Raw genomic sequence first — 288,358 nt, 5'->3', positions numbered from 1 at the left:
TCAAGATCATGATCTAACTATCTAATAAATCAGGTTTTTTAAGATTATATTTGTATCAAAATATACTGTTGCTTTTCTGTAGGTTTGTAAATTCTAATTAATAAGCTTAATGTGGATTTATATTTTGATGTTTATCTCCTTTCTCATATTAGAGTATAAATTCCTTTTGGACGTAGGTAATATACGCATATGTATACATAGTAGGTACTTTGGAAAAACTGTGGGCCAATACTGGTTCTAAAGTTCCAGGGATTTATCTTTTAACATTTCTGCTATTTAACTTGAAATTCATTAAATGGTGATAAATGGAGATGTTAAAAATGATGTATTTTAAAATTTTGACATGGTTCCAGAATTTGTTTCTTACGTTTCCTTTCTTTTTCCTTCTTGCTGCCCAATTTTGTGTGTGTGCATGTGTGCGTGCGTGTGTGTGTGTGTGTGTGTGTGTGTGTGTGTGTGTAGTGATGTGATGGAAAACATGGCAAGAGTAAAATATAAATTTATTCTATAAAGACAATAAGTGCATCATCTGTGTTAATGTATTCAAAGCATTTGGCTAGTTTACACTATATAGTGAGAGTAGAGGGAAACATAGGAATATATTAATAACAAAAATGCATCAATAACACTTCAATGATATAAAACAGGTAATATTAAAACAGTTCATAACTACTATAGGAGTGGAAAGAAAAGAAAGCAGTATAGGCATTCAGAGGAAAGAAACTTCAATGGAGATAGGTGAAGGCTTTTAGTTGGGTTTTGGTGTATGGTTATGAGAACAAACATAGAAGAACAGAGAAGGCCTTCTATAAAGAGAATTATGACGCAGATGCTAATACAAGAGAAAAACAATATGCCCGTTATTTGTTTCCCTTTTATTCTATTCTCCATTATCTACATCATAGTCAACCAGGGGTACTTGTTCAAAATGCATATTCCTAGGTCCCACTGCCAACCTACTAAATGAGACTTTTTGGAGCTTGTGCTTAACTTTTTAATTTCATCCTCCAGTAATTTTATGAGAATCTTTGATCTTCTAATTTTTTTATGAATATCAAGTTTGATAACCATTGAGTTAAAAATTTTTGAGATTAGTATACGCTGAGAAAAGTATACATCTTTCACAGATGCCATTTCTCCGTGAAAAATGTGACTTGATTTTAAATTAATTCATACTCCACTGTCTTCCAACATTGTCACATTTCTTTTGAAACAAGTTCTCTGGGTTCTGCTCAGAGGCCACATGCCACCAGGTCAGCATTCAGTATGTACACAGGGGGCTGTTGTGGGCAGGGATCTTCTATCTCTTCTGTAGACAGCTTCATTACTGATTACACTGATTTCAGCTCCACAGCTCATGGTTACTCTACAAATCTGCTGACCACAAGGTTGGCACCTCTCTAGGGCAATGACAGAAATGGTTGCTTTCACCTTTGATGAAGTCTTTTCATGTGCAAAATCTGAGCCTTTGTTTTCTCTATTATGGCATATCTTTAAAATGAAGCCATCTGCAATTCATCCTCTAGATGTTGCCAATCTCTTACCTACTTATGATACTCTCCTTGCTATTGCCATTATATATCCACGTGTATGTCTCAACTACAATTTCAGTGAGATTTTGGCTAAGAGGATAGACAAATGTATGCACTCAATTAATCTTGAAACTGAAAATCATTTGTTCTTTTAAACAATCTAAACTTTAACTAACTTGTTGTATACCAAATGGAATCTCATTATTGCTTAAATTTACATGGCTTTGATTACTAGGAAGGCTGAACGTTTTTTAAAAAATTATTTTAGTCTATAGACATTGAGAGAGAAAGATTAGCTTCATGGCTGATTCAGGCAAGCAGCTGTTCACAGCTACACAAAAATATGTGTTGCCAAGCTCAGGTTTAACAAAGCCTTTCTTTAAGAATTTCTATTCAGACAAAAATCTTCCTAGGTAAGGGGGTACTTCTAAAAAACAGAAAGAGTTTATTTTCTGAGCTAATTTAATATTCCCCTCTACCTTTCCTTAAATTTTATAAGCAGTATTAATATTCTTTGAAAACCTTTCCTTTATAAAGGATATAAAAAAAGTCTCTGTCCAGGCTAATCATGGTAGGTCATCATAAATTATAAATTAGATGAGCCTGGATCAATAGATTTTTAATGAATAGACCCAGAGAAATACAGTTTTTCTATGTATTAAACTTGTTTTTGTCATGTAGATACTGAAAGCAAATCTTCCTGAAAAAAGTAAATGTCAACTACATCTTTTCAATGTGCAAAGACAAAGGCTTGATATCATCCTTAAATCATTTCCCCAACACCTCCTATTCAATCTATCAGAAATATTCTCCCATCTAAATATATCCACCCACTCACTTTTATCACCTTTCCACTGAATCTACCTTCTTTTAAGCTCCCACTACCTTTTATCCAGATTAGAGTAATTGTTTTCTAAATAGCCTTCTCGCTTTTACACAATTCTCCAAATAGCAGACAGAGTGAAACATTTAAAATGTAACTCAGATCATGTCACTCTTCTTCTAATACACTGCCAACTTCCTCATTCCGTTTAGAATACAATGGCCATAAGATTCTACAGGATCTTGTACCCCATTCTCTCTTTTCTTTTCCTGCTGTGTCCCCCCTCCTTCAATGTACTTTAGCTACTCTTTACTGTCCCTTGAATATGCTAGGCACATTCCTTTTATAAGAATTTTACACTGGCTGTTTACTCTACCTTCCTCACCATCTTTAAGTCAATACCCAATAATAACCTTCTCAAGGTGGTCAGACCTTACAACTCTCTTTTTAAAAAGTTCCCAATGCCCCTTTCCCAGGACATTCAATTCCCTAACCCTTTTCTATTCTCCACCTCCACCTTGGACCTTTATCATCTTCAAATGAGGATAGGGATTTCAGGTTAATTTATTCATAGATATATTTCCATTGCTTGGACAAGGGTCTGGTATATAAGTATCTCATAATACTTGTTTAAGTCTGGAACCAGACCATCGTTGTATAGCTCACAATAACAACAAATACCTTTGCTAGATGAGATGTATAGTAGAGACTTTTATTTCTTGCAAAGAAAAAAGATGTACAATTATTTTATGGAAGTCGGCAGAACTTCCACTTCTCAGTAAATTAAAGTATTTATTTGGCCAATGTTGATTTATAACATTGAAAATGTCTTTCGGTTGAAAAATGCTAAGAAATAGAGGGTGGAATTTTTAAAACTTTTTTTTACCAGAATTATAAAATTCCATGTAAAAATAGTATTTTTGAGTAAATGCAAAATTGAGTTAACTTTATTCTCACACATGTAAAATATATATTGTAAAGCCTTATACAAATGGTTTTCATTATCTTGTATGTACTATTATTTAGAATATAGTAATAGAAGAAAAGCAAGATTGTTACTTATGATCAAAGCAGAGAAAGAATTTATTTCCATGTTTCTACTCATATTATTTGATTCAAACAAAGAGGTTAGTGTAAAAAATGTAAAGAAGTGAGTATGTCTTTTACATCTGGATAGACAGCTTCTTGAAGTCAGAATTATATTTAGTAATTGCATGCCCTCGATTTGTATTCAAGTAGACTAAATGGCAATTAAGTACTTGGATTTCAAGATTCAGTTTATAGTTTTGCTGAAATATCTCTCTGTGTGTGTGTTCCTTCCTTATTTCTGTAAATTCTCTTTCTACTAGTCCATCAAAACCTTTTTAAATTAATAAATAGAACTAACTTTCTAAAATAACAGACCATCTCTTCCACAGAACATGTAAATGACAATGATGACACTTATAAATTTGATAAGATCACATGTCAGAATAGATTATTGCTTTCTGTCAGTTTTCAGTTCTCTCCTCTCTCTCTCTTTCTCTCTGCCTCCTCACCCCCAAAATTTACTTCCCAGGATAACCCTACCTGATCATGTCATGCATTTATAAATATAATTTACTTTTTAAAAATTTAATTAATGTGGCTGAGTTTGAAGAAAATTAATACAGGATAAACCAGAATAAATGATATGTACATATAAAGATAGCTTTGTTAAAATGTAATGTTTACCAGACTCAAGTGAACACTTCTTTTTTAGGTACTAACCTTCAAAAAGAATATTTAGAGCGCACAGCTGTTAGAAATGATTACACTCTACCAAAAAATATTCTTGTGACATGCAATCTCAGGACAGCACAATAAGTGTGGCTGGGCCCAGAAAACACATCTTTGTTCGGCGTGAAAAGGTCTTTCATGACCATAATACAGTCTGGGTGTCATGCTCATGAGATTCCATAGAGATTAGCTTTTTATTCCATGATTTCATTGAAAACTTCCATTTTCAGTTTAAAAATCTTGCCAGAGGAAAATGAATATGGCTGAATTGAGGGATTGGTTCTGCCGTTCATGTACTGTGGGCTTACATTCAGAACTTAAAAAGCAAGGGGGCGAAGAGGAAGCGGATGGTTGAGCATAATTCCCTTTGATGGAGTTGGGAGGCACCCTTATCTGCAGGCAATTATTTAACTCTAGATTAAGGCTTATGGTACCTTAGCAAGAAGTGCAAAGAAATGGCAGTCGATTCTGAATAGCTTTATTTTTATTCTATTTCTGGGTCGATACTATACCCTTCATATATCATATGTTCAATCATATATTGCATTTTGCTTTCTTTTTTTTTCCAATTTTTTCTTGTTGCCAGCCTGTCTCTTAACCTTTCTAAACTCTTTTATCCTCTGCAATCACCTTCTCTAACTTATTTCTGTACTCTCTATCTTCTAGTTTTAACTCTCCACATTTCTTCTCCAGTTCTATATTCTACCTTTATTTTCTACTATTCACTACAATAGCTTGAGATGAGCTTTGGTGTCTCTGTCTCCCATTCCCGACATCCGATTATTTGCTGAGTCTAGTACAATCTATCTCTGTAATGTTTCTCACATCTGTTCCCTTCTTGACTTTTCTTTTGGCTGCTCTAATTTATATTTTCATTACCAGTTGCTGAGAATGATGACATAGCTTCCCAGATGGCCTTTCTGTCTCTTATTGTCTTTGCCCCAAATAAATTGAAATAAAACAAAAACAAAAACAAATCCTTTCACTTGATTACTGAATAACCAATTGAACTGAGTACATAAACTTCAGACTTCATTCAGCCACTCTACAAGGGACAAATAACTTATCTTTCAATTTTTCTACTCCTTTTTTCTCAGTTTAAATTTCTTACTGTTTTGCCAAAATGAGTACATTTGAAATTCCACACCATAATATTTTGTCTTCCTTTTTTTTTTTTAAGTCAAAATTATACACTTCCTCCTAAGTCCTAGCTCAAGTGATACATTTTCATGACCTGCCGTAAATATGGACTCCCTTCTTCACTCTTTAATGGTATTTGTGAGGCATCTCTGAAGGCATAGGTAAAGTTTTGCTTGGTAAACAGGTTGAAGTCAGGCATTGCATTTGTCAACTGTTTTGTTTTTTTTTTTAAATCTTCTTTAGCTTAGCACAGTGCCTTGCGCAGAGAGCTCCTAATGTCTCACAATACTGAAACTGCAAAACGGAGGTGACCACTCAGGCTCTCCTTTGGATAGGTCTCACTGCTGGGGAATTTTAAGTCCTAGCAGGATGCTATGTTCCACTGTAGGTTCGATCTATTCTGCTAGACCCAGGAACCTCCTAGGTTCTGCGGGGTGACGAGAGTGACTATAAGAGTTTAGTGACATTCGTTGGTACACAGGATTATTATGGGTTTTAGTAGTAAATGTTAAATAATAAAATTTTGTGTTTTCTTTTGAGGTTCAATTTTTGTCGATGTTATTCTTTGAGGTAATCTGTGAAGCACTATCTTTTTCATTAAAAAATTAGCTTGATATAACTGTATGTCTACTGATATTTGACCTTTTAATTAATACTATGTAATCACCAACATATGTAGATTACATATATCTACACAGCAATAAAAGTAAGAAAAATGGCACAAAAAATTAAATATAATTATGGCACAGGAATTGCAGTAAAAGTGAAATGTTACAAATTGAACTAATGATGAATGAATGAAAAACTAAGAACTGTCTTATTCAAAAGGGAAAAGGAAAACAAAGGACAATTTATTTTCTCACATTTGACTAATTGGTTGTCAATCTTATATCTTATTATACTTAAATTTGATGTCAGACCTGTGTATAACAAGACATTTGATTGACAAGGCAGTTTTTTACACATGGATGTGATGTTATACTTATGTTTAACTACGTATTTGATTGACATAAAAAAAGATCAATATATCCTTATATTTCCATCTAAAAGTTGATTATCCCAAAATACAGTGAAAGATAGTCAGCAGGTATTTGATTATGAATTAATATCTTGTTTCTTTTTTGGTTTATGCATAATAGTCATGAAATTAATTTTACTTTAGAATTTATTTTAGAGCATCTTCTTATAGTATCATGTATAAAAATTACACTTAACCAGTGAAATATATACACTACAAACCCTGACTCCAATCTCATTCTTAGATATACTATAGAATTCCATCAAAATACAGCTTTCTACTATATAGATTCAGATGCGGTAAAAACAAAACTCCATTCTGAAGGATAGTAGTCAATAAAATGAAAAACAACAGTATTAGACTGAGACGTTCTAATAATAGTGTTCTTCAAGGTTACCATTATATTTCTTTCTTGTTTCAATTATTTTAAATTGTATTTCGAATGCTAGTCACTAAGTCATATAAATTATGATTGAGTAAAATTTTGAGTGTGTTTTCATTTAAACCAGTATTTTCAAATTATTTTCTAAAGCAGCAAAGGGTGTTCTAAAGCATGTCAATAGATATTATATCAAACAGTGTGCCCTGGCTAATACATGTCGACTTAAACAAAATTAAACATGTTCCTCTAGTGCTGAGTTTTCATAGTCTTTGGAATGCTAATCTGGGCTGTGATTATCAAAGCATGGGAAATAATATCATGTTCCCCAAAGTTCTTTGAACCAAACTCTCCCTGGGCAGCATCAAGTGAAGAGAGAAGAGATTTCTCTAATATCCTTCAGAAACTACTGCTTTGAGCAATTGCTCCTTTGTTATGATGAGTACAGGATTGGATAATTCTATAAATATTACTAGAAAGATAGTGCAGTTTGGAAAAATGTATTATAAGCCTTAAAAACATGACACATTTTTTTAAAACCAGGATTTTACTTTTATTAATAAGCAGGAAAAATGCATAATGCTTGTTTTTGATAGTAAAATATTGACTATAGCTAGATTTCAAAAAAATAAGGAACAGTTCAGTAAAGTAAGGCTTATTCATAATATGCAGCATGAAATAGCATGTAGCAACTTAAATCAATATGGTAGAGTTGTATTTATTTATATGAAAAGAGTTCTGTTAGGTAGTTAGTCAGACATGAGCAACAGGGGAACAAAAGAATGGAAGCCCAGCCCAGAGACAGACCAAAGACGACCCAAAGAACATCCCATTGGTAGTTAAAGGATCACTCCTGCATCCTGAAAGATAAAGGAGTGGAGGGCCATAAACCTATAGCTGGTTTAATCTGGCCACAGATGCTTGTGCAAAAGGTACTACTCTAACCCACCCACAACCTCAGTCTCATTATATCATCATTATAATATTTCCCTATGCCTGGAAGTTCATGAACTTAATTAAAACAGCTTGAATTCTGGGTAAGCACATGCACAGTAGTCAAAGAGTTATATAGCAGCCAAGTGTCAATCAAAATCATCTCACATGCCAATCACCTAGGAATGCCTTTGTAACTACCCATCACAGCTGTAATATAATAGAGACCTTCCCACTTCTGCTCTGTTACAGACCTCTTCACTGAAAACCCGATTCTTCCTTGGAGAGTACTCTATCTTTCATCTTTTCACTGCCCGAATTCCACAGGGCTATAGCCTTCCTTAGCATGGCCCATTTCCTTTTAACATATACTTTCAATAAATCTTACCTCTCATGAATCTTGCTAAGTTGGAATTCTTTGTTGGCGAAAAAAACTGAGAATCTCCAGTGTTACCAGGGCAGTGCAGGAGTTCAGATTACCCCAAAGGTAACAGTACCAAAATATTTATGACACAGGGAAGTTTCAAAATAGTGTCTACAAAATCATTTTTTTTGTAAAAGTATATCTAAAAATGCATAGAAAAATAAGAAAACATATATCGAATTGATCATAATAGCTTCTCTGGAAAGTGTGTTTTAACTGTGACTTTAAATTTTTCTTTTCTGTTTGTATTTTATAATTCATTTGAAATAACATATATAGCATCAAATAGAGGAGAAATATAAATTTTAAGAAATTATTCTGAACTTTAAGCTTCCTGAGGACAGAGAATTTCGAATTCTTATGATCACCCCCAGAGCCTGCCTGACGATGATTAGAGTGTTTAACAGTGAATGTTAGGTTTCTCTGACTCCATCTTTTCAAGCCTGCTTGTTCCCAGGGCCTTTAGGCTAATAGCTCCTGCTTTGTCTTTCCCACAGACATGCTAATCACTAAAGGAATTCTTATGGCCCGATTTTTACAAAAACAACCTCTCCCACTTCCACTTCCCCAAACATAAAAGAAGTCTGAACTCTGCACTTTCTTAAGATAAATTTGAGGAACCACTTGAGCTCCCATCTTCTCCGCTGGCAGCTTCTTGGTCAAAGAGCCTTTCCTCACTCCAAACTCTGACGTTTTGAGTTTTGAATTTTCAAATATAAAATAAATAGAAAAACAAATGTTTCTATGGATTTTGAAATTTATCCAAACATTTAGAAAGACTATTGAACATTTATTATGTTTGGCCAGCCATGGTTTCCTCACTTCCTTACATTCTGATGAGTCTATGACATTTGGAAAGGAAGAAGAAAGAAGCAAATGCATGAATAATAGAGAAAAATTTACAAAGTAGTTTGCGTGGGTCTATTAGAATTTTTAAAAACAGATTTGTTGAGGTATAATTGATATGCCAAAAAACTACTTGTTTCATGTGTACAATTTGCTCAGTTTGGATATATATTCCCCCATAATACTATCACCACTGTTAAAGAAAAAAACCACAGGCCCAAAATGGTGTCAGCTGTATTAAAGCTTATGATATTAAACCTGACTTAATACTTGACTTAATTGCTGATCCTTTCTTAGAAATATAAACTTAATCAACCACTCTGAAATTTTCTGGTCAAGCACTAGTAAGGTAATCTGTCACCTGGACTTTTTCCAGCTTCTCCTCCCACAGAAAGAAAAGGCAGGGATTCTGGAAAACATGCGGAGTGAGAGGCATCCTCAGACCTCTCCCCTTGAAACAACAATAAGCTGAACATCTAAAACTGAACAATAATCACCCAAACTGCATGCCAGCACGTCTGAGCATGGGATCTGCGCTACCACAGATCAGAACTCCAGGTGTCAGGGAGTGGACTGGGAGAAAGAAAGAAGCTGCCTTTTGCAGCCCACAGAGCTCCTTACAGGAGGAAGGGGAGGAATAAAGGTGCGGAGACTTCCCTGAACAACCCTGCTTGGAAGTGCCGGTACTTCTACGCAGCCAGCAGCAGGGCCCAATCATCAGGGCAGGAAGCAAAGAAGCAGGAATAACAGTTGACTTTTATTGACCCTGGTTGCAAAACTGAGGCTGAGCTGCAGCCCTCAAACCCCAACCCCCAATACAGAGGAACCCCAGGAGAATCTGAAATTTCCAAACACTGCTGAAATTGTTGGCTAACACTGACAGAGACTGAAACTGAGAGTAGCAAGTATGATTAAATTTCTACAAGAAAATAATATATATATATTATATATATATTATATATATATATATATAAAATGTTATTCAGGCTTAATATAAAGCAGGGATCCAAGAAGCTTAAACGCCACCTACTGGAAATCAAGAGAAAAGTGCCTTCTTTGTAGCGGGCTAGAGAGACCTTTATATAATAAATCTTTCCATTACTGCCCAGGTAGAGAAATAGTCCATTAAACACCATGAACAGCCAAGGTGACAAGGCATCTCAGAAAGAAAGAGTAAAATCTCCAGAAAATAAGCTTACCGACATAGAAATATGCCACTTAAACGACAGAGAATTCAGGATGGTACTTCTGAAGAAACTCAATGAATTCCGAAACAGGTCATATCATAATTTCAGGAATTGAAAAAACAACTAGATGAGCAGAGCAAGGAGACTGAAACCTTCAAGAAGAACAGAATAGATATTCTGGAGAGAAAAAAAAAAAACATGGCAAGAGTTGAAAAATGAAATAGCAAGCTTGGGAAATAGAGTCAATCAAATAAAGGAAAGGATCAGTCATCCTGAAGACAGAAATCTAGAAATAAATCAGAAGGAAGAAGAGAGAAACCAAAGAATGAAATATAACGAAAAGGAAATACAAGAATTAGCTGATACCATTAAGAGAGGAAATATAAGAATAATGGGCATTACCAAAAGCGAGGAAAAGAAGCGGAGACTAGAAAGCATTTTCAAATAGCTGATGAGAATTTCCCAAGTCTAAGGAATGAGCTGGAGCTTGGAATTCAAGAAGTCAACAGAACACCCAATTATCTCAACCCAAAAAGGCCTTCACCAAGACACATTATAATAAAGTTATCAAAAATCGACAAAGATAGAATTCTCAGGGCAGCCAGGGAGAAGAAAACAATAATGTATAAAGGAAAACTCATTAGATTATCCTCGGAATTCTCAGCATAGACCTTACAAGATAGAAAGGAATGGAATCAAATATTTAAATTATTAAGTAAAAGGAACTACCAGTCAAGAATAATGTATCCAGCTAAGCTTGCTAAGCTCTCCTTTAGATACGAAGAAGAAATTAAGACCTTTCCAGACATACAAAAATTGAGAGAAGGAATTCTCCTCTACGAGGCCTGCACTACAGGAAATACTGAAAGGAGTCAGCTCACCTAAAACAAAATGACCAAAAAAAAGTACATAATTAGAAGTAAGGTGACTAGCAGGCAAATAGAAGCAGAGGAGTGCAATCCTTACTAGGAATAGGGCATTATAAGCTTAAATAATAACAAGAGAATTGCTGTTAGCAAGATAGTAATGAACGTTCAGCATACATAGGGACAAATTGAGATAACAATGACTAAAAAGGGGAGGATTCAAAGATCCAAATTCACTAAGGGGAATGTAGATAAAGCACACACAGAAGAAAATGGATGACTATATATATATATATATATATATATAACTATAACTATCCTTTTCATATTCATAATGGCAACCACACACCAAAGATTCAGTACTGGTTTATAATATAAAACAAAAACTAGAGATAAACCCACAATACCCAATCAAAATAAAGAAAACAGAAACCCAAGGACAAGGAAGCAATAGAAACACTGAGCTACCAGAAAGCAAAAGATAAAATGGCTATAAGAAAATCTCACATTTCAATAATCACCTAAATGTAAATGGACTGAACTCACCAATAAAAAGGCACAGAGTTGCAGAATGGATCAAAAAACAAAACCCAACCATATGCTGCCTCCGGGAGACACATCTCAGCTTCGAAGACAAATTTACACTCAAAGTAAAGGGATGGAAAATGATATTTCAAGTAAATGGCATTCAGAGAAAAGCGGGAGTAGTGGTACTAATATCAGACAAAACGGACTTCAAAATAAAAAAGACAAAGAAAGATACTGAGGGACACTTCATAATGATAAAGGGAATCATGCACCAAGAAGACATAACACTTATTAATATCTATGCTCCCAATCAGAAACCCCCAAAATATGTAAAGCAATTACTAACAGAACTAAAGGGAGAAACAAACCAAAGCACTATCATAGGAGGGAACCTAAATACCCCACTGTTGGATATGGCCAGATTATCCAAACAAAAAAAAACAATAAGGAAATGATATCCTTAAATGACAAGAATTGACCACATAGTGGGACACAAAAATAACCTCGACAAATATAAGAGGGTTGAAATCATACCAACCATATTCTCTTATCATAATGCTTTGAAACTAGAGATCAATTGCAAAAAGAAATCAGGAAGAACCGTAAATACCTGGAGATTAAACAACATGCTGAAGAATATACTGAAGAATAACTGGGTCAGGGAAAAAATAAAAATGAGATCAAGAGATACAAAGAAAAGAATGATAATGATAGTACACATATCAAAACTTTAGGGACATGGCAAAAGTGGTCATAAGAGGAAAGTTCATATCATTACAGGCCTATCTCCAAAGACAAGAACGAGTACAAATAAACAACTTAATACTTTATCTTAAAAAACTAGTAAAGGAAAAAAAAATGAGGCCTACAGTTAGCAGAAGGAAAGAAATAATTAGAGCATTTTAAATGAAATTGAAAACAAAAAAAGAGAGAAAAAATAAATGCAACAAAGTGTTGGTTCTTTGAGAAGGTTAATAAAATTGATAAACTGGCTAGACTCACTAAAGAAAAAAGAGAAAGGACACAAATAAATAAAATCAGGGATTAAAGGGAAATTATGACTGACATCACAGAAATACAAAGGATCATACAAGAATACTATGAAAAGGTATATAATAACAAATTTAATAATGTAGATGAAATGGACCAGTACTTAGAAAAGTAAAATCTTCCCATACTGAATAAAGAAGATCTGGAAAATCTAAATAGACCGATCAGCAGTATGGAAATTGAAACAATTATCAAAAACCTACCAAAAAGTAAAAGTCCTGGACCAGATGAGTTTAACAATGAATTCTACCAAACATTCAAAGAAAATTTAATACCTGTTGTCCTCAAACTCTTCCAAAAAATCAAAGAGGAGGCAATATTTACCAACTCATTTTATGAGGCATATATTACCCTGATAACAGAAACGTGGTAAAGATAACACGAAAAGAGAATACTACAGACCAATATCTCTCATGAACACCGATGCAAAACCTAAATAAGATACTAGTGAACCGAACACAGCAACATATTAAAAAGATTATACCCCATGATCAAGTGAGCTTCATCCCAGGAGCACAGGAATGGTTCAACATACGCAAATCGATTAATGTGATACACCACATAAACAAAAATAAGAATCATATGATCCTATCAATAGATGTAGAAGCCTTTGACAAGAAACAGCTTCCATTTCTGATCAAAATACTTACTTAACAAAATCAGTATAGAAAGGAAGTACCTTAACATAATAAAGGCCATATATGACAAATCCTCAGCCAACATTATACTTAATGGGGAAAAACTAAAAAACTCTAAGATCAGGAACAAGGCAAGGCCATCCAGTATTGCCGCTGTTATTCAATATAATATTAGAGGTCTTAGCAAGTGCAATCAGGCAAGAGAAAGATATAAAGGGCATCCAAATAGGAAACGAAGAAGTCAAACTGTCACCATTTACACATGACATAATTCTCTATGTAGAAAATCCTAAAGACTCCACAAGAACACTACTAGAAACAATAAGCAAATATAGTAAAGTTTCTGATACAAAATCTATGTTCAAAAATCCATAGCATTCCTATACTCTAATAATGAAGCATCAGAAAAAGAAGTGGAAAAAATAATTCTTTTTGCAATTCCACCAAAAAGAATAAAATACCTATGAATAAATTTAACAAAATATGTGAATAACCTATGTAATGAAAACTACAAGACCCTATTAAAATAAATCGAAGAAGATATAAAAAAAGAAAAGATATTTCGTGTTCTTGGATTGGAAGGATCAACATATTTAAAATTACCATATTATCTAAAGCATTGTACAGATTTAATGCAATCCCCATCAAAATCTCATTGACATTTTTTAAAGAAATAGAACAACAACAACAAAAATCGGATTTGTATAGAAGCACAAAAGACCCCAAACTGCCAAAGCCATCCTGAGAAAAAAGAACAAGGCTGGAGGCATCACTCTGCCCAACTTCAAATTATACTACAAAATGGTTTGGCATTGGCAGCAAAACAGACACATGGACCAGTGGAACAGAACTGAGAGTCCAAAAGTAAACCTATATTCATATGGCCAAATAATTTTTGACAAAAATGCCAAAAACATACAGTGAAGAAAGGAAAGTCTTTTCAATAAATGGTGTTGGGAAAACTGGAAAGCCACCTGCGGAAGAATGAAACTAGACTGTTGTCCTTCACCACACACCAAAATTAACTCAGAATGGATTAAGGACCTGAATATAAGACCTGAAACAATAAAATGCATCAAAAAAACATAGGAACTAAACTCAAGGACCTTGGACTTAAAGATTTTATGAATTTTACCTCAAAAGCAAGAGAAGTAAAAGCAAAAATAAAAATAAATGAATGGGACTACATCAAACTAAAAAGCTTCTGCTAAGCAATAGAAACCAATGACAAGGTAAAGAGACAACCATCCGAATGGGAAAGCAACGCCTCTAATAAAGGCCTAATATCCAAAGTATACAAAGAACTCATACAACTCAATAACAACAACAACAACAACAAAAATGATCCAATCAAAAAGTGGGCAGGGACCTGAACAGACTCTTCTTCCTAGAGAACATACAAATGACCAGCAAATATATAAAAAGATGCTCAACATCATTAACTATTAGGGAAATACAAATGAAAACCACAATGAGATACCATCTTACACCTGTTAGAATAGCTATAATCTACAAGACAAGTAATAACAACTGCTGGAGAAGATGCGAAGAAAAAGAACCCTCATACACTGCTGGTGGGACTGCAAATTGGTACAGCCAGTATGGAAAACAGTATGGAGGTTCCTCAAGAAAACTAAGAATTGAACTACCATATGATCCAGCAATTCCTCTACTGGGTATTTAACCCAAAGTCTTAAAAACCCATATCCAAAAAGACAGTTGCACATCAATGTTTATAGCAGCGTTATTCACAGTGGCCAGGACATGGAAGCAACTAAAGTGTCCTATGATAGATGATTGGCTAAAGAAGCTATGCTACATATATACAATGGAATATTACTCAGCCATAAGAAGAGGTGAAATACTGCCATTTGCAACAACATGGATAAACCTCGAGATAATCATGCTAAGCAAAATAAACCTGAATGAAAAAGTTGAAAACTTACATGTGCAATATAAACCTAAAACGATAGATGAACAGGAGAAACAAACAGAGATTCAGGGACATGGGAAAGTGACTAGTGGTTATCAGAGGATAGGGTTTGGGGGAGGATGGGACAGGTAGACAGGGTAAAGGGAGTCAAATATAGGGGGGTAGGAGCAGGTTGAAGACAGTAAAGTTGATCAAATATACGGTAGCTGAGGGAAAATGGACTTTGGGTGGTAATCACACAATAGAATACACAGATGTCAAATTATAATGTACACCTGAAAATTATATAACTGTATTAACCAATGTTACCTGAATAAACTTAATTAAAAAATAGACTGATATATATATATATATATATATATATATATATATATATATATATATAAAGAAAAAAAGGCAATCTGCATGATTAAAAACTTTTGTCATTCCCTTTCCCCCAAAAGAAGATGTTCTGGTTTAATAGCTGCCTTGCCGCACCCTTTTTTCTGTAAAAGTCTTTCATTTTGTACAGCCCCTCAGACTGCCCTTCTAGTTGCCTGATTCATGAATCCTTAATAAAGCCAATTAGAGCTTCAAATTACTCAGTTAAATTTTGGTTTTTAATGCCACAATGAAGGTAATAAACGCATACTTTACCTCCAAAAGTTTTCTTTTATCTCTTAGATGTTTTTAACCTACATGCAAGGTTATGTTACAAAATTAATTTTCAAGGATTTGAGTATTTAAATATTCACAACTCCAATGAATACTATATTTTTAAACACTAGTGCATTTGAAATTGATTGGTAAAATTTTATATCAATCTGAAGTATGGCCTTTTAAGTCATACACAAATTTTTTTTCAAAGTTTCTTTCTCTTTTAGATCAAAGAATTGGAATAGATTCATAGAATTCTTGCCTTCAAGTAGGATTATGTTAAATCATTCCTTACAGAAATGAACCTAACCTTTATTCTTGATTGATTTTACTCCCCTAAGTGAATTATTCTTTCTTCATGATCATCCCTGATGAAATCAATTCTGTGTATTTCTGATCACTTTTTTCAAAACCTCATGACCAGATTATGGTGTCAAGTTGCTGATGACAAGTGCATTTTGCAAAGGGGAGTGATGTGAATAGTTGGGGACTTAGAAGTAAATCACTAACTCAGCCCACTCTCAAGGGGAGAGGATACACGAGGAAGTGAGAGTACCCTGAGATCCAACCAAAGAACATTTCCCAGATGGACATGGAATTGATACAAGACCCTATTAGTGACTCCTTTTGGATTACCATTTCTCCCCTTCTGAACAGACATGTATCTATAGAAGTTGTAGTGAACAGACTCTAAGGTCTTTCTGTGATCTCTAGCTCATAAATATTTATACCTTTTTATAAATTTCACCTTACAATGTGAGAAGAACCTGTGACTAGCTTCTAACTAGTAGAATATAGAAAATTATATAGGATGTCATTCTCATGATTATGCTACATTTTAAAGCTTTATATTGTTAGTAGATTATCTCTTGCTCTTTAACTGGCTTAGAAGAAGCAACCTGTCATGTTGTAAGCTGCCTATGTAGAGGGTCATATGGTATGGAACAGCAGTCAGCCTCTAGGAGCTAAGAGTGGCCTCCTGCAGATAACCAACAAGAAGTAAGTCCTAAGGTCATATTCTGCAAGGCAATGAATTTTGCCAATAGCTAAGTAAGGTTACTAGCAGATTCTTCCCTAGTTGAGCTTCCAGATGAGAACTGAGCCCTGGTCAATGCCTTGTTTGCAGCACTGCAGAGAGCCCCAGTAAGCCATGCCTGGACTCTTCACCTACATAAGCTAATATAATACATGTGTGTTTATTTTAAGCTGCTAAATTGTGGCAATTCATTACACAGCAATGGAGAGCTAACATAGTGGTTATGCTTTGCCTGTCTTACCATTGTAAGGTGGGTGGGTGTGTGGGGGGCAGGTGACTTGTCTTTTTAGTTTCATGGGTCCACATATCAAGAGAAACTGTACTTTGGCTACCTCATTTGCACCTGGATCCAATTTAGATGAAAAGATTCTGGACTCTGACCTGACAATCTGAGATGAGACTTTTAGGGGGCTCAGAAGAAGAGAATTTTACAAATGGGAGTGATGTGAATCATTGGGGACTTAGAATTAAATCGCTAAATCAGCTCACTCTCAAGGGGAGAGGATACACTAGGGTGTGAGAGTACCAGAAACAAGAATGAATGGGGCCCTCTTGAAGATGAGCTACCACACATTCTAAACTTTTAATAAGACAAAGATGCCCACTCTTGTCATGTCTGTACATAGTGATGAAAATCCTAACCAGGACAGTTAGGCAAGAAAAAGAAATAAAATAAACTGAAGTAGGAAAGAAAGAAGTAAAATTGACTGTTTGCAGATCACGTGACCATATATATACAAAATTCTAAAGGCTTCTCCAAGGAACTGTTAGAACTAATGAGCATGGGTCACCATTTTTCTAGAGTCATATGATAGTTTCATTACTATTTTTTCTTTTATTCACTGCCCAATGTCATATTATAAAATAATGTTTTAGGAATTTGTTATCTATTGCTATCCAACAAGCCCCACAAATAGTGCCTTAAAATAGCAATTATTTATTTGTGCTCATATGTCTGTGAGTTGACTGGGGATTAGCTGATTTAGGCTATGCTGAGTTGGACAGCTCTGCTTTAAGCTCTGAGTCGGAATGTCTGGGTGGGCTTGATTTAATAATATGAGTTGGGTTTGGGTCCATTTCACATGTATTCGTTCTTTTGTTTAGACTGAAATGGCAGCAGCAACATAGAGAAAACTTTTCTCAAGGTGATGGCAGAATAAGCCCCTTTGGATAATAACATTTCAAGTCCCTGCTGTACTTATGTTGGTTTTTCCCATTGGAAAAGCAAATCTTATGGCAAAGGCAAGTATACTTTGCTATGGAGGTGGGGAAGGGAAGTGGTGAATATTTTTGAACAATAATCTAATCTATGCCAAATATGAGCATTCTGCCAGCTGCCAAGTATATCGATCTTGACTCATGGACCAGGGAAATAACAAGTGGGTTCAGAGACCAACTCCTTCCATTGTAAGATAAATCTGGACAAGAGCTTCATTTAATTTTCCACTTGGCTTCTGTATACCCCTATTCTAACAAGGATGGGCGATTTGAATTTGTCGGTATCGCTTTTAGCTCATGCACTATATCTCATATCTCTCAAATGATTTGAATATTCTTTTCTCTGTAGTTATTCTGATAAATGGCCATAGTCCTCTGGGGAAAAATTAGGGCAATCATTACTGTCTACTTCTAGTGGCATTCCAAAATCTTTCCTCAAGTGGCGATATCCTCTTTTGGTTGATGGACTTTGGGTCTGAGAACAGGAGCAAGACTGAAAATTGACCAGGGATCATGATTCTCTACTTCTAAACTGACATCCGCTTTCTGCTCACCCACTTTTGATCTTTATCTGTTACATATATTTAACAATGTCCTCATTGGCTTCAAACCACAGACAGAGCTCGAGCAAAGAGATGTAGATAATGGCAGTTAGAATTTGGATGGCATAGAGTAAAATATAAAATCCAGGGAATACGGGCAGTGTACTGGTGTTATTTGCCATACCCTTTAATGCTAGCATGGCTCTCACTATATTCTTGTAATTGCTTCCTATCTGGTGTTCTCAGCTTCCACTTTTATCTCTTTTCAAAATACTCTCTGCACAATAGTGAGAAAGATGCTGATAAAACTCAAATCGGATGTGCCATTCCTCTGCTCAAAACTCTCTGTTGGTTTCCTATCTTACACAAGGTAAAAGCAAAGTCCTTATCATGAGATTGGAGGTCTCACAAGATCCATCCCAACCTCCCTGACTTCCTCTCCTACCATTTCCTCTCCTCTCCATTTTGATACAAAAAAACTGGTCTCCTCACTCTTTAGATACCTTAGGTGTTTGCAACTGCTACCCCCTCCCTCTATCTGGAAAATTACTCCCTCAGGTAGTAGCATGCCTCCTTCCCTCACCTCTCTCTGTTCTTGACTCCAGCATTCTCTCAGTGTGTCTTTATATTCATAACTACCTTCCCAATCTCTAATTCTATCCCTTTTTATTTTTATTCCTCATCCTTATCACATTCTAACATTCTATATATTTTCTTATTAGTTTGCTTAGTCTCTGTCTTCCTTCTAGAATGTAAGATTCACCAAGACAGTTTTTTTTTTATCCACCTCAAATCTCCGGTACATGAAAGTCACTCAATGAATATTTGCAGAATGATTGAAAGAAGCAATTTTAGAACCTAGTTACTGAACCTGGCTCAGTTTAAAAGTTTGCCTTTTAATTTCTTAAGAGACAAGGTAACATTTTTCTAAGGAAACTTTAAAGCCTAATTTAGTAAAAGGATGTTTTTCTTTTAACATTGTTTATAGTATCCACAAAATCATAGTTGAATTTGTAGCATTAATTCCTATATGGTTCAGTAAGGCTGTCAAAGTAGATGAATATGACATTTGTTATAAAATAACATATACTTTGAAAGCCATAACTATTTTTTTATTTTGATTTTTTCCATGGATCCTTTTATAAACTATAGGCTTAATTATTTTCTAAATTAAATAGAAGACTTTGAAGGTGTTCTCTTTGACATTTCTATTGCTCCAATTTTACAGAAGCTTAATTATACTAAATATATTTAATTTTTTTATTTAACATGTCTTCTATTTTGTAATTATTTTTGGCATTGCATTAATCTGGATCAAATTCACAAATGGGAATTTGCTATGATGTCTACTAATATTATTATTGCATATTTGTTTTATTCTACATATTTCCAACTTTTTTCTTGTAATAGTTTTTCTCCTGTTTTTCAAAACAATTCACGCCTGTTATGAAACACAAACAATATAGAAATGCATAAATTAAAAAGTAAAAATGCTCTTTTCCCTATTCCACAAAGAAAATGGTTAACCATTTAGTATATATGTTTTATTTATATATTTATATAATTTTCTTTGACACATAGAAATATATGCTATCGATGTTATTTTATATCTTCATATAGGTATATATCTTGATAGATACAGTACTATTTATTCAACATGTTTTGAAGTGTACAATACAGCAGTGTTAACTATATACACAGTTCTCTACACAGAACTCTACAACTTATTCATCTCATAAAATTGAAATGAAGTTTACAACCATGTCACCCTGAATGTGCCCAATCCCATCTGATCTCGGAAGCTAAGCAGGGTCGGGCCTGGTTAGTACTTGGATGGGAGACCACTTGGGAGACTAGGTGCTGTGTGTGTGTGTGTGTTTTTTTTAGAAAACTGAAATGAAAGTAATGTATAATTTACAAATAATAATAAATATCACGTTGAAGTTTTCTTTTACACAGTAATTATCATTAGACCTAGATGCTATTTTTAATTTTATAGGTATTTATTTTTATTTGTATATGATTTTGTATATAGAATATTAAACTATGTTATACTTCCATTCAGGGATAAGTCCTAAATACTAGCAGATATGTTGAAGGGCGCTGTGATAACTGTGAAAAAAATAAGTTGTCCCATAGTATTTGAAACTTGACAACTATGAAAACTGTGAAGACTGAAGAGAGATAGCTGGTATAAAATCTCTAACATCTCTAACAAGTGTCTTTATAAGATGAGTGAGAAGAAATAACTTAAAAATAATATAGCCATGAGCAAGTTACCCATTTTTTTCTTTCATAAAGATAAATGTCATAATAGATCAGTGCTCTGCCTCTATTTTATATATTCAAAGTATACTTTTTTCCTTCTCTATTCTTTGGGACTGAAATTACTTTAGAGAGTAGTTAGAGAAAATTGAAAGTGTTTTGGAACGTGTAGGAATAAAAAGTTCAGACTGCAGTGAAACCTTTAATAACTCCTGAATTATGTCATCTATGAAGTAACAATAGATGACAAACTCAGCTGTAAGCAGAATAAAAGCATCCTTTTCTTAAAAAAGGAAAAAAGCCAGTTTCTCTCTAGAGTTATGATCGGCTTTAGATTTTCAATGTTCTTTGTGCAAAGTTTTAATGCACCATGAAGTATACCTTAGTTTCAATAAAGATATTATCGTTAATAGAGTCTGGGGTTCAAGTACCAGTTTCTAAATTGTTAAGCCTACTAGGGTGGTCTCATGCTGGGAAGGAATTCAGTTTGTATATACCTATATTGTTTTCCTAAGCAGCTGATTACCTTTGCCATAAGTAGATTAGATTTTCTGATAAGCAGGTTTCTTATCAGAAATTCACCATCTATTATTGCTAATACTGTCCACTTGATATTTAATTATTTCTTGTATGTCTAAAAAACATCTCATACTTGAAATCTCCAACGCAGATCTCTACATCCCAAATTACAATGGCAACAGAATTCAGTGTATCTTTAACATTTTGTTTTCAGAAATGTTTTCCCTTGTATCAAATAGGCAGTTTAACTTTTAAAAGTCATGTACATGGAAAATTCTTTGCTGAGAGATTCTCATCTTTTTTTAGATGTTAATTATCATAAACTATAACTGCTTAAACATATCTATTTCATTGGTTTATAGGTCTGTGTTCAGTCTGGCAGTCAGATTGCAGATATCTGTTAGTAATACCCAGAGAATAAAATGTCTCAATGAAATAGCAGGTTAGAAGCAATCCAACTGCATCATGGAATATAGTATAAAATTAAACTGATATGTAGCAGAATTTAGAATTCGTTTGTTAAACATTCATCACAAACCCGCGCGAGCTTAATTTTTTTTTTTTTCAAATTTCAACACAAATACTCTAGTCTCTGTTTTGAATCCTACTTATTTTCTTTTTGGGAAAAATGACCCTTTTTATTTTTTCTCCCATGAAACATAAGTGTTTAATAGGATGTAATTCAAGTTATGGCTTCCGCTCTATGATTTTATAATTAGTTTTCCAAATTCAGTATTTGCTTCTTTGTACCTTCAACTAGTCATCCAAAAAATCTTAAAGAATAGATCATTAAGAGTTATGTTATTTAGAAAATAGAGAAATTCATCGATATTACCAATTAATCAAATTTATATAACTACATTTATTTTTGCATGTTCCCTTTTGTCTTTTTCAAAATGAATCTATTTTTATATTATCACATTGGTATCCTAAATTTTCACTTGGCAATATTTAATAAGCATTATACTATAATCTTTATAATGACCATTTAAAAATGTAATAACCTCCTTTTGACTCAGCATTATCTAACAAGCCTAAACTTTACAATAATCACTTTAAACATTTTAAATCCTTATTTAAGAGTCCATATAGTGGGCGTGCCATAATTTAAGGAACTATTTCCCTGGTGCTTGTCTTTGATATTTCTTCCAGTTTTCTTCATTATGAATTATGCTTTAATGAATAACTCAATATTTTGGAGACAGACAGACACAGACAGAGAATTACAATGTCATAAAATGTTAACATTTGAATAACTTGGGTCAAGGATACACAGGAATTCTTTGAACTATTTATGCAACATTCCTATAGCTCTAAAATTACCTCAAAATAATTCAAAAGAGGACATTTGAATAAATGGAATTATTAAATCAAATATTATGCATGTTTTGAAAGCTTTTTTTTATATTGTCATTTTATACCAATGAGTGGTACAGCAATATGTGAATATCTGTTTCATTGCTCAATTAGCAAGTGATCTCTGAATAATCCATTTAGAGAAGAGATTTTTGTGCTTTGCTAAATTCATAAGCAGGTTCTGAACTGGAGATGGAAGGCTGTGTAAATGTGAATAGTATAGAGGTATTATGGGAGAAAAGGAAGAGATACTGCATTTAAAGGAATATAAATGTCAAAATTTTTTCCAGTTATGTTTGGAAGTACTCACACAACAGAACAAGAGTGGAAGTGACAAGAGATTGTTGTTTCCGTGGATTTTTTTTCCCCTCATTTGTGAGTTTGTAACTGACATATATGCTCTGTAGAGTAACTCCATCACTGTTAGTAAGATTTTAACATTGGTAATTTTCTCCACTATTCCAAAATAGAACGTTCCTGTGAAATCTTTTGTAAGTTGAAATGGCGTAAAGCTAAGAAGTAATTTATATGGACAGTTGTTTTGAGCATTCCCAGTCCCCCAAAATAACCTACCAAAACGTGCCAAATAACACAAAACCTAAAATAACACTTACATATAGTAAAAGCAGTGCCTCTCTTGCTGCGCTGGGTGGATGGTGCCTCTCTAACCACTTGCTGCAAAACAAACACCGAATGCAGTTTCAGCTCTTCACCTTTTGTCCTAAAAGCAAAAATATTCTTTGGATTTCTTTTGGTTAGTGATAACCAGTGCTAATGTAGGCCTTTCTTAAAAGCCAAGTGGAATAACGTGAACTTTCAAAAAGTGGGGATACCTGTATATGTAAAGTCAGAGAAGCAAATATTTCAAAGCTGGAAGGAAATTTAGAGATTTTTCAACTTAAAGCCTGCAATTTTACAAATAAAAATATAAAAACCCAAGATTAAAGAGTATGGTTGTTTATGGTCATGCCACCCTGAACAAGCTAGATCCCATTTGATCTTGGAAACCAAGGAGTGTCGGGTGTGGTTAGTACCTGGATGGGAGACCACCTAGGAAGACCGGGTGCTGAAGGTGTAAAAAATAAAAAAAAAAAATAAGGGATTATATAAACTGACAAGATCCTTGCAATCTTTGAGGCCAACCAAGGATTGTCTTGCCTAAAAAAAAAAAAAAAAGTGTAGTTAATTTACAAAACTGATCAGTAATTGAGCCATTTATACAACAAAGTTGTCTTTTTAAATATTCTTGGGCTTTTTCCATAAGCATTGTAATCTCAGTAAGTCTATAGAATGAAAACAGATCCTACTATTTTCATGTAAAATTGACTGCCAGTTACTTGATCTTCTAGTTTTCAGTAGTTCTTAAACCTCTTTAAATCAGTGGACTAACCAAATTATCCAAGGTTCTTAAGATAAATATATGAAAATGTACAAAGGCCAGTGTGCATTCTGGACCAAAAATTATGCTTTTATTGTTGTTATTTATTATTATTATTTTGAAGAACAATGTAGTTCATATCAGAAATATTTATATTTGAAGACCTCCATCAGAGGTACTTTACGAATTTTTCACCAAATAAATATTGACTTATTCTTTTGTCTAGCTGCTTGAAATTGTCACTTATTCTTTTGTCTAGCTGCTTGAAATTGGGGATATGACATTAAACAAAACAAAATCTAGCTTTCATGGAACTTACAATTTTTTGAAAAATTTATATTCAAGTGAATATCAGTTTAATGGGAACTAAGTAAGTTGCTTTTATATGTAGGTAAAATTAATTGTAAAGATAATTTCCATGATCTTTTTCCTGAAGAAAAAACTATAAATCTATAGGGATCACAGTACTTGGGATCAGCATTTGTGAAAATATAAGCATGAGAAGGAGAGATAGAAATAGTCTTTCACAGTAAGCCAGCTGTTATGCATTTTATAGCTTTCCTTTTTTTTTTTAACAGTTCAGCACTAAAGAAGTGTTAATTAATTCATTAATTCATTCATTTTTATCATTTTGAATTTTCTCTTCTATCAGTTGTTAGGATGTAGCTTACTGTCTTTAAACATTTGTAAATCATTAATTTAATGAATAGTGTCAAAATGTCCTCCAAAGCAGTTACAGCAGTTTATATACTAGCCAAAAATACTGTACATGCCAAATCCTTGTCCTTATAATTGAAAGTGATTTTGTAATATTGTTTGACTTTTTATTTACATAATTCTCAGTAAAGATAAATGTTTTCACTTGAGATTTGAAGAGATCTAGATTTTATACTTCTGGATAGTTGAGGAGGTTCTGAAAAAAAGTAATGTTTTTAGCTTCTAAATTTGGAGACTGCATTTCCACTTATATCTAGCAAAAAAAAAATTGTCAAATTTAAAAAAAATACAAAGTTATTCAATGTTAAGAATACTTTCAGCACATCTCTCCTCTCTTTGACAATAATCCTTATTTTAGATTTGTGACTATTTCTATTGACTTTGGTTTCATAGAACTGTGTAGGTGTTTTCCTTCTATGAATAAGAATGAGATAAGTTTATTTAAAAGTATTGAAAGATGGTGTCTTCCATACACATAACCAATCTTTTAATTTTCTTACTATCTTATGCTGAATCAATGCACCGAGGCTATGGAACAATATGTTAAATTTATCCCCTTGGTATTTCCTGGAAGTGATTATTTTCTGAGAGACTTGTATCCTACTTGGCATGTGCCTTATTTTGGGGGAGATGGACTTAGAATTCTTTTGACTTTCTGTGAGTTAGATAGTTGCCTTACTTTTGCAAAATCCAAAGCCTCATCTATAAGCAATGACATCTGCTTAATTCTACCATATGTTATTTTGGTGGCAGACAGCAAGCTACCTAGAGAATAAGCTAAAATGCACAGGATACAGATATCATATTGGTTAAATTGTAAATTTTTTAACAAAACAGCAATTATAATTTAATAAAGTTCATCATATCATCCTTAAAGGTAAACATTTATATCTAAAATGTACTAATTAGATTTCATGTCATTATTTATGGATTTTATGAATTAATATAAAATATATATTACAGTATTTATTAGCTTTAGATGACAACTCTATTATGAATAGTGCTTTTTAATAAAATTTAATGGGGTTCATATCAAAATTCAATGACAGAAAGTATTAAGATTAAAGGTAGCATGATGATTGACAGCTAGAAATCAGACTCCAGAACCTCACTGTTGCCTACCCTGATATTTTGAAGTGCCATATGGATGACATAGCATTCTGTTGTAATGTCAGTGATAGCAGAAAAAAACATTTTCTTTGAACCAGGTGGCTTTGGAATTCTTTACCATTTGCTGATTCATGTTTATCTAATTAATACCTTTATTCTTTTCTGGTCAATGCTTTCTGGTTAATGTTCTTTTTTTTTTTCTGATTATTAGGAACTTTCAAAATCTGCCCATCAGGTGATATTTTTTCCTTTGTAAAAAGAAACATTGGAGAAAACAACATCTATTGCATTCTTACAACATACGATACAAAGCATTGTCCTCGGCACTTAACTCATTCTGTAGATGAGAAAACTGGGCCTCAAAAAGTATAGGTAGCTTGTAAATGACTCAACCATTAAGTGGTAGAACGTAATTAGAACCATAGACTTTAAAAACCAATCTCTTTAGACTATACTATATTACTCCAAACAGGCCATCTAACGTGGAAAACAGGGCCAATTGCCAGCTGTTTGAACAGACAAATGCAGTTGCCTAAAGTTACTGCATGTTAAAATCCATTTCAGGAACCGACTGCTTCATAATAGATGCTAAGAATCATAGTTATTTGTTCTTTTATTAATCTTCCAAATGATGATGTCCTGAAATTTTTCCACAAAGTGAAAAGAAATTTGCATTTGTTGAGATTCTTCTAAATTATGATTGTGATATTTATAACCATATTTTAATACTCATTTTTAAATCTGTGAAGTAAAGATGAAGAGATTGAGGTTATTAGTTTGACCAAAGGTGACAAGTGGTGTAAGTGCAACTCTAATATTCAGAGGTTCCCATCATGCTGATGGATAATGTAAGGTGAACCAAAATACAACCATTTTGTCCTACGAGAAAAACATTATAAAAGAGTTTAACTGTTTTTGTGATTGCCCCAAATCTAAAACATAGTAAAGTTTTTAAGTGCTTACCTTATATGCAAAAAACAAAACTTTCACTTATCTTTTATTTTTGAAGACATTTTAACTTGAGTTCTCAAATGTGAAAAATGTGGCGTTTTTTTTCTGGTACCTTAAGATTTTAGGAAATAGAGAAGCAATGATCTTATGACTCTGTCTTTTCCCACCAGAGTGGACCTACTTTTCACAACCAAAATATCATTATTTTACCAATGGGAGATTTGGGGAAATGTTTTAGGTAACAGAATAGCCTATTTTGACACATGTCTCCATTATTTTATTTCAGATATGCCTCAGGTCAAACACATTCTTGAAACACTTTCTCTCAAATAAAAGCCCTTTGTAGAATACCCAAAGAAGGATTTAATGTCATGTTTCCCTAAACCTAATACCAAGGAGAAATTATATTCTGCTTAGAATATGTGTTCTTAAGCTGAAATGGGCAGAAATCAGGTCTGAGGTTGAATATTGACCATGTTTTTTTTTCTTTCTTTTTTTTTTTTTTTAAATTATTTAGAACTACAGGCAAAGGAATTAAAAATTCTCAGGTGATTAGTGTGAGCTTAATTTAGTTTTATAAATTTAAAAGCAAGAGTTATTTGGAGATTAATTTTTGTAACTATGTTATTCACATGAAAATAATTAAACAATCCAATTCAAACATGGTAGGCCTTGGAGATGAGAATCATGACCTTTAAGTCACTTAGTACTTAAATATCTAGAATAAACACAGCTTTCTCTGTACAGCCTGAATCTATTTCCTTCAACAAGAATTAATTGCTCTGTACTTATTTGGCCATGTCGGTTATTCAGATTTGTTTGGAAAGAGTGCTTAATTTATACCATTTTTTACACATTGTCTCAGAGATGGGACAACCATTTAGAAATATCTTTCTACCATTAAATTTATAAATTTTAAGGACTCCATATTGCTTTCTTAAAAAAAGAAGATATGGTACATGGAGAAATAAAAACTAGGAAGTAATAACTGTGAGATGTAGATTTAACATATCTTATATAGGTAAGAATTTTATTGAGGATTTTAGTATTGAATGGTTTTCCTTACCCAGAATAACCAAATTAGAAAACTCCTGTTCTCTCCTTTTTGATAAAAGAATGAAACAGGTCCTTCAATAAGCACTTTATGTGACTTATTTATTTCTTCATTAAACAATACTATGAGATGGGAACTATTATCCCCAGTTTACGAATGAGTAAACTGAGGCTTAGGGAAGTTCAGTAACTTGCTCAAGGTCATAAATAAGTAACAATTAGAATTCCAAAATACCGAGTAATTTCTCAGTGAAATAAATGATAAACAAAAAGTTGGGTCATGCTTATACTATAATCAAATCTAAGACAAAATTTTCTATTTTGAAATGATGGTATAATTTGTATCCTTAAGACCTTCATTCAGTGTAAGAATATAAAACTAACAGGGTAGAGACAAATCTGATGACTCTAAAGGGTCAGTCTTCATTTACTTATGGTAGTTTAGTAAAGACCAGGCTTAGCTGATTTGGGTTAGTTTAATGGAATGAGCTGATACCAGAAGCTTAGCTCTGAAGGTCTTCTCCAGTATCCCTGACCATTTCTGTTCTAGACAAGGGAGCTTTCATTATTGCATAGTTGCATAAGTTCTCCTTGCCTCCTTGCTCCTATAAATATGTGAAGTTCTCAAAGAGCAGGGCTCCTCAACAGGAAAGCATTCAGCCCAGCTATGCTCATTTTAGCATATATCTCTATGGTATAGTGAGGAATTGGGGTACCAAGTGTGGTCTGCTATTTCTCTAAATTTTTACCCAATAAACATTATTTAATATTTATACCAGATAGCACTTATATCCATGTTCTCTTTGCCCAATACCAGACTATACTGTACTGTTAAAAACAAAGTTAATGGTGAGTAAATCCTTGTTAACTTCATATGCGATCACTTCAGATGAGAATGCCTTGAAGCTGAACTGTTTAAAGCACATTCCATTATCATTCATTCTCATCTTAGCATTTTGTTTTCTGCTGGCTTACACCTGATAATCCCTGAAATGTAAACCCAGTCTACTCAGAGATCAGCTTCATCCAAAACAAACCAAAATTCAGAAGAAAATGTTATACACTGGGATTATTCAGCATGAAACTTCTATGTCAGAAAGAAATATCTTTCTGTAAGTAACAGGAATCCCACAAGGAAATAAAAATAGGTCATTTCACACCAGTGTATCTCTCTTTCTCTCCCTCCCTTTTCTTCACTCTACTGACATCTTTCCCTCTTCCTCTCCCTCCCATGACCCTTATTTCTCCTTGACACTTCCTTCTCCAGTGAATACGCTGTCCAAAAGAGAGTGCAAATGTACAATAAAATTTATTTCCAAAAATCAATATAATAAAAGTTCATCTCAATGAAATATATCCTACCCTATGATAAATGTATTTCTTATTTGTAAATTCATTGACATATCCTTAATGATCATGTCATTTTTCCTAAGACAAATATTCAATTTTCCAAAAATTCAATATTTTGGGTTCTTATATTATTCCATGTTGATTTGTTAAGAGAGATGTGAAAAATATACAATTAATAATAGGAGGAAAGCCTATTTTCTTTTATTTAATTTCAAAGGACTCCCAGGCAATTTTTTTCTTTCACATTTCAAATACCCCAGTATCATATTGGGAGATGAAAATGATCACAATTAATCCATGAAACAGAACTATAATTTATAATTAATGAAAAAAAAAAAACTGGCATACTCATCTGTTACTACATTTTAACTATATTAAAAGCCTCTGCCATTTATTATCAATATTATTTATTATCACATAGTAATGTTTTAATTAGTTAACAAGAGGTTTAAAGGTTTATAATATCAGTTCTGGAGAGGAGAGAAGGCCTGCCATACACTGTGAAACTGAAACCTGATACAACCTATTCTCAAATGAAATATGGCAATACTTACCAATTTGAAATATATACAATAAAGTGCGCCAAGATATAAGAACACTAATGTGATTATAGCTCTTTGTAAGAACAAACATAGTCACAATAAGTTATTGTAAATAAGGCACTTCTTAAGTGCATTATTGTACTTCTACGTGATATAGACCTGCTGAAATGATGTAGATTTGTATATGTTGATTTGAATAAAAACTTTTAAGATACATTATTAAGTGAAAAGTATAATATAGGAAAGTGAGTATAGTATGATCACATTTTATATTTTAAAATGTGTAAATATGTATAGCTATACACATGGAAACTTTCTGGACTTGCAGACTGCTGTGAATAGTAGTTCCCTTTGAGAAGAGGAACTCAAAGATATGGGGTTGTGGGAGGCTTTATCTTCTCATTATACACTTCTCTTAGCATTTATCATATCTAATTATGTATATGTATATTATATTTATCATTTTTTAAATATCAAGAAGCTAGTAAAATTATAGGCCTTTTTGACATTAAATACACCAATAAATATAATTTGTAATATATTAATTTCTGACTGACACTAGTAAAACATTGCAGTATAAATCCAGAATTTACTATATATTCTCTATAAAAAATAATTCTGATTTTAAACTAGATGCTCAGGATTCCTGGAGCAACTTTTTAAATGACTGACAAGAATTGTCTATGTGGAGTTCAGAAAAATTGCTTGGTGACAGGAAAAAATAAACAATTACTAATGTGTGTCTGCTCAGACCACAGCAGCCAGGGCAATTCAATCAGGTATAAGGGATAATGGAAAGAAGCAATCTCCTGTTGCCCAAGCCTTCATTGCTATAGATTTCAAGCTTCTCCTCCTCTGGGTCTCTCGGCAGGCCCTTATGAACTCTTGCCCAGGCACAGTAATCAATGGTCTCTTGATCATATAGTGGTGTCTACTCTCCCTCTTTTGATGCTTTGGTGCTCACTTTATGGATGTATAGATCCATTGTCACTGCACTGTGGGCTCTGGTCCTAGTCAGATTTGCAGCGCCCATGCCAATATGTTTCACCTATAATCTATTTCTTGATAAGGATTTGGATTATTACCAGATTTTTCAGTCATTACAAATTAAACTGCTATGAACATTCATGAGAAATCTTGATATGAATATATACTTTTATTTGTCTTGTGTTAATATTTAAGAGTGAAATGGCTGAATTGGATGACAGGCGAATTTAATTTTTGAAGAAACTGTCAAACTCTTTTCAAACTGGTTGTACCATTTTAGATCCATATGAGCAGTGGATAAGGGTTTCAGTTCCTTCACAACCTTACTAACAAGATGAGGTATGGCCATACTGATATGGTCAATTTTTTAAAATTTCAGCCTTCTTATAAGTGTATAGTGGCAACTTCTTATTTTAATTTAAAAATAAATACAAGAGATCTATTATTCTGAACAACTAATGAATTTCCACACAATTCAGGATAACTAAACGGAGAGCAAAATTACAACAGATACATGCAGAACATTTACACATTTGAAAAATATTTTTATTTTCTTTAGAGCCAGTTATAGGGGAAGAATTATATGCTTATTTTTTTAAAGTAATTTTTAAAGGTTACAATAAATGACATATTCACTTAGAATCCAAGCGTTATAGCAAACCAACCATTTTACTTGTGTTTTCTAGTGAGCACAGAACCAAACCAAACAAAAACAAAAACTGCCCATAGTAGCATGAAATTATCCAAAGTCTTGCAGAAAATTAGTGACTGATTTAGTACTAAAATTCACATTTCTTAGTTTATACACTAGTATCTTGCTACTTCTCATATATCGGTGTATTGTACAAACTATTTTGAATTTAATATGCAGTTAGGAAATTTTGATTCTATAAAAAAATACACATATCTGCTGTCTAAATGGTAATAAAAAGTGCTTATGCATATCAATACAACATGCAGCATAGGGGACAAATCACTCGAGCTTGTAATCTGCATTTGTATGATTGGAGTAGACTATCTGTTAGGGGAAAAAAAGGATGAAGGAGAGCACTTTAGGAAGAATCGTGGAAAATAAGATAGCAAGTTGTATAGGAAGACGAGGTAGAAGGAAAAGTAAGAATCAGCAAGAATTGCAACAATACTGTGGAAGGATAGGTCTTGCAGAGGGAAAGCAATTAACAGCCATATGATCAGAGAATTACCGTTAGTCCACAAAAGTACAGAAATCAGAGCCACAGAGATCATTCCAGATGCATGAATAGAACAAAATGTAAAAATAATTGTAAGAATAAGAAACTCCAAATTGAAGAATCTGTCACTCATTACCTGTTGAAATACCAGAGGGTGATGGTATAAAACATGGGAAAAGGGAAAATATAAAACTTGAGATGCCAAAGTATAGCGGTATATGAAGAATAGTTCAAAGAAAATCTATGAAGGACTAAACAAGATAACAAATCCAGATTCCTAGAAGTAGAATTACATGGTACAAGAGGAAAATCTGTAGGGAAATTGATTATTCATGGACTGTTTGCATTTATAGCTTCTAATAATAGAAAATAAAAAAATAGGGTGGATTTGTTTAATTTACAAAATATTATAAAATACATGAAATTTATATGAGAGGATATATTGTCATAAGTATTGACTTTGGGAAGGAATACAATGGTTTTTTAATATTCTACCCTCAGAGTGGTGGTACCAAATTAATGAGCACCAATTGATGATGATTCATTGATGTTATTTAAAATAATAAGCGGAATTTTATGAAAACAAAACAAATTAATAGAAATAAACATAAGAGCCTACAAATCAAAGGACCAAATATTGATATACAGGACAATAAAAAAGGCTTGATAGCAATCTACATGAAAAGGACGTTAGCGTTGAAATGAAGGGACTTTAAGAGATATTGACATATGCCATAGCATGGATTGTTTTTATAATCACTTCTACTTAGGATCCAAATTCAAATTAACGGGAAGCAAGAAAATTGAAAAAAAAGTATTGACCTTCTTATATCACTGATTTTCAGGCTTTCCATTTATATGGAAACTTATTTCTAACAATGGCTTAGTTTAGATTCAAGTTGGGTCATGCTTTCTTGGTAATAGCTGGAGTGGCATGGGTGTTTTTCTAATATCAATCCAAATATTGCCTTAAAAGTTCACATATATCACTAAATCATGAAGATTTAGTTTTAGCCAGTGACTCAAATATATTGGCATAGCTATTAATTTAGTCCTTGGAATTGTCAGGAATGTTGATAGTATGTTCAGCTTTGATGCATTGTGGCTCTTACCATGCAGAGGAGAGCTGAGTTTGCTGCTGATTGGTGCTGGTCCATCTCCATCACAAAGCACAGCTTCTCTCATTCCCTTTTGACTTTGACTCTCATCCTTGTAATTAAGACTCCTTTGATTTTGTTTGGCAACTCACCATCTGCAGAGAGGGAGGGCAAGACCAGAAAACTGGCATCCTCACAATTTCACAGGGTCCTTGATTAAACTCTGTTTAATTCTGAGAATCTTAATCAAGGTAATTATCTGACTCTGGGTGTCTGCGTCGGCCCTCACCCCTCTCTTGGGTTCTTCCAACAGCTGGAAGGTGTTTGGATGTGGCAGCTCTCCACAATGGCCCCACTGTGGAGGAACAGTGCACACATATCAGCAGCTCTATTTAGCATGGTCCTGAGTGTTGGCTATATTGATTTGTTTTTTAAACCTTCCAAATGTGTACAAAGCAGGCTTCTTATTTTGTGCCAAAAGTCTAGATTAGCTAATTTGCGATAATGCTGAATTCAATCCTTAAATATATTTCTCCATAATTCTCATAATTCTCACACTGAAATGCACTAATTACTTATCTAGTGCACTCACTACCTTCCCCAAAATACAATAGGAAGTTCAATCCAGAGAAAGCCAGTGGGCATACTCAAGTCGTTTCATTCATCAGTCATTTTTTTGCCATTTCGGGTTTACAAATGCTAAACATTTTAACTTCGTTAATTAACCAACACTGAAGAAAATATAAAGAAAAATAAATTATAATATTAGAAATGTTGCTCTCTGGAAAATATAAAGTTCTGTTAGTCTAATAATTTCGAGAAGTAGTTAACTTCTGAACTTAGCATTTTGGTTTTATAGTGTTTTGTACAAGAAAGTTCATCTGGGGTTGGGGGTACATAGATTTTCTTAAAAACAATGCGGACTTTTCTCTTTGATTTATACCTCATGAGTGAATCGATCCCCTAGAGCTATTATATATCTTCCTTTCCATTTCTTTCCGTCAAGGCCTTCCATTAGTGGGTGGAGGAAAGATGAGAATCTTCTAGTCATGACATTTTAGAATAGAAAGGCCTTGGAGAGCCTCCAATCCAGTATTTCTCACCTTCTGTTTTTTTTTCTTTTTCTTTTTCTTTTTTTTTTTTAACTTGCTACAGTCTTTCATAACAACATAAAGTCTAGTGAACAACTGTAGAAATTTCTTACTAACTTAAACTTTTGGTATCTATCACAGAGCTTGTAAGCCAAATATTTTATTTCACAAATCAGTATAGTATTTAATTCTATGAAGTTAATTTAATACAATGTTCAACATATTCGAAACATACAAAATTTATTGTCTCTTCCATTCATTAATTTACATTAAACGAGTATGTAAATAAAAGCATTTTTGATGACAAAGAAATGTAAAAGGCTGTATATTTTGTGTGCCCAGACTAAACATGTTTTTATCAAAATAGATAGATAAAAACTGCTTTCATGTCTTTACATTTCAAATTCTTCAACAATTAAAAAGATATAACAGCCATATGTTATCTTAGATAATTAATAATAGAAACCATGGGAGGTACTTTTTGCAAGCACTTTTTCTTTAGTAATATATTGCCAATGGGAATCACTTTCAAATCTAATTTAAAATTTTATTTCTAAAGTATTTATTTCTTATAAATAAAAACCACCAGAATAGAAAAGTAGCTATGCATTTTTATAAACATTAAAGTCATCTTTAATGTCCTATATAGAAATTTGCTAAGATTAATTTAATTTATGGATCTGGCAAAGATTATCTTGACATGGATTTTGAACAGTATATCTCTCCTACATTCTTCTCTGCTTGCTTTTCAATATCAGAGTTTCTTATGCTACCTTCTTTAAAATGGTTATCCATTTCCATTATAAAAATATGTAACTAAACAATTTCAAAATTATGTGGATTTAAAAAACAAAGTGGAAAAATTGAAGATATTCACAATAGCAGTAATTTCTGTGAATAGGAAGATAAGAAAGTAGCTGAGGTTAAGGGGATTTATTAATGAAATAAATTTATTTCAAATTTTTAAAGAAAGTCAAGCAAATATTACAAAATCTTAGCTATTGTCGATTCTGAGTGATATGTGAAAATTTCTAAAAAACTTTTCCGATTCAGTTTGCTTCGAAAAATCTACTTGATCGCTTTTTGTCACAACTAAGTATAAGAAAATGGTCATGTTACTTAACATCTCTGTGTTTCAATGTATTGCTTTGCTTTATAGGATGGTCGTAAGTATTAAATGAGGTTTGGAAGTGCCTAGCATAGTGCCTGGCCCAACTAGCAAATCAAAACATTAGTTCTTTATCTTATTCCTGTTCTTATCTCCTTTCACTAGTAAGTTTACAGAATTTTCTAAATCTCTATGGCTTTTTTATTTTCCAATTTCTTCACATGGCTTTTGATCTCCTTATTACTAATCCACAGCTCATTCCAGGTGGGTACTAAGTATCTTCCACCCAGCACCTCTACCATCTCTTCCCCCTGAGCAGTCCCAACAGTGACTACAAAACTCACTTCTCCACATATAGTCCAGTGAACCAGAACACTTTGAAAGAACCAGTGTGGTCTTTTTTTTTTTTTGGTCTGATAATAAAAAAGAAACTACAATTCAGAGGTTAATTTTTATGTGTTCTAAACAAACAATTTTTCAAATGTCCAACCATTTAAGGTGGCTATTTTCCTTTTCCATAATAAAGATTATTGATAATTCTTTGAGAACTGAAACAGGAAAATATAAGAATGTTAATGAAATAAGGGGAACTTTAATCAGAAAGTCACTGTAACATCAGGATGATTTTTTTTTTTTACTGTTAAAAGGCATGTATTATGTAATTACTTAAAAATAAACCAGTGTACTCTAATCTGTATATATTTTTATTAAAATTATATTTAAAATATACCAAAAAATCTGTTTATATTACAGACTACTAGAAAGATTCTTATGTTTCATTGATGGTCTCAAAGAACATATTTTTTCTTCTCTCATATATGTGAATTTTAATATTTTCTATAACTGAGCCTATGTTACTTTGTATAAGAAAAATTTGGTGAATATTTACAATAAGAAAATGGGTAGTATCTTAGATGACTTGTACTTATGCACATTTCTGCACACTATAAGATGGGGTGTCACTCTTTAAAAATAGGGGGGTGGGAAGTTAGTATGTTGAATAGTGATGAACTTTTATGCCACTGGCAGCCGTTTTTGGTAGAGACTCCCTGGAAATCTATGAGGCATGCAGTGATGATTCTTAGAACAAGCAATCAAGGTTATTTCAGCAAGCAGCTATCTCACAAACACCCCCAGGATTATTTGAAGTTTGAAGAATGTTGATCAAAACAAAGTCTCTTGAGAGACTTCAGAGATATTTCAGCAGGACATTAAAACAAAACAATGGAAGTGGTATCAACTTAACTTCCCATCCGGATGTGGTATGTCCTGTTGTCACCAAGCCTCTGATATTATGTATGCACAAAGATTTAGAGAATAATGTATTGTTGTTACCATAGCAAAAACAGTATATCTTTTAGTGTACGTTCCATGTTCTACAAATGTTTTGGAAAGAAAGCGCCATGTTTATTAAGATTAACTTATCTTTTATGGGCAAAATGAAGTTTTTAATTACTTAGATGGGTGCCTTTTAAACTTAGCCTTTTCCCAAGGAAGGGCTAAGAACAGGTCATATAGTGTCATTACAGAATTAATTCTTCTCTGCATCAGTTTTCTACACAGGGACAAACAAAAGGCCCCCAATTGTTCATCCCTGCCTTGGCCTCCTGAAGAAAAATAGATCACTCTGTGTTAACTGGTTAGACTCAACAAAGCTGAAAGATATTGATTTTAGAAGACAAAGTCTTAAAACTCTCGAATGAACAGATTTGCAAGGGTAAAAAACATTTTCTAATCCATATTCCATTGAAATAGTTAAAGTATTAAGAAATTCTATAAACAGAGTCTAGTATAGACATATACTACAAAGTTCTATTAAAGTCATAGCATTCCAAAGCAGTCAAGAACATGGAATATATTTGAAGAATGAACAATCAGAAACTTTAATGACTTATTTCAAAACTCATATAATAAAATGTTTAGTTTTAAAATTTAAATTTCTGTTATCTCTTCCTTCACTATGTAATTGTTTCCCCGAACAAATAGATTAAATCACATCTTCACTAAAAGATGAAAATATTGGTTAACCTACTTTTATGAACATACATAGTACTTACATAAGATAGGAGACAGGGGAAACCATATCCATATGCTCTCTCTGTCTCTCTCTGTCTCTGTCTCTCTCTGTCTCTGCCTGTCTCTCTGTCTGTCTGTCTGTCTCTCTCTCTCACACACACACACACACACACACACACACACACACACACACACACTGCACCGGAATGCTCACCTGTACCAGAGAACTCTTTGATCTAGCCCTACTTCCTTTTTCTTCCTTTTTATTTTCGGATATATGAGAATAGAATCAGGCCAAAAAGAGCTTGGATGCAGTTCTTTTTTACATAATCTTCAAGGAAAATTGGACATTGTCTCAATAACCAATATGATAAACTAAAGCTTGAACCCGAGGGGAGTATAAGAGTTTAGTTGTAGCTTTATACCTCATAACCTAGAATTATGTTGGATTGTCCATGTGATTTAGTGAAATCCAGTCTATGTTAACCAGATAGAGGAAAGAAGATACACAAAGTAGAAGAAATTAGCAAAACCTGGATGGTTAGTAGACAGTGTACACATTAATCTAAGAAACTGAATTAATGTTTGAGTTTTCTTTAGTGTTCATATTGGGTAACTACTACACATTGACGTTTTCTCATTGTGATTATAAAATCCAAGACACTTCTTGATTTGGCCTCTCCCTAAGCAAGCATCACAGTCAACTTGTTATGCTTCTCATATAGTGAACTATAGGCCGTCCTTCTACTTTTTTGCTTCTGATCCTTTGCCTATCACTTATTGTTTACTCTACCTAGAATACCATGAGAATTTCATCTCTGCTTGAAAATTTTGGGACAGTCTCCAAAGCTTACAGTGAAAAGTGTAAAATGTGGAAATTATTTCAATCTGTCTTGCTAATTGAACTTCATCATGTTATTATTATTATTACATTTAACTTATTACGCTGATTTCTCTTAAACTAAATTCAATACATCTCTAAACTCTATACTTCTTGAGAGTCAGGATCATTTATTACTAGAAGTATTAAGAGAATGAATCATGGAGTTGCATAAACTAGAGATGATACATAGTCTTTGCAACCTAGAGGCTATTTGGAGAAAAATTCTTAAATGTCTCTGAGCCTCAGATTCCTAATTTGTATCTCAGGGATATCTGATATGGTTGTAGTGAGGGTTACATATGATGGATTTAAAGCCCTTAGCACAGTGACCGGCATGTATCAAGTAATAAATACTCTTATTACTATCTCACCCCAAAGTATCTAGCATAGAGTTAAGCTCATATTAAATCCTCAGTTAAAACATATTCATTGCTTAATGAATGAATGATTTAAAATGTCTTCTTTTAAAAGTAATTGGAGTTTCTTACTCTTTTTAAAATTTGAGAAAACTAAGGAGAAGTAACCAAAAAAGTTATGTGTTCAACAAATAAGTCTGCTGAAACATGCACAAACCAATTGGGGAGCACAGCAATTGGTGAACTGGGTGAATTTTCTCCTTGAGGCAGTTCCTTGGAAGAATAAGGAAATGCAAAGATATGCAAAGAGCCTCATCCAGCTGAGACAAACTTATTAGTGTTCTCATTGACCCTACCAGGAAGCCCACCTGCTAAAGCTGTCTAGAAATCCTCAGGGACTCAGGTGGCCTCAGATGTGCAATAACAGCCAGTGCACACAGTAAACCAGGTCATCAGCATGGGGATGGCTCCCCTTCAACCATCTTGTCCTTGTTTGGGCTGTGATGCCATCCATATATATGAGAAAGGAAAATCTTAGCTTTATATACCAAGAAAATAGATTTACTTATGCCCTGTAGAAATACATATTTACAATAATTCAAGGAAAGTGGAACAGGAATTGTCTATCTAAAGTAAATGAACTTGCCGCAGATAAAGGAAAATGTTTGAAAGTATTCTTGTTTATTACTCTTACCTTAACTTTAAAAATATTCATGTAGTTTTCTACTGTAACTAAAATAAGTACCCATGGCATTTCCCAAGCTGGACATTGTGCTCCATTGTTAAAATTGGATAATATAATCCTCCACTCCCCTCCCCAACTTATAATTGAGAAAATAAAAATAATTTTAACTCAAAATGCAAATGCCAATTGGGAACTCTCTTCCTCTTGAGATTTAGAAAAGATTATTTGAACCACAATTCTATAGCACAGAAGTCCAAAGCCTTATCCAAGATTTCTGCAATTACCTGAGGTTATGATCTGCTGATCACTTCTATTTATAGGCTCTTGCTTTTTGCATTTTTTTTTGCCCCTGTGAAATTTTTGCTATGTGCATTAACCTAGATATGAAACTCTACTCCCTTGCTTTTACATTTAGACTTTTGATTTTAGACTTACTGTCAATTTGAGATCAACAATATGCACTGATCAGAAAAGAACGTAACATTGCGAACTGAACATTTTTTTCTCCTTAAAAACACTTTCAGTCATACTACCACCAAAAGTGGAGCCCATACGTCATTATCCTCTAGTTCCCTTCTCTTTCTGCTTCATTTCCCACCCCACCCCCCTATTTTCCTCTTTGTTTTTCCTAGAAAAAAACAACAAACAACTACAACAACAAACACCTAAAAATTCTTCTTTATCAGATAAAGTCAACATTCTATACTGGTTGAAGCATGGGCTGTGGATTGACGCTTTGATCATTCAAATACCAGCACTACTATTTGCCTTGGCATGACTTTGGTTAAGTCCTCTATATGAATTCATGCCTCATAGAAATAATTATGATGATTAAATAAGTTAATATGTATAAGCAATTAGTTCTTGAAGCAGAGTAAACAACACAGATATTTATTTAAAAAGTACTCTTTTGTTGTTGCTTAGACTCCCTCAGCACCTTATCTTTAATCTCCAGTGACTTATCAAGACAGTTTCTAGCAAAACACCTTTTTTTTTCCCTAAAAGGAATGCTGGTGCCAGATGTTCAGAGAACACTGATTTCATGTTATTAGAAATTTTTGCATTCTAGAAATTATTTGTAAAATATTGGTGTTTGCTATTATTTTATTTTATCAATGCTAAAATACTACGAAGAACAGATAGTTATTGATAAGCTGTTAACCAACCTAGGAACTGTAATCTTAAATCTATAGAGCATGATCCCATATGTCTGATAATGATTATAAATTTGATATTTTACCATCTCTTTTATTGACAGAACAAAGATTTTTCAAGTTCAAAGGCAACACCAAAAAAAAATTTTTGACTCATAGCACATAAAGATTATCACCCAAAGCAAAAAGTTTTTCTTGTGATACTGCAATAAATCTGTGTATGATTTCAGCAATGTGTGGGGCAATGACCAAGACCCATAGGCCATTTAAACTTGTCTCTATAATAGAGTGTTTCCTTCAATGAAATGATAAGCAGAACTATTTAAGGTTGCCTTCTGGGTAAAGGAATATCGATGTGAACTGTAGCTCCCAGGACATTTTAAAATAAAAACTGAAGTAAAATGGGCAGAGGACCTGAATAGACAATTCTCTTTAGAGGACAAACAAATGGCCAACAAATATTTGCAAAGATGCTCAACATCGCTAGCTATTAGGGAAATGCAAATGAAAACCACAATGAAATACCATCTCACACCTGTTAGAATAGCTATAATCAACAGGACAAGTAATAACAAATGCTGGAGAGAATGCAGAGAAAAAGGAACCCTCATACACTGCTAGTGGGACTGCAAATTGGTTCAGCCACTATGGAAAACAGTATGGAGGTTCCTCAAAAAGCTAAGAATTTATCTACCATGATCCAGCAATCCCTCTACTGGGTATTCAACCCAAAGACTTGAAAACCCATATCCAAAAAGACAGTTGCACATTGATGTTCATAGCAGCATTATTCACAATGGCCAGGACATGGAAGCAACCGAAGTGTCCTATGATAGACGAATGGATAAAGAAGTGGTGGTACATGTATGCAATAGAATATTACTCAGCCATAGGAAGAGGTGAAATATTGCCATTTGCGACAACATGGATGGACTTCGAGATAATCACGCTAAGCAAATTAAGACAGACAGAAAAAGTTGAAAATTACATGAGATCACTTATATGTGGTATGTAAACCTAAAAGCAACAAATAAACAGGACAAATAGAGAATCATGGACGTGGACTATAAATTAGTGGTTACCAGAGGGTAGAGGATGGGGAGAGAGGGAAGGTAGATGGAGTAAAAGGGGTTAAATATAGAGGGATAGGGGGAGGGTGAAGTGGGATCAAATATATGGTAGCTGATGGAAACTGGACTTTGAGTGGTAAACACAGAATAGAATATACAAATGTCAAAATATAATGTACACCTGAAAATTATATAATTGTATTAACCAATGTTACCCCAATAAACTTAATTTTTAAAAAGTTAAAAAAAAAAAAGTAAAGGAGAGTCATGGGATGGAAGAAAACCGATTAACCAAGATTAGTGCCAAGTTGTCTAAAGACTAAGACAAATTAAACTGGGAATGCAGACTTATAGGTGCTCCTATCAGCTGGCCATCAACATCACCTGAGACCTTGTTAGAAATGCAAATTATAGACCCCCTCCCCTGTGTACTCAATCACACTTGGAATCTGTGTTTTAACAAGCTCTCCTGCTGATTCTTACCCATGTTCAAGATTGAGAAGCACTGAGGAATATGCATTTTTGATTTGCCCACATTGTCTAATATAAATAAAAATCTGAGAGAGAGAGAGAGAGAGAGAGAGAGAGAGAGAGAGAGAGAGAGAGAGAGAGAGAGAATTTAATTTGTCATTTTATTTTATTTGAAAGTCACTATTTAAGCTAAGCATTTTCTTGGTCAAGCTAAGTGTTTCCGTTAGTTTACCTGCTTGGGGTGTAAGTTGGTCACATAAAAGTAATTTTATGTAGAATTGTAGGATTATTTGAGTAAAATATTAAGTGGACTGAATACATTTAATACATATGGCAAGAAGCCCTGAGCAACTGGACATCAATTTTTCTAAAATGATGCTACTACTTCATTATTTATCTGTGACATTTTGGGAAATCTAGTGGTATCAAGATGTATAAGAGGACAGAGAGTTGTTTACCAAGGCTTCTGTAGACGCTGGTCTTATCCAGGTAGATAGTAATGGTTGTTTTATTAAATCAATGGCAGTCAATCAATAATTTAAAAGTTTATTTTTCTCTTTCTTATTTGGAAAAGCATGTAATTTAAAAAGAATAATCTACATTGTTAATATAACTTTAGACAATGTAAGGTAAATCTCTCAAATTACACACACACACAAATATATGCAAGGATCAAAAGATAGATGACATTATCAAAGAACTACTAATATTAGAATTTAACAGAAAAAACAAATTAGAAATCATCCAAAAATATTTGTTTTCTCATTAGAAGTAGTAGCTCTTTAAAAAAATGTTATATTAAAACCCGACTTAATTTTTTGTCAGTTTTTTTTTTTTTAATTCTAAAATTGTCTTATCTTTGGCTAGCGGTAATCTTTCAGTTGGCTCTTCTGTTCTTTTGACATGATCCTACTAGTCTTTGATAAACTCATTTGTTTCTGATAGAAGATTTCCGACTCTAGACTTGTAGTTAGTCATTTTTTTCCCCTCAGTCGTCCTGATATTTTTATAATGGTGAATTATTTTGAGAGACTAAAACTGTGTTCAGGAATTGCTACAAACAACTTTTTTTGGCAAATATTTATTTAAACGTTCAAAAAAGATTTTTTTTTTTTTTTTAGTTTATTAGAATTGTTACCAATTTGGTCTTCCTTGCTCACATCCAAACTGGTTATTGTCATTTTAAAATTCCAATTTTATAAGGAAAAAAATCATATTTGCATTGTTTTTATGAACATATTTATTAGCAAGATTGAATGTTTGTTAGGGTTTATCAATTTCAATTCTTTTGTGAATTGCCCATTCACGCTCTGTTTGTTTCTTGTATTCTTTCTGCATATAGCAAGGATGAAACTCCTAGTCAATCATAAATGTTTTTAAAATGAAGCCTTATATATTGGATCAGCATCTGTCTTCCTAAGATTCCTGTTTCTATTGAAGATTATTTATCAAATAAATATTTATGGAATACCTATTCTGTGCCACATAAGAAATATTTATTGAGCACCTATCAGTTTCCTGGTGATACAGAGGTGAATAAAACAGAAAGTGATTCATGCTCCTCTAGGGATACAATTCTAATGAGCATATTAAAAGTTTTATTATCTCAAAACTACTTGTATAAGAAGACAATTGTTGCATGCAATGTTTAAAATAAATAAGGAAAGAATCTGTTTGATTAATGTCTGCTTCTTATCATTATTTCATAAGAGCTTATACCTAAATCACATGATGTGATTTGGGATCCTTAATATCTTTAAGGGGTTGCAACTAGTTCCTGAAATCTAACTATTAGAATATCATTCCTTTGATTAAAATATTCCTTCTCATTATAAAATCACAGATTATATAGGTTTCGCTATTATAATTAAAATATTATACAGTTGTTATGGTGACATAATATGAATATAATATTACTGTGCATTGCTGTATATATATACATGATATTCTATTTTGTAAATAATATTTAATATATTTTAAATATTATTATGTTAGTTAACACTGGCAGAACTATAACATATGATGAAGTAACATTTATTGTGAAAAAAGCTTTGCTTAACTAACCTAAAAATTTAAGAAACAAAAATTAGAAATGTATTTGCAGATTTATACCAAATAATCAAATATGTACCTTGGATTTTCTTGGTTAGTCATGATTTTGATATCCTATTGCATTGTTTCTAAAATTATATTCGGAATTGTCAAAAGTCATGAATTCAATTTTTAGTTATAAAATGTTAGCATTATTAATATTTAGGAATCATTATAGAGCTACTTTGGAAATCATGAATCATTTTATTGCAATAGATGCTTTCACTAAAAAATAAAAATTAGCTGAATATACTTCAAGATTAAATATATTAATGGTAGAAATATATATATACATATATATGTGTATATATATATATTTTTTAAAGAAAGCCATGTAATTGTTGTAAAGAGAACCTGAACTAGAAGAGAATGCTGATAAATTTTACAAAAAATGATTTGTCAAACCCCATTTTTATAAGCTGACCACCATGAAGTATACGCTGAGAGATATGTGTTACAGAGGCATTTTTACTTCCAGTGAGTTTTAAGCTGTGTAAATTAGCAGCGAATTGATATCTGTGTCTGATAAAGCTAGGCACATATTAAAAGCATATAAAATGATCCCCATCATATAGGTATTAGCAGATTATTATTTTTATTTGTTTTTACTATTTGATTTAGTAATACATGATATGAATTTATGCTTGGGCCAAAAACATCTTTAAATCCTAGTAGTGGTATAAAACACTAAATATGATTCACTGCCATGTAAAAATATACAATGCTATAAACTAAAATGACAGAATGGGATTATCTTAAAAATTGAGCTTTTACTACTTTCTCTGCAGTCATCGATTAAGATCTACTCTCATGCGTGAGAGTGTGAGAGTGCAGAAATCCACTGTTTACAGTGAAATATAAGTGATGCTTTGTTTTCCAAATCATCAGGGCAATCAATAATGTGTTTTTAAAGGTGTCTTCCTAATGCTATGCAGTTAGTTCAGGAACTTTGCTGCTTTCGGTATTGCTTTCATTACTATCCCCTACTCCCAGTCCCACAAAGTATATCTCTGTTATATTAAAAAATAAAGATATACAAATGTTACTTATTATTTGAAAGTTCTCTAAAATAGTAAAGGCCTACACCATCATATGCCTAAAAGAGACAGTAAAGTATCAAAAGAGAAAAAATACAAATAAATTGAGTATTAACTATTTTTATAATGCCTCAGTAATGGTGGTAGTATCAAAAGTATAGCAAGCAAAAATACTAACAGGCAAGATTCAAATTATCACTAACTAGAGCAGAGCTATGAAGACAGGAATTGGAGATCTGGATTGCAATTAGTAGAATGTCATGATAGCCCAGGTAAATCATGATAAGGAGTAGAGAAACAAATTATATTGTGAATAGAAAGAAGGGAACATGTTCGCACATATAGTGTAGGAAGGACATGACATTACTGCATATCAGGAGGCTCCTACTACTTGTAAAAATATTGAAATCCTTCCATACTCTTTGGTAAATAGCTACTGGCCTAAGCCCCTAACTCTTGTACTCTGCCCATTTCTCCGAAATCTCCAGGTTTCCCTATGAACCAAAAACTAGTTTCTAGGACCTTTAGCAGGGGGCATCCTGAGTCCTGCTTTAGCACTAAGTCTAAAGCAAACATCCCTCTCATGTATTCATGCTTGTGTCACCTGGACTGTTAGATATTTTTAGTTTCACGTCTGTCTTTAAGCAATATAGATTCATATTCTATTTATCCTGGTCAGCACTTGATATGTACTTTCAATGAGGATGCATGCCTCTCTTCAGGAAGGTTCTTAGCTAATATCTTTTTGATGATTTTTTTCCTCTCTATTTCTTTATTTTCTTCTTCTGCAACTCCTACTGAACTACTTTTAAACCTATGAATCTGGTCTATGTGTCTCTCAGCAGGATTTTCCTATTTTTAATACAACCTCATTTTATATTGTTAATATAACACTATATATCTTTAATAATATAACATATTAATATACAAATTTAATAGTCATTTTCGATTATGGTATTATGTTCATTTTTTTTCTAGAAAAGATCTATCTTCTGGTTGATTTCAGTGACTGCTCCACTATGAGTTTTAGTCATGTGTTTTGAATTGTTCATCAAAAAAGAAATGACCTTTTTTTCTTCCTTTCTCTTCTTATCCTTCTTCCCTCTTTTCTCAAACTCTACAATGTCTAACAGTTTTGTAAAATGCTTCTTCTTGTCCTCCTGGGAGTGTCAGTACAGATCGGTCATATATTAATAGCTCAGAGATCTTGATGATGTGATAATGTGGAATGTCGCAGCCACTGCAAGTTAGTAGCTTGTCTTATGTGATAACCTACCATATGTCCAATCATTTCTCCCCTTGGTTTTCAGCTTTATATGGGCAGCTATAATTCAGGGTAAGATTAAGAGGTTAGTTTTCTGTTTCTTTCTGTAGGTAGAGAAGAGAAGCCGCAAGCCACACTTTTTAGGTAAGGAGTCTAGGTCCCATTTGCTTTACTTTTCTCACAGGTAACCTTTAACCTCCATTATCTTTTAGGAATAGAACTCCCTAGATTCTATAGATCTGTTTTTCAGGACAGATTACTCTTTGTGTCCCTCTTTTATTATGTGATCAGAGAAGTACTTATCTTCCTGTTTGACATCAATATTTCATTTTACTTTTACTTTATAGTTTATCATTTCTATGAGCTTAAAAGAAGGGAAGATGGTGCTTTTATCAGTCACGGTTCCAGCAGGAAACAGATGGTGCACTCAAATTAGGATAATTCAAGGCAAGTTTTAAAAAGAGACCACTGAAAAAGATGTTGTTAGGGTGTAAGGAAGCAAAATCGATACTGTCATATTCCAGAGCTGGTATGTGGTAAGACCTGAAGACATGAGGGAATGGAATGGTTAATGGAGGCAGAAGAAGAGACGACAAGATTGCCCTTTGTACAGGCAAAGAAAAAAAATCCAATCGTATCGTCTCTCCTTCACACATATACCCAAATTTATGAAACACTCATTTGAAGTGATTTTTCGCAATTTGCATCTTACGTTATCCCTAACTTCACATTCATAACTTTGGCTTATGAATAAGTCACATGTATGGATCCTTTATGTGATCCTTTATTTCATAAGTGTGTATGTGTGTGTGTGTATGTGTGTGTGTGTGTGTTTGTATGCGCATGTGGGTGGGTGTGTGTAGGAAATGGGGTGCATTGGATTTATTTTTTTTAGTGATAATAATGTAATATCCATTTCTGAATGACAACACAATGGGTACTGCTTTTCACCCCAATTTTTTTGTATCATCTTCTCTCCCATCTTTCCCTGATTTCTATTATTTTCTGTTCTTTCCTTCATCCATCTTTAGTAATAGAAAATCTAGCCTACAGATATTTGCCTGTTAAACTCCCTTATCTCTTTCCAGTCTTTGCTCAAAAATCATCTCAATAAAGTTTATACTGATCACCTCATTTGATATTGCAACCTATAGTCCCCAGTGCTCCTAATCTTCTTTTTTCTGCATTCATTTTTTTCCATAATACTTACCCCATTCTAAAATACTATATAATTTACTTGTTAATTATATCTTTTTTTTCCTGTTGTTTGATAACACCTCATCATCTCTATTGCAGCCACGATAAGATGCAAGCTCTATGTTGACAAGTGTTTCTGTCTGTCTGTTCATGGGTGTATCTCAAGTACATAGGTTAGTACTTGGGACATAGAATGCACTTGATAAATATTTACTGAATGAACAGAAGTGTCACTCTAATAATTTGAAGCAACCATACCCAGATTTCCTTGGTCATCAGCTGAAGAATGGCATATATCATGATGAGAAGATTAGTTGGAGTCTGACTATAGGGCTTCTAAGACTTCAGTGACTGAGAACGAAGTTAGAAAAAAAAAAAGTAACAAATTCTAGATGTTACTTTTCTATATATTTTTCCTTATAACCCACCATCTAGGCAATTATACACATTGGCTGAGTATACTGTGGAGAGGTTCTCATAAAGAACTATCATTTTGGGTGAGCAATAAGATCATGTTCCCTGAGGAAGACAAACACAGATAATTTTACATTTCATTTGACAATAGACTTATTTATTGTTTTATCCTGTTTATGCTATTCTGAGTTCTCACAATGATAAAGTTGTATAAATTACACAGTTGTCTCCCTGATTTTTCATCACATAAATGATCCATACATGAAACTTTTCGTTAGCCAGTATTACGGTATGCTGTATGTGAGCTATTATTTAGCATGCTAAAATTAGTTAAAAGTATGTAATGTTAAATATTTTCAAGTTAAGATGTCAATTGCAAAAAAAAACCCCACATATATTTTGTGTGTGTGGGGGGGGAGAGGAGTATAGAGATAGCCATTAAACCACTTTGCATTAAAGCCTTAAATGAGAAATAAGGCAAAGTATTGAGACAATAGAAAAAAATTTCTCCAAATTCAAATAAGCTTCCTTGAGCAACACATGCAAGACCCCAGCTGAAGCCGCAATAATAAAGCCATAGAGGAAGAACTCCGAAGCCTGAGAAGGTCCCAATAGTGTCAGAGAAATAGAAGAAGTTCGCAATTCCAAGTCAGGATGTGTTTGACTTTGGACTCCTTTAGTGCATTTGGACACACTTCAAATAACAAGTTATTTTTCCAGGTTCACAAGAACCCCTCCTTTTCAAAGGAAGAAATAAATTTAGGCTTCTACTACAGAAATGTGGACATTTGTAGATGTCATAAGGTATGAAGCTATACTCTCCATCCCTCCAGAGGGCACCATACACTTAGACTTGGATGTGGGGGAAAAAAAAAAAAAAAAAAAGAAAGGTCCCTATGGCGCAGTGCAGTCTGCATAATGATACAGTGAAGGTATCTGGTTCTTCTGAAAAACCTTGACTTCATCCCTGGGTTCTAAAATATGTTTTCTTATGTCTAGTGACTGCCTTTACTAATTAATGAGGAATATGGCTTCTTACCTTTCCTTTCCACTCCTGAACTACAGTGCTTATAATCATCATTTAATCTAAATTATCACCTTTTAATTAAAAGCTGTATATTTTGTTTTTAAATATGTATTTCTGCCTCATCTTAATTAATTCTTTTGTGACTACAGTTGTGGTGGACATGTGGGCCAAAGACATGCAAAAAGCTGTCTATCATGGTCTGTTTGGAAATTCACAATTGTGGCTTGAGTGACATAAGTGAGGAAGCTGACATTTTTTCAAGCAAGATATTTGGTTTCCAAATTTTAATGGACCACATAGAAAGAGCTGTAATCTATTAGTTTGCTACTTCTGGCTTGTGAGTCATTTAATGTCAGTTATACTGAGGCAAAGACATGGACCTTGGAACAAATTATCCTGATTATTAGATCTGTTTAGTAGCTGTGAGCATCAAGTGATCTAATATTCCAGAGTATACATGTATTGTAAAAAGGGGATTTTTATAAAGGTTATGAAAGGCTAGGCAGTTAAATCCTTTTATTTGCTTTAAGAGTCATGAGGAAAAATGAAATTTCCTTTTCCATACCATATTGCTTCAGGCATTCAAATTTGTTATGAGTAATATCACACTAAAATTAGTCAGAGATCTTTTTAAAATATTATATTCTTCATAAAAATTCTTCTCTATAGTTTTTCCTCTTTCCAACTTACTTGTGCTTTGTTCAATGTGTTATTAAATTCTATTTTCCTAAGAGCTTTTTTTCATATTTTTTCTGTAGTAAATAATTTCATAATTTAGTTTATTTTTCTTTTTGCCTTTTAAAATTAAATCTTTCTTTCAAAAATATGTATAATATATACACACATATATTTACATATACATGTTTATAAGCACATGCTCGCATATATGTGTATGCATATATATTTGTGTGTATATGTGCTTACATACATATATACATATATATAGCCAAGATTGATCCTAAATAAATGGAGTTCTCTTGTCCTCTTTCCCATCTCTTCAACCTCCAATCACTCTGATACCAGTATCATCACTTCTAGATAATTTTTCTTGTACTTAATTGTTCAATTCTAAGTAATGTTATTAGACTGCTATCTTTTGATTTTCCAGTATTAGACATGACACATCTTATGGATACCTTATTATGAAAAATTAGGATTTATTCACTTATGATACTACATTCTTTCTTTCTACCTTCCTTTCTCCAAATCTCTCAAAATAATGATATCTAAAATTTTGGCTAAGTCAATATTTATTATAGTTATTATTATGACTACATAATAATAAATGCTAAACTATATAGTAAACTATGAATACATTTATTTCTTGCAAAATTTTATTTCCCTGTAAGTAAAAAATGGTCTTTTTTATCTCTTGTGAAAATTATCTATGAATATATCATACAATATTATTCAAATTCTTTGACAGAGTAAACAAACTCTTCTCATTGGAGTTGCCTTTATTTACTGTTAGATGCTCTGTTTTTATGGATCTGTTTTTAGGAAATTACATTTCCTTCTCTTTCTAGATTTACTCTTTTACTTTATGGAGCACATGCTCCAGTAGTTAACACAGAATGTGTAAAAAGAAGGTAAAATTTTTGATGCTTTGCATGAATAAAAATATTTTTATTCAACTTTTGATTCAATGTTTGATTACATACAGAATTCTATGTTGAAAACAATTTTCCTAAATGATCTTGAAGTCTTATTCTCCATTATTTTTTTTGACTCCTAGTATTGCTTTTGAGAACTAGATGTAATTTTCAAAGCTTTGTATCTATTTTATCTCTGGGAATTTTAGGATCCCTGCTTTTTCCATGATGTTATGAAAATTTACATTGATGTGTCTTGCGGTGAGTCTTTCTCCATTCAGTATTCTGGCCCTTGACAGGGTCCTTTAAATTTGGAGATACATGTCTTTCAGTTATAAAATAAAATCTTATATAGTTTCTTTAATATTTTTCTTTCACCCATATTCTCTGTATTATTTCTTTTTAAGAATCTACAGTTGGGGGTTGGACTTTCTAAGTTGTTCCTTTAATTTAAAAAAAAAAATTTCATAATTTCTCTCTGAAATCTGGATTCATTTTCTGTGAGATTTCAACTCCACTTTTCAACCATTCTGTAAATAACATTTGTTTCTGTTATCATATTTTGAACATTTGAGAGCTATAAATTTTTATGCTCTGAAGGTTTATTTTTTATATATAGCATCTTGTTCTTGTTCTTATTCTCTATTTCTGAAGATATTAAAGTTTTTTGCACTTTTGTTTCTATTTTCTTGTCTCTATTTCCTCTGAGTTTTTTTGAGGGGATTACAGGGTAGTTGGCTATTAACCTTCATTTTTAAGAGTTGTAGAATGTCTAGTGATGTTTGGCTATTTACCAATGATTTTATCAATAAAGCATAAATGAGAATGTTTATTAATATAAAAATTAATAACAGATTCTTTATCAAAAAACCATGACACATAGATTGGAAACCTGAAGCAGATGGGTGGCACAAGGTGAATAATAAAGAATTTATTCTTGGGTAATAAGGTAGGAACATGGCTTTTTCATTAGGTTATTCACATATTCATAGATATTTTCTCTCAAGCTAGCCAGTTTCTTGGGAGAGATAATGACACTCGTCTGTTTGGTTTGGAGGAAGGTAGAAGCCTGTCTGTTGGTAGGAGCTGAGATAGGAAGATGAGATAGAGTGGCATTGGTAGGTCTCAAGAGTAAGTAGGTAGAATTTTACTAAATCTCTATTGTTAGTATGGTGATTCATTTCTGCTTTCTGTTCTTACTAGTTCCCTGTGCTTTATATTTTAGCAAATGAATACATATACTTTATATATCTCAATAAAGCTGAAAAAAATTTGAAAGTTGTGGAGGATGAGAGGGCTCTTAGAGACATGGGCAGGACATGCTATCTTATACCCTTGGCAGAGAAAACCGAGGGGTTGCGTATGTGGGTTCAGCTTTGAGCTCTTCAGTCTTCTCAGACCTCAAGACTCCATTAAGACGCCTAAATTAGTATATTAACTCCTATTTATAAGTGTTCAGTGGGCCCTTTACTTTCTATATTGATAAAACCTGTTCATTTTGGAAAAAGAAAAGACCTATATTTCTATCTTCTAAGAACATTATCTGCTCTTGGTAAACTCTGGTGTTCTAAACTATTCTTTACTGCCAGATTAAGTAGAAAATCTGTCAGTAATAAAGAAGTTAATTTTTCTGTTTTACATAAACATGTGAATAAAGAGTTTAGTATTATCAGCTAAGAGAAAATAAAGAGCTATAGATAAAAGAGGTTCAAAGTAAAAATAATTCTACTTGCCAAGTCACCTCATTCAGTTACTTTGATGGAGACTTTAAGTTATTTTATTTTGGAGTTTTCACTATAAACGAGAATTGCTCAAAATTTAGGCATTCTATAAGGGCTTTTTTTTTGGCATGGTTCAGACAGGCATCTTGGTATAGCTACCTTTAAACTTCTCTAGACTTAAAGTGTTGGAAATATGCTTATGACATAAACATTTAGACATCAGTTATATATATAAAATAATTGTATTTATTTAACTATTGGGGTAACATTGGTTAATACTATTATATAATTTTCAGTGTACGTTATAATTTGACATCTATATATTCTATTGTGTGTTTACCACCCAAAGTCCATTTTCCATTAGTTGCCATATGTTTGATCCCCTTTACGCCGTCTATCTCCCCTCTCCTCTTGCACCCACTACCCTCTGGTAGCCACTAGTCCATTCTCCCTGTCCATGAGTCTCTGTTTGTTTGTCCTTTTCCTTTGTTGCTTTTAGGCTTACATCCCACATATAAGAGATATCATGTGGTTTTCAACTTTTTCTATCTGGCTTATTTCGCTTGGCATGATTTTCTCAAGGTCCATCCATGTTGTTACAAATGGCAGTATTTCATCTCTTATTATAGTTGAGTAATATTCCATTGTATATATGTACCACAGCTTCTTTATCCATTCATCTATCATAGGACACTTAGGTTGCTTCTATGTCTTGGCCATTGTGAATAATGCTGCTATAAACATTGATGTGCAAATATCTTTTTGGATATGGGTTTTTAAGTCCTTGGGGTAAATACCCTGTAGAGAGATTGCTGGATTATTTGGTAGACCAATTCTTAGTTTTTTGAGGAAACCCCATACTGTTTCCCATAGTGGCTGTACCAATTTATAGTTCCACCAGCAGTGTATGAGGGTTCTTTTTTCTCGGCATTCTCTCCAGCATTTGTTATTACTTGTCCTGTTGATTATAGCTATTCTAACAGGTGTGAGATGGTATTTCATTGTGGTTTTCATTTGCATTTCCCTAATAGCTAACAATGTTGAGCATCTTTTCAAATACTTGTTGGCCATTTGTATGTCCTCTAGAGAAAAGTGTCCATTCAGGCCCTGCTCATTTTCTGATTGGATCATTCATTTTTGTTGTTGTTGTTGTTGTTGTTATTGAGTCGTATGAGTTCTTTGTATATTTTGGATATTAGGCCCTTAATGGAGGCATTGCTTGCAAATATATTTTCCCATTCAGATGATTCTCTCTTTACATTGTTGATGGTTTCTGTTTCTGAGCAGAGCTTTTTAGTTTAATGTAGTCCCATTTATTTATTTTTGCTTTTACTACTCTTGCTTTTGAGGTCAAATTCATAAAGTCCTCTTTAAGTCCAAGGTCCTTGAGTTTAGTTCCTATGTTTTCTTCTATGCATTTTATTTTTTCAGGTCTTATATTCAGGTCCTTAATCCATTTAGAGTTAATTTTGGTGTGTGGTGATAGATAACAGTCTAGTTTCTTTCTTTTGCAGGTGGCTTTCCAGTTTTCCCAGCAACATTTATTGAAGAGGCTTTCCTTTCTCCACTGTATGTTTTTAGCGAAAATTATTTGGCCATATGAATATGGGTTTACTTCCCGACTCTTGATTCTGTTCCACTCATCCATGTGTCTGTTTTACTGCTAATACTATGCCGTTTTAATTACTATCACTTTGTAGCATAGTTTGAAGTCGGGCAGAGTGATGCCTCCAGCCTCTTTTTTCTCAGGATGGCTTTGGCAATTTAGGGTCTTTTGTGCTTCCATATATGATGATTTTTTGTTCTATTTCTATAAGAAAATGCTGATGGGATTTTGATGGGGATTGCATTAAATCTGTATAATCCTTTAGGTAATATGGTCATTTTGACTACGTTGATTCTTCTAATCCAAGAACACAGATTATCTTTCCATTTCTTTGTATTTTCTTCGATTTCTTTTAATAGGGTCTTGTAGTTTTCATTATATATTTCCTTCACATGTTTCATTAAATTTATTCCTAGATATTTTATTCTGTTTGTTGCAATTGCAAAAGAAATTATTTTTCTAATTCTTTTTCTGACACTTCATTATTAGAGTATAGGAACGCTGTGGATTTTTGAATGTTGATTTTGTATTCAGATAATTTTCTGTATTTGCTTATTGTTTCTAATAGTGTTCTTGTGGAGTCTTTAGGATTATCTATGTAGAGAATCATGTCATTCACAAATAGTGACAGTTCGACTTCTTCATTTCCTATTTGGATGCCTTTTACGTCTTTCTCTTGCCTGATTTCACTTGCTAGGACCTCCAATGTTATATTAAATAACAGTGGCAATAGTGGACAGCCTTGCCTTGTTCCTGATCTTAGAGGGAAGTTTTTTAGTTTTTCCCCATTAAGTAAAATGTTGGCTGAGTGTTTGTCATAGATGGCTTATTATGTTAAGGTAATTTCCTTCTATACGGATTTTGTTAAATGTTTTGATCATGAATGGATGCTGTTTCTTGTTAAAGGCTTTTTCTGCATATGTTGATATGATCATATGACTCTTATTTTTTAATTTGTTTATGTGATGAATCACATTAATCGATTTGCATATGTTGAACCATCCCTGTGCCACTGGGATGATGTCCACTTGATCATGGAGTATAATCTTTTTAATATGTTGCTGTATTCGGTTCGTTAGTATCTTATTCAGGATTTTTGCATCTGTGTTCATGAGAGATATTGGTCTGTAGTTTTCTTTTTTTGTGTTATCTTTACCAGGTTTTGGGTTATCAGGGTAATATAGGCCTCATAAAATGAGTTGGGATGTATTGCCTCCTTTTCGATTTCTTGGAAAAGTGTGAGGAGAATAGGTATTAAATCTTCTTTGAATGTTTCCTACAATTCATTGGTGAAGCCATCTGGTCCTGGACTTTTATCTTTTGGTAGGTTTTGATGATTGTTTCAATTTCCATGCTGCTGATCAGTCTATTTAGATGTTCCAGTTCTTCTTTATTTAGTCTAGGAAGATTTATTTTTCTAAGTACTGGTCCATTTCTTCTAGGTTATTAAATTTGGTAATTATGTACTTTTTCATACTATTCTTGCATGATCCTTTGTATTTCTATGATTGCAGTCATCATTTCTCCTTTTTCATCCTCGATTTTGTTTATTTGTGTTCTCTCTCTTTTTTCATTAATGAGTCTAGCCAGTGGTTTGTCAATTTTCTTAACCTTCTCAAAGAAACAGCTCTTTGTTGCATTTATTTTTTCTATTGTTTTTTATTTGTTTGTTTGTTTTCAATTTCATTTATTTCCACTCAATTTTGATCATTTCTTAACTTTGGCTGACTTTAGGCTTCATTTGTTCTTCCTTTTCTAGTTTTTTTATGATGAAGCATTAAGTTGTTTATTTGGGCTCATTCTTGTTTTTGGAGATAGGCTTATACTGATATGAACTTTCCTCTTATTACCACTTTTGCTACGTCCCAAAATTTTTCATATGTTGTACTATCGTTATCATTCATTTCTATGTATCTCTTGATCTCTTTTTATTTCTTCTTGGAATCAGTCATTCTTCAGTAGCATGGTGTTTAATCTCCATGTATTTGTGGTTCTTCCTGCTTTATTTTTACAGTTGATCTCTAGTTTCAAAGCATTATGATCTGAGAATATTATTGATATGATTTCAACCCTCTTATATTTGTTGAGGCTATCTCTGTGTCCTAGTATGTCATCACTTCTTGAGAATGTTCTATGTGCATTAGAGAAGAATATATAAGCAACTGTTTGGGGATGGAAAGCTCTGTATATGTCAATTATGTCCAGCTGTAGAGTGAAATTTTTATTTAAAGTATATATGGTTATTTTTTCTTTTCTAGGTAATGAACTCTACTAGCAAATTATCATAGAAAGAATGGCTGCTATTCTAAATCCAGTATTACTTTGGGTATATCTGAAGGTTTATAGTCCCTGGATATATGGAATCTGTGTAGAATCTATAGGAAAATGACCAAGGCTGATATACAAGAGATTTTGGAAAGTTGAACTAGATTTGAGGAGAGTGGTTATGAAATTATAGGCCAGGTAGGTGCACCCAGTACTATCTTGGTGATTTGCTAGAAAGATCCACAGAACTCAACATACAGTTGCATTCATTGCTAAAGTTTATTACAATGAAAGCAAAATCATTAAAGGGAAAAGATGGATGGGGCAAAATCTGGAAGGAACCAGGTGCACTCTTCCGAGAGTCCTTTCCCTGTGGAGTCAAATAGGATGTATGTAATTACTCTAGCATTAAATCGTGACATGTTGTCTATCAGCAAAATTCATTAGAGACTCAGCACCCAAGGTTTTTATTGAGGGATGGTCAGATAAGCACCCTTTGCCTAACATGTATGAAAATTTAAGACTCCCAGAAGAAAAGCATTGTTTCAGCATTAATTGTATAGTTTACAGAGTTTAGACACAGTTAGTCACTATTATCAGTTAGGAAATGATAGAAACCTTCATGAAATCCAAATTCCCAGATGCCAACTAAGGACCAACCTTGCAGGCATGCCTTTCTAAATACAGCAGTCTTAGGCTTGCCCTCTTAACAATTTTCTAAAACAAATGAACAAAAACAAAACAAAACAAAAAGACCAAACCAAATGCTAAGTTATTCAATATCTCTGTTATAATATTTGATTGTAGTTTTTTAATATATAGTATCTCATTTAATTTTCATGACATCTCCATTATGTAAGGCTGGGAGCTAGGGCTCAGAGGTGAGAAGATGTAATAAGAGGCTTTCTTTGTTTCAGCCCTTGATTCCTTAAATTCTGTTTTCTATATCATGGTAATTACAAATAGTTAGAATTGCCACTCATTCCCACCCAGTGGGTTTCAGGATTCATATACTAATTTGCAGATTTGTAGACAGCACTGGGCCACATCAATTTTTTCTTGAAAATTTAAAGTTGGTTTCTGCATTGTCTCCTTCAAGTACAGAGAGTGCTTGCACTCAGGGAGGCATTTCTAAACTGTGTTCTTTCTTTACTTTAGGGATTCCCAGAGAGAATATGTAAGCACACAGAGATTTGTTTTATATTTCTCCATGGAATGGGTACAGTTGGAAAATGTTAGAGAAATTAAGCACACGTGAGTGTTTAATTTGATGAATTTTCTCCCTAAGAGTCACAATCTGTCCACAGCACAGCAAGATGTAGCCACTTCCCAGCCTTCTTCTGATAACTACACTCCTTCTCACTATTTCTTCCCCAAACAGCTTCTTTTAGGGAACTCTTTCTCCTTAACTTGTTGCATGTGGTTCAAGGAGAGTCTGACAATTATATCACCTCAATAACCATAGAGTTGAGCCTGTGTTCAAACTAAGCCAATCAGAATCCATATCTGTCCCCTGCAAATCTGCCGAAAATGGAGTTGGTTGGGAAGGGAGCTTTCTCTTCTGGAGGGTTTGTGGGAGAAAGTGAGCTTAGAAACTGTTGGTGACACATAGAAGAAAAAGAAGACAACTAGTGGAGAAAAGTAGGGGCAAGAAATAGCATGCTTTTCTTGGTCTGCCACATCCCTCCCATGTTCATGAGCCTTTTTTATTGGCCTACTTCAAGCTGAGTTTCTACCTCTATAGATCACAATGGCCACAACCACTAGAAGTGTCAGTTATATCTAAAGAGCATTCTTTGGGAGAAGAAAATTAAATTTGGTGTTCAGGCTCTCTAAATGAAGTAATAGGGAAGGTAAAGGGAAGGTTATTCTAAGAATACATATTCATTATAAAGCTAAATGTTATTTAATAAAGAAAGAATGAATAATAATGCTTCTTTTCTAAACTTAAGGCCTGAATAGATTTGACACGGTGAGAATGAAAATAAATTGAGATCACAGATCAGGCCTACTCAATCAAAAATATCTCGGCACAAATTTCCTATCTACGCACACTTCATTGCAAGCCTGCCTGAACAGTCCTGGTGTTGAGGAGAGGGTTAAATGGGAGCCAGTCCCAGACTATCTCTCACCCTGGCATGGGAATGAGGCCCAGGCTTGACTATGAGAAGTCTGCATCCTTGGTAGGAGCTTCTGAGCACATGCCTTAAAAATCATAAGGATACTTCTTAAACAAAATGAAGGTCTATCTTATTTTAATTACATTATTTTTCTGATTTTTTAAAATTATTTATCTCTGTAATAAATCTAGAATTTGTTTTGTTGCTTGGGATAGGAATCTATCTATTAAGAGATAAGAAATTTAGATGTATAGTATATAGAAAAAGTATTCTGAATATTCGCTTTTAAAAGCATTTTTAAAAATGACTATATATTCTCTCCAAATAACCTGAAAAAGTATTTTGTGCAACTATCTTTTCTAAGTAATAGGAAGAAATTACTATCTTTTCATGTCTGTGTATTTGGAACATATCACACAACAATGTATACCTACTTCTTGGGAACACATTGAGGATGATTATTTCTAAATAATACTTGTTTGTGCCAAAGTAAAAAAAATATTTTTGCTCTATTTTTTTTTTTTAATAAGGAGAGTTGGTAAATGCAAACTGTGTTGCAGACATCAATATTATAGGCATCAATATTTTACTGGGATAAATACTGGAAGATTGAATTCTTCTTGGAAAATGGCAATCATATGACATTTCAAACTGATTAAATAGACATTTGGTTATTTAGCAAGATTAACTAAAAACAACAACAACAACAACAACAACAACAACAAAACACCTTTAATTTCACGCATTTTGGTGAGGAGTTACCTAGTTCCCATGCCAGGTAATGGAATTTTCTCATCTGAATGACAAATCTAAAAAGAGATCTCACAATATAGTCAGAATGGTCTAAGTAGTTTTCTGTTCACAAACCCAGATTTCTAGGTGGTTGTGCTGAATTCTAAAGCTACTTTCAATAAGTAGATGTAATCATAACTAGTTGTTAATTTGGCTTTTGCTTTTATTTTGATACGTTAGTTTTTTCCCAATTTTCTGACCCAAATTATCTTTCTTCTTGTTAGTTTCTTTGGGCATAATTGGTCACTATCTGGCAATTTGTAAATGATTTAAAATAATGAAATGATATTATGTGCTATAAGAGTTTATTTCCAAATTTTTTTGATATCTATATCATCCTGTATGCTACTTTGTGGTTGTACCTTTTCCTAAGTAACTTGGAGAGCTGCCCTCTTTCTTACTGATGTTCAGGAAAGCAATTTTCCCTCTAATGTGCTACTGCAAAGTAGCTGGAGCAGGTTGCTCTGGGATGTTTGTGTGTTTGCAAGGCGCATATTTTCCCCCTGACGACTGCTGTCATATCGACTCATTTTGATAGTCAAAATAAGTCTTTTAAAACATTTCTCTATATACTCCAGACTAATCCAAACCTAAAACAATCAGGCTGATTTTGTTTGCCTCCTTCAGCACCAGCAACGTCAAGATAGCAGACAACACTTCCAGCTTCAAGAAGGATTACCGTTGCCGATGATGTAAGAGCCTGATAGAAGGAAGCTTGACTTTCATAAAAGAAATTGTCTCTGGAGGGCTTAGAGTGGCTCAGAAAAAGCTTGTCTGGGAAATTAGGAAAACGCTATCAATGAATGGCATAGACAGTCGCGAGGTGCCATTTCACAAAGAGCTTCCTTTTCTCTCTCTCTCTTTTTTTTTTCTCTCTCCACCCCTGCCAATGTTGGCAAAAATTCTTGCAAAGTTATAGAATGAAGGTGAAAAGGACAAAATTAGTAGATTTCTGTGAGTCGTGACAGTTTCAACACAACCCCTAGCTGTTCTTCATGTTAAATTATAGTGCAGGGCATTTCAGCATGTATCGGAATGATTAACCACAGGGCAGGCTCACCACCAAAGGTGGTACTTTATGTCATTGTGCAGCATAAATTGAGAGAGAAGTAGAGATGAGGTTGGGGGGGTGGGTAAATGGTTTGAATTTATACCGTTTTCATCTCATCATCTTAATGTATGGTACAGGCAGCTGACTTACTAACTTCAAACGTTTCCATTAACAGAAGGGATCTATAATGAGACCTAGGCTTCATAACTGGTGCTTGAATAGGCCAAGAGACTGTTTTTAAAAGCTGATATTAACTATCAGAATCTAGATATGGCATTTAAAAAGAAAAAAGAAAAAAGAAAGAAAAAAAAAGAAAAAGAAAAAAAGAAAAAAATGTAAAAGCATCTTTCCGGAACGAAGAATCAAAATGATCTCTAACAATCACTGAATTTTAAAAATAAGGCATAAACTGAACCTCATAATACCTTTACTCTTTGAGATAGAGCTGCTGTCAGACAGGAAGGAAGGGTTTTTGTTTTAGTTGCCTTAAAGTAGAGTGGGATGACTTTGCAATGGCAATGGCAATGGCTAATAGTTACTGAGCTCTTACTGCGTTCCAGATGCTGTGCTAATTGTTCATGCTAATACACAATAGAGTCACATTCAGTCTATAAATTAAGCATGTACTTATTATGTCCATTTTTAAGTTTTTAAAAATTTTTATTTTAAATTTTAAGAAGTTAGACATTTATGCAAACCATGAAGTGATCCCTTCGATTACTCTACTACCCATCTGGCACTACACACAGCCATTACAATAATATTGACAACATATTCTATACTATACTCTAAATCTCCAAGACTGTTTTGTAACTACTAATTTGTACTTCTTTATCCCTTCACTTTTTCCCCATTATTATGTCCATTTCATAGATCGAGAAACTGAGGCCTAACAAAATCAATTTCTTTGCCTAATGTCACATTGCTAGTCAGTGTTGAGACTATAGGCTTTTTTCTCTCTTACTGGGAGAAGAAAGCGAGATCTGTGCTGACCTTGGAAATGTGGAACGGCTATAACTGGGAGGCAGAACTCATTGGTTTATCTTGTTGCATTTGGTGTGCTAACTAAAATGGGGCCCTGGTTTTCTATGGCAAGCTCAGCCAGTATCAAACACCATTTTTGTTTGGCTGCATAGTAGAAATATGAATGCATTTGTTTCTGTTTGCACTCTTTTCCAGCTGAAAACCTTTCTTGTTAGCTGTCGACAATGTCACTTCCACATTTTCATGTGATGGGTTTCTACTGCTGCTTATTTTGAAACAGAGGTGATAATTAATCTTCCCACATTCAAGCACTGCAAACATATTTCAATTTCAAATGAGATAAGACCCAAGCGAAACACCCACACTTATATTTTAGAAAGCTTTATACCATGTATTGTAACTGGCCTGAATTTTCTCTGTGGCAGACACATTATCGATGATGAGTGTAGAACTATTATTTCTAACGGACAGTCTCAGCAGAATAGGGAGCTGACATATTAGCAAAAGTTGGATGCAAAAAAGGAAGTGGGAATCGGGTTAATGCTAGTCTTTTTGCTAAACCTGAATGTATACTTCCTCTGATTCATCCACTTGTCTTTCAACAGCAGAGTAATTCTGAAACTTAGCCATAGTACCAAGTAAATACATCACTTCCTGTATTCACTGTCACTGATTTTGGAAGGTTGGGTCTGGTCATAGCACATTAGAATCAGAACTATAAGAGATCTATATGTCTACAAATAGTTTCTATTTACTCATATTTATTTGAATACTGATTTCTTGACTAGGATTTTAGTAAATGTTTTTTTGTAGGTGACCTGTTATTACTTGTTCGGACAATTTCATCTCAGGTCATAAGAGTAGACAATAAAATCTTAAAGGAATTACATTCTAATATCTTCTATGTATGTACAGTATACACAGTTCAATTTTTTCATGGAGTATCTCTTGAAGAGATTGCAAATTTCTTAGAACCTTAAATAATGTGAATGTTATTCACTTAGAACCCTAATTAATATGAATATTATTATAGGTATTCTTAACTAGGCCAGCCCAGGGGCCTTGCAGTACATAACACAATTCTTTCAGGCACACATTATGGGTACTCACTATTTCACAGGGCAACCATAAAAAAATCTGTTTTTCTTTTTCTTGCTTCTTTTCATTTCCATTGATCTCTTATGTGCTAGAAGTGGCTTCCAGGATATTTGCAGCCACTCACAAGTCCTGCAGGCTGCTTGGTGATGGTTCTGGTTCAGCAACTTCATAGCACCTATACCAGGAAGTGTACCATTTTCTCACTCTGAATTATTAATACTTTCTAGTATTAATAACCAGATTTTCTGGTTATTGAAATGTTTTCTTCATTTTATAGGCATATACACATCTATTTATGAATATTTCTTTACAAAAACAAAGATGTTCATTTACTTTAGCAACCATAACTGAGTGAAACAAAACAGAAATATACATCAATGGAAAAGGGGAAAAAAGGCAAAGTAAAAGTAGTGTACCACCTTTCCTTACTTGTCCTATGACCCAACATTTCATCTGTCTTGTCTTGCTTGTAGATTTGGTTTTAAGATATTCATTTTAATATAAAACATATTAAAGTTGTTTATTTAGGTATTAAAAAAAGAGATAAGGCAATTCTAAAGGAAAGAAGTTCTCATTTGGGAGTGTTTTTCTTTGCATATGCTAACTTAGACATTTTTTCCTATACCTAGAAAATAGTATAAGAAAAAGAATGATATGATGAGACAGAAAACAAGAAGGCAGTGATTGGGAGGGGGATAAATAGTGAGGTTTGGTACATGGTAATTTGTGGTAGTAAGTTTGGATCTAGGAAGACACTCTCAATATAAATTTGGAAATATAAAGATAAATCTCAGAAGAAAGTTGAGATCTTGAGATATTAATTTAATAGTCTAGTAGTTACCAGAGGGTAGAGGTTGAAGGAGGAGGGGCAGGGTGAAGTGGGTAAAGGGGATCAAATATATATGATAGCTGAAGGAAATTGGACTTTGAGTGGTAAACACATAATAGAATATACAGATGTCAAATTAAAATGTACACTTGAAAATTATATAATTGTATTAGCCAATGGTACCCCAATAAACTTAATTAATAAATAAATAAATAAATAAAATTCTATAATCTATAAGAGGTGACATTTAAGAACTAATAATAATGGCTAACACACATTGAGCATATCTTGTATGCCAGAGATTGTCCTAAATACTTTGCATGAATTAACTCATTTAACACACACAACAACTCTGGAAGTTCAATATTATTATTGTGCCTATTTGACTGACAAGGGAAGACAGGAACAAAGGTTAAGAAAATTCCACAAAAATCACTCAGCTTAAATGTGCCAGAGTTAGAATTTCAAACCCAGGCAATCTAATCACAAAATCTAAGTTTCAGCTGATAAAGGGTATGGCAGAGAAAGAAGACAAGTAGACCACAGAATATTCTGAGATAATTTACATCGATGAGCCAAATGAAGTCAGAAAATTTGTGAAGAAGAGAAAGAGAGAATGGCTTCGAGAAAATCTGAATTGCATAGTTTCCCAATATCCAAGATCAAAAAAGCATTTCATAAAAAGCAAAGACAACAGTAATGGGGAGATCAAGGAGATCTTCCCATTAGTAAGGACCATTAGCTCAGGTGAGTAGGAAGTGTGGAGTTTGTAGAAGACCTACTTCTGGAGCATCTTGGATTGAAGAAAGGTGGCCTTTTCAATGACCACTCTGTCAATGATACAAAGTCTGCATTAGTTTCACAGAATTAAAAAATTCTAATAGTTGTAAGCAATCAAAAATGTAGCCAGGTTTGGTGGGAAAGCACTGAAAAGGAGTGAGGAGATAAGTACATGGCCCACTCTTCACTTTCAGTTTCTACCTAAATGTTAGTAGAGGCTTGCCTGAAGACACTATATAAAATAACAACTTTCCCCTATCTACTTATCACCCTATTCTCTATTCTCCACTTTATTTTTCTTCATTGCTATGATCTCTTTCACATATACTCTACATTTACTTGGGGATTTGTTTGTCCCTTCTTCCCAATCAAAAGCAAGCCCAACTGGGGAAAGATGTTGTTTTGCTTACTAGTTTATCCCCAGAACCTAGAATAAAGCCTGGCATGAAGCAGATAGATACTTACTACATATTTACCAAATGAATGAATCAGATTCTAATTACCCTGACTTGATGGTGTGGCTCAGATCACATTACTTATTGATTTGCAGTCTACTTTTTATAATCTATAAGATAAAAGGAGATATCCAAGATTATTTTAAAACTTCTTCACTCAATATATTCATAATTCTAAAATGCTCCATTCTCTTTTTCTCCACCTTATATTATTTCAGATATGTAAAGTTGTATTCTATTTTGTAAAACTTGAGAACCCAAAGGTTAAATTTTAATCTCCTTTGGATGTCGAAATGCTGGGATATGATCTTATGCACCTGTTGTTGGTCCTGAGTCCACTATGAATCATTCCACACAACAGGAAGAGCTCTCTTTGGCCACAGTTGCTTGGTTTGTTTCCTTCAAGCACAATTTCATCAAGCTCAATTCTTCGAAGCTAGAGATATGATTCCTCCTCATTTGTTCACAGTGGTATTTCTAGAGTATAATTTTATTTTTGAAGCAGAATTGTCATTATTAGGTGACAAATCCCTAACTCAAAGTGTAAGAGTGCTTCTAAGATCCAAAGTTCCACAACCCAAGACAGCAAATCCCATAAAGTGTATACAAGATTAAGATGCTTTATTTTCTTGGATAAATGCACTGGGTGCCAAAGAAGCCACTTTTTGGTCTCAACGTATGGTAGATAATTATATCATGAATGATTCCCAGGCTTTCTTAAACAAATATAACCTCTGAGGAAACAAAGTTTTAATTTCCAGTGCTTTCTGGATACTGTCTGGAAATCCCTTCTCTCACTCTACTATGTGATTGAACTTTAAACAGCTGGGGTTGCTTTCTAGGGAAGGAGCACAAAAGGGAGGGAGGTAGTAAGGAAACTGAATTCCATTAAAGATAGTAATGCATCTACAATCATTCTTTTGCATATGAAAGGCAAAGAACGTTGATGACTGTGATATCACCAGACACTTTTATGTTTGTTGTGGAGAACAGAGGGACTTGGGTTGTAGTCTTGGTGTTCTGGATATGGAGAAAGGTTAATCATCTTTTTTGACCCATTGCTATATCATGAATTTTGCATGAAACATTTTACTGGTTTCTTAAGGACAAAGCACAAAAGTGTGGACTAAGGATTATGGTAATTAGGAGGGTCTGCTATATGTTTAAAAAATGTCATCCAAAGACTGTTTTTTGAATTATTAAGTCACTCAAATTCAAAAGCAAGGTATAAACAAATAGAGAAAATAAAAATGTCTTTTTGGAGGAGGTTTTCAGCATTATACTCCTTAAAACAATTTTATTTAATTTTATTTTTGTACTTAAAACCATGAATAAAGACCTAGAGAATTATGTTATAATTATCTCTCCTACTAGGTAGAGTTTTTCAGTAGATGACACTATTTCTTCTTCTCGTTAAAGTGCCTAGTACTTAATATGAATGATTTTCACTAAACTACTCATATGTAGTCTGTAAAGAATGTGAGGCTGGGTAGTCATAGATCATTCTTCATTTGCAATACATTGAGAGCGACACTTAACTATTGTTCATGACATCAGGAATATCTTCATATTCAATATATCCCTTTATAAACTCCCAGCAGTTTCTGAAATGTCATTTGTTAATCTCTGTGTAAAAATGAGAATAAGCAGGAATATAGCAAAGGAGAGAGGGAAAGTAAAGAACAGATAATTCAATTTCTCACTTTAATTTTTATGAGAATATTGGGAAAATGACTATATTTATTTGTAAAAGTCAGAAAAATAATATGGTTCACTAGCTTAACCTTTTTCCCTGTAATAAAATGTTTTCTCCTTGTATTTGTGTTTATCTTAAACCAGAGGAAATTAATTTGAATGTCAAAATACAATGAAACATCTTGGACTAAAGAGCATTGGTTATCAATAACATATCTTCAAGAGTGTGCTCTAAAAGGTGTTTTATTGCCACTACATACTACTTAGAAAGATTTTCTGATGATCAAATACCTCATTTGGACCTTGTCTCTGCCTTTCTGTAAACAAAATTGGAAAATGAAGGAATAGAATGTGGAAGATTACCATGAGAACAAGGAGAAATAACATTAAGCAAAGTAGAAGGGAAAAGTCTAAATCAATTATTGGAGAGATATAGATGATTTATACTTAGAATATGGTTCATTAATTTGCCTGAGAGTCCTGTTTGAATTCTGACTATTACAAATAATAAATAACTTCTGGCCTTAAATACTTTTAATATATAGACAAAGCAGCTGAGAACGAATGATATTTTCCTTCACACGCAGTTACTCTCACTTGCTCCAAAAAAGTCCTCAGGGTAACACCTATAAGCTTCCTAAAATCATAACTCTTCCTTAAAGAGAACCACAAAGAATGTAAATTGCATTTTTAGATTTTTAAATGGTCATAAGTAATTAATTCAATTTATGTTTAGTTGGCTTTGGATTTTTGGTATTACGTTTTATGGGTAGATACAAGCAATATCACTATATATATAATGAAAGAGAAATAATATTTTTGGTAGTGTTAATTATAGAGCTTAAATGAGTTACAAAAATTGTACCTGGAAAAAAAAAAGGCTGCTGCTTTTGCTTTTTTGGAAGCTTTTTGGCAATCAATTTTGGATCAATTCTGAAACCTTTTCAAAACATTAAAGACGGGAAAGAAAAAACACTGGTAAGATGGTAAAGGGTATCATAGTTCCTTTAATTTGATTGTTCATATGTTAATTTGCTACTAGATTTCCTAAAGATCATTCTGAAATTCTTAATTTATAGTATTTGTTTACAAATACATAGGAAAACAATAAATGTTTCAAACACCATCTGCTTGTATTTTCCCTGAAGGGCTTTGCATATTTTCAGTGAGAAACAAGTCTCAATATCTTGTAATTTTCTCAAAAATGTTTTATAATTTCACAGCACCCCTGCTAATGAAGTACAATGTGAGCTTTTATAATAAGCCAAAATAATTCCAAATTGCAGACAGTGCCTCCTAATATCATAAAAACATAGTGAGAACTACTGGAGAGGAGGAGAGTTGTTTTCTGCTTAGGGCAGTGAAGAAGGCTGAAAGGAAATTTCATTTTGAAAGGAGAATGAGAAGGGCTGATATGTGTATCTACCTTAGATGAAGTTCAAGGAACTCAGAAACTTGGGAAATGAGCTGAGAGGACTCTTAATATTAGCTGTGAGCACTGAGATATAGCAACAATTTTGGAGATAGATACTAGATCATTTCCTCATATGTGGTATATGAACATTGATGTAGAAAATCAACATTTAGATACCTGAAAAAAGGAATGCTGGAGATTGCAAAATTGGATCTGAAATTAATTTCCTGCTTTGCCACAGTCATAAATCTGAGCTTTCAACACAGACGGGAGATAGGACAGAATCTTATTAATCTAGGCTTATTAAGACTGGATTCATGGCATCAATATTAACTGAAAATTCCTCTGACCAAGTGGAAACATAAACACAAAGACATTAATAGTTATGACAGCTGGTAGCTCTAACTTATTCAGTGCCTTACTATGTGCCTAACACTGAGGTAGTACCCTGCGTAGTGTCAAATTCTCACAACTCTCTTTCAGAATAAGTATTACCATCTCCACTTTGCAGTGAAATCTGAGGGTCAGAAAATGGGAATGATTTGTGCAATGACTTAAAGCTAATACATGACAGAAGTAAGAGAAAAATCTCAGATTCATCTAATGTTCATTGTACACACCTGTGTCTGTGATTATCAAGCCAAATGAGCATTTAGTATTAATTATTCCAAGTACAGAATGGAGTATATGTATGGGGAGTGAATGCAGAAGATTTTAAATGGCATTGGCTGTAAATTATATTATTTTAATAGTTATGGGTTTGTCTTAATATGTATTATACAGATGTCAATAGCATACTATAATTTGTATCCAGCTATATTATTTCTTTAGGACAAAGTAAAATATAAGGTAGGGTCATAGTAATCCAGTGTACATAGAACACACAAATTACTGGTGTGGACAATGAATGTTTCAAGCATTCACTAAATAAATTTTAGCTGAAAGTCTTCTGAGAAAGTGGTAATCTAGATCTCCCTATCTATTCATCCATAAAACCATCCATCCACCCATCCATCAATTATATCTATCTACTGTTTACCTAGTTTGGGTTTTCACTTTCTGAATTTCCAAGTCCTTCACTGTGTCCTTTTCAGTAGTGCATTAAAATTACCTTTAATTATTGTCAAATACAGCAAAATTCATGAAATATTATGTGAGGGACTGAAGTTTGAGCAAAACCCATCTAATCCAGTAGATTCCAGACTCTCTTGAGTATGTATCAATTAAGAAAATTAAATGATTAAAAACCTAGATAAATATATTATGTGTAATATAAGACATAGTCAACTTAATATGATAATAAAAAGTAAATGTGAAAATTTCAATTTTTTTCCCTAACCTAATGTAACTTCTTTTCACCCTCCCTCCCTCAAAGGTATGCATATAACACTTTTGATCTCATCTTTTATATTTAAGGATAGCAGATCCTAATATTTCTTAGTAGCATTTTTAATTAATTTTATATGTATATTTTTAACTTTATATACTTTATTATTTTAAAATACAACAAATTTATTGTCAAATCTTTGTCACAATTAAAGAAAAAAATTAAGTACCTTATTCTGTGTTGAATACTATAAGTTCTCATAGGTGGTGGGTTAGGGGTGATAATTATTCTTCAAACTGAACAAAGAGACATTACAGTCGAAGTTAAAAAAAACATTGATTAGCACGAGATGCTATAGTTTATATTACTATAGAAGGAAGCATACAGTAACAAGGACTGTATAGGAACTGTATACATTTTACACAAAATCATGAAAATGGAACAGCTTGAAATAGCGAGTAGAGCATTTAAATCGAGCTCTTGAGAGGAAACTCCTTTGCCCAAATTGTAGCAAAACCTGCCAATCCTATATTGTTTGAATTAGTAATTTAATAACAAATAAAACAATCATGGAATAATACTACCATCATCTTCAAAGAATTGCTGATCATCATCTCTAAATATAGATAAACATGTGCTTCTAAAACCAGGAAAATTCAATAAGTTTCAAACATGTGAACATGAGAGCTAACCAGTATTCCATTAAATCTTGCTACCAAATCAGAATAATTTAAAAATTCAATGTGATTTTATAACATGCAAAATTTTTCTTGGAGTTTTAAATAGAAAATTCTCAGAGCTAAATGACTTAATTTTGCACAGGAAAAAGTTAGTAAAATGTGTTGCCTGAGCCTGTGATGGAAATTTGTCCATGCCATTCCCCCAAATCATTGCAAACTCCAAATAAAAGATTAAGAACATGCCAGCTGCAGACCAAAGTAGTGAAAGAGTCAAAAGCCCAAAAGAAGGGAAAATGTTTGATTTGAAATGAATATAGAAAAACATCCCTGCAATAAATAAAAAAAAGATAGTAGGCAGCAAGAAGCAGAGAGTTCAATTGTAATTACGTTAAGGGAAATTAAATCTCATCTTTTACTAATGCAGACTTCACTTCTCGCATTCAACATCCTAGTTTCTTAATAGTAATGGTGATGAAAATAATGGTATTGTATCTAAGAAATAAAATTCAATCAATAATGATGCCTGAAAGGATAAATCTAGTCCTATTGTTAATGAAGATGAGCATAGACTACAGTCTAAGGAAGGATTTCTAGAATATATTGCAGAGTGTCAAATTAGATATATATCCATAAGTTATACCTTATTGATTAAATTGTTCAAGTCTTCTATCTATATCCTCACTATTTTTTTAGGGGAGGGTGGTCCTACTTGACCTGTTTCAAGCAAGGAGCTCTGTGTCAAAGTCTCCTACTATAAGTAAGTATCTGTATATTTCTTGTTGCATGATCTTCAGTGTTACCTTTGTAAAGTTTGCTGCTGTGTTGATTGGTGCATAGATATTTGTAATTGTTCTATCTTCATTTTGAATTGTAGATTTTGTGTTATGAAGCATTAATGCTTCTTGCCTGATTATTAACATTGTCAGATAGCAACATTGCAACCTCTGCATTCCTTTGCTCAAAATTTCCCAATATTCCTCTGCTTATGTCTTTTATTTTGCTTGTATTCAGCAGGGAGTCTTTTGAGATATAGCTGGTGAGCCAATTAAAAACATTTTTAATAGGTCATTTAAGCCTATTTATATTTGTTAATGTGACTAATATTCTTGGTTTTGCATGACATTACTTTAAATTAAAATTACTAAATGCATTGTTATATTTACCATGTTTTTCTCAATATGTGATCTGCTTTCTTTTAAGGTTTTTTGTTTTTTATTTTGATTTTATATTTCTTTTGGTATTTATGAAATTTTGTATTTTTTTCTAATGTTAATTTCATATTGATAACTTTATAAAATGAACATAGTCCTTTTTTCTTTACTTATGTTTCTACTATTTGTTTGTGGGGTAGACTGTTATTAGCTATGTTATCCAACTGTCCATGTATCCATATCCATTGCTATGTAATTTTATGGTACCTTAATATTATGCTGGGGCACATGTGCATTCTTCCATACATTTTTACTTTGAGTTGGACTATGTGACTTTATTTGACAAATAGAATGACATTTTTAAGCCTATGTGTCAAGAGAACTTGCATGTTTACATGGGTTCTATTGCACCACTCCCATTGACATGAGAAGAACATGGCTGGCTAGCTAGAAAGTCCCAGGATGCAGATGTGAGACATGTGAAGCAAAGCCAAACTGCCTTAGTCGAGTCCCTAGTTTAGATTTCCCCAATTAACACCTACATGTGAGAATAAGAAAAGCTGAGATCAATAGCCCAGCAGAGTTTAGCCCATTCATAAGAACATGATTATTGATTTAAGACACTGAGTTAGTGGGAGTTTTACATAATGTACTATTATGCAGTTTAATGATACAATTTGTTAGTTTTAAGTGATATCCTTTGACTAGTCTGTATGTGGCAATTAATGAGCTTATTCTGTTTTTCTTTTTCTCTTTCCATTAAAAAAACTTGTGGTATTTCCATATTATCATATAGCATTTATATACTATTCTTCCACTTTTATCCTCACATTTTATTTAGATTTACTATTAAAAATTTTTTTTTCACTACCAGTCATTTTGTTATAGTTTCTTCAGTTCTATCTTGGTTGAGTGAAACTCTCTAAGGTATTTCTCAGGAAGAGTTCATGAGTCCAAAGTTCTCAGAGTTTTTCCTGAATATTAGTTATTTTGCCGATTCTTTGATTTTCTTAAAAAAACATTGCTCTACTCTTTCCTGCATTATATGTTTCTGTTGAAAAGTTAGATACCAACACTTCTTTTGCTTGGTAATTACTTAATATTTGACTGTGGTTTGAAAGGTTCTTTCTTTATGTATATTAATTTACTTCGATATGTCTAATAATTGAGGCACTGAATTAATTTTTCCCACATACTGGATGAGAACTTTCAATATGCGATTCAAATCTTTTATTTCATCAATGCTTACTTACTTTTTAAATTTTCTTAAGTTATAATTTTTTATATTAAAAATCTCAGCTATTTTGTTTTTTATCTTTGGAGACTCCACTTAGATCATTAAAAGCTTTTTTTACTTGTCTCATATCTATTGATTTCTTTCCAATTCCTTTGGTCATATGTATTCTCTCTTAGAGATTGTAATTTATTCTTCCTTTTTGAAATGATTGTCTTATTCTTTAACTTCTTTCTTTGGTTTGGTCAGCTCTGATTTCACAGCCTTTAGTGTTTTTCCATTAGTATTCTGAGTTTTTAAATTTTGGATTTGCGATATTCTTTTATGTCTATAACTCCTTGTTCAATGTTACTTGATTCATATTGGAACATAATAGTTTTCCTTTGTTCCTATTTTTAGTGGTTTTATCTGTAGAAATTTTTAAAATTCTATTTTCTATTTTCTTCACATATTGACTTTCATAGATACTGGATTTGATTGTATTTATCTGTTTATGTTACATTTTTTTAGAAGGCAATAACTGGTAATTCATTGGGGGTGTCATAAGGACTTCATGTGGTCTCTTTGGTACTTAGCACTCTCTTCTGAGCCTCAATGAAATTAATTTTTAAAAATAAATGGTATGTTTCTTACCTGCTTTTTCTAATTTGATACTATCTTTTATTTCAACATCTTTATAATATCTTTAGTCATATCTTTTTTTCTCTTCACCAACAAGCCTATAAAGAGGTTGCTTCTATTTTCCCTCAATATTCTGCCTTTCTAAGACTGCCACCAAGATCCTTGCTTTTAGTTCCTAGTGGCCAGTGATCTAAACTACTAAGTCTCAGTATTCTCTTCAATATTTCCCCACTAAAGATAGAATCCAATCTTTCCAAGAGTGATACTTATGAGCTGTTATTTTTGATGAGCCACAACCATGACCTCACTTCTCCCTGTGAAAAATTTCCTGGTTCTCACTGCTAGTGTGGGCTCTGGATCCAGTTCTTTTGGTTTCAGGTGTTCATGAAGTCACGTGCAATGTCATCTCCTAGACCTGGTTAGGCATGGGTCTTACCTGGTTTTTTGTTTTCCTTCTAGTTTTATAGTATTTTTGGAGAATTTATGGCAGGATTAAAATATAGGTAGTCACTTTTGTCTTACAGAGACTTGGAAGACACCCCTCCACTTTAATTATAATTAAACTCATGGTTAACTTCAAAATTCGATATAGTTTTTGCATCTGACCTTAGTAAACTATAAAATATTACTTGTACCACAGATACTATTCAATTGTGCCCTAAAAATATATTTTAAATATGGTGGAAATGTATTTGTTTGGGGGTTTTTTAAAAATATGATATTTTCTAGTTGGTATACTATACTATATCATACTGAAAACTTTTGAAGGTTCATTCTATATGTCGCTTGTGGTACTTTAGTTTATACAGAGTGAGCTTCATAATTATATAGCAGTGAAGAAAATATTAGTATTTTCTTTAAAAAATTTGTCGAGTAACATTCTGTGGGGCAAGTCTTAAATATTATTATAAAATTATCATCACAAAACTATTTTAAACATCGCTAGTTTGTTAGTGATCGAAATTTTATTCAGAAGTGCATCACTGACTTCTGTTCTCTATGTTAAATATTCCAGACCTTCTCTGAGAGCAAAGGGCAAACTAAAGTTGTTAGAATGTCACATTTATTTTTTTCTTTTTTAGCATGTCCAAGGAAACATATATGGTACTTAATTGTCTGTACTAGTTCTCATTCAGTTCACCTTTTCACACAGAGAAAAATTTGAACCTTGCTACACACTTTGGCTGATTCAAGAATTATATTTTTATTACTGCCATTTTGTGTGACAATGGGATCTAGGGTAGAAACTAAAACAAGTGGAAAACTATGATGGCTCCTTTAAATTTTGTAATAATACACTGAGATGTCTTTAAGAGTTCTATGATGCTAATATATTCTACACAGTGTCCCTTCCATCAAGGTGCTAATTTTCTTGCCTTCAGGAAAAAGAAAAAAGAGAATAAATAAATGTGACATTCTCTTACATCCAACTGTTAGACTATCAAAGGAAGCAAAACAAAAGGAAGGAATAAAGTACAGTATGCAAAGAGAAAAACACACAAAGTGATAATGAAATGAAATCTTATATCCAACTTGGAAATTAGTAAGGAGAAAAAAAATGACAGCTAAAATTCATGTGACCTTTGTGAGTTTCTGTCAGTGTACAATAAACAATGATCATGGTTGGAGAAATGTTAACGATTAAGCCCAGTACTATCGAGAAATACAGATAAAACATCAAAGCTACGGTATGATAGAGATCTCCTAGTACTCAATGGCACCTAGAAGTAAGTGCTCAATACATTTTTTCCCCACTATAATATTTGTAAAACCAGATATTCCACCCAAAGTGTAAAACTAAATTTCTCAATGATATTTTATGGTAAGTATCATAAGCTATAAAATTCAGAATAATAAAAACTAGACATTATTCAATCAACCCACTTTTAAATATAGAGTTAAAAAAAGTAGAACAAATATACTAACATAAAAAAATTAAAAATCAAATGATTAGCGATCATCATTAGATTTTTATAAAACCAAGATATATGAGTTATTTTGAAAATATTTATCCATTTTTATAGTCAGTTATTTATTCTATGCAATAAATATATACTGAGTGCCTATTATGTTTTAGGGAACTAACTGATCAATAGAAACACATTAACAGCCTAAATAGACTTGCTTCTTAGGCTGACTCAGTGGAAAATTTACAGAAAATTTACAAACCAAGAATATATAAACCATATGAGGATCCTGGAGTAAGTAGAGTGTAGTATTAATGAAAAACCATCAATAAAACTCTATTACATTAATGGAGAGCAATTTTAGGATTATAGATGATTTTAATTCCTTATTTTATTGTCTAGTTCTAAGATCTTTTTCTTAGGATGAAATTTAAAGTCTGTGAATTTTGAAATCAGATAGACTTTCATTCAAATTGTGATTCTGCTACATTTGCTAATTATTTTATTTTTAGAAATTTGTTCAGTTATATTGTATCACATTTTCCCCATTGTATAAAATTTATTATGTTTTGATTATTTAATTTCTAGTAGGATAAAATGCACTAACATATGTAAAGAGCCTAATAGAAAAATTAATTCTTAGTATTTATTGTTAGCTCTGTTCCCGTTGTTATTGAAGACAAAAATATATGATATTCAAGCAAAACACCATGTTCTATTTATTCCACCCAAATTTATTTCATCCACAAAAGTAAATTGTTTTTTATGATGAATAAGATGTATTTAATTAATTACCTTTTGAAAGATCAGGGTAGTGGAACTTTATCAAGTAAATTTGGAGTTCCAACAGTAGAGGTACTATATAGTACGTCAAGTTCAAAAGCCTCAATATTCTATGCAAATAATCCTAATTCCCCAAATTCCATGTAAGTCATACTATCCCTTTAAGTCATGAATTACTAAAGGTCAGAGATCACATTTTCTTTTTCTATATCAGAAACTGACACCTAGAATACATCCAAGATAATTGAATAAAATATTATTGTATTTTCTATCATATTATATATACACATCTAGAGTTAGAAACCATTTGATTACATTGCCTTTTTTTCATATGCTCCAGCAACATGTCCATGGATTTTAATAATTACCTATAAAGAAACTTTAGGAGAGTGAGAAAAAACTTACAGTTTTACAGTAAACCAGACACCTGAATTCAGCCCCATTTTGACAGTATATGTTAGTAGAATCTAGCAACAGGGCTGGAAAGTTAGCTTAGAGAACATGTAATTATTCTAGATTTGTTACTCTAGCACATGTGTTTTGTTGAGAAGACCTTTAAGCACTTCAGATAGCTTAGGAAGGGGCAGTGAGCTGAACCAAGCTGACCGAAATAGCCCACCATGTCCAAAATATCAGACACTGAGATAAGAGTGAGTTAAAAGCCAGGCAAGCAGATAAGAACAAAAGTAGTCAAGAATCTGGATGGAGGACATTTGTAGACACTACACATCCAGTGGACGTCATGCAAAGTACACAAAAAGCAATGGTCATGCAGGCCTTGGTATAGAGGAAACATGCTATCTTAACCAAAAGAATTCCTGCTAGAGCAGGAAAAAGTAGCTGTCAACTTGGCAATTTAATTCTATAGGAGGAGGCTTTGTGGGGCCTATATCTTGTTAGGAAAGCCAAATGTTCAGATACAACTGGGATGTTTTGAGCTGAGCAGCTAGCTTTAGAAACAAAGTAATTATAAAACCCATCTAAGTTCTCTTACCTTTATTATCTGAGACAGAAATGCTTGGAGTGAAAAGAATTGTCTGTAAGATTATAGTTCCATTTCTAGGATCTTGAGTACCTTCCTCTACTGTCTTTATCTTCCTTGTTATAGGAAGTTCACTTGACTGAAACATCCATGATGGCATAGGCTGAATGGACTAGAATATTCATTTTCACTTTTTATTATGAGTATCTTGTACAATGATGCCTAATGTAGTCTTGCACAAAAATATTAAAGAGAATAATTGTTTTTGACAGGGAAAATCTCCTCTCATTTCTTGCATTTGTGACACCACAGGGCTCCTTACTAACAGTTCTGTTCTTTATTCTACTCTGCCTTAAAAAATACTAAGATTAAAACTCCTCGGGATCAATATTATACCTTAAAGCCACAAATAAAGGGACTAAATTCAATGTAAGACATTTCTTCCTATATAGTTTTGCCTAAACCTTAGCAAAAAATGTTTTCCAAACCTTTGATTTCAGATGGGAATCCTAAGACTCAGGAAGTTCCATATTTTACCCATTTTATAGCTAGCTCGTGGCAGAACAAAAGTAATAACTAAAAATCTCTTGACATCCACCCACTCAAATAATTTGTTACCAAACTACCCAGGAGCTTACAAATACCATCATCATCATCATTATCACAATTATTATACTCTTGGAGAGTTTACCATGTGTTATCACTGTTCCCTTTCAACTTTTAACTCTTCAATTAATTTCAGACCAGTTTTTGAATTAATTTCTTATGCTTTAACTCATTTCATTCTCATAAAGTATTTTGAAGTAAATTCTATCATTAAACCTCTTCTTAGAGATAAGGAAACTGAGCTACAGAGAGGTATACACTAAAGTTTAAGAATCCTTATTCTGCTCACTTTTCTGAATGTATTCATATATGCATATATCCATAACCCTATAATTTCCTTCATGCCTTTTCTCAGTGTTTACTATTTCAATAATAATAATAATAATACCTTATCCATTTCTTGAGCAGAATAAGACATCTTTTCTGAGCTCAAAGAACTCAGTCTACTGGCTGACACTTTTTTAAACCAATAATTACCACATTGTGATATGTTTTGTAATTCATTTTTTATGTGCATATATTAAACGCAATATATGAATCAACTGACAAGCTGGGGAAGTAGGGAAAGTGTCCTTGAATTGTGAGTTGAAGGAAATATTTACTGGTTGAAAAGTCAGGAGGAGCATTCCAGGCCCTAAGAATTGTGAAGATGTGGCCAAAATTAGCTCAACTGGGCAAGATGAGCATTGTAAGAAATTTGGAGAAAGAGGTGACTCAGGAAACAATTTTTGGTGTTTATTTTTCTCCTTTAAATTCCTGTGACTTCATTTACTCATGTACCCCAAAAAGCACATAGGAAAATATATATGTTGTGTAAATAATTGCTGAATTAAATGGTGAATCAATTGTGACAATTTCTGCACTTTTCCCTCAGATATTATACAAGGTTATGTGTGGATATATTTCAGTCTAGCAAACAAGGAAAAAACTTGGAATCCTTAAACTCACTTATGCATATTAGCAATAAATTATGCATTTCCACTTGGCATCTGTTTATTAAATAATTCACTTACTTTAAATTTTGTCTAAATATTTCCCCCCAATAATTTATGAAATCTCCAGACAATCAATAAAATGAAAGGCACCTAATTCATTTTCTCTTTGTCTCTCTTTCTTTCTATTCCTCTCTCCTTTTCTTTTACCCACCTCTTTGCACTCTAAGAAATAATAATAGGAGGGGTGTGAGATATACCAAAGATGTTATTAGCTTATTGTGTCATATAGCAATGTCAGAATAGGTAGAACATTTTAAATGAGGGAAATACATGATTCATATGTTTAAGAGCCCAGGGAAGTTATATAGATAGATAGATAGATAGATAGATAGATAGATAGATAGATAGATAGATAGATATAAAACTCACCTTCCTTCCTGTCTTAGCCATCTGCTCCCCAATCCATTCTACTGATAATGCTACAAAAATTGAGGAAAACACTCTCACTGAGATCAAGCTGAGCTCTCTTGAAATTCGCTTTTATTGTCTTGATAACACTACTCCAGAATATAACATGTGTTTTTGATTTTCACTTGTTTGAGGAGAGGTACACCTGGTGAATTGGCCATCAAGTAGTTTCATAAGGAGCCACTGCTTGTGTCCTGATAGAAATGAGAATGCAGGATTCAAATGGTAAATATTTAACAATGAAGAATTTGCCTTCCCTGGCCTGTATTCTGGCACAGATTTGTAATACTAATAATCAGCTTTAATTAATAGGTAGCTATGCCTGAAGTTACAGCCCTCCGAACAACAACAAATTATACGCACATCTTAATAAATCTTTTACTGCTGATTCTTCTTTTGCCGCAATAATGCACTCATTCTTTGGTATGAGTACCAAAAACTATGCATAAAACATGGCCTGATCCATCATAGATCCTAAAAAAGAGTATTTGTTGAGTGAATAAATGCATAAATAAATAAAAGCTGAATTCTTTTATATCTTTCTGTGTGATTATATTTCATCATATATGTAATAATAATATCACCAGGTTTGACAAAGATGAAGACAATAATAACAAAGCAAATCAATCCCCTGTGTTTCAGAGTGCTTTGCAATTTGTAAAATATTTTCTCATATATTGACTCAACCAATATAGAGAAAGGAAAGAAGAGTTGAATTTACTTATATTTTTATAGGTGGTTAGTACTGATACTTCCCATTCAGCTATATCTCATTGTCACTAATACTAGTGCTTCTTTAATTATACTGAACTGTGACCATAATGGGTCATCTTAAACTGCAAGATATTTAGGAGCAAGGAGGGTTTATGAAGTTAAACATGCAAAGTTTTATTTAAAGCAAGCATTAAAGGGAAAAGACGGCATCATTATAAAAATTATTAACTGTCTACTTCTATGATGCTTTGTAAAACTATGTCAAGCAAATATACTCCTTGAATAACTTATTTTATATTGCCAGGAACATACCATCAAGGATGGACACAAAAGAATACAAGAAAAATTATATTTGAAAGCAATAGTCATATACTTCAGTGTTCTGTCTTTGGCAGTTTAGTTAATATTTGATTTCAGAGAAAACATGTTTGCTCTTAAAAATTCAGAGCATCATTTTCTAAAGTTTATTTTGCAGAATGGAAACAGGTGTAACCAATGTGATCAACATGGAAGGCTGTTACTCAGTTACAGGAAATGTGGAGGGCAGACTATGGTCATCAGACTGCCTCCAGCTCTCAGCTCCTTTAGGCTGGGCTTCAGCTGCTGGGAACCACATTCTTGTTATTAAGCAATCTGTGACTGAGGTAGGATGTGGCATAAAGATTTGGCCAAGCAGAACCACTATGATGGGCATTAAATAAATACTCATCCTCCTTACTTCCTCTGACACCCCAAACTCCATCTCAATGTGTATGTCAGAGAGCACAATCCGTGACACCAGAAAATGACTCTTCATTAAATGTTTGGGAAATTACCCAGGTTTTTACTTCTAAAATGCTTGGAGCCCTATAAGTTGCCTCTATGCATTGTGAACCTCTGAGATCAGACCTGGCTGTGCAGTTTCCAAAATTGACAGTCTTTTTTTCCTCCATAAGAGAATTTCACCAGACTATTGGACTGCAGAAAAGTAGGTAAGGGAATCAGCACAGCAATTCTCACAGTCCACTGTAGGTTGATTTCTCAGCCATGAACTCAGATAATTATTTTCGAACATATTACATTTCACGGTAACACCTGTTGAAAAATAAGTATCTAAAGTTTTTGCTTCTGCCTGTTAAAAAATAAAATTGTATCTGATTCTTTTTTTTCTGTATCTATCTTTACAATTCACAAGAGAGACCTTCTTCATCTTATACCTATTTTTTCCCCTGGAATGAATTCAGATTCCAAGCATCCCCTGACTCTTTTACCCACTGCTCAGTTTCAGCACTGCTGAACTGCAGCTATATTTACACTGTTTGTCTTTACTACTATATTATTTAAATTTTTAATTATGTTTTAATTTCACACTCATGGAAAAGTTACAGAAAAATTTATATGCCCTTTGCCCAGACTCACCTGTTCTTAATATTTTGCCCCTTTTGCTTGCCACATGCCCTCTCCAGTTTTATAGATGTATTTATGTAAGTAAATATACTTATTTGTGTGTATAGATTTTTCCTGAACCATTTGAGATTAAACTATTTACATTATGGTCCTTTGCCTTAAATATATCAATGTATATTTCCTAAGAATAAATATATTCTCTTACATACACATAGTATAGTTCCTAACCTCAGTAAATTTAACATTAATCTAACAACTTTACCTAATTTACTGTCTGTATTCCAATTTTGTCAGTTGATCCTGTAATGTCCCTTATAGAATGTTTTATGAGTGAGAAGGCTCTTCTTGATCATGGTAATAATTCCATATTAACTGTGTTGATTTTTTTAAACATTGAATCTGGAGTGAAATCATCACTGACTAATCTGCCTTAAATGGTTAGCAAGTAACAGGCATTTTTACCTCAATAATCTTATTTAATCCTCTCAAGAAGGCTATAAAGTAACAGTCTCCCCATTCAATAAATGGTAGAACTGGAAATCATGGAGTTTAAATGACTTCATTAGGTTCAGAGAACAAATTAGAGGTGACTAATCCATTAAACCAGCTTACAGGGACTTAGTCTTTCCTTCTTTGCCTATGGCACAGGCTTTACATATATAAAAATATATGAAATTATTTGTTAAATCAACTGACTGATTAGATAGCTGGATGAAGAGACAGTACCTAGCTTAGGCAATAGATGCTCTAACTCCAAATTCAGCAATGGCGTACAGTTAGAGGAGGTTTCTAAGCCAGCTTTTGTGTATGATGCTGTGTTGTGGATTATAATAGTGATTATTTGCTGAAAAAAAGAAAATTATTTTATGGGCCCAGCATGCTTTCACTGCACTACTCTGCTATCTCAAGGAAATTATTTTACTCAAAAATGTCTCTACCAAATTGTGTTACCTCGAGATGCCTTTATATTTTATGAAGAATTATACTTCTTGGCCATTGGATTTACTTAATATAATTGTGATGTTCATGCTTAAATATGCTTCAGCCCAATGGAAAATGAAAGCCTACTAAAGAACCCAAGAAATAAAAAATAATAATAAAATAAATTGGAGTAGGCATCAAGAGGGAACAAATTAACGAGACTCTTACAGGATATATATAACTCCTTGAAATGGAGAGCCATTTATTTTTGCAAAGAGGCATCATTAAATATGTTAGTCATGTGTAATTTAAAAAAGGATGTCCAAGAACATTTTAAAAGAGTGTTCAAGCAAGTTTATGTATTATTTTTTCCTAAAGAATCTAGAATATCACATATTAGCAGTCCTTAACTGTGTGTATGAGCATGCATTAGGGTAGTTTGTACAAAGCACCATCATTATTGACAAGGTGACAATGTTATTTTGGCTTGGCAAGAGATTAGTTTATCAATGGGAACTATCTGAATTTCTAGAAATTCCCCTTGTGCTGCTGGATCCAATCTGGTTCTGTATTTGCTTAAATGAGTCAAATCCTTTGAATTCTTTTCTTTCTATTCTAACCCAGAGTTCTGTAAAAGAGAGCAGAACTACATTCATTTCTCTTCCACTTCTCCGGATTCAAGTAAATTGAATTTATAAACCCCCACTGTTGTACACCTCTGTGGCCTTGCCCCTTAGAAATAGCCCTCAGGAGCTCTTGTTTTTGAGACTGTTTGTCCCACATTCAGATTTAGGTGCAGCAGGGGATGGAAGAAGCAATTTTCATATTCCACGGTGAGCTGGATTAAATTACTCCACAGGCCATATGTCTCACAGTCCTACTAGAATGGATTAAGTGTTTTATTTCCTCGTTGCATTTAAATGTTTTTTTTTTTTTTTATAAAAGAAAGAAAATGTTAATTCTGACCTAGTAGTGAAGAAAGAGACAAACAAACAAACAAATTCAGTTAGCGAAAAAAGCATCCTGGATATTTTCTGTTGGTGCATATCAGTCAGAACTTGATGGATTTGAAGATGAAAAGGTTAAAGCCGGCCGTTCTGGTTTGATTTCATTAACTATTAATGTATATTCTATCAATAACCAAAAGTTACAAGAATTTATTTTTAGTTTCTTATTTATTTGTTTGTTTGTTTATAATTCCTTTCTAGGTTTGATGACCTAGCTTAGTGGACCTTAAAAAAAAAAAAAAACTAATCTATCTATAATTGCATATGGATGAAAAATACACTATGGAGTTAAAAAGACATAGATTTGTCATTTTGCAACCATTTGAACTCTGACATTGTATTTAATATTTGGAATCTATACTTTTCCATAGTAAATTGAGAATAATAATTACTATGTCATAGTGAACTTCTGTAGATAATAGTAGCGTAAGATTTATTGTGTAATCACTATATACCTGGTACTTTGCTTGTCATTTCACCCTCAAACAGCACTCTGAGACTTGTTATATTATTTTAGAAACAAAGAAATCGAGGTTAAATATTGCATCCAGAGTTACACAGTGAGGCTGGGATTTTAACACTGGTTTGTTAACTCTTGAACATAGGTACTCAATCACAATCCTATACCTCCACTTCTGTGGAGAATAAAAATAGAGCCTTAGGATCTTTGATGTTAGCTTCCTTCCTTCTATCAAATTTAAAATGGTAGGATGCTGTGGAGGGAGTAAGGGGAAGGAAAGTGAATAAAACTGAGGAAGATTTTGAGATTTCTAGATATTTCTGTTATCTTTTTTTAACCCCAAGAAAAGTCATTAAAGATAGGTTCATCATTTATGAAGTAAGAAATCTCAAACAGCAATAATGCATTTTCTCTGTGGCCTTCCTGGCTGTGGAAGGTAATTGAGAATAAAGAGAAAAGCAGAAGTATATTATAAATACAACAAATATACTAAATACAAATAGAGTTTAGGTTGTTTTTGAAGAAGAACAGAGTGATAACATAATTAAACATGATGATGAACACATTAAAGGATTCTCTAGTGTGGGCTCCTCCAAAATTATCAGTTTGTAGCATATCAAATAAACTCGATGGTGTCATTCAGACATACCCTTCCTATGGCCAGCAGGCTCTTTGGTGGGACAAATATTAGGATCAAAAAAATAAGAGATCTTCTTTGGATTACATAAATAGATATGGATATGTGTACCTCCTGAATGCCCTGTCTGAGGCTTCTGCCTGCCATACTAGCTTTCACTCAGAGAGTAGTATGGCAAACAATGCAACACTTCTCTTCAGGTTCCTCTGAAGAGATTAGCAAGGTCAAATGCACACACCTAATTAGTAGAATGTAAAATAAACACTCTTCAAGGTTTCTTAGCCCTGTAATGGGGTAAGCTGCCAGCCAGAGTAGTGCACAACTGAAGACACAACTAAGTAGAGTATCTTAGAGAAGCATGTGCATTAGGTTTTGCTTAACAGCAAAGGAAATGCTAAATGAATTAAATTTTAAGCCATCTGCCGATTAGACCATTAGTCAAAGAGGCAGCTCAGTGGGCAGAGACACTCTTTGCATTATAATGATTTTTACTTTATGACCAAATATCTTAAATTTTCTTTCTTTGCTTTAAATTCTCGTAATCGGGTTGAATTTAGATGATAACAAAATGGTATTCGGTTAACTCATTGCTTCCCAATCTTTTTAATGTTACAGCAAACGCAAATATTGGGGATTAAAAATAGCACATATTGTTCTAGATGTCACTCATGAAGCAAGTTTGGTGCCACTGAAACAGTTCATCAGCAGCAAAATAAAGTGCAAATTTTATGTGTGAAGACTGGTGCTTGGCACAGTGCATGCTGAGAGCCCTCACCTGCGTCTTTCTGTCTTCTACACTTGAACACAACTTCCCACACCTCAGGTTGAGCAAAGTGCTCCTTAGATTTGAACACAACATCCTTTAGCAAAGTCCTGACTGCCTTGATGAAAGATGGCTCACCTTCTGCATTGAGCTGCTGAAGTAGGGTCATGCTGTGTACACCCCTCAAAGAACAGCAAGTGCTGAACTTCATTTACTAGGCCTGCTTGTCAATGAGGACTTCAGGGTGATGCATCCTTCAGCTCTCTAAGAATTCCTTGATGAGGCTTTTTTTAAGGGGTGTTTACCAACCTAAGGTTCCTATCTGCTCCAGACCCTGCCTGTCAGTTCCAGAGATATTCTGGCTCAATATCATGTGCCACACCTATGAGGCATTTGCAAAGCACCAAAATGAGCATGGATCACTATCTTCAAACATCTGTTTTTCATCCTTCTAATGCCACCTTAAACCCAGAGTAACAATGTCGAGAATTAGCAAGCAAAATCAGCTCTCAAATATCTGTCCTGTCCAATAAGGATCCCTTGTACTAAACATTCTGGGAGGAACAAGAACAATCAGAGCTGCAAAGCCACAGAACTTGAAACTGGTTCGGGTGAAGACATATTTTATGAATTGCTTCTATTATATTATAGTAGGCAGTGTGTCACCAGAACCTGACAAGGTTAGGAATAATCTAATAATTTATACTCCAGGAGAATTCACAAAAGCATTTTGAGGTTGAGAGTTCACTGGAACAGAAAAATAGTTTCACTTATAGTGATCCAAGTTAGAGGTTTATAAATTGCTATAGAATCTAGTAGATTATTTTTCAGAGTATGTTAGTTCACTCAGATATTTGTTGATAATATTTTTCTTAATTACAAGAATTGTGTAAATGAAACTAAAGATAATTAGATATCACTCATAATCCAATGACCAGAAGCACTTATCATAAATATATTGAGCATATCTTTCCATTTTTCTATAAATGTATATGTATATAAAACACTAAGATACAGTATTTGTAAGTAAAGTTTCTAGTCACCAATTCTAACATGTGGTGAGTGGAGTTTCCACACCACCAACCAATTCTCTATTCTGGCCCTGTATACCTGAATATAACATCAGATTCTGTAAGTTAAGAGCTCAGTCCCGAAAGACTGTCTGTCTCCCTCCACTCTTACTTCAGATGCCAGTCACAAGCCCAGGCTGTCACTTGTGCAGAACTGGCTAGCTATAAGTTGGAGAGTCCAATGATCCCAATCTAGTATGCTAGAGCTGTTCATAGAACTCAGAGGAACATTTTATTTAATTGATTATTAGTTTATTATAAAAGGATATAACTCAGCCACAGTCAGCTAGAAGAGACACATAGGGAGAGATAAGAGAAAGCATGTGGAGTTTCCACACTCTCTCTCCCTGTCGCTCTTCCAGAATCTTCACATGTTCACCAACCCAGAAGCTCTCTGAAACAAGTCTTTGTTTGTTTGTTTGTTTGTTTTTTATGGAGGCTTCATCACATCAGCAAGACTGATTGAAATATTGGCCACTGGCAATTTAACTCAATCTCTAGCTCCTCTCCCCTCCCAGAGGTCAAGAGTAGGACTAAGTTACACCCTGCAGTTATATGGTTAGTTCTCTGGCAAACAGACCCTACCCTTAGGTGACCTAGGGGCTTTCCAAAAGTAATTAACTTAACAAAAGACACCTTAGGAAATACCAAGGAGTTTAGGAGCTCTGAGCAGGAACAGCGGGCAAAGACCAAATGTATATTTATTATAAGACACAGTATTACAGGAAGCTGTCTATTTACTCTAATACACATTGTGGATATTTCCCTTCCTTATTACTTAATAATAGTACTATGAAATAAATTGTACTCTACCACAATTTATATGTTGAAGCCCCAACATATGTATCTGGAGATAGACAGGGTCTTTAGGAGGTAATTAACATTAAATTAGGTCACAAGGGTGGAACTCTAATTTGATAAGACTGTGGCCTTATAGGTAGAACAGATCTCTCTCTCTCTCTCTCTCTCTCTCTCTCTCTCTCTCTCTCTGCCATGTGAAGATGTGTAATTTTCTTAACAGATTACTTTCCTATTTGTATTTCAAATATTGAAATAAGTTTATTTTCTTCAATTTACATTAAACGGCATTGAGGGGAGTAATTTCCAAAGTGTTCTGAGAGATTGGGCAATAGAAAATCATGCTAAGATTTTAAAACACTCCAAAAGGCACAAAGTAAAACTTCTCCTTAGGATAATAGGTACATTAGCAATAACATATTGAAGGATTTGTTCTTAATGGCGGTGTCTGTTTCTCAGACTCATGTCATGAAAAATAGAGAATGAACTTTGAAGGAAGCATGGAGAAAAAAATCAACTGTCTATAGGTCATAGCTTACAAGGAGTCCCTGCGCTGGAACTGAAGCCAGCCACCAAGGCAGATATCAAGCTAGAGTCTGCAGTCCTCAAACGCTGAAATGGAGGAAACAGAATCCCAGTTTGTTAAATGACATTTCTAAGATCACCCAACTAGCAATGAATCCAGAAACAGAATTACTTCCCAGATGCCCGAATTTAGTTTTCTTTCCATTTCACACAATGACAACCATAATGATCCATATTGCAAGTATGACACTTTTCATTTGTAAGATTTCAAGTCAACACTTATAGAATACAACTAATCCTTAAATCAAAATAGGAAAAAAAATCTAAAAATAAAGCTGACATTTTTAATTTCTACTCTTCCCCCTCCCCCATTTTTATGCTAAGGCATTTACAGAGAATGTTACTTTCTGGGGAAAAATATTATACCTCCAAATCCCTGAATGAATATTGGTTTAATTCTTCATCAATTAATTTGGTTTCATAAGCACTCCAGAAGGAATACAAATAGCACCTGTATTTAGAATTGATTTATTTTTTTTTTCTGCAGTTCCTTCAAAGGAGGGGGGAGTTGAAGGAGTAGGACTATTTGGTAAAACTCTTTGCCCTTTTCTTTTTGTAAATGTTGTCTTTTTAGTAAATGTCAAGTCCAAATTATAGGTGAGTATTGGCAGAGTTGCACAGACTATCTGAGACCCATTACAGCCTCTGGCATTTGTGCTGCTAAATTTGTAATGAGTTGCAGGTGTTTGTGATTGTATTTTGTGTTGCCTTTGTGATTGGCTCACTTCTTCACAGTCCATTAAGGCTACACGTTTTATGTGTGTGTGTGTGTGGTTGTTAAAATTGTGGTGATGCAAAAACTCCAGTGAAAAGATAAGGTAAATGGCATAATGTTAACATAGAGTGAAAGGTCTGTATGTTTTAGATCATTGTCGATTTTTACGTTAATCCAGAGGGGCAGTCACCTGGATTAAATCAAATATGATGGTAATAGTTGACATATTGACGATTAAAGTTGAAACACTCCATTTCTATGCCAACAGTTTTCAGCACTTAAGTGCAGATGAGAATTACCTGTGATCCTTGTTTTAAAATTAGATAGTTCTGTAGCCTCTTCTTTTTCCAAAAGCATTTCTCTCAAACTCAGTGGGTATGAGCATAGAGACCAGTAATCTGTATATTAAAAAAAGAAGATCCTAGGTCATTCCTAAACAAATGGTTCATGTACAAATCTCTGAAAAGCATGCTATCAGGTTCACTCCCTTTGCTTTATAGTTGTGGGACGAAGACCTGAGTTCATAGAAAAGAGATCTACTCATGTTTCCTGATGATTTCCTGAAGAGGCTGATTTACTCAGATAGCTTCATTCCCACTTTAGCATTATTGTTGTTTTTCTACAACTTTAGATTATCCACACGCTTGAATGAAGGCTGTAGAGTTTATTTAATTACACTGGATTAGCACAGGTGTAGCATATACTATGCTTGGTCAATCAAGTCCCTATATATAATCTCAAAGATATATTTATATATTTTATAGGCATGGGGGTACATTGTGTGTGTATGTAGTCAATGAGGAAAATAAAATGATGATAAAGTTATGGAATCATATGTTACTGTGAATGTGGAGACTTTACAACTATAAGATATCTGAATCTCTTTAAGTATCTTACCTAACCTCAAGATCATCACTACTATCACACTAGTAGCAACTACTGTATGACCATTTACCATGCTATTTCAATGAGTAACATTATTATTTCAGTTTATACTCATAACAGCCTTATTAACATATACCTACTTTTGATAGGTGAGAAAAATTGAGATTAGGAGAGTTTAAGAAACTTGTCTAAGGTCAAGAGCTAGTAAGATATAAAGCCAGGATTTGACCCCAAGAACTCTGATCTCAAAGTCAGAACCTTTAAGAATCATGTCCCTCAACTGTGGCCATGACATCCTCAATGTGCCTGACCACATCTGATCTCAAAAGCTAAGTGGGGTCAGGTCTGGTTACTACTTGGATGGGAGACCACCTAGGAAGACCAAGTGCTATGTAGTTTTTTTTTCTTTTTCTTTTTTAAAAAAAAAGAAGAAAGAAAGAATTAATGCCCCAGTGCAGTCCTGCCATGGATACATAGGAACACCACTGCAGATAGCTGATTACCAGAGAGTTCTGCTTGATAAAATGAAAAATTAAATAAACACTTATTGTAGTTGCCACACCTGATCAGAACTGCATTCGTAGATCATACCAGTGCATATATAACTGTATGTATGTAGACTCATACCTGCAGTTTGATAAACTGCAGCTGTAAGTGAGGATCAAGCATAAAACAACCTGTTAACATATGTATATGTATCTATTTTCTTTTTCTAGGGAACGTGCGTAAAATCAACAGAAATACTAACAGCAAGAGCAACGGCAATACAGCAGAATATGAATTTTTTGCTGCATTTTCTTAACCCATATCTTAATTAAGTGGTGCTTTATTTTGAATTTTTATTTTGCATAAACATCTAAATGACTCTTATGTACATATATGTCAGATACAAGGTGGTGTTGACTGCCCACTTAGTGCCTAGTACTCAATAAATATTTTTGAAAGTATATGTTAGGCAGTATAGAAAGTGCCCACATACAATATCTGTGTCAATCATGATCTTGGCAGGAAACAAATGCTCACCCGAAGGGCTTAGCTAACATTAATTAAGGAAAGAACTATTTACAAAGTTTTGGGCAGTGAAGCATCCAAACACTAACAAGACCAAGAAGATGTTATTACCTCTGAAAGGTCAGGAAGAAGGAATGATGTTTCCAGTGCCTGGTAAGAGGTGGGGCCTGGAAGAGAAGAGGAGTGTCTAGGCAGAAGCTTTACCATAATCAGCTGGTGAAGAAACCATAGCCCAAGAGCAAGAGGATGGGGGCCTGACTGGAAGAAAAAGTTTCTCCTATTGTTGAACCTCAGAGAAGAGCTTAAAGAACAATGAATTTAGGTGATTCATGGGTGCCAGCCACAGGGAAGAGCAAGGTGGGGAAGGGAAGGGAATGACTCTGGAATAGGGGCAAATGGAGTCTAAGGTTTCTATCACTTCATGCCATCTTCCCAACAATACCGTATCTTAGTAATTATCTCCATTTAAAAGACAGAGAAAATGATTCAGAAATAAAATGAGTAACTAAAGTTCATTTACATGGGTGGAGCTATGATTAGGATAAAATCTTTGATCTATAAGGACAGTGGTCAACACGTCCCTATTTAATAATATTTTTATTTATCTAACTATTATCACAATCAATATTATATCAGCTAATATCTATACATTGAAGAAAAGTTTATTTAATAGGAAAGTCAAAGTCTCTGCTCTCATTGAGATTACTGTCTAGAAAAACAGAAGACGGAAATGAAAACAAATGAATGCAAAAGATCATTTCAAGCAGTGATAAATGCTAGAAAGATAGTGTAGTATGGTTTTCCTATAGAGGAGCTTGAGTATTTTAGATTGGGTGACCAGAAAAGTATTTTCAAGGAGATACTATTCAATCAGAGACCTATAGGATGTGTAGAAACTATAAAGAGGACAGCCTTTTAAAATCTGACAGAAAAGATCACCAGGCAGAGAGAACAGCAAGCACACCAGGAACAAGCCTAGTGTGGTTATGTGAAGAACAGCATAACAATAGCAAAGAGTCATGTGTTTGGAGAGCAGTGAATAAATTGGGGAATAGTAACACAGGAGGAGGTGAACGGTGAGCTAACACAGGGCTGTAGGATGAATCTGGATTGCATTCAGAGAACAATATAACTCCTCTAAAGGACTTTAAGCAGGTAAATGATGCTATCTGATTTATGTTTTTCAAAGATCACTCAAGTTGCTGCATTGAGAATGGATTAAAAATGTCAAGAAAACAGACATGGAGATCAGTAGAGTCATAGCAGTGAATATGGTTAAGAGTGAATAGAATAGAGATGTATTATTTTTTTAGCACCAACATTCTTATGTGAAGAGGAGAGACGGGGAGGGAGGGAGAGGGAGAAGAAGAGAGAGAGAAAAGGAGAGAAAAGTCACTACAATTTTGATTTGAGTTACTTAGTGAATGGCAGTGTCATTTACTGAGATGGAGAAGAATGAGATAGTCTTAGGTGAGAAAATGAGGAATGAATTTTATGTTTAAAATGCTTATTAGATATCCATGTGGATATTTTTTGCTGTCCCAGAGGTCGCTGCCGGAGACAACATCTGGAATCATGGGTTTATCGGTGGAGTTTAAAGAAAATGGTGCTGGGGCTGACCTGGATTACCTATAGAGAGGAAATGTAGACAAAGAAGACAAAGTTGATACATGATCGACTCTGAATTAAAGTGCTTTTTATAAATGGCCTTCTTATTGGTGCCTTAATTCAAATTGATGACTAAGAATTTTTTTTCTTATTTGCTAGAAATGCATTTAGCCCAAGGGTCAGTGGTTTTCAAATTCATTTTTTTAGAATCAGATCTTTTCAAGTCAAATATTGTCAAGAAAAACATCATATAAAATACATCGAAAAGTTAATTATATGAAGGTGGGTGACGGGTACTTGGGAGTTCTTTATAATGTTCTCACTACATTTGAATTTTTCTAACATATATATTTTTAACATATATATATATAAATACATATATATTTACATATATATACACTGAGTGTTCACCTCCCATAGTTAGATCTCTTTCTGTCACCATATATTTGACTTGCTTTACCCTGTCTACCTCCCCTCTCCCCTCAACCCTCTACCCTCTGGTAACCACTAACCTATAGTCCATGTCCATGAGTCTCTGTTTGTCCTGTTCATTTGTTGCTTTTAGGTTTATATCTCACATATAAGTGATATCATGTGATTTTCAACTTTTTCTGTCTGGCTTATTTCACTTAGCATGATTATCTCAAGGTCCATCAATGTTGTCACAAATGGCTAAGTATTCATCTCTTCTTATGGCTGAGTATCACAGCTTCTTTAGCCAGTAATCTATTGTGGGACACTTCTGTCATTTCCATGTCCTGGCCAATGTGAATAATGCTGCTGTGAAAATCAGTGTGCAAATATCTTTTCAGATATGGGTTTTCAAGTCTTTGGGGTAAATACCCAGTAGAGAGATTGCTGGATCATATGGTAGATCAATTCTTAGTTTTTTAAGAAACTCCATACTGTTTTCTACAGTGGCTGTACCAATTTGCAGAAGGGAATGACTCTGGAATGGAGGTAAATGGAGTCTGAGGTTTCCTATTTTCTGTATCCTCTTCCGCATTTGTTATCACTTGTCCTGTTGATTATAGCTTTTCTAAGAGGTGTGAGATGGTATCTCATTGTGGTTTTCACTTGCATTTTTCTGATAGGTAGCCATGCTAAGTATCTTTTTATATATGTGTTGACCATTGCACATCCTTGTTGTAGCCACCAGCCCGCAATAGACACGTGGACCACCAGAAATCAGTGAATTATAGGAAACACACTTTTTATTCAGCCAGCTAGGTCTGCCAAGGGGTACACAGACCCCAAATTAAAAAGCCCTGAAATGTAGAGGTACAGGGTTTTTAAGCCCATTCTTCATCCTGTTTGAACACACAAGTCTATTTTTCTTTTTTTTACTAACTGCCAACCCACAGGTCGGTTGTGCAACCGGGGGGTACAGAAGCAGAAAGCTTATTGTTAGAGCATTATGTTCCCATGGGCGATAGCCAAACAGTAATTTTCTAGCCAGCACATCCTCTAGGGAGAAGTGTCTATTCAAATCTTCTGCCCATTTTTTCATAGGATCATTTGCTTTTTTGTTATTATTGAGTTGTATGAGTTCTTTGTATACTTTGGATATTAGGTCCTTAATGGAGGCATTGTTTGCAAATGTATTTTCCCATTCAAATGGTTTTCTTTTTACCTTGTTGATACTTTCTCTTCCTGAGTAGAAGCTTTTTAGTTTGATGTAGTCCCATTCCTTTATTTTAGCATTTACTTCCCTTGCTTTTGAGGTCAAATTCATAAAGTCCTCTTTAAGTCCAAGGACCTTGAGTTTAGTTCTTGTTTTCTTCTATGCATTTTATTTTTTCAGGTCTTATATTCAGGCCCTTAATCCATTTTGAGTTAATTTTGGTGTGTGGTGATAGATAACAGTTTAGTTTCATTCTTTTGCAGATGGCTTTCCAGTTTCCCCAGTACCATTCATTGAAGAGGCTTTCCTTTCTCCACTGTATGTTTTGGCTTTTTTATCAAAAATTATTTGCCCAAATAAATATAGGTTTATTTCTGGACTCTCGATTCTGTTCCACTGGTCCATGTATCTATTTGCTGCCAATACCATGCCGTTTTAATTACTGTCACTTTGTAGTATAATTTGAAGTCGAGCAGAGTAATGCCTCCAGCCTCGTTTTTTTTTTTTTCTCAAGATAGCTTTGGGAATTCGGGGTCTTTTGTGCTTCCATACAAATCTGATGATTTTTTTGTTCTATTTCTTTTAAAAAAATGCCTATGGGATTTTGATGGGGATTGCATTAAATCTGTATAATGCTTTAGGTAATATGGTCATTTTAAATATGTTGATTCTTCCAATTCAAGAACACGGAATATCTTTCCATTTCTTTGTATCTTTTTCAATTTCTTTTAATAAGGTCTCATAGTTTTCATTATATAAGTCCTTCACATGTTTTTTAAAATTTATTCCTAAGTATTTTATTCTTCTTGGTGGAATTGCAAAAGGCATTATTTTTTCTACTTCTTTTTCTGATGCTTCATTTTAGAGTATAGGAATGCAATGGATTTTTGAACATTAATTTTGTATCCAGACACTTTACTGTATTTGCTTATTGTTTCTAGTAGTGTTCTTGTGGAATCTTTAGGGTTTTCTATATAGAGAATCATGTCATGTACAAATAATGTCAATATGACTTCTTCATTTCCTATTTGGATGCCTTTTATAGTTTTCTCTTGCCTGATTACACTCGCTAGGACCTCCGATGTTATATTAAATAAAGTGTGAATAGTGGACAGCCTTGCCTTGTTCCTGATCTTAGAGAGATTTTTTTTTTCACCATTAAGTATAATGTTGGCTGAGTGTTTGTCATATATGGCCTTTATTATGTTAAGGTACTTTCCTTCTATGCCGATTTTGTTAAGTGTTTTGATCATAAATGGATGCTGTTTCTTGTTAAAGGCTTTTTCTGCATCTATTAATATGATCATATGATTCTTATTTTTTAATTTGTTTATGCGGTGAATCACATTAATCGATTTGCATATGTTGAACCATCCCTTTGCCCACTTGATGAAGCCCACTTGATCATGGTGTATAATCTTTTTAATATGTTGCTGTATTCGGTTCGCTAGTATCTTATTTAGGATTTCTGCATCTGTGTTCGTGAGAGATATTGGTCTGTAGTATTCTTTTTTTGTGTTATCTTTAGTAGGTTTTGGTATCAGGGTAATAAAGTCAGTTGGGAAATATTGCCTCCTCTTTGATTTTTTGGAAGAATTTAAGGAGAATAGGTATTAAATCTTCTTTGGATGTTTGGTAGAATTCACTGGTGAAGCCATCTGGTCATGGACTTTTCCTTTTGGTAGGTTTTTGATGATTGTTTCGATTTCCATACCGCCGATTAGTATATTTAGATCTTCCAGTTCTTATTGATTCAGTCTAGGAAGGTTCCAAGTACTAGTACATTTCTTTCAGGTTATTAAATTTGGTGTCATATAATTTTTCACGATATTCTTGTATTTCTTTGCATTTCTGTGGTGTCTGTCATAATTTCCTCTCTTTCATCCCTGATTTTGTTTATTTGTGTCCTTCCTCTTTTTTCTTTATTGAGTCTAGCCAGGGGGTTTTCAATTTTTTTAACCTTTTCAAAAAACCAGCTTTTTGTTGCATTGATTTTTTCTATTGTTTTTGTATTCGATTTCATTTGTTTCTGCTCTAATTTTGATCATTTCTTTCCTTCTGCTAATTTTAGGCACCATTTGTTCTTCCTTTTCTATTTTTTTAAGATGAAGTATTAGATTGTTTATTTGGGTTCATTCTTGTTTTTGGAGATAGGCTTGTACCAATATGAACTTTCCTCTTATGACTGCTTTTGCTGTGTCCTAGTAGTTTTGATATGTCATACTATCATTATCATTCATTTCTATGTATCTCTTAATCTCTCTTTATTTTTCCCCTGACCCAGTATTCTTCAGTAGCATGCTGTTTAATCTCCATGTATTTGTGGTTCTTCCTGCTTTCTCTTTGCTGTTGATCTCTAGTTTCAAAGCATTATGATCAGAGAATATGGTTGGTATACTATCAAGCCTCTTTTATCTGTTGAGGCTATGTCTCTGTCCCAGTATGTTGTTGTTTCTTGGGACTGTTTCATGTGCACTAGAGAAGAATGTATAAGCAGCTGTTTTGGGATAGAAGGCTCTGTAAATATCAATTATGTGCATTTGGTCTAATGTGTTATTTAAGGATATTATTTCCTTATTGCTTTTCTGTTTGGATGATCTGTCCATATCTGACAATGGGGTATTTAGGTCCCTTACTACAATAGTGTTTTGATCTGTTTCTCCCTTTAGTTCTGTTAGTAATTGCTTTACATATTTTGGGGCTTCCTGATTGGGAGCATAGATATTAAGTGTGATGTCTTCTTGGTGCATGATTCCCTTTATAATTTTGAAGTGTCCCTCAGTATCTTTCTTTACCATTTTTATTTCAAAGTCTATTTCGTCTGATATTAGTACCACTACTCCCGCTTTTCTCTGAATGTCATTTGCTTGAAATATCATTTCCCATTCTTTCGCTTTGAGTCTATATTTGTCTATGGAGCTGAGATGTGTCTCTTGGAGGCAGCATATGATTGGTTTTCTTTTTTGATCCATTCTGTAACTCCGTGCCTTTTTATTGGTGAGTTCAGTCCATTTACATTTAGGTGATTTTTGAAATATGAGGTCTTCTTATAGCCATTTTACCTTTTGCTTTCTGGTAGCTCGATGTTTCTGTTGCTTTCTTGTCCTTGTGTTTCTGTTTTCTTTATTTTGGTTGGCTTTTGTGGGTTTTCCCTGTGGTTCTTGTTTTATGTTATATACTTCAGCTCAGAATCTTTGGTGTTTGGTTACCATTATGGATATGTAAAGGATAGTTTTATATATATTTTATATATATATACGTATATATACGTAAATATATATATATGTGTGTGTGTGTGTGTCTGTCTATATATATATATATATATATATATATATAGTCACCCATTTTTTTCTGAGTGTGCCTTATCTCCATTTTTTTTGTGAATTTGGATCTTTTAATCCTTCCCTTTTTAGTCATTGTTGTCTTAATTTGTCTTTATGTGTGCTTAACATTTACTACTATCTTGATATAGCAATTCTCTTCTTATTGTTTAAGCTTGTAATGCCCTGATCTTAGTAAGGGTTGCACTCCTCTGCTTCTACTTGCCTGATAGTCATTTTACTCCTAATTATGTGTATGTATGTATGTGTGTATATACATACACATAATTAGGAGTAAAATGGCATATATATATATATATATTAGGAGTAAAATGGCATATATATATGTGTGTATATATATATATATATACCATTTTGTTTTAGTTGAGCTGACCCCCTTCAGTATTTCCTGTAGTGCAGGTTTTGTAGTGGAGAATTCCCTCAATTTTTACACATCTGGAAAGGTCTTTATTTCTCCTTCATATCTAAAGGAGGGCTTAGCTGTATACATTATTCCTTTCACTTAATATTTTGAATATTTGATTCCACTCCTGTCTGGCTTGTAAGGTTTGTGCTGAGAAGTCTGATGATAATCTAATGGGTTTTCCTTTATAAATTACTGTTTTCTTCTTCCTGGCTGCCCTGAGAATTCTGTCTTTGTCCTTGATTTTTGATCATTTTAATACAATGTATCTTGCTGAAGGCCTTTTGGGTTGAGGTAATTGAGTGTTCTGTTGACTTCTTGAATTCCAACCTCCAGCTCATTCCTTAGATTTGGGAAATTCTCATCAACTATTAGTCTGAAAATGTTTTCTAGTCCCTGCTTCTTTTCCTTGCCTTCCAAAATGGCCATTATTCTTATGTTTCCTCTCCTGATGATATTAGCTAGTTCTTGTGTTTCTCTTTCATTATTTTTCATTCTTTGGTTTCTCTCTTCTTCCTTCTGATATATTTCTAGATTTCTGTCCTTTATATCATTGACCCTTTTCTCCATTTGATTCTCTCTACTACCCAAGCTTGCTATTTTATTTTTCAACTCTTGCATTTTTTTTTTTTTTATCTCCGGAAGATCTATTCTGTTCTTTTCAAGAGTTTTGATCTCCTTGCTAAAGAACTCATTTAGCTCATCTAGTTGTTTTTTCAATTCCTGAAATTGTTAATATGAATCATTTCGGAACTCACTGAGTTTTTTCAGAAGTACCATCCTGAATTCCCTGTCATTTAAGTTTCATATTTCTATGTCTGTAAGCTTATTTTCTGGAGATTTTTCTCTTTCTTTCTGAGATGCCTTGTCACCTTAGTTGTTACTAGTGTTTAATGGACTATTTCTCCACCTGAGCATTGATGGAAGGATATTTTGCCTTTTTCTAGAAAGAAGATTTATTATATAAATGTCTCTCTTTAGCGTGTTGTAAAGAAGATGCTTTTCTTTTGGTTTTAAGTAGGTGGTATCTAAGCCTCTTTGACCCATGCTTCATATAAAGCCTTAATAATGCCCCCTTTTTTTTCTTGTAGATGTTTAATTGCTACCCTCAGTCTCAGGCCCTGTTTGTGTTAGCAACAGTTTCAGTAGCGTTTAGTCAGATTCCCTTGGGGCTCCACAGTGTTCCGTCTCAGAGAATATGGGGAAAAGGCCCTCTGGGTTGGGGGTTGGGGGCTGCGACTTAGCCTGTTTTGCATCTGCATCTGGTAAAAATCAACTGTTGTTTCTCGCTATCCTGCTTCTCTGCTTTCTGCCCTGATGACTAGGCTCTGCTGTTTGCCACGTGGAACTCACAGCACTCCCATACTGGGCTGTTCAAGGAATTAGCCACCCCTTCTCCCCTCCCTCTCCTCCTACAGGGAGTTTGGGCAGCTGTGAGAGGCAGCTTCTTTATTTCTCCAAGTCTACCATCCGACAACCAGGGTTCTGACCTATGGTAGCTCTTATGGGCAGATCCCACACTCAGATGTGCTGGTGTGCGGTTTGGGTGTTTTTCGTTGAGTTTTAGTTGTTCAGCTTATTGTTGTTTCAAGGGGAGAGATCTGGAGATATCTCTCACTCCACTATGTTTCTCCTAACCTACTTTTGAATATTTTTAAAACTCTCCATTAAAGAAAAAAAAAAAAAAGAAGAGTAGAATTGTCTTATTTGAAGCAGGAGATGGAGAATCTCAGGTTAGTCTAGCTCCTTACCTTCTTCTATAGAATCCCTATATTTCCTCAGAACAAACTAACATTCCTTCTGTTGATGAATACCTTTGAAATCTCTTGATACAATAATTAATTATGAGTATGAAATATTGCACAATTTTCATAAAATATTTTACAATTTTTTTACAAAAAAAATTGGGGGAACTATTTACATCCCCACTTTTCAAATGAAGCAACTGTGGCTTAGAGCGGTCATATAAGTGGCTCAAGTTCAAGTTGCTGGTAATTTGAGGAGCTGCGATTTAAGCTCAGACTGCCAAACTTCACATTAATAAGTACATTAATTACAGCAGTTGACACTCAAATTAACTTCAACAACCACAAAAAATAACCAGAAGAAATTGTCACTCCTTTATTTAGGATAAGAGTTTTCCCATTAATAATAGTAAACATGTTAAATTGTGTCTGCAAATTTCTTCACATCATGAACTTTGTCTGCATTGTGTTTCTCAGAGTCACAATTTTTCTCTTTTCTTTTTATTTATAAAATATTAGAACAAAAAATGAATGTCAAACTGAGTAGCAGTGACTGACATTTACTCTTAACCTAGTGACAGCAGAATATGGAAGTTCAAAGAAATGATTAATTAACCCAGTAGTGCACCAACCACATATGTAACACCAAATCAAAGGCATTTGTACCAGGTTGCTTCCTCCTGACTAGACTATTATCATTTTACTGTATCTGAGATTTATGTCTAAATCAGGGAAAACTTTGATCCTGGATTTTTTTTTTTTTTTGACATCAAAGTTTTACACGTAACACTGTGTTTTACAAAGTCTCAATGCAATGCATACTGTGATAAAGTATTAAATAAATGTAAAGGAATAATTTGCATTGGTGCTGGGAAATGCAACTTAGATATGCAGGTTTCTCAACACTCGGTTGTAAACAATAACCTAACCAAAATATGGAAAGAAAAGTGAATCTGCTATGACATTACTCTTTAATTCACTCTGGTGCTGATGTCTGGTTTGGGTGTTTTAGCCTTTTTGTTAGCCTTTTGTTCCTAGATTTTAAGAGATGAGTTTACATGGTGTGTATTTGTGTGTGTGTGTGTGTGTGTGTAAATCAATTTGTGCATATCATTTTTTTTTCTCCTAGCTTTCTTGGGGATAAAGGGAATATCGATGTTAAATGCTATATTCATAGTCTTTCTTCTTCTTTTGATTGCTAAATGTTGCAAAATATATATTAACATAGGCTCAATCCATGTGTAAAACATCCAAGCAGGTACTAGAAATATCCGATAACTTCTAACTTCATAGTTTCAGCCAGCAGAATGACTTTTAATCAAGATGATCCCAGCAGAACTTTGGTTCTTCAGTTGTAAAATGAGATAGAGCAGAGCTTCCCATTTAAAATAATTGCATTGTTACTCTATCTGAACATTGATTTTGAAATAAAATTGTATATAAAATGACATCTTTCAAGTCTAAATGATTATGTAGCCTCTCTTTCTTCTCTTCTCTCTTCCCCTTTTCCCCTGCCTATTTCTCTCTCCCTTTCTCCTGTATTTTCCCTCTCTATCTCTCTTCCCTTTACTGTGGTATAAAGCATTGGAGAAGGATAGATTTAATTAGTCATGATGATTTAGTAATGATTCAAAATTACTCAAAGATAAAATTGTTTTTGTTATTCATTTTGAATAACAGTTTTAATGTGGTCTGGTTATATGACTGTTATTTACTAGGTCTATGCTTGGAAAAATATTACATTAAATTAATTAATAAATAATGTTAAATTTCAGCATTTATACTTTTAGATGTGAACTACATCAAAGCAGCAGATCTAAACTACTTTTTCTCATCTGGTGGTCTAAAGTAAATTAGGACCAACAAAGAATGTCAGTACTTATCAAACAAAAGGTAGGTTACAAATTTACCCCAAAATCTTAAAAAAAAAATTTACTTGAAAAAGAAAAAGAAATTTTTGTGTAGTTTGGTGAGAATACTCTTCATGTTTCAAAGACATAGTCAGATGAAGAATGATATGTCCACTAAATCCAGGAAAATCAAACCAAACTCCTTCAACTTGGAGAGAGTGAGATATAGAGAATGACTAGAATGGGTATCTTTTATTTAATTAGGAGAAATTTGGAAATGATTGCTTGGGGGAGGTATGAGAAATGAACATTAACATACAATGAGCAATCTTTCTGTCAGACACAGAGCATGTAGTCTATTCTGGATGACATGAAATTCAAAGCTTAAAGAAACCTCACAGTATTAGAGTGCCCCATAAATCAATAGGATAGTAGGAAAATAAAAGGTGGTCTCGAGCACCTTGTTTGTTCTATTTTAAAAAGAATCATTCAAAATTTTCAACTAAATATGTGTTATAGATTTTGGGGTACATTTCATAGTACATACTATAAATATTTTTTGTAGATTTTTAAACCCTTAATAAAAAGTTCCTTTCTATTCTTAATTTTGTATGTATTTTTTTTTCTAAAAAAATAATAAATTTTGGGAGTTTCGGTCAAAGTTATGGAGTAGGTAAATGCTGTGCTTGCCTTTTCTCACAACTACATTAAAATTACAACTAAACCACAAAATAGCCATCATTGGGAATTGCCTGAAGTCTTACTGAAAAAAAAGTTCTACAACTAGGGACACACAGAAGGGGCCATCTTGAGACTGGATGGAAGGGTGAAGACACCACATGGGCTAGTCCTACTCCTGCATGTGGTGATTGAGAATCGGGAGAAATATCTTGGCTGTGGAGGTCTCCCCAGAGGAGTGAGGGGTCCCGGCCCCACACCATGGTCCCCACCCCAGAGTTCTAGTGCCAGGAGAGAAGTTCCCAAATTTCTAGCTCTGAAAACTAGTGGAGATTATGGCCGAGAGAGATGGAGGGCTAAGGGAGTCCCAGGCATTCCTCTTACAGGGCCCCACATGAACTTACTGAGTGACAACTCACTTGCTCTGAGCTCTAGCACTGGGGCAACAGCTCAAAAGGTGCCAGGGACATATGAAGAAGAACTGAATTGTTTGGCTTCAGTGGAAGGACTGGAGGGGAAGCTTTCTCCCAGACAGAAGTGTGTCCTAGCAAAGGACACTTTGTTGAGCTCTCTCTTGCTTGGCTTGCAGACTAAGGTGGCTGCTATATCTGAGCCTCTGGCAACATAGCTAACACAAGTCCCCCCACCTTGGTAACTCCCTGAGACCCTACGTCTTCCAACTTGCAGGCCCGCCCAAGCCGCTTCTAGTTGATCTTCCATACAAATGACCTGTCTTGGCTCATGCTGCAGACTTTCCAAAATTCTCTCAACATTCCACAAAACCTAAACAAGCTGCATCTGGTCTCGACATGCCCCATACCTCTTGCTGAACAGCCACAAGGCCAGTATTGGTGGCAGGTGGCCTCTGTTTGCAACTTGGCCTCTTAAGGTACTTCTAAGCCCAGCATGGGTAATGGCCATCTGTGGATTGCTTGGTGGCTCATGCCAAGTGGCCTGGGCAGGGCACAGGCTGAAGCTGAACTTGGCCTGGGGCAGGGACCCTCCCAGGAGTCCCCACCTGCATGGTGGCCAGCTTCCATCTGATCTGGAGTGCCATCCAGGGTCAAATCCGAGGACAACACATCCAAAGAGCAGACAAAATAGGCACCAGAGCCCTGCTAAATAGAATCCTGCTCTGTAGTGTCAGCCTCTGCACAGCAGCTCCTCCACTGGTCACAGCCAGTCATCACAACTAATCAGCCCAAGTTTGCTCTCACTAATGAGTAAACAGCAACCAAGGCTCAACTACAAGACAGCATACACAATCCATACAAGGGACATATGTGGAGCACCCAGCTCAGGTGACCAGGAAAGACCCTGCCACTGTGCCCCACAGCATACCTGCTACATAAGGTCACTCTACTAAGACCGGGAGACAGCAGCCCTACCTACCACTTAGAAAAAACACAAGTAAACAACCAAAATGGGAAGACAAAGAAACGTGTCTCAAACAAAAGAACAGAACAAAGCTCCAGAAAAAGAACTCAACAAAATGGAGACAAGCAATCTACCAGATGCAGAATTCAAAACATTTGTTATAAGGATGCTCAATGAACTTAGGGGAATAGTAGAGGAACTCATAGGGAGCTTTAACAAAGAAATAGAAGACATAAAAGTATAGATAAAAAACATAAGAAAATAGCCAATCAGAAATGAATAACACAATAACTGAAATGAAAAATAACTTAAGAGGAATTAATAGTAGATTAGATAAAACAGAGGATTAAAACAGTGATTTAGAAAATAAGGTAGCAGAAAACACCATTCAGAACAGCAACAAGAAAAAAAGAATCCAAAAATAAGGATAATTTAAGGGGTTCTGTGATAGCATTGAGCATACCAATATTCGCATCATAGTGATACCAGAAAGAGACATAGCAAGGAATTTAAAATCTATTTCAAGAGATAATGATTGAAAACTTTCCTAAGCTAGCAAAAGAAATAGACATACAAGCCCAGGAAATGCAGAATCCCAAACAAGATAAACTCCAGGCCTACACCAAACCACATCATTATTAAAATGCCGAAGGTTAAAGACGAAGAGAGAATCTTAAATGCAGCAGGAGAAAAGCAGTTAGTTACCTACAACAGAGCTTCCATAAGACTGTCAGCTGATTTCTCACAGAAACTTTGCAGGCAAGAAGGATTGGCAGGAAATTTAAAAGTGGTGAAAACCCAGATCTACAATCAAGATTATTTTATCTAGCAAAATTATCATTCAGAATTGAAGGACAGATAAAGAGCTTCTCAGACAAGAAAAAGCTAAAGGAGTTCATCACCACCAAGCCAGTACTACAGGAAATGATAGAGGAACTTCTTTAAGAAGGAGAAGGAAAAAGAAGAAAAAGATACAAAAAAAATATGAATAATAAAATGGCAGTAACTACATATCTAGCAACAATTACTTTAAATGTAAATGGATTAAATATTTCAATCAAAAGATAGGGTGGCTGAATGGATGAGAAATCAAGACCCTTACATATGCTGCCTACAAGAGACTCACTTCATAACAAGAGAAATACATAGACTGAAAGTAAAGGGATGAAAAAAGATGTTTCATGAAAATGGAATCAAGCACAAAAATCTGGGATAGCAATACATACACGAGACAAAATAGACTTTAAAATAAAGGATATAACAAGAGACAAAGAAGGACCCAGTAATCCCACTTCTGGGTATTTATTTGAAGAAACTCAAAACACTACTTTGAAGGGACATATGAATCCATGTTTATTGCAGCATTATTTACAAAAGGTATGGAGGCCACCTAGGTGTCTATCAATAGATGAATGGATAAAAAAGAGAAGTAAGTCAGACAGAGAAAGAAAAAGGCCATATGAAAAATCTAGAGAACAGAAACAAACTCAGAGATACAGAGATTATTTTGTCAGATTGGGGCATAGGGAGATGGGTGAAGGGGGGATTAAGAAATACAAATCAGTAGTTACAAAATAGTCATGGGAATATAGATTATAATGTGGAATATAGTCTGTGGTATTGTAATGACTTAGTATGGTGTCAGACGGGTACTGGATTTATCGAGATGATCACTTCATGAATTATATAAATGTCTAATCATGCACGTATACCTGAAATTCATATAATATTGTATATTGTATATCAACCATAATTGAAAAAATAAAAATGTAAAAATTAAAGAAAAAAAAAGAATAATCAACAGTGTCAGGCAGAGAAGTCAAAAGCCATTGGGTTCTCTCTCTTTCTCTCTCTCCCTCAACACCTCCCTACATTTTTTCCTTATATAAATTTTGGAATAAACAGAATGGTAATATTGAAGATAAAAAGAGAGAGTTGGAAGATATGAGATTGGAGTCATAGTCTAGCTTTGATAAGAAGGGTACCTTTTCTTCTAAGACTAAAATCCAAGAAATAGAATGGATAAAAACAGACCAATTTAGTAGAGTAAACAGTATTTGGAGGCACATGTAGAGGTTTAATATCAAGGTTTAGGTACCAGTTAGCAATGAAAAAAATAATGAATTTTAGCAAATGTTTTATCAAGCATCAGAATTGGATACAGATATGGCAGAGATTTTAATGTTATGAGATTAAGAATTTAAAATCCTGCAGAAATTCCTACAGTAACCATCTGTGCTGCAACTTTCTTTTTATGTGTAAATATTTTAAGTTAAATAAAAATTTTCTTTAACTGTTGTAAGACTGTAAAGAGTCGCTATATCTTCTAGTGTCAGTTTTGTTCATTTTCATTCTTAGGAATATATTTTGCAAATATTAATATTTAAAAATTGATTTCTATTGTTATTTATAGTATCATTATACTAGTTTTAATAACTATAATATTTTTAATAATGTTCTTTCTAAATTCCCAATATCAGTAATTTGTCCTTTCTTTTTATTTTTGATGATCAGTATTCTTTGGAGGACATATATTTTATTAGTCTTCTCTAATACTCGACATTTGTATTTGTTGATTCTTTCCTTATATACTTATTTTCTTTTATCGATGTTTTTATTTTTATTGTTTCCTTCTTCCTAATTACTTTGTATTTAATTTGCTTTATATATTCTTAATTTAGAAACTTAGCTTATTTATTCTGTCTTTTCTATAATTTATAGATTTAAGACTATAATTTCCTTCTAAACAGATTTATATGCATCTTGCTTAGCATTTAGTAAAAGGTATTTTCTAATTTTCATTTTGATTATCAATCTTACCTTAGATTATTTATATATATTGCTTCCAATTTATGACACATGAGCATCTTTTTGCTTATCTATTCATATTGATTTTAACTTATTATATTTTGGTTAAAGAATATTTTTCATATGACTTCAATTCATTGGAATTTTCCACTGGAAGTTTTGACTCAGCATATTGTAAACATCTGGAAATGTTTCGTATGTACTTGAAAATTATACATATTCTGAAATTGTGTGCATATAACTAAATAAATACTAATTGTAATAATCCAATCATCAAGATCAGAAAAAAGAGATTTAAAAGGTGGTCTCTGCCCTTTACTCTATCATTAGAAAACAATGAAGAACTGGTCCAAGTCAGTTGAACTCTACTTGTAACACTAAGCCAAAGACCATATAGGAGCATGTTGGATCCAAGATAAATGCTATATACTAACTGAACACCTGAAATTTATTGTTGAATTAATATATTGAGAAATTTATAATTGATAACTGGCAGATGTTAATGTAATATAATTGACTCTGGGGAGTTCACATTAAATTAGTTTTTATTTTGCTTAAGTACATTCATTACTAATTCTTCAGAAATTCTTCATAAGAAAAAAACCATCTCTCAGGGCATTGCCTTGCTTCTTAGGTATAACTGCCCATACTTAGAGGTAAATGTTTCTGCTTCTCGTTCCTTGAGAGGCCAAACTTCTAGGCCATTCTAACTAGACATTTCCCCAGGAATTCTAAGTATATCTTTTATCTTATTCTTGAGTTTATAATATTTATGGAAAAGGCCCCACTTCTCCAGAACTACTTGAGTATGTACTGTGTGAACCTATATCAGCTATAAGTACTTTCATAAATCTGATCCATGTTTTTCTTTTGGGAATTTCTAACATTCTAGGCACATATGTAGTATTCTCTATGTCTCAGCACTAAGTATTCATTTTAAATATATATTCTTAATGTTAAGAATTTTGGATATAGGTATAGATCTGTGTACTCAGGCATACATCTTGACCATTTCCTGGCCTTTCTCTTCCTTTGAGTCTTTCCCAGTATCTCTTTTGAGGAGAACTGGATAATTTTCCATACTTACAAAGACTCACTCTCCAGGGTAAACTGCAGAATGAATATGCTACCACAGTTATTCAAAGTGGCGAAGGGACTCAAAATATGCCACCCCCAAAAATACTACTTTCACTTATGAGTTATTTTAAGTTAAAGGCCATTGAGAATCAACAGATGCAGAAAGAAGTATCCTCAGAGCTTCCTTTATCTGACTCAGAGTAAAAATTTCAGAGAAATGAGGGGTGCCAAAATCCCATTTCCCAGAGAAAATGGAAAGTCAGCACTGAAATGGGCCTGCACAAATAAACTTTACTAAATAACTCTTGTTTTCTTCATATATTTGCCTTTCCAACAGTAACTACTTCTTGAAGCTCAAAACTCTTTTCCTTTGTCTTGTCACTTCTCTACAAATTTGTTGTTCTTTGTTAAAATGTTATATAAGCCTCTGGACCTGATTGTCTCTCTAGAGTTTTTCATTTCATTTCTGTGAGGCCGCCATATACGCAGGACATAATCCATCCCCCCCCCCCCGCCCCCGTTATTCTGTCTACTGTTAGTTCAATTTGCAGGGCCCAGGCACTGAACCTAAGAAAATAAAGGAATAAAAGTAATTTTCTTCCCTGTCAGTAGTATATCCATAATATGTGAAAATATAATTGTGCTCAGTATTTCATTTCTAACCTTGCAGAGTAGTAAGCATGGTTATATTTCCAAATAGAGGGTATTGGTCAAGAAGCGTGAGTAATTTTAGGCAAAGAAAATGATGGAGGCAATAGAAACAAGATAGGAAATTAAATAATATATTTAAGAATTAGTAGGTGAATCATTTCATCTAAAACAAAGGTACAAGAAACAAAGGATTGGAAGATTAGGCTAGTAAATTTAGACCGAGCTGTAAAAATTGAACCACGTCATTCTCTTACATAAAACACTTATCTTTGTGTAAGCAACAAAATCTTTAGCCTGTCCTTAAAAGGATCTGTATAATCTGGTTTCTGTCAACAGCACAAGGCTGAACTTCCAATCCTCCCCCGCCCCTTTATTATATAAGCTTTAACTCACTGGCCCCATTTAGGTTCCTAAAGCAGGTTTGCCCCTTCGAATGTTCTCATGACTTTGCATATGCTGTATTCTTGGCCAAACCCAAATCTTAAGTCCGTCCTTCCTTCCCTCCTTCCTTCCTTCCCTCCCTCCCTCCCTCCCTCCCTCCCTCCCTCCTTCTTTCCACCTTCCTTCTTTCCTTCCTTCCTTCCTTCCTTCCTTCCTTCCTTCCTTCCTTCCTTCCTTCCTTCCTTCCTTTCCTTCTTTATTTTTACAAAGTTAATTAATTACTCAGATCTCAGCTAAATTCTTATATTCCTAAACAATAGTTCCTGATCCCTCCCTTCAATAATCCCAAGAACCCCTATTATGACCTCTGATAATACCCTGTAACTCTATTTCATAGTACTTAACACAGAAATTATTGAATAATTGCTTCTGTAATAGTTCCTTGAGGCATTTCCTGATAGCACAGAGGCTTTACCAAGGCAGGAACTGTTTTAGCCAGTGAATGGAGATTATAAAGAAGATTTTATTCCAATTGAAAGAAATTTTTTGAAATATCAAACTCGAGCCAAAGACATACTGATAACTATGTCTTTAAGACAATAAAAGTAAACATAAAGTCTATGGCCATGCCACCCTCTGATCTCATTTGATCTCGGAACCAAGAAGGGTTGGGCCTGGTTAGTACTTGGATAGGAGGCCACCCAGAAATACCAGGTGCTGTAGGCATTTTTTTTTTTTAAAAAAAGTAAACATAAAGATTTGAAAAATCAACCTCTTACTTATATATTTACCTTTCATGTAAAATTTTAAAGTGTATTGATAGTGATTTTTATTTCATTTTAAGTTATAACACTAAAAACCTACAATAAATTTTTACAAATATGTTGCAACTTTGTATGGTAAAAGACATTGAATCAAGTAGAAAATCTGTATTCTAATACCTATCATTAATTAGATGACTTAGTTTTTCTTATTCATGCACCTGTGTCATCGTAAGGATGCAAGATTTGAACAAAATCATCTATGTGTTGTTTCGATATTAAAACCTATTTTATATTTTAGCCATTGTTATTATCTCAATGTTTCAAAGTATTTAATACATTTTCATCATCATATTAAAAATTGGAGTTTTGTTATCAGAAATTTATTTAAACATTTCTGATTTGCAAATACTGTCTGAGGGCCAATCTAACAGGGTTAATACATTGATGGCCTTTTATATTATTATGTTTAATATATTCTTAATTGTTAATTTAAAAATGTCTTCATTCATCTTGACACTTTCCAAAAAATGCTACTATGTTGCTATTTCTGTTTGGGGGTTAGTTTTGGAATCTTAACCATTACTTTGTTGGATCATGCATACTCCGTGATAAATGTGAATCAGATCAATCCTAGACATCCTTCTACCAGAATCCTCTTTTATAGCAGCAGGTGCTATTGAGATATTTATTCTACCTCTAGATTGTACTTTTGGTAAAGATTCTGATTTTTAATAAGGGGATCCTGATAATGGTATCTGTTGACATGGGTCTACAATATTATTTTCAGCTAATTTTTTTTCAGCTATTTGCACAAGACAAGGAGTGTGTCTGCACACATCAACAATAGCCAGAAGGAAAAAAGACACATTCTGCTTCTCACTAAAGTCTCGTCAATGAGATGTCAATCAAAGTATGTTAGCTGAGTTGTCAGTACTGCATTAATATTGAAATAAGCATTAAGCTATATAAAAACAATAAAGACAAGCTGGAGAGTCACCAATAAGTCATTGATTTTAATCTTAGATTAAATATTCATTTGACAAATTGAAAAAAAAATCTTTAAAAACAAAAAAGAATAAAACATCTCTTGCTTTTCTGGTCATTCCTCTAAAAAATCAAGGGAGGTGGGACTGGCAACTGTTCTCCTTAAATGCTACCTTAGTGTTGGTAGTTTGCAAATATGGAGCATTTATTGTTTATTTTTTGCCTTCCTTACAACCTAAATTTGGCAGAAATCCTACAACATATTCTCAGGAAAAAAGAAAAAAAACTTAGACATTTCAACCATCTGCCAGATACACCTATCAAATTATTCATTTCTCAGGCTGCTTAAGGTTATTTAAATTCATAGCTTTTCAAACTACTGACAAGGTTTGCACACTGTGAAGAAAATGAATATTGTTAAGGGTTAAATGGACAGCTTCACACTTCAAATGCATTATAAATTCACCCCAGGCACTCTCCTACTGATTTTGCTCTGTATTATTTTATTTTACAATCAGGGACTCTTCATAATTGTGGGCCATGCTGATAATCTGCATGACAAGGGAAAGATTCAAACAAACTGACCCAGGTATAAGGCAACCGTTGCATTGTACCTCCAAGGAAACAAGCTTTCACATACATTTTAGATATATAAACAGTGCTTCCAGAGAGAAAGATACACAAAGTTGAATCCACACTCTGCCTTGCTGGGCATATATATGCAACTCTACACAATTTGCATGATTTGACATGAAGACAGGCAAGATCACCTTTAGAGGTGGTCATCATTAAAATGCAGGCTGTTTATCAAGAGAAATTGTCTCCCAGAAATCAGTAACTTAAAAAACTCTTGTGGCTAACTGTTCTGTCAGACACTTTCAGATTTTTATAATGCTTAAAATATTGTTGAGAAAGTAGAGATTCCATTTCTTTGATTTTTTTTTTCTTTTTTCAAAAAATTTTTTTAAAACTTTTTTATCTTTAATCTTTTTATCACAGTCTGTCAGTCCTGGATCAAATTTCATAACTCAAAGACATACATTTACCACCAGGTGCAGTTGAAAGCGATGTTGACCTTTGATTTATGAAAGCCCCTTAGATTTACTCTAGGCTTCTCCTGAGAGGTTTTCCCTTTCCATATACACAACCAGATTAATACAAACAAGAAAAGGCCTGCTGAGTTCACGGCATGAGCCGAATGGCTCTGGATTTTGCTCCCCCTGGTGGCCAAGGGGCCATACTTCATGATTCTTTTTTTCTGTCGATTGGTTTGCAAAATTAGTTTGGTGATTGTGACGTACTCTGATGCAAAGGGGCAATCATCCCTAAGTATCTCACAAGTATCACATGTTTGTAAATAATTATGTTTCGACCACAGGATTTGGATTCTAGGACTCCTCTAATAAAACCTTACTCTCTCCTATTAGATACACTTAGCAAAAGACAGCCTCAGAACTAAATGACCAGTTACTTAATTTTTCTAAGCTTTGATTTTTCTCACCGGTAAAGTTGTGCTAATAATTTCATCTCGGTCATTGGGTTCTTGGGGAAAATAAATGAAACGATGTATTGCTAGAGCTTAGATCCATGATTTTTTAGTGTTGAAAAAATGTTGAAAATGAAAGTTATGATATGGTAGTTGATATGATGATATCATTATATCAGCATAATTGATATAATGATAGCTGATAGTTGTAAGAATAGTTCTGATCAGTTTTATGTAAAATGGAGTTAGATTCTTAGTTCATGAATTATAAATATTGTTCTTTTATTTGTTGGTAGCACTTAAATCCAGATATATAAAAGTGGAAATTCTTTATATTTTTCCCTCTGTCCATAGGAACAAGATCACAATTATGAAGAGCTGAGTCTAGGCAAACTCACAGGAGTCTGAAACTAAAATATATATCCCCGGTGCACTGAAAACAATACAAAATTGTATGGCTATAATGGCAGTCATTAAATCAAAATACTCAAATTTCACACAAAATTTGTAGCATTACATTAGATATTGTTTCATGAAAATTTTGATTACTTAGAAAATGATAAATAAACAAAAGAGACTGCTACAAAGATTGGGGACATTTGGCTCTTTGCAAAGCCCTGGGAATTTAAAGGCAGTAGAGCATGCATAGGTTCCAATGATAGATATCTCAAGTTTGGAATCTGGCTCATTCCTTGAAGGTGGTCGTGATCATAAGAAGATTCCTAAATAACTGTGTGCCTCAGTTTCCACATCTGTACAAGAGGGGTAATAATATTTTCCATCTCATAAGGGTTTTCAGAGGACTACATAAATTCATATGCATAGGTGGATGCAAGATTACTGACAACCAATAATAATAATAATATTAGCTAACCTTGTGTGTACTTCCCCATATGCATTGCCTGGTGAATGTTTGGTGACATTGAAAACTTAAAAACATATTAGTTGAATATTCTTAAAATGTTTAGACCTAGGATTATTGTGAATGATCATCCTTGACATAATGATAAGAGAACAGATTTTCTTTTCTACCCTTGAGCCTTAACGACACGCTTAATGTAAAGCAACAAGACTGGTTAGATACAAATAGAATTTTCTACACCTGGAATACCTTGTACATTGAAATGGATTATTAAAGGAGGTAGTAGAATTTCCTTCTTTGAAGAACTTTAAAAATAAAATTGTTAAAAGAGAGAAGGATGCTATTGAAGCTGATTATATCTGAAGGCCTGGGGATGAAAGATTAGACTATTCTACTTTGATTTTTACGAGTCATCTTTAGCAACAGAGAACACACTGAAAAGACTCAGATTCCAGAACCACTCTCTACATATCCTAGAGCAGATACTGAGGATGCAGACCCACATGTAGATTCTGAGAACCAGCAGTCAGAGCAGAATGTCAGGACAGCGTGAAGTAGAGAGCTTCCCCCTAAAGTAAATGGCATTCCATAACTGCAGGTGAAACAGGAAACAGTGTTTCTGCAGCACTTACCCATTTTATCCCTCTTATATCCTCTCCAAATGTATAAACAGCTTATAAAAAATATACTTGATTCGGCAAAATAAAAGCAAACTAAAAGTAATTCAGTGAGCTTTTCTGGACTTTGGGGAGATGAATTTGGTGGAGAGAGTCAGGGATGAAATTACTGCAAATAAATAGCAGCTGGATGGTTCTGCATAATTGACAGAGGTGGATGTTGAATTTTTCTAGCCGCCATCAAAAGGTGGAAAAGAGTCAGTTACAGAATTCAAGTGTTCAAAAATTAAAATAAACATGCCAATTAACAAAAGATAATGAGTTTCAGATAAAGTATAATGATTCTTGTTTCTCTGTTCAAAGAGAAAGTATTCCTATGGATCCAAATAAACAATTCACTAAAAAGGTGGTAAGAAACAGCCTCAAAGCAGCATTCTAGTGAACATGAAATCGATTTCACAGAGCTGGTTGATTCTTATAATGTCCTTCAGTATTGGCTAATGCTGGACAAAACAAGCCAGTATAACATGATAACAACAGCATAAGCCACCAGATAAAGATTGGTCTTTCAGTGAGTGCCAGATTTCTTCTCTGGTTAGAAGAGTATCATGAACAAAGCAGGATCATAGTCCCAATGGCATCAGGGAATTTTTCAGATGATGAAAATAGGGATTAAGGTAGAGGAAAGAAGACAGAGAGAAACACAGTTATCCAAGCTGGGACACACATGAAGCTGGTGTCTCCGGAACATTGCCTTAAGTCCAGTTATAACCTTGAGAGACAAGGTCAGAGTCAAATATGGAGAAAGAGAATCTGAATGTGTTCTAAAATAGTTGGGAAAGATCAATTAAGTCCATTCTGACTCAAGTGAGAGTAGAGATAGAATAAACTTAGAGGCTCAGGTTGAGCAACAAGCTAGAAGAAGTCATGGCACATTACCGTATGGTGTTACGAGACTACTTGCTATGTCTTTCTCTCAAAACATACCTAAAATCTCAGCAGACTCAAACAAAGAATGTTTTAAATGGACATGAACATGTGAAAATTTTTCAGGAAGCACTTTGAAGATTCTCTGTTAAGCTATTTTTGACTACTTCTTTGAATCTCTGAAAGCTTTGCTATAACTCCAAGATGTGCTTCTATTTCAGAAATCCTATAACTTCCTCATCTCTATATTTCCATTGTGATTTCAATTTGACTTTTAAAACCCTTTAGTCCTTCTTTTTGTTACTTCATTGTTTCCCTTTCATATCAGTTATTTCATAAATTGTTTTTCAAATTTCGACCATAGTATTCTTGTTTACAATACAGGACAAAGAAATTTATTTATTTAACCAAGATGAATATATTACTTTATCTGTTTCTATCATATTCTATATAGTCATCTTTAATATTTTAATTATCCCCAGGTGCTTTAGTGTATTGTGGCTGGCTGTGCAGAAATTAAGTAATATGACCCAACAGGAACAATAATAAAAAATAAATTTATCTAACATATTGAAAAACTATTTATCTCTCCTGAAGAATGATTTAACAAAAGCAAAATGGAAAACTCAAATACCTTTTTTTTTTTGAAATTGTTGTCATTACATAGGTGACACCGGTAGCAAGGGAAATCATTTTGTGCTTTAGAAAACAATTCTCTGCTGCTACTTTTTCTTCTTTGTGCAAGAAAATTCCCCTGAAGGTATACATATGAGGGTGAAGTTCAATAACATTTGGAGTTGCCTGACTTGGTGTCAGTTTGAAACTTTCGATTTCTAAATAAAATTGACAAAGTCATTTATAGAAACTTCACATTTTTATCCTTGGGACTAATAGCAGCAGGGAATAGAAGCATCTAACCAGCAAAACAGAAAAAAAAAAAAGTCCCCTGATGCTTTGTGATTTTTAAATGAAAATAATGGAAGATGAAAGCAAATCTTCATTTTATTTTGTTTGTGATGCTGAATAATTATGCTTGAGGAGATAAAATGATCATTGAAAAAAACATTTAAAAACTCCATAGGCTAAGCCAAGCCAGTGCAGTCTTGACTATATTTCTTTATTAATCCTTTTAGAAAAGGACTTTCTCTCAGATGTCTCTGAAAATGGCTTGAGACTTGGTTACTTTTTTCTGATAATTCATTTATTCAACATTGAATAATATTTTACAATTACTGTATTACAGGAAAGCACTGTGGAAGATAATGAGAAAAAGATATGGTATATATTTTGTCTGTAAATAAGGAACAATGTATTCTTATCTTTGTATCCTAAGTACTTTGCCTACTACTTGTCATAAAGTAAGCACACAAATTTTGTTGTTTTAATAAAAAAAATACCTCAGTCTAGTAATGGACAGGAATAGTTATAATGTGTTAAGAAAAATCTATAATAGTATGCATGAAACACAATGGAAATACAGAAAAAAAATACTCACTCTCCTATCCAGAGAAGCCAAGGAAGGTAGCCCAGAAAAGAATGATTGAGCTGAGTTTTACAGGAGGTGTAGGTGTTTATCCATGAGGGAAGGGAAGGGAAAAGCAGACCAGGAGGGGGTCATTGATATGCAAGGCAGTTGTATTGAAAACCCATCTTGTGTTGCACATATCCTTGATTTTTAAAATTTAGAAAGATATCTTCCAGAGTAAAATGAAAAATATGAGTCATTATTTTTGAAAAAAAGATAAAAGATGTTTAGAAAGAACAAATGTGCGTAGCAAGTAATACAATATTCAAAGTAGCAGGAAAAACATTAACCAAAACAAATGAGATGGCATTCGTAAGTATTGACAAGAATATTTAAATTACAAATCCAAAATTGGTTGGAAAAGGCAATAAAATGATAAATTTTCTGAAAGACATTTTGTCAAACTAACTTACAAATCTTGTACAAATTTGACCTAGCAATTCTACTTCTAGAGATTTAGCTTAAGAGTATAACCTAGGGATGTACCAATATTTATGTAGCAACAGAATCAATAATTATTCATTAAAAAAATAAAAGGAAACAAAATATTCATCGTCAATGACAGTGGTCAAGAAATTTAAATAGTTCATCTAAAGAAATACTATCCGGCACGGAAACATTATGTTTTTAAAAATATTTGATGACATAGATTTCCCCAAATCTAACATTAAGTGAATATAAAATGATAGAGGTCAGCATATACATGATGACATCAATGTATTAAAAGTAAATCTATCTATGGTAACCCTCACTTTATTCAGCTAGTAGCAATGGTCTTGGTTTTAGATTGGCAACCAAATTCGAGGCAAGATTTGGTTCCCTCAATAACAATTTTATACTGTGTTAAGAAATGATACAAAACAGATAACTACATGGAAAGTTACATGTGGTGAATCAAAATACTAATGCCACTTGGAGCAGATATGTGCTTTCTTCTTTTCATGTCCAGGTAGCAAATAAATGGTGCTAATTTAAACCACTGAGTTTTGTTACACAACATAGAAAACCAAAGGACAACTATGCTGTGGAGATGAGATCCAAATATTCCTTGGTATGAATTCTCAATGTCCTGTCCACTTCATCATTTTGCACTTAGGATCTTCATGGACACAAAATTCTACACTGGTTGGATACAGACGACCTCAGTTCAGGGATGTTAATAGAGCCGTAGTGCCTTCAGCTTTTATTCCTTATAGCTATATAGTCTCTCAAGGAATACATGATTAATTTCCATTCTCCAGTCACCACATCTCATAAATATCATTACTTGATGGACAATCTGGGCAACAAGCTTCAGGTGCTTGATACTGTACATGCTACCTTGCTTGGTTAGATTCTCATTTTTCTAAGATATTGTTATAATCTAATAAGTTTCTTGAATTACCACTAGAGGAAGATTCAACCAAAGGATAAATTCTCAACTGTCTTGAGGTAATGGAAGGCCACATACCTACTACTTATCCTTTTCTTTCCATTTATCTAAGTGCATCAATATTGAAAAAAGACCAGAAGTGTGGATACAAAAATATATATGTCATAGTCATTGGATTATTGGTGATTTTTATTTTTTATTTGTTTCCAAATTTCCCATATCTTTAATATAATAATATAACAAAAACTTAGGTCACATTGGAAAATGCAATGGGAGCTAATGTTTGGCTTCTTCAGGCTTTTACTGAGTGAACTCTTCAAGACAGAAAGCTGAATTCATCTTTTTTTTCAGAAGAAAGTCATTCCTTTCCCCGACCTTATGTTTGTAGAGTGATTAGCATCTAATAGTAAAACATTCTTGCACACTTGCCTTGGCTCCAATTCTGACCTATAAATAGTATATGAGTTACCAAGTTGGTAGATTAGGTTAATTTGACATCCACAAATGAATTAAGTGATACTCCACATAAACAAAATGAAGGTTAAAAATCACATAATAATAATAGATGCAGAAAAAGCATTTGACCCAATCTAGCATTTGACCAAATCCAGTTTTTATGATAAAAACAGCACAGTGGGAATAGAGGAAACATATCTCAACATACTAAAGACGATATATGGCAAGCCCACAGTTAACATCATATTTAATGGTGAAAAACTGAAAGCTTTTTCAGATCAGGGAGATGGCAAAGATGTCAACTTTCACCACTTTTACTTAACAGAGTATTGGAAGTCCTAGCCATACAATCAGGCAAGAAAAAGTAATACAAGACATCCAAATTGGAAAGGAAGAAGTAAAACTGTCATTATTTGCAGATGACATGGTACTATATAGAGAGAACCCTAAAGAGTCTCCGTGCACCCCCCCCCCAAAAAAAAACTATTAGGACTAATCAATGAATTCAGTAAACTTGCAGGATAAAAATTAATATTCAGAAAATAGTTGAATTTTTATATACCAATAACAAATTATCAGAAAGAGAAATTATGAAAATGATCCCTTTTAGAACTGCATCAAAACTGATAAAATATCTAGGAATAAATTTAAAGGAGATAAAAGACTTGTATTTGGAAAACCAAAGATGCTGAAGAAAGAAACCAAACAAGGTGCAAGCAAATGGAAGAATATACTATGTCCATATACAGAAAAAGTTAACACTATTAAAATGTCCTTACTACTCAATGCAATCTATAGATTCAATAAAATCCCCATCAAAATACCAATAGCATTTTTCACAGAACTAGAACAAATAACTTTAAAATCTATCTGGAACCACAAATGACCCTGTAAAATCAAAGCAATCTTGAGAAAGAAGGATGGAGATGGAGGTATCAAAAAAACTAATATCAAACTATACTGCAAGCCTATAGTAATCAAAACTGCATGGTACTGGCATTGAAAAAGATCCATATATCAATGGAACAGAATAGAGAGTCCAGAAAGAAATCCACATCTAAATGGTCATTTAATCTATGACAAAGAAGGCAAGAATATAAAATGGGGTAAAGTCAGTTTATTGAATAATAGTGCTGGGAAAACTGGATAGATACATGCAAAAAAATGAAACTAGACCACCTTCTTACACCATATACAAAGCTGAGTTCAAAATAGAGTGATGACTTAAATATGAGTGGAAACCACATAAATTCTAGAAGAAAATATAGGCAGTAAACTCTGACACTGCTCTTAGTAAATTTTTTTCTGATATATCTTTCCATGCAAGTGAAACAAAAGAAAACATAATCAAGTAGGACTACATGAAAACAAACTAAAAAGGTTTTGCACAGCCAAGGAAACCACTAACAAAACAAAAAGACAACCTATCAATTGTGAGAAGATATTCACCTAGAATAAATCTGATAAGTGGTTAATACATACAACTTAACCACACATGAAAAAAAATCTAATTAAAAATGTGCAGATGACGTGAATAGACATTTCTCCGAAAAGGACATACGGTTAGCCAATAGACATATGAAAAGATGTTTGATGTCACTGATCATCAGGAAAATGTAAATTAAACCACAATAATATCACTTCATACCTGTCAGAATGGCTATTATCAATAAATTACAACTGTTGGTGAGGATGTAGAGAAAAAGAAACCCTCATAAACTGATGGTGGGATTGCAAATTGATGCAGCCACCATGAAAAACAATATGGAGGTTTCCCAAAAAATGAAAAATAGAACTACAATATGAACTAGCAATCCCATTTCTGAGTATTCATATGAAGAAACCCAAAACACTAATTCAAAAAGACATATGCACCCTTATGTTCACTGCAGCATTATTTACAATAACAAAGATGTAGAAGCAACCTAAGTGTCCATCGATAGATGATGAGATAAGGAAGAGGTGATACATATATACAATGGAATATTGCTCAGTCTTTAAGAAGAATGAAATCTTACCATCTGGGGTAACACGGATGGAACTAGAGGGTATTATGCTAAGTGAAATAAGTCAAAGAGAGAAAGACAAATACCATATGATTTCATTTATATGTGGAATCTAAAACAAAACAAAACAGAAACTAACTCATTGATACGGAGAATAATTTCATGGTCATCAGATAGGAGCAGTGTGAGGGGGCTGAGTGAAAAAGGTGAAGAGATTATGAAGTACAACTTGACAGTCATAAAATTAGTAATGGGGATGTAAAGAGAATAGCATAGGGAATGTAGTTAATGCTGTTGTAACAATGATATATGGGTCAAATGGGTACTAGACTTATTGGGGTGATCTCTTCATAAGATACGTAAATGTCTAATCACTATATTCTACACCTGAAACTAATATAATATTGCATGTCAACTGTGATTGAAAAATAAACAAAAAAAACCCCAGTAACACAAATGCTGCCTATTGGTAGGAGAGCATTTGGGAGGCCTTTCTACTTATCTACTGAAATTCCTTCTTAATCGATATATACTTTAATTTTCTACATTATAAAGTAAAGATGATAATAAAGAATTCAAACCATAGTAAAACTCTGAAGGAAGCTCAGTTGTTTGAATGATCTTATAATTATATGTAGCACAAATCCTCGTGAATATACACAGTCATCCATTTTTGAAACAAATAATAAAATAGTCATCCAAATATTGCAGTCCCTTTAATTTGACTAGTAGGTTTATGTATGGCCAATTATTAGACATGAAAAAAAAACAAATTTCTACTAGTGATTACGACTAGCAAATTTTGAAATATTATTTTTCTTTAAGAGGCGGCTTATTAATTCAGTAAACACATTCAATGCATACCTTTGTTGTGTACTAGTGTGGAAGACAGAATACAGAGAGTTATTCCTTACCCATAGGAATTCATAGTTCATTATCTTGTGTATATCTTGGGTATAAGCATAATCTTGTCAGGGAGAAGTGGATTTCTTATGAATGAAAACTGCTTAGATTTCTCTAAAAACTGAAATGCCTTCCTTTTTATGATTTGGCTACTTTAGAAAAATTGATATAGGGTTTTCCTCATGTACGATTCCCATTAACAAAGAAATGAAATTTTATATTCAGTATAAAATATCATACATTAAAGTAGTGAAAGTTGATGTAGTATTAAACAATTAGAGGTTTACAAAAATTTTGGCACTATGAGCTAGGTAATAGATGGCTCGCAGTAAGTGGTTGATATGTTTTTCTCCCCCATACTCAAATAACATTGGTGTTTTGTTTTGTTTTTTTTAGAATTTTTTAAAATATGATGAAAAAATAAAAGCATTCCCTTTCCCAGAGCATTTTTATATTAGTCTTAGATCTCAACTTTAAACAAGAACCTTGACATAAAAATTGCATTAATAATTCATGGACTATATTAATGGCTGAGTTAAAACTTTAACAAGTCGGTGTTACAAAACTGTCAAAAACATAACAGCCCTGCCTTCTTTAATTTCAACTGCTTCTGATGAAGCGTAGGGAAATGCCTTATTGGTGTGCAGTGTTACCAATTATCTGACAGAGCCAGAGTGTATTTCCAGCTAATCAGAAATAAGAGTGCGGAATTAAATCTCCCGTGTGAAACTCATCATTTACATATTTATGATCCTGAAATTATAATAAGGCTAATGAGAAACTCACATACTGCCTTTAAAAGTCAAGTCAATCTTACAGTTAATTTTTAACAGATAAAGCTCCTGATACATGGTTGTTGACAGATGATGTCTGTTGATAACAATTTATTTTAATTAAACATTACACATTATTTGTGTGGACTTATCCATACATTCTATAAGGGGGTTTGTTTTTAAATTGTCACCTTTGAGCTAAGAGTGAGATATAAGTTTAATGGAAATCGGTGTAACACAAGGAATTTATACAAATGTAATGCTTTGAGGGAAACGGTGATAATATATGCATGCATGCACAGCTAACCCCAGCACTACTTTAATGTGTCTGGGAGGATCAGAGACGAGGTGACCAGTTGTAGTTTATGAGGGGGTCTTTAAAGCTGTTAAGCGCTCAGAGATGTGTGTTGCATATACATTTCTGAGTTGAGGCAATATGCTGTGTGCTATGATTATGCTCATTAAGTGGCACTATCTTCAGAGCCAAGGCATTTGAATATGTTCACTGCTGCAATATCATTAACTAAAAAGGTGACATGCTCTCACCACCACATCCACTCTTACTAAGAAATGCCTTATACGAGTCATCAATTTGCTGATGTTGGCAGATGACCCTCTATGTATAATATGGGTTTTAGTTCCTGTGGGCATTCTTATTTGTACAAAGATTTTGGGCACACTTGTGTATTCTAGCATTGTCATAGACCTCATTTTTAAAGTTTAATTTTTTTTCCTAAGGTGGCTTTAGAATAAACTTGTAAAGTTTTAGTATCATAAAGTATATTTATTTCTATTGTGTTTTCTTTTTAACTCCTTTCCTAAGAATAATTTTTGCATTGAATAACATATTGCCCTGTAGAAAAAAAAAAAAAATAGAGACTTGGTATTTTTAAGCTCTGTTAAAATGTTGGTTAATGCCTTACTGTTATTGACATCTATTGATAATATTAGTGTAACAATGACAATCAAAAATAACAAAAACAATAAAATAGCCTATATGGTCACAGGAACAAGAGAGATCAAATGCAGATCTAGAAACAGAATATATCTTCATGGCTTACACAGACTTTCATATCTACATTGCTGTATCAGGTTTCTATTGCCGCATAAGAAATTACAACAAATAGTGAAGTGTCTTATATAATGCATGTAATCATGGGAGTGACATTCCATCTTTTGCCATATTCTATTGGTTAAAAGCCAGTCACAGGTCTTGCTCTTACTCAAGGAGATTATGCAAGTTTGTAATCATTATGGATGACCTTACAATGTGTCCTCTAGTTCACCAGAATCACTAAAAGGCAGCATAGACTATTAGTTAAGAATATAGGCCCCAGCTCACACAGGCTTAAATATCAGTTCTATCATATACCTAATATAGCTGTGAGGCTTAAAAGTACTAATTCATTTTAAACACTTAGAATACTTTCTGCCACATAATAAGTTCTTGACAAATATTACTGTTGATGACTACTATGGTAAAATAAGTAATTATCATTTCTACATTCTTTAGAGAAGAGGTAACACTAAGATATAGATAGATAGCTGATAGTTAGATGATAGATAGATGATAGATAGATAGATAGATAGATAGATAGATAGATAGATAGATAGATAGATAGATGATAGATAGATAGATGGATAGAGGATAGAAAGAAGATGGTGACCTTTTAGTGAAATGAAAAAAGTCATACTTGGCCACTAGATCATTTCCCCTGTGCTTACCAAAATATCTTTAACTCTAATCATTGAAATTAATTATATGATTCCCTTGTATCTTGACTTTTGGAGGTGACCCAATGAGTAAAGTGTATACCTTAAAAACTTATTTTGCTCTAACCAATAATGCTAGATAACATTTTTTAAATAAATAAACCAAAATGATCCACATACAATGAGAAAAAACTCATGCCTATGACCAAGAAACAAACAAACACACACACACACAAACAAAAACTGAAATAGTAAGCAGCTGTCAAGGAGGAAATGACTTACAACTAGAAGCAGGGAGGAATATCTAGAATTTGGCTAATAAGGGCTAAACATGACTGAAAGCATTATATGTAAAACAGAGGGCTAAAGCCAGACTAACATTTTGAAACTACAGAGTGCATTTGGACTTCTCCTGAAACCCTCAACTATTATAGCAGGTGAGGAAAAACAAAATTTATCTTTTTCTGTGTGGAAAATGAACTACACACACACACACACACACACACACACACTCACTCCATGAGCTAGAGAGGCAGAAGGAAATATAGAGGGCCCCTTTCCATAAGAATTTGAAAATGCTTTGATGGCTCTGTGCTTGGATCTGCACCCTTCCCAGTAATACCATAAAGCAACAGGAAACCTGAACTGGAATGATTAGATCTTATTATGAATAATTTGTCTGGAGGGACAGTAGAAACAATTGAAGAATCACCTGGACATGTGGAATAAGCACAGAGAGAGAGAAAAATATATAAATAAAATCAAAAGTAAATAACCTCCACTTAGAATAAGGTTGTAAAAAAAAGCTAAAATACATGAAGAACTATAATGGCAAAAATGACAGGAACATGAATTCGCTGTAGCACAGTGAAAATTAATTTTATGCAAACATCTTTTTTAAAGTACTAAATAAGTTATTTTTATCATGGCCGGTGACATAAAATCAAGACATGACTTCTATAAAAAGTACAAAATTTTTAAACAAATACAGACAAAAATTACACTGGAAAAGGTTAATAAGATGCATATTAATTTAAAATATCTGAAAATAAAATTACTTATTTACATAAGAATTTAAAAGAATAAAATTTAGAGTGAACACAGTAACACAGAAATGAGTGAACTGAAAGGTATTACTAAATATTTCAAAAACAAACCATAAACATATTTTTTAAAGCATGAAAATATTTTTAAAACACACAAATACATTTAAGAGACATAAAGAATAGACTAGAGAAACAGCAGAATTTGTCTAATGGAATATTTGTAAATAATAAATGGCAGAAATAATGACAGCATATATTGGAAGAAATAATTGCTGAGAGTTTCCTAGTCTTAAAGGGAGACATTAATTTCCAGTTTAAAAGTTCAACCACCGAGTTGCATTTTTTTAAAAGTAAATCAATACCAAGAAACATTGTAGTAAAATTAGAGAAAATGAAGACAAAAGAGACAATCTTAAAATCTACTGGAAAGGATAAAATAAAAATAGATGCATGTGAACAAATAGGTATCATTAGTAACAATATTTTCCAAAAGAAAATAATAAAGTTGCTTCAAATAATAATGATAATTAATTGTTACATTGGATTTACTCTGTGTTGTAAATCCAATCGGTATATCTGATAAGATAGGCCCTGATAAGTAAAGAGACTTTCCTAAATATATGCATTCATTAAAAGATAAAGCTATTTATCTTATGTTTTTATATCCAGTTTAGTTTATATTATGTTATTACATTATGAATTATATTAAATTAATTCTGTTATATTATACTGTATTATATAGTTCAACATACAAACCAGTAAATGGATAAAAGAAGGATAGAGGTTGTAGAAAATAGCATTAATTTAATAGTAGCAGAAGAGAAAAAAGAGGATAAACAAAATTTAATAAAAAGAAAAAAAAGCTGGGAAAAATTAAACTATTCATTACAAGAAATGTGAATGGATAATATAATTTATTAAAGCATATAGTTTTTGATATATAAAGTTGCCTAGCTATTGATTCTTTTAAAAGATACATCACAAATAATATCACATTGAAATGTTCCAAATTAAAAAAATGGGCAAAAGATATATTGAACAAAAACTGTTCAGAAGAATGGTATTAAACCAATGTAATAGACAAAATTAAAATTAAGATGAAAATATTAACATAGATAAATAGGTATATGCAATAATAATCAAAAGAAAATGTACCCAGAATATATAAAATTATGAAACTTTATATTTATAACAATAGTCAAGAAATTAATAAAGTAAAAATTGCAAGTATTATAATTTCACTAGACACAGATAAACCAAATAAAGAAATCCTTAAACACAACATATTTGTATACAAACTATAATTTCAAAAAATTATTACCCACGGAACACATTTTTAATCATAAAGCAACTATAATGGGAACTAACACTTAAAAGATTGGTTTAAAAAATAAAATATGATTCTAAACTTTGAAAGCTTTTAGAGATGACTTATAGGTTTTTTGAAAGTTTACTAATTTGATTTTTAAAAAATTGAAATGCACTATTTTATATTCATTCCTTTTCAATTTTATCTTATTAAACATGTGGCCCTTTGTTTCATCCTGACAAGATCCTCTTAGGTATTAACTCTATAACCATTGTAATTTTTATTCTTCCATGATTGGTGTCAGTTTTATATTAATAAACATGTCTTCGATACATTCCTTAGAGTCATTTATAAAAACGGTAAATCTGTTAACATGTAGGACAGAGACTTAAACTCCTAATATATCTAATTAACAATGGAATAATGCATTAAATCTTTCAGATTATAGAGATCTGTTTTTTAATTATCTCCTTTTTGTTCTCTGATACTGTATAAGATGGTAGCAATACTGCTTCTCTTTTAAGCCCATGTCCAATTATGTAACAAAACTCTTTTTTACTTATTCATAACAAGATTGAGAAAAAAACTTAAAAATTAAAGGAAACACTTTTCTAAAGGCTTAATGGAGCAAAGAAGAAATAAATGATAATACATGAATCATCTGACTTGCAGGTATAACATGTTTTGAGGCATAAGATTTTTCTTTATTGACATAAGATATAAGAAAGAAAAAAAATTTCTTACAACACTGACTTTCCAGGTTTTCATCTCCCTACTTATAAGAAAAATACTAACCATAAACTTCACCTCTAAGGAGTATACTCAGACAGCTAGATCCATTAGTAAAGGCCATGAAAGAGGATAATTTTATCCCACATACAATTTTGTGGCTGATCTTTCCAATGCTGTATACTTCATTAAGATAGCTATACCTTAAGGGACAAAAATGATAATAATATTCATACCAAAGGAGTTCCATTCCTATAATAATAGAGGGAATTGTTTGAGAAGTGCATTGCATTATTTAGGTGTTAAGTGGCTTGGGTACCGACACCACCATAGTCAACACTGGAGTGTGAGAGCAAGATTTTCCCCTCTCTGGGTCTCATTTTTCTCATCTGCAAAATGATGGGGCTGAACAAATTTAGGTATAAAGTTTCTTCTCGCTCTAATCTTTTGCTGGTCTATGATCTGCCCAACCCACTCCAACTGTTCAAAACTTGGTTCCCCATAAAACTATTTTTTCTATAATCAGCCATCTAGAAAAAATTCTCTTCCTATTTAAAAAAAAAATACCATTTGGCAGAATATCTCATTTATTTCTGGTTAAAACTCATGCTCTTCTTCCTTTAGCTGGCTTAAGTCTCTCTTTTCATGGATGTCCAATTGTGTATCTGGTGTCTGTGTAGCAATGTTTTAGCCAGCTGGGTTTTTTTTCTTTCTTGACAAAGAATTAATTCCTCTTTAGCCTCTCAGTGCTTATGAGGCACATGAAGATTTCCTTTTATTGCTTGGATCTTCTTTATGTAGAATGTTTTCTAGTGTTTTTCTAAGTCTTTTGAAGGTAAGTCTTTAGCCAAATGCAAATATTTCCCAGTGCAATTGGCTACATGACCTCAATCTTCTTCAAGCATATCCTTAGCCTACAGTGCTCTGCTGACCCTGCAAAGCTGTTTATAATCCCTTCTCTTAAATATTCATTTCCAGAGTACAGTCATTAACTTTCCTCTCAAATGGCTGTATAAACAACTTTTGTTTGTAGATATTAAAGGACACCAACTATCTGACATAAGTGTTCAGGTCCCTTGTTGTGGTAAGGTGCTATCCTATGACACATCAAGGAATTTTCTGCCCTGTCATATCACTCCTCAATACACTATAAATTGTTGGGAAACATAATGAAAAGAAAGTCAACCTGTCATTTGGGAGATTTGTAGATTCCAATGGATTCTAAGTTAACATATTTATCAGCAGCAGCTAATTTTTATTTGCTAGTGAAATGTATAAATTGTCTTAGAGGATTAGTGACATTTTTAACTCAATGTTTAAGGCTAAGTAGTAATTCACACAGGAGAGAAAAAAATGTCAGGATATAATATGGAAGTAAGATAAATATGTGCTTGGAATGAGAAAATTTTTCTTATAGATATGGTTAGAGCATAAAGGATATTTGGATATTATATGATGAAGTTAAAACAATAGGCTGGTAAACATCAAACATATAATCTTAAGGAGTTTTTCTTAATACTATAGTGAAAGTCAAGCTTTTAAAAGGTACATTTGATGAGAGTAACATAAGCAGATTTGTGCTCTAGCATTATCGTGAAGAGGATGAATTGGAAAGAAACTGTGAGTGAGATAAAGTTAGGTAATGAGAACTTAGAGAGTGACAAAGGAGAGGAGAAAATGACTCTTTAGGATTTGATAACCACCTGACATGGAGATAACAAAGAGATGGAAGGAGGAATAGAGAGGGTGAGGCCATGGCTTATAGTTTAGTAAATGAGTAGATGGTGATGTTATTAGCATAATTAGAAAACTGAAAATCGGTGCAAGCTTGGGGAACCAAAGGCAGACATGGTTTCAACTTGAGTTTAAAGCTGCAAATTTGAATATTCGAGGAAAGCTGAGAAGGAGAGATATGGAGTTTGAAAGGTGGTTAAAAAACAATGACAGCTCTTGTTGATAATTATGTCTATATAATAAAGTACAGTTTTGATGGGTACAGAGTTTAGACTTTGCTCTTATTATAAGCAATTTCACCTACATTTACTTCTTAGTACAAACACAACTAAATCTGTAAATGCCATGATTTCATGTTCATTTAACTCTTAGAATATGAACTTTTTTCTTTAAGGTCCATATTATTAAAGTGTCCTCAGCATGCTCTAAAAACATATTTGCCCAGTTACTTTTAACCACATGGCTTAAAATAAATTAATGAGTGAGGATAACTTATATGTTAAAACTATCAGACTAAAGTATTCTTAGTTCTTATTATATTTTAACCAAGACATTCTGTCTTTGGAAATTTTGATTAAATTTGACTAAAATTTCTTAAGTAAAAAATTTAGTGTTTCTTTTAATATCTAAAGATTTATTTATTTACTTTTAAATTAGCAGGGTATTTCTATTTTTCAAGGGTACCTCTCTGCTCCAGATCCCTGTACTCAGTCTCCATGATTCCTTTCAACCTGTGCCTATTCTATTTTTTTCACATTTCCTCCTCCTATTAGATCCCAACCCTTTTCCCTTCAATATCTTGGAGTGAGGTAACTACTGATGTTTTGACCTAAGAAATGACATCATGTTGCTACATACATAGCACATTAATATTATTAATATCATTAACTCACATTCTTAAAAATTTCTTTGCAATGTCTTTCCTCGGAAGCTTTATACAACTCATTCCTACATGTAGAATCCTGGCCTACCTGCATACTTTTGGCCCTCTTCTACCATCTCAAGCTTGCCAAACCACAACCACTTACCCAAAATCATATTCAACATGTTTATTTATTAACAGAAATACATGTTTTTACAACTACTATTTTGGGTTTCATCTCAATCCTTCAGGATAGCCTCAACGTCATACCAAATAAGCACATTAAAATAGCCTCAACTTTATACCAAATAAGCACATTAAAATATGTCCAAAAATAGATAAATTTTCTCTCAGAAAAACTCTTGGGGTGAGCTCTTGAAATAATATTTTCCCTCTTAGTTTTAACATTATAAATTATTCATCAGTCTCATCATGTGGCAAATTATAATGAATAAAAAATTCTTTCAATCTATGAAATTCTATTAGGTGGTTTTCCCCTTAAATATGCTTAAAACTAAAAAAAAATTATCACATGGCTCACTATTTTATTCTGTGGGAATGAGGTATATTGAAAGAAATATTCTCTAAGCATCGATAACAAAAATATAAAAGTGGTTATTAACTTCTAACATGAAATATTGTTTCTAAAAAATTGTGATAAAAGATAAAATATCTCGGAGTTGTGACAGAGACATTCATTTGGGGAATAATACATAAACAGAAATTGTCTCTCAGTAAATAAAGAGTCTACGAATAGAACAGATGTGAGAAATGGCACAGAAGAATGCACTGAAGACTAAACAATCCTGTCTAAAATCAATAATACTATTGCACATTAAAAGTATTGTGGCTTTGTATTGTCCCATCCACTTGAAGTATTAGTGTTAAGAAGGAGTCAGGATTCTACCCTGGCATTAGGACTATCATATCTAAGAAAGATGGGGATATCATGAAAGAACTTTCTCAAGAAAGAAGGTTCTGCACCTTGTAGAATCTTATCAATCCATTCAAGAAAACAAACGAGCAAAATCTATGAAAATCAAAAGCTCTAGGGATAAATGTATTTTCACAAATCCACAGGACAAATACTCTAAAAAGAAAATAACCAATTTTTAAAGGAGAGATAGTGTTAAAGAATAACCCTGGAGCTCTAAAAATTAAAGCTCAGAAAGAAATGGAATGTCTGAAAACTATTTTCTCACAAAAAGTTATCCATGATACTCTCCACTCAATGCCAAAAACTTTTAGGATTAGAGATCTTAACTTCTCCTAGAAAACTTTCTATAATGTTCATTCTGCATAGACTTGATTAACTTAAAAGCCATTTTGTTTACTTAAGGCTTATTTTAATAATAAACTTATCTATTAAGCTCCTATTTTGTCCTATGTACTTCAGGATTAATTTTAATTCTTATTGATAATATTAGTGGAACTGATATTATGATTTAATTGGCATAGTTTATAAACATTATACAAATACTAACTGTGTGCATCAAGATTTAAATCACGTGGTCTTTCTTACATGGTTATAAATTGCTTAGCCTTGGTAGAATAGAAGGCTAGATATAAAAGAAAGGAAAAAAATGTGTTAAAGCTAGTCATGAATTTTAAGGTCAATTAAAACTTTCCATTATATAATATTTCTTTTTTTCTTTTTTTCTTTTTGCTATACAAGGACTGAAAAATTCCAGTCCTAAGTCATTGGGACCATAGATAAGTATCACAGAGTGATACTCTGGGCAGAAATTTATACGTATATTTAAGGTTACACTGAGTTCTTGTTTTATTTGGCATTTAAATGAAAGAATCCAGTGAAGAACAGAGAAAGGAAAGAACTTTGTGAAGTGAGGGTGAGTTCAAATGAATATGAAAATGAAACACTACAGATTTGATGATATCAGCAGTACCAGACACTTCTGAACTAGAAAACTAATGGTTTGCTCACTTATTTTTGACATACTTGTGCCACCTGGGGACATTTTCAATGGAACTTTCACTATGATCCACACTTTATACTTGCAGTGGCTAAAGAGTATATAAGATTTGCCCAACAATCTTCATATGTAAATCCAGTGAAAACTTGTACATTGTCATGATTACAACACTCGTGATCAAAATCAACATAACTTGGAATATTTTATTAAATTAAATATCAAATTATAAACAACATAATTTGAGTGATGTGTATTTTTCTGCATTAATATTCTCTAAGATGTATGAATGGTAACAACCAAATATATATCATAAAACAAAACACTTTATTATTTATCAGCAGAATAGAAAAATTTGTTAAGTTTTAAAAGACTTTTTTTTTCAGGCAATTGAGAGGTATTCAGAGCAATAAGTTTTGAAGCATATTTTAACTTTATGGTTTAGATGCATATGTAAATTATTCCGTATCTAAAAAATTCTTTAAAACATTAATGACAAAAATATCTAGTTTTTATTCTCAATCTTAAATATTGGAGGTATATTATCCTAGTTTGGAAAAGTATCATTTTTAGAATATAATATGTATTTGTGAACTTTGGGTACTTGTTAAAAATAAGGTGTATCTAAAATCCTTAAGGTAAGGACAAGAAGCTTTATTTATATTAGAGATTTTTATAATAATTTGACATCATATTTCACCCTTTAGTACTATGCAGGTCATCACTGTTTATAAATATTTAACATAATGGGGTAATTTAAACTATATTAGAATAACTGATTCTTTTTCTTATTGTTATTATTTTATTAAGTTAAATCTGTATGCTATGGTAAAGTGGAAAATATATTTTTGATCTAGAAATAAGTATCATGTTATTTTCCCTTGAGGCAAATTAATTCAAACTATTATTTTTCTCCTTTAGCTTTAATGCTATGATAATAAGCAACCCAATGTCTACAGCAAGACATTATTGTTACTATTTGTTTTTATTTATTCACCAAGTGTAGGCTAGCCAGATAAAGAGATCCAAAAATCTTCATAGGGGTCCCATTGAATCTTTATCCAGCTTGGTTGAATAAGAATAATTTATGAGGAAAGAACAATTACCATGTTGCTGCATGGAAACTATTCCAATAGTAAACATAGATCTGGCAATCATTTGTTTCTCCCATTCAAGAGGGGAGAAATCTCACTGACTATACAGGAAATTAAGTAGAGACCATACGAAGAAGTGGAAAAGAGTTAGTTCTAAGATGAAGACTACATCTGATCTTCCTAAAACATTTTAAAATTTGTGAAATATAGCTAAAGAAATGTTTAGAGGGAAATTTATAGCACTTAAACTTAATTTAAAAGAATGATGTGAAAACCACTAATCTAAATTTCATCTTAACAAATTAATAAAATATTTAAGCACAAAAAAATCAAGGAAATAAAACACATAATTCAACAGGAAGATGACCAATGACATCAAAAGCTAATTCTCAGGAAAGATAAATAAAATTGATAAATCTCTAGTTAGACAAATCTAGAAGAAATAAAATCACAAATTTAAAAAATCAGAAATGGAAAAAAAAATCACTATAGATTCTATAGACATTGAAATGAATAGGGGAGGGTGGAACTTCAAAAGAGCATAAGGAAATTTTTTGGGATAATGCATATGTTCTCTTACTGTATTTCATACATATATACCTGTGCTAAAACTTACCAAATTGTACACTTTAAATATGTACAGCTCATTGTATATTAATTACATCCCAACAAAGTTGTTAACAATTATAGTTATTCCTATTTATAAAAAAGTATTAGTGGACATATGTTGTGATGTGTGTGTATGCATGCATACATGTAGGTCAATGTTGTGTATATTAATAAATATTCAATGTGGTTTTACTAAGAGTTCCTTGTAGCATTTACTGAATGATCCTTTCCTAACATTAACAAGAATACATGCTTTCTCCTTAATTACCTTTTTTTTTATATTACAATGCTCTGGCATAGCATAGATTTCAAGATTTTTGACCTTACAATCATCAACTTAATTAATATTCTAGCATATATGTAATTAAAACATTACATTTTATTCATTAAATAGATATTTCAATACTACATGTGGCTTGTTACAGTAAATAATTTATGTTTATTATGTATTTAGATGACATATACAGTGATAATTTAATCTATGAAACACCCTATAAGGTAGCTATTTTTATTATCCAATTTTATAACTAAGGATACTAAAACTTAGGGAAGTAAAGTAATTGCATAAGCAATTGCACATAGCTGGTAAATGTTATCAATTAAGTCTGGTTGACTCAAGGCTAGCATCTTTATCTACCTTCCTACTGTTGTTGCTGCCACAACAGAAGCCTGTAGTTGGGTATTTTAGCTGGACTGCAATAAGTGGAAGAAATTAAAATTCTGGAATGTTAATAGAAATTGATCACATTCAAGAAACAGATCGAGCGTCTTATGTTCCATATATTTTGCTAGAACTGAGCACCTAAAAGTACTTTTCATTTGGTTAGGCATAGAATGAACAATAAGCACTCAGGATACATATACACAAAATCTTTGCTATTATTTGTAAATAGAATTAGAAGTCCACATTTGGACTCAACAGCACGAGGTAGTATAATATAACCTTTCCAGGTCGCTGTTTTTTTCAGTTGCCCATTTTCACTGCATATATTTTATTTAATTAGTTGATATAAATGAACTTATATTAGAAATTATTTCATCTTTTATTTTTTTAATTTTCATCTTTTGATACTTATAAATACCACAATAGTTGTGATTGTCATTTTTTTATGAATATAGTTTCTATAGTGTCCTCTGATTTCTACTGGTTCTTCTCATTCATACAGAGAACTTACCAAATTAGAGGCTAAAAGCATTCTCCAGGAAATGAGTCAAAGGAACCATATCTCAATGTCTCTGAAGCGGCTGCATAAACGAGTCTTATAATGCACACTAAAATAGAGATTCCTGGCTAACCTGAAACTGACTGAATCTCTGTTTGCAATGGCCAAGGTACCTGCATTTTACAATCCTCTCCCAAGTAATGGTAGAATCAGCGAGGAACCAGTTAGAAAAACTGACTTCAGGAATCAAAATCTATTGACCTCAAATACATTATCAACAACTCCCTTATCCTTTCATAAAATCTGCCTCTAAGATAGTAGCTTTTTACATTATATTTCCAGGAATGTCTTCTTGCTTTCTCTTTTAATATTTATGTCATCTAGATGCAACCACTACTCTACAGAATGCTTGCCCAGTCTACTGGCTTTTGTCACTTCCCAGAAATCAAAAAGCGTTGCCGTTCAGTTATAGATTACTTTTAAAGGCCAAGAGAAAACAAACAGGTTAATCCTCCAAAATTGGGCACTCAAATTTCCCTTCATTACCTAGACTCTCCCCTCTAAAGGGACTTTTCTTTGTGAAAAATCACGACCATGACAGAGAGCCATGAGATCTCAGATTTGCTTTGAACAAGAAACTTTTCTTACAGCTCTAATTAAAAGGAAGTTTCAAACCTACAAATTAACAGTTTTAATATGCGGTTCCTGGTGATTAACTGCTTCATTTTAACAGGCATTCACTGTTAACACCGCAACTGTTAATTTTAACGGCTTGATTTTTAAATTCCAAGAGGAGTAAAACTGGTTCAAAATGATTCCTATAATTTTTACCATTGCCTAACAATCTTTATTTAGAATATCTTTTTGAATAACATTATTCCCCTCTCAAGAATTTTAGCTCTTTTACATAGAATAGAATAGACACTTAGAAGAAATCTCTTCTTTATTTTTTATTTTTTTATTTTATTTTTTCAGTCTACATCTCATACTGCTTTTGCATGTTACTATGCCTCTGGAGATTGGGTGACGAGAAAAGTGTTTTAATGAAAATCTTTTTTAATCAAACACTTACATATTATTTTTTGGAAAACATACTGTAGTTTTAAAAATTAAATAAATTTTAAAATTTAAGTAAATTTAAAAAATTAAGCTACAATATAACCAATTTATAACAGAAGGCATAACAATAGATAATAAATTAAATCTCTCAGAGTATGTAAAATAAATACTTAAAGCCAGATTTACAGAAGCTGACTTCAGACTTAGAGTTTCGCTTGTTCATTTGTGTCCATGAGGACTCGGATTTTCTGATTATCGAGCATATCGATCCCACAGATAATCCAAAAAAATTCCTTTCAGCTTCTAGCTTTAAATCTTTTTCTTAAAGAAATTCCTCTTCTAAGCTGTTCATAATTATTAAATGTCACTTTCTTGTATTCATTCTCTCCTATTTTAGTCTCTCCATCATTTTCAACCTATTTCTACCCACCTCCTGCACAAAAGCAATCTCATTCATTTCTAGTTCTTCTTCCTATTTATTTCTGTTTACATTCTCTGTTCATTTTTTGTATACAAATGAATAAATATGTATGTATATATTTACATATTTATACCATATAGTAATATACATATATGTATTATATATATTATTTAATGCAATATACTTATATTTTCTATATGATTCATACATATATTCTTATTTCTTTCTTACAGAAAATGTAAAGCTATAAATATTCTTTTCTCTTTTGCATTTTCTCCTTAAGAATATATATCTTGAATTTTTCTTAAATAAAAAGAGAGATGACAAAATCTAACCATATTGTTCATCTCAAAGTTACCCCAGGAAAGGGTCCCCTTTCCTGACTTCACCAAATAAATATAAATCTTTATAGAAAAAAAATCTTGAAAACTGCTCATTATCAATTCACAAATACCTTATACTTTTATGCAGCTGCATTGTACTTTGTTATGTATACTACAGTTTATTCAAACAATCTTCTATGTATGGCTATTCATTCTATTTTCAATATAATTGAAAGGAATATTACATAGTCCTTATGAGGTAGAGAAAAGACTACCATAGAAATAATATTATGAATCACAAGTAAATTTTAATAACATCAGATTTTGACTCTCAGACAATAAAACCTGAAAGATTAAATTATAAGGCAGTATGCCAATATGAAAAGGGAGCTATAAAATTTACAGACATATGGGTGTATTTTGTATGTATGTATGCATCTATGCAGAGTTGTTAAAATCTTTTTCCTCATCCTTTATATTAGAAAATACTTGATTAAGGTATTTTTCCCCCTCAAACCTCAAGGGTTTATTGATAAATTTTTGTAGTGAAAATTGTTTTGTGTTGATTTTAAAAACAAAACTATAGCATGTACTTGGTGCCTGGGAAGCTATGTCTGAGTGAAAGTAATTTAAAATTAAGAGTCTAGCAAACCACTTTGGAGAATTCACTAAAGAATATTACTTCATATGTCTGATAACGTATGATGAAGTAATTCTAAAGCATGAGTATTGCATTGGCCAAGTAACATTGTTTAAGGCAGCTTCATAACTCTACCACTAAATCATAAGTTTATTATTTTAGGTATTTTCCCTTTGAATTAAGAGCAATTTAAAAAATCAATCAGAAAGTATGAGTAAAACTAATTGAAACTGTATAGGCAATAAAATATAAGATGGTTTATTCAATGAAAAAACCATGACTATATTTTGTTTTGAGGTTTTCTCTGTGACAATTGTCCATCACTCTTGTGAAATAATTCAAGTACTTCATTCATATTCAAAGTCAAGAAAGAGATCAAGAAAGTATGATCAAGAAACTATGTAGGTCTGATTCAATGTAACATCTATTATTCTGAAGCCTGGTAAAATTGATTCCTAGTAAAGAAAGAGCAAGATAATTAGAGTTGGTATAATACATTTACCAATTAAATTCTCTTTAAGATAAAATTATTCCTCTCCATTATCATTTTTTTTAAATCATAAATACAAATTATTTAAATTCAAACAAATATTCACTGAGTATGTTTACCACATTCAGGTATGTTCTTGTCACTGGTGATATATTAGTGAAGCAAACAGATAAAAGATTTCAGCCCTTGTGAAGTTCTGTATTTTCACAAAAGGAGGCAAACAATTTATATATTGATCATGGTGAGATTGGGAGTGTCAATGGCTTGATGGTTAATTGAATCTACTTGTAAACAGAGAGATATGGGGAAGCATTCTACCACATTGTTATATTCACTTATTGGTCCTAGTAGATTTTTAAAAAGATTTATTAAGATTTTCTATATAAACAATATTGTTATATGAGAATGAAGGTGATTTTACTTCTTTCTTGTCAATATTTATGCCTTTTATTTCATTTCCGTGTTACTTATTACACCGGCTAGCACTTTGAATACGATTGCCAATTAGAAATGAAAGTGGATAGCCTTGCCCTGTTCCTCTAAGAAACAAAATTTCAACATTTCACCATTAAATAAGATGTTGCCTCTATGTTTCGAAAGAGGAAGTTCCCTTCTATATTTGAAAAACAATCATGCCATTTTCTGAACTTTACTACATCATTTTTATGCATCTATCATGTTGATTTTTTAATGCTAACCAACCTTTAATTCCTAGGGTAAATGCACTTAGTTATTATGTTTAAAATTTTTTGTGTTTCTGGGTTATATTTGTTAATATATTATTTACAATTTTTGTATGCATGTACATGAGGGATGTTGGTCTCCAATTTCCTTATTTTGTAATATCTTTGCCAGACTTTGGTCATGGTTTTATTGGTTTCACAACATACAGGTTAAAAATTACCTTTTCCTTTATATTTTGTAAGAGGTTTTGTGAAATTGGTACTATTTCTTAGAAGTTTTATAGAATTCACCAATAATATATACCCTTGGAAAATTCTTTCTTGAAAGTTTTTATAATAAATTCGATGTTTAAAATAGATTTAGGAACATATTTTTTTTACTGCTTTTTATTTTCCCTCCTCTCTAGGGCTTAGCCTTTAGCTAAGTTTCCAGAGTCCTCAATTAGATTGTGAGAAAAGGAAAGGGAAAAAAGAGAGAAATAAAAATTATCTTGTTAGTTAGGGGGTATACTCTGTGGTAACCTTCACCTTGAATCTATTTCCCACTGGCAACTGGCAATAATGTTTAGAAGAACAAGTTCTACAATCCAAGGAAATGTGTCTGCTTATTCCAGTATGACTTTACAAGTGTCATTCTAGACTTTATAAAAATTAGTAATTTTAATTGCTGGGATTTAACAATATTTGGATTATTCAAGATATAAAGAAGACTAGCTAATATATTTGCCCTCTATAAAGAAACAACTCAAGGGAGCTACCACTGGTAAGACAGAACCTGATACAGATTTTAATATTTTCAAAAACAATATTAAAAAACTTAGCATTTTTAAAACACTGAACCAAGGAAAACAAGCAACTTAAATGGAGATTTAGGTCAGAATAGCTGAGAAACTAATTCATTGAAAATAATCAAACAGGGTTGATCCACAACACGTGCTGTGTGCCTTGCCACTTGGGTTTTATTCGAAGCTGGCAGTGCAATTTTTCTCTTCCAAACTTGACCCACTTGTGCATGGTGCTGATAATTACTTCAGTTTAAATTCAGTATTTTAAAAATCCTCCATAGTTTTGCATAGTGTTGCATAAGACAATCATTAAAAAAGGTACCAGTTTAAATACAAACTTTTTATGGAAAACAAAATAACTTAGATGATGAAATATCTGTGTTTAAAGCCTGCACTTAAGAAAGTCTGAGGTGTCTGTCAGTTGAGGTTTATGGAGTCCATTTACTTTTCTTGGATTAGCTACTAAACCAGAAAAAAATTATATACTATATTGACTTTTCTTATAAAACCAGTACATTTTTTTTGTCTTATAGTAGATCATTTATTTTTTAAATGGAGCAGAACGTTTGTTACAAAAAGGCAAAAGTTGACTTTGGGAAACTAATAAGTGAAAGAAAAATAATTAAAACTTCCAAAACCACAGAACTTAAGCTATAATTGAGAGACTAAGTTTTCCAAAAGCCTATATGTTAATAGTTAAAAACATATCTATATAGTCTCTCAAGCCTTTTAAAATCAATACACACATTAATTTAACAGAATAATGTAATTATTAAAAAGGCTAATTTTGAGCTATTCAAAATTATTTTGTCTGTAATGCAATAATTATAAACATTACATAAGAATATAAAGCTGTAGAATAAAATCCAGTGAAAAAAGACATAATGCCCATTAGTGAGGTAGCAACATAGTGAGTCATGTAACGCATATTAAGATTGATCATTGGTTACTGGGTGAAAGTTTAACAGTTTTGTTAATTTTAATTCTTTTGTGTTAAGAAAAACTATGCTAAATATTTTTAAATATTCCAGACTAAGGAAGTAATATATTTAACTCAAAAGTTATCCACATGATGATTACTTAGAAAAAACTTACTTTATGAATACTAAGACATTTAGTTAAATCCTTTGAAAAACAGAAATGAGATATATAAGTAATTTAATAACAGGTAGATGAATTAAGATAAAGGCAATGAACAGAAACTATAGATGTTAAGAGTTATATCCTTAATAGACAGGAACGGTAAATGCTGATTTGTACTTTTATAGTTAATAGGACATATTCCTTATTGAGACTCATAAAGGGATATAAATGCATCTTTTATTGTTCATTATTACATAAGATTATCATTTCAGAGAAAATAATTATATAGATAGATATAGATATATACATGCATATGTAGGATACATAAAATAAAATATCAGGAATCTAATTTCGAAACATTAAGATATACTTCAAGCAAAAATAAACATCTCCAACTAGCCTACAAAAATTCTTTGAAATATTTTCTAGGATAATACCTAATAAAATAATTTTAGCAGTTACGACTCTAAAACTTTCAAGAAACCCATAATTTCTATGACATCATATTATTGCAGGTCATAATAGTGAAAATTTCACTCAAATTAGTATAAATTGTGAAATTAAAACTAGGCAAAATGATACATATTTGTGAATAAAAATTATTCTAATTGTTTATCTTATAAACATGTCTAATGTAAAAATAAATAAATAAATAAAATTAACAATAAATTAACATTATACTGCACCATGACCAAGAATTTTATTAAATTAAAAAAAAAAATTTTATTAAGAAAGATAATAATATAATCAATGTACCTACTTTTTATAAGAGATACAATGCCAATCTTTATAGAGACTAGATAAATTTCCTAATTAAAAAAAACAAAAACAAACAAACAAAAGAAACAAGTGATATAAATTGCATTGAACCAGAAATAGGAAGATCTTAAACGAAATAAAGAATAGCTCAAATGTATGCAACTTAGTACTTGATAGGGAATCATTAGAGATTTCCCCAGTTAACCAGGATGAAGAAAACATTAAATCCGTCTCATAAAAAAATAAAAGTTTTGTGTACTATAGGAAAAAATACAATATTATTAATATGCAAATAATATAATTGCTTAGAAAACTTGAGAGGTTCAACTCAAGAAATTAGAGAATTAAATGATTTTTACAGAGGTAAAATTTATAAAAACAAAAATGCTGAAAAAGAACATTTTATGTGCAGATATTATTTTACTTAACCATAAAATTTTAAGGACTAGATCGTTGATGTAAGAATAGGCATATAGATAACTGTAATAGGAAAGAATATCCTTCCCAAATGCATGGTATGTTATAATGTAGTGAATATTAAAGATAACATTTCAAATAACATTTCAAAGTTAATAAGTCTGGACTATATTTTCAACTTATGGTTAAGAAAATGAATTAATAATTAGGTAAAAGAAAGTGATAATTTTTTCCACGGCTCATAATGCATTTTCTGTGTTTACCAATTAATTTCTTAAATGTGGAAATATAAAACATTTATCCATAACATATATAAAAGAGGTATGGTTTTTGTTCATTTAATATCAAAGTAGTTAAGGAGTTTTTTGAGGATTAAAAGAAAGAAATCATAAATAAAATATTTTATAGATTTTAGTACACACAATTTAAAAAATTGTGTCCAAATTCTAAAATCAATTAGATATGAGTGAAAAGTGGGCATTTTTCTTACATATTAATGAATACTAGCCTTATAAAATGTTGCTAAGGCTATGTTTACCAGTTTGAAAAATAAATTTAGTAACTGCCAATTATTTGCTAAATAAACAAAATATGTCAGCATTGCAAAGATAAAAATCAATAAAAGCCAATGTTTTCAAGGTGTGTGAGACCAATACTCTCATATTCTGTTTTATCAGAGACCATGTTAATTTATACACTTATATATTTGTCTCGTAAATTTTACCTCTAAAATAGATAGTAACATCATCATTTTAGATGAAGAGAAACTGAGTTTGGTAGAGTTTAAATGACCTGCTCATGGTCACACAGCAAATTGCAGAACAACATTAGGGGCCATATCTAACCCCAAAGACCTTACTTTTCCATATGCTTCTGTCAATCCCTGTATCCGTTCTCTTAATGAAAGCACAAAGGAAGCAACGACAAAGTAGTAGGGGTTTCTGATTTGAACTGCAAACTGTAAACCCTTTCATTTTTCTTTATTCTAAAATCTTGTTTAGAACAATAAAAATGAAATAAGAGAGCAAATTCATAATGTGGAAAAGTCGTGAAAGATGCATCAGCTGATCAGAACCCCATGAGAAATTCTTGGAATCTTTGATGGTTAATTAGACTTAATCAGAAACCTATGGAACTGAGATTTCTGCAACATGATGGAAATAAAAGTGGGAATTGAAGTAAAGTAAGATAGTGAATCTTTTCAGAAGAAAAACAGAATATCCTAAGGATTAATGGTAGCAGGGAATGGGAGAGAAAACATGGACATATAGAATCATCGGTTTAAGAAATTAAAGAGCTATGCATCTAAATTAATTAATCCTCAGTGTAGCTAGATGTTAAAATATTTGTTGCAGTTTTTCAAATAAAAGAGGAAATCCTGACCTAATCACTTTCTGAGGATATGTGGATGCAGAGAAGTGTGAGGTCAAGAGTTAAATAACAGCCACCATGAGAGGTTGAGAACTGCTTCATTCCCAAACCAGTTAATCTGGTACCATGGAGACTAGGCCTTTAGCCTCATATGTACTTGCCTCCCAACATTGCAACCACAAGAATGGAGACAAGTATACCTGTAACAGAAGTAACCATCTCTGACACTGAACCAGGGACTTTCATATGAATTTGGGAAATATGCTCAAACTACTAATATTGAACAACATAGGCCTTTACTTTTAAACATGGTACCACAACAAAGAACATCAAGTATCTGAGAAAATCAGCATCCTGAAAGAGTGAGAGAATCAACCATAAAGAGAAAAATTAATATAAAGACTAAGAGTGTATATCAAAGACATAAAAAATAAATGTGTAATTCAAATCCATTGAGATTATTGAGAGGTTATCATATCCACAAAATTGTTACAGTTATACAAAAATGAAATTAGAGTACTGATAATTAAAGATTTGATGGGTAAAATTTTTAAAGCAAATAAATAATAAACAAAAAAATTTGAACAGGCTGAATATTAGGGTAAACACAGCTGGAGATTGAATCTTTGATTAGGTACATGGAGTCAATAGATTATCTCATAATAAACTTTGAAAAGATAAAGAGATGAGAACATTATGACAGTACTAGAAGTTGGACAATCTAACAAGAGTTGTAGAAAAGTTGAATAATGAAAACAGAGAAGAGGAAATGCAGAATAAATAATTTTCTTGAGCTGAATAATACCTCAAATTTGGGTGATAGTATTATCAGTGAAGGACCTATAGACCTATTACAGAGATCAAAGAATTCCAAAGTTAAAAAGCTTAATAATAGCTTTCTAAAAAAGAAAGCAGGCAAATGAAAGGTGATTATTGTCAAAAAGATTGTCTTCAGATTTATGCTTTGTATCTCAAGATGGTTGAAAAAAATGGGAAAAAATTTTAAATTACAAAAGAAAACTGTAAATATAAAACTTTATATACTTTTAAAATATCATTTTTGAGTGCAAGTTAATGACATTTTCCAACTTGCGGGATGGTCGAAAAGTCTTTCAGAAATGATTTACTATGACAAAAATAAAAAAAATTGAAGTCAGGAACTATTGAACACATAAAATATGAAAAAACAGGGTTGAGCAAAGAAGCCATCAAAATTTAGGGTAGAACATCCGTAATAATTAAGAGTGTTTTTGTAAACCTTAAGACAATCAATAAAATTTACATCTATAAAAGTAGAAGCATATTGAAAATATAATAAAATCAGAAATTAAAACTCCAGAAGATTTCAACAAAATATGCGATATTGGAAGGAAAAGAAGGAAGTGACAGCTTGCAAAAAGTATTTATATTTGGAAAGAAATGTTATAGCTACTGATTAGTTCTCTATGTTGATAAGAAAGATGTATAAATATTAAACAAATATTTAATATAAATAGTTTGTAAATAATGTTTGGAGTCACCATAATAACATTGGATCACCTACTTCAAAACTATTTTTTTATATAAGAAAAATAAGGCTCCGCTTTTTAACATTACTTATTGCTATATGTAGTGGAACTTAGTTCTAACTCATATATCTTTTCTTTTTGGTGAAAAAAATAAGTTCATCATGATTTTTTTAAATCATTTTAGATTTTAGATTCAGCCTTCTATTTATTTTTATAATTACCATTAGATGTAATAATAGGACATTTTTCCCTTCTGATTTTTTTTTTTTTGTATTCCATTTCCTATCAGATATATTTTTCTTGCTAAAATACATCCCTAAGTAATTAAATGTCTGCTGTTTCTGCAGTTCTGAAAAAGATTCAAATTTTCCACTTCACTATTAATAATAGTTTAGTTACCATTATATCTATAAATGTGCAAAATTTTAAGTTAAATTTTTTAGAACAGTATTTTGAAGACAATGTCTTCTTACATTCAATGGAACAAATAGGCAAGTTGGGGTTAATATGATTTCTGTTATTTAAATAGTTTGTTACTTCTCATTAGGAAGCTTTTATAGTTTTTCTCTTTTACTGCACCTTTCTAAATTTTTGCTATGGTATTTCTAAGAATGATTTTTGTTGTACTTATCCTACTTGGGACTTGGTATGCCCTTTTTATTCAAAGGTTATGCCTTTCAAACAGTACATTCGTTGTTTTTTTTTTTTATCTTTTTAAATAAGAACATTTAAGTTCTCCTAGCAATTTTTTCATTATATAGTGTTATCAGTTATAATTGATAACAATAAACAATAGATTTTTTAAAATGGGATTTATGTTTGGGTGGAGGAAAAATCAATTGGCCTAATCTTTGTTCTTGAACTGGAAGTGGATCATCTATATTTTCAGTAAGTGGAGCTGTGTGGTGAAACCTCCACCTGAAAAATGCTTCAGGTTGACTTTGGTCCCTAAGGTAACCTGAGTGGCTATGGCAAGAGAGAACAACAGACACAAATATAGAAATTCTGGATAAAATATTAATTTTCAGAAGATATTACTTCCATAAAGTGATATTTCAAGTGCTAGAAACAAAAAGCAAAATTAAAACCAATTCAGAAAGTGAAAGCCGGTAATGTCAGTGGCCTTCAGGGGGTTTGGATTTATATATGGACCCCAGTACCTGGATGCTGAAGTTTTGCCTTGGATCTCTAGAAAGCAAGAGACCTGAAAGGGAATCCCTAACATAAAACTTGTAGCTCCGTAGAGCTGCAGGACCTGTGAATCCAGGTTAGAAATTTTCCTTCTCCTTAATGAATCAACACAAAAGCTTATGTCTTTGGGCTACAAAAGTCACCTGTGAGGAGCCAAGTAGAATCAGCAATATATATAAGGAACTGGAAGGTTAAAAAGTAAAATATAAGTGAATTCAGGTTCATTGCATCAGAGCCAAGGTAATCAGAGGAAGTGCTCTGTAAAGGTACTTTCAATTCCAGGGCAACATTCACTTGTATTAAAGGAAAAATAAAGATGACCTCAGAATAACAACATTATAGTTTACACAGGCAAATCAATCAATAGGAGAAAGATTTAGTAAATACAACAAACAGAAAATGAGCATCTCAGGAATGGACTATCAGAAAGTTCTGAAGAAATATTGAAAGACATAGTGATCATTGATAGCTAATGATATAGTTATCGGTGTCTTATATTGTTTGATGTTCAACATTATAGATCTTGCCCATGACAAAATTAAGTTTAGTTTTGATCTATCTGAAGAAAACAAATTTTCAAAATTATTATTTTTTTAGATTATAAAAATTATAAAATATTTTAAAAATCAATGTAAAGCTGTGGTTCAAAAATTTGAAAAAAACGAATCAAAGTAAATACAGAACTACAAAAAATTATCTTCATGCTTTTTATCACAAGGAGGTCAAAACTATTTTTTTCCTAAAAACCTTAACAGAATAGCTTTGATTTTTAAATTTATTAGCTGATAATACACCTTATTTTTAAACAATTTTTGCTTTATTTAGAATTATAGAAATCTTTTCTTTATAGATTGTTTTTGCAAATATTCTTTTTCATCATCAGACTTAATAAAATCTTAACTATTTTAATAAATTTTAAGGGAACAAGATTTAATTTTCTTAATTTTCTTGATTATTTTGTTATATTTGTTCCTTATTACATTGCTTTTGCAATTATATTTATTATTGATTTCCTAATTGTGCTCTTAGGTTTGTCTATTTTTCTTTTCTTTCCGACTTTTGATTTGAATATTTAGATCACTTTCCCCAATATTTCTTATTTTCCAATAAATGACAAAATCATCTCAAGTAAATATTTATAGATTCTCTACAAAATTTGCTATAGTGTTTAATTTTCATTCAAGGCTATATATTTTGTAATTACCCTTATGCTTTTCTCTGTAACTCACTTTTTATCTAATAGAATAGTTGTTTCAGGAACTTAGTTTCCTTTTAAGCTATGTTTCTGATTTCTAATTTTATTCCATTAGAATCATAGAACTTCTATATAAAGTTGGTTATGTTTTCTGTTTTTAAATCTGATATACTAAGTAATATGTAATAAAATATAACATTTATAAAGGTTGATGATAAAACCAACATTCAGCTAAAGACTTAAAATACTATTCTTTCCAGAGACTGCTTCTATTTCTTACATCCATTTCTCCTCATTCTATGGTAAGAGAAGTTCTTCTCCCCACATAATGTACAGATGAATTCTAGAATTTCAAATCTACCTCAAAGCTGATGTGACAATAAGATTAGGCTCTTGGCAAAGTGATAATAGTGGAAGTGACCTAAGAATCCTCCAAACTTTAACTTTAAAGGTGAAATAACTTCTGTTCCTCTTTTCTTTTTTCCCATTTCTTTGGGCTGGTAGAATGATGTAGTTCTCCATTGTCTTTTAATCTAATTTTGCGAATTAGATTAAAAGAGTCTTGTTCATTGATGCTGTCCAGCTCCCATATCAGCACAGGACTTTGTCATTTACATTGGAGAGAGGGGAGTAGGGGAAAGAAAAATAATAACGTAGGAGGAGGAGGGGGAGGAAAGGAAGGAGGAAGGAAGGGTGAAGAGGGAAAAGGAGGAGAAGGGGAAAGAAGATAAATGGGACCAAAGTATTGCCACCCTTTTGGGATATTGATTTTAAGCTGGTTATTAATAAACAAGATTCAGAAAGAGACTCTGACCCTTCCCCTTTCCTGCCTTCTTAGGATGGACAGACCTGTTTCAGGAAGGAAATCTTAACATATTCACCTTAGTATGGTAGATAAAAAGGTTTCGAGCAGAAGCTTGTTAACTAGATCATCCTGTATCCCATTGTTTCTAGACTGCTGAGCAAGAATTTGCCTTATATGCAAGTCCTGCTTTTCCTCAACTACAGGTAAATTGTCTATTTCCTTTAAAATCTCAGCGCCCTGTGTCCCCTTTCTCATTTGCCCACAACGGCGTATAAACCTCAACTGCCCTTCTTGTTTCAGGCGTTATTTTTATATGGCACCCCTGAATGTGCATTCGAATGATAAACTTTGTACATTTTTATCCTGTTAATATGTCTCTTAATTTGACTATTAGCCCAGCCAAAAGAACTTAAAAGGTGGGAGGAAAAGGTTTTTTGTTTTTGTGTTTGTTTTTTTTTCTGCCCCACAAAGAGGAGAAGGTGGAAAAGATAATAATTATTTCTGTCTTATTTAGGCCACTATATTTTGGAGTTTCTTTTCACAGCAGTATAATATGAGTGCTAAATAACAGCATTACTATTATTGATAGACTTCCTTGTGTGTTCTCTCATGATCATTTCTAATGCTTCTCCCTTGAGAGAGAAACACCATCTTGAAATTTTTGTTTATTATGTCCATGCTTTTAAACTATAAATTTTATTTTTAGTGTGGGTGAGCACCTGGCAAATTTATTAAATAGAGTGAAAGAAGAAATATTTTTTAATTTTATATTTAAATGAAAAACTTCATTATCCCTTTGATAAGTACAAAGTGTGCTGTCTGTTTGACCCATGACTGTCTCTCATTAGTCTGTGCTTGTGATTTTAGTCAGCTTGTAGTTACTGACAGAAATGACTAAACTATCATCCTGTGAAATCCAGAAGAGTCAGCTTTAATTGTGTAATTTTGTAATAAGTAAGAACTGTATTTATGTCATTATTAATAAATATGTGTACTTTTATAATGAGTATAAAATACACTTTTCCCTTGTTTAATAAAAAAGGAAAGAAAAGTGGTGAGTTGGCCCTAGCTTGGGTTTCCTGACCTACATACAATCTCTGACTCATCAATTCAATGAGACTGCCATTCTAGGCATTAAATTGGTATAATCATAAGGCTTAGTTTATTTCACTTTTCTTAAGGATCACAGTGTTGCATTGTTTATCAGATGACTTAAAATATTTTCGTGTGTATTTTAGTTGTTTACTTGTTTCATATAGCTGAGGACTTTATATTTGTTCAGAAATATATAAATATATTATTTCATATATTTCTAATTGTTAAAGGCAAGAAAGTAAATCTTTTCCTGATATTCGATCTTGGTGGAAAACAGAAATCCATGAATTTTCATTATATTATATCTTTTTCTCATTGATTTGTAGAATATCTTTATGTATTCTATATAGCAGTATATCATATATGGATTACAAGTACCTTTTTCTCATCTCTGATTTGCCTTTTCACTTTTCAGTAGATTTAAGGGATTTTTTTTGATATTCCTGTTTATGACTTTATTATTAGCTAATAATCGTGAAGAATTTTTCCTATGTTTTCTTTTAGATGCTTCATCATTTTATAGTTTTAATTTGTCTATGATTCATTACAAATAATTTTTTGTGTATAGTGTGAGATAATTTACTTCTATTTAGATATCCAATGAATCTAACGTCATTTATTGAAAAGATCTTTTTTATCCACTGAATTGCAGCAGCACTTTTGCTATAACATATGTGACCGATGTGACCCTGGACTCTCTCTATCCTTGCTCCAGAAAGATACACTTTAGTATGATTAGTATTTAGTCTGATAAAGTGATTCCTCCAACTTTATTCTTCTTTTAAAAAGTTGTATTAGCTATTCAACATTTCTTAACTTCCAAATTCATTTTAGAATCAGCTTGTAAATCTATATGCACATATACATACATGCACACATACCAATAATCAACCCATAGATATATTTGCAGATTGTTATTTTAACAGTTTTGATTCTCCCAATATATCAACCTACTATATTTGCTTACTTATTTATTTCTTTTGTTAATTTATATTAGCCATATTTTTTAAATTTCTTGCTTCATGCTTTGCATTTCTACAAATTGGTAGTTTTATCTAAAAGTTTGATTACATTCACTTTGATTTTAAGGATAATTTTCATACTTTTTGTAAAAAATTACAGAAGTAGTATACATTTGCCATGATCCATTAAACATGGAGAAACAAAAGGTTTTGCAGGAATACTTACCCCTGCTGCAGAAAATCATTTGTTATAATGTGCATATCTCTAGTTTCCTTTCCCATACAAATTTAGACTACTATATATTCATCTCCATTGTCTTTTCAATGCAAATGATTCACACAGGAAATTCATAAAAATAATAAACTGTTTTCTTCAATTACTATTATAAAATACTTTTTTGGTGGTATTATTTAAGTCTCACTTAGGTTCCATTCTTTCAGTGGTATATGAAAGATGAGGGTCCAGAGTATTGGGATGTAAAGTTCTCTTAAAGGAAAAATGTTAGGGAACTAAAACTTTGAATTCATGATTTTCAGCTGAAAAACATCATGCACCGCACCCACCTCTTTGACTTCTATAATAATGGGAGATCTAAAACTAGGAATCTCTCTAGATTCTTCAGAAAAAGTGTTATTATGAAGACAGACAGCTTTCCCAAGAACCTTGGATGGAGCAGCAGACTACTAGATATGTGTAGAATTAAGCCAAAAGCTTCTGATGGAGACCTCTAAGGGTCAGATGGCAATGACAGCCACATTCTTCCTTGTCTCTTTCTCCTCCTTTTTTCATGGTTTTAAGGTTTGTTTTGAAAACTTTTCTTTGGGAGAAAGAATCAGGGGCATTGATATATATATCTATTTGGTGTCTGTTATTTAATAAACTGTGATCGTGTTAAAATGCAGATTCTGGTTCAAATCTCTGGGGTCAAATCTGAGATTTTGTGTTTTAATGAGGTTGCAGGGCATACAGATGCTGCTAGTCCATGAATATCTCTTTGAGGAATCTTGAGAAACTTTACATATGGTATTATAATCATGTGCTGCAAAAATAGTGAAAGATTAGAGGTAGTACAGCCTGAAGTTCTTATGTTAAATTTTCTTCTCTTATCCTGCCACTATTCAGGCAGAATATAGTAAAAATAAGACAAAGTAAAAAATCTTGATATCTAAAGTATTGCTTTAACTAGAATTATATCATGATTCCACATAATAAGAGTGACTCTACATCACAGAATCTTACCCCTGACATGTTCCTAATTAAAGTAATAATCAAAAAAATGATCTCTTCTTGCCAGATAATATTGCTTCTTTATGAAGCCCTCTTAAGGTAATTATCTTGCAGTGCAGTAAACACTTTCATCAGGGGTAGAACATTAATGATGACAAAGGAAATAGCTCCAAATTTTAATTACATTTCAGAATTCTCTGACTGCTGATTCTGGTTAGGTTTGCAAAACAGATGCACAATTACCACTAAAGAAATTGTACAAAAACCAAAAAAAAAAATTGAGAAAGAATTCAATATGAAATCATGATATTAAATATGATTTGAATTGGTAAACATTAGATTGGTAAGCATTAAGTTTTATGGAATTATAAAGATCTCTGATGTCTTTGGTGATATCCTAGAAAGTTAACCATTCAACATATAATTGAGTCCACAAGACCGGCTAAAGTATGCAATAAAAAAATAGGATATTCATAAATTTTCTATTTATATTTCCAACCATAGATATGTTTTTTGTTTAACTAACAGGTGTGCACATATAAGCCATTGGTGATCATTAATCTATGAAACAGTTCTTGAATTTCACAAATAGTCTTGAATTTCCCAAGTTGCATTTCACATCAGGGAGTCAAGATTATTCACCATTTTCATATGCTAACACCTACGATCAAGGCATAAAGGTTGACAAAAAGAGCTAGCACTGAGTTTTTTATATAAGCATAAGCAGAAGGATAAGTCAATAATTTGCCAATTGCTTGCCCCTGTTGAAAGTATTACTTGATATTCATAACATATGCACATGAAGCCTTGAAAATGTTTGTATCTTCCCTCATAGTAAAACAAACTACTGGTGCCCATGATCAATTCCAAAAGGAGGAACAGAACTCAATATTTAGGATAGTATCATTTTCTTCACTTTTCTTTATTATGGTACAGTGGAAGCTATGAAGGAACCAGACATTCACTTTTTGCAAGCTAACTCTATGATTTTTCTGAATTAAAAGAGGCAACACACATATGTTTTTTATTAAAATTTTAAAATGGATGAAATGTTGGTATGCATAAACATCGTAGATATGGGGTCTATTTTTTCATTTCACGAAAAATACTGGTTTTGTTTGTTTTTACCAAAATTGATCTTTATATTTTCATTGTTTGTTTCATGTTTTATATGATTCTAAATGTACACCATTGTAGTATACACCCAATTAATAAATGTAGAAATATTTAATAATAGATGTACAGATTTTGTGGCACAAATCAAGTAAAATCCTTATTTGCTTGATTGCAAAATTGAATCGCTGCAGTTTCTGTAAGCCCCTAAATTACGTATAAACAAAATAACTAAATAAAATATAAAGGATACATTTAATAATCATATATTACTTATATAATATGAATATATTTTATACAAAGTTAACCAATTGATTTACTATAATTTTTTCTGATTCACATATTTACAATACCAACTAACATTGCATATTCAATTAAATTGAGGTAATCTGATTTCAGGTGATCCTTCCTCTTCCCAGCCATAAAAGTAATCATTCAAACTTCATATTCAAGTATTTCTTCACAAGCAGATGTTTAAAGGAGAAATTATGTGTTCTAGGACTGGGAAAAACTCGCAGGGGTATAAAAGAGCTTTCTTTTACAAGGGAACCAAGACTACACAATGGGAAAAGATGTCTCTTCAACAAATGATACTGGAAAATTGGATATCCATATGCAAAATAATTAGGTTGAATTTTTAACTTAAACCATACATAAAAATTAAACTAGATTAAAGAATAAAATGTAAAATCTAAAACTATACACTCCCAGAAGAAAACATAGATGAAATACTTCATGTTATATAATTGGACAGAAATTTTTTTTTCTTTTTTTTGTATATAACAGCAATAGTTCAGGTAACAAAGGCAAAAATAGATAAATGAGACTATATAATATTTAAAAATTTCTGTGCAACAAAGAAAACAATCAACAGAATGAAAGGCAATCTACAGAATGGGAGAATATATTTGCAAACCATATCTAATATGGTTAGTATTAGATATAAGGAGTTAGTATCCAGAATATATAAATAATTTATATAACTCGATAACAGAAAAAAATGAATAATCTAATTTAAATAGGGAAAAGGACTGCAAATTAGTACAGCACTATAGAAAACAGTATGGAGTGTTCCTCAAAAAACTAAGAATTTATCTACCGTATGATCCAGTAATTCCTCTATTGGGTATTTACTTCAAAGACTTGAAAATTCATATCCAAAAAGATATATGTACACCGATATTCATAGAAGTATTATTCATGGTGGCCAGGATGTGGAAGTAACTAAAGTGTCCTACGATAGATGACTGGCTAAGAAGCTGTGGTACATATAAACAATGGAATATTACTCAGCTATAAGAAGAGATGAAATACTGCCATTTGCGACAACCTGGATGGACCTTGAGATAATCATGCTAAGCGAAATAAGCCAGACAGAAAAAGTTGAAAATCACATGATATCACTTATATGTGAAATATAAATCTAAAAGCAACAAATGAATAGGACATACAGAGACTCATGGACATGGACTATAGACTAGTGGTTGCCAGAAGTTAAGAGGGGAGAGGGAAGGGTGGAGGTAGATGGAGTAAAGGGGGTCAAATATGTGGTGACAGAAAGAAATCTAACTATGAGAGATGAACACACAATACAATATATATATACCTTACTGTTAAATTGTACATCTATAACTTACTGGATTTTGTTGACCAATGTCACCATAAAAAATAATAATAAAAATTAAATTAAACTAAATAAAAACAGGCAAAGAATTTAAATAGACATTTTTCCAAATAATATATATAAATGGCTGAACAAGTAAGTACATAAAAAGACATCCGACATCACTAATCACTTGGAAAATGCAAATCAAAACCACAATGGGATATCACTTCACACCCATTAGGATGGCCACTATCAAAAATACTAATAAGTATTGATGGTATGTAAAAAAATTAGAACCCTTATGGACTGTTTGTGGAAATGTACATTAGTATAGACATTATGGAAAACAGTATGGAAGTTTTTAAAAGAACTAAACAGAATTATCATATGATTTAGCAAGCTCATTTCTGGGTATATGTCCATAAAAATTGAAAACAGGATAACAAAGAGATATTTTCACATCCAGGTTCATTGAAACATTAGTTGTATAGCCAAGAGGTAGAAGCAACTTAAATGTCCATCGAGATGAATGGATAAATACAATGTAGGATATACATACAATGAAATATTATTCATCCTTAAAAAGATAGATATCCTGTCACCTGCTACAATTTTAATTCACTTCGAGGGCATTAAGGAAACGAAATAAGCAGTCATAAAAAGAAAAATACTGCATGATTCCATTAATGAGTTAACTAAAGTAGTTAACATTTTAGAAATAAAAGTAGAATGATAGCTGCCAGTGGCTGAGAGAAAGTGGAGGAGGGAGATTGTATAATGGGTATAGAGTTTCAGTTAAAAGATGAAAAAGTTTTACAGATGTATATCTAGAGATATACAACAATGTATATATACTTTACATACTGCACTGTACATTTAAGAATATAAAGATGGCAAATTTTGTTATAATAGAAATAGAAAAATTTTTACCGTCATATACAAAGATAAAGATAGTCATCAGGTGGATTTATTTGGGAAAATGAAGAAAATAAACATTAACCTCTAAGAAGAGTATTATCTCAAACAGGAAAAAGAGTGAACTTTCTATTTATACATCTATATTGGCTAATTAAGAAAATAATGTAAAAATAACATAATATAAAACAATAAGCAAGGTAGAACTACATAGAAAGCCAAATTAAAGTGCACACAGTTTAAAAATACTAAATTAAATACTGGACATGTCACTATGCCTCTGTGTATACTAAATAATTAAGGTGAAATGAGATTTTTAGAAGTTTAAAGAATTTTGAATACATTATTTTTACGGTGCTCTAAATTCCTATGTTAGCAAAGAGATTAGTGGCAATATTTAGAAAATACAAGTTTTTTCTTTTTTATGATTTTTTTTACTTAGTTTATTTCAAAATAGATATTTGAAAGATATAAAGAAATTAAGTTATTCATTGTCCTCTAAAATGAGAATACACAGAAACTTTTAAAAATTGATTTAAACCATGAATACAAAAATAATTAGATTTGAAATATAGTATACTTAATTATAGAATGCATATGTGAATTTTAATAATAGAGTATACATTCATTAAAATTATTTAAGACTAGTAATAGTCAATTATTAGGCCTTTAATATTCTGTTTCAGAACTAGGAAGATAGGATGAAATAAGAAATAAATAGTAAATTCTACTGTTTTAATTCTTATTTTATTTGACTTCTGTTTTTTCTTTGTCATTAGTTTATCCTTTTTATCAGTAGGAATCTGAGTTTTATAAAGATTACCATTAGAAATTAGTATGTGAAGACATATATTTTTGGGGATGAAAAACAAAATTGCTTTGATATTAGAATATTTCAAAATTAATTTTTACACATTGTAAAAAAAAAGATGATTGAACAATCTATTGACCAAATTGCTAAATGCATATAATTAAATACACTGTATTATAATAGTTCAATGTATACATTTTTAACAACAAGAAACTTTATGGTAATTATTTTTATTTTTGAAGTGAAGAGAATTCATCTGTGAAATATTTATTTTGTAGTTTTTTAAATAACTGATTAATACCTTTTACAGTGCATTGCTTATTTATTTGCTATGGAATGAGATATTTTATATATAAACTTCCTTGATATGATTTTCTCATCAACAATTTATTTTTACTACAAATATGAATTTTCTAGATATGGAGTCATATAATATATAGTTTTGTATTTGACTTCTTTCATTTAGTATAACATTTTAAGGTTTACTTATGTTATAGCATGATTACATATTTTATTACTTTTTATTTTTGTGTATGCCATATAATTTGGATTTTATCATAAATGTGTTCTGTGCTGTACAGATTCTCAATTCTCCAATTTCCTACAAAAAGCATTAAAGATTTTGATCTAGTAGATAACCGAATTGATGACTCGAAATGCAGACTGTCCTATTGGTGGTGGGCAGAGGCTCAGATCTCAGTTCAATTCTTTGACTTAGTTGCAAGTTGCTTTTAATTTGTCCTGTGCATATGTAGGCAAGAGGTCAGGAGAGACTCTCATTCAAAAAGAGGGAAAGCTTTACTTACTTGTAATTTACTTGTCTTTCTTTCCACCCAACTGCGACTGTGTTTCTCTTTAGTATAAGGCAGGAGCAACCTACTCTGTGCTTATTGTTTGCTCTGTTATGGTTCCCTTCCAAAGTCTGCTGACTTTTTAATTTTAATCTCTAGAGCCTTAACTAGTTGTTTATTATTAATATTATTATTAATCATTCTATACGGACTTCATGGCTGTTATTTTAAAGAAGAGCAATATGTGAGGAAATGACTTCTGCATATCAAGAGCAGGAACAGGAAATAAATTTGTAAACAAAAAATAAACAAAAAATAATATAGACAACAATTTTTTCAAGCATGATTATCATTATGAAAATAAAACAAGGCAAAAGAGAAACAGCAAAAAAACCCCCAACAAACTGAATGTAGATTAAGCTCTTTTATTGTTTGTGAACACGAATTGGTTAAAAATTATTTTAAATGTATAATTAAATAATTAAAAAATAAAAAAGTTAAATTTAAGGCTTTCTTCTTGCTTTGTTAGTAGTGCAGTATCTATAGTTATCATATTTTTATGTGGGATGACAATGACCAAGAATGTTATTCATAATCTTTCCATTTTTCCTGTATGCTCGTTGTAACTAGGAACTTTTTTTATTCATCCTCATTTGATACCGATAGCAAGCATACTTGAGGAATAACAGGTAGTCACACTTTTATTAATACATGGTTAGTTTTGCTGAAATATTTTTGCTAATGATATTTTCCTAGGTAGAGTAGGCAACCTGAAAAAAGAGCAGAATTGTTCAAAAAGATAAAGTGACATTTTGAGATGATGTAAAAGACGTTAAGGGTGAGAGGATTCTAGTAAGAGGCAAAATGGAGAGAGAAGATTAAAGAAACATGTTGTAGTCTAAATCTCTTCTCTTTATAAACTGAAAAGTTTTTTGATCTTTTAAAAAGATTTACACCACAGGAAAATGTGTCTGGGTCTTCTTTTTTGTTTTAAAGAAGGAATTAGGGGAGAGGGGATACTTGCTGCCTGTGGAAATCTATTCGCTCTAATGTAAACCTGATTTTGTTACTTTTTATGGCTCCGTCAGAAGGATTGGATATATAGAGAGGTTGGCCTCCTTCTTCAGACTTTATGATTTTTCTGTTAACATTGCTTTCCTTTCCTCAACCACTATTTCAATGTCTTTAATTCAAGAGATCTTAGATATTTTGGGGGACATTTTCCCTTTTCTGGTGGGAATGACTACTAATTAAATAATTCTAAATCCCAGGAAATAAAATCTAGGGAGTTTGTAAAATGAACATGATAGAAATGGTTAGGATTAAATATTTCAGTGACATCTGGTCAAATTTATGATAAATATAGATACCGTACTACTAACAAGGCAAGAAGAAAATCACAAATTTTCAAAAAAATTTTTAAATTTTTAAATTATTTATTTATTTTAGGGTGATGTTGGTTAACAAAATCCAATAAGTTTCAGCTGTATACTTTAACATAACAATAAGGCATATGTGTATGCCTTATACGTATATTTACACTGTGTGTTCACCACCCATAGTTAGTAGAAAGGCACAGAGTTGCAGAATGGATCTAAAAACAAAACCCAACCATATGGTGCCTCCAGGAGATACATCTCAGCTCCAACGACAATTATAGACTCAAAAAACTCATACAACTCAATGAAAACAATAAATTTAAGTGCATTCATAATTACTAAAACTTGTAATTTACATAATCTATTCAGTGTAATAATAATTATGCATTCAACTAAATATATCAGGTAAACCTTGCATATATAAATTATAATAGTAAATTCTATAATCCTATTGTCAATTTATAGATTTTTTTGACTCCTGTGGAATGGCTGTCACTTATTATTATTAGCAGTAGTGGTAGTATTGTTGTAATTATCGTCAATTATTATTAATACCCACCTCCACTCTCAGCTTTGGCTTTGTCATTGTGTACTCCTTGAAAGGGTTCATCTAAATCCTAGACTAGAATGACTCTTGGACCATTTATCATGGCTCTTTCTTAGTGCTAGCATCTCACATTCCTTCTCTTACTTTTTTTTTCAGCATCTGCTGATGGTAAAGTCTTGACTGTGTGACTGGGCATTGCCCCTGTCACTTTATTTCCTGGTATATGTACCTTGTGGTTCTTACTTACCTAACAGACTTTTTGCTTTAATTTGGTCTTATTTTTGACATATTTCTTCATTATGGCTTCCCTATCTGATTCAAGCTTTTTTTTCCCCTAAGAAATTAAACCTTTCTTCATTCCTCAAGGAATTCTCAATTCTTTGTTTCCCTGAAGCTTATTCTACAGCTACTACTGATAAAATGAACTACATTAAGTTCCTACTGTGTGTTCAGTAGTGAGATAAATGATATATACATAAACATTAAAAGTTTACAGTATTCTGCACCCTCAGCATGACAGACTCCTTAATTCTAATGAGCTATGTGTTTAGTAACAGATTTCATTATTTCACTAGTTGCCAAGTATCTTATGCTTCTACCTACCCACAAACCAGTTTTTCTTTACTATATGCTAGAAATAATTTTCTTCAGTGTCAATCACTCTATCCTGAATCACTAAATACTCGGTATTGTTATTACTATAATTATTGCTATTATTGCTATTATATGTAATTTCTGAATGCAGAGGGGAATTCTGAAGAAGGAATATTTTGAAAAGGATGGTACTGACACTTTCACTAAAAGGAAATGAATTATGCTAAATGTGTGTCAGAAATTTTGAGTCACAAAAGAGGAATAAATTGTGTGTGTCTTTTTAGATTTTTTCTTACTAGTAATTATAGTATTATTCTTTTTCTTAGCTGACTGATAATCAAGAATACACCTGTTAAAACCCCTTGGATATATAATTCTTTACCTGTTGCTGGCCAGGTAAATCTAACAGATCAGAGTAAAGAGTAGACAGTCATGTACAAATCAGATACCAGATCCTTAAATTTCCAGAGTCCACTCAGAGCGAAAGTACTTGAAAATAACTCATTTGAAGTTGTAATATTTTGCCATATGACAAATGCACACTCTCTAGGAACATGATCTTCAATTAAGACCTTCATACTTGATGATATGAAGATGAGAGCACAAGTGAGAGAGAGAGAGAGAGAGAGAGAGAGAGAGAGACCGTATTAACTTCTAGGTGTTTTTAGGAACACTTATGGCTCACCCGGTACTAATTATAATATAATTTCAATGTGTTAAGTTAACATTTCATGAAGTCCTTTTCATATGCCAGCCTTAGCATGTCTTATTTTTGCTTCCTACATATTTTCAGGCACTGAGATAAGTAGTTCATATTGCTTCTTTTCCTTTTATAACTTTTTAAATATGTGTGCACGCAAACATTATTTCTCAACTGGATCTGTATCATTTCTTTTCACTCTTTAAGCTCAGATATTTTAATTGTACCATTTCCAATATATTCAAAATACAAATAGCATATGAAATGTGTCAGTCTTCACATTGAATTTATAAATAAGTCTGGTCACAGTCAAATAACTTCACACTTTGCCCAGCATAAACGTCAATTTAAAATATGAGGCTCATAAATAAAATGAAAACTGTTACCCAGCAGATCTAAAAACAGTTATTATGTCAGAGTTAATCTTTGCACCAGCGCATGGTCTTCCTACACACTGATTTGAATATGAACCCCTAAATACCAAGGGTCCTGCATAATAAATCTTACTATGCTAACTCATTTGCAAATTTAAATTGGGAAAACATCATCATCTACCTGAATAAAACTTAACCTTGTGGAAAACAAGATAATTGTGTATCTCAAAAGAGTGTCAAAATAACATGATATTATGCATTTTCATTGAAAAATAAGCAAGGCTGTCATGAAGTCTTCTAGAGTGCCCCCCAAAATATCACAGAAGTATAATCACTGCCTACTGACTCTTTTGAAAGACTGGGAAGCAGTTCTAGCAGGTCCTAGACTTTGAACCAAACTGTTGACATCTGACCATTTACTGGACAAAGTATATAAAACATGACTGGGAAACAGAAAGTTCGGTTTACAAAAAGATCTTCAGGGTAAGTGTATATTTTCAAGAAGAAAGCACTATTCCACATTCTCCCAGGAAAAGTAGAAATAAATGTTTTTATTGCTATGATGGGGTTTGCATTACCTATTCAAGAACAAATAATAGTGAAATAATTGTACAATAGACATTTATATGCCCACTATTTAGGTTCTACAATTAATTTGTACAAATTTATTACATATCTCTCTATTTATGTATCACTCTATTAAGAACTCTGTCAAACTATATTGTTTTGATAAATATGTCAAAGTAGTATGCAGTCATCGATATACTCATAAGGTTCAGGACATACCGCCTCCAGATATAGCTCCTTAGCATATTGAATTTCTTAAGCTAAAAGAGTTTAAAAAGGCAGCAGAAGCAGGAAGATTGTCTTTTTTTTCTTAAAAGCAAGGAGATAAATTTACATGTGGAATGTATCCTCCCTAAATCAGAAGGAAGAGAGGTATCCTTATCACCATAGAAGGATGGGGGAGAATTTAGGGCCAAGAAGTTTGTGTAAGCAAATCTTGTTACTTTTCCACCATTTATTACCCTTGGTTCTTCATATATTCATCATTTCATTTTATAAAAGGTAGAAAAGCTTCCTGCTCTGGCCACCTCTTGGGTTTGTTATTTCTCTTGTGAAGGCTGCCATGTACATGTAAAAATGCTTTTCTCCTGTTAATCTGCCTTATGATAGTTTAATTCTTAGGCCCTGCCGAAGACCCAAAAAGGATAGAGGAGAATTTTTCCTCCCCTACAACACTTTACCCTAAAGATTTCAACATGCATATCACTAACTAGATCTCAATATTGGTTTATCATTTTTTTTCTCTTGAGATGGTGGGGAATATATATAAAAAATATAAAGTAAAAGAGATTGACTATACATGCTACAGCAGAAATTAAAGTTATTTTGTTTTAGAGAAATTCTTGTTCATATTTCTATTCAAACTGTAATTTTTAGGGATGAGGAATTTCTCATTTCTGGCGAGGGAGTCAGTCAGGTGTCCTGAGTTCTGTGCTCTGGATTCTATTAATCACAAACTTTCAGATATCGAGCAAATACTGCTTGGGATTTCAGGATCTATTGAAGAAGGGTCAGTTTGGACTACCAGATCTCTAAATATCTTTCTTGATTAAACACATTATTTATTTGCTCCAATAGAATCATTAAATTGTTAAACATTTATTGAGCATCTATTTTATACCAAGTACTCTTCTAAGGTCCAGGGATACTACAATGAAAAAAAAAAAGAGAGAGATTTCTGCTCTAATGCAGAATATATTATAGTTGAGAAGACCATCTTACCCACTTTAAAAAAAAATAGTTAGCAATGATATTCATTTTTAAAAATACTGAATTAAGTTCCAGATGTACGGAAGAAAATGACTTTATTTTTATTTGCAAAGCGTCTTTAATTTTTATCATCATAGTTATCATAACTACTAATAAAAATTTGAGACATACAGCAATATTTCTCAAAATCTCAGTAGAGTCTTCCTGCATCTTTTCTTTCTCCCTGCCGTACATATCAATTTGGTATTTACTTCTAAGTTAAGTCATCCTAACACTGCAATGTTTCTTAATCCTGAAATTAGTTATAACATTTCAATTTTGTGCCAGTCATTGTTTATGGTTTTAATTTTTCACTTCCAATTCTGTTGTTTCTGACCTCTACTAATCTAGTAAGATTTCAATTGGTCTTCTTGACAGTTCATCCTACACACTACAACTTGAAGAACATTCTTAGTGCTTAACCCTAATTATTTTGTTCCCTAACCTAGAATGCTTTAAAGTTTCTAAATTTATTTCAAGATATAATTTAAAATTGTTAGGTTAATGAAGAAAATTACTTTACCTGAAAGTTGTTATGCTACTAGCATTATCACATTTTCTCTATAGAAGGCTACAATTTGCTTATATGAATAAAAGGAAGAATAAAATAATATATTTACTTGTTGAATGACATATGTGAACTAGTTTAAAGGTGATATGTTTTCTGGGGAATGGGCTAGGAATGTGGTTCTAAAATTTTTGTTGTCAGAATTCTTTTAGACTCTTAAAAGTTATTGAGAGCTTTGGTTTATGCTGGTTATAGCCATCAATACTTAAAGTATTCAAAATTAAAAGCTAGACATATTTAAAATATTTAGTTATTAATTCATTTAATGACAATAATAAATTCTTACATATTAATATAAATAAAATTTTTATAAACTTTAAACTTTATAAACTTCCCCAAACAAATTAAAAAGTAAAGGAAAAAATGACATTTTTCCAGATCTATAAAATGTCTGACTTAATAAAATACAGTTGAATTGTTATGTATGTTTCTGTTTTCACTCTGTTGTGATATATTGTTTTGTAGAAGGTGAAAGACATATGCTTTGAAGAGAAATCAAGAGTATGTGATATATTGTGCTGGTTGAAGTATACTAAGCAAAAATGACCTCACACACATATATAGTAGGAAAAAAAGAGTATTCTAATAGCCTTTTTAGATAATTATAATGTTCCTCATTAATGTTACATTAAAATTGATTATTGGTAGTTCCTTAACCATTAGTGGTAATATACAATTTGCAACCATAGCAATGAACTTTTTTATATGAAAGTAAACCCAGTAAAGATGTCAATATTCTTACGAAAATAATTTTTACCTGCTGAATCGAAGGTGAAAGACATATATAGGAAATATGAAATAAAATAGTGCAAACATCAGGGTGACTAAGACTACAGACTTCGCTTTTAGAAAAAGTCCTAGTTTCTCCACTTATATGCTAGAGAGGCTTATGAAACTTCTCCAGGTAAGACTTCCTCTCTCTAAAATAGTGACAATAATAATAATATTAGTTATAAAAGTTAGTATGATGTTTAAATGATGTGATAATGCATATAAAGTTCTTAAAATTCTCAGAAGTCAAAAATCAGTAAATGATTGGGCTTCCAGTAAAGATGGTGCAGTAGGTAAACACTGTGCTTGCCTCCTCTAACTACTACATCACAATTATAACTAAATTACAGAACAGCCATAATAGAGAATCAACTGATATCTAGTTGAACAGAAGTTCTAAAACTGGGATAAACAGAAGAGCCACCTCTAGACTGGGAAGAGAGATGGAGACACAGAACTGGTTGGGGTCACACCCACGTGTAGCAGTTGAAAATTGGGAGGGATATTTCAGCTATGGAGATTACCTCTGGAGAAGTGTGGGGTCCTGGCCACACACCAGGCTCCCCTACCCAGGGTTCCAGTATCAGGAAGAGAAGTTCCCACAATTTCTGCCTGTGAAAACTAGCAGAGATTGTGGTTGAGTGTGACCTCCAAAGGACCACTGGAGTGGCAGACAATCCTCTTAAGGACCCCACACATGGACTTACTCATTGCCAGACTCACTTGCTCTGAGCCCCAGTACTAGGGCAGCAGCTCAAAAGGTACCAGGGACATTTGAGGAAGAAGTGATTTATCTGGCTTCAGGGCAAGAGCTGGAAGGACAGCTTTCTCCCAGAAAGAGGTGCGGGTGGAGGCCACTGTTCCTTTGTTGAGCCCTCCCCACACCCAGCACGCAGACACAAGAGGCTGCTATATCTGAATCTCCATCAATCCGGCTAACATAGTTTGTCTCACCCTGGTAATTTCTTGAGATCCTGCCTCACTCAATTTGCAGGCACACACAAGCCACTTCCGGTGGATTTTCCATACAAATGGCCTGTAGATTAAATGAATGAAAGGACTGAATCAGTAATTTAGAAGATAAGGTAACATAAAACACCCAATTAGAACAGCAACAAGAAACAAAGAATCCAAAAAATTGAGGATGGTTTAAGGGGCCTCTGGGACAACAACAAATTAACAACATTACATTATAGGGATACCAGAAGTTGAAGAGAAAGAGCAAAAAATTGAAAGTCTATTTCAAAAAAATAACGACTGAAAACTTCCCTAATCTGTCAAAGGAAATAGCTATACAAGCCCAGGAAGTGCAGAGAGTCCAAAACAAGATGAACCCAAGGGCCCACACCAAGATACATCATCATACAATGTCAAAGGTTAAAGACAAAGAGGGAATCTTAAAAGCAGCAAGAGAAAAGTACTTAGTTACCTACCAAGAAACACCTATAAGACTAGCAGCTGATTTTTTCAAAAATAAATTTGCAAGTCAGAAGGGCTTGGTATAGAATATTCAAAGTGATGAAAATTCAGCATCTACAACCGAGGTTATTTTATTCAAAAAGCGATCATTTAGAGTCTAAAGACAGATAAAGAGCTTCTCAGATAAGAAAGAGCTAAAGGAATTCATCACCACCAAGCCAGTATTACAGGATCTGATGAAGGGACTTCTTGTAGAAGAAGAAAAAGAAAAAAAGGATAAAAATATGAATAATAAAATGGTAATAACCACATATCCAAAAACAATTACTTTAAATGTAAATGGATTAAATGTTCCAAACAAAAGATAGGGTGTCTGAATGGATAAGAAAACAATACCTTTACATATGCTGAAAAAAAAAAAAAGGGTGAAAGTAAAAGGGTGGAAAAAGATGTATCATGAAAATAGAAACAAACAAAAAGTTGAGGTATAAATACTGATACCAGCAAAATAGACTTTAAAACAAAGGCTATAAGGTTATAATGAGAGGCAAAGAATGAATCAGTAATCCTATTTTGGGGTATTTATCCAAAGAAACTCAAAGCACTACATTGAAGGGACATGAGAATCCATATGTTCATTGGAGCATTAGAGAGAGAGAGAGAGAGAGAGAGAGAGAGAGAGAGAACCCTAGAGAGAGAGAGAGAGAGAACCCTAGAGGGTATTGTGCTTGAGTGAAGGAAGTCAGACAGAGAAAGATTTTGCCATTTGATTTCACTTACATGTAGAATCTCAAGAGCAAAGTAAACTAAATGAAAAAGAACTCATAGATACAGGGAACATTTTGATAGTTGCCAGATGAGAAGAGGGTCGGGGGGATGAAAAAGGGGAAGGGATTAGAAGTACAAACTGGTAGTTACAAAGTAGTTATGGGAATGTAAAGTATAACATGAAGAATATAATCAATAATATTGTAATAACTATATATGTTGTCAGATGGGTACTAGATTTATCAGGATGATCATTCTATTAGTTATATAAATGTCTAATCACTATGTTGTACACCTGAAACTAATATAATGTATGAAACTATTATTTAAAAAAATATTTTAAAAAATCAATAAATGATTGAAGATTGAATAAGAACATAAATTTAAAAATTTTATGTATATGATCTTTTTTATGGAAAAAGGTTTCCACCTCCTTGGCTAAGAACTCGGAGCTCCAGGGCATCTCTGGGAGTAATAAAGCTTCCAGAGTATCCATATGGCCCAGAGTAGGACTGAATTATCATAATAAAAAAAGGCTCAGTGAAATAAAAATCATAGTATGCCTACAAAGAAGATTTTGCTACAAATAGAAACAAAATAAAGTAAAATATGCTCATGCAGTTATGAGAGGAACTAAACCAAGAGAATGAAGAAAAAAAATCCTCATCTGAACTGATAGCAATGAAACTGAGTTGGACAGTGTTTGCCTTCTTTGAGAAAAACATTTTTCTATCCTTTCATTACCACATGCAGTGAATAGTCCCATGTGATTAACAAAATCATCTTGAAACACTGGCATGCGTTGGCCACAGATGAAAAATTAAATGGCATCTTTAAATTCCCACCCCTCATCTCATTTAAAAGAAAATGTTGTTGCTCTTGGATTCCAGTCTGTCTAATCAGGCGGCACATTTCCTATCGCGTCTAACACCTGGCTGACTCCCATGTGCCAACTGTGCCCAGTGCAATGATATGCCTGGAAGTAATTATTTCTATCATCCACAGAAGGGCAGGGGATATGAGGCTCATCACATGCTCACCTTTTACATGGACTTCATTTTTCATTTTAAATGCCTATGTGAGTTGGCCCATGTAGACCCACCTGAGTCCCAAAAAGAGAAGTTTCCAAAAAAAATTGTAATTGAGATAAGAAGTATCAGGTAAGGAAAGTATCCTATCAGTTACTTAATATTTTCTACAGAGCAAATATACACATATAACTCTGATCCTGACATTTTTTCTAAGTGAATGAAGATCAAGGATAGTTATATTCATCCCATGATGGTTTGCCATATTCTTATGTTTTGAAATGACATTTTTTTTTTCAGGATGAAATGTCCTATAAACAAGAAGCTACTCAAGACACTGACCCATGCTTCTTATTAGATTTGACCTAATTTTGGTGTATGTAGGAATTCTCTCTCTAATATATACATTATAGAAAGATAATAAATAGATAAATTGATACAAATATAATTTTTTGGAATAAAAATAATTATGTAAACTTAAATCCTCTATACTGACTTTATAAAGTCAGATATTTTTTCTTTTGCTGAACCTTTGTGTTACAGATATTGATCAAATCACCTCCTCTTTCATGATCCTTGGGTATTTAGATTACAATATCTTTGAAGTCTTGTTCTGGCATTCAATCAATGTATGCAAGAGAATATGCTGTATCATATTTAGAAGACTAAGCTCTTTGAGGAAAGGATTAGTGAATAGTTACTGAGTACATTTTAAAAGCAGATTTTCTCTGTAATATCTATGTCTATTCTTGGAACATGTAACTGGATATATTCGAAATACAGATGCAAAAAGATGAAATGTCCTAAATAAAGTGCATTCATCTGATCTGCATATTTTGAAATTCTTCCATGCTTTCACATTTTATTTTGTATTTTAATTGGAGCTTTGCATAATTTAAAATGAGATGGCTAATCAATACAAAGAAGATCAATTTACCACTAAACCCATGCATGAAATCACTATTTTTTTTTGACGAAATGCTGCATAAAACTAGTTAGATATCTCCAATTAAGGTGATTTATTAAAATATTTTTAATAATATATAAAGTATAAATATACAATATAAGTAAAGTCAAAGGAAGAACAACACAATCTTATGTGAAATTAAAAAGTGACAATTTTACATAGTTACATTAAATTATATGTATACTAATACATTGGAATTCCAGTAAATAAAACACCAGTGCCTATAGCCTGCCATCATATCCCATTCTAACCTGGTGTTCTCTGAATCCTTCAGTTATAGAGACACTCATCCAAAAAACTCTCGTCTTGATTCATTTTTAAAGATAGAAAGTAGCCTCCTGTTTGAGTTAGACATAATAAGGACATTCTGCCGTTAACCATATAGGGAGAGGCCATTTCAACATTAACTATTATCTTCTCTGACCATTAGAATTCTGTATTCACTGACAGGAGAAGGAATTCCATGACAATAAGTGGCATCAGCTGACTTTCATCTCAGGAATCATATCTTGGGAGATTTGAGTAGTGAGACTGCATTTCAATTTGAAATAGATGCTCCTTCTTTTCATATATTACACTGACAAATATATATAATAAAATTTCATTTTTCTGTTTACCGAATCATGGTATTGGAGGAGAATTTGCTTAGAAATATTCTAATATCATTGGATTTGCGGACAAAATACAAATATGATGTATCAAAATAGTAAAATAGCTATAGAAATGGAAAACAATTAGTGGTTTCCAGGGGCTTAAAATGGAATATGGTGGGAGTAAAATGGATGTGGTTATTAAAAGGTAATAAGAGGGATTCATGTTTGGAAATACTATTCTTTACCTTGACTGAAGTGGTAGATATCACTAACCTATATCTGTGATAAAATTGCAGAGATAAACATATACCAACACATACAAATACAAATCAGTACAAGTGAAACTGAGGAAATCTGAATGAGATCAGTGGCTTGTATCAATGTCAATGTCCTGGTGGTGAATTTGTACTATAATTTAGCAAGATATTATTATTGTAGGAAACTGGGAAAGAGTACACAAGATAGCTCTTTTAAAAAGTATGGAAGTGTGCTGATTTCTGGTTCAGGACATAAAGAGTTTGAAGGGCTCATTTCCATCTTCACAAGAAGATAAGAAAAAAGCTGAGTAAACTGAAAATCAACAACTTTTCTTAGATACTTTATAGAACAGAGATTGTATGGCAAACTGCTACCACCAAAATTGGAGAGACAGATAGGCAGATACAGAATCACAGCTTACCAGAGTAGAAGTCGAGAGGCAGAAAACATTGTTGGAGCTAGTACAGAGTTAAGAAAATGTAATCTGCAAACAATGAATTGCTGGTGGCTAAGTGTGTACAGGTTTGAGGATTAAAATTTCAGGGGGGAAGCCAGCAATGAGTCTCCACACTTGCCTGAAATTTACTTTCGGGAGCTCTACAACATTTTCACAGTGAAGATCAATGGATGATAATACCTTATGCTTCCAGTAAGTGGAGGACAAAAGCAATTATTTTGAAATATGCCCATAAAATGTTCTTTCCAACAAGGCCTGCCCACAAGGGAAATTAAAAAAAAAATCTAACTGACTGGGGTCTTACTAGAGCCTAACCTACCAGTTTGAAGGAAAATACACAATTCTAACACCCTCTAGTTTCCATGTAGAACAGGAAAACACCTTATTTCAGCTATCCCTCTGGCCCTCTTATCTCACCTAAGGTAAGAAATAAAATAATACAAAGCTTACAAATACTTATGAAGGTCATAGATCAAGGATACAGAATCACTAAAAAAAGTGAGACCTAATCATACAACTATGGAACCTCTCTCCCACACACATACACACACCTTACCACCACCTATATATATAGGTGGTGTATAATAAGGGGGGGGGGGACACAACTGAAAAAAACTGAACATCTCAGAAAAAATTTAAGAAGTTCCTAAGGAAATTCAAAGATAACAGCATTTATAAAACAAGGACACTGCAGGAAATTTTGGCTATAGTAAACAGTGTACACAACCTAACTCCTAGCCATATAAACAAAAAACCAAGACTAAAAAAGTTGAAAGAAGTAAGTGGAGGGAAAACATATATAGAGAGGAGCAAGGATCAGAATTATTACATTGGACTTCTCTTCAGTGTGAAGAAGAAAAGAGTGCAGTGAAATCTTTAAAGCATTGAAAGGAAAAAAAAAAAAAAACCTACTAACCTAGAATTCTGTATCCAGAGAAATTACCCCTTAAAAGTAAAAGAAAAATATAGACTTTCTCAGACAAATAAAAATTGGAGGAATTTGTTATCAGCAATCATACTTTGCAAGAAATGTTAAAGAAGGAAAATTATATAGATCAGAAACTCAAATCTGCACACAAAAAAAGAAAGAATATTAGAAAAAGATAGTAAAGGGATGGACACAGTTGGTAAAGGGATAAAGACCATGTTACCACCAATCAAAAGAAATCTAAAGTAGCTATATTAATTTCAAAAAACCAGAATTCAGAGCAAGGAAAATGATCAGAAATAAAGAGGAGAATAACATAATGATAAAAGGTTAATTTTTTTAAAATACATATTTTTTTAATGTATATGCACCTAACAATGAAGTGTCCAAATTAGTGATGCAAAAATTGATAGAACTGCAAGGAGAAATAGACAAATTTATTACTATGGTTGGAGACTTCAAAACTCCTTTATCAGGCATAAAATCACTGAAAACATAGGTAAACGAAACAATACTATTAATCTCCTTGATTAACTGAGTATAGACAAATACATCAATGAAACAGAATACAGTCCAGAAATAGACCCATCCAAATATAATAAACTGATCATTAACAAAGGAGCAAAGGTAATTTAATGGTAAAAGAACAGTCTTTTCAACAAATAATGCTGAACTAAGTAGATCTCAACATGCAAACAAACAAAAGAGAATCTAGAAACAAATTGTACACATTTTACAAAAGTTAATGCAAAATGGCTCACAGAACTAAATACGCATGTAAAACTATAAAACTCTTAAAAGATGAGAAAATATAGGTGACTTGGAGTTTGTTGAGTTTTTAGATAAAACACCAAAAGACCAATCAATTCATGAAAGAAAAAAAAATCAGTAAGTTGGACTTCATAAAAATTGAAAACTTTTGCTCTGTGAAAGACACTATTCAGAGAATGAAAGCAGAGCTCATAGACTGTGAGAAAATCTTTGCTGAACACATATCTGATAAAGGACTGGTATTCAAAATACATAAAGAACTCTTAAAACACAGCAATAAGAGAATAAACAACCCAATTACTAAATGGGTAAAAGATATGAACAGATACCTCATCAAAAATATATACAGATGGGAAGCATGTGAAATGATGTTCAATATCATGTCATTAGGAAATGGCAAATTAAAACAATTATATACTGCTGTGTACCTATTAGGAAGGCTAAAATCCAAAACACTGACAGCATCAAATGCTGGTGAAGATGTAAAGCAACAAGAACTTACTTTTACCGCTAATGAAAACAGCCACTTGGGATAGCAGTTTAGCAGTTTCTTACAAAGCTAAATATACTCTTACCATATGATCCAGGAATTATACTTCTTGGTATTTACTTAAATAAGTTGAAAATATATGTTCACACAGAAGTTACACGTGAATGTTTATAGCAGCTTTATTAAGAAGTACGAAAACTTGGAAGCAACCAAGATGTCCTTCCTTAGGTAGATGGAGAGACAAACTATGGTATATCCATACAATGGAATATTATTCAGTGATAAAAAGAAATGAGTTTTCAAGCTACAGAACATATGCAGGAACCTTAAATGTATATTGCTAATTGAAAGAAGGCATGCTTAAAAGTTTGCATACAGTATGATTCCAGCTATATTACATTCTGGAAAAGGAAAAACTATGGACATAACAAAAAGATCAGTGGTTGATAGTGGTTTGGGTAGAAGGAAGAATGAGTAGGTGGAGCACAAGGGATTTTTAGAGCAGTGAAACTATTCTGTATGGTACTGTAATAGTAAATGCATGTCATTAAACAATTATCAAACCCCACAGAATGTGCAACAGAGAGTGAATCCAATACAAACTATGGACTTTAGTGAATAATATCACCCCCTCAATTGAAACTAGTGTATCACAGTAAAGCAAGATGTTAATAATGGGAAACTGTGTATAGGGGTGGGGGAACAAAGGGCATATTGTGAATTTATTGTATTTTTTGCTCAATTTTTCTATAAACCCAAAATGGTTCTAAAAAAGTTAAGTTTATTTATAAAAAGCATGATAGCTTAAATTTTACATTAATTAACAAGGTAAAGAATTATACCTCAGGAAATATTTAATTATACATACCAGATCTCTTTATAACAGAATAAGATCTTGAGAAAAATATTATTTTTCATATAACATCTTTACATATATAAACAGATTAAGCATAACTGTAAATCAAACTACTGCCAAAAAAGCAAAGGCATAATATTTACTATTGTGCATACAGAATAAAAGGGCACAGTTTTTAAAATACACTTCATAATATTTAAAAATTACTATTCTTTATGAGCATTTTCTGCGCAGAACGTTTAGTTTCATAAATAAAAAAATGAAAAAAAATGGAATTAAAAATACCACACACGGTATCTATAAAAGGATTTAGAAGCTCATTTAGTCTCATAAAGTAAGATAGATATTTTTACCCCTAAATCTTTCATGAAAATGAGGAGCTCTGTTTCAAAAAAGCATCAGGTAAAATGATATAGATTCAAGTCTAACTAATTTTCCTCACAAATTTTAAATTTTCTTTTCTACTTTTTTCAGGCCAAGAGAGGTACCATTTACTGAGAATTTAATTTATGTTAGTCTCTAATGCTAAGTAATTTATTATGATTATTTTTTTCATTATCACAAAAATGCTGAAATATGAGTTTAGTTGTTTTCTTTAAGGAAATGAAAAAGTTCAGTGAATCTGTAAGCATGAGATTTGAATTTAATTTATTTGACTTTTAAAAGGTTGTATTTAACATTATTCCCTGCCTCTTTAGTAATTTATTTAACTAATAATGACTAATCTGAGATGCTTAATGTACAATAAATTACATTTTTTGAATTTGCTAGGTGTTAGATTTAAAGTCAATGAATCTACAAATCCAAACCAAGTCCAGAGATTCTAGAAACAACCATTATTTAAAAATAAAAAGTTTTATAATCTTTAGAAGGGTATAAAACTGGGTCTGTAACTCCATCATGCACAAAAATCAACTGCAATTGAATTAAGAATTTGAAATTTAACATTTTTTAAAAAGTCAACTTTTAGAGGGATATAAAGCAAACATTTTTTTGTAGGTAAGGTAATAGTCCAGTTATATACTGCAATATAACAAACTACTCTAGCACTTAGTGATTTAAAACAGCAATTTATTATTATTTTTCACAGCTGGGCTAATTCTCACTTGAAATGTTTCTTGTAGTTAGAGTGGATGGGCACATAGTGGGATGGGGTAGGATTTTCTAACACTTGACTTGGATGGACACCGAAGATGCTCACTGAGCTGAACAGCAGTCAATTCTGACTTTGGTAGGGAGCTCAACAGAAGCTGTCTGTGACTCAGAGTGGCCATAGATAGCCTCACCTTGAGAGTTGGGCTTCTCAGAGCCTGGTGGCTGGGATCCAAAAGTAAGTATCTCAACTGAGAACTTTCCAAGAGACTCATTCAGTGTCACAGAATATAACTTCTGCTGAGAAAGTCACTAAGACTAGCTTAGATTAGAAGGCAGGGAATTAAATTTTACCTCTTGGTAGAAGAAGGATGAGATCACATTACAGAAGAGTGTGTGGGATGAGACTTCTTGTTCTCTTTATCCTTGGAAAATGCAATATGCCATAGCTAGAGAAGGAGTCCTTAACTTAGATAAAATAAAGGTACTGCCCATAAAAATAAATACAACTACATTAAAATTAAAATTTTATATTCATTATGGTACAATTGCATTAGAAAATAATAAGTTATTTTAAAATTTTGAACATTTCCACATATATACCCTACAGCTCAGCAATTCTTAGGCATATACCTTGAAAGACACTTGCATATTAATAATTAGGAGTTGTATCTAAGAATGTTAATAGAAGCCTTGCCCATTAAGAAAAATCTTAGGAAAAAATGAATGCCTCTTATTAAAAAGAATACTTTGCAATATATTAATTTCCACACTGAAATGCTATAGTAGTAAATGGAGGAATATTAGTATTATATTAGTATTAACATAATGTTGAAAAAATGAAGTTAAACTCAGAAGACTACATAGTAAAACATTAATTCTATAAAGTTCAAAGTTAAGCAAAACTAGAGACAGGGATGAGATGCCGTAGGTGGTAGAGACTTTGTACACCTCATGCGACCACACCAGAGTTGTGATGGAAACAGAGCAAACAGCAAGCAGAGTCACCTGGAGTCTGGAAGAAAAGAAGCACAACAAATAGAGAGAGAAATAAGAAATCACCCTGCCATTGTAGGAGGTAGGAGGGGACGGAGATGGAAGGCTGCCTGGTCCGAGTGTCTGGGTGGGACAGAGGCTGCTGTAGCTGCAGCAGCAGGTGCAAATGTTCCTCTTAAAGGGGCCATGACTGCAAACAGACTTTCACGGTGGCAGACTCGCTTGCTCAAGCACCAGCACCAGGTTGGCTGCTGGGACGGGCTGGTGCCAGGGACTTAGAGGGGAACACTGAGTTGTCAGAGTGAGGGCTGGAAGCATGGCATTCTCTCAGGCAGAAGTGCTGTTGGTATCCATTCTTCCTCTGTTGAGCCCTCGCCCTTCCCAGCATATGGATGCAGCGCAACCATAGCTGAGACATCATCAAGCTAGATAAGAGGGGTCACTCCACCCCGAGGGTTCCCTGAAACTCTGCCTCTCTCAACTTGCAGCCCTACCCAAGCCACATCAAGTGGAGTCCTCGGTGTGCCCCATGCCCCTTGCTGAGCAGCTCCAATACTTACTGGTGGCCACTTGGCCTCGGTTTCTGGTGTGGGCCTTTGAAGCGACTATAAGCACAGCACAGGCATCAGCCATGTGGGATTTGGTTGCTGATTCTTACCAGGTGGTTCTGGAGGGGTACAAGTTGGGACTCAACTTAGCTTACAGCTGGACCCCTCTAAGAACTGTGGCTACTACACAAAGCCATGCTAATAAGACTGGGAATTTTAGGAGCTTTACTTAGGACATAGAAACGGATGCAGAAAAGCAGTCAAAATGTAAAGACAAAGAAGCATGTCCCAAATGAAAAAACAGAACAGAGCTTCAGGAAAACTGGAGTCAAGCAATCTATCAGATGCTGAGTTCAAAACACTGCTTATAAGGATGCTTAATCAACTTAGGGGAAGAGGAGATGAACTCAGTGGGAACTTTAACAGAGATAAGAAAACATCAAAATGGAGATGGAAATTATGAAAAGGAACCAGTCAGAAATGAAGAATACAGTATCTGAGATGAAGAGTATATTAGTGGGAATTAACAGAGTGGATAAAGAAGAGGATCAAAAAACTGATTTAGGGGATGGGGAAGCCAGGGACACCTAATCATAATGGCAAGAAAAAAGACAGTAAAACTATAATAATTTAAGGAGCCTATGGGACACAATTAAACTTAAAACCATCTGGGTCATAGGGGTACCTAAAGGGGAACAAGGGATTGAAGAGCTATTTGAAGAAATAATAACGGAAAACTTCCCTAATCTAGTGAAAGAAATAAGCGTACAACCCCAGGAAGCTCAGAGAGGCCCCCCAAAATTGAACCCAATGAGGCCCACACCAAGCCATATCATAATTAAAATGCCAAAGGTCAAATACAAAGAAAGAATCTCAAAACCAGCAAGAGAAAAACAGATAGTTACCTACAAGGTGTACCCATAAGGCTTACAGCTGATTTTTCAAAAGAAATAAGGACAGAAGGGCTTAGCACAAAATATCCAATGTGATGAAAACCCAGGATCTACAACCAAGATTATTTTATCCAGCAAAGCTATCATTTAGAGTTGAAGGACAGATAGAGCTTCCAGACAATTCAGCTAAAGGAGTTAATTACCACCAAGCCAGTATTACAGGAAATGTTGGAGAGACTTCTTTAAGAAGAAGAAAAAATACATATTAAAAACATGATTAAAGAATGGCAATAACTACAAATCTATCAACAATTACTTCAAATGAGAAAGAATTAAGTGCTCCAACCAAAAGATAAGGTGGCTGAATGGATAAGAAAACAAAATCCTTAAATATGCTGCTTACAAGAAACTCACTTCAAATCAAAAGACACACACAGACCAAAAGTAAGGGGATGGAAAAAGATATTGCCTTGATGGACCTAGAAGGTGTTGTGCTGAATGGAATAAGTCAGATAGAGAAAGACAAATGCCACATGATTTCACGTATTCATAGAATCTAAAGAACAAAATAAACAACAATGACAACAAAAATGGAAATGAGCTCATAGTACAGAGAATATTTTGAGGGCTTCTAGACAGGAGGGAATCTGGGGTGGATGGTGAAAAAGGGTAAAATGTTTAAGAAGTAAATGGATAGTTACAAAATAGTCATGGAGATATAACGTATAGCATAAAGAATATAAAATAATATAATATCGTAATAAATATGTAAGGGGGAAGAGGGATACTAGATTTAGTGGGGAGATCACTTTGTGAGTTATATAGCTCTCTAGTTACTATGGTGTACAATTGAAACCAAAATATTATTGTATGCCAACTATAATTGAAAAAAATTCATTGAATTATACACTGTTAATATGAGAAACTAATTGTCTATTCTGTTTCAATAAAGCTGTAAAAAAATGTAAAACTAAAAAACATGTTGCCCAAAACCTTAATAATCAAGGTAAATAATATTTTAAAAATTTATATTTAATATTTAAAATTTTTAAATTTAAAATTTTTAAAAATTGGTGTGAAAAAGTCAATGATAAAATACCAAAAAAATTAAATGGATACGAAATCAAATCATGAAGTAGCATGTCTAGCCATATTGAACCTGAGGCAAAAAAAATCTTTAAATTGGTAAATTAGACCTTAAATTGGTAAGTCTCTCCTTTTACTTTTTAAACACAATTTAGTGGTATTGATCAAATTTTAAAATGTATTTTATTTTTGACACAGCAAACTTGCTCATAGGAGTCTATTATTAATAAATGTTTGCATATGTACACAAAGATATATGTACAATGATATTCTTTGCAGTAAATACACTGATAATAACCGACACATACATATTTAATATGGAAGAAAAAATTATGGTATATAAATTAAAAAATTATGGTACATGAAACAACAAAGCATATTATTAAATAATAAATTCCAAAATGTGAATTATATATTATCCCATACTTCTTTTTTATTTATGCATATACAGAAAAATTAACTAGAAAAATTTACATCAAACTTTTAACAGCTATTACCTATGGAGAAAACATTGACAAAGTAGGGGAACACGGGACATTCTCATTTTCCTCAGTGGCTTAAATCACAAGGAATGTTTACAAGGGGAATAAATTATAAGATAACTAAAAAGAATAACCCTAAATTAGCATAATAAGCTAAATAAATTGCAAAAAAAGATTGTAGCTAGGAATATTGAATTAAAAACAGTTTTGTTCTTTTGCTGATTACTGGAGATCAAATGACATTTCATGAAAACCATTTTATTTACTAAATTTACCTTATTTACTAGATTTTGTTCTATAGTAGAAAAAATTCAAGAAAGACTTTGGCTAAGTGATATTTTTAAAAAGTGAACCAATATTACTTTTGAGTGTTCGGATGTATTTAATAACTTTGACAAGGGACTAATTCTGATCCACGAAGTGGGTCCTTTCACTCTCCACTAGTATTTGCATGTTAACATTGATAATGAGATTAAACATAAGCATGAGAAGCCTACACTTTTCTTATAAAAAATCAAGCTTTTGGCACATTATCATTTTTTGTCCCTAAATTGTTTCAGTCAAGGAAATGAAAGGTATAAATCTGAGAGGAAAATACCAATGATTGGAAGTCTTCTCATAACATAGCTTGCTTTAGACCTATAAATTCATAATTTCAATTATTAATTTAGGCTAATAATAATAAAAATAATAAAAACAATGATTGCATAAATTTATATTCCAACTGAAATTCTAGAAATTTCATTAATATGCTTGCAATAAAATAGAGAAAAAATATACATTAAGATATGTGAGAGAAAAGAACAAGTGAATAAAATGGAAATCATTCCATTTACTCAAATTTCTTTCAGGAAAAGTAGTAGAGTTTCTACAAGTTATGGAAAGGGAGATACCAGTCTAAATATGTGGTAGAAAGTGGAATCTCGATTTTACATATAAGAGGAAAAGAATTTTCTTGTTTCTACAGCAATTCAGAAAGGAAAATAGGAGAAATAGGGATTGAATTAGTAAGATGGGAAGGACGATAAGCTATATGATATAATTATATTCAAAGTCACTGCTCAAGGCATAAAAGCCTTTAGTAAAACTATCGAATTAATTTCCTTGAGGCAATTGATGATAGGGCTCAAATTTACTTCCAGACTGATTTGGGGTAGAACAGAAGCAGCAAATGCATACTGATACAAAGGTATTAGGAGAGAGAAAATTAGAAGTGATTTCCTAGAATTCACAGAATTTACAATGAGAATTCACAAGTTTAACCAGATCTCCAAAAGCCAGAGTATTCCCAGATGGTACTTAAGTTACTGTGCTGTGAAAAATGTTACATATTATGCACATATATAATATTCCCTCTTAGCATTAGAAAATTTCAAAGTACTATGTCCATATCTAATTAGAATAACTACATAGTTCTTGACCATCTCCAAATATATTTAGTATGCAAATTTAAGTAGCTATTTTCTGCAGTCTACGAAGCAGCATGGTAAGAAATGAACCCAGATCAAACTAAGATGATTAGAAAGAGGATTTAGTGGATGTCTATAACACTATTTAATATTTCCTGAAGAGTTTTTATCTTCATCTCTGGACCTTGACTATTTTATCTAGATGATAGCACTCTACCCAAAGGAACAACAACATCTTTCTGTGGCCCCAGTATCTGGGACAACAATGAAAAGAATGAGTTATCATCCAGTTACAGCACAAATTAGCAGATTTAGGGGATATTCTAAAAACATTCCAATTTTCTCAGATGACAGTTTCCTGGAACCACGTTGATTACGCTTAGTCTCCTTCAAAGCCTCTTATAATGCTTCCAGTTCATATTTTATAGCACATACTAGGCATTCATAAATTCATAAGTGTCATGTAATAAAAATTCGCACTTAGAGCTTCTGAGTTTGAATTCCTATTTTGCTATGGCTATCTGTGTGACCATGTACACATTACTTTGCTTCCCTAAGTCTTGTTCTTCTCTTCTGCAAACACAGAAAAATTATCTATCTCACAAAGGCATTGTAATAATTAAATGTGATAATTTTATAAAACTATTTACACAGTGACTAACACAATAAGTAGTTAATAGCAGTAACTGTTATGTGTTTGGCCAACTAATGGCCAGCATACCTAGCCTGTCTATGAACCCATCCTTTCCTACTTATCTGTGTCAAGCAAAGTCTAACATTTTTAGAAGTGTGATACTAAAAATACATTTTACATCCTACACTTATATTTACCTCTCTCTCTCATCTTCATCTCTTTGTTTTTCATTTCTATTGTTTATTCATCCATGTATTTACTGTTTACTTACATAACTCATTAACTCAACTTTAAATCTGTATATATCTCGTTCTACCCTTTCCAGATTCCTAAGAGATAACACTGGCCATTCTTAGGCTCATATTTCCATGTCTGTCCAGCTTAATGTCAACATATGAAGAAATAAGAAGGCCAGAGAACAAATGAAAAAGTTTAGTTTGAAAACATTTCTTTTGGTCCAATTCAACTGAACTGTATTTAGAGTGAAGTTTGTGTTGAGAACATTCACTTCAACAACAAAGAATTCACTTCAGCAACTCAATTGTTACACTTGGAAAGAAAAGGGGAAAGAATATATCTATTATGCTTTCTAGACCATCGAAGCTTGAATAAAGTCTGTGCACTCATAGGTTATAGATCTTGGATTGGCCACCTGTTCCCTACTTGTGGATAATTGGATAATGACTCTCTGAGTTCCATCAAACTCAAGCATACTTTAAAAAATGCTGTCTGGTTAATGTGGTACCTGCCCTGTCTAAATGTCTTTGGCCATCTAAAATGCAGCATAACCAAGTTCTTGACTCAGTATTTCACTTAGTCCTGTTTCACTGTAAAGAGCTTAAAAACAAACTTGGAAAAGACTTTTCTTAAAAGTATATATATACTTTTAATCTTTATTTTAATAAAGAATAAAATATATATATTTTAATCTTTGGAAATTATGGGATAAGGTCAAATATTACATGATCTATAAAATATATATAAAATACTAGGTATCTAAATAATTCCTATGATATTTCTCAGAGAGAGGGTAAATATTTCATATTTTTCAAGGATATCTCAGGCTCTGAAATATGTTTTTATTACCTCTTTGTATAATTTCTCTTTAATTTCATAAAACTTGTTCAGCTGTATTTTAGACAAACTGTGACTACTCAGGAAAACATCAGTTTCTACCTATGAACAGTGCAGATATTAATTATTTCATTAATGCAGTAGTATATACTTTCTGAGGACAGGGATATTTATAAAGACAGATAACATGACTAAAATTTAACTAGTTTTAGCTTGTGTAATTATACTTTTGTTAATCAAGTATTCAGTGAAGATACTCAGTATCTATATAAAAATTAAGCAATACAAGTTTCTGATATATTCTTTTGTAAGACAGAGCATACTATGTCATTTTAACAGAGAAAAATACAAGGAAAGCATAGTTTTATATTTTTTGAAGTTAAATAAGAAAAAATAATGATGTAAACTTATTGGTCATATTACTTGGAAAAAACCTCATAATTATTCTAAAACATTTTACATTTGTAATATATAATTTTCTCTTCAAAAATAAACCTCTTAAATATATTTTTGATTTATGTATTAATAAAATTTTCTTTTGGCTCAAAGGAAACACTGATAGTAGCATAAACACCTGAAAGTACAGCAGACATTATAATAGGGTGAATGATGCTGCTACCATTATAGTTAAAATGGATGTCCATCAGCTTCATACTAACGAATTAGCAGTGAATAAGATGCATTGTAATTTACATTAGAATATACTATTGTTTAGCATAGATACATACATGTAATATACACTATGTGTCTAAGACAAAGAAAATACTGTGAAACAGAACTGCTACATAGTTGTACACTTTCGGCAATATCACAACTAGAGAATGTATATGTTTTTAAAGTTATCTTCATCGAAGCACCACTCCTACTTCCATTAATTTGTTCTCAACCAATTGTCGTTCTGTGGATGGCTGTGCTGATATTAGAATCTTTTTTCTTTCTCTAGTCAAAATGTTTTATACATATTTTTGTCATTTATGAATTTCCTACTTTGGGAATAATTTTACTGTCAGTTCATGAGAATTTTGAAATGTCATGGAACTTTTGGAAAGTATAGCACTAATAATTAAAATTTAACCAGAACTATCTCTGACAGTGTTATTTGAATATACGATTTCTTCATATAACACATTTTAAGGCAAGGGGAAAAAGTCTGTAGAATGAATAGAGTTTTGACAGCAAATACACATACTATATAGCATATACTTATACATGTCATAGTAGTAGCTTCTATAACATACAAAAACATTGAAAAATGAAACGCACAGGGACATGAAGCTATTAGATAGTGCAGACTGCCATTTTTCATGTTAACAGAATATTTTGTCAGCTTTATCCAGCAAAAACTCTGTTATATAAAACAACATTGCTAACAGATCTGTCACCCTCTGTCCTTTCTTTTTACTTTGCATATACATTTTACAATTCTCTAAAGGGCCTGCCTTCCAATTTAGCCCTTCACGAAATCCCTGAGCTGTCTTTTTCATCTAGAGCCTCTGTGCACAACTGAATACTGCATCTTTCATCTTACCTGATAGGTAAGGCTTCCTCCAAATCCCAGGTAACTGTTACAGGACTTGAGGAATGTTCTGTGAGAAGGAAATCATGAGAGCAGAAGGATATTCTGCTCTCAAGGGAGGCCACTGAAGGAAAAATCAATCACGTGAATTAAGAGCTTTTGATGAATAAATAATTCATACACGTGAAATTAATTAACCAATTTCCAAGTCAGGTTTAGTGTAGCATTCTAGAGTTAGCTAGCATTGCATTAATGGAAACATAGCCATGTGGCTTTGCTTCATATGATTTTCAAACACAAGATGACTATGGCGGATTGAAGGCTACCACTTAAGTGAATAGCCAAAACCAGGTGGTTGGGCGCTTGCTTCCCAATGAACAAACCAAAGACTAAATTAACTATTTCTTCATATGGACTCTGACCACTGTATTTAATAGTGTTGACATTTACATAAATGGATTGCAGTGTAGTTGTCGAACATATACTGGGATGATTCCATAATCCTGTTTTAATTAGATGGATGTTGTGAGCATAGAAAAAATCACAAGCTGCACTCCCCGTGGTGATGCCATACTGGCAAGGAATCAATCACCAAGGCTCTGGTTGCCATAGAAACTGATAGCTCCTGCACCACCATCTAAGTGGCAAATGATTGGTGGTGTACTCATAACACAGGGAGAGCGATGAGTTTTTCTATCCTGTCCAGCAGCTGTGCCAGAGAGTTAATTAAAAGCAGAGAACATGAAATAAATCTAAATCTGTGAAGAAATGAAATGTACAGTACAAATTGAATTCCCGTGTCGAACAGAAATTAATATGCAGCGCAAACCACAGAGCTGCCTGAACAAGCAGCAGCTGGGAATCTTGGGAAATGTTGCCTCTGAGGCAGTTAGAGCTGAAATGTGGAGAGGGCACCTCCTTATCTTATTACCTAAACAAGCACTTTGTTCAGCATTTGTGTTGACTGATGCATGCAAATTGCAGCCTCAAATGTTAAGAGTTCCCGTTTCTAAGCAGGAAGGACAAAGCTTAACTAAGATTTAATTAACAAACTGTTAGCAACTGCAGTTTATCAGCTGTGAGCACAATGTAAGTAACTGTTTCTACTCCTGTACTAGAATTCACCAGACAAGCTCTATGAAAGTCAATGTGTTTTTATTGATAAGCTATGAATTCAAAATTCATATTTCGAATATCACAAGCTAAGGAGCAACTACCTGAAATGCTTTTCTAAGAAATAAGAGAAGCTTGACATAGAAATAAAGTTTGTTTTTTATTCCTATTTCCATAGAATAAGCTACAACTGATCAGGCATGAAAACCATGATTTCTTGGTTCAGTCCACTCCCATGCTAAGATTTCAGTGTTATCATTTGGAAAAGTTGTGTCCGAGCAACCTGCTCTCTGTGTGAAGCCAACCAATTTGCTAGGAAAGTAGAACAACCCAGGGACCACGCTAGGTACCTCTGCAGCTGCCACATATGTATAAGTTTATAGAAGTCAGAGGAAAGAATAACATCTTAGATCATGTAGTTTACCCTTCTCCCCCAACTAGGACAAAATCATGTCCTCAGAGGAAAGAATAACATCTTAGATCATGTGGTTTACCCTTCTCCCACAACTAGGACAAAATCATGTCCTCAGGGAATGAGAATGGCTAACTACGGAAGAGGAAATAAATGCTGGTAGAACAAAAGAGTTTATATCATTGTGACACATTCACATACACTTAATGCCCACCTAATAAACTGCTAGAATTTTCCTTTGATCAAGATGTATGTTCATCTGGTTAGTAGTCCTTTATTTCTGATAGCAATTGAATTCCTCATCCAAGGAGAATTTACACATTTCCTTCCATTTTATTTTCCAGTGTGATAAAACAACAAGAAAGCAATGACCATACTTCCAAGCACTTGATGATATGTCTGTATGAACCAGAATTTTTCATGTAGTTAAGAACTACTTGATTTGAAAATATCACATCAATGCCCATGACATATGGAGCAAAATTCTGAAATAGCTTTTCCAAAGGGAGTTTTATACACTTTGGAGACCACAACTAGGCTTCCAATGACTCGTAGAATCAATGCTATTGTAAGAGAAAGACTTTAGTTTGACATAAGGTGGGAGGGATGAATGAAAATTTTATTGAAATTAAGAGAGGAGGAGTTTCCAATATTATTTTAATTGTACCATTTTAGGCTTTAAACACAGTCAAGTTAATTATACTACATGTATTATCATCTCTGAGTAGAAACACTGATAATTGTTAGGAAAACCATCTGGTGTCTTCATGGGAGTATCTGAATGCATGAAAAGAATTTTTTTTAAGTGTGTAAGCTGTCCAGAAATACTGAAATAATATGTGATTGATGCACAAAATAACAAAGATTTGTGAGTTATTATGTAATACTAGAAATTTACATGGTAAATATAACTTTAAGTAGACATTGCAAAATGGAAAAGTTTAAGATTTCACAAATTTTAATGCTGTTCAAAATATTCCTTTAAATTCACAGACATAGAAGGTTTTACAGTAGATGTACATTTTTGAATATTCTATATAGTTAGAACCTATTTGTTCTAGTATTAGGGTCATATAATAAGATGCTATGGATCATGAGATGTTAATCTCTGTGGTTAATAACATTATGGCTAAAAATCTTGAATTCATATTCTTTCAAATCTCTGATTTGAATTCTTATTATTGTCCCCTAATCACTCTCCTTTGAAGTGGCACTTTCCTCTTTTGATGAGGGGAAAGGAATTGATATGCGTAGTTTGATAAAGCTCTCTGAGTGTTTTGAGAAATGTTGTTTTCCTCTTACCTATCCTACCCAATTAAAAACCAGAACTGTAACAGAGTGGCTCTCAAACCTTAAGAGAGAGAGAGAAAGAGGGAAGGAGAAAGGGAAGAAGGAAGGGGGAGGGGAGAAAGAGAGAGAGAGAGAGATAAGATTCCCCGGATACTGCAAATCCTGAAGTAGTGGTTCTGTATAGCACCCAAGCATTCAAAGTTCTAATAACTTTCACAAATGAGTCTAAGTACAGACTGACTTTAGAAAAAGGAAGAAATTTAGTACCAACCAATCCTGACATTTATTGATCTTGCAACCATTTTTATTGATCATTTAATCTAATGAGAATTATGATGTGGTTCCATAATTTGTATAAGCAATGCTGATCTTGTCATCCTCTTAGTCAATGTTTTAACTATTTTGGTGTAATTGATTTTATGAGAATAGCAATAAGAAAGGATTTTTTTCCTCAGAAAAATACATATGCACATTTCTATAGAAAATTTGCAAAAAGTTTCCAGGATTTTCCTGACTCCCCAGAAAAATTCCTGATAAAATAAAGCTCCTTTTTATACTTGAGGTTACATATTTGATATTCTCAGAATGTCTTCTGACCTGCACTTTTACAATATGTACTTGCTTAAATATTAGTTGTTATATTATCATTGTTATTATTTATTATAAGTAAAATCCCTTGTGTAAAGAACTTAGTTATGTTTTCTGATCTAACCATCAGAAAGAAAGCTTTGTTTCTCCTGAAAAACAAATCATACGCATTTGTAAAAGAATGTTAGAGTGCACTATTTCAAGTGAAGCTCCTAAGCAATATGTCATATACTAAATTGAAGTACAAGACCACTACAAACGACTTGCAAAATAAGTTTGTAGAAAAATTGTTTTATAACTCTTAACCATCTTATTATAAGGACATAAAAAGATTGGGAAATGAGATATTACATGAAAATTCTTTGGAGAGAGAGTTGGTTGTGTGAGATTCCATTTTATAGTGAGATTTCCCTTCATCTTGATTTAACTAGGAAAACTTTAAGGAGACCTCTTGGAGAAATTATTACATTTTCCCTGAAATGTGGAGTCACAAAGTCAATTATTGGCCTACCAAACTTAGGGACCCTCAAGGATAAGAGACTGAAAGGCTAATTATTCTCACAATTGAAAAATAGAGAGATGACCATTTTAGGCCAGATATTGTCAAAGCAAAGTATATATGAAAATTTGCTGTGGACCAAATGTAGACCACATACAATAGAGAGCTGGTAATGGGGCTGTCTTAGAGACTGACCAAGAAGATTGCCTAGAAGGCAACCCAGATATATCAAGGTAACCCAGATATTTCTTGAATGGAAGAATAAATATACTGAATATAACATGTCTATTATTTCTCTAGTGATGCAAGCATTCTAAGAACTCAGAGAGTCTCCCACAAGAATATGCATCATTATAAAACATCTGTGAGACTCAGAAAGCTTAAAGCAGAATTACACTTTCAGTTAAATAAGAAATCCCTACCTCAGTTGATCCTGGAGCCAAACTCACCTCTAAATTTGAAGGTCTCAAGCAACATTATATACCTAAAAAGTTAGCTATGAATTAAAGTGACAAACTTAAATATATTCTGTTCTCTCCTCTGACAAAGATATCTTCCTAAATATCTGAGAAACTGGAGTTGAATTTGGAATTCTTGACATACTTTTAATCCATTGCTGAAAATTAGCCACATATAAAGAGCCCGCCATTGGCCCCATGACCTAGTGGGAGAGCCTGCAGCCTGTTTATTTTCTTTTCCTACCCCAATTCCTTCCAGTACCACAAGATATCTCACAGGCACACATACAAATCCTCCAGAGCAAGTGACACAGCTTCATCCACATTGCCACAAACACCTGGCCCTTGACCACTCCCAATCCACAGAGCTCACACCTGCAGAGCAGCATCACATCTGCAGAGGGAGAAAGAGCAGGAGAAAGAGCCCTGCTCAGGCCATGGAATTAGGCTTGACATCATTTGGGTGAAGAATGACAGGGTCCTGGATACTTCAAGCATTAATGGAGCTAGAGGATGCTAGTTCTGAAAAGGTGTTTCTCCTTGGTCTGAATACTTTTTGTTCCATGTGGCAGGGCTCTCTAAACCATAGGAACCAGATAAAAGCCCTCGTTCCTGGGTCTAATAGTAATACTGTCTGAAAGAATCAATGACCAATATTATATAAACACACACATATACCCACACACAAAGTGAAGAAAATGAGGAGAAGCCATCCATGCCCCCTTTCTTACTGCATGGGGCTGGCCTATGGTTTGTACATACTGGTGAGGGGAGTAGTTACAACTTAGAGAAAGTTTGACTTATTGATTCTTTTAGACATTTAAATTGCTATATTAGACATTAAAAACAACTGAATGGGGACCTTTCATCACCTGGTAGTGATTCAAAATTATGAGACTTGTCCAAAATCTTCAGGGGAAGAGAAAAAATGTCCCACAGAAAAATAAAACAAAACAAAATATGTTCCTTATAGGTTGTAGGTTATAAGTGAACCTATAAGCTTTAGATAGTCGATATATTTATTACAACTTTGTTCCTATAAACAATGAGAATTTTTTGGCTAATTGTACCTTTGTTTTGCTTTTGAGAATTTCAAGTATGTATATTAGTTTATCTACTATACAGGCTTTTACGGATGGTGTGCCTACATATCACCTTTTTCTCTGGTTTTGTTTGTATCTACAATGTCCATTTTCTAAGGTTGTTAATGTTTCTATTTTATTGTAGTGATGATTTTATTTTCATAGGCTGGCCAAAATATTTTGAATTAAACGTGTGTGTGTGCGTGCGCGCTCCTGTGCGTGAAAATTTTAATCCACCTGAGTATGGGAAATAGGGTCAGAACAGACTGGAATTAGGGGAACCTCAGGACAACCAGCATTGTCTAAAGCATCATGGAAACTTTAGGTATCAATAAGCTGATGATATCAGATAGAGACCTTCTTTCACTAGCAGGTGGAATGTGACAGATAAAATATAAATTGAAGTCAGCATATTATTTATTCATTTAGAAAATATTTGAGTGCTTATTCTGTGCCAATCATAGCTTGAAGACTAAACACTTTTGGTCTTTCCACCATTGAAGGACAGTAGCAATGCCAACTTCACAGGCCTGTCACCTGAACACTTGCCCAGGGCCCAAGCTCAGAAGGAACCTACACTTGTTTTAATGTTTTCCTATTGCTGTCTTGAAATCCTAACCATTTCTGAACAAGGAAAGTTTAATTTTTTTCCCACAATTTATGTAGTTGGTCTTGGGTAGGAGGCCGTATGTTCTAAATCTTTGCCTGTCTACAGATTCCCCCAAAACTTTCGTGTCTCCTCTGGATCTGGCATTCACATTTTTATGCCCGTGAATGAATTTAGGCTTCTTTGTTAAGACACAACGCTGGCCTATTATTTTGTCCCTATCAAAAATAAAAAAAGAACAGTTTGAAAATGTACACAAATCCTCTCTTGTGTCAGCAAGAATCCAGAGTGACTTATTTAAATGATTAGTTTGTAATGTGCTTCTGTTTGAGGAGAATAAGTCTCATGGGAAAAAGAATTGCACAAATTGAGGAAATTGTGAAGTCTGTTCTTAGTAATCTGCAGAGATGGCACCATGTATTGTTCTTATTATCCTTTTTGACTTCTGCTGGGTAGTGCTCTCGAGCTATATTCTTGAGCACAGATATTTGAAACCTTAAGGGACATGCAATTCTTCACATTTCTCTGCTATTTAGTTATTTCTGTGTTGTTTTTAATTTTTTAATCTTTTATTTATTTATTTATTTTGCTCTTCTGTTTTAACTACCGCATATTGGGTGCCCACAAAACCTTTAGTCTTGGTACTATGTATTCCTTCCTTGCTGGGCCTGACATTTACCTTTGCATCCTCAGTTCTTAATGCAAGCGGGCCTGTAACCCCAAAATTTACTGAGTGATAAAGTAACTCTCATGTTTAAGACTCAGATGAGTACTTTACATGTGCTATTTTATGGAACTGGATAGGAATTATTTCATCCCATTCTGTAAACCTTTGTAAAATCTAGAATGCTGTATTTGGTCTCTTGTAATGCTGTCTTTGATGTCTTGCAATAGGTATTAGCTTAGAGATGCAATTCTAGTCCACCAAGACCTTTCAGAAGAGGGATTGATGAATGGAAAGAGTCACACTGTAAGTCAGGTTTAATTTAGCCTTAGCCAGCCCTACAGAGAGCTCTGGAGAGTCTCTCTCCTGGTTGGAATATCCTCATCTCACTCAGTCATGGAGGCTGCCTTGGTAAGAACTTGATCTTCAGCAAAGTGGTCTATGAAGCCAAGGCAGACTCTAAAAGAGTGGAAAGCTGAAGGCTATATCCTGAGTGCCCTCTTTTAATCAGCAAGTTCTTAAGGGTAACAAATTATTCTTCAAAATGAGATCTAAGTGGCACAAACCTATGTCTACTACAGATTTTCTTCATAGTAACTCCTGGTCTAACTTCCTAGATTAAACAACAAAATTAATTAAATTCTGAAAAAAATAAAATTCTATTTGTATAGTGAAGTGAGGTACTCAAAACAGGTACTCCATCATGAAAATTAGAGCAGCAATTATATTTTGTAAATCACTGAGAAAAATGTTTCACATTATTTTTCCTTATTCTAATTACGGGTCTCTTCAACATTATATTGTCTATTTACCAAACAGTCTAGGTGAGGCACTGTGAATACATTATTATTGTACCAGTGACTATGTCATTGTTTTTATAATACTGGGTGATTTCTGCTACACCTTATAGATTCTAGACAATCTTTTTGCTTCAAAATAAAACCATTGCTAGCTTTGTTAGTCACAAAGAGATGTAACATTTAATCACCAATTTTATTAATGTTTCTATTATTCTATTCTATTATTTTTCTTATCTTCCAAAGAGTATTGTTTGTTATGTTCTATAATTAATTTTTTAAATTGCTTGTTTGAGTAAATTTTTATACAAAAACCTCAAAACATTTTAATATAATTAACTATTTTATTTCACAGCCATATCCCCAGTATACAGAAAAGTTTCCAGCACAAGGTAGGAGGAAAATAAATATTTGTTAAATGACTAGAAAAATAAGTTAATGAATGAATTGGTAACACCCTGGAGCATTCTCAAATAAGCCCGTGAATAAGTACAGAATTGGTGCTACAATATAAAACTGAACATTTAAATAGCATTGAATTCAGATGGGGCAAGATGATTGAGTGAATAAACACTATGCTTGCCTCCTCCCATGACCAGATTAAAATTACAATTAAATTATACAACAATCAACCTGGAGAACCATCTGAAGACTAGCTGAACAGAGGGTATAAAAATGAAGCTATTGGAGGCTGGTAGGAGGGGTCGAGATGCAAAACAAATAGGCTTTTCTACACCTATGTGTGGTAGTTGAGAAGTTGGAAGAATATCTGTCTTGGCTGTGGAGGTCCTCCCTTGGAACTGAAGAATCACAGCCCCACTTAGGGCTCCCCAGCCTGGAGCACCAGTTCCAGAAATAGGAGCCTCCACAATATCTGATTGTAAAAAACAGTGGTGATTCTGACCTCTCTGGTGAGATGGAAGGCAGTTGGAAACAAAGGCATCCTCTTAAAGGGCAAGCACACAGACTCATTTGTTCACAGGCACTCACCCTGGGTTCCATGTGGGGATGGTAATTCAAGAAGTGCTAGAAATGTGAGTGGGGAGAGACTGAGTTGTGTGGCTTTGGGACAAGGACTGGAGGAATGGTAGCTATTGTCCCTATGCGAAGCCCTTCTCTTAAGTGGCCTGCACCAGTGCCATCTTTCAAACTGTGTTGAGCCCTTCCCCTATCCAGCCAAATCTGAATCTGCATTGGCTTGGTAAACTACACTCACTCCACCCTGGTGACTCCTTGGGACCCCACCCCACCTAAATGGAACACCACTGGAGACACTTTCTGAAACTTGCAGCCAGTCTGGCCTTATGTACTGTAGGAGGTTTTTTGAACATCTAGTTATAGGCTTGAGCTATGGTATCACTGGAGGCTCTGCCAACAGTAAACAGCTGGCCTCAACCCCTTACATCACTGAAGGCACTTTTGTGGCCAGAGCTAGCTTTGGCCAACACTGCAGTGTTTCTTGGACAACTCTTGGACATTGGTGTGTCCCAGGTGGGTAGCAGCTGACCTTTGTGTGCTCTGGGCCTTTTGCTGAGTAGCTCCAGGCTCAGCACTAGTGCCAAACCTGAATTTGCATTAATCTGGTGAACACCACTCGCCCTACCCTGGAAACTCCAAGACTCAACCTCACCCAACTCAAGTATCACACAAAGCTTTCTAAGCAGCTGAAGGTTCTAGCAGCCAGCAACAAGACTTAGTATTCCCTGGGTCTTTTGTGAAGCTACCCAGGCCTGGCACTCACAGTGCGCCTTTTCCCATGTGCCTCTAGGTCCAGCATAGGCAGTGAACAACTGTGGATCACTTTGGAGTTCCTACCAGCTAACCCCAGACTGATCACAGGTAGTGTCTGACCTTGACTTGCATCAAAGCCCCTCCCAAGAAGCTCCCAAACCAACACACCTGCAGACTTCAGACCACAACAGAGCATCATCCAATAACCCCCCCCCCCACCAAGTGATACCCCAAATGGGTCATCTCAACAGGCACCAAAGCAAACTGGGGTGAATCTTGTTCTGTGGGTTCAGTCCCCACACAACAGCTCATAAGCTATAGGCATGGACAAACCCCACAGCCAGTCAGGCTGAGGGTCAATTCCACCCACCGATATGACAACAGCAATCAAGACTAAACTACAACAGGAGAACACACACAACCCACACAAGGGACACTCTTGGAGCACCTGACATAGGTGATCAGAAAAATCGTGCCACTGGGCCCCATAGGAAACCTACTACATAAGGCCAAATGGCCAATACTGGGACACATAGGAAATCTACCTAATATATAGAAACAAACACAGAGAGGCAGCTGAAATGAAGAAAAAAATATATCCCAAATGAAAGAACAGAAGGAAACTACAGAAAAATGACTAAACAAAATGGAGGCAAGCACCTTACAAGATATGGAGTTCAAAACACTGGTTATAAGGATGCTCAAAGAACTTAAGCAGAGAACAGATAATATCAGTGAGAACAACAACAAAAAAAAGATAGCAAGCATAAAAAAAGGAGAAAGAAACCATTAAAAAGAATCAATCAGTACTAAAAATTACAATAATTGGAGTGAAGAATACACTAGAAGAAATCATCTGCAGATTAGATGAAGCAGAAAGTCATATCAGCTATTTGGAAGATAAGGTAGCAAAAAATACCCAATTGGAACAGCAAAATTAAAAAAAAAAATAGGTTAGTTACAAGGGATTGCCAGGACAACATCAAGTGTAATAACATTCATATCATAGGAGAACTAGAAGGAGAAGAGAGCAAGAAATTGAGAATGTATTCAAACAAATAATGACTGAAAACTTCCCTAACCTGGCAAAGGAAACAGACATACAAGTTCAGGAACTCAGAGAGTCCCAAACAAGATGAACCCAAAGAGGCTCACAGCTAAGAAACAGCATAATCAAAATGCCAAAGGTTAAAGACTAAACGAGAATCCTAGAAGCAGCAAGAGAAAGGCAGCTGATTACTTATAAGAGTACTCTCATAAGACTGTCAGCTGATTTCTCAACAGAAACTTTACAGGCAAGAAGAGATTGGCACAAAATATTCGAAGTGATGAAAAGTAAGGACCTATAACCAAGATTACTCTCTCCAGCAAGGTTATCATTTAAAATTGAAGAGAAATAAAGAGCTTCCCAGATAAGAAGAAATTAAAGAAGTTCATCACCACCAAACCTGTATTATGATAAATGTTAAAAGGACTTCTTTAGGAAGAAGAAGGCAGGGAGAGAGAACATAAATATAAATAATACAATGGCAATAACCATGTACCTATCAATAATCACTTTAAATGTAAATGGATTAAATGTTTTAATCGATAGACAAAGGGTAGCTGAATAAATAAGAAAATAAGACCCATGCAAATGCTTTCTACAAGACACCTACTTTAGATTGAAAGACACGAATAGACTGAAAGTAAAGGAATGAAAAAAGATATTTCATGCAAATGGAAAATGAGAAAAAGGAAGCTGGGCTAGAGGTGCTTACGTCAGACAAAATAGACTAAAACAAAGAGACAAAGAGGGATATTATATAATGATAAAGGGATTAATCCAACAAGAAAATATAAACCTTGTAATTATTTATGCACCCACCATAGGAGCACTGAAATATATAAAGCAAATATTGACTGACTTCAAAGAAGATATAGACAGTAGTTCAGTCATAGTAGGAGACTATAAAACCCCACTGAACACCAATGAATAGAGATATTCCAGAAATAAAGTCAACAACAAAAAAAGTGGCTTTAAAAATTATCCTAGAGCAGATGGATTTAATTGATATTTTTAGAGCATTTCACCCCAAAGCAGAAGAATATACATTCTTTTAAAGTTTACATGGAACATTTTCCAAGATAGACCACATATTAGGTCACAAAGTAAGTACACATATTAGGTCATAAAATAAGTATCAATAAATTTAAAAAGGTTGAAATCATATCAAGCATCTTTTTTGAACACAAAGCGTGAAACTAGAAATCAATTACAGAAAAAAACTGAAAAACACACAAACATACAGGCTAATAATGTGCTACTAAACATGAATAGGTTAACAAAGAGATCAAAGAAGAAATCGAAACATACCTTGAGACAAATGAAAATAAAAGCAATGACCCAAAATCTATGAGACATAGTGAAAGCTGTCCTAAGAGGGAAATTCTTCCCAGTATAAGCCTACCTCAAAAAACAAGAAGAATCTCAAACAATCTTATGTTATACTTAAAGTAGCTAGAAAAATAACAACAAACAAAGCCCAGAGTGAGTAGAATGAAGGAAATAATAAAGATCAGAGCAGAAATAAACAAAATAGACTCTATAAACAAAACAATACAAAAGATCAATGAAACTAAGAGCTGGTTCTTTGAAAAGATAAACAAAATTGATAAACATTACCTCAAACTGGATTAAAGACTTAAATGTAAGACCCAAACCCATAAAACCATAGAAAAACCATAAAACCATAAGAAAAAATCTAGAGGTAAACTCTCTGTCATTACTCTCAGTAATATTTTTTTCTACTATATCTTCCCAGGCAAAGGAAACAAAATAAAAAGTAAACAAATGGGACTACATCAAACTAAAAAGTTTTTGTGTAGCAAAGAAAACTGTTAGCAAAACAAAAACAGTCTACAAAATGGGAGAAGATATTTGCCAATGGTACATCTGATAAGGGGTTAATATCCAAAATTTATAAAGAACTTATACAAAAATCTAATTTCAAATTGGGCTAGGACCTAAATAGGCATTTCTTCAAAGAGGACATACAGATAGCCAATAAACATATGAAAAAATGCTCAAGGTCACTAGTCATCAGAGAAATGCAAATTAAAACCACAATTGAGATATTACCTTACACCTGTCAGAATGGTTACCATTAATAAACCAACAAACAACAAATGTTGGCAAGGAAGTGTAGAAAAGGGAATTCTCATACACTATTGGTGGCATTACAAATTGGTGCAGCCACTATGGAAAACATTTGGAGTTCGCAAAAAAAATTAAATAAGAACTACAATATGATCCAGCAATTGCACTTCTGAGTATTTATCTGAAAAAATCCAAAATCCTAATCAAACATATATATGCACCCCTACATTCACTGTAGCATTATTCCCAATAGCCAAGATATGGAAGCAATCTAATTGCCCATCAATAAAGGATTGCATAATGAAGTTACATATATACAATGGAGTATTATCCGGCCAATAAAAAGAATGAAATCTTACCATTTGCTATGACATGTATCGATTTGGAAGGTATTATGTTAAGTGAAATAAGTCCAACTGAGAAAGACAAATATCACATGATCTCATTTATATGTGGAGTCTAAAGAACAAAATAAACATAGAAACAGGACAGAAACAAGCTCATAGATACTGAGAACAAACTGATTGTTGGCAGGAGAAAGTGGGGATGGATCATGGGTTAGAAAAGGTGAAGGGATTAAGAAATACAAGTTGGCAGTTACAAAATAGTCACAGGGATGTAAAGTATAGCATAGGGGATATAGTCAGTAATATTGTAATAACAATGTATACTGACAGATGTGTACTAGACTAATTGATGGGATCACTTCATAAATTATATAAAGGTCTAACCACTACATTGTATACCTGAAACTAATAAAAAATAATATTGAATGTCAACTATAATTGATTAAAATAAAAAATTAATTAATTAAAAAAGAATAAATGCAAGAATGAATGACAAAAATGCCTTAAATTCTTCAGTTCTCTAAAAATAAAAGACAATAAATGGAGTTTACACAGTATAACACAAATGAAAAATGGCAATGTACATGTTAGGAGATGTTAACTTTATGCTAATTGTGATTTATCGATATGCTGTTGTAAGAACGAATGCTGGCACAATCTAGGCATTTCCTAATGAAAGCACAAAATTCCAAAAAAAATATAATGGTAACACCATATTTCTCTTCATTAGTTTGATCATGTCTGAGGTCAGTGTGCTTTAGGCCTTGACAAGTGGGAATTAATTTCTAGGACAGAAGAGTGATAGCACAATGAAAGTCATGTAAAAAGATATTACATCTGGAATATCATCTTAGAAAAATAAACCTATATGTTGGCCATACAATTACAAGAGAAGCCAAAGGAAATTCAAGATTTAGATGAAATTCAGGAAGATCATGGTACATAACTTTTCATCTTAGGAATTTAAAAATAAAACACAATTTAAAAATAAAACAACTTAAGTGGATGATCGTAGCAGAGTGTTCTAAACTAGGATGAGGGATAGCCACTAAATAAATATATTTTTAAAAAAGTTCTGAATTCAAACTGTTATGAATAAGTTCAAAATATGCATCTTTCTCTCCATAACCAGATGTAAGTACACTAAAAATATTAGAAATGCTATTAATTTTTACCTTTTTTGTTTTCCACAGTAATATTTTTTCTCTTATAATTGGGAAAAGAAAGCATATGTATATATAAATTACTTGAATCTGTTGCTCTCCTTCCCTGCTGGCAAAACTAAAATTTACAATTTATTCCCTAAAAAGAAAAGGAAAATAGGCTTAGAAATTAAACGCTATGTACTAATTCGATGTTTTTATTTTTGGCACTGAGTTTCTGAAATAATATTATTGATTAGAACATGTCTACTTTGAAAAATTAATCCAGTTTCTTTAAAACATTTCAGGAAGAGTAAAGCCAAAATCATATAATATAGGACAAAAGGGGAAAAAGCTAGTAAGTAAATGGGGTAAGAAAAATAAAAAAACTTGAAAGAAAATCTTACTAGGCAAAATTCAGCAACTGAACTAAAATGCCAGTGTAAGCTTCCTGATAGCTTGTGTGAAAAAGGCAATACATTATTCTATTTAATTAACCATTTGGAAAGTATTAGTTTTTCAGAAGGACTGGATATACACTTTAAAATGTTTTTGACATTAATTAATTCATTTATGTACTTAACAAAAGTTCATTTACTATATACTGCATGTAAGAAATCAAGCTAGTGGCTTAGGTAGGAAAAAAAGTAGGGAATGTAATTGCAAGTGAAAGTGGGGTTATAGTAGATAAAAGGGAAAAACCCAGGGCTACAACCCACATTAATTTTGTCTTTGAGGTGCTGGCATTTGTTGCAACAGTGAGCATATTTACGAGATTCGTGCTGTGTTATAAGCTCCTTGAAGCCTGCATGATAAATGCTCCTTGATTATAAGGCTGATATGGATGATACATCTAGTTATTACAAGGATTATCTGTTTAATGTTTGCCTTCCCCACTTTCCAATGTTCTGCTGTCTCTTCCCACACAACTCCTAAACTCAGGAGTAGCATATTTGCCCATGCTCTACGTAGAGCATAGAATAGCAACTTGTCCCACAATAAAACTCAATAAATATTCAGTTAGGTATTGATGCATTGATTGAATGAATGATTACGATCTTCTCTAAGGCTCAGATTTTAACATGATGTCATTAATTTATAGTTATTACTGCTGTTCCCATTTAATAACTGATTTCCTAACCAGTCAGTTGGATATCAACATGCAGAGGGTTTGGAGGGGGGGTCATTTTCTATTGGCTGCTCAAATTTGAAATTTATATGGGCCATCTACATATCTGTCAGTATAAATTTAAAAGAAGAGTTGTATATTTTTATAAGAAACCCTCCCTTACAACATCTTCCATTTTCATTACAATCTGTAGATTGAATTCTCTTCTGATCCCTATGGTCTCTAGATTTATGCAAATGATATACGAGTTTTAAGATGTCTGCATAAAATGTAAAGGATATTATGCCTCAGTATGCATTCATAGTTTTCAAATATTTTCTGAGCATAGGAGCTTTTCATCAAAAGATATCTGATGGGAAACGCTCATACCTAAAGAGCTTCTCTCATTGAAAGGGTCTAAGAAGATCTGTGACCTGTTATTTCTTTTTCTCATCTCCCCTTTTTATTCTCCTTCTTCCTCTCACCATTTGTAGCCTCTGGTTGTCTCCTTGGAAAATTATGGCTTTAAGAGTTAGAAAACTGCTGTAGAATGTACGTTTTGATAGTTAATATGAAGTGTTTCTTCCAATGAGAAAGTTGCACCAATATATTAATATATCTCACAATCATGTTAAAATCTGTTCCATGAAAACCCAGCAGGTTCTGACTCAACTACTGTAGTATTTAGAGATGTATGGAATAACTCATTTAAAACTTTAGAGAAGCAGTTCATCTTAACACATTAAGCAGTTGGATGGTGATTCATGGGCTCAGGGTTTTCAAGTTGTCCTTTTGCTGATGTTTAATACCAGGAAATCGTTGCTTCTTTTTAACCTCAGCTTACTCATCAATAAAGTAGCACATGATTATGCTGACTCACCTCATTCTCACATAGTGTTTACTCAGTAGCATTGATAAGGCACTATCCCACTTAAGTAACTAATTAAAAATACTCTAAGGAGCAGATAAAAGTGGGCATATTTGTAGCTAAATAATAATTTGAAGGAAATTTACACACTGAGGGGTTTCATCAATGTAGTGAGAACAAAAACATTGGCTAATTTTGGTAAGAATTCACAATAAAAATAATTTTCTATGAAGATTCACAAAGTAGCTTTAAAAAGTTTTAATTTTACTGTAATTAGAAAGAGGGCATAGTTAGGGCTGGGGCAGGAAGTGTGAGCATCAGTGCGATGTGTGCTATAATTCTAACAAGACAAATGTGCACTGCTTTCTGGACCTGGAAAAGAAAGATGGTGGTTTTGATTTGCTGAAAGTTTGAAAAACCGTTTTGCTAATTCTGCCTACTGGAATGTGAAAGCTAATAAAAGAAAAAGTCTATAATTGTAAATTGGGCATTATGATGTTGTTTTTGAGTAAAACTAAGTTAAGTCCTTTATTCTCTGCTTGAGAATGAATAATTATCTCAGCTTTAACAGAACACTTAAAAATAAAAAATAAGAATCAACAAAAATGACCACTCTTTATCTTGTATTCAAGGCAATCACATTGCACGCCCTAAGCAAGAGTTCAGTGTCTTGTTCTTAGTCACATGTTTAACAGTCTTACGTTAACAGCTGAATTGTCTCAAAGAAAAACTCGAATTTCATGAAAGGTCATTTCCTTTAGTTCAGAATGTTTTTCTTAAATTTCAATCACTTTGCATTTTTATCAATTCTCTCTTTGAGTGGATCAAATCATTTTATCAAATGATCTTGTCAGATGAGGTAAGTCAACCATCTTTAGGAAATTCATTAAAATGAAGGCCACTAGGGCACCATTTGCTCAGTCGAAGTACTGTTCACAGAGGCTGAAGAAGTTAATGTACTTATAAAAGTGCTCACAAAATAATTTATTCACCCAGAAAACTCTCTCCCCCAAACTCATTAATTCCTTTAACAAGTTTGCAAAGCAAATATATTAAATATATATAAATCCTGATACAATGGATAAATTACAGGTTGTTCAAGGTGACATTTTATTACATTAAGGGATAGGTCTGGGAAGGTGCTGTTTTGAAGGGGAAAATACAGTTATCTCAAAAGCAGCAGAGATGGATTAGAGTCTTGATCTTGATCAACTTTGGTCATTCTGTACGTTGCAAAAGTGACCAAGACAGGGTTCCTGCCTTAAAGTGGTCCACGAGCAAGTGGAAAAGGCGCTTTAACTTTGGATAAATAGCTCAATTTCCTTCTTCAAAAATGGATAAAATAATATATACCTCGCAAGTTACTATAATGTAATAGTGAAGAATGCAGGTACTAGCTAGAATCAGATAGTCCCGAACTTGAATCCAGATTCCATCCATATCTTGACTCAGTACGGCCATGGATAAGTTACTTAACTCATCTGAGCATGAATTTCCCTGTCTCTAAAATTTGTTATAGCATTACTTGGTGAAATAGCTATTGTGTGAATTTTATGTACTAATACACAAAGTATTTAACACTGTGTCTGGAATACAGGATGTTACCTAATCTTACACATAGACAAGTACCCTTAGATACAAACTGATTTTATATATGTTTAAATCTTTTAGTCATGATGAAATATTGTTCCTTTTACACTTAACATATAGAAAAACTATTAATGGGAATCAAATGAACATACTTATAAAAGACACCTTGAAAGGTAAAAATGTTATACAAAATGAAACATTCAATATATGGATAAAAGAGTGATATTTAAAGGACACCAGTTACTTCAGTTACATATTTCAGTTACTTCTGAAGCCTTATGAACTGGAGGAGTAAGTAAAGATCATCTGTCATTTCCCTACCAAGGCTTTCATACAAATTTCAATTTGGTATGAGATAAGACAATTACGATCATTTTTCCCTAAAAAAAACAATAGAGTTGTTTTTTTAATAGGTCAATAATGAACACTTATCTGACATACAAAGGAAAAGGAAATACTTCTTATGGCAAATAAACTCTAAAGCATCCCCAATGAGCTCTAATTTCTCAGCTCTTGGTATCTACACCTTTGTCTAATCCCCTGGAATGTGGACAGGAACTATGATGTGCTTCTAACCAGCAGAATATGACAAAGGTGAAGATATTTTGCAGATGTAGTTTAGGTCCTAAAGCACTTGATTCTGAGTTAATTAAAAGGGAGATTTTCTTGGGTGAGCATGACTTAATCAGTTTACAACTCTCAAAAATGGGGCTGGAAGATCCCTGAGGTCAGAGACTCTCTCTCTCTCTCTCTCTCGTTGGGCTTGAATAAATAAGCTAACATGATGAGGGTCATGTGACAAGGAACTTCAGGTAGTCTCTGGGGTCAGGAATCAGTCTAGTCAACAGCCAGCAAAGTACAGAAGGTACAAAAAGAACCATTAGTTCTACAACCATAAAGGAATGAATCCTGATAACAACTGAGGGGAGGTTGGAAGTATATCTTCCTCCAGAAGCCTCTGATGACACTGCAACCTGCAACCCTAGCCAACACCTAGACTGCAGCCTGAAAAAGACCATGAAGCAGACAACCAAGCTAAGCCGCACCCAGACTTATTATCTACAGAAACTACGAGATAATATGTGTGTTGTTTTAAGCCACTAAGTCTACAATCTATAATTATACAGTGTAAAAAACTAATCTACTCCTGAAGACAGAAAAGTTTTAAATTCAAGGTTTGGAAAGAGAAAATAATATAATAATATTATTATATGTACTAATAATATTATTATATGTATTATTATATGTACTTTTATGTACTAAGATCATTTGCTCCCTGTTGAAAGTGAGAGTTTTTCTAGTATAGAATGGGAGATAAACTGAGATGAGTCACTTCTTTGAAATTCCCTGAATAAGAAATTATCCACTTGAGATAAGGGTCACTGAAGTAGTCAAGTGTTTTCTATGTACTATATCTACTAACTATATCATCAGGAAAAAGTGCCATTAATTTTGAAGAAGGTATTCTTTACTGGCTAGTTTGATATTGTAGGAGAGATTTTTTTTATGTTTCTCCCTCAGGAAAAAAGGAGGGCAGGAAGAGAATTTCTAGATATCATCTCAGTAAGGTATGTTAGGCATTATGTTTCAGGAAATATGACTATTAAAGAAAAATATGTCTATGAAATTAGTGTGTAGGTGCTTTGGAGTGAGCAAAAGGATAAAAAATGCTCTGAGGGCATCATAGTCCTCTGCAGTCTAAGATAAGTGGAGTGGAGATTAGCCCTGTAAAAAGGAAAGGAAGCAAAATGATTTCCTGTAGGTCTGTGGGAAGGATTACAGGCATATAATTGGAGGGTCAGATGAATCTAGGAGCCTAACTGGCCAGATACCACCTTAAACCACTTTTGAATATGTAAGACATAGGGAAATACAACTGCTCCTCTTGCAGTTGATATGTGGAAAAATCTAACCATTTACACAAAGTGTAGACCCATGATAGATTAGAGATGAAAGGGAATTTTTTAAGGGTCCTTGAGTCTAATTCTTTATTTTGCTGGTAATAACACTAAGAAAGTTATTATTAGACCTAGGAATGGAACAATGTACTTCTGATTCTCAATACAGTATTCTTTCTGTGAGCTTTTGTTTAAAGCTTATTAAAGAGACAAAAAGGGGTAAACTGATAGATATATAATGAAATAGGTATATATTTAATATAAATATTATATATAATATATTAGACTAGATGATGTTTAAAATATCTTTTAAATTAAAGCTATATTTTTATTTATTTATAGATTAATTTAGATAAATTATTTTATAAATATATTATTATATAAAAATATGTTTATGATTTATTTAACCCAAAAGGTACTTTAAATATCTAGTCTAGTAGATCAATGTTCTGGTTTTATGGATTGGGAAAACTAAATCCTAAGGGATTTATGACAAAACCCTTGTCCCCAGACATATAACACAAAGAGTTTTGCATGATGAGACAGAAGTCATTTGTTTGGGCTATTTTTTTCATTGTTCTATTCTATCATTCCTAGTATTTATGACCACATTAATATTCGCATGAATTCATACATCACAGATTCCTCTATGGTACTCCTGATATCTATTGCTCCACCTACGAAAATCCTGTGTTACTATATCATCTTTTAGCTCATCAATCTTTTTTCCCTCACCTCACAAATTAAAACTTACCTTCCCCCTATTCTAATCCTTTGGAAACTTTTGTCAAGTCACTGCTTTCTAATCTCTGATAAAGTCATTTTAAAGTTTTAAAGGATTACTACTAATTCTTCCAGACATATACCCACCTTGAAAGCAATCGTGAACATGCCATATCTCAATTTCCTGAAATAATTTCCAAGTTTAGAATTTATATAATTTTAGAATTTCTAAAATTTTAAATTTTAGAATTTCTGGAGAATGCATTAGATAGCAGCTTTTAGACAAAATCAAATCACTTATAAATTTCGATAGCTCTAGTTGCTAGAAAGTTACTTCAAAAGATAAACCAGAAGTAACCTGGATACATGGTTATAATATCCTTTCATAAAATCAATGTCTTATATAAATCTTAGACACAAATACTTTCTGGACCTTTCTACTTTCAGTGTAGAACCTGAACTGAATCTAAAGTGCTTAGCCTGTCTATAAAAAAACCCAGTGTTTTGTATGTTCCCCAGTATTTTTAAGGATATTTTTTTCCCTTACCTGAACAACTCAGAGGCTGAGCAAATGCAACCCAAATCCTACAGTTCTTTTAAAACTCAGCTCGATTCTCAGTTCTCTCTCTGCTTCTTCCAGCCCCGCCACTCAGTTGCCACGTTCAACATCACTTCAAAGGTGTGGCTGGCTCCATTTCTGGGCTTAGATTCTGTTTAAAGAAGAAGCTAAATTGGAATCAGTTTATCATCCTTGGCTAGGTTTTTTTTTAACAGAATTTAAAACCAGAGAGGACCCCCAGCCACATCTAAAATGATACCAAGTGTATCAGCTGGGTGCTTGATCTTCAAAGGAAGCTGTAGCCCTGGATAAAGCTCACTTGTCACTGCTAGCACTGCATCTTGAGACTTAGAATGTACAGCTTCATGGATACCTAGGGCATTTTCAGTATTCTCATTTAATTTTTCCTTAAAGAAGAAAATAGGCTTATTTTAACATATTTTTCTTTACATGGTGCTTTTATTAAAATTAAAGCAAACAGAGAGAAATGAGTACAGGAAGATACACAGAGCACAAAAGATCCTAAAATTAAACTTCTCTAATTTATTAGGAATTTGGTCAGCAGAGGTAGTACTGGAAAGTATAAACCCTAGCCATCAAATAATCTCATGGTCTAGAGAAAGCACAAATCACCACAGAGCTCTATCCCCCTAATTGGCTGTGGTATAGAGGCTGCAGCCAGTTGATAGTAGAATCATTGTTTTTGAAAAAACAGAAGTCCTTTTCCATATCTTCTTATTGTACTCTGGTTTCAATCTTTGACTAACAGATATCTTGCATTTAATTAGTAGTTGAATACAGTATTTAATCCTCTAGAAGTGTTATGAAATGTTTTAAAGAACTATTTGAGATGAATATTGAATGATGGACAGGTGTTCTCCATAGGGTAGGACTGGAAAATTCCAAGCAAAGACAGTAGCATGAACAAAAGCACAGTGGGACAAAATACTGTGCCATATTTGTGGAACTGTATGCATTTCAGAATGCCTTATGTATAGGCTAGAGGCAGAGGTGATCCACTTGGAAAGAAGGATAAGGAGCAGGGAGAATGCTCTTATATTATTCAGTTTAGTGGCTGACTGAGTGTGAGGAGTAACTACAAGAAAAGGCATCATATAGAAAAACAGATTCGAGTACCATGGGCAGTTTGAGGGTTCAGTAGGCCAGAAGAAAATGCAGCTAGGAGTACAGTGGACAGAAAATACAGGAAAGACTTGAAGATGGACCAAGTTGAAGGGATGATCAAAGGATATAATGATATAATGGACAGTGTTGTCAGTATTCAGGGATGAGAAAATGAAACAAAATGAAATACTGAATAGATAGTCTGGCATTTTAGAAAATTAAATCTGCAATCATGGTGATTGCAGGATGAGAATCATTTATTGGAAGATACAAAAGTTCCTCAAATGTGCATTTGTTAGACTACATGATTCAGTGGAAAGCCCATGGCTTTCGATGCCTGACAACCCATGTTGATCTTCTCTCTATACTTCTGTTTACATGAAACCACGAGAAGCTATTTAACCCCTCTAAGCACTGGGTTTCGCATGTATAAGAAATAATACCACTTACCCTATAGAAAATACTGTTAATATTAAGTAAACGTATGTAAAACGTCTGCCACGATTTTACGCACATATTGAGTAAACAATATATATTAATTTTCCTCCTTATAGAAAATCTACTTGAGATATGTTTGCATTCTACAGAGCTTAAAGAAAGGTTTTATAGTAAAACAAGAGTCAACACAATGGGCAAAAATATATAAATGCCACAAGAGAAAAAAGAGCCAAGGACAGAGTTAAGGGTAAAGTCACTTGTGGCTGAGAAGTATATAATTTGGCAACTTTAATACTAGGACAACTGTAAGAGAGACATGAGCAGAGAAGCTGTTTCCTTGATAATTAGAGCCTATAGTCCTTCTAGGCTGGACCATAAAAAAATGTTTTTGTGAGCTTATTGTCCTATCTTTATACTATGATTCTATTTGAAAAAATATATATACTTTTTGCTTTAACTCAGTTATAAGCAATTCAAATAATGATTTCAATAATCAAGAAAGTGTACCAAAATGCTCTGAAACACATTTTCAGAGCTTAATCTGTAAATATAATTAATAAAACAGATTTATTTTTATGTCATTCAATTAAATCCAACTCATTATTTGTATTCCTACTATGTACTAAACACTATGTGAGGTGCTATGGATAAAGGATGCATATCCCATCCCATCTGTCAAAGTCGTCACATTTTAGTAGCCTACTCCTATTTATGTTGTTTTTTCTCATTATGAACTCGTGGAATATAGCAACTTTCCATATCACTGTGTGTCATACTAGTGCAAAGGTAGACTTAAAACAACTGGATAAAATATCCTACTACATTACATAATTTTTCAAAACCAGTCACTGTTCTTTCCTACAGGAAGTTTATCTTTTCTTGAGCTTTATCTGAGTGTCAAAAATAAGATAGACTATTGAAACTTGTGGTCAAGATGGCAGGCTAGGTAAAAGCAGGGTTTGTCTCCTCCCATTAATATTACAATCAATTATAAAACAGTCAACTTGGAGAACCATTGGAAGTCTATCTGATCATAACACAGACATCTGAGGATACAAAGAAGAAGTTGCATCAAGACTAGTAGGAAGGGTGGAGATGAAGAGCAGGCTGGTTCCACACCCAGACATGGCCACTGAGCAGTAGAAGAGAGTACTGCTTCAGAGGCTGACCAAAGGAAGAAGGGTCTCTAGCCTTACTAGAGGGCTCTCCAGCCCAGGGTTCCAGTCCCAGGAAGAGAAGTTTCCACAAAATCTGACTATAAAAATCAGTGGGGACTTGGGCCATCTGGGAGAGACAGGAGGAACATGAAACCCAGATGTACCCCCTTAAAGGGCCTGCACACAGACTCACTTGCTCACAGACAGTCACCCTGGGCTCCAGCAGAGGGTCAACAGCCCAGGAGGCACAAGAGACATATAGGGAAAAACTGAGTTGTGTGGCACCAAGGAAAGTGCTGAAGAGAAAGCTGCCACTGTACCTTTGTTGGGCCTCATTCTGGGGCAGTTTACGGATGGGTACCATCTTGCTTACTAAACCCTCTCCCTGTACGATCGATACTGAAGCTGCATTGGCTCAGTGAGATTGGCCTGCTCCATCCTATGTCCCCCTTGGACCCCATGCCACCCAATCCACAAATTGCCCACCGCAGCCCACTGCCAAGCAGCCAGCCCTACCCTGTGCCTTCCCTGGGCCATGCAGCAGCCCTCAGTTCACGTGACTAGAGCACAGCCCGCACATTTTGGGGTAGATTTGTGATGGGCTGCTGGTGCCAGTCTAAGCTTCAGTGCTTCTTGGGCCAATAACTGGGATGTATGGGCTGAAGGCAGATGAAGCTGGGCTTGCTATAATCTGTGATTTTTCACAGGAGCCCGTGGGCTCAGTACTGGTGGCAATTCTGAACCTGCTTGATCTGATGGGATTGGCTCGCTCCGCCCCATGTCTCTCTGAGACCCCCACAAAATGCTCACGGCAGGTCTGAACCATCCTGGTATCAAAAAACCTGTTTCAGCAAATAAATATAGTCCTCCAAGGAAGATATTATTTCTTGCTCTACTTTCTCAAGAGCAGAGCTAGACTCTTAAAGGTAGCTCACCAAACTTTGCTCAATAACCTTTCTCTAAGGCTAGGAGGTAGAATAATAAAATTCTTACCTCTAAATGTGAATTTCTCCTCCTGACAAATACTCTTGACTTCTTACTTTTACTCTTATTTCTCATATCCAAATTGACATCTAATAATGTTAATTTCTAAATATTTCTTAAATATATGTCTCCCATCTCTACTCTCTCTATGGTAGGCCCTTATTTATCCCTCCTAAACCAAATTTTTCCTCCTCCTATTCTGCTCTATTGACAAAGTGATCATTCCAATGAGAAATTCTGACCATGGAGTCTGTTTGCAAAAAAGCTTCAATGTAGCCTTATTGTCTATAATATAAAATCCAAGTCTTTTTATTTTGAATGAAACATCTTCCATTAACTGACCCATTCCTACATATCTGACTTTTCTACATTACACTTTAGCTGCAACACTGAAAAATTGCATATCTTTTGCCATTTCACTCCTATCTGTGCTCTCTAAAAACTGAAATACCCTTTCCTTCTCTTCTGCTTCTTCACTTGCCTGCCTTCTACTCATATTTCAAGAATAAGTTCCTGTGTCATTTCATCCAGGAAGCATTCTCTGATAACCTTCCTTCAGGTAGGGTCAAATTCTATTCTTCTGAGTTTGAATAGTAATTTGTGTATCCTTTTGACATAGTGCTTATTATTGAAGTTACCTTTGTAAACTCTACTTGATGTCAAAACCATTTGTTCTTAGTCTTTGTGTCATTTTTCTATTGTACCTGAAACATGACCATCACTCAATAAATAATTCATGAAGTATATTAATTTTTCTTCTTTTCTAAAATATAGTCACACCATGGTTCCCATTTTCCCGTGAACACTTCTCCCCACTCAGTCTCTGTAAATAAATTTAACAAGTCTAATCCCATTATACATGATATTTTATGAGACTTGGTGTTAGCTTTTCCAGCTTCTCAGATTTGGTCATTTACAAATATTCTAAATTTTCTAGTCTTTAATTACCTTTATAATTTATTAGGGAATTTTACTTCAGAGTTATCATATTTCTTTAGTAGACTATTGAGACTTGGAAAAATCTTAATTACTGTCACTGTCTTAATTACAAACACCCTGTGCATTTTATTAACTCCTTCAAAGAATCTTAACTATATCAAAAAAAGGTATAGCTTGCTTTTGTAATAATTACATTAATGTGATTTTGACAAATTTACCTGTATTTTCATGGCCTCAGATGACTAAAATCTTTGTTTTGAAGTAATCAGGGACCAGAGGATAAGTGTTCTGTCACTGGTTTACATTTCTTGAAATTGTTGCTGACTATGAACTTAAGTACAAAAACTTATGAATAAATTTGCTGTGTACAATTTTCTTAATTTAGAGTACATATCAGCTCTCTAAGGCCAGTGTAGCCTATACCACTTCTTTTTTATGCCTTTAACAGACCTTTTGTAGAGTATAGAAAGACAGAGAGCACCAATAAATACTGGCTAATAGTTTTTGGCTTTTGTCCACACAGACTTTGATAATCTAAGTAGACAGTAAACTGTAATGACATGCAATAGTGTAGCTTCTACAAAAACTAAATAAAAATATATTAAGGTAAAATACTCACTGTTAGATCTCAGGGGAATTTCCTTGACTAGGAGACATAAGTAAATGTGCCTTAATTTAAGACGGAGTAAGAGAGAGGGGCATCTGGGAGGACTATCCCCATATTGGTTTCTAACATAAAATGAAAGCATGTTTGAAAGTATTCTTGTTTGCTAGCAAAAAAAAAAAAAAAAAAAAAAAAGTTACAATATGACTCCTGTAATTTTGATATTTAGATTTTTAAAATTTACTACTTCCATATCAAGCAGAATTGCTTTTCCATTGAATATGATCATGGACTTCAGAAGTGGTATTTATGCATCAATTTTCTTGACAACAATGTTAGTTCAATTTAAAGTTGATCTGTGTTGCCTAAATTTTTAATCCAAACTTTCCTGTCGAATAAAAATGTTAGGAATATACTACTAGCAATAAAGTATTTTTCAAGTACTACTACTAATCTGAAAAAATATAATAATCTGATCAAAGATGGAGCTTTTGTATTAAATACTCGAGTTGAATAATGGTATTTAAAACTAATGCAAAGCAGGCAAAATAGAGCTGAAAGTATATTAGGTAATTAAATTCACAGAGAAACAATTATTTTTATCCCCAACCTCATGGACTTCCTCTACAGATCTCATTCTAATCTATCCAGGAAAAAATAACTCCCTAGCCTTATAAAAATGCACATCCCGATAGTATGACCTCAGTGAAGACAGGAGGACAATAAGGTAAATACAAGCAAAATCTGTCTAAGAAAGGGGACCTTGGGGGAATATTCTACCCAGTTATATGCTGGAATAACAAATATGCAGTCAAGAAACCAAATAATTCATATAAAATTCTGACAGATGGAAAAAATAGAAAAACAACCCACACACTAATGACAATGACAGTTATTAGATGGCTTGCTTAGATGAAGTTCTGTGATTTGGGATTTAGCAAGTCATGTTCCACTGCTGCATAGTTATGGCACACTAATGTTTCTTTGGGCGACACTGACAGCACGATGGGAAAACTTGGAAGATGATAGCTGCTCTTACTGTATTATTTATTATAATTTACCATACATTTCAATTTAGTAGACACATGCATCCAGACACAGGGAAAGGACCTGAAGTCCTCAAAGGACACCTAAAACCAAATGGATAAACACAAGTTGGAATATATATGAGGCTTGCTTTTAGGTGAATTGATATATATAAATGAATGAAAATTTAGACTAACCTAAATTTCTCTTATGGGTATAAGAGGTACATATTTTGCATTGATACTCTTTGCTAAAATGTATATTTATTACAGAAAATTTGTATTTTATATAAAAATTAGAAAATAACCTCTTACAATCATACTAATAACAGCTATTAAGATGTTTTAAAGTTTTGAAATATAACAAACATATGAAAAAAATATGAAACAATTTCTCACAAGCTCTCAACTAGTAACTAATGAGATTGTACAGCTCCTTCACTCCTTGGTAAGGGGACAAGAATAACTGTTTTACACTGGTTCCCAAGGTGTTTTCAGTGGTATTAATCTCTGTCACACACAAGTTGATAAACAAATAATTATTTTACTATCTTCCTCTCACTTTTCTACTCCCGTACTTGTTGTTACTTCATCTTCTAAATAAAACACTAGCACTTAAAACTTTGATACGAGGTCTGGGTAATCCAAAACTAAGACAAATATGTTATAGAAAAAAATTTCACTCTATTAAAAGATTGATAAAACTGATGTATGACTTGAAAAATAGATTTTAAAAAAAGACAATATAAAGACCAGTGTCATGAATTTAAAAAGAGACTATTTTTATAAATTTATAGGTATCAAAAATATAATAATGTAATAATGAGGAATTTTGTGACTGTAGTCAACTTAGATGAAATTAATAATTTCCTAGAAAAACAAGCATATTAAAATTATCACAGGAACAAATAGATAATCTATATAGTCCTGTATCTGTTAAAGTGATTGACTACATAAATAAAAACCTTTTCCCCAAAAAACTTTAGGTATGTGTAGCTTCATCAATAAAGTTTACGTATTTTTAACTTCTGTATCAGAAAATACAAATATAACTTCCCAATGCATAATTTTTAAAAATTTAACTTATTGGGGTGACATTGGTTAATAATAATATAAGTTTCAGGTGTACAATTCTATACTTTATCGCTTGTATATTGCATTGCATGCTCACCACCAAAAGTCTAGTCTCCTTCTGTTGTATATATTGAACCCTTTTTACTTTCTTCCACACTTCCCTGCCCTTCTGGTAATCACCATACTATTATCTGTGTCTATGAGTTTGCTTGTTTGTTTGATTTGGTTTGGTTGTTGCTTTCTGTTTTATATCCCACAAGATGGATGGATCTTGAGAGTATCATGCTAAATGAAAAAAGGCAAATGGGAAAGGACAAGAACCATATGATTTCACTCAACGTGGGATCCCATGAGTGATCTTGACACAAAAATCTGAGTAGGGCATTGCCATAAAGAAAAATTACAGGTGAATCACTCTCATAGATATAGCAAAAAATATCTCATGTAATAATACTAAATACACATATTAGCTAATTGAATCCAGTGGTACATAAAAAGTATGTCATGATTCAATTGAATTTTCTCCAGGCATACAAGGTTAGCTTAATATTTAAAAATCAACCAATGTAAATGACTGTATTAAGAGTATAAGGAGAAAATCAATTACTTAAAATAGAGGCAGAAAAGTAATGGTTATGTTCCAGCATATAGCTTAGCTATATTATCCTGTGTAAGTGAGGATGTGAGATATCTGGACTCAAGTTCCAAGGACTTCTAATTTGAAGAAAAGAACCTCCGAAATGAGTTATATATTAATTCTATGCTATGTAACCAATGTTAATAACCTTGAATAAGTTACTTCATTTCTTTGTTCCTTAGTTCTCCATACTGTAATACTGTAAATTACAAAAGTTGCCATTCCCTGAACTTACTAGTACATCATAGTAAGAATACAAATTTCACAGAAGGTATTAGGACATTTAAAAATATTTACTTGCATATACTTGCTTATTGCTATAATCAAATTTTATTACGGTCTTGATTATGATGCATAGAGATTAACGATACTGTATACAAAATATAGTACAGATAAGATAGTACAATATTATATGAAGATGAGTTTTAGGTAGAAATATAATGGTTAAGTTCTTAAGTTCTATGAGCTCTTTAAGATTTCAACCAGAATTTTAAATTCAGCAAATTAGGCCCGTCTTTATTATTGCTTCAAATTTCTTGCTTTGCTAGCTAGGAAAATGCCGAGGAAGCAGCTGAAAATGAGTTAGTGTAAATGCCATGCATTTTACAAAATCTGATTTGATTCTCCTTTGTGTTTGACATAATAAATTGTAGGAGTGTTATCGTGCTTGAAAGTACTATGTAACCTAAATAATTAGGCTTTCTGTAGGTATAGTCTACTGAGAAGAAGAGATTTGAGTATTCTTCTGTTTTAAAACATATATATATAAAATAAAATGTAAATATAAGTCACAATTCTGCAAGCATTATTTGTGAATCTTGTAAGTTCATAGCAGTGTAGGTGAGATAAAGAAATATAAACGAAAGCACAATACTCTCCACCAGGCACTGTTACTTATCTCATTCTTGGTATTCACAATATTCTAGTTATATGTCTACATTACTACATATCAACTATGCTTTCTTCATCTGTTGACTTGCCATCTTTCTCTTAACCTGAGGGAACTTTGTAGGTACAGTGAATTATGTTCTTGTTCTCACTGCTTTTGACTCCCAACTTGGTACAGAATAAATATCAATATATTTGTTTATCATGAATAAATGAAGCAAGAGTTTTCCTATTTTTTAAAAATATCACATTAAGATGTTATCTCTTTACCAATGCAATAGAGCCAATATCATGATCTGATTAGAATCCAGGTGTCCAAATTATTAGGGCTATGCTTAGTTAAAAATAACTGGGTACCCCTCCCCCAACAGGGAGAGCAATAGAATTAAATACGGAAACACTAGAAGAACTGTTTTCTTTTGCTTTTGAATTGTACGTCATCAAGAAAATTTCAAGAAATTAAAAATATCAATAAATCATATTTAAGTAACCAATTTTAAAATTTGAATAATTTAAATAATGGAATAATAAAATGTGAGGATTTGAGCTGAATTTGTTAATATATATTGCAGATATAGACAAAGCATAGAGTTGAGAAAGATAGGGAATGTTTTGGGGATACTGAATGGAATAATTAGGAGGAGTGAAGTGAGCCTTGGGCAATCAGTAAGGAATGAAGTTGGAAAGGTAGGTTGGGTCATTTTTGAATGCTGTTATAGGATATGAGAAAACCATAAAACTTTTTAAGCTGAAAAGTAGTACATTAAAGATGAATTTAATAACATTAATCTGAAGAACGTACCAAATTTGTAGAGTACAAAGGGATTGAGAGCAGAAATATATTTTATTTAAACCATAAAGTGGTACTAAATTGATTTAGAATTATGAATATTACAATAATGAAGAAATAGTAGATACAAGACCAAGAAAGATGGACTAAGCATGGCCAATGCAATAAAAAGAAAAGGGGTATAGAATCTACTTCACTATATTAAAACAATTGGATAAAGCATTACAAAATACTCCTTTTATGATTTAAACCAATATTTGTATATTTTCATATGATTCGGTACCTTATTTACTACTGTATGTTATCTATCAAAGGATTGAGTCATGTCTGTTTTCACTTTAGAGGTATACAGTCAAACATATCTTTAGATATTTTATTATTTTATTATTATTTATTATTTTATTATTAAAGGATCCAGTTGCTATGGTCATCTCTCACAATCTTTTCCTTACATAGTTGCTACAAAGAAGAAATCTTTTATGAAAAAGGAAAGTCTTGACAGGCTCCTGGACTTTGGAATTGCTCAACCTAGGAAATTATTCCCAGTGTTCTATTTTGTAGCCAACTTTTGAGGTAATTCTCTAAAGAGTTCTTTTCTTTTTGATCACTGCATATGTTTTCATTTCTTGCATATGTGCTGGTCAAAGCACTCTTTGCTTTTAAAAACAGCTATTTAACACCATAGTTCATCCAAAGATGGTGTGTGCATTTGTAGTGTACTGCACACATAAATTAAAAAAAAAAAAAAAAACCTTGTAAAACTATTGTATAAGAGAATCTGTGCCTTTATACTGCCTGACCTGTGAACCAGAAACAACATATGTTTCAGTTGGATCTACCATATCAGCAATTCATCCTCTTCCATTCTTATTCCCTACTGTTTTTAATATACAGTATCTTATATATAAAAAAAGAAATAGACTTTATATCTGAAGAGGTAATATCTCATGAGACCTAGTTATTAGAAGACTTGTTTGTGGAGGAACGGGTGATTACTAAGGCAGTATGAGCTCTCCCCTGCCCCCTTCACTGATATTCCTTACTTGAGGACATGATAATGCTAACAGAAATGCTCTAGTGAAATGCTCTGTACCCTCAATACAAAATTTTGTAAACAGTATGTATGAGTGGAGAAACTTCATGTAAAACAAAAATCTAATATTGCTTAGTTAATATTAGTTGATGAAGCTTAACCAGAAACAAAGCCTATTCTGAAACCACTGGAGACCTTCTGTCATATATATCATTCACTTATTTCTGTGCTGTTCTTTTAGTTTCTATGGCCCATCCTGGGCCATAGGAAAGTGACCTAATCTGTGCTAGGTACCCATCTCTGAGTATCATAGCATTTGTATTTATTTTTGTGACTTTTCACTTTCTGACTGTAATGTAGCAGTTTGCTCTGTACATAGAAAGTTTTCAACAAATGCATCTCTATAATTTTAGCTATTTTTGTTGCAATTTTCCTATTGGACAGATCTTTACAATGTTTATGGAAGCTTGTCTTCCTTTGGTGGCTATTTTGTATTTTGCCACTTGCTTGCAATTCAAGTTTTTTTTTTTTTTTCTGAACTCCACCATCTTTTACTTTTTTCTGCAATTGTAGTAAATTTTTAGCAACATATCTAATTTTCTCATGGTAAAGCAACAACTATTCATATAAGCACTACGTGAAACAATCTTACAGAGTGCAGACAAATTGACTCTGATTACTCCTGTTCCCAACTTTTTCTAGATTATGAATTCTTTGAGAGCAGAGTGTGGGTCCTCCCTTTATATCCCTAGCACCTAATGCAGTCTTTAGTGAATAATAGGAATTCAGTAAAGGTTTATTGAGTTGATAAAATAATTTATCACCCATAAATACCGTGTCCGTGTTGTTGGCTTCATAATCACTCACTTGGAAGAGGATAGTTGGAAAAAATAACTGGATTGAATTTTTTTCTATTTATCTGATTCCATGATGTCATTCATATTTTAATCATCAATATGTATATAAATATTCTGCTCAGTTTGATTCAAGATCATTATATACTGATTTGAAAGCTTCTATCTTTTAGAATCATAAAAGTTGGTATTTTTAGTTCAACATGACCTTTGTGGCAGCTATACACAGCTTCGGATATGGTCTTAAATTCCTCTAGTGAAAAATCATATCATAAGAGATTTTAAAAAGAAAACATAATTCTACTAATGTTTGCAGAACCATAATTACATTAAATTTACAGTTAGAATATGATGTTTTTAATGCAAATGGACTCTAAAGTAGCCCCAGGTGACCAGTTTGGTATTTACAATCTGTGGCATTTCCAAAGAGACAAATCTTTGTTTACTGACTGTCTGACAGTATTGCTTCTTCTGACTAGGTAAACATCATCTGTGGTTCAGCAGGAAGCGGGCACCATACACAGTGCCTGAGCAACTGCTTTCAGATGATCATTGATTATACTTTTAGTATTTTCAAGGTCAAGGAAAAGTCTGGCTAAAATTATACAGCAGATAGCAAACTACCTCCTTAGTAGAGAGGTCTCTGAAAGCTTGTTTAGCTTTGGCAGTGATATACTATATGCTGCAGGCTTACCATGTCTGTTCAGCAGGTCATATATTTTCTTTTATGCTCAGCCAAGTAGAGCTAAGATCAGTTTTTAAATCACATTGTCATATTATCCATCTCCACAATTTGAGACTAGGTGGATAATTGTTTGCTATTTTTTTAAAAAAAGCTTTTCAGTTATACAACTTCAGAGGAAAGGAGAGGTAGGACATATTTATTTCCCCTGAAATGTTGGGTTATAAATTAAAATTAAATCAAATCGTGTGTGTAAAATCTGCACTCCACAGAAAAAGACCTATTTTGTATCCGAAGGAGTATGTAAAAGAAAAAAAGAGAGAAAATAACAGCAAGCATTGCCTAGTAAAAAAATTAACACTAGAAGAAAAACCAGTTTTTCTATTTTAATCCAAACTCTAAAATCATATAAAACCATTTGGGGCACATATGAAATGAGGCAAGAACACATTAAAAGAGTAGCATTTGCTATCATTATTATCACAGGCACACACCTTGTTTTATTGCATGTAGCTTTATTATGCTTTGCAGATATTGCGTTTTTTACAAATTAAAGATTTGTGGCAATCTGGTTTCAAACAAACCTATCGGTGCCAATTTCCTGATAGCATTTGTACACTTCATGTCTGTGTCACATTTTGTTAATTCTAGCACTATTTCAAAATTTTACATTATTATTATATTTGTTGTGATGACATGAGGTCGGGAATCTTTTATGTTACTATTGTAATTGTTTTAAGGCACCATGAAACACTTCCATATAAAATGTCAAACTTAATTGATAAATGTGTGTGTTCTGACTGCTTCAATGACCAGCCATTCCATTTCTCTCCCTCTCCTCAATCCTCCCTATTCCCTGAGACACACGATATTGAATTTAGGTCAATTAATAACCCTACAATGGACTCTCAGTGTTCAAGTGAAAGACTCACACATCTCTCACTTCAAGTCAAAAGCTATAAATGATTAAGCTCAGTGAGGAAGATGTGTTGAAAGATAGGCCTTTGTGTCAAAGAGTTAGCTAAGTTGTGAATTCAAAGGAAACATTCTTGAAGGAAATTAAAATCGCCATTCCAGTGAACACACAAATGATAAGAAAGCAAAACAGCCTTATTGCTGATATGGAGAAAGTTTTAGTGGTCTGAATATAAAATTAAACCAGTCACATTCCCTCAAGCCAGAGCCTAATCCAGAGCAAGGCTCTAACTCTTGTTGGTTCATGAGATTTAAGGAAAGAAATCATTTCCATAACATAAAAGTGCAAAGTACAGTAGCAAGTATTGATGTAGAAGCTACAGCAAGTTATTCAGAATATCAAGTTAAAATAATTAACGAAGGTGGCAACACTATACCACAGATTTTCAATGTAGATGAAATAGCCTATAATGGGAAAAGATGCCATCTAGGACTTTATAGCTACAGAGAAATTAATGACTAGCTTAAAAACTTCAAAGTTCAAGCCACATCCCTTCTTAGGGGCTGATGTAACTGGTGACTTTAAATTGAAGCCAATTCACATTTACCACAGCAAAATTCATAGAGCCCTTAAGAATTATGCCAAATCTACTCTGCCTATGCTCTATAATTAGAATAACACAGCCTGGAAGATAGCACATCTGTTTGTAACATGGCTTACTGAATAATTCAAGTCCATTGTTGAGATCTACTGTTCAGAGAAAGAGATTCCTTTCAAAATACAACTGCTCATTGACAATGCGCCTGGTCACCTGAGACCTCTGATGGAGATGTACAATGAAATTAATGTTGTTTTCATGCCTGCTAGCACAACATCCCATCCATTCAGGAGTAATTTCATCTTGCAAGTCATATAATTTAAGAAATATATTTCATGAGGATATTACTTCCATAGATAGTGATTCCTCTGATAGATCTGGGACAAATAAATTGAAAACTTTCTGGAAAGGATTCGATATTCTAGATGCCATTGAGAACAACTGTGATTCATGGAAAGAGATCAAAATATCAATATTAATAGGAGTTTGGAAGAAGTCAGTTCTAACCTTCGTGCATGACTTTGAGGGGTTTAAGACTTCAGTGGAGGAAGTAACTGCAGATGTGGTGGAAATAGCAAGAAGAGTAGAATTATATGTGGAGCCTGAAGATGTGACTGAATTGCTGCTGTCTCACAATAAAATGTTAACATATGAGGAGTTATTTCTTATGGATGACCAAAGAGTGATTTCTTAAGATGGAATTTATTCCTAGTGAAAATGCTGTAAAGATTGGTGAAAATGATAACAAGAGATTCAGAATATTATATACACTTAGTTAACAAAGTAGTGGCAAAATTTGAGAGGATTGACTCCAATTTTTAAATAAATTTTACTTTAAGTAAAATGGTATCAAACAGCATAGCATGCTATAGCATAGCATGCTATTGTCTGTGAAAGAGTCCACAAATGCAGCAAAATTCATTGTTGTCTTATTTTGAGAAATTGTTACATCCACCCCAACCTTCAACAACTACCACCCTAATCAGTCAACAGCCATCAACATAAAAGCAAGATCTTCCATCAGCAAAAAGATTATGACTCCCAAAAATCTCAAATGATGGTTATCACTTTTTAGCAATGAAGCATTTTTAAATTAAGGTGTATACATTGGTTTTTTTTATACATAATGCTATTGCCCATTTAATAGACTACAGTTTAGTGTAAACATAACTTTTATATGCATTGAGAAACTAAAAAATTCATGTGCCTCACTTTATCGTGATATTCACTTTATTGCAGTGGTCTAGAAGCAAACCCACAGTATCTCTGAGGTATGCTTGTATTATTTCGATTATTATTAAATTTCCTAGTTTAAATATGGTCATGCATCAATTAACGACAGAAATACATTCTGAGAAATGTGTTAGGTTATTTCACTGTGTGAACATCATTGCGTGTATTTACACAAACTGAGGTAGTAAGTATAGCCTACTGTATACCGTGGCTCTATGTTGTAACCTACTGTTCCTAGACTAAAATCCTGTACAGCATGTTACTGTACTGAATACTATAGGCAATTATAATACAATTATAAATATTTATATATCTAATCATACCTAAATGTAGAAAAGGTACAATAAAAATACAGAAACTAATAACAGTCATTTATTATCATTATCAAGTATTATGTATTATCTAGAATCACAAGTGTTATATTTTTATACAACTAGAAGCCCAGTAAGTTTGTTTGCACCAATATCATTATATTATTGACAGCAATAACTTCACTAGGCGATAGAAATTTTTTAGCTCCATTATAATCTTATGGGATCACCATGGTGTATGTGGTCTAATGTTGACCAAAATGTAATTATGCAGCACATAGCTGTAATATATATTTTTTTGTATAACATGTATCCAGTAAACTGAGTGAAATGTACATGGGACTTCTTTGTACTATTATGCAACTTTCAGTGAATTTATAATTTTTTCAGAAAAAAGTTTTTTAAAAAGTCACATTTGTGAATATCAAAAGTCAAAATATAACATTTATCGTATCATGAATTTTGCTCATTAAAGTTCTGAGAAATTTTTTTGTACCGAACTTTTTGGAATTGGCTGACCAACAGATATCTAACATAAATTGGTAATGATGGTGAATAAATAAGTTAAAGTCATGTTCTTTTCTTAGAAAAATTAGAACCTAGATGAAACAGTGCATTCACTGAATGTTGAAGCCAAAATTTTCTTAATAGGTGGTTCAGAAGAGCATATCTTCAAATTTATTTTAGAGTCTTAATATTTAAATTATCAAAAAATATTTACATATTAAATTCAAATAGGTAGACAAAATATGACAATGTCAAACTAAGGAAAGCAAAATAAATTAGTAGAGAAGGAAAAATAAATTCACAAATCTGAATTCAGAAACATAATATAATTAATAATTAAAATCAATAACTTATTCTTAAAGTAAGCATATAGTTAAATGGCTAACCCACTAAAAATATCAACCATTTTTGAACTAGACATGGTGATTATAAAGATTATTTGGAAAATTAACATGTGAAAATAAGTATTAAAAAATCTAAAAATGAATAATGAGAACTGACTAGCTCAGTCATATATTAACAAATAATAAAACATTGCAGTAATTCAAAAACTTGGTATTATTTCATTAAAAAGGCTTATCTGAAATGAATATAGAATCTGGTGACATATTTTTTTAAAAAGGAGTTCAATATATGATAGTTAGCTCTTCAAATAGTAGCAAAGAATGGTTTTATTAAAAAGAAAATATATGTATGTGTATTTGTGTACATATTTTTTGGACAACTGGTTAGTCATGTGAGAAAACATAAATGCATCTTTATCTCACTTTGTATGCCAAAATATATCCCAGATGTTGCAGAAATTTAAATATAAAATAGTGGAAACATGAAAGTAGTAAAAGAAAAAGGAAGAAATGTTTAATATTCTTGGAATGAAATCCCTGAAGCCATAAACAAGCAATAAAATGATAAGACCAACTAGATAAAAACTGAATACTTCTGTATAACAAAATTGTACAAAAACAAAGGCAAAAGGCAAGAGACAGACTAAGAAAATAATAACCTGCAAGGCATTTTAAAGACAAAAGACTCATGTTCTGGAAAGAAATATCTTTCATGGTCTGATCCATAATTTCCCTACCAATATTGATTTCTAACACACCTGCCTTTGCTTGCGCCTTTCTAGCCTCACTACTCCTTTTTTTTTTTTTTTTTTTTTAATAAACATTCCAAACACTCTCCAATCTCAGGGCACTTGAATTTTTGTTGCCTAGAACCAGAATATGCTTCTTTCAGATATCCGCATAGCATATACCCTCATATCTTTTCGTTTCTGTTCACATGTTCCCATCTCAGATACTTTCTTGATTATTGTAGCCACACTAGCACCCTTATGTCCTTATGTCATTTATTTTTCACAGCACTCATAGTGCCTCCCATTATTTTATTTACTTACTTATGTACTTTATTACTTATTATCAGTTTTCCAAACTATTCTTAAAGTTCTTGTAACTGAAAACACCATGTTGTATTGATCACATTGAAAAAAAATAAATTTAGATGGTACATAGTTTTAGAAGCTACAGAGAAACAAAATTTCTTAGAAAATGAAGTAGAATGCTCTATCCAAATGCACTCTTCAGAGCAATTAAAAAAAAAAAAGAGTCACACAATTCTGTTTGGTAGTCTGGCATAACAGAAAGAACAAGGTCATGGAAAATTGTTGAAGTTAATCCATACTTGAAGTCTATTGGTATTATACCAAGGTAATCTAATGCCAATATCTCATTCTTATACCCAAATTCTTTTGGTGACTTCTCTGAGCACACTAAGAGTAATTTAGATTCTCTTCACTTTTTTTGTGTTCCCCAAATTGTTTCTGTGAAAAATATTTGTTTTACATTTGGGGCACCGGCAGAAAGACTAAATTAAGGAGTCTGCGTAAATCGAATGTAAGATTATTCGCAAAAGCTTTCTGTTTTTATCCTCTTGCTGGGATGTTTGATAGACCTACCAGAAAATCTTTTATATACGCAGGATGTAATTTGGGGGTTAATTACTATGTATGATACTTCAGGTAAAGATTGTTATGACAAAATAAACACATGATCTGAGATTATATAGAGGAAGGACACATGTCCCATTTGCATGGCACTTGGAGTTCCTCTTTCCTGGCTCTAATGATGCCTCCATAGTCTGCAACATTTATTCATTGCTACTTGAACTTAAGTTGCCTATAACTTCTTAAACTGTGGCCATAACTCTCAGTTATGTAAAATATCTAATTCTCTTGTTTCCAGCTGTACTTGTGCTGATGAGAGACTGTTTATAAGCCTCCTTATATCTCTCCCACCCCAAAAGTGAAACTTCCACAAATATTTCTGGAATGATATCACAATTTTAAAGGGTTTCAATCATTACAGACCCCCATGTCTATTCTGGAGATGGTGAAGACTCTATTAATCATTCGTGGCCAATAAATGGAACTCCCAGAGGTTGATCAGATAGCTTAAATACTGAAATTAAATTTCTAAGATTTCGAATGATAGACATCAAAAAAAGTCAAGTATAACAAATATTTATTTCGTCAAATTCTAATCATCTAATAGCTCTTTTCTACTTCCCTTTTTTCTCTTGATCATGAATCATCATTTCAGTTTGGACCCTCCTATTTCTAGCTGCCTGAAAATATCTTAATTACCTTATTTTCTCCTTATTACACAACTCTTTTAACATTTTTAACCAGTAAGGTGTTGGTAAGTGTTTAACCACTTGCTATGGCATAAATACTCTCATCATGACTGACTTCAAGCTACATCAATAAATGTGAACTTGGAGTTAATCACAGCACACACAATATTATATAGTATTTCCATCATACAGATTCAATGGGTGTAAATAACTTCAAAAGCATAAGAAAAACAAATATATTCTTTTATGTTCCACTGAGACATTACAGATCTAAGAATTAATTCAACAAATATAATCACAAGTATATACATTAATTTTAGTATTATTAGGAATAAAATGGAAACAATCAAAATGTCCTTTTGGGGGCAATTGAACAAATTACTGAGCACCAAAAAGTGATATATCACACTTTTATAAAGAATAAGAAGATTCATAATTCTGTTACAAATAATGAACAAAGTGAACCAAGAAAAGCAGGATAAAACCAGTGTGTATAATTCAGTTCCATTTATGTAAAAAACAAAACCAAAAACAAACAAAAACAAAAACAAAAAAATAAAGTTGATAGTTACCACATTACAGAAAGTGAAACAAGGTAAAAGTAAGGTCCAATTTTAGAATATCCTTTTGCAGTATTTATTTTATCATTTTAAGTATCATTGCAACTACATCAACAATCACAATGAAAGACAGAAAGATGGTAGGATGGAAGCCAAACTTACGCAGTGATCAGGCTGGTGAAGGGGTCAGACTATGACTATAAAGAACCTTGGGGGTCATGCTAAAATGTCTGTCGTATGTAGAGGACTGGGAAACCATTGAAGGGATTACATTCGACACAAACCTCCCAACCAATTTTGGCAATCAGGTTTTGAAACCAGTTTTGTCTAATTCTTCTCTACATTTCAAACAAGGTTGTAAAGAGGTTGAACAATATGATTTGAAAACTTTGCAAATGAACTAACTTATCTAACTTTATGTAGGCATGCTATATTAAGTTTATCTAGTAATAGCATACCTACACTGGCGAGTATATTTTCTGAGAAGTAAACAGATTCTTTAAATTTAAATGTATAAAATTTATAAATTATGTGTCTAAATTACAGATATTTTTAAAATTTAAGTACATTTCTTAACTCCTCTCAGATATGGACTTATATTTGTAAATTCTATAACTTGAACACCTAGTATATGCAATATTTATACAATATATTCATTTCTGTTAGTTCGATGTATCAAGAATTTTGCCTAAAGTAAGTTTTAATGGAGACTGCTAGTACTAACTTGCAGTCTTCCACTTTTCCATATACTCTAAAAATTTTATAAATTTCAATTAAAAAATGTATATTATCAGTATAGATTTTTAAATCTCAATAAAGGAAAGAAGGAAGGAAGAGAAGGAGGGAGGGAGGGTTCCATGACAGCTGCTATATATAATTCTAATATTTTGCTTTGGGAAGCTCCAAGTGTTTCCTTTATTGAAATTAAGAAAGTAGTATATAAAGTTTCAAAAAAACCCCACTAGCTTTCTCTTTTTTGAGGCAATTCATTCTGTTACTACGTTTTATGATGCTACACATAATTTTTTCCACATTTACCAAAATTATTACTCAAAGATGTTTTGAAATTCCTCTGATGGTCGTTTCCTTTCCATTTCTATTTGTTACACTTAGATTATTAAAACAGCTTTCCGATAGCTAGTCTTGCTTTCAGTCCATTCAGTTCACCTGAGCCAGCTAAAGCTCTATTTCATTTCAGTGCTAAAGCATTTTTAAAGGATACCCTACTGTTCAAATGATAGAGTCTCAAATTCTTTGTTTGCCACTGAAAGCCTTTAAGATTGTGAGTTTTGTAACATAATGGGATCACCCCTCATACAGATAATTAGAGGAAAAAGGTCCCAATTTATGAGATCTGAGGCTAGGAACTGGATCTTGCCATTGGGAATGGGACATGAGCTGGAGGAACTAAACTAGAAGCAGGCATATGAGAAATTTAGACCAGAATGCCACATCTGTTACCCCTTCTCCTCCTATTCGATGCCTTATCAGAAGTCAAATAGGAAGCATGGAGGGAATGGATTAGGAGAAATAACCCGCACAAGTTGTTTGACGCAAAGTGGTGGTAAGGAGAGAGGAAACTTTCAGTTCATTAATGGGGTTGTCCCAATTGGTTAGTGGAGAGTTACAGTGGGAAATCCAGAAATTTTAGCTGATGGCAGACATAATTATTTTAAAAATAAATACTATACCTGAGTAGCACTTCAATATTAGTAATTTATCTGCTTCTATAGTTATTTATAATAAAATAACAGCTAATATTTATGTGAAAGTTAGTTACCATGTATAAGGTACTTTAAATGCGTTATTCTATTTCAATCTCCAGAATAATTCTATGAGCTAAGATCTTTTATAGCCCAATTATGTATTGCAGAACAGAAAAAGTAAATGACATGTCCAGGCTGATGCTGTTAGTAAGTGAGACTGTTGGGATTTGAAGCCAAGTTTTGCTGACACCAGAGTCTATGTGCTGTGCTCCTAAATTACTTTTGCATATTCCAAATGCTGCACAACTACAAACACAATGATAGAAAGAGAAATCATAAAGCTAAGGCTTATCTATAGCATGGCAGTTGTTTTTCTGAATAGAAATGGAAACTAAACTTGTATTTCTCAGAGAATGACCAACTCTCTTGGAAGAACAATTGTTTGTTTTGAGATTTCTTTGCCCTTAGTCCAGTTGATGCCTTGGGCTAGACGGTTTCCTCCAGTGTGTGCTATTTGGCTGGGTGACTCGTTACCACCCACATTCATTTCTTTTAGATTGGTCTGCTTAACACTTGCTAATGTCCTAATAAATAATTTATTTTTGTTACTTGAGCTATTGTAACTATCTTATAGAACAATCTATTTAGGTAATGAACAATAAAGATGTTTGCTAATAACTTTCTTTGGGTTAGTGATGGCAAAACAAAATAGAAGAAAAAATAATTTAGTAATATTCATTTTATTCTGCCTTGTTTAATACTCTCATAAGAAAGAAAATATTACTCTACCTTTAGTATTCAGGTCTCTGTGTTTTAAAACTGTTTTTGTACTTACCTTACAGATGAGGAAATATTTTAGCTATCATTTATACTCCTAACAATTACAATCTATTGAGACTCCAACCTAATCATTTCATTATATTGCATTATTTGGTTTTAGTCTGCTGAGCATTAGTGCAGCTTTTAATGCCATTGGTTTTTATATCCTTATAATGAGATCCTTTGTTTTACTACACAAAATTATCTTCTATTTGATGTGCTGAGGTAAATACCTACAATAGAAGATCATCAAAATAAAATGAGATTTTGTGATTCAACTCTCATGTTTTGCTTTCTTCAGTAAATTTGTTATCTCACTTTCTGGCTGCAGGTGTTTTTGTAGATAAACAATTGGATTAATTCAGGAGCCTTAGAGCTCCTCACCTACTACATATTCAGGAGTCAATAGCGTCAACAAGGTACATTGTAAGGACTCATTCTCTGATAGATGAATAAGTCTAATGGAAGAATAAACTAAGTTAATTAAGAAATTCTGTTTCACAAGATCAAAAAGACAATTAAATGAGAAAATATAAGTGATGGGGAAACTTGTTAGGGACTAAGAGCAGCACAGAATTAACCTCAAAAAGAAAAGTTTGAAATTGGTCTAATGGGCATTGAAGGTCATAATAAAGTTTTGGAGAGGGGATTGGATTAAAAATTGTGGAATGAGAGATCTCTCCCCTTGAAACAACAATAGCTGAACATCTAAAACTCAGCCAAAACACCTAAACTGCACACCAGCACATCTGAGTGTGGGATCTGCGCAAGAGTTACCACAGGTCAGAACCTCAGGTGTCGGGTGGTGGACTGGGAGAAATAAAAAAGCTGCCTCTCACAGCCAGAGTTCCCTGTAGGAGGAGGGGGAAAGGAGAAGGAGTAGCGAGTTTCCTGAACAATCCTGCCTGGGAAAGCTATGAGCTCCCCTCAGCCAGTAGCAGCACCCAGTAATCAGGACAGAAGGCAAAGAAACAGGGACAACAGAAAAGTGGGGACAGCAGAGCAACAACGTTGATTTTTAGCAGCAGTGGCTGCAAAACTGAGGCTGAGCTGAAGCCCTTCCCTCCATAACCTGCCAGATGGAACACTATGGAGCCCCAGGGGAATCTGAGCAAACACTACCAAAATTGTCACTAACATTGACAAGAACTGAGATTAGGCTACCGAGTGTGACTAAACATCTATAAGGAAAAAAAAGGCATTATTAAGACTTTATATAAAGCAGAGATGCAAGAGGCTTAGATGCCACCAACTGGAAACCAAAAGAAAAACACCTTCTTTGCAACAGGCAAGGGGCTATTATATACTAAATCTAATATAATAAAAAACAATGTAGAACAAACTTCCATTAATGTACAGGTGGAGAAATAGTCCATTAAAAACCATGAACAACCAAGGTGACGAGGCATCTCAGAAAGAAAGAAAAATCTCCAGAAAATAAGCTTACAGACATAGAAATATGTGACTTAAATGACAGAGAATTCAGGATGATACTTTGAAAAAACTCAATGATTTCCAAAACAAGTCATATCAACAATTTCAGGAATTGAACAAATACCTAGATGAGTAGAGCAAGGGAATTGAAACTCTAAAAAAAAAAAAAAAAAACAGAATAGGTCTTCTTGAGACAAAAAACACACTATATGAATTAAAAAATGAAATAGCAAGCTTGAGAAATAGAGTTGACTAAATGTAGGAAAGAATCAATGTTATCAAAGACAGAAATCTAGATATAAATCATAAGGAAGAATAGAGAAACCAAAGGATGAAAAATAATGAAAGAGAAATACAAGAACTAGCTGATACCATCAGGAGAAGAAATAAGAATAATGGGCATTATCGAAGGTGAGGGAAAAGGAACAGGGACTAGAAAGCATTTTCAAACAAATAGTTGACAAGAATTTCCCAAATTTAAGGAAAGAACCTAGAGCTTGGAATTCAAGAAGTCAACAGAACACCCATTATCTCAACCCAAAAAAAGCCTTCACCAAGACACATTGTATTAAAATTATAAAGAATCAATGACAAGGACAGAATTCTCAGGGCAGTCAGGGAGAAGAAAACCGTAACTTATTAAGGAAAACCCATTAGATTATCCTAGGACTTCTTAGCACAAACTTTACAAGCCAGAAAGGAGTGGAATAAAATATTCAAACTATTAAGTGAAAGGAACTACTACCCTCGAATAATATATTCAGCTAAGGTCTCCTTTAGATATGAAGGAGAAATTAAGACCTTTCCAGACATACAAAAATTGAGGGAATTCTCTGCTATGAGGCCTGCACTATGGGAAATATTGAAAGGGGCCAGCTCACCTAAAACAAAGTGATAAAAAAATATATATACATAATTAGGAGTAAGGTGACTATCAGGCAAATAGAAGCAAAGGAGTACAACCCTTACTAAGAACAGGGCATCATAAGCTTAAATAGTAATAAGAGAATTAATATAGAAAGATAGTAATTAACATTCAGCATACATAGTAACAAATTAAGATAACAATGACTGAAAAGGGGTGGATTTAAAGATCCAAATTCTCAAAAGGGAATGGAGATGAGATACACACAGAAGAAAATGGAGGACTGTATATATATATATATATATATATATATATATATATATATATAACAATCTTTTTCATATTTGTAATGGTAACCACACATCAAAGATTCAGAACTGAAGTATATAACAAAAAACAAGAAGGACTAGAGAAAAAACCACAAACGCCAACCAAAATAAAGAAAACAGAAACACATGGACAAGAAAGGCATGGAAACATTGAGCTACCAGAAAGCAAAAGGTAAAATGGCTATAAGAAGACCTCATATTTTAATAATCACCCTAAATGTAAATGGACTGAACTCACCAATAAAAAGGCACAGAGTTGCAGAATGGATCAAAAAATAAAACTCAACCATATGCTGCCTCTAGGAGACACATCTCAGCTTCAAAGACAAATATAGACTCAAAGTGAAAGGGTAGAAAATGATATTTCAAGTAAATGGCATTCAGAGAAAAGTGGGGGTAGCAGTACTAATATCAGACGAAAAAGATTTTATAAAAAAGGTAAAGAAAGATACTGAGGGGGACTTCATAATGATAAAGGGAATCATGCACCAGGAAGACATAACACTTATCTATGCTCCCGATCGGGAAGCCTCAAAATATGTAAAGCAATTACCAACAGAACTAAAGGGAGAAACCGACCAAAGCACTATCATAGGAGGGAACCTAAGTACCCCACTGTTGGATACGACCAGATTATTCAAACCAAAAAAAAACCAATAAGGAAATAATATCCTTAAATGACACATTAGACCAATTGGACATACTTGACGTTTACAGAGCCTTCTATCCCAAAATAACTGCTTATACGTTCTTCTCTAGTGCACATGAAACAGTCTCAAGAATTGACCATGTACTGGTCGATACGCCTCAACAAATATAAGATGGTTGAAATAATACCAACCATATTCTTTCATTGTAATGCTTTGAAACTAGAGATCAACTGCAAAAAGAAATCAGGAAGAACCACAAATTTGTGGAGGTTAAACAACATGCTACTGAAGAATAACTGGGTCAGGGAAGAAATAAAAAGAGAGATCAAAAGATACATAGAAACAAATAATAATGATAATACAACACATCAAATCTTTTGGGACACAGCAAAAGTGATCAAAAGAGGAAAGTTCATATCATTACAGGCCTATCTCCAAAAACAAGAACGAGCCCAAATAAGCAATCTAACGCTTCAACTTAAAAAACTAGAAAAGGAAGAACAAATGAGGCCTAACGTCAGCAGAAGGAAAGAAATAGTCAAAACTAGAGCAGAAATAAATAAAATTGAAAACAAAACAAACAAACAAACAAACATAACAATAGAAAAAATAAATACAACAAAGAGCTGGTTCTTTGAGAGGGTTAATAAAATTGACAAATCCCTGGCTAGACTCACTAAAGAAAAGAGAGAAAGGACACAAATAAACAAAATCAGGGAGCAATGACGGGGAATTATAACTGACATCACAGAAATATGAAGCATCATACAAGAATATTATGAAAATGTATATAACACCAAATTTAATAACCTAGAAGAAATGGATCAGTACTAAGAAAAATAGTGATAAAAGGAATCATGCAACGGTACTAAAAAAATCTTCCTAGACTGAATCAGGAAGAACTGGAAAATCTAAATAGGCTGATCAGCAGTATGAAAATTGAAACAATCATCAAAAACCTACCAAAAAGTAAAATTCCAGGAACAGATGGCTTCACCAGTGAATTCTGCCGAACATTCAAAGATTTAATACCTATTCTCCTCAAACTCTTCCAAAAAATCGAAGAGGAGACACTACTTCCTAACTCATTTTATGAGGCCAGTATTACTCTGATGCCAAAACCTGGTAAAGATAATAACAACAACAAAAAGAAAATTACAGACCAATATCTCTCATGAACACAGATTCAAAAATTCTAAATAAGATACCAGCGAACAGAATACAACAACATATTAAAAAGATTATATACCACGATATAGTGGGCTTCATCCCAGGGGCACAACGATGGTTCAACATATGCAAATCGATTAATATGATACATCACATAAACAAGTTAAAAAATAAGAATCATATGATCATATAAATAGATGCAAAAAAAAAGTCTTCCACAAGATCCAGCATCCATTTATGTTCAAGACACTTAACAAAATTGGTATGAAAGGAAAGTACCTTAACATAATAAAGGTCATATATGACAAATCCTCAGCTGACATTATATTTAATGGTGAAACACTAAAAACCTCCCTCTAAGATCAGGAACAAGGCAAGGCTGTCCACTATTGCTACTGTTATTCAATATAATATTGGAGGTCCTAGCACGTGCAATCAGGCAAGAGAAAGACATAAAAGGCATCCAAATAGGAAATGAAGAAGTCAAATTGTCACTATTTGTGAATGACGTGATTCTCTATATAGATAATCCTAAAGACTCCACAAGAACACTACTAGAAACAATAAGCAGATACTTTACTAGTATCTGAATACAAAATCAATATTCAAAAATCTACAGCGTTCCTATACTCTAATAATGAAGTGTCAGAAAAAGAATTAGAAAAAATAATTTCTTTTGCAATTGGAACAAAAAGAATAAATACCTAGGAATAAATTTAATGAAACATGTGAAGGAACTATATAATGAAAACTATAAGACCCTATTAAAAGAAATCAAAGAAGATACAAAGAAATGAAAAGATATTCCATGTTTTTGGATTGGAAGAATCAACATGGTTAAAATGACCATATTAACTAAAGCATTATATAGATTTAATGCAATCTCCTTCCAAATCCCATTGACATTTTTAAAGAAATGGAAGAAAAAAATTATCAGATTTATATGGAAGCACAAAAGACCCGAATTGCCAAAGCCATCCTGAGAAAAAAGAATAAGGCTGGAGGCATCATTCTGATCGACTTTAATTATACTACAAAGTGACAGTAATCAAAACGGCATGGACCAGTGGAGCAGAATTGAGAGTCCAGAAGTAAATCCATATTTACAGGGGCAAATAGTATTCCTTAAAAAAGCCAAAAACACACAATGGAGAAAGGAAAGCCTCTTCAATAAATGGCATTGGGCAAACTGGAAAGCCACCTTTGAAAGAATGAAAGCTAGACTATTGTCTATCACACGCACCAAAATTAATTCAAAATGGATTAAGGACCTGAATGTAAGGCCTGAAATAATTAAATGCATAGAAGAAAACATAGAAACTAAACTCAAGAACCTTTGACTTAAGGAGGATTTTATGAATTTAACCTCACAAGCAAGGGAAGTAAAAACAAAAATAAATGAGTGGGACTACACCAAACTAAAAAGCTTCTGCTCAGCAAAAGAAATTGTCAACAAGGTAGAGACAACCATCCGAATGGGAAAATATATTTGCAAACAATGCCTCCGATAAGGGCCTAATATCCAAAATGTACAAAAAACCCATAAGACTTAATAACAACAAAAAATAAACGATCCAATCAAAAAATAGGCTGAGTATCTGAACAGACATTTCTTCCTAGAGGGCATGCAAATGGCCAACGAATATATGAAAAGATGCTCAACATTGCTAGCTATTAGGGAAATGCAAATCAAAATGAGATAGCATCTTATACCTGTTAGAATAGCTATAATCAACAGGACTAGTAATAACAAATGTTGGAGAGGATGTGGAAAAATAGGAACCCTCATCCACTGCTGGTGGGATTGCACATTGGCACAGACACTATGGAAAACAATATGGAGGTTCCTCAAAAATCTAAGAATTTATCTACCATATGATCCAGTAATCCATCTACTGGGTATTTACCCTAAAGCCTTGAAAATTCATATCTGAAAAAATATTTGAACACCAATGTTCATAGCAACATTTTTCACTGTGGCCAGGACATGGAAGCAACTAAAGTGTCCTATGATAGATAAATGGATAAAGAATTGTGGTACATATATACAATGGAATATTACTCAACCATAAGAAGAGATGAAATACTGCGACAACATGGATGCACCTTGAAATAATCATACTAAGCAAAATAAACCAGAGAAGATTGAATATCACATGATATCACTTATATGTGGAATATAAACCTGAAAGCAACAAATGAACAGGACAAAGAAACAGAGACTTTTGGACATTGTTAATGGACTTGTGGTAACCAGAGAGGAGTGAGGAGAGGGGAAAAGGAAAATAAAAAAAATAAAAATATAAGCTTGGAAAAAATAAAATATATTTTTTTTAAAATGAAAGTTTTGGAGAAAAATATGCTTTTTTGTACATCATTTTACATATTACTTAACCCCTCCCCCAAAGATAACATCAAAAATTGACTGTTCACATAACTGCTGATGGATTGCCTTTACCATATTATCATATTCAGCCAGATATATGCAGATTTGGAGAACCCCCAGAATCATTCCCATACCCATTCTTCCAAGCAAAAATACCTTTTCCCAATCAGCTTACCACACTGACTTTTTGCATCCTTACCCTACCAACAATTTGATAGAAGGCCCTAGATATAGAGTCCATTGAGAGAAATTAGTTTTGAATTGCTAAAGGAACAAATTATAGTTTGTGTTTGGAAAGAAGCAATATAGATTATATGTGGATAAAGATAAATTCTTGCTAGAAGGGTAACAAACTACAGAAATCTTGTAAAAATTCCCATAAGATTCTTTTTATTTTCTTTTAAAAAAATAGAAAAATGCTCAAATGTACAGGAAAGTGGTTTTAAAGATTTAGGAGAATGGCAAAAAAAAAAAAAAAAAAAAGGCAAAACATTTAACCAAGGCGATTAGAAGAGGATGCAATGAAGAAAAGGTAAACGATTTTTTTCTGGCTGAAATCTGCATTTATATTTAATGGTGATGCTAAAATCTAAGTTTTAGTCTTTCTTCATAGCTATGTTTCAGAATGGGAGGCAGACAAAGCAGAAACAAAGAAATGTGAGAATTAATATTATTGTATATAATTTTGCTGAATTGAGGAAACATAACTTTAGGATGAAAAGGAGATAGAGAGGAACTGTAATGGAAATGAAGTGAAAAACACAGGAAGGCAATAAAATATTGGGATAAAATGTGGGGTCAAAAGATGATCTCTGAAAATTCTCTACTTCATACAAGCAATGAGAAAACTGGCTAAATGAATAAATGAATAAATAAATAAATAAATAAATAAATAAATAAATAAATAAATAACACAACAAAATCAACTATTACAAAACTCTAGAAATTAACCAAAGGCTTTTATTAACTAGGAGAGCATTAATTCAGGAAAAATAGCTTATCACGGTAAGAACTTCCAGATTTGTGACATTTTAGCTTTCTCTATTCCCATTTCTTGCTTTTCCAACTTTTGCATGCAAAAACCAACAGGGCAGCCACAGGAGGGAGCAGAAGAGGGCTGGATCTCTTTCAAAGACTCACACTCAAAAAACTATCATTATTTGGTGGTGCCCTAGAAGACCCCTCTTGCAAAGCCATACTGACATGACTCGCTCAGTGTGGACCATTTCCCTGGAGGATTTGTGTAGGAGGGCCTTCGTGGTAAAAAATTAAAAGCAATTGTGGTTTCTTGAGGTAGTAGAAAACAAGGCATAGAACAGTATCAATAAAAAGCTTAAAATGAAAAGCTGGAAATATGTGCCTAAGGTTTTGAAAAGCTCTGAAATATTATTGGGAATTTAAAAGGCCATGTACATGTGTAGAGGACATGCCCCAGGCAGTGTTCTTTCTCAGTAAAGTTATAAGAAGCCCCTTCACTCTCATATCTGGGTGAGCTTGTGACTCTTATGCAATCAGTAAGGGAAAGCAAAGATAGAGTTAATAAATACCTGACTGAATGCTGAAGGTATGCTCCTCAGCAAAGACTGCTTGCATTTTTGCCAAAATTCAGTTGTTCATATACAGTGAGGATCTACTTCTGAACTCTCTGTCATGTTCCAATGATCTATATGTCTATCTTAGCACTGATATCACAGTTTTGATTGCTATGGATTTATAATCTTTTCTTTTTTAAAGGTTGTTTTTATGTTGTTATTTGGGTTATTTCCATTTCTATGTGAATTTAGAATCAACTTTATTCTATGAAACAAACTTTTTTTCAAAAGGATTGCATTGAACCTATATTTCAAACTGTGGTAAAATAATAATAGTGTTGAGCCTTCTGATCAATGAAAAAGAAATATATCTCTACTTACTCAGGTTTTTAAATTTTTCTCAGCAATGTTTTCTATTTTTCAATGTCTAAATCATTCAAACATCAGAGTCATCCTTAGGTATTTTCAACTTTATGCTAATTTTAATGGCATCTTTAAAATTTCAGTCTCATATTGTGCGTAGCAATCATTCACCCTGCAAACCTTGCTAAATTCATATATTAGTTCTAGTACTTACATCTTCAATTTTCTAGTACCTATATCTTCAATTTTCTGGACATTTGTATAGAATTGGTATAATTTATTCTTTAACTAGTTGGTAAAATTTACTTGTAAAGTCATTTGGACCTGAAGTTTCCTTTTAGGAAAATTTTTACTTATAAATAAAATGTATTTAATAGACATAATGCTATTCTTATTATTTATTCTGTTTAAATGAGCATTGGTAGTTTGGACCTTTTAAGAAATTCATCTACTTCATCTAGGTTGTTAAATTTATTTTTATAAACTTGTTTATAATACTACATTATTATATTTTAACATGTATATAAAATGTTCTTCAACTTTATTTTAATAATTCTCTTAAGTACTCTTTTTAGACTTTTTTCCCTAATTGTTCCCCCATAAAATTTTGATTTTAATTCCACATATATACAATACGTTTGTTTATATATAATCTGTGCTTGATACATAAAAACAGTACAGTTTTTTTTACTTCCTCAAACTAATTTTACCCCCTTGGAAATATCACCCCCCATTGAAAATGCATGCTATAGAATCTGTAGTGATTTTACCTATTTCATTCTTGATATGTTTTTTGCAACACACAAATCTGTCCTCTCTTCCCCACAAGAGATTTAATCTAGTTTATCTCTGTTATTAGCAGATACTTTTCTTTAATATTAAACTTGGGGAAATTTTCTGTCACAAGCAAATTACTTTGGTCTTACAAGAGTAGTAATAGAAATGTACATTTGCTCCTTTTATTAGCTTTATATTTAATCTTTCTTTTTTTATAAGATCTTAAATTTACTTATCTTATTTGCAGAAAACCAGCAGTTTTTCTCATGTTTACTGTGTTATTAATTGCTTCACAGATTTTTATTCTTCAAACATTTTTGAAGACATTAACATTTATATTAAACTAAAAAACTGAAAATGTCAATAGCATACATATTAAAGAATAATTATTATTTTATATGATATAAATGATATTACTTTTATACAGGGAACAGTAGTACTCTTTTTCCTCCAAAAATCCTTTAAACCTCCTATCATTTTACCCTCATTAATAATAGATTATAACAATGTGATGCCCATTAGAGATAACATAAAATAATAACAATCTAAAAATTAAACAATAATAAGCATTACCTTCATATTGTGCTTTAGCACTTACAGAATACTTCTTTAAATTCTCTTAATCGGTTGTCATGAAAACACTCTAAATTAGTATGATAATTTTTTCAAAATATACACATAAAGACTCAAAAGTTTGAGAGACTATAGATATCTAGAAAGTTGTTTTGGTAAGCTTAGAACACACATGAATATAAATACATTGTTATTTGCAATCCTAAATGCCTAGGTTTGCATATATACTTTCTTTGTAACTGGAGATTAATTTTTGGCCCAGCTCAAAACACATTTATAGTTATTTCAAGAAAAAATAAATAATAAATATTTCTACTCTTAAAAGCTTTACTACCATTATTACAAAGGAGGAAGATAATAAAAAACTTTCCCTGCTGTTTAAAGTTCAACTAATGGCTGATTTTATCACTTCCTTCTTGCTTAGAAATTGAAGAAGAAATTGCATCACATATTTGGATTAATAGATAAAACAGTGGCCAAAGCACATTTTGACAGGTAATTCTCTATTTTGCAGAAAATATAAATCTGATCCAAACAAACAAACTATTGGAATTATAAAAGTCCCAGAACTAAAGATCTGTATATCATATCACCATCACATCCCATTCCCAACTTCTTCTCAGTAGGAAATCAAATATGCAAGCCAGACTCATGGGAAAGTATACCATTTAAAAAATAAAATGAAGAGTGTATTTGTAAGGAGAAGCTCTAAATATCAATAGCCGCTGAAATGAATATCATTTCTGTTAAGTATAAAGATTCTCATTTGCTTATGTGAGAAGACATCAGTGTTATTCATCAAGAAGGAAAACATATTTGTGTGTTGAGGATATGGTTTTGGCAGGGGAGAGACAGTGAATAGGACAAATATTAAATTTTCCTGGTTGGGAAACTTTGGCCAGGTTATGTGGCCTCTGTACCCAAACTTCCTCACTCATTAAATAACAGAATCAAGCGAGTTAATACTAATGATTTTCTAAAACTAGTGCCTGGCACATAGAGAGTGTTTTTTAAGTCAATAATTAGATATTATTTCCGAAAGCTTCACATTTTCATAATTTGTACATACTCTAGAATCCAGGGATTAAGTGTTTATCTTAAACAACTTATAAAATTATAGGTTAACAGGACAATAATGCTTATATATATTTTTCTTTCTGGGGGATAATTTTGATGAAGATCTCTCTGAACATATAAAAGGAACTGTTATAGACTAGCATAAGCCAACTTTATCATAGGTCAGAATAGACCATTTATGCCTTGATATCAAACAACTTTCTAATCTTGGTGCTGCAAAACATGATGACTGATTTGTGAATTACATTTCTTCTCTATCATAGGATACAAAGAGGAATCTGCTCACTATAATCACCCAGAGGCCAGTTCTAATGAAGCAGAAATTTTCTTGAATATATCTAGATTCTGTGCTAGAGGAAAAGAAAGCTCTGGAAAGTTTTACACTGTCACATTATTTCACTCAACTCACTGGCTAAAATTAGAGGATCTGAGAGTTCAGTCATACATGTTTCTTGAGTAAGTAAAAATCAAATATCTGTGAACAACATTAATAAATATCATGAATGACTGGTGTGCAGACTGTGGGTTAGGGATGGGAATAGGGAAGAAAGAAGCAAATATGCTTAAGTGGGATGATTGCTTTAGATCTGGATTCGTAGAGCATTCATTTTCCCACTACTATACTCTCCTTGCTCCCTGCCAGCACACAAACTGACATATACTTCATGCAAGGCAAGCATTCTCAGACAATTATCTGTTTTTGAGAGACACAGAAAAAAAGGTAGAACACAAGCTTTACTCTTGTATTTATTTGTGCCCCTAGATCAGCCAAAGTTTGTAGCTCTGTGGACTGCAATTATTGCCTCAGCAATTTATGGTATGGCATCCTCAGTTACTCCTTGATTTATCTTATAAATAAAAATCAGTAGAACTTTTATTTGTCTAATGAGCCAAGGCATTACTACTGGAGTGTCAAATTACCTTTGCGTTAAAAAATCTAACATAGACAGGGAAAGAAAATAGTTTCATTAAACTGAGATTTTTTTTTTTTTTTAAGTTCTATGCATGCATCGGCCTTCATCTACCATTACTTGTACTAGTATGAGAACTTACCCCTCCTCAGGACTACTAACTACCCTGCGCCAACAGGATGCACACGGCCCTCTGCTGAAGCTGTCCTTGTGTTAGACACCTCTTATCACTTCACTTTGTTTCAGTTGTACAAAAGCTTCAGAGAAGAGAGAGGAATTTCTTGCCTGTCTAGGATCCTGGATCCTCGCAGTGCCAGAACCCAGTTAGTAATGCACTTTGGGGACATATAACAATGGGTTGGTCCCTATCACATAGGCACAGATATACTGCTTTATCTTAAATGTTGCCTTTAGTAACAAAGAAAAATTTTTCCCCAAGCATCTTTCATGGAAACAGCTATTGGAGGTAGAATTGGTTCTCTTTAATTAACTTTTTACTTCCAACCCTCAGGTGCAGGAGAAAATAATGAAAAATCACCATGAAAGAGTTGGTAACCACCTACTGATTTTTTCAGCAATATTTCTAAATGTTTTGTTTCTTTATAAAGATATTTCTTCCCTTAGCATTTTGGCTATCAGAGAATTCAATTCTATTAAAACTAAAAAATAGTAGAAAAGTGTTATATTACTTACTTTTTCATTGAATCGTCTATTTGTTTATTTTTTATGCTTCCCATCCACTCTAGTTCTATTTCATTCAGTTGCATATTTCACATTTTTTATAACACTAAATTCTGTTCTAACTCATTCAATTTTCATGCATTTATTATTCTTCTCCAAATAGCAATACTGTATCATTAACATATATAATATTGTATCAGCCCAGTGAAAAAAGTTGATCTTTTTACCTCTCCTCTTAAGATCACAATGAAACTTGTTTTCTGGTTTTTTTTTTTTTATATATTTGCTTGTTTTTCATATTTATTCAATGGAACTTGAACAGAATACTGATATTTAAAGAGCTGAAAACTGATTTTGAAAATGCTTACATTGGAATGATACATAGTGCTGAGGTTGCATGACAATACTGATATGTCAATACATAATATCATTACTAGTGTTTTTGTTTGTTAATTACACTGATAGATTGTTAAATTGCACAATGGCCCTGACAAAGTCCTTCTTTTCATTTTCCCTTGTTCTCTTTGCTGCAGAAATTGTGATGATTAACAAGAAATGTGGATCAATACTTAAAAAAAATGAAAACAATCTTCTGTTGGTACTATTTATTATTTTGAATTTGTAACTTTTGTAAAATAAAAACAGTTCACATTAAGAATTTCACAGGCAACAAATACTTCATAAATTTTCTCCACAAATTATTCTCTGTTGATACTTTGTGTGTCTAAAAACAAACAAACAAACAAAAAAAACAAACTATACTACCACTTATTTTGTTAAAGTCAAAAGGCAAGAGTGATATTAAAATAAACCAGTCTTTGAAAATAAGAGAGTTGTTATGGATGTCCTGCATATGGGGACAAACTTCCAGTTTTCCATAGATGGGAGCTAAGTAACTATTTTCTTTTGGGTGCAAAACTTGGAGCAAGAAGCAGGTCATTTAAGAGAAGTGTGCACAAAGTTCTTCATAAAGTTGTATAAATTGAGGAAAAGAAAGTGGGAATAAAATTAGGGTGGCCCCACAAAAACTTAACAAAAGATTCTATTAAGGCTAAGATGGTTGTCTTCAGATTTCAAATGTGAATATAACTTTGAGAATTAAGGTGCCAGGAGTCAATAGTTTTGGAGAAAATTCTGCATATGAAGATAATACTACCAACTGTAGATACAGAATATAATTGTATTCATGATTTTTAAAATAATGTTTTTATTATATCAACTGAAATTGATAATACTATTTCATAAGTTTTCATAAGTTATTCTTCTGGCTAGATTCTCCTCTCTGATTTATCCATATAGTAAACTTATATTCAACATTCAAAATCAGTTCAAATATTAACCTTTCTTTGGATCTTCCCTGAGCCCAAGTTAGAATTGATTTCTTCCTATCTTATGCTGTCACTGAAGTACACTTACTTGTTTACATTTCTTGCTTGAAAAAAGTGAACCACTTGAGAATGAGGACATTTTCTATTTTCCTTGTAAATATTATTGGTCTTAGTAGATATTAAATATGATGTAAATGTGTGCTGATTGAATGATTAGTATCATCTTAGTCATTATAATTCATGAAAACTTCTTTCTGGTAGGAAATAGCTGACAGGACCAATTGTCTTCTCTCATTGTTTCTGAGTTTAAGGTGCTAAAAGCATTTTTTTGCATATTCTGTTGACAGGAAGACACATATCCAGGTCATTTAAGATAATTTGACAGGAGAGTGGAATAAGAGGATTGATGGTGGTGAACAGATTATATGGAGTTAATGAAAGCGGGGGGTGGGGGGGAACAGAGCATAAACCTCCAATTGTAGATGTTTAATTCTCCATGGAAGAAGACAGGAGAATAAAGTAAGGAAACAGCTGGCTTGGTAAAGTTTTGCACAACAAAAAGGAAATCTATTGTTTTTGAAAGACCAAAGAGAAATATTATTTATTTGCCTCCTACCTTAACTCTGCAATTGCTGACAAAATTGGGAAAGTCTCTCTCAGTGACTCTTTTCTTAGTGAGCATCATAGACACTGCTTTCTGCCTTACTCACTATCATCACTATCATCACTGCTGTATAATTATCTCTCTCAACAGACTGTGAGTTACTCGAAGTCAGTACTCTGGCTTATTTATCTTTCTATTTCCTTGCCAGAGAATCTACTTTATTTTAATAAAGATGTAGAATTTTTATTATTTTTAGATAAACACTTTTGTATTAGCTAAATGGGGCTTGGCCCCATTTATATAAAAATCTATATAAAGCATTATAGTGTTAAACATTTTTATTTGTTTCATGTTAAAAGTAACCAGTGATAATACAATAACTTAAAAACAGAAGACCTACTCACTAGGTATAACTGGGAAATTTCCAGAAATAATTATAAAAGTTGCTTTTGTAATCTAAGAACTTGTCTTAGGGAAATAAGTCAAAATAAGAAATAAGGAAAAAGCTATATTTTCAAAGATGTTTATTAAAAATTATCTTTAATAGTAACAGTTGTAAACTAAATTTCAACAAAAGGATAAACTGATCAATTATTCCACATTAACTCAACAAACTATACAGTCACTAAAATAATACTTAAGATTTTACAGACACATAGTAGTTATAAAATTTAAAAGAAAAAAGTGAACCAATAATTACAAATGCTATATAATTGCAATTATGCTAAATATACATGCACTAAATAGAGAAATGTATGAAATAAAATATTATAGAAATGATTTTAGGGTGGTAAGATTATGACCTTTTAAATTTTTTACATTAGCTTTCATGATATCATATTTAAAAGAAAGATAGAAAATTTGAGGTTTTTTTTTCATCTTTTGAGAAATTAAGTATGATGACTTTAATAGACAAAATGCAGTTCTCCATATGAAAGAGATTATTATATGATTTGTGTATTCGACATTTCTTAAGTGTTTACTATCACCTACTGCGTCCCTTGAGCATTTCTATATTTTTCGTACCAGCCATGTCTTAAAACAACACAAATGTTACAGTTATACAGATTAGACATCTAATACCTCAATACCTCAGCTAACATCACACAGGGCTTCAGAATATCAATGATATATGTATATTGTCAATGTCCCATTGAAATTTGTTGTGGTGGCAGTGACCACAACAGGCAGCTGCAGTCATCATGACATTTTTAGCAGAGGTGCAAAGGATTGAAACAGCTTGGAAGATTTAAGTGCATTTGGTCTCTGAAAAGAATGCTGCTTAATAAAGGCTTATGGCAGGGTCAGGGTTAAGTAGCAAGTGCTTGGCAGTTATAAATAGTGAACACTGAGGCTGTAACATTAAAAAGCCAATGAAAATGGCAATTTGGGAATTTGGTAGAGCAGTGACTCTGGCAAATGCAGCTAAAAGACGTTCACTCATATAAAAGCAGCCCCCTGGCACCAAAGACTTACCTCACCTTTCAGGCCATTCCAAAGCTAGCATTTTTCCCAGAAAAATATATTTTAGGACTGTTGAGGGGTCTGTCAATTCTGTAAGCCAGTCAAATCTTCAAGTAGAATTCAAACTGTTTTTTGTCTTTAAATGATTTTATAAGCATGAAAAAAATATATGTTTGGAAAATTCTTCTACAAAGTGTGATGAAAAAATAATTAAATATGAAAGATGAGGTTACAGATTTGAACTCAACTTCTAAATTGGACTCAGAGGTATTGGAAATGAGTAATTTACTGGTCGACATTTAATAACTCTCCTTTAATTATACAGAAACAAGGCATGTGGCTTGTTTGGTGGTGGTAGTGATATGTGTGTGTGTATGTATGTATTTGTGAGTATGTGTATACATTTGTACCTGCAGGCCTCTGCTTTAACTAGCAAGAGCTGAATCTATCTAAACTGGAAAGGAGCCAGCACCACTCTTTTTGCTTTTAAAAGCTCTAGATTCTCTTTCCTTGCTGCCAGGATCACATTTCTTCACATTTACAACGAAGGGTCAACAATTCCTCCCCTTGTCAAACCAACCCCTCTCTTCCCTCTTCATGTCACCTGCTGTAGTAATTGCCGGCACTGCTATGCCTTTATTTATTAAGAGGAAAGCTGGAGTTGTGCCCATGGAGAGGAAATAGTAGAAATGTGAAAAGAGAAGGAAAGATTAGAATCCTCCAAGCATCCTGGAAAGTAAGGCATTTGGAGAAACAATGTCCCTAAATCACTGTGGACATCACTCTAATTATAAAGACACTGAGGACCGGGAGCAGCAGCGGGCCACCCTCTCAAGAGCAGCGGGAGTCTTTGGCTGCGAGCAACCCTGTGTGGTCTTGAGGTTCAAAGAAGGGGATGAAAAAAACACGTGTGGGAATCTGTGGAAACAGTAAGCTTTAGTACTTTGTCTTTGAACACTTAGAGTAAGGACAAGGAGTCACATGGCAATGAAATGTATTTTCCTGGCCTAACTACCACTTTTCAGTCTGATCAGTGCCCATTGTCTCTATTAGGCACCTCACTCCATACTGAAAAGATAGCACGGCAGTATCGCCTCATGTTTATACATTCTGCTCATTCCCCTTTGGCTAGTTAAGTGCTGTTTTTGATACTAAAACTTATTTGTATCTATTTCTTTTTCTTAACCTTGGCTCTACAGTTAGCTAGATGTCTGCAGGGGTATTCACCTCACTAGAGGGGCTATACCTCACAAGCCAGACAACTTTGTATATTTTCCATATCAGGGATAAAAACAATTATGATTTAACTCTCTCACTATAACCCTAACAAACATGACAGCCAGATAGTCAAGCACATTTAAATGACTGAAGCTAAACACAAAGGGGAAAAATGTATGTACATATAATATGTGTGTGTGTGTGTGTGTGTGTGCGTGTGTGTGTGTGCATGAGAGAGAGAGAGAGAGAGAGAGAGAGAGAGAGAGAGAGAGAGAGAGAGAGAGACTTTTCCATTTAAATTTAAAAATGCACCTGGCAAAATCCCTCAAACCTGTGAAAACACAGTATGGCAAAATCTTCCCCACTTTGCAATAAGATCAACATTCGCAGACAGTTCTTACGTAAGAAAAGGAAGAAAATGAACTTTTTTGACGTATGCTTGTTCTGATCTGAAATACTTTGACCTATACTTGACAGCTCTGGCTATCTTTGGCTTTTGGGTCATGCTCTTATCTTAATCTCTTATACTATTCAGCGTTTTGCAAGGAAAAGCATTCATAATTTCAGATTGCAGTAGAGATTGTCTGGACTCTAGTGTGTATATAATGCAACATTTCTCTCTGACTTTTGCAGATTGCATCACCTTTTAGAGTGGATAGTAATTTGCAGGAATCAGCAAGAAAATTGGTCTCAATGCTCATAAAGAATGAATTGTGCCAGTTTAAAGTTATCCCAATACTTTAAAAGTGAGCCACTGTCTTTTATGACAGGTGTCAGACATGTTACCAGGAGAAAGCTGGGAGGGCTGTAAACAGCAAATTAAGCCTCAATTAATTGTTTCTACAAGAGCTAAATTATAATGACAGAAAACAAAAGAATGTTAAATAAAATGGCAGACAATGTTATATTGTATCTCTATGTATTTCAAATTTTTATTCATTCAAAGTAATTCAGAGGGTTTGCAAGCTTTTAGAGGCGGCATAGTACAATCCACTTCCAGTTTCGATAGATGAGAACAAAGCCATCTTTCACAATAAAGTTCATAGGTATTTTACATTAATGTTTTAAAAATGACTGTTTTAAAGTACAACATAGATGTTGTGATTATATCTTTTTGAGGGCTATATTTAGATATTTACATCTGGTACAATGAGCTAGGAGCAAAAATAAATCAGCCCAGGTGAAAAAGGAGTAATGAGATAAAAATGAACAGTTAATTCTAGTGGGAGAGAGAATATTGAATAGTAAACTGGTCCAATGGGAGTGCCAATGAATGACTTGGTTGGTTATATTAGAATTTATCACCCTTGGCAAAGGCTATCTTAGAATCCCTGCTTTCTTTCTGAAGTGATTTGAAGAAAGCTTCCTTCTTATGTGGGTACTTATTTACACATGCACTCAAGTTTCTAAGAAGCCAGAAGGTAAATGCTTCTCTGGTTCTGATGGTGGTGACTCACTTACTGACTGTTAAGTCATACTATAGCTGCATAGATCTGGCATAGTGTCACAGTGGCTAACATTTTTTCTACATCCTTGTCTAATTTGATTCATACAAGTTGACATCACGAATGCTGATTTAAGAAGGCAGTAGAGTGTAGTGATTAAGAATGTAAGTTTGGAGTCGGACTTTTTTTGGTTTCAGTTCTAACTCTACTAATTAGTTACTAGCTATGTGACCTGGGGACATTTACTTAAACTCCAATTGTCTCTGGCTTCTTGTTTTAAAAAGATTATATTTGCAACTACTTTAGGATTATTGGGAGGATTAAGTGGTAATGTATACAATTAGCATACAGTGGTAACTATATACCTGTCATTTTTTATTTTTTTTCAAATGACCTGGTCAACTATAGTTCTGAATTGCTGATGAGATATATCATGGTTATCTATGAAAGAAGCAAGATTTTCAGACAATGAAAAAGGAAAGAAGGGAAAGTCTGGGGTGAAACCATGACTTCCTAGGCCAAAGAAACAATTCCATTTAACTCTGTACCATGCCAATCTCATCAGCAATATTGTTTACTTCTCCAAATCGTGAAAAATATTAATTACTATTTTTAAAAAATGAAATTAGATGCATTAGGTAGTGTTTATTTTACTTTTAGAAAAGGAAAGAAAATTTTGTATGTTTACATAAGATTTGTATTTCAATTTTAAATGAGGTATTAGTATGTACATATATACATCAAAGCTCAGCAAGATATTTTACAACCAAACTAGAATTTGACGTCGAGTGTTAATCTGTGTCCAAAAATGCTATGGGAAGGTAGGAGAGTATAGATAAGAAGAAGGGATAATAAGTAATATTTGTTTACATCAAGAATCTAATTTTTTTGTAGAAAATATTTCAGAGTTTTGAAAATATCTCTTGAGGAACACTTATTGCAGGATTTTTAAAAGTTCATTGCTGGAAGTAAATGATTTAGAACCATAACCAAATTAATCCTACAAAGGAGCATTGTAGATATGTGGGAGGCATAGTGTCTCATGAAGGAAAGAAATTAGGATAATCAAAGCAACTGACTATTTTTGTGATATCTGCTTGATGCCTATGGTGGAAATTGACTTGAAAACATCAGAAATAAAGTATAAGAAAGAAGGTAAGAAGTAGAAATCTGAGACTTGGCAAATAAAACATGAGAAAGTAAAAGAAAAATGAAAAGCTAAATCACCCATGGTAATCCATGATCATTACTAATACATTAAAGTATTTCAGCTCATAGATAAGCTCCAACTTTTGCACACATTCAGGAATGAAGACTTCAAATGGAGAATGCTTCCTTCCTTCCTTCCTTCCTTCCTTCCTTCCTTCCTTCCTTCCTTCCTTCCTTCCTTCCTTCCTCTCTTCCCTCCTCCCTTCCTTTTTTCCCCTTCTCTTTTCTTTTTCCAAAGAGTGGAAGAAAATATCCGGGGTAAATGGACATTATTAGATAGAATATGGATCTCCAGAACCTAAAGCCACTCAAAGTTCTACAAAAGCAGATGCTAAGTTTGCTTTGGAACTTTTTTTTTTTTTTTTCATGTGCAAGTCCTCAGGACTCCGATGAGACTAAAAACAGGTTTTGTGTGTGTGTGTGTGGGGAGGGGGGGGTTACACGGCAGGAAGTTGACTTTTTAAGCACTTAAAAATAAGTATGAAAAAGTGGTTGGAAATCTAAATCCAGTTTTCTGGTTCATAACAGTGATGTCGAACTTCAATTGTTTAAAATAATATCCAATTCTGTCAATTGTCTCCTAAGTCATTTGAAAACATTTAAATATGCATAGCAAACATGTGCTTGTTTTAGATCCTATGCAAAGCAATCTATTCAGTTTAGAATTCTCTTCATCTCAGGACTTCCTAAGGCTTCTTATTCATTCTATTAGGTTTCAGTTGAACTGTCATCTCCCCTCACACTCCTTTCTGATCTCACAGCCTCAAGGTGTGCACCTCATCCATTCCAAATTCAAAGACAGAGAAATCCTGATTTGCCCTTGACTTTTTTTGTTAATATTGACCCTTAAATACTAGAATTAAAATTTTAAAAGAAACTAAATATTAGATTAAACAAGGTCATCTACTTGTGTGTTATTTCATCATAGGCTTATAAAGTGGACCTGTTTTACTTTTTAGCTGGTGTAAAAATTTCAGAAAGGTAAAGATAAAAGAAAATTAAGAATAATACTAACTTCACATCACTGATAGGTTAAAAATGAGAAATAGTAGATGGAGTTTAACTCCATAATATCTGGAAAAGTTGTCCTTTAATGTCACATCAAATGAATGTTCAAATTGAAAGCAGAAAAAGGAATCTGTAGCTTTCTTTTGGGTGGAAAGCTAAAACATATTGTTTTTCATTGTAGAGTAACATCTGAAAAAGAAGTCGCAGTTGTCACTATACATATATGCTTTTATTATACATACGATATTCATTCTATTCAAGAAACTATGCTTTAGTTGTAAATGGCCTGTTATGTGATTCAAAGATAGCATAGATAATTGTCAACTTAAATGTAAATTTTTGCTGTTTTTATGTCAAGAGAAAATAAATGAGATTTTTAGTTGAGGTTACAATATGTTGGTTTCTTTTTGCAGTTAAGTGTCAGGAAGCACTGGACTTGCACTCAATGTAATGAAAGTTTTTCTTTAACAGGCTGTCCATAAAATTAAATCTTGGGTTTGAGGGACTACAATGTTAAATGTCTAAAATATGCTCAATAATGGAATGAGTTTCCTGTGTGGAATAAGTAATGTTTGATTAAATCTATTTTCTGCTTACAGGATAAAATATTGTTTCTGACAAAATTAAATTACCTCCACAGCCCCCACATTAGCATAATGTGAATTTTCCAAGCTGCCTCTATACATGAAATAGTACAAGCTGTAATGAATGAAAGTTCACGCAAGTTATTTTAGTAGCAATTCTCCAGTGCTTTCCAGAAATTTTGATGGCAGATCAGTTCTTTATTCCTGAAAAACCTGATGATGACCCAGTGAATGGGCTATTATAACATATTCTCTCAGATGAAAGAGTGACTACAGAAAACTGAAATATGTTCAGAAGAAGATATTGACTTTATCATTATTATTATTTATCATATCTCTAAGGACACCAAGGGGTTAAATTAGATGATTTTGTCTAAGAAAAAAACCCAGGAAGAAAGCTGCAATTAATGTTATTAATGCAACTCAATCAGAGCCTTGATAAAAAGAAAGAAAGAAAGAAAGAAAAACAAAAGAAAAGAAGAGAAAAGAAAAGAAGGGGAAAAATGCTCAAAGAAATGTGGGAAAAACAAATTGTAGGATAGAGTCACAGAACAAAGTTGAATATTTATGTTTTCACCATACTTAATCATTGTTAGTGATATATCCATTTCCTAAAAGTTTATATTTTAAAATTAGGTTTATTGACGTATAGTGCGTAGAGTAAATTTCAAATTTTTATGTTTGTTTGGATTAATTTTAACAAATGATTGCAGTCATGTTATCACCGCTATAATCAAGATAGAGAGTATTCTGATTGTCCCCAAAAGACCTCTTTGAAATCAATCCCTTCCAGAAGGTCACATAAACACAATCATAGAATGAATTCCAGTTGCTCCACATTCTTGTCATCACTTAATATTTTCAGATTTTATTGTTATTAGTGTTATTTTAGCCATTCAATAAATTTGTCTTGGTAATTGTGATTTTAGTTTTCACTTCTCTAATGATGTAATGATGCACATCTTTTTTATATACTTATTTGTGTGTGTATTTGAAACATCTGTTCAAAATACTTACCCATTTCTATTTTGTATGAGTACTTATTCTTATTGAGATGTAATAGTTCCTTATGTATTCTAGAAACCAATCATTTCTCAGTCATGTGTTTTGCAAATATTTCTCCCAGTTTGTGGTTTGTCTCTTCATTTGCTTAATAGCATGTCTTTCAAAGGTCAGAAGTTTTTATTTTGATGCAGTCTAATTTATCATTCTTCCCTTTTATGTTTCTTGCTTTCTGTGCTATATCTAATAAATCTTTCTCTGAACTAATGTGACAAAGTTTTTCTATGCTTTCTTGTAGAAGTTTTATAGTCATAGGTTTTACATTTAGGTCTATAATCCATTTGAGTTAATGTTTTGTATGTAATGCAAGGTATGGATTATCGTTCTTGTGGCCACAGGGTTCTCTCTAAGAACTGTCAAGGCCTTGAGAAAGGCATGGACCATGAAGAAAACAAAGTATTTTTAAAAGATATAAAAATGCTCCATGATGTATAAAATTCTCAAGCATCCACAAATGGAAAATTCAGATAGGTGTAAACAGATGCATGAGGAACTAGAAATTTTCTGTTAACACAGTTTTTAATTTATCTTTTTTTCTTTTTTTAATTAAATTCATTGGGGTGACATTGGTTAATAAAATTATATAGGTTTCAAGTGTACAATTCAACAATTCATCATATGTATATTGCATTACGTGTTTACTACCCAAAGTTAAATTTCCTTCCGTCACCATATATTTGATCTTCCTTACTCTTACCTATCTTCAACTTCTCTTCTCCCCTGGTAACTATTAAACCATTGTCCATATCCATGAGTTTCTGTTTGTTTGTCTTGTTTTTTTTTCTTTCAGTTTTACTTCCTATATATAAGTAAATCATATGGTTCTCAACTTTTTCTGTCTGACTTATTTTGCTTAGCGTGCTTATATCAATATCCACCAATGTTGTCTCAAGTGGCAGTATTTCATCTTATAGCTGAGTGATATTCTATTGTATATATGTATCTTCTCTATTCAATCATCTATTGAAGGACACTTTGGTTGTTCCATGGCTTGACCACTGTGAATAATACTGCTATGAACATCAGGGTGCGTATATCCTTACAGATAAATGTTTTCAAATTTTGGAGGTAGATACCCAGAAAAAGGTTGCTGGGTAATATGGTAATTCTGTTCTTAGTTTTTTGAAGGAAATTCCATACTGTTTTCCATAGTGGCTGTACCAATTTGTAGTCCCATCAGCAGTGTGTGAGGTGTGAGGATTCCTTTTTCTCCACATCTTCTCCAACACTTGTTATTACTTGTCCTATTGATGATAGCCATTCTAACAGGTGTGAAGTGGTATCTCTTTATAATTTTGATTTGTATTTTTCTAGTAACTAAGGAAATTGAGCATTTTTTTCATGTCCGTTGGCCATTTGTGTGCCTTCCTGGGAGAAGTGTCTGTTTGGGTCCTTGCCTATATTTTAATGGGATTGTTTATTTTTCTGTTGTTTAGCTGAATGAGTTCTTTATGTATTTTGGATATTAACCCTGTATTGGAGGTGTTATTTGCAAATATCTTCTCCCATTCAGTTGATTGCCTCTTTGTCTTGCTTGTTTCTTTTGCTGTACAGAAGCTTTTAGTTTAATACAGTCTCATTCATTTAGTTTTGCTTCCCTTGCCTTTGATGTCTGATTCGTAATTTCATTTTGATTCCCATATATATTCTCTTGGTAGGAGTATTTCAGGTCTAAATTTGGAACTGTATGTCAGTGTATTGAATCCACAATTTGAATTGCTTTTGATGAAATCTGTTATAGCAGTGATAGAACTTCAAATTATGGTTCCGTGTATTGGATGTTAAGTCAAGACACCTCTTAAACACAAAGTAGGTCGAGTGTAAAACTTACTTTACCTAATTAGCTGCTTTAATTAAAGCCTATAAATGAAAGTGCTTGCAAACTCTTTCAAGCCCTCTTACATGTCATTTATTTTTATAGAATTTCTTACATTTTTAAAAAGTATTTTAAAAATAATTCATGTTAATTTAAATTTTTTAAATGAAATACCTAAACTTCTATTATCCAGAGGTAATTTGTGTTTACTTTTTGTGTATATTCTTCCAGTATTTCCCTAAGCATATATATGTGTATTTCTCATAGAATGTGATTCCACTTGTTTAATAAAAGCAAACATATCTATGTATGTGCATATGTACAAACATATTTGATGTTAATGCAATATATTGTTTGTATTTGTTTTTATAACTTATAACCTTTAGTTATGAAAAAATCTATGTAATGTACATTCACAAATTTTATGAAGCTCTATAGTCCTGCAGATGCCAGATATGAGATTTTTTTCTTTTTGGTAAAACATTGATTTATGGAACTTTTTAATTACTCTTCTAACAGTTTCTAAACCATATGTAGTTAGAATTTCTAACTAAATCAAAAGCTTACATAATTTCAAAAAAAAAAAAAAAACTCTAAGATGGCCCTTACTCTCTGTTTTAGAAATAACTCTGGTTTCTCAAATATAGCTTCATTATAGTGTAGCTGGCTATATAGCCTGTCTGGAAAGGAGATAGGAAATCCCATGGCTACTCATAATTTACAGTCTGATAATACACACATTTCTAATTCATTTTGCCAATGGAAGGAGATTGATACTTGGTATAGAGTAATGCAGATGGTTACATTTCCTCATGGAGATAAAATATTGTGTCTGTGCTAGTGGAAAATGACTGAATTGCATATCTAGCAAGTTGAAGATTTTTTTGTTGTTGTTAGTTATTTAATCACATAGATATTTGTAAGTCCCACTCTCATAGACTCAAAGAATTTTCAATTTTTATGTTGAGATGACAAAGTTGAAAAAAGATCAGATATTACTTTAATTCACCGTCACAAGTCTGTTAATAACATCTTTACTTTTCTTTCTTCATGTTTTCTCTCAAAAATCTAATCAAGACAATAATTTCTGATTTAATATACTTTGTTTAATAAAAGCAAAAGTATGTATGCATGTATATTGATATAAAATATCTATAAAATATAAAATCATTTTAAAATTGCAGTATGAATAAATAGTGGGTTTGGTGAATTAAGGAATTCATAAAACAGTTTTGGAATGGTCACGAGATAAATTCTGAGATGTTTTAAATTAAATGACAACAGGTGGAAGAATGGGAGAAACAGAGAGAGAAGGAAGGTTAATAAGTTAACAGAGCCACGGGACAAAACCAACAAAAGACTCTACATTACTGAATGTATGTGGAAACTTTGAATCAACTTCCAGGTGGTTATTTCAGCTGCTATCTGGACGGAATAGCTAACCACCAGATGCCATTGAATATTGCTCACAACCAATCCAAAGGATTAACACTTCTTCCTTACAGACTACACACCTAACTCAGAACTTTCTCAGCTTCATCTTCTGTGGCCCTGTTTAGCTTTAGCCACTGTGAATTCTTTCAAAACAACTTACATCTTTCTCCTCCAAACTCATTTTAGAAAAGAGCCTTGTCAATCCCAGAATGACAGAAATGTTTGTCTTCTCCACCCAGTCTGCTGCTGGTGGTTTAGATGGCATGTCCAAGAACCTGGTCATTTTTCTGGCTACGATGTAGCTCGAAAAAACTTTTCTTTTAGAAAATGTTTCAACCTTAAAGTTTTTTTTTTTTTTAAACAGAATCAACGACTTTTAAAATCAGTTAAAATGCCTTTTTCTCAGTTGTGGACCTAATTGAAATTTTAGAAACAATATTTTTTTTGCCTTCTGACTCATAAAAGAATATTGTTTAGTAACTGCTGAATTTTGATTTGTTAGACTTTCAAAGAAAGTAGTATTAACATTGCATTTGTCAGGAAAAAATCAACAGATTATCAGATAAGAAAAAACATTCAATTATGTACTTAATTTTACTTAAGTTTACCAATGGGACTTTTTTCATAGTAGAGTTGCTTGAACAATTGATGATGGAATTATGTAATATGTGTACTCTATTCAGAGACCCAGTGAAAACAATTAAAACCAGAACATTCCAATACATTTCTTTAGTGAGACAATTATATTTTGTAACATATAAATATTATTTTTTACCCAAGTTGGTTTTGTCAAAAGATAATAGTTGTACCATCACTGTCTAGAAACTATCCATTTTTATGAAAGGGAGACTGTAGTTAATTACTGGTAATATGGACTGTGGCTACCTGTGGTCAGTTGATAAGGAGCCTTAAGTTAAAGCTAAAAAATAAAAAGCCCATTTATTGTCAAAGCTCTGATGAAGAAAAAGGGATATACTCAAGCGCCAAAATAAATGATAGAACTACAACCATTGGGAAGCTGACTGGATGGGGCAGGGACTAGATATCAGATGGGCTTTGTAGATTGGGGAAATGTCTGTGTATGAATTTATTCATTCAGTCATTTATTTATGTATGTTCTACAAATATTTACCATGCATCTTATGTATACATAAGAATATGTTTAGTGCCAGAAATTCAGAGATAAAGAAAATATAGACTGAGGCTTCAGAAGTCTCATGATATAGTTTGAGATACAGTAAATAGAGTAAAAAGATAAGACTGCTATTATGAAAACATGGAGGATGTGAATCTCCATTCATTTAGTCATGTATATCAGACCTCCTTTAAGATGGTCCTAGTTTTAATAGAAAACCAAAAATACATATTTGTGTCTATTTCTATACATATGCATTTCTCATTATTATTTATAAGAGTACCTATTGCTTTTAATTATTATACTTTTTTGATTTGAGAATACAGTATTCCAGCCACTATATTCTATGTACTTACAGTTAGTGGAGCCATTCAGGGATAAGGAAATGTATTAATGAAAAAAAAAAAAGTAAAGAGGATAAACAAGATTAAAAACCACAAGGATAAAGAAAATGGTAAGGGACATTAATAATAGCATCTAATAACTTAAGCAATGTACTAGATAATTTCAAAAAAAGTTCTGAATATCTTAAAAATGATAACCGTACTTTTTCTTTTATATTTGTTAACTATAAAAGTTTTAAATAATACTAAAATAAATTTCCTAAATCCCATAACCCATCAATATAACATTTGATAATAATTTTCCTGGATAATTTGTGTGTTTATGCATGTTTAGTGTGAGTGAAAGATAGTGATAAAGATATTTTGGGAGAGTAAAATTATACTATAATTGATGTTTAAAAAAATTAAATGCATGTTTTTAATACTTCAACAAGAAAAAAATATATACCTGGAAAAATTGCTGTACTTTGAATATTTTTAATGAATAAAAATATTAATTACTGTAAAATTAGAAAAATTATAATGAATATATTTTCTTCAGTAAATTAAAGAAAATGTCTGTGGCCATGCCACCCTGAACAGGCCCCATCTCCTCTGATCTCAGAAGCTAAGCAGGGTCTGGTTAGTACCCTGCTTAGCTGGGAGACCACCTAGGAAGACCAGGTGCTGTAGGCGTAAAAAATAAAAAAGAAATAAGGGATTGTAAGCTGACAAGGTCCTTACAATCTGTGAGGTCAACCAAAAGTTGTCTTTTCTAATATATATATATATATATAAAATAATAACATAAAATAAAATATTTATTTTAAAAATTAAAAATTTTCCCTGAATTTTAACTACATCTTCTGTACTAGACAGTCTGTATTTCCTATTCTAAATGACGATATTATTAAACTTATTTTTTAAAATTCCACTGTCACTAGAATTTCAACTTTTATATTTATATTACTGATTTTACAAATGTCAGACATTCAATATTTACATTTGGTTCTTTTACCATAGTTCTTTAGATTTTTTCCTTTGTTATATATTAAAAATCAATATTTGCCTCTAAGATTTTAACATTGTTACTTATTCTTGAGTTCTTTATTTTTATTAATTATTGGGCTGTTTTTAAGATGGGTTCATGGATACTTTTATATGCTCAATTAGTAGATGCTTAATGATATGCTCCCTACTATCTTGATAAACATCTTGGCTAGGTATAAAATCATAGGATCACTCTTTATATGAGAACATTGTATTTTATTTTCCAATAACTTTTGATATTTGATAATACTGTAAACAAATTTGATGACAAATTTTCTTCTTTCTCATAACTGATTTTTTAAAAACCTGTTTTTACCCATTGATAAAGTTTTTTTTTTTATTATGTTAAGATAAGCTTTATTGTAAACATTAGCTTAGTGTTTATTTACCTGTCTTCCCTTATGTCAAGACAGTTTCCTTCCCAGGATGTTTGAGCATTTTTTTCTGTTTCTTGTTCTCTATTCAGATATGATTATGTAAACATTGGATCTCATCTTTTTCTTTTTTCACATTTATCATATTCTCTATAATAGATTATTTTTATTTACTTTCCTATTTTTTTATGATTTTCTTAAGAACATTTATCTTTCTCTTGTGGTATGTGTGTGCCTATGTGTGTATGTGTGGTAGTTGAGACAGTATGCAGAGGATGTATTTGGAGTAGTACTTGGCTGTGTAAGAAGATATTTTATTTTTTTACTCTGAGAACACATCTCTCCTCAGTTGAAATTTATTACAAAAGAAAAAAAAAAGATAAGTACACTGTTATGACCTTCCAGTGCTTTATCTTCTTTGTCTTTTATCCTTCTTCACAACTCTTACCTCCACAAGCTGAAAGGCCAGGTCAGAAACAATAGAAATGACTTACTGGTATGGCTACTTTTTTAACTCCCCTTTCTTTGCTATTCTGCTATTAACCCGCGTCTCTTTAAGGTCAATAGCTCTCTCAAGGTAGACCTTATCATTTCAACTCACCTCAATTTTTTCTCAGTTCAATGTAATCTGACTTTTCTCACCCTTACACTGTAAGTGTTTTCATCGAATTATAATATTAGATTTAAAATCTTATGGACAATCTTTAATCTGACTCATTTGACCTAGTGTACCTTTAGATAGGAAACTGAAACAAAACAAAAAATCTTTATCGTATCTTTAAAGCGATAGCTGAAAGCAAATGTGTATGCACGTCAAGCAAATGTGCTTGTGTGTGCGCGTGCCTGCGCGCGCGCACGCGCGCGCACACACACACACACACACACAGCAAAATTCAGGGTTGATCAATGTGTCCTGAATTTTGCAATCAGAAAACCTGGAAATAAAGTTAAAATTCAGCACAAACGTAAGCTTTGCACTTCATAGTTGAGAATGCATTGCTTTGTTTCTTTGTGTAGGGAGTGGATAGTTCATCATGATATTGGAATTCTTAGTCTCTGAGGGTGTAAATTTAACCTATTTCTCTTAATGCTAATGAAAGATGTCTTACTTCAGCTACATTTTTCACCTGGAAAGCTTCAGAATAATTTATCGATTTCGATCATTATCCAGATGGTTTCCAGAGTCCATAATTATAACACAACTATGATGATGTTTGCTGATGTTTAAAATCTTTCAATACTAGCCATTTCAGGATAAAATATAATATATATATATATATATATATATATCACATTATTTATATCTTTCTAAATTTGACTTTTGCCGATTTTTCCTGCCTTATTTGCATGCATACTATGCCCCTGCCAATTAAACTTCTTACAATTATCCAAAGTGCCCTGCTTGTTCTCTCCTTCATCTTCTATAAAAATTTCCTCTATTTGGAATGTTTTTGCGCCATTTTGTATTCCTGCAAAACTTTAACTCCCCCTAAATTTAATGTTTTCAGTTTCTTGATTATCGAAATTCTTTCATTCCATTCATCCTACATATACAAAATATAAGCATTTCGAGTTCTCTGAAATCAGAGTTAAGTATTCTGTTCTCCATGGCTTTATTCTGCTTTAAATATTTCTGTTATATCATATATTCATTTCATATTGCTGCTGAAACAAAATACCACAAATTCAGTGGCTTAAAATAATACAAGAATATAATTTTACAGTAATGGAGATCAGAAATCTGAAATGGGTCTCATTGTGCTAAAATTAAGATGTTGGCAAGGGCTACAGGCCCTCTGGAGGCTAAAGGGAGATAATCAGTTCCTAATCTTTTAGAAGCCAGTTGCATTCTTGGCTCCTGGCTTCTTTCTCCACCTTCAAAGCCAGTAGTGTACATCTTCAAATCTCTCTCCGACTCTGACCCTCAGCTTCTGTCATCACACCCTTCCTTTTCTAACTCTGACACTATAGTTATCTACCTATCAAAACCTTTGTGATTATATTGGGTGCATCTGAATAATCAAAAATAATCTTTCTGTCTCAAGATCCTTAACTTAGTTGCACTTGCAAAGCCCTTTTTGTCATGTAAAATGATATACATACAGGTTCCAGGGATTAAAATATGAATATCTTTGGGGGGCATTATTCAGCCTACCACATACATAGTATTAACTGCATTGCTATTAAATATGTTTCTCCTTCCATCAACAGTAAAGAGTCTTCAAACAATTTTTTGTTACATTAATGAAACAAGGAGACCATTGGACTGATGGTTCTGATACTACCTATCCCTAGGTAAACAAACCAAAACCTAAACCTGTAAATGCCTCAAGGTTACAAAATCAAAAAGCTAAAGACAACCAGTCACAAACAAACAACCAGGCTTAGGATATAGCCAGTCAGATAATTTTGTTTCTTTGCTTCTGCGTTTTTTCTATAAAACTCTTGCCCCTGGCTCCTATCAGCAGAACACTCACTTCTAACCACTTTGGTTTATCACTGCCTGATTTGAGTTGATTTTTGCTTAAATAAACTCTTTTAAACTTTTTAATATGCCTGTTTATCTTTTAACATCTGAGAATGAGAGCTACATTCATCAAAATTTCTAAAAATTACAGATTTATGGGTCAAGTATCAGATTTACTAAATAAAATCTCTAGACTGTAGGCCAAGGGATCCTCATTTTAATGGATTCTACAACACTTACTACACAAATGAAAGTGTAAAAACCACCACTAGAAATCAGAGACTGTAAAATTTTTCACTATTTTATCTCGAGTTTCTAGAACAGTGTCTGATGCACACAAGACCACAATAAATGCATGATTAAATGACTGAATGAATGTATTCTATAACTTTAAATTATTTTCATCCACAAGATTGATCCTTTAATTATAAGGTAAAAGAGAGGAATAGCAGCATTTTTTTTAAAGAACATATTGGGTAATTTCTAAATCACCTTCCAGCTGAAATTTGCTCATACACATAATTTGTGTAAAAGGAATCTTCAGGATAGTACAATTTGATAAGAGAAATGGCAAACAATACTCTGAATAAATTAGAGCCCTATCCCAACATTTTTACTCTGCCCGCTGGAAAATTTAGAACAGAGTCATAGAATAACCCCAGACTGATGGATTTACTTATAAACTCTCTGGCAAAAAAAAAAAAAATACTTTTATGGTGAAGCTAGAAATATAAATGTGAAAGTGATCTCAAAAGCATAAAGTAATGGATAAATGAAAGTTTTTGTTTTGTTTTGTTTTGTTTTAGAATTGGAACAAGGTTTTAAGGTTGGATTCATTCTTTAGGTCTCCCCCATTCAGAAAAGTACCAATGCTGCTCTCTGTGATAGGTATAAGAGGTGTCCTGTTCATATTTCCTTTCAAGTGGTATTTGCAATTTAGTTGTAAGGACAGAAGTTAGTTGACAGCTTCCAAGTAGACTCAACACCACAGCGTTGAGTCAATGACACACTTTTCCTGGGACACTCCCAGCCAATGACTAAGCATGGCATAGCTACAAAAAGCTTGGCCATTTCTAATGAACTTGTAACCCCTCTAATAGGCAACATGCTTTGGAATGCTCCATCAGTTCTGGCTGAGATTTTGTCAGATCTGATTATAGTCAGAGGCTTTTCTTGCCCAATTTTCTATCCTCTTTTCTTCCACAGGTGTCAGATTTTCTTCACAATTTCGAGGACTGCCCTGCTTACTCTTGCTTGCTTTCACTTTATCTTTCACAGGTATTATCTCTTCCTCCCCTTTCTGAACAAACGAACAAACAAATAAAAAAACAAACAACAAACCTTTTCTACACCTAACACTAAGTGTCTGCTTCCTGAAGGATCCAAACTGACATACTTCCCTTCCTGAATGTCATTTCGCCTTCCACTTTAGCTTATTTCTCTAGCCTTATTGTAATTTCTGAACTCTGCTGAATGTGGGGCCTACTTAATGTGTGTGAGGCATGGGCAGTTGCACAAGACCTTTTACTCAGAAGGATCTATCTTGTTTTCAAATTTTTTTGTTGACATCTAAAATTCTAAATAATTTTTGGAAACACATCACCTTTTTGTTTTGTTCTGGGCTCCCAAACTATGTAGCCAGTCCTGCATCACTTTCTTTCTGCATTACATTTTTTTAAAAAATAAAACTAAAACATAGTTTACTTTTTATGAACATTTTAATTGTTTGAATCATTTGTTTCCTGTTGGTTTTTGTTGTTGGCACTTGTTTTGTATTAATTATATACTTCTTTCCTTTTATACTCTAATTTGGGTGAGAGAATGTGTGCATGTCTTATTCCCTAACTGGAATGCAACCTCTGAAATCACATGTGAGGCCACTTTATATTGCACATAAAATTGTCAAGTAAACATGCAGAATGTCTGTAAATATTTTCTGAAAAAATGACACAAAATTCCCTTAACATAAAAGGAGAGGACACAGATTTAAGAAGGGCAAACTTTGAGGTGTGACTAAAGTAAAACAATGCTTTAGCACTCTTCTATCCTTTCCTTCTACCTCATGAGGTAGTGAGCAAAACTTGTTTTCCAACAAACTAAAACTCAGTTTCTTCTGATTTAAACACTTTCATTATGTTTATAATAGCACAATCATTAAGATTTCTTTTCAACTTTCCTTTGTCTATCTCTCTGGAAGAGTTTACTTTTTCCTTATTAAGGGAAGAGAGCAGCCCTAAGGAATGTAAATAACAACAATAACAATAACAATAATAATAACAATATATATTTCTATGGACCAGGTACCATACTAATCATTTTACATTTAAAATCTCATTTTCTTCATAAAAATTCTACAAAGGTGTTACTATTGATAATCTCTCAAAGGAGTGAATTATGGTTTAGAAAGTTTAAACAATTAGCAAGTAGAGTTGGGGGACTGCAACTCAAGTCCATTTGCTACAAGACCAGGGTCCTAGCCAGTACACTTTTATTTCAGACATAAATATTTACCTGGTATTCATTAAGCAAAATGTACAGCTTTCTCCACAGATGTGTTTCTTTCCAAACACACCTGGGAAAAATATCTGGAAGCTGCCTATTGAAGTCTACATGGGTGAGAACATAAGACAAATCTCGATTAGGAAATTTAAAAGAAAGGCATTAATTAATTGGGCAAAAGATGTTTTCTACTTTCAGACCATCAAATGAACTATATTTTCCCCTTGTGCTTCAAATTACCTGAGAGACTTATCTTTGGAAGACAGACCTGATCTGCACAAATGACCATAATCCTGAGAGCTGATCTGCGAAGATGGCTAAAATTCAAAGTAGTCAATGCAGAATGTGCTGTGTGAAGTTTTCAAAGTAAAAATTAACTCATTTATTATGTCTGTAATAATCAAAGTAGCATATTTTGCCTTGCATAACATTTCTCATGTTTTCCATAAACCATTATTTTAGCATCCTTTTGGAGGATTAAAACTAAAAGTCATTCCTAATATTTAAGCTCATTTTGTTTGAGTGGTATAACTGTTTTTTGGGCTTTGCAACTTGGTAGCTTGTCTCTTCAATTACACTTTTTAAGCAGGACAAGTCACTGAAAGAAAGCAAATCCTTCATCCCAAGTCTTGCGATGCGATTGGATATGCTGTGCCTCTTGCTGAGGCACATTTCCTAAAGCAAAAGTGTGTTTTGGCTGATGGTGACTTCTGGCCACTTCATACTACCTTGGAACGATTACATTCTCTTTGCTGGTTTCTACAGGCCAGCCATCTAAAATTAAGTTAGAACATGCATATTTTTGTAAGGGAAATAGATTTGTTTTAAATAAACCATGATAACTGATCGGTCCTTTTTAAAAACATGCCATGGTTGACATAGACTCAGTGAAACCTCAGCAAATGTGTTTTAAGTGTCATGATTTTTAGTTTCTTTCTTACTTAAAGAATCCTCAAATTGGATTGTTTCTTTTCTTATACAATAGTGAAAAATAGTGTCTCACCTTTTCCTAGATAATGCATCTTCTTTTAATACATTAAAGTAACACTTTTCTATTTTGAGTAGGTCTAAGTTGTTCTTGCCTCTATCTTCTCATGCCCTCCAAGCTAGAATCAAAGATAGTTTCTATATGCAGTCTTAACCCTATCCAGTGTGTGGTGTATGGAATTGACTATCTTGCCTTTTAAAATTTTTCAAATATCAGTGATGTTGCCTGGTTTATCCTATTAGTAATGAAGTTACTCCTAAACAATTCAGTCCATAATTGAGTAGACTTTTGAATTAGTGTAGTTGCCAAAGATCCAAGACCTGTTGTTTCTGAGATGAGCTACGCATAGATAGATGCCAAACAAGCCAGTCTTTCCTCACCTGTGTGCCATGTTCTTCTAATTTTGAATTTCAGTTTTCCAAAATCTTCATTTATGCCTTTTTGTTGCTTCCTTGATTGCATCTCATATATTTTAAATTATACTTAATAGTAGACCTCATGTATTTGCTGGCAATTCAGAGGTATATCAGAATATTTTTGCCAAAAGGAATGAACATAAACGTTTTTACGAAGTAGGTGGCAGTTTTTTATGGCAGTTTCTACAAATTGGACCTAAAATATAGCTTGAAACTTTTCATTAATTTGTAAAGTTTTTTAAAAGTCAAATACAAATCAGATTGAAATAGGGACTATACTCAACGCACTTCAGAGAATCAGTTGACTCTATATTTCTATAATGTCACATTTTCTTTTCTAGTATATAGTCATTATGATAAGATATTCTTTGAAGTACATGTCCCTAAACATGAAACTCATTATTTAATTCAAATAACTTTCATAATTATCAAAACTTCTTAATAATGAAGGGGAAAGGCATATGAGTCTTATTTACAATTTGCACCTATTCTTGCAACTTATCTCTCTTCTTATACCTTCACAGTCACACAATTTTAGAGTCTAAAAGCATTTCAAGCTTCCGAAAAAAAAATCAAAAGATAAATGATTTCTTTTTGCCCCAACTTCAATTGTTCTGATAATGCACATATTCTCTTTTATTTTTTGTTTCATCTAACATTTTTATTTTCTCATTCTTACTCCACTATCCCAACCTCTTTTTGCTAAATGTGCTCCCTATGTCTTCCTTCCTTTAGTTTTAATGGTGTCAAACAAAATATAGTAAGTATTAAAAAGAACTGAGAAATCAATTCTATAAAATTTCTGAGTTAGAAGCATACTGACAATTTATGGAACATTTTTGTTTTGTTATTGCTCATGATGTAAAACGAGAAACATCAACTCTTATAAAATCTATTATAAGAAAATATAATCAATCCAACTTTAATGGACAAAATTTTATTCCAGTCTGCTCTTGAAAAGTTTTCTCAAAGTTAGATTCAATACCATAGTCTTCTTCTGGTTCTGCCCCCTTCCCTGGTGGCAGATAGTTTGTGTAAACAGCAGGGATATGAGTATAAATCCTGAGTCTTTCCCTTTCTAGTTAATTCACTTTGGAATGTGATCTTCTTTAAATGGACAGTATCGGCCTGGCAGCATTCTTATGACTATTAAATGAGATAACACAAAATCTAGATGCTAAATACATGTTCATTTCCCACACACCTATGTAATCAACTTGTTTGTGTCAGTGTTACTAATAGAATTATAACAGTGAAGAAGGAAATGAAAGCTACTTATTATTTACTTATCTAATGTCTGAGTTGTATACTTTGACTTCATAATTGCAGATACAAATTCCATAATTTGAATATTGCCTTAAAACCCACAAACTCATTTTACATATTTTCTTTCTCATTTTATTTAAATGGAGTTATGAAGTTGAGAGGGTAAGTATCATTATGATTTATTATTTTAAAGAATGGGTCAAAGTGGTTACACGCTGCAGCTAGTGATTGACAAGCTGAATCCAAAAGCCAGGTCTCTTAACTTATATTCAAATCCTGTTTCAAATGTACAGTGTATAATTAAAAATTGTGTAAAAAAACAATGTTTTACACAATTTATGGTAAATGGCATTGTTTCATGGTTGACAACAAAGCATAATAAATAAGAGCATAAACTCTAGATCCTGAGTATGCAAGTCCTAGTTTTGCCACTTGCCAGTTGAGTAAACTTGGATAATTTACTTGTTTTTGTATTCCTGGTTCTCTCATTTGCACATGGGGTATAATAGTACTTCATTGGGTTATCATGAGAATTAAATGATAATGTATGTAAATTGGAACATAGTAATTGTTATATATGTTTGCTATTATTGTTATTATGATTGTATGACCTAGAAAGAATTATAAAAAGAGCAAGTCTAATGGTAAATAATGAAAATTCATTACATATGCACTATAATCAAATATTTTATTTTTATTTACTTCTCTCAATGATAGATGTATATTAGCTACATATTACAGATGAGGAAATTTATGCCGAAATAGTGAAAAATCCATTCTAGTTCATGAAACTAATACACGTTAGAAAAAGGTTTAAATGAAAACTTGTCTTTGAACTCTATGTGCTTTCCACTATATCACATGATGTCACTTAATCTAGTATTTCGAGTCTATGACCGTGCTACTATGAATAAGCCCGATCCTGTCTGATCTCGGAAGTTAAGCAAAGTCGGGCCTGGTTAGTACTTGGATAGGAGACCACCTAGGAAGACCAGGTGCTGTAGGGGTAAAAAATTAAAAAATAAGGTATTGTAAGCTGACAAAGTCCTTGCAATCTGTGAGGTCAACCAAGGGTTGCCGTCCCTAAAAAATAAACAAACAAACAAATAAACAAACTAGTATTTTGCTTTTCACATTGAGCAAAGTAGGTCAAGGCAAAATATTCATGAGTCTTAGGAATGATATCTATCTGGTTAGTTATGGGCCTAAATGAGGACCCAGGATTCCTAAATCAGAGTTCAGTGCTTACATGGACCGAGGCTATGATCTAAATAAGTGTTTTGTTTTGTTTTAATTATCCATGATCTCATATTATTGTCACTGCTTTGTTTGTTAAAAACTTATTATAGAGAATTAGGAGAGGGGAGCATTTTTTAAAATTAATGAGGCATTTGTTCTGTATATCTACAAAACCTAATAAAACAACAGGCAGACTGATACATAATTCATGGAAGCTAACAAATTACAGTGCATTTGCAAAAATGACCTGTTCTTTCTTGCTTATTTTCTGTGTGGTACATTAATGTCAAAAATAACATAGTGGTAAATATAGTCAACATAGTACAACAATATTGGGATAACATATTGATATAACCCATGCCAGAAATGCTAGCAGCGTAATTAGAGGGCTCACACAGTTTTAAAATGAAGCCAAAAGGTCAACTAAGCTTTTATTTCAGTAAATGTTATTTTATGCTTTATATCCTTTTTAGAGCAAGAATCCAAATCTTTATTACTGGAAAGATCAATCAGATACTTTAAATTCAAAGCTTAAATCCTAGTAAATGGACATTATTTAGGCTTTCAACAATCATAAGAATGTGGTAAGTACACAAATGTATATCACTAAGTAACACATTCAAAATTGCAGAATTCCAGATCTACTCCTTGAAAAGACTGCATTAATTATGAAGGAAAAGACTGTAGATGAAAAGAAAAGTCTTCTTCTTTCAAGGTTAAGAGGTACGATTTTACTTTCATCATTGCTTTTCAGTCCGGAGATGAAAACTCAATAATGTTCTGGCTAACTAGTTAGATTATGAATAACTCCAACAAAAATGTAGGCCTTTGGACATTGGGGGGAAAAATAAAAACAAATATAAATAATTCCATAATAAAGAAAAATGTTTTAAATAAGATATTTGGGGTTCTATGGAAGCATATGTTAACAGAGTTTTTAATAAAGAGAAAGCAAGCAATTGTTATCCTTCTCACATAATACTTGCCTGTAAAACATGGTTGAAGAAATGTCAATTGATATTCTACGTAGACAAGGATTGCATGACATGTATGACACTTGTCATGTATGGATATTCATGTTACTATCATTAGACATTGGGAAACAAACCAAGAAATAATACACGAGTAGTGCTTATCTCATAAATATGCTTCATTTTATTTAAGATAATACGCTACACACGAATCAAAACTAAGAGCTCTTGGTATTAAATGACAGGAGAGCCATGAATCATAATTCAAATACTAAAACAAGTGGACATTATATTTGTGTAGGGGAAAAAATAATTTTATTTCCACCCTTATAGGTTCTTGGCTGATGCAACGCACTTCATCTCCAGACCCCTGGGATTAAAAGATAGACTAACAGGAGAAAAACAAATGGAAGTTTAATCACACGTATGCCTCCTGTATACATAGGAGATACCCAAGAAAACTGAGTAATTACCTGAAATGGTCAACCAATTATCTTAAATACCATCTTTATCTAAAGATAAAAGATGTTAGGGGACGAGGAACAAGTTATGAGAGGTTTTCAGATAAAGCACAGTAAAAGAAAATATGGGTTTTTATGCAGATTTATTTCTTCCTTTTCCTTTGATAAGAGTTTCTAAACATTTAGTCATCCTTCTCTTCCATATACAGAGAGGAAGACACATTTACAAATGGAGATTTTCCTTATAAATGTAAATATCTCTTATAAAAGAACGACATCTACTAGGTTTTCAAAGCTTTTTCATTGTCTGCTGTTTCTCAAAAATAATCAGCTCAAGATAATCCTTATGCCAAACAGGCATATTTTGGAGTAGTAAATTTTGCTTCCCTTCATATGCATTCATTGAATTTATGATAATTGTTAGATATATTATAACAAATGCTTTCAAAATAACAAAGACAGCTCCCAAAATTCAAAACTACAAGATTTGTTTGGTCATATTAGGTTCATAAACATGCATTGCCCAGAAAAATATGAATGCCTTCTAAGACAAAATCATACAAATAAAATCAGTCAATAAACATAAATTGGTATTTTTGTGATTCAAGAGAAAGTGCTAGGTAATATGTTTAAATATTGTTAAAAAGAAAAACATAGGCCCAAAATGGTATCACTTGTGCTAAAGCTTAAGATACCATACATAATATATTTAATGCCTCACCTATGTGCTATTTCAACCTCTCTCAGAATCATAACCTTAATCAAAAAGTCTGAAATTATCTGGTCAACACCAGTGAGATCATCTCTCACATGGGCCCTCTCCCTTCCTCAGAAACAAAAGGCAATCTGCATCATAAAATCTCTTGCCTCCAAAAGACACCCTGGCCTAAAAATAATCCTTTTTTTATTTTTTTGTTAATAGCTCCCTTATTCTACCTTTTCTTCCTATAAAAGTCTTCTATTTTCTACAATCCCTGAGAGGTGTCTTCTAGTTGCTAGAGGAAATGCTGCCTGATCTGTTAATCACTTAGCAAAACAAATTAGATCTTCAAATTTACTCGGTTGGATTTTTTTTTTTTAATAATAGTAATATAAATTTTTTCTCCTTCTCTTGAGGATCTACCAGTCCTATGAGAAGATATAATATTTGCATTAAAAATAAGGTCTAGTGAAACCAGGGGCACAGCCAGAAGTCCTTTGCTAGACCCTCTAGGGAACAGAAAATGTTGTCTTTGAAGTTAGGATTAGACTCTAGGATGTTTAGTTTAGCATTTCCAAATAATAGGGAAATATGCAATATATGTGGAGTGTTCCTTTGGGTGAGATGGTATATTCATTTCTTATTGCTGCTATAAAAAAATTACCACAAACTTAGTGTCTTAAAAATAATACAAATATATTCCTTTACAGTTATAGAGAACAGAAGTCTAAAATGAGTCTTATGGGCTAAAATCAAGAAGATAGCAGGGCTAGTTCCCTCTCATGGATCTAGAGGAGAATCCATTTTATTGCCTATTCCAGCTTCTAGAGGCTGCCTGCATTCCTTAGTGCATGGCCCCTTCCTTCACCTTCAGGGCATATCCCTATGACCTCTGCTGTGCCATCACAGACAGCTCTTTTCTTAGACTTAGACTCTGTTGCCTCTCTCTTACAAAGGCCTTTAGGATTTTATTGGTTTTCCCTGGATAATCCTGGATAATCTCAAGACTCTTAACTCAATCGCATCTGCAAATTTCATTTTGCCATGCAAGGTAATATATTCACAGGTTCTTGAGATTGGGATGTGGACATATTAAGGGGACAGTTTTTCTATTTATCACCTATGAGAACTCACAACACTACAACACTACTCAGAGGTTCTAGAAGTCATGATTTCAATGTACAATCATTTTAATGATACATCTTTTTCAGCAATGAATATATATCTAATAAAATGCTGGAGATAAAAATTTTTGTATCTATAGTTCCTTTTTTTTAAAGAAATTTCAGTTGTGTGGCTTTTAAAAACATTTTTAACCATGATCCAGTGTATGAAGAACATTTTACTTTACAATGCAGTTCACATACACATCCTGTATATGTGTATATCTGAAATTTCATATAACAATTATTAGGCTAGTAAGAATATAGTATTTTCTATTCTATTCTTATTTAAAAATATATTCATCACAACCCTCTAATATGCTTTTATTAATAAGACAGACATATAATTAAATATATAAAATACCCATTGATTTTACAGGTAAAACAGATAGGTGCATGTATAATAGTATAATAAAATATTCAGACATGTTATTTAAGGTGAATTTTAAAAGTGAGTAAACATTTGCAGCCGGAGCCAATGGGGAGACTATTGGAAACAAAGATGGCAAAATCCAAAAGTATTACCCAAAGTGTATATTCAGGAAATTTCAGTCCTAAGAGTTCAAAATGGCTATAATTAAAAGAGTTATATAATTAAGTTATATAATTAAGAGTTCAATAGGGTATAATTAAAAGCTTGTTAAGCAATGTCAGACACACAAGTAAGCTAAACCGATAAAATACTCATGGGCCCATTGAGGTCTTCCATTCATTCAGGTTGTACCTGCTGCAAGGTTCAGTTAAATCTAGACTAGGAATAAAGTGATGAATGAAAGGACATGAGTTTCTTCTCATGGAACTTATATTTTAGCATTTGACTTATCCTTTAAACAATAATAAGAAATTCTAAATTATCATATGGGCAAAAATTAAGTCACGGAAAAATCTTATACAGAATAAAAACATGATGAGATTTGTGTTTTTAAAAGATAACTATATTTGAGAATGGATTTAATGTGCACACGTGAAAACTTTATATCTAGTGAGAAACAGAACTAGACTATATCAGTGTCATGGTATTTTTTGAAATGTCAGTAAGAATTTACAGGATTTGGAGATAGGATATAAGAGTTGTGGGAAAGTAGAAATGGGAGATAATTTCTGTATTTTCAATTTTGGTGACTGAGAAGGGAGCACCATTCAATGAGAAGGTACATACACAAAGCAAGTCTAGGATAATGGATATTAAGTTGATAATGAAAAATCAAATGGATATACACAGGAAATGGAAGAATATATAGACCTGGTTAATGTTTTAACCCAGGAACAGGATGTCAACCAGGAAAAGCATATATAGAAGGAGAGAAGGATAGATTCCTACAGTCAGTAGCATTTAAAGGATTATCGAAATGGGATTAACCAGATAATTTTATAATGAGGGTAGAACTATAATATATAATATAGTTTGTGCAATCAAAGGAAATGCTTTGAGATTATATGGAGTGGTTGCAAATGGACCCGAGAAGTCATGCAAGATAAGAAATGAAGAGACTCAATCCAATTTGGTTATCAGAATATCTTTGATAGCATTAGTTGAAGCAATGTCTTAGAATGGTGAGGGTGGTAGACATATTTCAATGGACTAAAGGACGAAAGAGTAAAATGGTGTAAAGATGGTGATTGTAGCCTATAGTTTTCATTAGCTTGCTTTTGAAGGAGAGATAAGATGGAATTACTATAAAGAGAGCAAGGTACAGAAGGTTTTCATTTTTAAGAGGGAAGTGACTTTTAAATACTTTTTGTTTTAGAATGAAAATGTTTAGTATTCAAATCATGAAGTGGATAAGTAGATGCAATGAGAGCAAGAAGGACAAAATGTATATTGTGGCCAATATGGCCCTTTGCCCTTGTGTTATAGTATATGCTGTCCATATATGAAAAAGAAAACATACTAAGTGACTCTTATATTTTTAAAACATGAGTCCAATTGATTGTTCGCAGAACTAGAGCGCTTTCACACTAATTTTTGGTTTTCTTCTTCTCACGTGTAAAACCACCAAGGAAAATTAAACAGACCAGTGGTACTCCTGACTTTGCAAGGTAATTAACACAGTAGGAAATGCAGTCTAGGCCAGAGAGTTTCTTGAATAGTGGCTGGAATCTTAACGGGAGACTGAGGGAAGAGTAAACAAGTTAATAATTCTAGACCGTATCTAGCTCTCACATGATTAAAGTCTCAAAGCTATTTTTAAAAGGCCAACAACCTGAAGGGAAATTTTTACTTTTTCTTCAGTTTCAATAGTGGCTTGGGCTTTCATTATTGTTGTTTTGTCTGATTGTGATGTTTATACAGACTTTCAAAAATAGTTTAATAGCCAGCCTAATTGCTAGCCCTGCATGACTTTCCAAGTTACTATTTAAGCAATAATGACCTTCGGACTGAATATTTTCTTGCCATTAATGACCAATGGAAAGCACTGGTGGTCTCAGGTGAAGCTAAAGACCTTTAATCGAGCCTTTCGTTAATGGACAGAAAATGCCTAACTGGGAGGTCATTAGTGTGATTATAAATCATAACAATGTAAAGAAAAAAGGCAAAGTGTTCAAAAGTTACAATTTGAACATCAAGTTGCCATGGATACTGTCTTATCCTAGATACAGCAACTCAGACTATGAACCAAAGGAAGACAATTCTCAATTCTTATTATTCTATTTAGGGTTATAATTGCTGTTTGGATGTAAATACTGGTCCATAGAATCTGAAACAATCAGCATTCCTACTATATAAGAGTAAGAAGAACCTTTGGACTTAAAGGAGCCTAGGGAGGTTATTCATTACAATTTATGCTATTACAATTATGATAGGCTGAAATACTTTAATATCTTCTTATGTTTATAGGTATCCAAAGAAGAAGAATCTAGATATCTTAAGCTGGGGTGGACTCAGTTTTTGTAGGACCTCAGGTTCACAGAATTTGGGGATTTCTTTGAAAAGAAATCCAAATTATTGATTTAAAATATTTTCATCAGTACTCCTGATACAAGGGGAAATGTGACAGAGACAAGTATTTTCCTAGTTGCAATGAAAATGTTTTACTCTTGCAAAATTTAGAAAATCATGTGACTATGTAACATATTGCAAAGGTCCTCCCCAGTGAATAATATGCAGGCCCTTTTCAATCTCAGTCCTGCTTTGCTTCATAGTAAATTCTCCCCTGATCTGTTAAGAATTCTGAAAGCTTAAAAAAAAAAAAAGACCAACAGATCATCTAGTGCAACCCTCAAAACATTCAATTCAGGAAGCTTAAGCCAATCAAGTCCCCTAATTCACATATTTCTGTACTCAAGTTCTTTAAGCCTTATTGGCTTTTACATGGAGCAGACTGACTGGAACCTAAGTGATATCTTTCAGGAATTTATGATGGAGGCAAATCCAAAAGGAGTATAGTACACGAGGTTTCTTTAGAGAATAAAGTATCCTAAAGAAAAGAGATCAACCAGTTGTTAATTTTCAAATCAGATTGCGGGGTGCAAACCACTGGTTGTTAAACTCAATCCCATCTTCCCTTCTTTCACAATAAATTAACTGTAGCTAGACCATCTCCTCCCAAGTCCACTTGCATGCCCCAGCCCCTCTTGCAGGACAAGCAGGTGGACTTGGGAGGAGATGTTCCGACTGCTGGAGGTCAATGGCAAAGAAGAAATATAGAATTTCCCTTTTAATTCCGATGCATTGCGACATGCCAGTGTCACCACTTGGTTTGAAAGGGGGAATCTGAGCGTGTCTTATGTGAAATATTTAAAGATTATTTCTTGTTTGAAACTGCTAAATAGATGTTTTCCTTGGCCATTTCAAAACATATTAGTAAATGACTGAAATCTGAGAACGTGTGAATAAAATTTTAAAGGCATGAGTGCATAATAATATCCAACCAGTGATAACAGTTTATTAAATCTTTCTTAACCTTTTAAAAATCATGGTTTTAATTTTAGATTAACACGTTTGTCTTACTATAATTTATTAATAAAAGAAGTGAGCTGGATAATCTACTGGCCTTTTTTATTTGGTCTATATTTCCAAATAACATATCAAATCATCTCTTTTTCCAGTCAAGTATAACACATATGCATTTATGTGATAATTTCACTATTAGCCCAATAATTATTTTATTTTATCATATAAGCTGATATGATGGTTGATTTTGACTTCTTGATGAAAATTGGATTTGTTTGAACAGGATTTCTTCTTTGAATAAATTTTGATATTGACTTCTAGGGAAGAAAGTCAATAACTGCATAATATACCCCCAACCATAGAAACCAAGTATTCAGTTTTATCTGTCAGTGGCATATCATCCGACTAGTGCAGATGCCCATGAGATTGGCAGCTCTGCAGGGCTTGTCTAAAAGGAAGCAGGTTACATAAAGTTATAAAAAATCTTAGGAGAAAATGAGAATTTAAGGGTCAAACTGACTCTCAGGTGCTTAAGTACATTTTCTAATGACTAAAGAAACAGAATTTTGATATCCAAAGGAGGGATTTCCACAATGTCAAATTTCTACTCCCTTCTCTCTTCTCGTAGCCTTGTTCCTTTGGTTTTGAAACTGGATCATTTCTGTGTGTGACTTTTTCTGAAACTAGACTTTTAGAGAAATTATTACCTTGTACCTTCTCAGTTTTACATTACAATCTAATTTATTATCAATTCCACTAACTCTTTTCAGATATGAGGTAACCAGTGAACTCTATTAAAAAGAATATTTTTCACCCAAAAATTCATCAGACTTAAAAGTCGAGTTTTGTACAAAATAGTTCCTTTGAACATGATGTTCTTTACTTATTTTGGATTAGTATAAAAAGTAGAACTGGCTCCTGGTGATATGAGATAGTTACTTTTGATCACTGTTGCTTAAATTGCAATGACATTTTTAAAAGCTCTAACTTCAAGGACATTAACCTGCGACTGCGGGGTTCTGTCTGAGAAAGCACAATATAGGACATCGACTGAAGTAAACACACAGGGGCTAGTTATGCAGAGGGTAATACAGTTGCCTTGACACCCTAAGGATCTGAGTTTAGAACCAGCTGAGCTCATTGCTTCAAGGAGTCTAAGGTCAGTCCCTGTCTGTTTTCTACACATTGAAAACCACACCACTATTCAGCATAATTGACAAGTTACTTCTCCAAGGGACTGTGCACTAAAATAGAGTTTTCTCTGCATTTTTAAAAAACAACATCCAAACACCCACACAATTCTGATAGTTTTTGGGTGCTGACTATATAATGAAGTCTCTGAATTTTATTTCAAGCTTGACTTGGCTTCTTAAACTTTTCCACAGCACTCAAAAACAATTAAAAATACTTGGCATGTTTCTAGGATTGCATCTGGTGGTTTGTTAACACTCTCAGACATCTGAACACTTTGTCTTTTGGGGTCCTAAAACATGATTATGATACTAAATTATACAATTATCTTTTAGTTTGTGGAATCATTTACTGGAACTTGGTAAAAAGATGTGTATACTATTTATTTGTATGATGCCAAAAAAAAAACCAAAACGAATCTTGAAAATAATAATAATATATCTCCAAAACAGTAGGTCATAATATAAAATACATAATCAGACTGGAAAAAAATCTAGATGCTTAATTTTAGACTACAATGATCAACTAAACCAGTTTTCCATCGTGGTAATTGCAGAAATTATATATTTATAAATAAAATCTCTATATTAGACTTTTTTTGGGAAAGTGTCCTATATCTGTATATATTGGATTCAATGTTTAAATAATTTTTGGAGGGTAGTTCTTTAATGACAATATTTATTGACAAAATTCCATCATTTGCTTCATATTCTTATAAAAGTTTTTTTTAAATTATCATTTCCACTAATTCTTTCTATAAAGACTTCTTTTACCACCCACAATTTATTTCTTCATCTCAACTTGTCCTTCAGCTCAAATAGTAAAATACAGAGCATGGTCTTAATAAATAACAGCCATAAATAGAGCTTCTTATGATTTAAGAACACAACATGCTATCTCACTACCACATACCTTAGGACAAGGGTTCTCAAATTTGGCATCTTTGACATTCTAAGCTGACTAATACTTTGATATAGGTGGCTGTTCTACACACTGTAGGAGGCTTATTAGGATCTTTGGTCTCAAATTCGAGATGCCAGTAGCAATCCTCACCCTCACCCAATTATGAGAGCCAGAAATGTCTCCTGATTTCAACAAATGTCCCCTGGGGAAAAACCTGCTCCCAATTGAGAACCATTGGCTTAGCATATCCTGTTCCTTCTTTGAAGAATAACTTTTCTTTGGCTTTGCCCAGTTGCATGTTACTGTTCATGCATTGTGGAGGCATGCTGAAGTGTCCTCTCCTCCTAGAAGTCTTACTTAGTTGCTTCATCTAGGAGGAGGCAAGGTCTTCTTTTATTTATTTTCTCATTGGAATGGTTTCATATCTCAAAATTCTTAGCACAATATGTTTGACTTTCTCTGCTTCTAACAGTGTATTTCTTATTTCTTATACTACTTGCATAAAAATTTAAGGATAAATAGGTTGCCTTTCATATAATATATCCTACATTCTACCATAATCCCCGGTACTTAATAAACATTCAGTAAATATTTATGAACAAAAAGATGAAATAAATGACTAAATAAAAAATGAGCATGGAAGTTTATAATAAGACAACTCATAAATATATTTTGACCTTTTATAAAATACTTGGCTGGAAAGAAATATTTCTTAAGATCATTTTCCAAAATTCTACACTAAGGGGGTTTTGAGACCATGTAGGAAATTTATTGGGCAGATTTGTGTGTAAAAGTAGAAAAGTCATTAATTCTTTTTTTTTTTTTTTTGTAATAGAAAAGGCATCCTATATATCAAATTTTTAGAAGTATCATTTGATGGAATTATCACTTATACAGAACACTAGTAGCTAACATGAGCCTATAGTTAGTTCCTTTATTCTCCAATGCCGAGCTGCTCATATTTGTTAGTGATGATAAATGCAAATTTTTGAACAGAAGTATTTCCTTTCTTGCTATTTTCAAATAGACTTTGATCAACTGTTTTGGAGACAATTTTTCCCTTCAATTTGAAAATTTCAGTGTTTTAGCAGCTAATATAATCTGGTATATCATTGTCATAGGCTAAATAACACCCACCACCACCACCAGAAAAACATCCACATCCTAATCTTAAAATCTTGCACACTGTGAAGGGTGATGTACTTTGCTGAGTCCACCGACTGAAATGTTTATATCACCTGGAAATGCCCTTACAGACAAACCCAGAAAAATTGTTTAACTTGGGTTTGGGGGAGGTTTTATTGTGGAACAACTTGAACATAGAACAAACAAGATTTTCTGACAGATTTGATGAGGCAAGTGGGTGAAAGAAAAAATAAAACATGACTCTTTAGCTTGGTAGAATGTTGTCACTGGGCTAGAAAGATTGGAGGAAGGTATAAAATCAAGGGCGCAGTTTTAGGCATGTTAAACTTGAGATGTGTGTTAGATAGGCAATAGGTATTTAGAATAATCTATTAATATAAGCCTTGATTTTAGAAGGAAGAAACATGAAAAAGAGGTGAATCATTAATGTGTAAAAGCTATTTCAATTCATATGACTTCTAGAAATACCAAGGCATAAATAGTAAATCAACAAAAAGTTGAAAGAAGTTTGCCTCTTCAAGGCAAACTTCCATTCAGAGTTTGAGGTAATGAAGAGAAGCAGCGAAGTCTGGGAAGAGTAGCTAGAGAGGTGGTGGAAAACCCAGAATAATGAAGGAAGTATCACTGAAACCAAAAGTAAAATATATTTCAAAAAAAAAGGAAATTTACTTAATCTCTAATTATTACTGTACAAATAATGCTTCAATAAACATCCTTACTCTATATTATAGCGCATCTGTAATTTTTTTTGGGGGGGGGGTAGACTAAAATCCTGGAAATAGTATTTTGAAGAAAAAGATGCGTTGGTTTAAAAAGTTGATAGATATTATAAAATTGCTACCAAAATATTCATACAGGTTTATATTTCTATCTCTGGTATAATGGAATACACATAGGGAAATACACAGCTTGCTTCTGATGCCTTCCAATAAAAGAGAAACTTGGGGAGGTAATCAAAGACAGAGCCTGAAGTGGTTTGCCCATTTATAAACCCTAGTTAGGTCAAACATCTCTGCTTTTCAAAGGAGGCAGTGATGAAAAGCACCATTAAGCAGTCAATTCCAAAATCCAACATATAATCAGGTATATAGTTGGCTGTCAATAAAAGAGACTCTTCTGTAGTAAGCAAAAGAATAATATTGGAAGCCAACTGGAATAGGATTATTATGATTATCTAAGAGATCAGACATGGTTAATAGAGCTGCAGATAAATCACATCCACTTCCAAAGCTATGCTTTTCTAATCTTAAGAAACCTAATGATCACTTTCACTATTTTTATTTTATTTAGTATAAGACTTCTATTTACAGTAATTTAATATCTTTAAAATCAATTCACTCTCTTTTTTGCTTGAAGCTACTTAAGAAAAAAAAACTGTTATCACTTGCAAATGGTGAGAAGTGCCACTTTCCATGAAAGATAACTGCAATAAATGTAATCAATACTAGCGACGTTTTTAAGTTTAAGGTTGATGCTATTGCTTGCCAAAGGCTTTGAACCTATGGCCCATAAAAGGGATATCAGAAAGATTAGTGAAGAGTTAAAGGTATAGTTGTTTTCAATGTGGTATACTTAAAGAATTGTGAAGATATGAATTGAAAAGTTGAAGTCCGAATTACAACTTTTCAAAGATTTTATTCAGAGCAGTATCGCAGTTCATTAACAAAAGAAATATAAGTATTTGCTCTTATTTTTCCATTAGAACTGCAATTGCTGTTAGATGTGAATGTTAGTCCACTGAAATTGAAGCAAACATCAGTGTCTGTCTCATAAAATTACTACAAGAATTTTGGTCTAAAAAGAGCCCCGGGTCTCAGATTTTTTTTTAATTCTCCTCCTCTTTCTCTCCTCTCCTCTTTGTTCATACTTACACCGTGTTATTGTCCCAGGCCTCCAGATAAGAATTTTTTCAAATTCACATTTACATGAATAATTTCCGAATACTTTTATAGCTGAGAAGGAAACCCTGTAATCATTCTGTGGAAACCTGCACTTTGCAGATGAGGAAACTATATCTGCAGACATGCTGGTGGGTGTCTGAGAGTAGAAGAGCCACACACTGTGGTCAGACTGCAAGTCTGTTCAGAGTTAGCATTTTCTGGACACAGGACTCTACCTTATAACATTCTTTTTTGTCTGTTTTTATTTTTCATTTATTTCAAAGTCTTAGAAAAAATCTATTTGCTTTCATTGCTTTAAAAGGGAATAGGCAGATGATTATGTATTAGTCATGGAGATACTTGCCCTAGTGGGTTAATTTAAAAGATAGGGACTGTAAGCATGTCAGAACACAGAGAACAGATGGAGTGACAGAGGAAGAATCTGGGAATTTCATGAAGATGCAATTCTTTCCATTATGATTTTACACACTGAGATGTTCTCTGTCACGTCCAAGTACACCGGTTTATTGGTTGAAAGACATTTCATTTGTGTGTGTTAATTGAATAGACAAGCTATAAAAAAAGAAATATTCTTAATAAGAATTAGTCATTCCTTTATATAATAAATATGTATGAGATGCTTATTATATCCTAAGCACTGTTTTAAATGCTGGTTGACAGCATTTCATTGATAAAACCAAAAGGGTCAATAGTACATCAAGGTTGTCTATTTCATCTTTTTGTGAGACATGATAGAATTGTCTAAGCCACTATAATCTCTTATCAAGTCAACAAACAAATTGGTGCAGGCTCCATTTGCCAATGATGCTTACGAACAAGGAACTGAAAGGGTACAGTATAGTATAAAAAAACTTTAGTGGTAAGTCCCATAACACTCATAGCTTACATACTACATCCTTTGCTTGCAATTTTTTTTTTTTTTTACCTTAACCCTATGCCCAATTGAGAAACAGCATTTTGTAGAATGGAGTTTTATTAACCATTATGACTTCTGCCTCTAGCTAGTCCCATAAATCTTTCAAATTTGATGCATAATAAATGCAGCTAAAACTAGGTAAACAAAAAATGCCCATGAGAATTGTTTGTTTTGTAACTTTGAACATAAAAATGACTCTACTGAAGTCTGACCTAATTTTACAAGGTTAAGAATATGCAGTCTTCGCATTTAATATGGCAAATGAATCTCCACATTCCCGTACTGTAGAGATGCAGCATTTTGACATGGATGAAGCTCTGTGTTGTGATGCAATCACTATCTGATAACTGTTCCGTCTAGATAAGATTTGTATTTTATTTACAATTGCCTTATCTATTCAAAGTAAATAGTTTTGCTCAAGAATACAAATGCAATAAAAACATAAGGATCCCAATTTTTTCTCACATCCTTCTACATTTTCCACTGCTCTTCAGTTTTCAATTAAAAGTTAATTTATATATAGACAGTTTTTGAAATTCTTAATAAATTCCTGAGGAAAAGAACACAGAACCTCCCAACTGAAGTTATAAGAAGTATAGAAAACAGACATGATGCAAAATAAAAATTAATTTACTATAAAGATTAAGAATTGACTACAGATAAATCAACTTCTCTATAGAATCAGAGTTACACACAAACACCCAACCGTATGTATGTGTCTGTTTTTTCATTGCAAATTGCTTAATGTTGGAAACCAAAAAAGAACAGAAATACTAACTTAAGATTCTCGTTGAGGTTTATTCTGTCAGTAAAAAACAATTTGTTACTATTCCTATTTATCTTCCTTCTTGTTATTTTTGGTGACAGTCAACCAGTTAGTAAAATTTATTGAGGACTCATTATTCACTATAATGGTTGATTGAGGGAGGATATGATTCTTCTCTTCATGTTGCAAATGTTAAAAATTCAGTTTCATTATTATTAAAAAAGCCTGTAGATATTCAGGTTTCTAGATTAAGATTATAAACTATATCCTACTTTATTATATTAACTACATTCATGTATATATAATGTATTAATATATCAACTGCATAAATAGTATTAAGAATAGTTTTCATTGGGTGCTACATTATAGTGCTTTTCTCATTTTTACATTTTTTTATTTGGCCATTTTAAACAATGAAAATTTTTAACTTTTAGTTTATTAAAATATTTTTATATTCTATTATATTTTATGAAGAAGCATAATTTAAGTCGTAAAACTAAGCAATTTGTTTCAAAAAAGGTAAGATTAAAGATCTAATTTGACATGTATTTATAGGTTGCCTCAGTTGTGCTCAAATATGAGGGATAATGCAAAGTGGGAGAATCATAATCCTAGTTGGTGTTTGTTATTATTTTTCCAAGTCCAAGAGAAGCAGATATTACATTCTCATTGTACGTGACAACGTGACAATGTATGAGGCCTAGGTTTCTTCTAGAGGCTTTGCCATAAACACTTTCGTTTAATTTATACATACAGTCAGCCAGCAGAAATCTCCTACCTAGAGTGAGATTTAGCGTTTTTTAACTTAAAGAACTTTGATCACTCACTTCTAGAAAACACGTTTTATTCCTGTGGCACCTCTGACACCCTAATTCTCCTATCTTTTCACAATTGTGCTTCCAAAACTCTGTTCATTAAATATGGAAGCTTTGTGAGGGTTCATCCTTAGTTCTTTCCTTTTTTACTTTTAACTCTCTTCCTAAAACAATTCATCCCCTTCCAGAGTATGGATCTCATTAAATTCCCTAATCTATTTCTGTGGTTTGGAATACCTTTGTTGTCCTTCCAGTCTATCTAGAAATCTCAGGAGAATCTCAAAAGAACATATTTGAAATCTATATCAAATCTGCAACTCTGCTAAACTTCCATTCACCTAATCGCTCAATATATAATCCCATTAAATATCTTTGGCTTCTTTCAAATTTTATTCAACTCAATGATAAATTCTTTTTGATCCTACTTCCTAAATAATTTTCAATCCATCCACTGTTTTCCATCCTCATTGCCATTCCCATCTCAACTTCAAAAGTTTATTTCCTAGACTGCACAAATAGACTGAGATATATTCACGTTTCCTCATCAACCTGTGATTGTTTCCTAGTCTTCACACATTGAGTCTCCACAATAATGTCGAAACTATCTTTTAAAATTGTAAAATACTGTTATAATTTTCAAAATCTTTAACACTAACTAAAATACTCTGGATGGTACAGATTCTACCTCCCTTTCCAGCCTTATCACCTAGTATTCTATATACTGCTTTCTTAGTCCCAACTCTATTAGATTTTTCTTGGGTTCTTGAACATACCATATTCTCTAGAGGTCCTAGGCTTTTATACCTGTACATTTTTTCTCCCTCCTGGCTAAATATTTATCCTCTATCTATTCAACTAACTCATACTCATTACTGTTTAATCCAAGTATTCACTTGCTTATTCATGCAAAAATTGTTGATCATCTTTATTTATCAGACACGGGTACAGATGCTGAGAAGAATGCTGAGCCAAAAAAAAACAAAACAGGTATCTTTTCATGGCCCACAAGCCTAGGTTATGACAATCATATTCACAAAAAGTTATGAATATTTTTCCACAGCAATTACATGCTTAAAATAATTTTATCAATTATATTTTTATTATTTATGTAATTTGCCACTAAATGACAAGTTTCATGGAGGCACATACCCACTGGTTAGTATATATTCAGTAAATTTTTTAACTGACTGCTATTACTACACTAAAGAAGAACCCCCAGGATGATAGCCAAACTCCTTGCCATTGTGTATAAAGCCACTAAAAAGTCCTGACCATAATTTTTCACTTCTCTAAAACTCCCTGCATTCTAGCCACAAATTACATTTAGTTTCTTATACCCATTTTAGGTTTCTTATTTCCAGCTTTTATACAAATCATATCCTTTATTTTGAATGGCCCTTTCCAACTTATTTGTTTGAATTCCAACTTTCTTTTAGTGTCTACCTGATGAGTAAATTCATGAAGCGATCCATAAATTGTGAATTTAAGTTGTTTGAAAAGGCATGAATATAGATAATTCTGAAAATTTGTCTGTAAGAGAGAAAGATGAAAGCAATGATTTCTTCATATTTTCATCATATCCCAGTACAAGCAGACAACTCTGTGAAGAAATGGAAAAGTTGCTTTGAGTAGATGAAACAGATGTCAAAGATGATATTTGATAGTCCCAATGGAAAATGAAGACGATTTCCATCTTTGAAAATTTCATGGTATAGTGGAAGACATAGACTGACTAATATGTACAATTAGGGTCATGTAAAAAATGATAAATGTTAAAGAAAATATGAAGAAAATGGACGGAAACACATTTTCTGGATTATTAAAGGACATATCATAAAAGTGACTCCATTAGATCAGTAAGACATATCATGAGACTGGTAGAATTTGAGAAATAGAAGTGAAGCAAAAATAAAAAATCCCAATTTTGACGTTGGGTTGAGAGAAAAAAGAAAGGAGGAGAGAAGGTTTTAAAGAACTATATTTGTAGAAAAAACTTACATTCACTCTGTTTTGTTTTCTGTGGCTTGAAGCTTAGATAACTGTGGAGGCTGTCTTTCAGAAAAAGAACATAAAATTACAAATAAAAAATTAGGTACAAATCAACTATTCATTGGAATGAGAAAAGAAATTATGTAATTTTCAAAATGCTACAAATGCCAAATATTTAGAAAATAACTATTTCTCAGTAATGGTTTTTATTCATAAGACATAAATTAAAATATGCAAAAAATGTAGAGTATGGTGAGTTTTGACAAATGTATAAACTTAAATAATCACCAAAAAAGTCAAGGCATAGAACATTTTTATTATCCCTCAGTTTCCTTACACCCCCTTCCAGTTAAATCACACTCCCAAAGGCAATCGCTGTTACAGTTTCTATAGTTATACCTTACTTTTGCTTGAAATTGAACTTCGCAAAAGGAATTATTCAGTATGAACTTTTTAGATACATGTATGATTTCTTTCACTCAAGATAATAATTTGGAGATTCATCCATGTTCTTGAATATATTAGTATTTTTTTTCTTTTAAGCTACATTGTATTCTATTATAATAATGTGCCACAGAATTACCTATCCTGCTAAGGAACATTTGGATTGTTTCCAGTTTAGGGTCTTGTGAATTAAGATGCTATAAACATTTACACACTTACCTACAAGTCTTTGTGAAAACATAAATTTTCATTTAACATGAGTCAAAACCTAGGAGAGAAACTAATGGGCCATGGGGCCAGTTCACGTTTAATTGTGTGAAAATCTGTCAAACTGGTTTTCAAAGTAGTCATGTTATTTTACGTTCCCAATAAACTTAGAAGTTTTCCAAATCTTTACTGTTTTTTTTTAAATGTGAAGTAATACTTAATTTTGTTACTAATATACATTACCATGATATCTATTGATGCAGCCAATTCATGCATAAAAAGATGTACAGCATTAATAGATATAGAGACCTGCAAACCTTAATTTTGGTAAAATACAAATGATAATTTTTATTTCATTTTTAGTGCTTTTTTTACACTGTTAATCTTTCTCTACATTGAGATTAGTTACTCATTCTCCCACTGAGGGAATATTTAGATTGTTTTCATACTAGGGATATTATGAGTAGAACTGCTATAAACATTAATAAATGGTTGTAAAGATTTTTATACAATTATACATTTATATACACATGTTTGATAGGATATAATTATTCATTTACCACGGGTAGATTTCTAGGAAGGAAACTACACTTCACCAACTACATTTTTTGGTGAAGTATTTGTTCATGTCCCTTTTTAACTTGAGTTTATCTATTGATTTCTATACATTTTTCATATATTACAAAATTAAATCCTTTTTTAGATAAATATATTGAAAAAATGTTCCTTAAGCCTATGGCTTGATTTTAATTGTTACCAGTTTTTCATGAGCAAAACATTTAATTTTGATAAAGATAGATTAATCTATTTTTTCTTTTACATATGGTGACATTTTGTCATATAAAATACATTTTGCCTACAACGGGTTAAGATATATCTTTCTATGTTTTCTCAAAAAAAGAAATAAACATTTAGATTTTATGTTTATGTCTATGATTTACCTCAGATATTTGTGTATATTGTGAAGTGTTAGGCAATTTTTTTCCCAAGGGTTCAAGCAGAATTTGTTGGAAAAAATTTCCACTCTTATTAAATATCTTGGAACATTTAACAAAAATCAATTTTCCATATATGTGAGAAGTCATTTTTGGACTCTATTCTGTCTTTTGATTTATTTATCTATTAGCCAATAAAATATCGACTTCGTTACAGTAGGTAGTAAATGTTATTGTTTTGTTTTGTTTTACAGTAAACACTTTAAATTTATTAAACAAAACATGCAACATTAAGAAAGATTTTCAGGCATCTTTAGGAAAAATTGCCCTATTAAAAAAAATCCATTAAAAAATCATGACTAAGAAACTGATTAAAATATATGAATATATTTGCTCTGATATGCTCTTTTTAATGCTCAGATAATTAATATAAAATTTTCGAATACTTGCTTTTATTTATATAGTATTATTATAAATTATTTTATTTTTTATCTTTGTATTTTACTATTTTCTATGGAAAACTGTCAAATTTTTATTCAAAGTGTCCGTATCACTTTTATTCCCACCAAAAATGTATGAATAGCCCAGTTTTTCAACATCCATACCAACATTTGCTATTTTTACTATTTTTTTAGTCATTATAGGTGTGCAGTAATATCTCAATGTGGTTTTAATTTGCATTTCCTCATGGCTAATGATATTAGATATTTTTGTGTGTCTTTTTCAATGAAATACTGTTCATATCTTTCACTCATTCTCTAATTGGTTTGTTTGATTTTCTTACTGTTGAATTTTAAGAATTCTTCCTATTTTAATACTAGTGCTTCATTGGATATGTGGTTTGCAAACATTTTCTCTCAATTTTGTAGCTTGTATTTTCACCTTCCTTATGGCATCTTTTTCAGAGAAAAAGAATTTTAGTTTTGATGAGGTCAAATTTATCACTTTTTCCTTTTATAGATATTACTTTTGAAGTCAAGATTAAGAATGTTGTCTAATTCTAGATTCTGAATATTTTTCTTAAGTTTTTACTAAAAGGTTTATAGTTAAACATTACATTTAAGTTAATGATCAATTTTTTAAGTTTGAGGTTTATGTTGAGGTTCATTAAAAACATTTGTCTATGAATTTCCATATATTTCATTTATTAAAATGGCTATCCTTGCTTCATTAAATTGCTTTGGCTCTGTTGTCAAAATCTGTGGGGAATATTTGAGTGGGCTTCCTGCTGGATCCCACTAATACATGTGAGGAAGGGAAATAAAAGGTATTAGAGATTAGCTTCATCAGCTCAAACCACCTAATTAAGTCTCATTTCTATCATGTGAAGGGAGGGGCTTAGCTTACTTTGGACCCTACTGACACAATACCACGAAGGGGAAATTAGAACACTATCTACTTCTGCCGTGCAGGGTACAGAAGAACAATTCCCTACATGCTCTGTCAATATCACCCAACTGGGGAAATCAGAGTGACATTTCTTGCTTTTATGGAGAGAAGGTATATAGCTGGAGTAGAATATCTGTTTCTCATTCTTCCCTAGTGAAGTCACGAGTGGGGCAGTTTTTCCACTTCTGTTTGGGTAGAACCTGGTAAAGACCAGCCAAGTGTTTTCTGTTGTTAGATTACCCTTTTCCTAATCTATTGATTAGAAGAAACAGGCTTTCCTTGGAGATTTTTTTTTCCATCTGTCCCTATTGATGGTTATCTTGGAGTCTTCTGTGATATATGGAAGACAATAAGAAAACTCAGGGAACTTACTGCCATGTCATTGGTAAGTCCTGATATCCCCAGGCAGTCTGCCTTTTTTCCACCTTTAAGAATCGTACTTTGTGCTGTTAGGTCCAGAATTTTCTAGTCATAAGAAGGAGGACCTAGAAAAACTGGTGCTATTGAATCTTAGAACTGAAGATCTCCAAATATTTTTTTAAATATTAGAAAATATTTATATTGTCAATATATAGTATGGTAATATGTAGTTGATATTTATTAAAAATTTAAAATGTAATTAAAAGCTGAACATATGATTATATTTTTTTATAGAAAGACATTTGAAAGAAATTTTGGGGGTAATTTTTTTCATAAACTATTATTTTATGTCCAGAAATTACTAATCAATACTTTGTAATTTTATCATCTCTATCTTAAATATATTTCACATGTGGCAAGCTTTATCTTTATTATAAGACTCCAAGTATTGAGCCTATGAGGACATTAATTTAACATTTTATATATATATATATATATATATATATATATGTAATTCCTCTGATACATGTAAATATCTCTGGCAATCTTGTATTTATATTACCTGAATATTTCACAACCTATGATGAAATCACATAACTAAAAGCCATAAATTCCATCCAAAAATATATTTTTAAAAATTTTACTAAATTTATTGAGGTGATATTAATAAAATTATACAGGTTTCAAGTATGCAGTTCTATTATACATATATGCATATCACATTGTGCGCTCACCACCCGAAGTCAAATCTCCTCTGTCAAATGTAATTAAAACCTATTTTTAAAAATTATATTTGACCTCCTTTACCCTTTCCCACCTCCTCCAAATATCCTTCCCTCTGGTCCACCATACTGTTGTCTGTGTCTATGAGTTTTTGCTCTTTTGGTCTTTCTTATTTGTTTGTTGCTTTCAGTTTTATATTCCACATATGAGTGAAATCATATAGTCTTTGATTTTTTCCACCTGACTTATTTAGCTTAACATGATAGTCTCAAGATCCATCCATGGTATAAAAATTGCAGTGTTTCATCTTTTCTTATGGCTGAGTAGTATTTCATTGTATATATGTACCACATGTTCTTTATCTAGTATCTACCTAAGGACATTTTGCTTGTTTCCATGCCTTGGCTGCCATGAATAATGCTGTTATGAACATCGGTGTGCATATATCTTTTTGGGTAAATGTTTCAAGTCTTTCAGGTTAATACCCAGTAGAGGGATTGCTGGATCATATGGTAGATCAATTGTTAGTGTTTTGCAGAACCTCCATACTGTTTTCCATAGTGGGACCAATTTGCAGTCCCACCAGTAGTGTATGAGGGTTCGATTTTCCCCATATCCTCTCCAACATTTGTTATTACTTGTCTTGTTGATAATAGCTATTCTAAAAGGTGTGAGATGGTATCTCATTGTGGTTTTGATATGCATTTCTCTAATAGCTAGTGAAATTGAACATCTTTTCATATATCTGTTGGTCATTTGTATGGTTGTTAGGGAGAAGTGTCTGTTCAGGTCCTCTACCCATTTTTTAAATGGATTGTTTGTTTTTTCTTGTTGAATTGAATGAGTTCTTTATATATACAAACATATTTTAAATTATCCTCTGTTCCTTTTTTTTGCTAAAATATTTGGGAAACAATCTTATGAAAAAAAAATGGGGTGATTAGATCCAATTTTTCCCTATCAGTATTTTAATATGTAGATTTACTGATCCATTTTAAACTTTACATTTAATACAAATTAATGTTTTGAAGTTTTCTGATTTTTAAATAAACTTTCACTGTGATATTTTTCTTCCTATAAGATTAAAGATATGAATATCGTTATATAATTGTTTTTTATACTAGCTGTTGTTCTATTTATAGTATGTTGCAACAAAAATACACAATTCTTACAATAATCTTTAACATTTGCAATCTCAATGCTACGTTTGCAATGAACTATTACATAAAACCATAAAAATATCTATATTAGTAAGTTACAAAGGATTACAAAACTCCTAAGGACCTCTTATGATTTAAGTAATCTTCTAGGTGACATTCTGGATCACAGACTACCTTCTTATTCATTTCTTATTTTCTAAGTGTAGGTTACAGATGTTTAAATATATTTAAATGTATTTAGACGTTTAAATGTCTTTCTTCTATAGAATTAGCAAGCATTGTCTTGAGACTATTAAAAAGCTCTTTTTAGTATAAGAGTTTTATCATTAATCACCAATAAAAGTCAGGGAATAACAAAAAAATAGTAAAATTGGAATGTTTCCAGAAACTTAAATATTCGCCCACTCTGTTACTGTTGTTTCTTCCTTATTTCCCTCTTTGAAAAAAACACAGAAGCATTTGTTTCTTGTTTTTTCAATTCTATCATTATGAAAAAAATTGACTTATCCTCTTCTTCTCAGTCCCTCTCAGTGTCAATTTAGCTTAGCATGGTAAAGCTAAATTTAAAACAAACAAAAAAAGGACTTCCAGTCAAGATGACATAAAAGGTAGATGCTGTGCTCATCTTCTCTCATGACCATATCAAAATTACAAAAAAAAAAAAAAAAAACTACTGAACAATCATCATTGTAAATCACCTGAGGTCTGGCTGAACAGAAGTCCTACAACTGGAGACATACTTAAGAGGCCAATTCAAGATTGGGAGTCCCACAATCGCATATGGCAGTTGAGGATCAGAAGGAATATCTTGGCTACAAAGGTCTTCCTGGAGAAGTGAAGGGTCTTGACTCCACACTGGGCTTCCCACTTATTCATTGATGAACTCACTCATTCAGAGCTCCAGTATTATAGCAGCTGATCAAGGAATGCAAGGACATTCAGGGAGGAACTGAGTTGTCTGGCTTCAGAGAGACAGCTAAAGGGGCAGCTTTCTCCTAGACAGAAATACTGACAGAATCTATTGTTCCTTTGTTGAGCCCTCCCCTATCTGGGCATGTGACACAGGCAGTCACCATATCTGAGTCTCCATCAACCTAACACAGGTTGCCCCACCCATGTGATTCCATGGGACCCTACCCCTCTCAACTTGTGGGACCACTTTTGCTGCCTCCAGTGGTCTTATCGATTTAAATGGCCTTTCTTGGCTTATGCTATAGACTTTCCTAAAATCCCTTAAAGGTACACAAAACCCAAAGAAGTAGCATCTGGCTTTGGCATGCCATGTACCTCTTGCTGAGCAGCCCCAAGCCGAGCACTAGCAACAGCTGGCCTCGGTTCCTGGCTTGGTCTCTCAAGGAACCTCTAAGCCCAGCATGGGTAGCATCCATCTGCGGATTGCTTGGTGACTCTTGCCAGGTGGCCAAAGGCAGTGCACAGGCTGCAGCTGAACTTGGCCTGCAGCTGGGCCCCACCCAGGGGGCCCTTAGGCAAATATGCCCAGTGACCTGCTTCGACCAGGGCTAGAGCACCACCCAGAGTTGCAATTGAGGAGCGTACATGCGAAGGGCAGACTAGACAGGCACCAGAACCCTGCAAAAGTAAATCCTGCTCCATAGGGTCATCCTCTCACCAGCCAATCCTCATACCCAATCAGCCCAAGATTCAATTCCTCTCATCAAAGTGCAAACAACAACAAAGGCTGAACTACATCAGGAGGGTAAACACAACTGACACAAGCGACAAACCTTGAGCACCTCACTTAGGTGACCAGGGAAGATTGTACCATTGGTTACCACAGAACACCTACTACATAAAGCCATCCTACTAAAACTAGGAAACATAGCAGCTCTAACTAATACATAGAATAAAAACAGGGAGCCATCCAAAATGGGGAAATAAATATATTCCAAAAGAAATGACAGTACAGAGCTCCAGAAAAAGAACGAAACCAAGTGGAGACAAGCAATCTAACAGATACAGAGTTCAAAACACATGTTGTAAGGATGCTCGATGAACTTAGGGAAAAAGTAGATGAACTCAGTGAGAACTTTAACAAAGAGACACAAAACATAAAAATGGAGGAGACACAAAACATAAAAAAGAACCCTACAGAAATGAAGACTACAGTAAATTAAATGAAGAATACATTAAAAGCAATCAACAGATTAGATGAAGCAAGAGGATTAAATTAGCAATTTAGAAGATAAAGTAGCAGAAAACACCCAATCAGAAGAGCAACAAGAAAAAAATTTTTTAAATGAGGATAGTTTAAGGGGCCTCTGGGACATGAAAACATAACAACATCCTCATCATGGGGCTACCAGAGAGAGAGAAAAAAAGAAAATTAAAAACCCATTTTAAGAAATAATGTTGGAAAACTTCCCTAACCTGGTAAAGGAAATAGACATACAACTCCAGCAAGGTTAGACAGTCCCAAACAAGATGAACCCAAAGAGGCCCACATCAAGACACATCATAATTAAAATGCCAAAGGTTAAAGACAAAGAATCTTAAAAGTAACAATAGAAAAGCAATTAGTTACTTATAAGGTCGCTCTCATAAGACTGTTAGCTGATTTTTCAACAGAAACTTGCAGGCCAGAAGGGATTGGCATGAAAAATTCAAAGTGATGAGAAGCAAGGAACTACAACCAAGGAACTACAACCAAGATTACTCTACCCAGCAAAGCTATCATTTAGAATCAAAGGAAAAATAAAAGATCTCCCAGATAAGAAAAAGCTGAAGAAGTTCATCACAACCAAGCCAATATTACAGGAAATGTCAGAGGGATTGAAGAAAAAGGAAAAATATGTATCAAAAAGATGAATAATAAAATGGTAATAACTAAATAAATATCAACAATTACTTCAAATAAAAAAAAAAACAAATACTACAATCAAAAGATAGGATGGCTAAATAGATAAAAAAAGAAAAACAAGACTCTCACATGTACTGTCTACAAGATACTTCAGATCAAAGACACACATAGACTGAAAGCAAAGGGATGAAAAAAGGTATTTCATAAAAATGGAAATTAAAGGCTGATGTCAGAAATATGGCAAAGTGCGAGATATCCACACATCTCTCCCCTTGAAACAATAGGCTGAACATCTAAAACTCAACAAAAAATACCCAACCTGCACACTAGCACATCTGAGTGTGGGATCTGCAAATAAGAACAACCACAACTTCTCTTCTCAAATAAGCATGCTTCTCTGCCTGCTGAGAGGTGTAGACAAAAAAAAGATGGTAGAAGACATTTTGAGAACATAGAAAAGCATGTGTAAAACAAATAATCATATGATTATGTTGTATTTAATATAGGTAATAAAAATGCATTATTATTGTCATACCCCAAAAAATGGAAATGAAAAAATATCTGGGGTAGCAATACTTATACCAGGCTAAATAGACTTTAAAATAAAGCCTAGGGGATGGTTCCATAACGCAGTGGTTAGCACGTCTGCTTTACATGCAGAAGGTCCTGGGTTCGTGCCCCAGATGGAGCCACAGACCATACCCTGGGTGAGCACTCACGCCCCAGGTGCGCATGGTGAGCACGTGGGAGGAAACACCCCACCCTCAGAGATCCAGTTCTTACAGGGAGATGGCAACATTCATAGGTCAGCGGTGGAAGTGAGGGAGGGAAGAATTAAAGAGGGAAAAAAATAAAAATAAAAATAAAACAAAGGCTATAACAAGAGACAAAGAAAAACCCAGTAATCCCACTTTTGGGTATTTATCTAAGTAAACCCAAAATACTAGTTGAAGAGACATGTACATTTACCTGTTCATTGCAGCATTATTTACAATAGCCAAGCTATGGAGGCAACCTTGGTCTTCATCACTGGATGAATGGATAAAAAGCTGGTACAGATATACAATGAAATATTACTCAGCCATATGAATGAATGCATGAATGAATTAATGAAATCTTGCCATCTGCAACAACATGGATAGACCTAGAAGGTATTGTGTTGAGTGGAGTAAGTCAGACAAAGACAAATCATGCCATATAATTTCACTTATGTGCGGGATCTAAAAAACAAAATAAACAAACAAAACAGAAACAAACTCATAGGTACGGAGAACATTTTGGTGCTTGCCAGATAGGCGGGGATAAAAAAGGGGAGCAAGGGGTTAAGAAGTATGAATTGGTAATTACAAAATAGTCATGAGGATTTAAAATACAGCAAGAGGAATATAGTAAATAATATTGCAATAACTATATATGGTATCAGATGTATCGGGGTGATCACTTTGTAAGTTATATAAATATCTATTCACTATGTTGTACACCTGAAACTAATATAATATTGTACACCAACTATAATTGAAAAATTTAAAAATATATTTAAAAAAATAAAATAAATAAAACAACCAAAAGTTACTATAGCAATCTACTGTTGTGGTCATCTGCTTAGACCCTATAGAATTACAGAAGCGTTTTCATCAATCTCAACATATTTTTTATTAAGAAAAAAAGTCACCCAAGACTCTGTGGTTTTTACAATCCTATTAACATTTATAATATTTGGAAATGGCATTGGTGGTGGGAGAGTTATTGTAATGCATCATCTCCTGTCTCTCATGATAGTAATTCTGCCAAAGATTTACAAAATGGAATAGCACATAAGGAATTTTAAGTTATATAGGAGTGCATACAAATGTTAAAACTGTACAGAAAAGCAAAGAAATTACTACTAATAATGATGGAATAGTATATGGTAGTTATTTAGATGTTGACTATTATACTGTTAAAGTTTAAATGTTAAGTATTAAGTTCTATATTTTTGTTATATAGTTTATACTGTAGGGTAAGGAATATATATGAAATATATTTAAAGTCACCAAAATGCAAAACTAGCTCTTAGTGATAACAATGGAACATTCTGCTGTTGTAGGCACATCGTCCACCAAGCAGGCATTTAACAAGGACGTGAACAGGACATTATATGGCACATACAGCTGCTCTGGCACTGCTCAACTACATAATATCTGACCATTTGGAACATCTGGAAACTAAGAGAAACATGAGCCTTGAGAAAAGTTGTGCTTCCTAAGCACTCCCAAGTGTAAGGGTTTATTATTTTCTTATAACTAAATCCTACCCCAGGATACAGTGGCCTGGGGATATACCTAACATAGTAATGTTAGGCAAATAAATGCAAGCCTTTCTATTTTATATTCAGTATTTATCCAATCCATCTCTCTATCCATAATTAATGGAAAAATCATTTTTGGAAACCACCTAAGATATTATTTTTATCTTTGATAACTTTTATTTATTATGTATAGAAAATAACATTCCCAGTAAAAAAAAAAATTAGGAAAATAGAGGAAAGCATACAAAAATTTAAAATGACAAGGTTGTCCCACTAACTAGATTATTAGGCTAGTAGTATGCAATACATATACATGGATATATTCATATATATGATTATTATATAAAAAGTATCTGTATATAAAAGGTCAACTTCTTGGAGTTGATATTGCAAAAAAATGACCTGGTTCATGATTCGCCTTCAATGTGTATAATGTTTTTCAATGCAATTTTTAAATTTAACATTTCTATCAGAATTTTTAAATTATAGTATTTATCTTTTGTGTCATGTTTTGAGAGTGCTTACTACCTCTAATTTACAAACTTATCTATAATTTTGTCTAGGACGTTTATGGTTTACTTTTTAATGTTTGTATCCAATATACTTGGAATTTATTTTTATTTGTTTTTAAGGAAATTATGCAACTTTACTTTTAACTAAAAATAGTGACCATTATTTAAGTAACCTGTCCATTAACTATTATCAAATTCTATCTTTCTTACAATATAAATGCTATGCTTACCTTTGTCTTTGCATTAGCCTTACACATTTTCTCATTAATAAAACTCTATTGTTGTTTGAATATAATAGAGTTTTAATTGTTATAAGGCTATAGTACATTTAAAAATGTGAAAATTTTTAATTAAATTTTAAAATTCTTTCTTGATAATCCTCATTCAATTTATTAGATGTATTTTACAATCATATTATCAAATTTCAAAAAAATCCATTTGGAGTTATGCTTACAATTGAATATATGACTAAGATAGGGATCACTTTTTTTGATAGTTGTCATTTTTTGATTATAGTATATTTCTCTTTTTATTAAAATAAATTAAATCCTACCTTATGCTTTTTGTAATATTAGTATTAAATATTTCTTGATGAACTTATTGGTGTTATTTTATATTTTTGCTTGTTTTTAGATATTGGATCTCTTATCCTTTAACTTTTCCACTTGATTTTCTAACAAATTATTACTTTGAAATTACTTTTTATGAATAGCTTCGAGAAAAAATTTGGCTGTTTCCTCAACTGTTTCTCCTAAATGATTTTCTATTCCATTATATATATATCGCATATATTATCCATTAGATTTAATAACATTTTGGAGTATTATTCTTTTCCTATCTGTTAATAATAGAAATCAGTATCTTGGCCTTTATTGTTTCTTCTCCACATTTATCATTTTCTGAATTTTGTCTTAATCTCTTGTTTTCCAGCGATTTTTTTTTAATTGGGGGGGGAAAAAAACTTAACAATCACATTAACCACTTATTTACCTCCTTATCTTTAGTTCACTACAGTTAAGCTTCTACCAGCTGCACTCCACCAAAATTGTCCCCTTCAAAGTATCAATGAGCTTATTGCTACAAAATTTAATAGAAATAGTTTTTTGCAAATCTTACTGTTTCTTTCAGCATCATTTGACTTTTAACACTCTCATCCTTCTTGTGTGCCATTCTTCTTCTTCTTCTTCTTCTTCTTCTTCTTCTTCTTCTTCTTCTTCTTCTTCTTCTTCTTCTTCATTATTGTTATTATTATTATTATTATTATTATTATTATTATTATTATTTCTATGACTTGACATCCCTGGTTTTCTTACCTTCTGAGCACTATATGTGAGTCTACTTTTGCTTTTTTCTTTTTTTAATTGTAATTTAAATGTTAGTTTTAGGCTGGGTTTTCCCCAGAAAGCAGACACTAGGCTTTTATACACATAGTTTAATTTGAGAAGTCATTTCAGGGAATAGGTATAAGAGGCTGAAACAGTTAAACAGGGAGGGTGGAAATGCCAACATAAGGATCAAGTATTAAGCATCTCGGCACTGTGAGTAGGTGAGGAGGAACCTTGCTGGAATCCTTTGGGACACTCAAACAAAAGGAGCCTAAAAGTTGTTATACTCAATGGATAGGAGAGGGGACAATTTGTCTATTAGCTCTCATGTTGGTCAAGGACTGCCATGTGGGGTGTAACTCAGTTGAACTTTCAATTTAGTACCTCTTTGTAATTGCTGAGCATTTTCTCAGGCAGAGAAATCTCAGAGCAGAAAGAGATGAGCAGTGTAGTTCAGCTAAGGTGCTGGCAGGTATAACTTCAGGAGCTAGTTGTCGCAAGTGCAGCAACATCTGTAGAAAAATGCACTGAACATGTGTGAAATGGGGATAAAGAAGGTCCTGATACAGTATTCTAATGCCTCTTCTATTCTCATTCCACACACTCTCCTTTGAAAAATTTCAGTAGGCCCCATACTGTCAATACTTTCATCTCTACCCTTTCATAAGTTTCAGAACTTGTTATCATACATCTGTTCATAGATATCCTGTAGGCACATGAAACTAACATTAGAAATTGAACCCACAATCAAATAGTTGAGCACTAAGTGCCAAGTTATATTATAGATTTCAATAAAGAAGATATGAATAAAACTGATACAACCTCTGCTTGCAAATATATATATTTTAGTAGAAAAGAGGCTCAACTAATATAGTAATTAAAGTGAGGAAATGCAAACGGCTAGAAAGGAAAACCAGAAGAAAGGATGAGGTGTGATAAATAGAATCATTTACACTGAAAAAAAAAAACAAACAAACCACTATCTGAAGGGTCAATGGTGGCAACAAAACTATTGCAACTTTTCAGTACATGAATAGTGGTGTGGGCCGTGGATGTGGGTAACAGTGGATGGATCTGGTAGTTGTTAGGAAGCTACTTAATTGAGAAAAGCTAAAAAGAAAACCCTTCTAAATGGTCTTAATATGGTATTTAAGGTTATTCTTATATGGAAATCAGATTATATCACTAATTTACTCTTCTATCCCATTGTACTCAGAATAAAATATAAACTTACAAGATCTTTGAAGCCCATAGGTGATCTGGGAATTGCTTATTCCTTTGGATTCTAACCTTGGCCTCTTTTTTACAGTTTATACTTCCATTCAGATTGAATGATTTTCATATCCTTGAACACAAAATACTTTTTTTAATCTTCAGGGATTTTTGTGTATTCTTTTCCCTTCTCTCTATATAACAGCTTTATTTTTTCAACTCTCTGCCTTCAATAGTTCACTTGATTCTGCATATTCACCCTTTAGATCTCAGAAAAGATATTTCACCATAACTTCTCAAATTTGGGTTAAATACCCATTCTCTGCTTCCTCATAGTATCTGGTATTTTTTTTCCACCTAAATATTCATCAGATTTCATTGTCTCTTATCTGACTCTTCTCCATTATTTATATCTGCTCTATGGTTAAGGATATTTTCACTAATATTTTCATAATATTTTTACTAATTTTTGGCAAAATCTAAAACAGTATACAATGGCAGGTTTAAATTAGTTATTAAGTATTCTTGAATGAATGAGCTTCTTAACATCACTCATTAATTTTATTTAATATTTATTTAGCAGGCGAGACTTCATAATGCATTTGGAAATTGTTAGAGCATGTTTATTTTATGACATTCTTCCTCTATATCACTTATGCCCATTAGGATATTTTTGGTCTTTCAGTAAAGTTCTCTTTTTATTTTAATATTTCCTACTTGTGTCATCTTCTAGCTCATATTTCATAGGACTGATTTATTCTTGATTTTTTAAGAGGACAA

General features: G+C 32.9%; 2 pseudogenes; both read left to right on the top strand.

Annotated features, from left to right (window-relative positions):
* The first annotated feature begins 20,238 nt into the window (after positions 1–20,238).
* LOC118601270 lies at positions 20,239–20,356 on the top strand (annotated as a pseudogene).
* Positions 20,357–257,038: 236,682 nt separating this feature from the next.
* On the top strand, positions 257,039–257,157 carry LOC118600502 (annotated as a pseudogene).
* The last annotated feature ends 31,201 nt before the right edge of the window (positions 257,158–288,358 follow it).

The sequence above is a fragment of the Rousettus aegyptiacus genome, unplaced genomic scaffold (genome assembly GCF_014176215.1).
Source record: "Rousettus aegyptiacus isolate mRouAeg1 unplaced genomic scaffold, mRouAeg1.p scaffold_m13_p_3, whole genome shotgun sequence".
NCBI lineage: Eukaryota > Metazoa > Chordata > Mammalia > Chiroptera > Pteropodidae > Rousettus > Rousettus aegyptiacus.
Note: the sequence above shows the minus strand (reverse complement) of the source record. Positions and strands in the feature narration are given on the sequence as shown.